This window comes from Symphalangus syndactylus, chromosome 18 (genome assembly GCF_028878055.3).
Source record: "Symphalangus syndactylus isolate Jambi chromosome 18, NHGRI_mSymSyn1-v2.1_pri, whole genome shotgun sequence".
NCBI lineage: Eukaryota > Metazoa > Chordata > Mammalia > Primates > Hylobatidae > Symphalangus > Symphalangus syndactylus.
This window is the reverse complement of record NC_072440.2, coordinates 71,848,273-72,136,630: the sequence shown is the minus strand read 5'-3', so window position 1 is coordinate 72,136,630 and position 288,358 is coordinate 71,848,273. Positions and strand designations below refer to the sequence as shown.

Below are 288,358 nucleotides of genomic sequence, written 5' to 3'. Positions count from 1 at the left end.
GGAACATGGTTTGCCCTCTCCCTCACTTCTGAGCATCTCTCCCCCTCATATTTCTCATATCCACCCCATCCCGCTATTGCTTTAACATTGCCAAATCTCACCCTGACTAATCCGACAGCTTCCATATTACATAGAATAACACTCATTAGCTGTGGGAACAATCACCAAGCTCAGTGGCTTAACACAGTAAAAGTTAATTTCCCACTCATGTAACAAGTTGGTGAGGGTTGGGCAGCTCTCTTAGGCTTCCCTCCTCCAAGTGGTGACTCAGGGATCCAAGCCCCTTTCACCCATCACTAGACCATCTTGGAGTCCTTCTCTTCAATTGTGTGCATGAGGGGAAGGCACGCCAGGTACCTTACCACCTTGCCTTGGAGGTGACTTACATACTTCCCACTCCGTTGCATTGCCCTGAATCAATCACATGGCCAGCCAGCTACAAGGAAGACTGGAAAATATAGCGGGATTCCCGCATAAAATACGGAGGAGTGCTAACAAATTCTACCATGTCTTTCTAACAGGACTTCAGTCTCGCACAAACCTTTTAGATAGGATAGTCGGGGCTGGAGTTTTGGTACTGCAATTGACTAATTTAAATGTCTTCCACATGTGGTAGGCCCTGTAGTGAAATAATAGCCAGATGGGAAATGTATAGATATTTCAATGGCTAGGCAAATACCTGACAAATGAGCCCCCAACTTCCATCCTAAATGTAGGACTTTTCTGGTAAGCCATGTGAGAGGAGAGGTTCAGGTCTCATTTCTTTCCTCTGCAGCTAAGTGAGCAGTCTTCCATCCTGTCACCCAATCAGCCATGTGTAGAAGGCCCTGGAGCCTGCTTTGGTGGTGGGGATGTCGAGAGATGGGAACTCTTCTAGAAAGTATGAGAAGGAGGAGATCCTCTTTTGCATGGGCCCAGGTAATGACAGAAGGCTGGTTCTTGGGACCTGCCTTTAAGGCACAGTTGCTCTGTCTGGTAGTGACTTAGGCCTGGGAAAGAGGGGTCCTGTGTTTTAAAAGGCCTTATTTGCTCTCCTCCAGCTATGTCCCTTCTCTCAGGGAACATGGACAGCTGGAGCTGTGCCCTCTTCCCTTCTAGATCATGCTCTGGGCACTCAGAACCCTGGAATTTTCTGGCCAAAGGGCCTCAAGGCAACTTTCAGTACCTGGAGCCCTCTTTCCTGTCCTTATTCTTTACAAGGTGGACCCCACTGTTGGTGGGTGCACTCCCAGCCCAGAGGGTACCAAGGGGAAGTTGGTTGGGGGTGTATGGAGCTTGGATGTGCAGCCAGAAGGTCCACACATGTGCAGATAGGGACTGGGGAACACAGGATTCAGGACAAAGACATGAGCGGCTGCATGCTGGGGGCTCACGCCTCAAACCCTCTCCCCACCATGTTCTAGCATGGAACACCAAGGAGTTGGAGTAGCCTAAATTTGGACCCAGACATCTAGGTTGCTACGAAGGTCTATTTGTCATGGTAGGTGGATAGAATGTATTTTATGAACGTAGTTTGAGTGATAACTTTTAAATATTTAAATGTATGGTCAGGGCTGCTTCTTGGGTGTGGGAGCTAGGGCAAATTTTTATAGAGTGTGTAGGAGCTGGGGCAATTTTTTTTTTTTTTGAGACAGAGTCTCACTCTGTCGCCTAGGCTGGAGTGCAGTGGGGTGATCTCGGCTCAATGCAACCTCTGCCTCCCAGGTTCAAACAATTCTTCTGCCTCAGCCTCCAGAGTAGCTGGGATTACAGGCACCCACCACTATTACTGGCTAATTTTTGTATTTTTAGTAGAGACGTGGTTTCATCATGTTGGCCAGGCTGGTCTTGAACTCCTGACCACAAATGATCTGCCCGCCTTCGCCTCCCAAAGTGCTGGGATTACGGGCATGTGTCACCGCACCTGGCCTGGGGCAAATATTTTAATGTCCCTGTTTATATAAACAATTTGTCACCCCAAATAAGTGTTGGTGCCAGTCTACTGGCACAATCACAGGTCATCTCATGCAAGAAAAACCGGCCAGTGGGAGCCATCTGCTTGCTGGCTCCTTTCCAGAGCAGGAATTTGGCCTTGGGCCAGAGGAGGGAGGCTGGGGGAAGGGAGAGGGTCAAACAGTGCCCCACAGGGGAGAAATGGGGACTGCAGTCCACGTGGGACCCAGCTTGGGCCTGGATTGCACCCCTAGGTTGGCACTGCTGGCCATGGGTGGTCATAGGCCCTGGCGGAGGATGTAGAGTGTTTGAGGAAGGCAGGGTACAGCGAGGGGCCCCTGGAACATGCAGTGGTCTAGGGGCAGTACTGGGAATGCCATATCGGCTCTATTTAAACTCTCACCGTAGGCCCCACAAATGTCAGACACGGAGCTGATCCACCCCCTTGTGCCATGTGGCCCAAGACATCACAGCCTTGATTTACTCAGGGGAGCAGCCGGCTCTGCCATGTGGGGGTGCTCTCTCCCCATAATCTCTCTCATTAGAAGTGAAATTTCTGTTCCCTGTGAGCCAGCCCTGAAACCCAAAGTCTCCTTTCCCAGTGAAGATCTTTTCTTAAAAGCCTCAGGTCAGAGCCAAACCCTTAGCCTGGCATTCCCGGCCTTTCCTGAGCTGGCCCCATGTGTCTTTCCAGACCTTCCTCCTGCTACTCTCTTCCGAGCAATTTACACGCTATTACTCATGATGATTCACAAATTCCAATTCAATTTGATTTTTTTTTTTTTCTTTTTTTGAGACGGAGTTTTGCTCTTATTGCCCAGGCTGGAGTGCAATGGCACAATCTTGGCTCACTGCAACCTCTGCCTCCCGGGTTCAAGCGATTCTACTGCCTCAGCCTCCTGAGTGGCTGGGATTACAGGCATGTGCCACGACGCCTGCCTAATTTTTTGTATTTTTAGTAGATACGGGGTTTCACCATGTTGGTCAGGCTGGTTTCGAACTCCTGACCTTAGGTGATCCACCCACCTCGGCCTCCCAAAGTGCTGGGATTACAGGTGTGAGCCACCATGCCCGGCCTCAATTTGAATTTTAAAACACATATAATGAGCAGTTAGCTACTGCCGAACATATGCCGAACACGTTCCTCAAGCGGCAGTTTCTAACCTTGGGCTCCTGTTATTTCCTCTTCTTGGAATGACCTTCCTGGCAATGCTCCTCGCCCAGTTCAAACGTCATTTCCTATAGTTTTTTCTTCTCGTTTGAATAACTTTGCTCCCCAATTAAAAACTTCTTTTTTTTTTTTAAAGTAGAGATGAGATCTCGCTATGTTGCTCAGGCTGGTCTCGAACTCCTGGCCTCAAGCCATCCTTCTGCGATGGCCTCCCAAAGCACTGGGATTATAGGCGTGAGTCACTGTGCTTGGCTGGTTCCCCCCTTTTATTATGGCATCAATTCAGTTCAATCAAATTTATCACATAACAAAGCATGATACTCAGTGGATAAGACCCAGCCTTTGGGATCAGTTTGAATTCTGGCCCGGAAATGTACTAGCTGTCAGACCTTGGGCAAGCCACGTCCTCTCTCTGAGCCTCAGTTTTTTCATGTGTAGAATGGGGATAGCAATAGCACTATCTCATACGGCTTTTGCGAGGATTCAATGAGCTAATGAGGATGACGATGATACTTAGAGCCTATCCTTAGGCCTGATGTCTGGCACTAGTGCTCAATGACTGTTAGTCATTATAGTCATCATGGCTGTTATTAATTATGTACCTTCTGGGTTCTACACACTGTGCTATTATAATGAAGCACAGCCCCTGCCCTCAAGGAGCTCACAGCTGAGTGCAGAAGCAGACAGTTGACTCTAATACACCCGAGTTCCATAACAGAGGTCTTCTGGCAGAATCAGGAAAAACTTTGCAGAGGAGGTGTCCCTTGGACTTGCCTTGAAGGAAGGGCAGGTGTTTGGCAGGTTGGGGTGTGAGGGAGTTGGGCTGGGAGGTGCCCGAGGTCTAGTATAAAATATCTGGAGCCAACTGGATGATCCAGTTGGCCATTGGGCTGCTCTTCCAGGAAGGGGCCTGAGTTGGCTTGGTGGCCTGGTTGTTGCTTGACATCATTGATGGTGAGCCCCCTTGGCCCTCCTAATGGCAGGACTGAGGGGGACTTATTTTCTCTCTCCTAGTCTCCCTCTCTCAGACCTGATGTGGGCCATCTCCTCTGCTTGGAATGCAATTTCCCTGGGTGGCACACTCCTATTCAACCTTCAACACTCAGCCCAGGTGTCACCTCCTCTACATCTTAGCATGCTTCCCCTGCACTCTTGTGGATCCTGGCATTCCTGGTCTTCTGACACATATTGCTGTGGGCTGTGATGTTCCAATTTACTTGCCTGTCTTCTTCCCTAGTAGATGAGGGCCTCATGGGGCCTCTGGAGGCAAAATTTTGACTTATTTATTATTATTATTTTTTTGGTTCTCCCAGTGCCTGGAATAGAGAGTGTTTGTTGATGGTTGAGTGTTGATTACCCAGAATTCCTGGACTTTAAAGAGAGCCACATTCCTGTCTACAAATGCTCCTGTTTTAATTACCCGGCACAGCCTGAGTCCTAAGCAATCCCATTCTGGGTTTTCTGTGCATTCTGAATGTGCTGCATTCAACCTCGCCACCTGTTGGGAGATGGGAAGAAAATGAGACAAATGGCCTTACAAGGGCCAATTGCTGTGGCAGTGCACTCATTGCAGGCAGCTCCAGCGTTGGTGATCACCACAGCTCATCAGATGTGATTTGGGGGCCTGGACTAGGATGCGTTGATAACTGCAATGTGCCTGGAGCAATGCCAGCCACCCCTTTCTGTCCCAGATTGTCTGTACATGGAACCCTTCCCATGGCCTCTGAGTCAGTACCACCCCCATTTTACAGGTGAGCAAACTGAGGCTTGTAGCGTTGTGGTGGCTTGTCCATGGTGATGCTGTCAGCAAAGGCAGAGACTGGAATCCCCCAAGCTTTTCCTTCTCAGGTGCTGAGAACAAAGGTCCCAGCATCTCTCCGGTTCTGTAGTTGGGAGAGGCCTGAGCAGTGAGCTGCCTATACCCTTGGCCACCCTTCACCTTTTAATAGGTGTTTTCTCAATATTTTCTCGGTGTCGGAGGGGGAGTCAACAGTGCAAGAGACCCTTCTTCCCACTTCACATTCTCCTCTCCCTGTCTTCTATTCATCCATTGCCAAGTCTTCAATATGCTGGCCCCTTCCAAACCTTTATTTTCCCCACAGTTTTGTTTCCCAAGCCCCAGACTGCTGAATATTCCTGTTTGTGATCTGTTATTGTCTTTCTCAAAGTCCCCCAGACCTATGCTGGAGAAGATGAATGAGATGTTTAAGTGTCTCCCCAAAGTGTCACATGGCAGAGAGAGCCAGACAGGACTCACACTTGAGACTCCAGACCCCTCACCCTGTATCCTGGCACTCTTTTCACAGTGCCAGGCTGTAGCTGTGCTCTAGAAAGGAGGGAACTCAACAGTTAAGAACCATATAAAAGAAACACTGAAACAGAACAAAGAGAACCCAGGAGTCCTGGGTTCTAGTTCTGGCTCTGCCTCTGTCTCACTGTGCAACCTTAGATAACTTGTTTTTCCTCTCTGGTCTCATGCTCTGTCTGTAAAATGAATAAATACTTTCCACCGTCAAAGGCCCACAAGTCCCCACACACATGCCATTCCTCCATCCTCCATGTCCACTGGCAGCAATTATTGTGGTTGCTGTCTTATTCATTCCTGACTTACTTGTACCCATCACTCTCAGTAGAACTTGGACTCCTTAAGAGGATAAACCGAGTGCCATTTGTTTCTATTTTTCCATAATATAGAACAAAGGGCCAGTTAAATGAACAGGGATTAATCCTGTAGGCCATAGAGAGCCACTGAAGGCTTGGGAGCAGGGCCCAGTGTATACAAAGCACTGTTTCAGATTTTTCTAGAAGTTATTCCTATTCTTTAAATTCTAAGAGGCAAAAGTACTGTGGTGGTAAAGTCTTGAAGGTGAGACTTGATCAAGAACGATTAACCCGGAACACAGCGGTAGAGTGTAGCTGGGGACAGTACCACTAAGTGCATCCCCAGTGGCACCTTTCAGTGCCTCTCCAGCCCTAAAATTGGGTAATTACGCCCACTGAGAAAGCTGTTAGCAACTTGTGCTCAGCACAGTGGGAAACAGTCAGCGGGTGAGTTCAAGAGAGTGTGATAATTGGATAATGGCTGATGATGCTTTAAAGCGTCCTTGGTGGATAGATGGAACCAGATGACCTCTCTGAGGCCTTCCAGCTTGAACATTCATGATCCATGCACACCTTTTAGTTTCTTTGTTTCTCAAGTGGGGAGAGGGGAGAGAAGATGCAGAAACTACTGGAGAGAGGGAGTTACCTGTTGAAAGTGCTTGGGTTCACATGCAAAAATGAAAATCCATTCCTACAATTATTGTGTGACACCTTCACCAGACTTCCTCCTGGTCTCGACTTTCTTGCTGTAGGGAGGCTTCATGTCTTACCCTGGTGAGCATTCTAAGATGGAAATGGAATGCTAGGGCAATACCATTGAGAGGTGAGGGCAGGTGGTAAGGGGAGGCTCCCACCAGCAGATGGACTCTCGGGGCTGAATTTCCAGGCAAAGGAAGCCATTTCCAACACCAGAACACTGATGAACATTTTCCCAAGAGAAACCCAGGTAGGGAGGAGGCGGGAAGAAAACTCTTTCAACTGAGTACCTGTTATGGTTCAGATTCTGTGCTTCATGCTGGAGATTTATTTTCTGGGCTCAGCCTCACATAATTTCTGCCAGGAAATGACAACAAGTCCCGTTTTTATCACAACACTGAAGTTCAGGTTCTTTTTTTTTTTGAGACGGAATTTCGCTCTTTTTGTCCAGGCTGGAGTGCAATGGTGCAGTCTTGGCTCACAGCAACCTTCACCTCCTGGGTTCAAGTGATTCTCCTGCCTCAGCCTCCCAAGTAGCTGAGATTACAGGTGTCCACCACCACACCCGACTAATTTTGTATTTTTAGTAGAGATGGGGTTTCACCATGTTGGTCAGGCTGGTCTCGAACTCCTGACCTCAGGTAATTGACCCGCCTTGGCCTCCCAAAGTCCTGGGATTACAGGTGTGAGCCACTGGGCCCAGCAAAGTTCAGGTTCTTTAAATCGGCTGAGGTCATAGAGCTAGAAAGTCTCAAACCTTGGATTTAATGAGCTCCCTCTCCCTGTTGGTTTCTGCATCTTCTCCTAAGGTCAGAGTTGCCACCAGCCTATGTGGCACATTTGCACACATTAGAAGAAGGTGCATTTCCTCAGGTGGATGAAACCCCATACCAGCGTGCACAGCTTGCTGAGCAGAGCCCAGGCTGTATTGCAACCCCCCTGGCCCCCTCAGCTGAGCACCGTGTGCAGTGTGGAACTTCAACAAACATACATGGCAGCCCTGTCCAGGTCTGTCTCCTAATCCTGTGCTCTTCAAGACACACTGGGCCTTCTTGCAGCCAGATAGAATCACCTCCTCTTTTGCCTCCTTCACAGACATTCCTTCCATCCAGTGGATAAGTGGTTGGATGAGAATCATAGAATCAGAGAAGGAGGAGATAGAATTTGAATTATCAAATCCAAGCCTCTCATTTTATAGATGAGGATATTGACAACCAGGAGGTGGAAGTTTCAGCCAAGGACACATCTTGAGTCATGAAGAGAAACTATCAGCTCACTGGCCTCCCGACCCTGTTTGCATCTCATCCTCAAAGGGTTTTGGTCTCAGTGCTTGCCCGCTGGTCTCTGGAACCCTATCCAAATGGTAACAACATCTAGGCTGCGACCAGGCCCTGATGTTCGATCTGGAGTTCCTTTCCTTCTCAGGGTGGCTGAGAGTTTGGGCTTTCACCCTTCACCCTCAGTTTGCCAAAGTCTCTTCTTAAGACACACAGAAGGAAATTTGGTAAATTACTTTCTCTTTCTTGTTACTCTCAAAGAGCAGTGCCACTTCCCTGTGGTTAGGATTAAATGAAAGAAAGCATTTGATGAAAGGCACAGTCACTCCCCAGGGGCAGGCGAAAGGGCTGTTCCTTCTTCTGTCCTCTCCCTGGCCTCCTGCTTTCAAATACAGATGGAGCCATTCTCCTCTAAGATCTTCACGCTCAGGAAATCAGGGTTGTTGGCAGGGGAGGCATTCAGAATATTTAACCACCAGCAGGACCTGAGCACTGTCCAAGCAGGGCTGATGCAGGCCGTAGCTAGAGCAGAGTCCTAGAGCCCCCCTGTGGCTCCTGAGGCTGAATGAAGGGGGGCAGGGGAAGGTAGTGGTGGTCTAGTTGGCCCTGGGGGAGGGGCAGGGTGGCAGAGGCTCAGACAGAACAGAAATGGTTCAATGACGAATGGTCTGCCTGTCCCTGTGCCTCCAGACTTACAGTCAACCCTGGCTGTTGGTGAGAAGTGGGTTAACCTCTGATGCCCACCCGCCAGGCACCTTCCCCAAGTCTGGGACAAGCCCCATGGTGGAAGAAGGTACTCAGGCCGAGGGGCCTGCGGCCCTCCCCTATCAGGTCAGAATTCCAGCTGGAGGCTTTCCCTGGGACAGCACGAGGTGCCACGGCTCCTCCCTTTACCTTTTCACCCCCGTGCCCTGCTGGTGACCCAGGTTTATGGGGCAGCCTATCTTCTCCTACAGTTGCAGGGGAACCCTTATCTCGGTGCTGATTATACTCAATAAGGCAGAGACACCCGCCCTGCTCTGTTGGGAGAACAACATGGAGCTCTAATTGTTTTATGGCCTCTTCACACTCAGAAAAGAGAGGAGAAATGGCAGCCACCTCCATCTGATTTCTGAGGCTTCTATTCTGCAGTTACCTCCTTGTCAACCACTCCTGAATCCCAAAACCCTGGTGTCGGTGTAGCTTTGAGCCAAATCTCCTGACCCCCAGCCAGGAGAGTTCCAGGGTAGTTGTGAGAAAACATCCCCAAACTGGCTTTTCCATTTGGTGAAAGGAATCTAGCTCCCCTAGATCCAGACAAAGCCCTCATCTTGATGGTCCCCTTGCCAGGCCCTATAACAGGCACTGGGACTTCCCCGAGCCCAGCCAAAGCAAGGGGCTGCACAAAGCCCGCCAGGCTGAGTAGAAAAACTCAGGTTTCTCAGGAATATACTGGCATTCCCTCCATCAGCCAAACTCCAAAGACTGACATCTGTCATCTCCTGGTGCCTGCAGCAGTCCAAGGAGTGGGTGGGACTGGGGAGGGTGTGGGGAGGGTGTAGGGAGGGCAGGGAGAAGTAAAGATTATCATCCACACTTCATGGTTGAGGAAAGTTGAGACTAGGAATGTTAAGGGACCTTCCAGAGACAGCGAAGAGAAGAGCTGGGATTTGAACTCCAGTCTCTCCTTTTCCCTCCCCTTTCCTTCAGGGTCCTCCTCTCTCCTCCTTTTTCCTCTCCTTTCCTCCCCACCCCCCAACCTGCGCAGACGCGCACACACACGCATGCACACACACGCACACTCACTCACCTCTTTCCTGAGTCTTTCTCAAGTCACCTCTCTCTCCTTCCTCCTCCCTTGCCTCCATCTAATCCTGCTCTCACTCTCTGTTTTCTGGCTGCCCTGCTCCATCCCTCTCAGCCTCTCCCTTGCTCTCTTTCCTCACCCCTCTCCCTCTCATTTCTCTTTCAGTCTCTGTCTGCTTTTTGCATCTCCCGCTGCCTGCTCGGTGGATATTATGCTTCCCTTTCTCTTCCTCTCTCCCTGCAAACTGCTTTGACATGAGGTTCCAGGGAGCCTCTGCTTCTCCCTGTCTCCTCTGCCAGTGAGCGTCAGAGCTCCCTCTGCTTGGCACAGGGGCCCTCCCCCCAACTCGACTGCAGAAGCCCAATCTAGCAGCAGACTCCATGGGAAGCACATAACCTGTTCCCTGAGTGGACTGGGAACTTGGTGTCTCGGTGCCTTGGTGCCAGAGCCTCCCTCGACTTCCTTAGCCAAACCATTAATTCCCTATACTTGTACTCAGCAGTGGCCCAGTGTGTCTATGAAAACACTTTCAATTCTATTGTTTTATTTTGATCTTCAAAACTGCATGGTAAGGCAGGCTGAGCAAGTTTGATGGTTCTCATATTACAGAAGGAGATATGGGAAACTAGCCTTTATCAAGGGCTTTCTCTGTGCCAGTCACTAAACACACACCTGTGAGGCACACACCAGCACTCCTGCTGACACTGGGCATCTATGTGCAAATTAAGAAAAGATGCCTACTCATCGGTACTCTTTCTTGCTACCTGCTTGAAGACCGTAATAATAAAATACAAATCCATGCTGCTGCTGCTATGAATGATACCCTCTAGAGTTGTGCAGTGTACGACCTGCACACATGTACATGGTGGCTCTAAACAATAGCAAACCTGCCAAGGAGAGATAATTGCTTGAATTTTGCACACAAGGATACCGATTCTGATCCCACCATCTCAAGACAGCAGACTTCCCTTTCACTCCAACAAGCCTCTTGGTCCCCTGGTTTGGTTTTCCGGGTTCCCGGATATCAGCTAGGTTGGGAGCCACTAGCAATCTCTGATCCTTAGCCTTGATGTGTTCAGGTGGTTCCATGATACAGTGCAAAAGGCACCTGGCTGGGGGTCAGGAGATTTGGCTCAAAGCTAAGCTCTGCCACTTACTAGCTATGAAACCCTGGGTTAGTTACTTTAACTTCTTTAAGCCTCAACTTTCCCATCTATAAAATGGGAAGAATCACGAATACTTTCCCCACAAGGTTGTCTGAGTATTGAGTGAGATAACGGATGTGAAAATAAATAACATATGGTAGACATTAATAAATGTTTGATGAATAAAATAATTCATGAATAAATACAGTGGAAAATATTGCTTCATAGGAGAAAGTGGACATAGGAGACTGTATTAAGAGCCAAAGCTCCTGGGTGAATTCCTGGAATCAGAACAAGGTTAGCTGAGACTTTAGAGTCGGCAAGGTGCTCCTGTCACCCACAGACTCCCAGTCTCTCAGCACCCCAGGAACAACTGTCTTGAACTGCACTTTCTGTTCTTGTCATGGCCTCCACACTCATATCTCAAGGACCCAGAACATTCTGGAAGAGAGGAGTTAGTAGGCACCAACTAGCTCTTTTTTTTTTTTTTGAGACTAGCTCTTTTAACACAAGGTAGTTTCTGACCTGTCAACATCTGGTCTATGACAGAATACCTTTCTTTACACCTTGGGAACACTCTTAGAATTTCAGGAGTAAATTAAAATTTTGCAAATCAAATTCTATTTTTGTGGCTTTAACTCAAATCTTCTTGATGGTGTTGTTTTTTAATGGTCAAGTGAATCCTCAATTATCTGGCCTTCATCTGCTAGACGAATTGTTTGCTTTAATTGTTAAAAAGCTTAGAATCAAATCTGTGACCACTTTGCAGCAAGTGGCTGGGACTCTGAGCAAATCCCAGATCTAAGCCTCTCTTCCTTTAACTTCCCTTTGCTTATTTTACTATCTCCTTGTCTATGTCATTAGGTGCTTTATCTTGTGTCTCACATATATCTTGGTACACTACTTTAAATCCTTTGGGGAACAAGGCAGGGCAGAGATAAATAAATTTAATTTGAATGTGTCAGGTTAGTAGAAGCAAAGTCCACCTATGAAACTGAGACGATTCTGCAGATGCAAGGGTGTTATCGGGCTTCCCTTTGCTGAGCCTCCCCCACAGCCTCAGAGGCTGCACTGAAAGCTGGAATGAATTCACAGATGAATACATGGAAATCTTGAACCAGCCCAGAGGTTTGCAAACTGTGATCTGTGCAGCTTAAACTTTCTGTGGACCCGGGTGTTGCAGCGACCAGAGCTCAAGGCTTCTGGCTCCCAGCTTCTACTAGAGGCATCTGCATTTCCTGTTTTACATATTGAGCCTCCACATGCGATTAAAGGAAGTGTTTCACAGCTAAAGACATCCTGAAAAGCCACAGAAGGAGGTGGCCTCTAGAGTTCTTTCAAGTCCTACAAGTTTGATTATAACTTTCCTTGTCAAGCTTTTTTTTTTTTGGAAAAGGGTAACACTCTGAGAGTCACCCTTGTGCTCTGGAGCTGTCACCTCAAGGACTCCAAGATCTCAGTTCTGGGCTCTGGCCAGAGTGAAGCCAGTCAGGCTTCTCGGATGCAAAACTAAGGAGACACATGCTCTCAGCATTGGGCAAACGCTGGCCCTGCCCTTTAAGGAATGAGCGTCTCCTTAAGTTTTGCCACCGCCCCCTTCCCCCACTCCCCATGGACCTGCCTTAGCTTAGCCTTGCTTTAGTTGCCTTTCCCCTCACCCTGCATTTTGCTGTCTTGGATCTTTAAAATATGCTTAAATTCCACCTGTGTTTTGAAATACAACCACCATCCCAGCAACCTTGGCCCCACACTCCCTTGTGGCTGCCTTCGCCTGCCCCCTCCCCTTGGCTGTCACACTTCTTCAAAGGTTGCCTGTACTCTTGGTCCCTGTTCCTTCTCCCCATCCTCTCCCTCCTCAACCCACCCCTATTTGGATTCTCCCCCATTGTCTCCAACAAACAGCTCTCAGGGAGGGCATCATGGACATTCCCCACGTTGCTAAAATCCTGGACACTTTCAGACCTATCTCCTTGAAACAGCTCCCCCTTGGCTTACTTGATACAAGAGTATCCTGGCTCAGCTCCTAGTTCTCTGGATGCTTGTCCTCTGTCTTCTCCATTATGGTTGAACATCCTTTACCCGGCACTGAATGTTGATGTTCCTCAAAGCTCCATCCTGCCTCCTCTGCTCTTCCTCACTACATTCTCATCTGCCGCCATGCTTTCAGTTGCCACCTGCATCTCCTGTCTTCAGAATTTATATCTGCTCTCTCTGCTGGGTTCCAGACCAATATATAAATTGTCCCTTGTCATCCCTACTTGGATGTCTCCAGTGTATCACAAAATCCACATATTCAAAACTGAACCCATGATCTCCTCGTTCTCTGTCTCCACACCACCCCTAAAGACCTGGTTCTGTTTATTCTTTCTTCTAAATATTTTTATAATCACGAGCTAGCTGATGTGGGAGAATATTGAGGCAATGTAGGTGGGAGGAGTCGTGGAGGCTGCATGACCTTAAATCCCAAGGAGAGGGAAAAGTTATTTGGTTGTCAAAAATATGACAGGACTGTCAAAAATAAATTAGATGAGAAACATGAGTTGTGAAACATGAGTCACCATTCTGTTCACTCTGAGATGCAATATTCATGGCGAGCTTTTCATAAAAAATTATAAGCGGCCGGGTGAGGTGGCTCACGCTTGTAATCCCAGCACTTTGGGAGGCTGAGGCAGGTGGATCACCTGAGGTCGGGAGTTCGAGACCAGCCTGGCCAACATGGCGAAAACCCATCTCTACTAAGAATACAAAAATTAGCTGGGTGTGGTGGCTCACGTCTGTAATCATAGCTACTTGGGAGGCTGAGGCATGAGAATCACTTGAACCTGGGAGCAGATGTTGCAGTGAGCTGAGGTTGTGCCACTGCACTCCGGCCTGGGCGACAGAGGGAGACTCTGTCTCAAAAAAAAAAAAAAAAAAATTATAAGCACCATGGTGAAATCTACTGATGATAGCACTTGATGAAACTGGTGGAGTAAATTCCATCACCACATTTGAGAAACTGCTGTGCCATCCACTACCCTACTCCCAGTCCACCAGTGGGGAATTTCACTGAGCTGCGGGAGATCCCCAGAGATGGCTAATGACAGCAAAGCTCGACTTTGCACATGCTGTTCCCACTACCTGGGACTATTTTTCCTTCTCCTCTCCCTCCCCAGCTCCTCTCTATTCTTTTCCCCTGACCAAGTGTTACTCATCCTTTGTTTTTTTTTTTGATTTTGTTTTTTGTTTTTGTTGTTGTTTTTTTGAGACGGGGTCTTGCTCTGTTGCCCAGGCTGGAGTGCAGTGGTGCTATCTTGGCTCACTGCAAGCTCCGCCTCCCGGGTTCACGCCATTCTCCTGCCTCAGCCTCCCGAGTAGCTGGGACTACAGGTGCCTGCCACCACGCCCAGCTAATTTTGTTTTGTATTTTTAGTAGAGATGGGATTTCACCATGTTAGCGAGGATGGTCTCGATCTCCTGACCTCATGATCTGTCCACCTCGGCCTCCCCTCATCCTTTGGTTTTTAAGTTAAATGTTACTTCCTCTGAGAGGCCTTCCTAGAATGCCCTTCCTAAGATGGTTCTGGGGTAGAGTCAGCCAATGGAAGTGCTCTTGGGAAGTATAAGCCATGGAAGAGGAAGAAGGTTTTGCTCTCCAGAGGCATAGCAGCCAGGGAGGTGTACAGGCTTGAGCCTGGAAGCTTCCAGGGGAGCTTGTTGAGAGTCACCTACATCAGGGTCGCAGGTGGAGAAGCTTCTTGGTGGCCTCTGGGTGAGCTCCTGAAAATCCCTCCCTTCAATGCTGCTGATAATAAATAATATCCATCTTCCCCCAAAACCATAAGCTCCATGTGGTCAGGGTCACCATCTACATAATACATGACAGTATCCCCAGGTATTAGACTCAACTAAAATCGAGCGTATGTACTCCCATTTAACAGATTAGAAGACTGAGAGCCAGGGTAGGTCACAAGGTAGTGGCAGAGCTATCATCAACCTACTTCTGAGCGCGTTCTTTCTTTGCCATGAGAACGCTAGAAATGAGAGGGAAATGGCTTAAGTTTGAAATAGCTTTTGAGTTACAGTTTCAGGTGTTAAATCTCCAAATCGAGATGCTAGTCACACTGAAACTGAATCACAGGCTTCTCACTAATACCACTGAGTTATGATCACCACGTTCCAGTTGACAAAATTATTTCTTATCTTTGTGTTTTACAAGTATAGCAGTAAAAATTATTATCGAGGGTATTATTACAATTTTTAACTACTAATGGAATTAAAATGTTTGATGGAGAATTGGCAATGAAAATGTACTTCTCACAGCATGCAAGAACTTTTTATTTATCATTTCTGGGCTTTGCAGTTGCTATAGCAATAAAATTCATACTTACCAGGATTATTACCATTTTCAACCAGTAATGGAATTACTGTTTTTGTTTGTTTGTAGTTTTAGGCCTTACAGTAAAATGTAATTCCATCAACGGTATTGAAAATTTTAATGTCCTTAAACATTACCATGAAAGATCAACATAATAACAGAGTTCCTCTAAGCTGATGATCACTCCTCTTTCAGCCACAAGATCTTCTTGTTTCTCTCACTATGAGATCCAAATTTGTTAAGAAAGCATTTGGGGCATTCATTCATTATACAAGTATTGAGTAAGCAGGCCCTGTGCTAGGGGTGGAGGCTGCAAAGACAAGTAAGGTGTCTGGCATGGTAGTTAAGGATTCAGGCTTTGGGACCATCTGAACCTGAGTTTGAATTCTGGTTCTGGTGGGTGGCTCTGGGCAAGTTATCTAACTACTCAAAGTTTCTGTTTCCTTATTCCAAAAGAAATGAGGAAACAATTTCCACTGTTTGATGTTGGGCGAAGATGGAAAGAGACTATCTTTTCAATGTGCTTGGGAAGATGCTTGGTGCAGAATAGATGCTCAATGAATGATGGCGGTTGCTGTGTTTGTGGTTGCCGATGCTGTAGTCATAGCCCAGCCCTTTCTCTCAAAGGATTTGCTTTTAAGCAGGGGACATTCCATAGTTGTGACATGTGCTACACAGGGTATCTCAGGAGAGCTGTCTAAGCCAGCTGAGAAAGGTCAGGTGGCTTCCGCTGGAGGTGACCCCTAAGCTGAGTCTTGAAGGATGGGTGGTATTGCTACTCAGGGAGACAAGGAGAGGACTTTCCAGGTAAGTGCAAAGTCAAGAAAGCCAATGAGAGCTTAGTGCCTGTGGGTGGGAGAACAGTCATCAGAGAGCAGTGGGCTCCTCCGTGGGCTAAGTGACCCCCACCAGGCAACTCTGAGCAGTTCCCCAAACTCCTTCTTTCTCAACATGTGAAAATCCATTAATCATAATACACCATGCTTGGAGAGCCTGCAGGCTGTCTTTGGATGAAAGGAAGCATTATCATGTTAACTAATTACATGCATTAAAATAGATTAATTAAATAAATGGCTTAATGAGATTAGTGCATTTATTAAGTATCCATCACTACTATTGATAATAATAATGGATTCTGCCCTTATAACAGGTGACAAATCTGTCACCAAGCAGTGGGGTTTAAAAACCACAAAGGGGGGGTCACATACACAGGGTAGACAGAGGATGCTGCAACTCCCCTCGGCTTGTCCCTCAGAATCCCATGGTGACGAAGGCCAAGATGTGGTCAGAGCGCTGGTTTTCATCCCTCCCTTAGGCGACCTCTCAGAGTTTCGGTTTCCTCACCTGTAAAAAGGGCTGGGGCTATCTCAGCTTAGTGGGATTCAGTGATACTAAAATTAGATAATGTTCCCAGCCAGATAAATCTGGGTTTCCCCCAAAGGACAGCCTGGGTCAAAGGATAATGAGGGAACCCCCTCGTTGCCACTCAACCTTGCTGTCAGTAATTCATCCACTTGGCCCCTGAAGATGAACAGCTGCCATTTGACTGGAATTCACCATGTCCACCAACACTGCACATACCAGTGCCCTGGCAACATCTCCCACTCTTATCAAAAGGATAAGAGGTCATTGTGTTAGCTCCACTTCTTTCCTATTTTTATTCCCCCTGATCCTCATGCCTTCATTCTGAGATCACATTCCCAAATAAACTATCCACATAAACTTTTGGGGGAATCCAGGATAAACATTGGGAACTGAGAGTGTCCCTTGAAAGCAATCCTCCAGATGACATTTTGGAACTGATGCCTGCAGAGGTGGCTGCCCCAAGCTTCTCAAAGATGCTGGTTTCCTCTCCCTACACCCTGGCCTGCCTCCCTCCCAACAGCATGTGGCTTATTGCCTCAGTGGGGGGTGGGTTTGCCTATCTCACATAATAAATATAGCTAGCTGCCCTGCCTCCCTAAGCCTTCTGGTCCATTTCTCAATATTGTGCCAGAGCAGTTCTAGCATCTTCACTTCATCTAATTATACTTTGGGAGGCTGAAGCAGGTGGATCATTTGAGGTCAGGAGTTCAAGACCAACCTAACCAACATGGTGAAACCCCGACTCTACCAAAAATACAAAAATTAGCCGGGCGGGAGTGGTGTGACCTGTAATCCCAGCTACTCGGGAGGCTGAGGCAGAATTGCTTGAGCCTAAGAGGCGGAGGTTGCAGTGAGCCGAGATCACGACACTGCACTCCAGCCTGGGTGATAGAGTGAGACTCTACCTCAAAAAACAAAACAAAAAACAAAAAAAACCTCAACAAATAAATCACTGTGCTCCAGCTACAAGGAGCTGTCCCAACAGAGTGTTAGGATGGCCCCCAGTATCCTTGTTAAAACAGGTCACAATCGAGTGTCCTTGTGTCAATACTTCTACCCTAACCCGTGAGAGTCTTTTTAGCTGGGTCTCGCAACTCCTTCAGTGTGAAAACTACCCCAACCCAGAGCCGTGCTTGTATGTTACTGCTTGGGCTGTACCTAGACTTTGTTCTGTTGATCATCCTGAAAGTAATGAGGGACTGTAGGGGTAGATCTTGAGGAGGACAAGCATCAGTTTGTGAGATACCAGTCTCAGTCTCTGCAGGGTCTCTAGGCAAGGAAACGTAGCACTACTCTGTAGAGGGGAAGAGGATGTTTCTTTCTTTTTTCTTTTCTTTCTTTCTTTCTTTTTTTTTTTGAGACAGAGTCTTGCTCTGTCACCCAGGCTGGAGTGCAATGGTGCAATCTCAGCTCACTGCAACCTCTGCCTCCCAGGTTCAAGCGGTTCTCCTGCCTCAGCCTCCTGAGTAGGTGAGATTACAGGCACGTGCCACCACTCTCAGCTAATTTTTGTATTTTTAGTAGAGATGGGGTTTCACCGTGTTGGCCAGGCTGGTCTTGAACTACTGACCTCAGGTGATCCGCCCGCCTTGGCCTCCCAAAGTGCTGGGATTATAGGCGTGAACCACCACGCCCAGCTGGAAGAGGATGTTTCTATCGGCCTGATAGTTTCACAGCATGTGGGGTCCAATATTCTCAGGCTAGTTTACCTAACTATCCTCATTCTGGATTTCAGCATCCCCTTCATTCCCTCTGAGACCTCTGATGATCACAGGAGTCTTGTGGCTGTGCATTCAGGTTCCTCTGTAATTCTTTCACTCTTATAGTCAGATCCAGGCCTGATTCTCAGCGCATCTTGCCAGGTAGCTTCAGGAGATGGGGGTATCCTTAAATAGTGCCATAGATGGAGCATAACTCTGCCTTGCATTGACAGGTTGGCTTATCTGAGCCTGTCACTTGTTGTTTTTAACATTTCTCAAGCAGTTAAGAAAAGCTGGCTCACTGCACAATCTTCATAATTACTCTTATCCTTAGGCTGGTCAAGTGCCACAGTCACTACACAATTCAGAATTTCACCATCCAGCTGTACCTTATTCTGTTCAACCACAGATGGAGGCCTGAGTGGTTGTGATGCTACAGAATTTCAGGGGTTATTAATAGCTGCAGAATGTTAACTTTCAGGTTGCTTTCCAGGGCCACTCCCAGTACTCAGTGTCTTAGTTGGGTTTCCCCAAAGGTTTATGTGAAGATAGTTTATTTGGAAATGCGATCCCAGGAAGGAGGAGCAAGGATAGTGGGGAATAAAAACAGGAAAGAAGTAAATCCAGTACAAAGACCTGCTATCCTTTCGATGAGTTTGGCCACCTCTAAAGAGGACTACTTATTCAATTTCAGAGTTTCTTTCTTTTTTTTTTGAGACGGAGTCTCACTCTGTCACCTAGGCTGGAGTGCAGTGGCAAGATCTCAGCTCACTGCAACCTCCACCTCCCAGATTCAAGCGATTCTCCTGCCTCAGCTTCCCAAGTAGCTGGAACTACAGGCACATGCCACCACACTCAGCTAATTTTTGTATTTTAAGTAGAGACAGGGTTTCACTGTGTTGGTCAGGCTGGTCTCAAACTCCTGACCTCAGGTGATCCGCCCACCTCGCCCTCCCAAAGTGGTGGGATTACAGGTGTGAGCCACTGCGCCCAGCCCAGAGTTCCTTCTAAAAGCCTTCTGGGTTAGGTTTCGGAACCATCTACTGGAGGAAAGAAAGGGGGTGTCTGTCTCCTACTGGTCAAGAATTGTCTGAAGAGGGTCAGCTGCCATGCACTTCCAGTTTGCATGTTAGTGAGTGCTGAGTGGATTTTTCCCAGGTACTTGGGGTCAGGAGGTGAGAAATGCATAGTAGGGGCCTAAGATAAGGCACAGTCAGGTTTAACACTCATGAATTTGGTCTAAACCTGCACAGTTCTGCTCTTCACAATAGTGGCTGGAATAAGAGATGAAGCTGATAAGATGTGATGTGATATCCAAGGAGTGGCCAATATGTAAAGTGTTTTGCAAAGTTTCTGGTACAAAATAAGAGAACAATTTAAAAGGCAGTTATGATTTTGTATCCCTGGTTACGTGCCTTCAATAAATAATGGAGGAAGGAAAGAAAAGAGTAAGTCCCTGGCCTTTCATAAGAGGGTCTCACATGTGTATTTAAATGGCTTAGCTCACATGCTAATGCAATGTGAGTGTGGGACTTCTGAGGGGTGTCTGTCCACATTCTACAAAGATCTCTGTGCTGAACCAACAGGACTTTCCACTGATATTCTTGAGAAGAGATTTCGGCCTATGTCTCCAGAAGAGCACACCTGAATAAACTCAGGTGGCCTGGGGAAGTATAGCCTAGTGGTTTTACGATCATGGGCTCTGAGACTGCTCAGGGTTGAATCCAGACTCAATCACTTATTAAAATGTGTGTGGGCAATGTCTGCTTCTGGGAAGATAGGACAGACATACTTTTCCTTACTTCTCTTGCTATGTGCCACTAACAACCCTGGACATGAAATACAAAATAAACATAAGACTCTAAATGGTGGAGAAGGCAGCAGACTGGCTAGGGACTTTGGGATCTGAGGAAAAATCGGGTGATGAGTTTCTAGGAAATGTCAATCCAGATTCCTATACCCAGTGAAAATATCCTTCAGGAATGAAGGGAAAATCAAGCTATTCTCAGATAAAGGAAAATAAGAATTTGCCACTAATGGACCTATCCTAAAAGAATGGACGGAAGGGCCAGGCGTGGCAGCTCACACCTGTAATCCCAGCACTTTGGGAGGCCGAGGCGGGTGGATCACCTGAGGTCAGGAGTTCCAGACCATCCTGGCCAACATGGTGAAACCCCATCTCTACTAAACATACAAAAATTATCCATGCATTGTGGCAGGCACCTGTAATCTCAGCTATTCGGGAGGTTGGGGAAGGAGAATCGCTTGAACCTGGGAGGCAGAGGTTGCAGTGAGCCGAGATTGCACCATTGCACTCCAGCCTGGGTGACAGAGCAAGGCTCCGTCTCAAAAAAAAAAAAAAAAAAAAAAAAAAGAATGGACAGAAGAAATTCTCTAAACAGTGTTTAAGGTGCAGTAGGGATTAGAGGGAAGTGGACTGATATAAAAGGGCAACATGCAAAAAGAGGGATCTTTGTGGTGAATGAAATGTTCTGTATGTTGATTATATCAGTCAATATCCTGCTTGTGGTAGTTCTGCAAGATGTTACCACTGGGGGATTTCTCTGTATTATTTCTTGCAGCTGCATATAAAGCTCCGATTGTCTCAAAATAAAAAGTTTAGTTAAAAAATGCATGACTTCAGGCAAGTTACTCACATCTTTCAGCCTTAGGTTTTACCATCTATGAAATGGAGATGATACAAAGATTCCCAAATGTAAAATTGGAATGCCACAGAGTGTTGCTGTAAATAAATAAAATGAAACAAGACAGTTACTCGGAACAGCATCTGACACATGGTAACCACTTGTTATATGTTAGCAATAATTACTACTAACAATAGAAAGAACTACTTTGCGGCCAGGCACTGGTGGCCCTTGCTTGTAATCCCAGCACTTTGGGAGGCCGAGGCAGGAGGATCACGAGGTCAGGAAATCGAGACCGTCCTGGCTAACACAGTGAAACCCTGTCACTACTAAAAATACAAAAAATCAGCCAGGCATGATGGCATGCGCCTGTAGTCCCAGCTACTCAGGAGGCTGAGGCAGGAGAATTGCTTGAACCCGGGAGGTCGAGGTTGCAGTGAGCCGAGATTGTGACACTGCACTCCAGCCTGGGTGACAGAGCAAGACTCAATCTCAAAAAAAAAAAAAAAAAAGAAAAAAGTACTACTTTACACTGGGTAGCACATCAAACCCTTAACATAGCTTCTCTCACTTAATCCTTATAATAGCCCTGGGAGGCAGATGCTACCAGAAAGGCCATTTTCAGATGAGAAAATGGGAGCTTTCGCAAGTTTTCCAGGTCACATAGCTAATAAGAGGCACATGCACTTTGGGAGGCCGAGGCAGGTGGATCACGAGGTCAGGAGATCGAGACCATCCTGGCTAACATGGTGAAACCCTATCTCTACTAAAAATACAAAAAATTAGCCGAGCGTCATGGTGGGTGCCTGTATAGCCGAGCGTCATGGTGGGTGCCTGTAGTCCCAGCTACTCGCGAGGCTGAGACAGGAGAATGGTGTGAACCTGGGAGGTGGAGCTTGCAGTGAGCCAAGATCGTGCCACTGCACTCCAGCCTGGGCAACAGAGCAAGACTCCATCTCAAAAAAAAAAAAAAAAAAAAAAAAAAAAAAAGAGGCACATGTGGGATTTGACCCTGCCTTCTCCCCCTGCCCAGGTTCGAAACCACTTTGTCACATTGCCCAGATAATGGTTCTTCTTCCAAGATGGATTTTTGTTGTTTTTATTTGTGTCCTTTGTCTCTTTACTGGAACAATGACTACAAAGGTTTATGAAGCTGATCTTTGACTTAGAGAGACCATGCCCCATGCCCCAATCCTCCCCCACCAGCCATAAAACCAAGAGATGGAGTAGGAGGAGGCAGTGTGAAAGAGAGCAGCACAAATAGGCAGGCTGGGGTCCTAGAGCCTAAGACGAAGAGGTATAAAGAGTGGGAGAGGGCCAGGTGCTGGTGGCTCGCACCTGTAATCCCAACATTTTGGAAAGCCGAGGCTGGCAGATCACTTGAGGTCAGGAGTTTGAGACCAGCCTGGCCAACATGGTGAAACCCTATCTCTACCCCAAAATGCTAAAATTAGCTGGGTGTGGTGGGGTGCACCTGTAGTCCCAGCTACAAAGGAGTCTGAGATGGGAGAATTGCTTGAACCCGGGAGGCGGAGGTTGTAGTGAGCTGAGGTTGCGCCACGGCACTCCAGCCTGGGCAACAAGAGTGAGACCTTGTCTCAAAAATAATAATAATAAAAAAAGAGTGGGAGAAATCAGCCAAGGCCAGGAGAGGTCCCCCAGGGGCCTACCCCGGTGGGAACCAGAATGACAGACAAAAGTTTAGCTGCACATTTCCCTACTTGCTGATGCTATGACCTTGAGCGAATGCACTAACCTCTCTGAGCCCCAGTTACTTCATTGACAAAACAGGGCTTGTGTTAGCACCTCTGGATACTCCGAAGACTAGATGAGGTCCCAGTAGTAAGCACATTGCACCATTGCTGGTACACAGTAAGCACTTAATAAATGTTCCCTCCTCCTGCTCTCCTCACTGGTAGCTGATTTAAGCGGGTGAAGTGATCCTCACCTTGGGGCTCATAGAGCTTAGGGGGCTCTGTTGCTACAGAAGTCAGAAATCAAAAGTTGTGGAGGTTGTTTTCTGTTGTTGAAGGAAGCGTCTTTCTATTAATATAATGTTGGGTTAAGGGTATTGCACGTGGTAGGCATGGGAAGGGGTGAGCTGAGCTGTCAGGAAAGGGCCCTTTCCCGGGTTGCAGGGAAGGAGGCTCAAGCCTAAGGTGATTTTTAAATAATAGTCCCAGCTGTGTGGCTCAGGAAATGAGGATTTCATAAGAACAACAATAATAAAAATAGCAACTACACGGCAGATACTTAGCATTAATAGCAGGCTAGTTTATCAGCAGAGCACCCAGCAGGCCTTAACTAATTAAAACTGCTTCAAGGTAAGCAGTTATTGATTTGTGAGGAAAGATTAAAATAACTCCACGTAGAGCTTCTTATGTCCAGTCAGGCTGAACAACGAGTGAGCCTACGACCTGAGAATGGCTTCCTTCCCAGGTGCAAGGGGTGATGCCTGCGGGAGGCTTCTGGGAGGCTGGATCCCCCGGAAGGCCTTGAATCTTCTGGACCAAAAGCTTTTTTCAGCTGCAGAGAGCAGACAGTCATGCTTGCCCTCCAGGGGCTGGGTCCGGGGGAAGAAGGTGCCGTGGGATAGAAGAAGGTGCCGCAGTGACAGTAACACTGGCTGCTGTGAATCGAGCACTTACCATGTGCCAGTGACCTAAGTGTTAACTCCTATTATCATATTTAATTTGAATAACAGCCCTATGAGGTGAATCCCATTATCCCCATCTTATAGATTGAGAAACTGAGGTTGTGGGAGATGAAGTCATTTTCCTAAGTTCCCATAGCTAGTAAGAACGAGTTTTTTCTCAGGATTTCTTGAAGGTTTTACGCAGACATGCTCTCAGTTGATCTTTAAAATGAACGCCTGGGGCTAGGAACATGTTCTCTTCTTACAGATGGGGAAAATGAGGCCCATGAGAAGGACATCCCTTATCAGTGGTGGGACCAGGACACACAAGCCCAGGGCTGTCTGACTCCAAGATCACTTCTCTTTCTCCTCCTGGATTCTGAGACCGATGGAAAGAGGGGTTCTCCAGGCTCTACCTTGAAGAGGAAGTTTCTGATGTCAAACCTGGTGCTAAGAGTTTGTGACCTTTGCTCAGCACACTGGTGGTGGGGATCAGAGACACAGATTAGATTCTCCAGCCACTCTGGTCTCTTTCCAGCCTTGGTCTGTGCCTCTGCAAAGTACTCCATGTCTACAAAGTGTTTTTGTATCCCTTTTCTCAATGCTGCTCAGCAGGCAGGACTGGAAAACGAGTCAAATGCCGAGGCCCAGTCATGGGGCAGATTCACTACTGAGCTTAGGCCACCTGACACTGAAGGCCCAGGGCTAGGGGGAACTCCAGGCGCTTCCTGGACTGGAGGATCCTTGTCACCAACATAGTTAGCATCCTGGGACCAACCACTGCTGGAGAAAAAGGAGACGGAAAGAAAACACGTACTGAAAACCTACAATAGCTTCATATTGTGTTAGATATTTTCACTTACTCCTAATTTAACCCTGACACAAAGCTAACATTATCATCAACTTTGCTATAGTGTGGAGGAGAGAGCTGGCTGACCCAAGGATACACAGCAAGCAGGTGAGTGAAGCAGAGCTTGATTCCAGTATGACAGCTCCAGAGCCCACCTGCTTAACAGTGATGCATGCCCACCTGCCCTGGAAATGGGGCATTATTAATGATAAATCTCATATTTCTGAATATGTGCTGTATGCCACGCACATGGCCCTTTTATGTAATCCCTAGGACAGTCATAGGCAGAAGGTGTTATCGTGCCCATTTTATAGATAAAACATTCAAAACCAGGAGGTGCGTAGCAAAGTATTCCATGTCTACAAAGTGTTTTCATATCCCTTCTCTCAATGCTGCAAAGCAGGCAGGACTAAAAAATGAGTCAAGTACACAGGCCAACTCATGGGGCAGATTCACTACTGAGTTTAGGCCATCTGACACTGAAGACTCTTGGCCCTCCATAGGGATCCCTATCCATGGATGGATTCAGGGAAGGACGAGGGGCTGTGCCCACCCAGCCAGTACCCAGGGTGGGCTCTCAGACCCTGGCCTCCAGATTTAAGCCCCATTCTCCATGCCAGGTGCTATTGGTAATGAAGGTGTAGCTTTCCTGAGTGGCCTTTCTTGGTGAGTAAGAAAGCAGGACATGCTACTCAAGTCTGTCTGACTCCAAAACCCAACTCTCACCTACTACGCTGATATTTATTTCATCTTTGTTTCTTATGCTTGGACATCTCCTAGTATCACCTCTTCATAGTCCTTCCAGCTTCAGTTCTTGGCTTTAAAGTCAATGTATCCCAGTTTGAGGTTGGGCATTGTTATAGCACAGTAGTCAGAAGACCTGGGCATTGATGTTTGTAAAAGCTTCCCCATGAGGTTCTAGTGTGTGGCCTGAGCTGAGAGTCACGGCTGAAGGAAAAGGTGCAGAATCCTAGTTCTAGAACGATCTCCTGAGATCTTCTGGTTCCATGCCCTATCTTTGCCCATTTCACAGGTGAGTCAGGAACCTGAGGCCTAGGAAGCTGAGGTGGCATGTGAAGGGTGTGTTGAGCATGGGTGGGGCCTAGAAGCAGATCTCCTGGCTCTGGTATGGGGCTTTTTCTCTTACCACTTAGCTCTGCAGCCATGGCCTTGAGTGTGAGCCTTGCCATCCCTTTCCTGGGCAGCTCTGGTTTCTCCCTGGTCCCCACTCTTATGGCCTTGTCTTCCCATGGGCCACTTTCTTCTGGCCAGCCTTGATTATATCACAAGTCAGGGCCTCCAAACACCCCAGGACCAAGGGTGTAGAAGAGTACTGAGAGGGACCGTTGTTGTGGTGAGAGAGAGGGTCTTCGCTTCTGTTGGATCTGACCATCCCCCAGACACACTAGCACTTGCCACCTTTCAGCTTTGGCCTGCATCTGGAAGTAAGATGATGGAGAAAGGCAGCCCAAATAGCACCTTCATTACCGATAGTGCCTGGCATGGTGAATGGGGCTTAAATCTGGAGACCAGGGTCTGACAGCCGACAGCTCTCCCTCCCATGCATCTGGCTCCTAAGAGAGAGGGAAGAAGAAAGGGCAGCATTATAGGGGCCCCGCTTCTCCTCCCCATCAGTCCACAGGTATGAGGGAGGCAGGGCCGGGAGTGGGGTGCTGAGGGCAGGCAGAGGATGCTTCATAAACACCTGTGTGGTAAGAGGGTCTGCAAAGTGGGGAAGGTAATACTCATGCTCCCAGGATGGCTGAGGATTCAATGAGGCTGAAGCAATTCTGTTGAGATGAGCTGTCTTGTAGACACTTGAGGGCTTATTCTGAGAGAGCAGGTGGTGAAGGAGCTCTGGGTCTGAGTTCTCATCCTGGCTGTGTGGCCCTGTACACACCATCTCTCCCAGCCTCAGCCCCCTCACTTGTAGAATGAAGTAGCCATAGAACCTGGCCTGTTTCTCAGGGTTACCCCAAGGATGCAGTGAAGAAAGGCATGCTGCCATCCCTGGTAAGGGTGGGAACTGCTGCCCGGCTTCCAGGGCTCTGCAGTGTGCCTGGCTCGGTGCCCTGGCAGGGTCTGGTCAGTCTGCCCTTCCCGGATGCCAGGAGTGCGCCCCAGGCTGCACTGCCTTGGCCGAGTGAGCTGCACCCCTTCTCTGTGCTATGACAGCACCACTTTATAAACCAGACGCTCTCCTCGAAAGCTATGCCCAGGGCACATGTTTTTATCCTGCAGCCATAAAGTGGGATCAGGGAAGAATTTACAATCAAGGCTATAAAGTAATAACAGGAAAGAGGCCATTTTGTTGGGTTCAGGTGGAGGTGAGCGAGGAGTTCAAAAGTTCAAGACCTCCAGGCATTTCCTGAGTGGCTGATAATCCTCCTGGTGCTGAACCCGGCTGCGCCCCAGTCCTAGGGCTTCTCAGGGTCTGAATGAAGGGGGCCATTGTTGATGGTTCTCAGCTTGGACTGATGAACACCTGTAGGCTTGAGTGGTGTCCCCAGGTCAGGGCACTGGGGTGCACCTTTTTGGGCTCTCACTTCTGTGCCACCTGGGGAGGAGGTTTTCCCGGGCTCCTGTCTCATTCTGGGAACATAAAGGGAGGGGCGGAGTGTGGTCAGGGAAGTCAGCTAAGCTTGGCCATGTGGGGTTCCTCGGCCTGGGTTCATGTCCTAACTCACCACTGGCTCTGTGGCCTTGGGCAAGGCCCTCTACCTCTCTGGGCCTGTTTTCACACCTGTTCCTGGGGGAGGATAACACCTCCCATAACTGAGCTTATATCCTGGCACACAGTTGGTGGATAACAGAGGCGGCTCCCTGGTCTTCCTCTGCCATCCTCATACTCTCTCCTGCCGGACTTTGCACCTTCCCAGCAGTCAGCGACATGGACCCGACAGGGCCTCGGAGTCATCCTAGTCTGAGAGGGGCAGAGGTAGGAGCTCTGGCCTCTGGAGCCCAAAGCATTAGGTTCTAGTTCCCGTATGAATGCTTCTTAGCTCTGTGATCTCAGGCAAGTTGCTTAACCTCTCTGAGTCCTAATTTCTACCTCCATAGAAGGCAGATTTTGTTGCCAATGTTCTAGGGCTGTTCTCTGGACACATGGCTGTACCTGGTCACTGTGCTGGTCCTAGGGGATGCTTTCAATAAGTGCATTTACTGAGGGGAGAATGAGGCCTAGAGAGGTGGGAGGACTTTCCCAACGTCACCCAGCTGGGAGCTTGGTCTGAAGAAGGAAGGGGCTGTTGCATCTTCTAACTGGGATTTCTCAGGCTTTCAAGGATAGAATTGAGCGTCAATGGCAAGGCAGATTTTGTGGGGTGGTGAGAAAAATGGCCAGTCACAGCAACTTTGTATTCAAATCCTCTTTAACACCATCAGAGGCCAGCAATATTTTGGGATTATTGAGGGCCAATGATGGCCTGTGGGACAAATCCAACCCACTGACTGATTTTGTGAATAAAGTTTTAATAGAACACAGCCATGGCCGTTCTCCGATGTGTTGTCTCTGGCTACTTTTGAGCTACAACTGCAGAGTTAAGTAATTGCAACAGGGATCCTAAGGCCCGTAAAGCTTAAAGTATTTACTATCTGGCCCTTCATAGAAAACATTTGTGCACTTCCCTAGCAGCTGTGGGATCTGAGGCTGGGATCTATGCTCGAATCCACTGTCCACCTTCCTTTTCTTTTTTCTTTTTTTTGAGACGGAGTCTTGCTCTGTTGCCCAGGCTGGAGTGCAGTGCCATCTGGGCTCACTGCAAGCTCCACCTCCCAGGTTCACGCCATTCTCCTGCCTCAGCCTCCCAAGTAACTGGGACTACAGTCGCCCACCACCTCGCCTGGCTAATTTTTTGCATTTTGTTTAGTAGAGACGGGGTTTCACCATGTTAGCCAGGATGGTCTCGATCTCCTGACCTTGTGATCCGCTCGCCTCAGCCTCCCAAAGTGCTGGCTCACAGGCGTGAGCCACCACGCCCAGCCACCACCTTCCTTTTCTAGAAGCTGAGGGTCAGCCGCCTGCCCACTGCCTCACTGTGTGGCAGAGAGTGACCTGAAGCCACAGGACACCCAGATAGCTTCTAGCGTCAGGTTACAGCGTGGCTAATTTGTACTGTCCTCACCCAGGGTCACACCAGAGAGGAGAAGCAATGGTGGTGGGAATGTTCCGTGGGCCCCCACAGCTCTCCCTCCCATGCATGAAATGCTCTGCAGTTGAAGCGTCTTCCAGTCCCCTTTGTGTTTCCTCAATTCTCACAGCAACTCTCCTAGGCATGTACTTGTCAGTAAGTGCTGAATGGATAACACAGGAGGGAATCCCAGTTGTGTATTTTAGAGGAATTGTTGAAAGTCCCATGGCTTCTCCATCAGGCTCAGAGCCTTCCCCGTGGTGCCACTGAGCACCAGCCATCCCTGTGGTTCCGCTGAGCACATCTTGGGTGGAGGCGGGCAGAGCTCTGGACCCCAGCCTGTCTCTGATTCCTCACGTGGGGCTCTCTGCCTGAGATTCTTCCGTTTGTTCTGTATGCCCAGCACACCACATTCGCTTTATCCACTCACTGGTCATGCACTGAAATGCAGAGTTTTACAGAACTCTTTAAAGACACTTGAGTGAGCCACTTGAGAGCATGTGTCTTCCTGTTGTCAAAGATGTTGCACAGTGAGAGCTGGCTGCGTGCATGTGGAGCTCCAGCTGGTGGATTCTCTCTTTCCTCTTTTCATGGTCACAAAACCCAGGAAGTTCCTCTTCCGAAAGGTTCCTTGGAGACCTTTTGGATGCCTTTTCCAGAGAGCCTGGCTCAAGGTCAACAAAGGAGTCCAAGACACAGCTGGAGTGAGGATCCATTTCTTTGGACTCCAAATGTGGGCCAAGCATTGTAATATGGGGGTGAAAGAAAGAGCAAAAATGAGGGAGCCAGGAGGAGCTGGCTTTGAATCCTGAATTTGTCATAGCTGTGTGATGTTGAGCCTGTTCTAAAATCCTCAGGACATCTCTTTCCTTATCTGTAAAATGAGGAAAGTGAGGGCTGCCTGATTCATTCAACGAATATGTCCTGGGGCTTCTTCCAGATGTCAGCAGCTGCCGTGTGAGTTAAATGAAATAATTCCCCCAAAGAGTCTGGGCTCAGCAAGTCCCCATTGGAGAGCTACTTTGATTCCTATCCATGTTCTTGTCCTCGGTCCTGGGTTCCTGACTTTTTTCCTCCCTGGGGCCATAGAAATGGCCTGACTATTTGCACAGAATCCTGGGATGGGCCCACAGGAGAGAGGCAAGGATAGAGAGGGGCTAGAGACCCTGGCTTGGGAGGGAGCACGGAAGGACCAGGGGCCATGGAGCTGGGAAAGATGAGGCTCACAGGGGACACAGTCCCTTCAGCCAGAACATGGGTGGGCACATGGACAAGGCTGTAGACACAGTGAGGGGGCATGTCTCCACCCAAGATGTGCTCAGCGGCACCATAGGGATGGCTGGTGCTCAGTGGCACCAAGAGGAAGGCTCTGACCCTGATGGAGAAGCAATGGGACTTTCAATAATTCCTCTAAAATACACAACTGGGATTCCCTCCTGCATTATGCATTCATAACGGTGGCTAAACGGTGGGCTCTGGAGCCAGATGGCTTGGGCACCAAGGATCTGCCACTTGGGATCTGTGCGATTCGGGGCAAGTCATTGGTCAATGTCTCCCCTGGAGACTGGGAATAATCACCGACCCCACCTCACAAGCTGCTGTAAGACTCAGATACGTTAGTCCGTGAGAATGAAGCCTGGCGTGTGAGGTGGGCCACAGATGTGGGTGTTTTCATTCTAGAGGGCTCCAGAGGGATGAGCTTTGTGAGGAAGGGCAGGAGAGTGGAGTGGTTAGGTACATCCAAGTTCTTGGCCTTTGGGTCAGACTTGAGTCATCTATCTGCTTCTTGTTAGCTGGGTGAGCTAGGAGAGTAATGAAACTTCTCCAAACCTTCAATTCCTCAGCTGTAGGAGAGGCACACTCTGACCTCATAGAGTACTTGAAGAGTTTCATTGAGATCACACATGAAAAATACTCAGCACAGAACCTGGCCTATAAAAGATGTTAAATAAATGATAGTAGGATAAACATTACTGTTATTGATGATGAAAGAATCAGGGAGGTGAATTTCAGCTCAGCCCAAGGAAGGGCTCCAGATGGAATCTCACCTTCAACAGTGGGAGTGGGCTTCCTTGACAGGTCATGAGTGTCTTGTGGCTGGAGCTGTTCAAGCAGGGGCGCAGGGATTGCTTCCCAGGGATGGAATGGAGGAAATCCATTACTGATGCAAAGCTGTATTATTCACACTTAGTGTACCTTCCAGTTTGAAAATAGGGGCCGGGCGCACGTAATCCTAGCACTTTGGGAGGGTGAGGTGGGTGGATCACCTGAGGTCAGGAGTTTGAGACCAGCCTGACCAACATGGCAAAACCCTGTCTCTACTAAAAATACAAAAATTAGCCAGGCATGGTGGTGGATGCCTGTAATCCTAGCACTTTGGGAGGCCGAGTTGGGTGGATCACCTGCGGTCAGGAGTTTGAGACCAGCCTGGCCAACATGGTGAAACCCCATCTCTACTAAAAGTACAAAAATTATCCGGGCATGGTGGCAGGTGACTGTAATTCCAACTGCTTGGGAGGCTGAGGCAGGAAAATTGCTTGAACCTGGGAGGCGGAGGTTGCAGTGAGCTGAGATCTTGCCACTGCACTCCAGACTAGGTGACAGAGCAAGACTCCGTCTCAAAAAAAAAAAAAAAAAAAATAGGCCTCTTTGTCATGGCTCATTGGCTTGTCCAGCCAGGGAGGTTAACCCTAAGGGGGTGATTTTCTATCTGCATAGGGAAAAATATTAATATGAATCCCTAGAAAAAAATGTTCTAGGTCAAACAAGATTGGAAATTGTTGGTCCATCTCAGGAAGCCACAATGCATATCAGCACATTTCAGGCTTTGAGAAGACCTGCAAAAAAAAAAAAAATCTGAAGAAATTTGTTTTGTTTTGTTTTCAAATGGAGCCCCTATTCAGATATTGCAAGGCAGTTCTAAGTTCAACAGAACATGCTCTAGAAACATTCGTCTATGATAGATCCCACCTCTTGGAACTTGCTCAGTGTGATGACCCACCTCGCCCTGAAACCCAGACCCTCTCAGAGACTTCTGGAGCAGTGAGCTTTCCTCTCCAATACCCTGTCATTGCCAAGGGAGCCTGAATTTGCAAACTGTACAATCATCCCAGTCCCCGCCTTTTGTCACTGGTTTCTATGACAGATGATGACCCATGGACATATGAAGACTGTCTTACAGACCTCTCTTTGCCCCTTAAAAATGTTGGTCTGCCAGGCATTCGGCAACTTGGGCTGTAAGTGAGTTCCTGGCTGTGATTTCTGCCCTGGTTTTGCCAGAGGCTTCACACCCCATCCTATTTCCCTGAGCCCCAGGACATATCAACCACCTCATCACATACTAACCTTTGTGCACACAGCACAATGACAGCTAAGGAATTAATAGAATCTTGCAAGAAGTTGCTTACTCTCCAACTGCCCTCCATGGAAGCAAGCTTGGAGCTCACAGCAGGTGTGTCTGTCGTGTTTGCTGGTGAATTCTTAGCACCAGGGCAGTGCCTGGCACACAGTAGGTTCTCAGTGAGTGCTGCCAAAAGGATGAACATCTCAGTCCTGACGGTCATTTGAAAGTAGAAACTGAACTTTGCTTTAGGGCCATTAATGTGATTTCAGAGATCACAAGCTGGATAAGAAAACAACTTTGGCCTGGGCTTGATTGCATCATTGTGAAAAACTCGAGGAAGGATCCCAGGATGGAGAATCAGGTTTCTCGGGCTCCTACATCCCCTATCCTCGCTGACTCTGTTCCAGTTGAGGCCCACTGCTGCCTTCCCACCAGCCTTCTCTTCCTGTCTCTGGGGTTTTGTTTGTGCTGTTCATGTCCTGAAAAGCCAGCCCTCCACTTCTCTCTGTCTCTCCCTCCCTTCCCTTCCTCTCCCCTCCCCTCTCCTCGCCTTCTCTTCCCTTCCCTTCCCTTCGACGAAGTCTCACTCTGTCACCCAGGTTGGACTGGGGTGCAGTGGCGTGATTTTGGCTCACTGCAACCTCTGCTTCCCAAGTTCAAGCAATTCTCCTGTCTCAGCCTCCTGAGTAGCTGGGATTACAGGCATATGCCACCACGCCTGGCTAATTTATTTGTATTTTTAGTAGAGACAGGCTTTCACCATGTTGGCCAGGCTGGGCTCAAACTCCTGACCTTAAGTGATCTGCCCACCTTGGCCTCCCAAAGTGCTGGGATTACAAGTGTGAGCCACTGCACCCAGCCTGTCTGTTGTTCTTTCTTCTTTTTCATTGGTTAGAAATCTACCGCATTCTCATGACACCTTTTCAGACTCTTCAAAGCGATTACTTTTGCCACATCTTTGGGCTCTTCCCTTGAGGTTTAACCATTTAATTGCCCATTTCCCCAGCCAGATGCCACATTTCCTAAAGGCCATGTGCCACATCTTCTAATCTCAGCATGTGGCACAGGATTGGACATGCTGGAGCTTAGCACAGTGATTCTCAGTACCAGCAATTGAACGTTTGCCATGTGCCAGTGCTGTGATAAGTTGCCTAAAGCATCTCATTCCTTGGGCTGTAGGTATACAGTACTCTTGTCAATCCCCTTTTACAGATGGAGACATTGGGGTTTATAGCTCAAGCTTGCATAGCTGGGCAGTGGTGGCAGAGTTGGGACACAAGCTGAGGGCTTCTAGAGCCTGGACATTTAACTTATCACACTCAGTGGGCTCAAACCCTATAGGGACTGGTGAGATGAGCCCCCCCCCACCCCACATTGGTTTCTTCATTTCTTGAATACATTCTTGGGAATGTATATATTGGAAAGAGTGAGAGCCTTGGAGACAGATGGTCCTGGTTCTAGGCATGGCTTCAATGTTTACTGTCCTTTGACCTTGAGTGCAATTGACAGTAGCAACCCTCTAGGGCCATTGAGAGGACTGGGGGCGATGTTATATGTGAGGCGGTGCCCACAGTCCCTGGCTGCCCAAGAACATCTAATACATGTTATACTCCTTCCCATCCCCCCCTTTAATGCTTTAAGCTCCTCTAAAATCTTTATCTGATTTTCATTGTAACCTTTATATATTTTGGGGTTCAAAAAAAATCTTCAACTCCCAGAATATGGTGGATGTCCCATAATTTTTTGTGAACTGATCCAAGTTAGGCCCAGGAGGAATGTCTTGTGGAATTCCACCTGACATGGGGTGATGGAGGAAGAGATATCTGGGTTTGACTTTTGCCCTACATTTACATTACATTGACTCTGCAACCATGAGTAATTTACACAACCTCATGGAACCTTGGTCTGTTTATTTGTGCCATGGAGATAACAGAACTCATCGCATTGGGGGTATTTTTAGAATTAAATAAGATAATGAAGGTAAAGCAATTTGCACCATGCCTGGCACATACTAATTCCTGAAAATATTTCGTTTTGGTAATAATAGTTTTTCCCATTTTCTTGCTCGTTAGTCAACATGGAAGAAACTGATGTCAGTTCAGGTTGTTTTTCCAAGGTCGCCAAGAAAGTCTAGGAAGAGTTGGCATACAGTGCAGTTTTCCTCATTTATATGCTGTGCACTGCCCAAGGGCAGAAGGGAATCCTGCAGTGAATATCATTCATTCATTCAGCAAACATTCATCAAGTGCCTACCATGCATCAGACACTGTGCTGTGAGCTGGAGGCAAAGTCAACCAGGACTTCATTCGTCTTTCAAGAAGCTGATGGTTTAGAGCGTGAGACAGGCAAAAAGAAGATACTCCTGTCTGATTACTACTGTGGTCCAGCACAGCAGATGCTCTGGGTCACCTAACCAGTCTGTGGGGCTGGCCACAGCTTCTTGGTAGAGAGGAGGGATTATTCTTGATAGAAGGAACAGCATACACAAAGGTGCAAAGACGTGAAAAGCATAGTCGCCGGGCGCGGTGGCTCACGCTTGTAATCCCAGCACTTTGGGAGGCCGAGGCGGGCGGATCACGAGGTCAAGAGATCGAGACCACGGTGAAACCCCGTCTCTACTAAAAACACAAAAAATTAGCCGGGCGTGGTGGCGGGCGCCTGTAGTCCCAGCTACTCGGAGAGGCTGAGGCAGGAGAATGGCGTGAACCCGGGAGGCGGAGCTTGCAGTGAGCCGAGATCGCGCCACTGGACTCCAGCCCGGGCGACAGAGCAAGACTCTGTCTCAAAAAAAAAAAAAAAAAAAAAAAAAAAAGAAAAGCATAGTCTAGACATCTCCATCTGGGAAGATAGAGTAGATGTACTTTCCCAGAGTTCTCCACTAAGTGCAACTAAAAACCATGGACATCGGTTAGGAAATAAACACAGGGAGACTCTAAGAGGTGGAGAGAAGACATAGACTAGCTAGGGTACTTGGGATCCAAGGAATGGCATGGTAGTGAGTTCCCTGTTTTTTTTTTTTTTTTTTTTTTTTTTGTCCTTACATTTCCCTGAATTGGAGTTGAAGAAGCTGGCAACCTGGAAATGGATCATTTTGTCCCCCTAAAGCCTGCTTTCTTTAGTCAAAGGGCCAGAAAAGTGGCATCCTAGCAAGACAGAAATCTTTTGATTAATAACTGCTCTATTCCACTCAAACACTGTAGGAAAAAATGTATCCCATTCCCCACCCAGGCCAGCAGAGGCCGAGTGGGGACTGGCCTCTCCTTCCACACTAATGAAGTTATAACGAGGCTCTCCAAATCCCTTGCTGGGGTGGTGTCTCAGAAGGGTGAGTAAGGAGCCAAGGATTTTATCCCCACTGGCTAGGGACTAGCCTCCACCCTGTGCCATCAGAGAAGACCATGGGGAGAGTATGGACTTCACTCTGCCCGGCAGCAGTCCTCTCTCTCTCCCTATTGGGGTGATCAGAGGAGGCCTTGTAGAGAGTCAGGACTTTCATTATTGCCCATAGTTAATGAGGCCACCTACTCATTGCAATGCCAATGAAAATCAGATGGAGAGCTAACCCCACCCCATCCAGTGGTAATGAGAAGCCCTTCCCCCTACCTTGGGTGTCAGTGTGGGGAATCTGGACTTCTACCTCTACTTAACAGTAATGAGCTGGTATCCTTCTTTCCCCGACCAGAATGGAATGGTGTCAGAGCCGTATGGCAAAAACAGAAGGTTCAGGTAAGATTGAATCTCAAAATATAATATAAAAATGTTCATGTTTCACTAGAAAATCACCCATCAAAAGAACTAAGAGGCTGTCAAAGTGAATGAAAAAAGATGGTTAATAGGTGCCAAAGCTAAGAGGACAGAGATGTCAGGATTATCTCAAATATTTTAAAGAAGTTGCAATAAAAATGCTTCAACAAGCAATAAAGAACACATTTGAAACAAATGAAAACATAGAAAGTCTCAGGAAAGAAATAGAAGAGATGAAGAAAAGCCAAATGAAAATTTTGGAACTGGGAAATACAATAATTGAAAAAAATAAAACCTACGTTGTTAGGCTGAACATCAGAATGGAGGAGACAGAGCAAAGATTTGGTGAACCTGAAGATAGAATAACAGATATCTGAACAACAGAGAGAAAATAGATTGGAAAAAAAATAAACAGAGCCTCAGGGCCCTGGGACACTGTAACAAAAGTTCAAACATGCATGTCATTGGAGTCCCAGAAGGAAAGGAGGAAAAAGATAGGACTGAAAAAGCACTTTCTTTCTCCTTGTGAGCTTTATAAATTGCTTGATCGCTAAAGCAAACGTTGTAACACTGCCTGATGTGGTTCTAAATGTAGATAGAGGAAACATTTAAGACATATTATAAATGGGAGAGAGTAAAGGAACATGTAGGGAGGCAAGCTTCCATATTTTACTTGAACTGATAAAATGATGACACCAGTGGACTATGGTAAGTCATAGATATATATAACATAGTACCTAGAGCAACCAATAAAAAGGTATACACTCAAAAATACTATAGATAATTAAAGATGGAAAATATGTTCAAATATGCCACAAAAAATAAAACAGAGAAACCAAAACACAGAGAACAAACAGAAAAAAATTAGATGATAGACTCAAGCCCTAACATATTAATAATTATATTAATTAAAACATACCAATTAGAAACAGAGACTGGTAGAGTGGATTTTAAAAGATAGTACAAAAAAGTAAATTACAAACCAATTTTTCTTGTGAATACATATGCAAAAGTCCTTAAAATATTAGCAAATAGAATGCAGTAATATATAAAAATAATTATACACTATGATCAGATGGGGTTTATTTCAGGGATGCAAAGTTGGTTTAACATTTGAAAAATCAATCAGTGTAATTTACCATATTGACTGCCTGAAAAAGAAAAATTACATGATCATGTCATTTAATTCAGAAAAAGCATTTAAAAAATTCAATATCTATTCGTGCAAAAATTCTCAGAAAAATAAAATGGGAAGAGCTTCCTCAGCTTGATAAAGAACATCTTCAAAAAAAAAAAAAAAATCTAAAGCTAACATTACACTTAATGGTGAAAGAATGAATGCTTTTCCCCTAAGATCAAGAATAAGGTGAGAATGTCTGCACTCACAGTTCTTACCACTTTTATTCAAACTTGTGCTGGAAATTCTGACTAATGCAATAAGGCAAGAAAATAAAAGGCATGCAAATCATAAAGGAAGAAATAAAATTGTCCCTATTTTTGGATTACATGATTATCTATATAAAAAATTCCAAGGAATCTATGAAAAACTCCTAGAATTAACAAGTGAATTAGTAAGTTCACAAGACACAAAAAGAACTTACCAAAATCAATTGTATTTATATGTACAGAAAGAAACATACAGCCACCAATGTTAAAAGTGCAATATCATGTGCATTTCTTAACAAAAAAGAGAAACACATAGGTGTAAACCTAATAAAACTTGTAAAGGATTTGCATGCTAGAAACTACACAACGTTGATGAAAGCAATAGAAGGAGAGCTGGATAAATGGAGACACATGCTGTGTTATGGATCAGAAGACTCAACATAGTACATCTGGCAGTTCTTCTCAAATTGATATACATATTTAACACAATTCCTATCAAAATACCAACAAGATTGTTTTTGTACATACAGACGAGATTATTCTAAAATTTATGTGCAAAGACAAAGGAACTAGAAGGTAAGGTAAAATCATTTTGAAAAACAAGAATAATGAGGAAGGAGTCAGTCTACCCACTTTCAAGACTTACTATACAACTATGGTAATGAAGACTGTGTAGTGTTGCTGGAGCAATGGACACAGAGGTGGAACAGAATGTAGAACCCAGAAACAACTGAACACAAATACGTCTAACCGTTTTCGATAAAGGTGCAAAAGCAATCGAGTTGATGAAAGATAGCCTTTTTAATGAGTGGTGCTAGAACAACTGGGCACCCGTAGGCAAAATGGAAACCCCAACCTATGTCTCACACCTTAGATAAAAATTAATTTCAAGTGAATAATAGACTTAAAGATAAAATGCAAAATGATGAAACTTCTAGGAAGAAAATAGAAGAAAATCTTTGGGCTCCCTGGCTAGGCAAAGAATCTTAGACTTGCCACTCAAAGCAAGATCCATAAGAGAATAACAATAAATTGGGCTTTATCAAAATTAATAACTATTGCTCTATGAAAACCCTGTTAAGGGAATAAAAGGACAAGCTACTGTGTAGGAGAAAATATTTCCAATCTGCATGTCTGTAGAATGATAGTACTTATAATATTTAAATGACTCTCAAAACTCAGTACTAAAAAGCAAACCATTCAGTGAGAACATAGTTTAAAAGATATGAAGAAATTTCACTGAAGAAGATATACGGGTGGCAAATAAGCACATGAAATGATGTTCAATGTCATTAGCCACTAGAGAAATGCAAATTAAAACCACAATGAATATCACTATATATCTATCATTAAGGCTAAACTTAAAAGTACTGTTAACACTAAATGTTGATGAGGATGCAGAGAATCTAGATCACTCGTTGTTGCTGGTGGGAATATAAAATGGCACAGCCACTCTGGCAAACAGCTTGGCAGTTTCTTTAAAAACTAAACATGCAATATGGCCATGGCATTCCCAATCATTTGTCTCAGAGAAATGAAGATGCGTTCGCGTGAAAACCTGTATTCAAATATTTAAGGCATTATTATTCACAATAGCCACACTCTGGAAGGAACTCAGCTGTTTTTCAGGGGGTGAATAATGATCAAACAAACTGTGGTGCATCCGCACCACGGCATAGTGCTCAGTGGTAAAAAGCAATGGACCATTGGCACACGAAGCAACTTGAATGGATCTCGGGAGAGTTATGCTGAGTAAACAAAGCCAATCACTAAAGGTTACAAACTGCATGATTCCACTTATATAAACTATTGAAAGGATGAAATGATAGAAATGCAGAACAGATTAGTGTTTGCCAGGGATTGAAGACAAAGTGAAGGTAGGAGGGCTGTGAGTATGGTTATAAAGGGCAACACGAGGAATCTTGTGTTTTTGGAAATTTGATGTATCTTGACTGTGTCAATGTCAATATCCTAGTTGTGATAGTGTTTTGCCAGATCTTACCATTGGAGAAAACTGGGTAAAGGATATTTGGGATCCCTGTATGTTATTTCTACCACCCCCCTTATCTCCAAAAGTACCCCCAGAAGGCTGACTGCCCACTGTTTTGGGTGCAAATACCTGCCCCAACCAAGGGCGTGTGTCATCATGGAACAGAAAGCCACTCATTCTAGCTTCAGCCCCAGAGTGAGAAGGAAACGAGAGACGCAGGTGCAGATTTCCTGAGCTTTGTTGTGTTATTAATAGAGTTCGGTGGGGGTTAAAAAGCCTAGTGGTCAAAGTCTGAGACGCCCTGGGTTCCACACAGCCACACTTTCCTGTGGAAACTGGTTTCTTTCCTGTAGATCTTCCCAGAACCTTGGACATGCAATGAGCTCTGAGATTCTGTACGAGGGAGCCACACTTTACAAATTTCCCAAACCCATTCATCCTAGGAAAGTTTTCATCAAGTACCTACAAACATCTCAGGAATCACAAGATATCCAGGGTTTCTATTTGGGAAATGCTGGACTAGATGTTTCTTCAGGCTTTCTAGCTCTGATATTTTGTGATTCTGGAGAGGAAACTTCTAGGGATGGGACATGTTTCTCCCACTAAATCCATAGCAAGGGGCCTGTCCCACCCACATCTGCTGTAGAGAGCAGCCCGCCATAGAACTTTAAAAAGCCTCCTCGCGGTGGCTCACGCTTGTAATCCCAGCACTTTGGGAGGCCGAGGCGGGTGGATCACGAGGTCAGGAGATCGAGACCACGGTGAAACGCCGTCTCTACTAAAAATACAAAAAATTAGCCGGGCGTGGTGGCGGGCGCCTGTAGTCCCAGCTACTCGGAGAGGCTGAGGCAGGAGAATGGCGTGAACCCGGGAGGCGAAGCTTGCAATGAGCGGAGATCGCGCCACTGCACTCCAGCCTGGGTGACAGAGCGAGACTCCGTCTCAAAAAAAAAAAAAAAAAAAAAAGCCTCCTCTTCTCTCATTGCCATGAGCAGCCATCTTTCCTTCTCTCGTCTTCCCTGTCTACTCCCCACCCCCAACCAGGTTCCCAGTTTATGGCCCCCGTCAAATAACATCTCGGGATTCTTGGGGCGATAAGAACCACCCTGTAGTTGTTTGAGAGCTGTAAATGACTTAAATTGGTTACAATTCTAATTACCACGAAATGACTTTATTGCCTCCTGGCTGTAACCTTCCTCCCTGGGGAGTACAGGTCCCCATTCTCAGGGGTCACACAGCGGTCAGGGCCCAGGCTGCTGGGGAAGACGTGAGAGGCCTTCTTTTTCCCAGACAGACCCTGAGAGTGTCTGGGAGCAGCCCGGGCTGGTGAAAGTGACCACAATGGAGGCCCCCTCAGCCCCTCTCCTCCCTCCAGCCCTCCATCGACCTCCTGGTGACCTTGGCAGGCCCCTGCCACTCTCTGTCTGAGTCTTGACACTCATCTTCGAGGACTGCTTCTCTATCCCACATGGAATCCCAGAGCCTAAATCCATGTATTTATTCCAGCGTTCACAAGTTTATAGTAGTGGGGGTTATTGTAGGGAGAGGCACAAAGCTAAGTAGTCACAACGCAGGATTTATTCATTCATCTAACATTTATTGAGCATTTACCATATGCTAGACACTGCTAGAAAAGAGAACAGACGCAGTGCAGAAGGGGAGGCTGTGTATATATACACAGTGTATACTCGCACGGATTAGGCATCCATACACGCACACATCATGTGCACATTTATAGAGGCTTTGACATTATACAACCCTGAATTCAAATGAGACCCCTGCTGTGTAACACTGAGTAAGTTTCCTCCCCTCTCTGACACTTATGATGCCTGTGTCATGGGATTGGTATGAGAATAAAGCATTTGGCACGTGGTAGGACCTAGTATATGGGGCCTCTATAATCTCATTAAAGGTACATAATGTTGTGGGAGTGAAAACGAAGAGTCACTATAAAAGATAATATATAACTGATCTATGATATCTATCTATAAAGATAATATAATGCTTTTTCTAAGCTGCAAAGTCATATGCATGTAATAGCCACCCAGCTCATTCTAAGCACTTGTGTTATATACAAAGGGTGTTCTTATTTTAAAGGAAGGAGTGAGGACCGTGAGGGGTGGGAGGAGGGCAGCTGTTTGAGTAGGGCCTTGAAGTTTGAGTTACAATAGCTGAAGAGAGGAGAGGATATTCCTGACCAAGGACAGCGCAGGGGAAGGGTGTGCGCTAGGAATGTGCCTGAGAGCCTCAGATGATTCAGAGTGGTTGGGAGGCAGGGTTCCTGCAGGGCTGTGGTGGAGGAGGGGTTGCAGAGGTGGAGGGAGAAGGGGAGTTCAGGAAACTTCCTCTTCTGGTTTTCATATTAAACTTGAACTTGCCTTTCTAGATGTTTGCATTTTGGTCCTGGTTTTGCCTGGTGGGGCGGTGCAGAGCAAGTCTCCCCTCTTACGCCAGAGAAGCTGTTCAGACATTTGACCATTGGGGTGTATCTCGGAGGCCCCCAGCTGCCTCCCAAGCACCCTGGTTCCTTCATGTGACCCTCAGGAGACCTGGTTTGGAGAACCTGTGCCTTCCAGATAATTTTTTTCTGTTCTAGTCTTCTTTTATTAAAAAATAAATGATTTCTGAATTAACTTTTTTATTATGGAAAATTTCTAGCACATACAAAAGTAGAGAAGATAGCTTAACAAACACCCATATGCCCACCGGCAAGTTGCAACATCTAGTAACTTTTTGCCAGTCGTTTTTTAAAATCTCTCCAACCCTCTTGTGTGTGTGTGTGTGTGTGTGTGTGTGTGTGTGTGTGTGTGTGTGTGTGTTTTCTGGAGTATTTTAAAGCAGGGCCAAAACATTATGTCTTTTTTTCTTATAAGATTTTCACATGCATCAGAGGAACATTAAAAGATCAAATTATGGGTTAAAACAAGCTTGTCAAATCCATGACCCGCAGGCCACATGTGGCCCAGGATGGCTTTGAATGCCGCCCAACACAAATTCATAAACTTTCTTAAAACATGATTTTTGCCTGTAATCTTAGCACTTTGGGAGGCTGAGGCGGGTGGATCATGAGGTCAGGAGTTCGAGACCAGCCTGACCAACATGGTGAAACCCGTCTCTACTAAAAATACAAAAATTAGCCAGGCATGGTGGTGTGTACATGTAATCCCAGCTACTCAGCTGGCTGAGGCAGAAGAATCACTTGAACCCGGGAGGCGGAGGTTGCAGTAAGCCGAGATTGCGCCACTGCACACCATCCTGGGTGACAGAGTGAGGATGTCAAAAACAAACAAACAAACAAACAAACAAAAACCAACTTTTTTTTTGCATTTTTTGTAAGCTCATCAGCTATTGTTAGTGTATTTTATGTTTGGCCCAAGACAATTCTTTCATCCAATGTGGCCCAGAGAAGCCAAAAGATTGGACACCCCTTGGTTAAAGGGTGCAACCATACAGTAAGATAAAAGGAATATATTCAGTGTTTGATAGCAGAATTGTGCTTGGGGGATGGACATCTTAAATACCCTGACTTGATCACTATGCATTATATACATGTAACACAATTCGCATGTACCCCATACATTTGTATAAGTAAAAAAAAAACCACATTATTATGACAGTCAACACAATTAACAGAAAATTTTAATATCCTCTATTACTCAGTCCATATTCAGAGTACCTTGATTGTATCTAAGCTTTTTCTTAATGTTGTTGTTGTTGTTGTTATTGTTGTTTTTTCAAAATCAGGGTTTAGAAAAGATTTACATAGTGTGTTTTCTTGCTATGTACCTGAAGTTTCCTTTATTCTGGAACAGCTCCTCTCCCATTTTTTCCATGCTGTGGATTTGTTTCTGTTTGTTTGTTTGTTTTTTGAGACAGAGTCTCTTTCTGTTGCCCAGGCTGGAGTGCAGAGGTGCAATGTCGGCTCACTGCAACCTCCACCTCCCAGGTTCAAGCAATTCTCCTGCCTCAGCCTCCTGAGTAGCTGGGATTACAGGCCTGTGCCACCACACCTGGCTAATTTTTGTATTTTTAGTAGAGACTGGGTTTCACCATGTGGGCCAGGCTAGTCTTAAACTCCTGACCTCAAATGATCCTCCAGCCTCGGCCTGCCAAAGTGCTGGGATTACAGGCATGAGCCACCGTGCCCGGCCCATGCCATAGATTTGTTGGAGAAATGGAATCATTTGTCCTACTGACCGTCCTATATTCTGAACATGGCTGATTACTTCTGCATGGTGTTTAATTTTTTTTTCTATCCTCTATGCTTGCTGTAAATAGGTACTTAAGTCTACAGAAGAACTGGAGTCAGGTTCAATTGTTTAGGTGAGAACACCTCACAGGTGGCGCCGTCTACTCCCCACTGCCTTAGGTCAGGATTCACGCAATGTAGCTATTCCAGTCTTAGTGAGACTAAGACTAATTGTGGGTTCAGATGGTGCCAGCCTGATCTCTCTGCAGGTCATTTCTCTTGTGCATGGTCCACTTTGTCTACATTTCTCTCTTAAGAGGAAGCACCAAGAAGGAAATGCATCACTCCAGTTAGGGCTGAGTTACAGAGGAGTATCACCTCCCTTAGTCTTCATCTAATGCTCCCATTTATGCAGTTGAAGGTCCCATTAACTCGTTAGGGGGCTGTAGCACATTGCTAACTTCCACTGAGCTCACCTTGGAATAAACTACCTAAACCTTTTTTCGTAGATGATTACTAAGCCACCTCTTTTTCTTCATGAACTTTCCTGGTTGGTTTTCTGGTCTCAAGGGCAGGTCCTTATATTTATTAACAGGAAATTTCATCTTGTTTCAGCCAGCTCTTCAAGGTTTTTTTCCATTGTGATTTTTCCATTGTAAGAAGGCTGGTAGGCGAAGGGACCTCAGAGAGCATTGATGTTTATGCTTTCACCTTACAGATGAGGAAAATGAAGTACAGAGAGATTGTTTTGAATTAAGTGGTTCAAGGTCATGCACCATGGGGTAGACTGTTAGACTGGTGGCCCCCCAGTGAATCACACTTCCAGATCTTCACATGTTTGTGTAGTCTCCTCCCACATGGACCCTGGGTGTGGCCTTGTGACATCAGCAAGCAACGTAAGCAAAAGCTCAATAAGCACTTGCACACTGGGCTTGTCTCATTGGAATGCTAGCTCTGGGAAGCCAGCCACCTCACTGTAAAAAAGATCAGACCTGAGTACATGGTTAGGAGGCCTGGAGGGTGAGAGGCCTCAGCCTGCATGTTCCAGCCCCAGCGGCATGAGGGACCTCACCCTATGCTATGTGAGCAGAAGAACCATCAGCTGAGCCTTGTCAACCCACAGAATCATAAGAAATGATCAATTGTGGCTGGCAAGCCTCTACTTTTGGGGTGGTTTGTTATACAGTAATAGATACAGAAACAGGGCTGTCTATGGAAGCTGGGATAAGAACCCACTTCTGACTCAGAGTGCCAATCCCTCTCCACAAGGCCAGTCTGTCTCCTGGGGCCATTCGTCTTTAAGGTGGTCATTCACCTTTAAACCTTTGCTCAAGTCAAATCTTCTTGTAGGGGCTTCCCTTCATTACTGCAACCTGCAGCCCACCTGCAGTGCTCCTCTTTCCCCCCTTAACTCTGCCACATCTTTGCTTTTATTCTATATCACTTATTATATTTTGGTAACCTATACAGTTTACTTCTTTATTGTGTTTATTTTGGTTCTGTCTTTCTCTGCTGGAGGGCAAGCCCCTTATGAGGCTTCTGAACATACACACACACACACACACACACACACACACACACACACACACACACACACGGGTAATCCCTACCAGGGTAGGGCTTTGGTCTGTCTTGTTCACCACTGAATCCTAGCACTTGGAACAAAGCCTGGCACATAAGGACTTGATGTTATTGGTTGTATGGATGAATGAATCTACTCTTTCTCTTAAGATTCTGGTTCTCCTCCAATGTTCCAATCATACCATCTGTATCATTATCCAGGCAGTTAGTGGAAGTGTTGAATATTTCTTAGGGCTGATAGCAATCTGGTAATTAGTGCAGTCATTTCACGAATATTTATTGAGTCTTTACTGTGTGCCAGGCACTGTTCTAGACACTTGGGACCCATCAGTGCACAAAGCAGTCAGGAATCTGAAGCTTGCATGCTATAGGGGAGATAAGGAGCAAACTAAAAGAAAAGTAAATCATAGGGTATACCAGGTACCATGGAGGACAAGAAAGCAGAGAAAGGGCTATGGTTATGAGGAGGTGGGAGTGGGAGGGTTCATGGTAAGCCCTCTGGTCAGGGAAGGCCTCCCTGGGAAGGTGGTGTTGGAATAAAGGCTTAAGGAGGGTGCGGGAGGGGTCATGTGGGATTGTGGGGAAAGAGTGTCCTAGGCAGTGGGAACAACCAGTGCCAAGACCCTGAGGCAGGAGTGTGCCTTTTGTATATGTCCTTTAGTCTCTTTAACTTATCCACTTGGACTTGCATCAAGCCAATATTTCTCCATGACAGTAAAAGTCTTCATCAAATGCTTCAACAACACCCATTTGTCTGTCATAGTCAGTGTGACTAAGGTCCCAGTTTGGGCAGTCCTGGTTTATATCTAGTTGTCCTACTATGACTATTAACAGCCTTTCCTTTTCATTCTCAAGGGTGTCCTTGTTGGGATGCTAAATTATCTGGCCATCCTGGTTATGACTATCTGAACTTGTTTCCCCTGTTAAAGGATAGTTTTCAATATTAAAATTGTAATTCTCTTAGAAATATAAAATGAACACCTGGCAGAGATTTTATTTAACTCATTGCTTAATGAGGGAGCCAGTAAGATGTTACAAATGGTTCAATGAAAATTGGACTTCAGGGAAGCTATATTCTCTATTGGACAAAATTCATTTGGGCTACCATGGACAGGAACCCCATGCAGTGTTATGAATGGGAAACATCTGGATCATTGGGAGCCCTCTGCGCGTTAACTTCTGTCTATAGAGAGCTGCAGAAGAGTCCAGCCAAGACAGCCCTAGGTGCAGACCCTGCAGAGTCTGCTTGCCCCTGGGGTCTACTAGGCAATGCCCACCTCTCCATGGGAAGGACACCCAGCAGGGCCAGCCTCAATATGTGACTTGTGTTGTTACCCAGGGCTCTGTTCTTAAGAGGAGCACACACTTAGTTTAATGCTCTGCTGTTGCAGTCTTGTAATTCTTAATCCTCTTTTAAAATGGGGTTCTTGATTTCATTTGCACTGGGCCCTGTGAAGCTTGCAGCCGGTCCTGACGCCCAATCATCTATTTTGCCCATTGTTCACAGTTTTCCCTGACCTCCCCCATGACTCCAGCCCCTTCTGCTCTTCCTTTGTGTTTAGCTCCAGATAGATGTTTGAGGTGATGGATATGTTAATTACCCTGATTTCATCAGTACACAATGTATACATGTATCGAAACATCATATTGTATCCCATTATTATGTATAATTATTATGTGTCAATCATAAAAAAAGAAACCAAACAATTAATTTGAGCGACTCAGCCCACAGGGGACTATTTTGTTAGCCATGGCCCCAGAGAAGGATTAGTAATAGCTTCCATTTGGAACCTTTCTCTGCAGACCCTGAGGCTCATGGCAAACCATGCTCATTGGTCCTGGCCTCCACGTTTCGGGGAGAAAGGAGTCAGTGCTATTTGAGCCAGTTTCTGACTGGGATTCTGGGCCATAGAGAGGAAGTGACTCGACATCTCCTGGGAACTCAGGCACGGAGTCTGGACTCAGAATCTGGCTTTCTGCAAACTGGAGAGAGTTCTAGAATATCAGAACTGGAAGATACCTCAGAAGTCATTATAATCAGTCTTATTGGACAGATGAGGAAACTGAGTCGCTGAGAGTAGGTGGCAAATCGGTCACTGCCTGCCATGCAGGATGGGGATGTGACCAGAACTCAGGCTTCCCGAATCCCAGGCCAGAAGTTTGCTTTATATCATGAATGTCTGAACAAAGAGTGCCTAAATACCAGTGTGGAAGAGGTTAAGTCTGACTAGGGCCCTGGGAGGGGGGAAGCAGGAAATGGGGCTGGAACTGGAGGTGGGCTCTGATTTGTGTAGGTGGAGATAAGATGCACTTGGTGTGAACAGCAGAAACAAAGACTAGAGGGTGGGAGAGTCACTCACGGGGGCCAGATGGTGAGGACCCTGGTGTATTTCAACACGGCCTGAGGGCTAAGACCCTAGGCTTTGGAGCCACACGGATCTGAGTTTGAATCTCAAATGGAGATAAGTTGCTAGACCCTGGGCAACATAGTGAGACTCTACTCCTACAAAAAGTTAAAAAAATTAGCCAGGTGTGGTGGCACATTCCTGTAGTCCCAGCTACTTGGGGGGCTGAGGTGGGAAGATGGCTTGAACCCAAGAGTTCAAAGCTGCAGTGAGCCATGACTGCACCACTGCATTCCAGCTTGGGCAACAGAGTGAGACCCTGTCCAAAAAAAAATGTTGCTGGGAGCAATAAACAAAATAATACATGTTAAGTGCCTGGCATTAAGTAATCAATAAACATTTGCTGAGCTGGGCATGGTGGCTCATGCCTATAATCCCAGCACTTTGGGAGGCTGAGGTGGGTGGATCACCTGAGGTCAGGAGTTTGAGACCAGCCTGGCCAACATGATGAAACCTCATCTCTACCAAAAATACAAAAATTTGCCAGGCGTGGTGGCGGATGCCTGTAATCCCAGCTACTCAGGAGACTGAGGCAGGAGAATCGCTTGAACCCAGGAGGCAGAAGTTGCAGTGAGCTGAGATCATGCCATTGCACTCCAGCCTCGGCAACAAGAACAAAACTCCATCTCAAAATCAATCAATCAATCAATAAACAAACATTTGCTGTTATTATTGCTGTTATTGTCATTATTGCTAATGTAATGAACATTGTGGCTGATTTTCCAACATTCATTCCCTCCGTGAGAATGTGTCTAAGTTAATCATGCCATCCTCTTCTCTTTCCTTATAATTGATCAGGATTGGGCTGTGACACTGTTTTGACCAATAATGTGAGGGGAAGTCTACCGAGGGGCTTTTTGGGAAGGTTTCTTCATTTCCAGATCAGTTATTGCTGTCTCCTCCTCTGGACATTGCCATGCCTGGACATGCCTAAAACTGCTGAGGATGAAGCCAAGCCCTGAGGCTGGTAGAGCAGCCTAACTCTAAGGAGTGAGTTCCTGGTGATATTGTGGAGCTTCCGAATCAACCAACGCTTGCAGCCTACTCTAAATCTGGACTTCATCGAAATAATGGTTTCCCTTGCTATTTAAACCAACTCAAGCTGTGTTTTTTGTTATCTGCAGCTCAAAGCATAAGACATACAGGATCCATGCAAAAAGGGACACCCTTTCTCTTACTTTTCTATCTCTTGCAGCCCTTAGTAGCATGTCTGGTGATATTCAGGGTGCTTAATAGATGTGAATTGAATGAATATTGATAGTTCACAATATCTGTTTCTAGTGTTCTCCAAGAGTCCGTTAGATATCCAAGGTCCAGAGAGGTAAAGCAACTGTCCAAAGTCAAACACTTTGTGGTTTGGCTCAGATTAGAACTCAGCAATTCTGACTCCCAGTCCGGTGACTTTTCCACTGTGCCACTCTACCTGTAAGGTCATCAAAGGGCCCAGAGAGTGTGGCAGACACAGTTGTTTTGGATTACCCGATACCCATTCCCAACCTCCCTCTCCATTGTCAGCATCCACTGTAGAGGTTTGGAAAATCTAAGTACTTGCTTTCTCAGCTTCCCTTGCATCTAGTGTGGCTTTGTGACCAAGTCCTGGATAGAGAGTCCTAAGTGGAAATCCACTGGGGGATTTTTGGGAGAGCTTTGTTCTTCCTGATAGAAGAGACAGATGTAGCTGACACTCCCTTTCTTGCTTCTTCCTAACTTGAATGCAGACGTGATGGCTGGAGGTGAAGCAATTACTATGTAACCATGAGGGACAGGCCAAGAGAATCACAGAGAGGCTGACCCTACTTCTAGTTCCTTGTTATTTGAGAAATTTAAAGCTATATTTGTGTAAGCCACTGTTGGTTTGGTCTTCTGTTTCCTGCAGCTGAAAGCACTCCTAAGTCATACAAATAGGTAACATTTTGAGTTCTGTAATAAAAGCCTATTGTTCATCAACCCAGTATCCATTTCCGTCTTCGATATCAGCATCATAGTTTTCCCAGGGATCCGTATTTCTGCACTCTCAATCCACATGGTTTTGGTGGAGCTGACTCTACCTTTTCCTGTACCCCAGGAGGGATCTGCAACCCGGCCTTAGTCAGAACTTAGTTCCCTCCTGCCTCCCCAGCCTTAGGGACAGATAGATTGAGGGATGGTGTGTACCTCAGGGATGGCCAATGGCACACAATCTAGGACCTTTGTGGTGACCCTTGGAAACAGTCTCTTTCCTTTGGCATGAGGCTGGGAAGATGTAAGCCTGAGCAGCTGGCTGGTGGAAGGAAAAGCAGAATGGAGAGATGAGGACTGAGCCTAGAGACATGACTGAGCCTCAGACCCTGCCCTAACTGGACTTTTCAGTTACTTCAACTTATAATGTCTGGCTGAAGTCAGAGCTTAAGCCAGTTTTTGTCACAACCATAGAAGAGTCTCTTTCATTTCAGGAGTCCAGACTTGGCGATTAAGAGGGGCCAAGTAGGACTGGGCTCAGTGACTCATGCCTGTAATCCCAGCACTTTGGGAGGCTAAGGCAGATGGATCACCTGAGGTCAGGAGTTTGAGACCAGCCTGGCCAACATGGTGAAAACCCATCTCTACTAAAAAATACAAAAATTAACCAGGCGTGGCGGTGGGCGCCTGTAATCCCAGCTACTCGGGAGGCTGAGGCAGGAGAATCGCTTGAACCTGGGAGGTGGAGTTTGCAGTGAGCCAAGATCATGCCATTGCACCCCAGCTTGGGCGACAGAGCAAGACTGTCTCAAAAAAAAAAAAAAAAAAGGTCGGGGGGAGGTGCAGAAAGCTTTAAATAAAAGTTCTGAGCACAGAGCAGGGGCTCAAAACCTTGTCAAGTGAATCCTGTGTTTTGCCAAATTCTGCAGATGAGTTGCTTATAGAAAGGACACCAGAACCCAATCTCTCTCCACCCCGCCACTGCCTTGGTTCTCCTGTAACATCTTGCTCAGATATTGATTAGAGGCCTCAGCTCAGGCATTGCCATTGTCTGTATGTGTATCTGTCCGAGAAGCAGTGAACCAGCTCCCTGGCCTAATCTCCACAGGAGGTGTGTTTTGTTTGTTTGTTTGTTTGTTTATTTATTTATTTTTGAGACAGAATCTCGCTCTGTTGCCCAGGCTGGAGTGCAATGGTGCCATCTCGGCTCACTGCAACCTCCGCCTCCCAGGTTCAAGCAATTCTCCTGCCTCAGCTTCCGGAGTAGCTGGGATTACAGGCGCCTGCCACCACGCCCATATTTTTAGTAGAGATGGGGGTTTTTTTGTATTCTTTTGTATTTATTTGTATTTTTAGTAAAGACCGGGTTTCACCATGTTGGCCAGGCTGGTCTTGAACTCCCGACCTCAGGCAATCCGCCTGCCTCGGCCTCCCAAAGTGCTGGGATTACAGGCATGAGCTATCATGCCCGGCTGGAGGTGTTTTTTTTTTTTTTTTTTTTTTTCCCAGCTCATCCTCTGCCTTTATGCCCCTGAGATTACTTTACAAACCATCCTATGTGTAATCCTATGTGTAAGAGCTGTTTCTTGGGTGGGAGGGCTTCTTTTCTCTAATTCTAGGCCTGCCGTTTTTCTCTGTGAGTGGACCTGATCTCCTTTTGCTTTGGGTCCCAGAGTTCCCTGTTCGCTTCTCCTTGTCCCCTGAGTCCTGCTCTCCCTCCTCTGGATAACCCCTTCCAGCCCTTCACTTCTCCCTCCTGTTATTTGCAGGAATGGCTCATTGGCTGACCCCCCCAGTCCTCATGGGAGACCCCTCCAGCACCAGAAGAGGCAGACTAACATTTTCTTTGGTAGCAGAATGTAAAATTGTAAAATGTGAAAGACAGGAGAAACATCATTAATTGTTCTGTTATTTATTAACATTTTAATTTATAGAATTATAGACTTACAGCAAAAATTCAAACACTGAGGGTCATCGGTGAAAATAAACATTTCTGTCTCTATCGCATGATACTTCCAGCTCACTCCCTGGATGTAATTGTTGTCAGGCTCTTTTGTGTATTCATCTAGAAATTTTCTATGCATGAATAGACACATGCACATGTGTGTGCACGCTGCATGTGCCTAGAACAAATATTGAGTGCCTACAATGTGCCAGGCCCCGTTTTGTTTCCTCAAAATAAACCAGCATTCTACTGTTGGGAGATAGACAATAAGTACATAAATAAACGTATAATATATCAGGTGTTGATACGTGTTATAAAAACAATAAAGTGGGGTATAGGGCTAGAGAATGATAGTGTGTGTGGGTGGATCTGTGGGTGGTATTTGAGGGAAGACAAGGAGAAAGTGAGGGAGTGAGCTGTGCGAATAGCTAGAGAAGGATGCTTCAGGCAGAATGAGTAAATGGTAAGTGCAAAAGCCGTGGGGCAGGATGATTTGTGCCTTGGGTCAGCAGGTGGGCAGGAGGCCGGCATGGCTGGGACAGAGAGCACTGGGGAAGTGTTAGGAGACCCAGGGCCTTCCAAGCTGGCCATGTGAAGGACTTTGACTTTATTTCTATTGAGACAGAAAAGAACTTAGGGTTCCGAGAGGTGTGATCTCACTCACATTTTACCAAGATTTCTTGGGCTGTCAAGTGAGGAATAGAGCCCAGTGGGCAAGGTGAGAACAGGGAGACTAGGGAGTGTCTGTGGGCATTAGAGCACACACACTGGTGTCTGGTGTCAGGGAGGTGGGGTTGAATGCTGGGTTTGCCAGTTGATTAGAAAAGAGAGTTTCTGAGGATGCTGTTGGGATTTTAGCCTGAGCAGCTAGAAGAAAGTCATTGCCATTTGCTTGGAGGGGGAAGGCTGAGGAAGAAGCAGGTTTGGGGAGGGTAGTTCATAGAGTTTGTACATAGACATGTTCAGCTTGAATGCCTATTAGACAGACATACAAATGCAGCTGTCAGGACAGTTCAGGGAAGAGGTCTGGATGAGATGGACATTGGGAGTCATGGTGCGTGGTAAACAAGGCATGTGATATGGTTAGGCTTTGTGTCCCTACCCAAATCTCATCTTGAATTATAATCTCCATAATCCCCATGTGTCAAAGGAGAGACCAGGTGGAGGTAAGTGGTTTCTGCCATGCTGTTCTCATGATAGTGAGTGAATTCTCATGACATCTCATGGTTTTATAAGGGGCTCTTCCCCCTTCACTCAGCCCTTCTCCTTCCTGCTGCCACGTGAAGGAGGTGCCTTGCTTCCCCTTCCCCTTCTGCCATGATTGTAAGTTTCTGAGGCCTCCCCAGCCACGTCGAGCTATAAATCAATTAAAGTTTTTTCCTTTATAAATTACACAGTTTGGGGTAGTTCTTTATAGCAGTGTGAAAACATGCTAATACAGAATGGCACTTGGCAGCACTTCCCACAAAGAGGAGGAGGAATCTACTTTCCCATACCTTCACTCTGAGCTGGTTTTGTGACTTGCTTTAACTAATAGAATGCAACAGGAGTGATGTATGAATTCTCAGCCTTAAGCTTCAGGAGACTTTCCTAGCTTCTGCTTTTGTGCTGTTGGAATCCAGTGACTCCTAAATGAAGAAGCTGATGAGAGCCATATGGCCCGCTCACTCTGTTACCTCAGCTAACAGCCTGCCAACGCAGACCTGTGAGTGAGGTCACCCTAGATCACCCAGTGGCCATAGATTGACCAGCTGAGATTAGTTGAATCAGCTCACACCAGATGAAGAACCTAGTCAAGCTACAGAACTATGAACCAAAGAAGCGATTGCTGTTTCAGGCCACTAAATTTTGGGGTAGTTTGATACGGAGCAGAAACTGACTTATGCAAAAACCACTGGCATATAAAGGATATAGATTAGTACATGCATGGAGCACAGCATGGAGACTTCTCAAAGAACTCAACATAGAGCTACCATTTAATCCTGCAGTCCCACTACTTGGTATCTACCCAAAGGAAAAGAAATCAATATATCAAAAAGATACCTGCACTCATATGTGTATTGCAGTGCTATTCACTATAGCAGAGATATGGAATTAACCTAAGCGTCTGTCACTGGAGGACTGGATGAAGAAAATGTAATGTTCATACACAATGGAATACTATTCAGGCATAAAAAGAATAAAATTGTATTCTTTGCAGCAACATGGAACTAGAACTCATTATCTAAGTGGAGTAAGTCAGGCACAGTTAGACAAATATTGCATTTATCACTCATAAGTGGGAGTTAAGAGATATGTACACATAGACATAGCAAGTGGAATGATAGACAATGGAGATGTGAAAGGATGAGGGGATGAGCGGGGGATAGATGATGAGAAAATTATTTAATGGGAACAATGTACATTACTTGAAGGATGGATACCCTAAAAGCCTTAATGATCACAATACAATCTATGTATGTAACAAAATGGCATTTGTACCTCATACATTTATACAAAAGATTGTTTTTATAAAGACATCATTGTCATTTTTTTCTTAAGTGAGATCATAATACTGTTCTGCAACTTGTTATTTCTATTTAATGACATATCTAATGGTAATTTCTCGAGGTACATTACAATCTCTTATTTTTAACAGCCAGATGAATATATTACAATAGACTCAACCAGTGTCCTATTTAGATGGTTTCTAGTTTTTGCTATTATAAAGCCTTGGTGAACATTCTTATATACAGTATTTATATACATGTGTATTTATTGGATAAATTCTTGCAAATACAATTACCAGGTCAAGAGATTTGCATTTAGAATAGTAATAGTTGATGCCAAACTGTCTTCAAAAATGATTTACTAATTCACACTTTCTTATATATGAGAGTGTGTGTTTCATCAATTCCTCACCAACATTTTAAATATTTGCCAATCTGAAGGGTTAAAAATATATTTCATTACTAACTTACTTACATTTTAAATTATGAGTGAGGTTGATAATATTTTCATATGTTTAGTATCCATTTGTATGTTTTTCCTGTGAATCTCTTATTTTTGCTTTTTGCCCATTTTCTATTGCTTGGTTAGCCTTTTTTTTTTTTTTTTTTTTTTTTTTTTTTTTTTTTTTTTTTTTCCAGATGGAGTCTTGCTCTGTCGCCCAGGCTGGAGTGCAGTGGCATGATCTTGGCTCACTGCAAGCTCCGCCTTCTGGGTTTATGCCATTCTCCTGCCTCAGCCTCCCTAGTAGCTGAGACTACAGGCACCCGCCACCACGCCTGGCTAATTTTTTGTATTTTTAGTAGAGACGGGGTTTCACCATGTTAGCCAGGATGGTCCCGATCTCCTGACATCACGATCCACCCACCTTGGCCTCCAGGTTAGCCTTTTAAGAAATTGAACTAGAAAAGGTCAATGGATATTAAAGAAATGTTACTGTAGTTCAAAACACTTTACAGATACGGGCTTTTAAACTTGAGTTCTAGAGGAGCTTGAACAGCAATAAAGATTTCCTACACTCATAAAGTGTTTTATAAGCACAAAACTATATGCACATCATCTAATATAACCTTCACAGCAATCTTCTGAGACAGGTCTTGTCATCCCCATTTAATGGATGAGGAAAGTGAGATTCAGATAGACAAAGTAACTTTATGTGGGTACAAATTTTTGAAAGATTTTGAAAAGGGCCCATGAAGATTACAGGGTATTTTGTCTAGCACATTCTTTCAGAATATCTGCATCTTTATTATCTTTGAGCTATTTTTCAACTTAAATGAGTAGAAAATGGTTAGAAATGCAAGTGATTCTTGTCACTAGAAATGCAAATAAGTCATGTTTGGTGGAGATGAAATTGGTTATTTCCCTATGGCTATTGACTCTTGTTTTTCTTTATTTGTAATTCATTTCAGCATTCCTGATTGCCTGTATGCTTGTCTGTTCCTTTAATATGTGTGCATGTTCACCTTTGAGCTGGTTATGACATCTTAGCAGTTCTCTCATTAATTAATGAGCTAAATAAAACCTGGGCATTTGTTCATTTTCTATTTTCCTTAGTTCATTTTGCGCTGCTATTACAGCATACCACAGCTTGGGCAATTAATATATGAACAGAAATTTATTGGCTCATGGTTCTGGAAGCTGGGAAGTCCAAGAACAAGGGACTGGCATCTGGTGAGGGCCCTCTTGCTGTCAAGGTGTGTCATACCATGGTGGAAGGAAAAAGGTGGAGAAGTGGAGGAGAGAAGGGGAGAGAAGGTGCCGGGGGTTGGGAGGTGGAGAGAGAGAGATTCTGAACTTATCCTTTTATAAGGAACACATTCTGGTAATAACAACATTAATCCATTCATAAGGACAGAGACTCATGGCCTAATCACCTCTTAAAAGTTCTATCTCTTAACACTGTTACAGCGGTGATTAGGTTTCTGACACACACTTTTTGGGGGGCACATTCAAACCATAGCAATATTTTTTTATTTTACCTTTCTAAAATAGTTATCCTTGATCTTCTCTCAAGTCTGTAGTCCTCATAGCTAGAATATGAAGCTGTCAAGATCTGACTCAGATATGTCTGACAGGGATTGTTTATTATTATTTTTTTAAGCCCCAGAGCTCTTTGAAAAGCTGATGAAAGCGATGAACCCTTTCCCTAGAAAAAATAAACACACAGATACACATAATTTTGCATAGTCTCTTGGGAGCTCCTTGACTTCCTGGAGACTGGTTTAAGAACTCCTGGAATAGAGCTTGAGATCAGAATGGATGCTCAAGCTCAGACGTAGAAAGAGGTAGAAGGTGTATCTGGGAAAATGAGTTTTTCTTAATATGGCTTGAGTGCCCACCATGTGCCAAAATGTATTAACTCATTTAATTGTCACAGAAACTCTAAGAGGCAAGAAATTGTTGTTATCCAGGGAACAGGTACAGAGAGGGCACATGCCACTTGCCCAAGGTCACACAGCTGGCAAGAGTTCTAAAGTGATTCCTTTATTCCACAAACATAAGGTAAAGGGAATAAAAATAATTATTGGGGAGAAAATTCCTAGGGGGAAAGAAATGGCCTCAGAAAATCAATGTTTACCTCAGTAGTGAAGCTGAGACATCTGGTCATCTGAATCTCTATGGTTGGGAAAATCCTGTTTCAAGAGGAGCCTGGGGAAGAAGAGTATGTTGCTGAGAAAGGGGAGTGGGACCCCAGAGCAGAGGGGACCTGCATCTTTTCCATCCCTCTTACAAGTTTGGAGATCTGCAAGTCTCATCTATGGCCTTCCTATCACCAGGGCATGAGAAATGACTGTGTGAGGTCTAGAATGAGTGAGATCTGCTGCCTGGCCCAGGGCTCCCACGGCCCTAGAAGTGTGTGGGAGAGTTGTCAGCTTTTCCTCTTGCTCATGAGAGAGAGAGGAAGCCAGCGAGGATTCACAACTATGGTGAGAGGCTACAGCAGAGGATGTGGAGTGAACCCCCCAACGTGGAGTTGAATGGGGTGATACATCTCTAGGGCAGAGGGGTCATGCCCAAGGCCAGGCTAGATAAGACACTAGTAGGAGACTGAGAAAGCTGGGAAGCAAACGTCCCCTCTGGGAGGCTGGAGGTGGCATTTGCATAAACACTTCTCCAACCCTCCCCCTCAGCCTAGCAAAGACCCCCGTCGGAAGAAGGGGAACAGAGGGCAACGATTTCAAGTGACTGCCTTTAAACCTGAAGTGCCTGAGGCATCAGTAACCTAGAAGTTACCAGAATACATTTCCTGCAAACAACATAGAAAGTAAATCCAGTTAGAGCAAAATGATAGAAATTTTATTTTGCACATTTGAGTTTAGGGTCCTAAAACGGGTACCTGCTACCCAAGTGATGAGCTACTGCCTTTGTTTGTTAACTGCTCTTTCCTCCCTCAGCCTCTAGCCTTCTCCTTTCATCCAGCGGTGCTAGAGACCTGGTGTTGATATCCACATTCATAGGCTCTGAGTGATCTGGCACTTTTAAGATGGCAAAGCACTTTTGCATTCTGTGGGCTGTTGTCTGTAGTTCTGGCATATTGCATGCCTGAAGGCAGAGCTAGCACTGCTACCTCCAATACAGATGAGAAAACCGAGGCCCAGAGAGATTAATGGTAAGGTTACACAGCAAATTAGAAGGAGTGTAGGACTAAGACCTAGGCTTCCCAACTCCCGGTCCAACTCCTGGCTGGGTCAGGGGTGCAGGTAGATTGCAGAGGATCTGGGATTTGGGGAAGATTCCTGGAATTTAGGCTTGTGCAAGAGGTCATTCCAGGCTTCCAGCTTAGGGGAGCAGGCCCTGTCCTCCACCTGCAAGGACAAGAATCAGAGACACCTGTGCAGAAGGGATGCTCAGTGGATGACCTCCCTGAGAGCAGGAACTACTCATCCTGGGCTGGGATCCAAAGCAGCCACTTTTGCAGTGGAATCTTGGAATAACAATATCACTCCACACTGGGCCTTGCCTTCACTTCGCAAAGTACTCTCATATCCTCTCAGAGCCTCCTGAATGCTCTTTAAGGCAGGCCTGGCTACCTTCATTTTACGGATAGGAAAACTGAGGCTCAGACAGAACATGTGGTTTGCCCAGGGTCTTTGCATGGAAATAGGGAGTTGAATGAAAGCTCAGGCTTTCGAGGACAGAGTGAGGCTGGTCTTCCAGCTGGTCTCTTTTCATATATCCTGGAAAGATAAACTGAATGAAAAGAGATTTCCGTCCTACTTTTCATTTGTGCCAGAAATGACAACATACCTTCCTCATCCAGCAAGATAACTAAAGACACTAAATCCTGTTTAGAATTTAAAAAACTTTCTACATTTTTCTCTCACTCTGAGATGCTTACAGTCATCAAGAATGTGTTAGACTTGGGCCAACAGCAAGGTTGTTGAGCAAGTGTTCTACTTTCAGAGGTGGGCCAGCACCACCTTTTGACAAACGTGGACAGAAACTGAATTGTTTATCTCTACATCCCATTCTGTTTATGGAGGTAGGTACTCATGTGTCATGGATGAATGCGTGCAGGAACAAACAACCTCTCCTTGGCCTCCTCTGTGCCTCAGTGCCCACCATGGAAGGAAGGGTCTTCAGAAATCATCTTATCCAGCTGGCTCCTCTTACAGGTGAGGTCCAGAGAGGGTGAGTGAGCGGCTGGAGGTCACACAGCAAGTTAGAGGAAACACAGGTGCTGGAGGATTACTTCCCTATTTCAGAGCTCGGCCTGAGATCTCATCCAGCCTGTCTTCTGAACCAGGAGAGCAGCTTTAGCCAGGAGAGAAGAAAGCTGTCCTTTGTTGTTTACTTTGCTTTTGAGTCTGGTGCAGCCTTCTAACTGGCATGTTCAGGGTAGCTTCCTGGGCAGTGGGCCATTTTTGGATTGTGAGATCGATTTCCCCAGAGGCCCAGGGCACGTCTGCTACCTGCCTTCACCTGGAGAGGAAAGTGGCTCATTTGGGGAGAGCATGTCCAATCTTTATGTTGAAGTAGCACAGATGCTGCCCCATTTGTGGTGTGGAGATGGAAGGACGCATAGCACAGGGATGCAAGTTTGATGGATGCGAGGACCTGGGACAGGCTGTGTTTCCCATGGGTGTGCTGGGAGGAGGGTGATCCAGGCAGGGAACCAGGCAGAGGCCAGCTGATCTTGAGCCGATGGACAACAGCTCGTGGGAGGAGCCAGCCTGTGCAGAGCAGTGGATGTCCACATGGGCCCCTGTCACAAGGAGAGGTCAGGAGAGAGAAGTGAGTCCTAAGCTGTCTCTGCAGCTTCTCAGCCTTTCCCTCCATGGCTTGGGCAGCTAAGGGTGGGTAATGTGATCCACTTGTTCTGGTTTGCTCAGGACCTTCTGGGTTTAGCTCTGAAAGTCCTGTGTGGACCCATGCAAACCTGGATGGTTGGTTACTGTAGGTGGGGAGAAGTGCATGGTCTGGGGATTTAAAAGCTGGCTTGAGTCCTGGCACTTACAATTGTTTGACATGGAAAAGTCACTTTGCCTCTCAGAGCCCAGCTTCTGCATTTGCAAAGAATGAATAAATGAAAAATCCCATCTCATGGCATCGCTGTGGGCATGTAAAAACCTTTAACTCTAGGGCAGGGAAGTACTCTCTATTTTGTTTACTGCTCTATCCCCAGTGTTTAGCACCTGGTGCCCATTCAAAAATATGTGCTGTCTCCATGAATGGCTCCCTAAATACTTAGGGAGCACTTCCTAGGTGCTAAGCATCCTCTACGTCTCAGTTATTTCATCCTCATCAAAAAACTTTATTACATTCTCTGAGGGATAAGGTGACTCTTCCAAGCCACACCTCAGGCAATTCAGAGCTGGGATTCGAACTCAGGCACTCTGATTCCAGAGCCCGTGTGTCCAACGTCTGTGTACTGCAATTCCCTCTCTGATCCTGTTTTGTAAACTGAGAAGTTTTGCACAGGAAGGACAGGCACCATGATGTTCACTAAGGGAGCAGGACATGAGGACAGAGAAGCAGCCACTTGTCCCAGGCCCCACAGTCTTCCAGATTTCTCCTTGCCCCATGGTGTTTCTAAAAGAATTTTCCTTGCACATTTTCCTGTAGACAGAGCCCCCAAGGTGCTTCTTCATATCTGGGTCTGACTGGGATATTCCCAGTCAATGGCTCCCTCCACCCTACCTTGAGGCCTCAGCCACTTACAGCCACATCCAGATTTGTGGGTAGAGCCACACTGGCTTCACTCAGCTGCTGTGGAGCCCACAGGCTGCCAATCTTCTCCTGCTTCCGCCGCTTGGCTCGCTGATTCTGGAACCAGATCTGTAATTAGAGAGAAAGGATGGGGATAAGCAAGAGTTTTCCTCCATCTAATACCACTTCCCCCAAATTCATAATAACTACACCTTCCAAGGGACTGCACTTTATAGTTTGTAAAGCTCTGCGGCATCCAGGATGTCTTTGGATCTGGAGGTCAGCTTTCTGAGAGGGAACCAGGATTTCCACCTTCAATGCCTATAGGGCCAGGCGGCCATGCATGAGTGAAGCAGCTGGTGCTGCACAACTGTGGCGGGGTCTGTGGTGAATAGAGCCAAAATGGGGCAGCTTCTCAGCTGCTGTCAACAGTCACCACATGGAAATGTGAGTCTGGTGTTGCAGGTTCATGCAATCTCCAAAGCGGAATATTGATTTATATGTGAAAGCTTCTGAGTTTTAAACTACTGTACAGACCAAATGGAAGTCATGTGTGGGCAACCCCTTTTCAACCCCTGGGGCCTCTTGGCAGTCTGAATATTGGCAGCTCCCTGTGTTCCGGAGCAGGTGCTGATGGTCCCTGACTTGTGGCCATTTATCCTTGGTAATTCTGCATAGGCAGGTGTTGAATTCTGGGCTTCGTGGCTGATACAGGGGCTTCCCATTTAGCTAGTGCCTGATTCTGGATGGGAAGAAAAAGGAGAGAAGTCTTAGACAGGAGTGGTCCTCAGCCAGAAGGAAAGGATAGAATAAAGAATGGAATGTTGGCCTGATTTTGAATTAGAATAAGTCCGTCACATTTGTGCAAAGCAAAAAAGGAGAGCAACTTAGAAAACTATTTTAGAGAGAATGCTAATGGTGCCACAGTCAGATCTGGTGGAACGTCATGTGCTAGAGTGGCACTTGCAAAGCTGGGTGCATGTGAAGAGGGCAGGAAATACCTCTGGTGAGTGACAATGGGCTACTGTATTTCTAATACTGCATGAAGCAATAAACGGGTGAAGAGATCACAGATGAGAGATTAGCCTGTTGGTGCTTAAACCAGGTCTCCGACAAAGACCATGAGTTCAAGACCTTTTCCACTTCTCTACACTGCCTCCAAAGGGATCCCCATGTGTTCTAGATCAGGGGTTGACAAACTGCAGCCTACAGGCTAAATCTGGCCTTCCACCGGTTTTTGAATGGCTCATGAACTAAGAATCGTTTTCACATTTTTAAATGGCTAGAAAAAAAAGAAGGGTAATATTTTATGACACAGGCAAATTACACAACATTCAAATTTCATGTTCATCAAGTTTGCTTACATATTTTCTGAGGCTGCTTTTGTGCTACCTTGGCCTGGTTGAACAGTTGCTCTGACACTGACAATATACCCTGCAAAGTCTAACGTCATTACCATCTGGCTCTCTGCAGAAAGGTTGTTGACCCCTGATCTAGATGGCCAAGACCTATTTTGTGAATGAGGCTGCATGGTGAACGACGTTTGGGAACTGTCGCCAAGTGGGGAGGAAGAGTATGGAGCAGAGCTCCATGGTGATCACTGATGCTACTTCATTCCCTTTCCATTCCCAGTGGAGAGAAACCATTTTGGAGCTATAGTGACCTCATTTCATGGAAAATAATATTTGGCCAAAATGACTGTACTCACAGGATAAAGCCAACAGAAACTTTTAGATGAGGCAACCCCGAAAGGCCCAGGATATATTGTGTCTCACACATGGTCCCAAGGACATGGAGGCTGTGGGCTGAGGCAGGGATGGCTGTACCTGCACCCGAGCTTCTGGGAGGTTGATCCTGGCTGCCAGCTGGCTGCGGATGTGAACATCCGGGTAGTGGGTAAAGTGGAAGATCTTCTCCAGCTCATGCAGCTGCTCGGTGGTGAAGGTGGTACGAACCCTCCGCTTGCTCTTCCTTCCTTCTGCATGGGAGAGGGTCCAAGTTGGGTCAGTGGCCTTGGTGTCAGCACCTAGGTGGGGTTTTTGTGTTGCCTTGTCCTACCCTTCCACGCCACTGCTGCTCCCGAGCCTTGGCCCTGGCTCCTCAAGCTTGGAGCTTCACAGTATTCTCTTTCCTGAAATCCTCCGCCTCTAGACTGACCCTCACCCACCATGGACAGTGAGGCCAAGTTAACCTTCTAGAAAATCTTCTCTGATTGTGCCTTTCTGCTGCTACTTTGCCTTCAATGACTTCCTTTTGTCTACAGCAGGAGATGGCAAACTATGGCCACCAGGCCAAATCTGGCCCACTGTCTGTCTTTAAATAAAGTTTTATTAGAACACAGCTTCTCCTTTGGTTTACATATTGTCTCTGACAGTTTTTGCACTATAACAGCAGAGTTGAATCATTGCAACAGAGACTGTGTGGCCTGCAAAGACTAAAGTAATTACCACCTGGTTCTTCATAGAAAAAATGTGTCAGTCTTGGTCTACAAAGTAAAGGCTGAGCTCGATAGCAGTCAAAGCTGTTGACAGCCTGTCTCCAACCCACCTGTCCAGCCTCCGTTCTACTCAGGGCTGGCTACATCATTTGTGGGGCACAGTGCAAGATGAGAATGTGGGGCCTATTGCTCAAAAAGCAGAAAAATAGCTTTTTATTTTTTCCATAGTCTAATCTTAAACTGTCATAGTGGGTTTTTATTTGCTATTTCATGTCATGCATCCCTCAGAGAGCACAAGGATACTCACAGGGTGAGATTAGGCCTCGCAGGTACCTGGGGACCCACTCTAAGACTTAGAGTCATGGATACCCCATGAAGAAACTTGGTTCCACTCTGCAACTCAGTGTTTGACCTCAACCCTTTGTGAACCCCTGCCCAGTCCCCTTCCCCACCAAGATAGAGGGAGCAGCAGTTGCTGGGTAGGAGCAGGGAAACCGTTGACCAAGACCATCCTAGGAAAGCTGGGAGGTTATGAGTAGGCATTGATCGCCTCTGGTTCATGCATCACTGTTTCACTGCATTCCACTAATCAGAGATTCAAACATGCAATTATTAAGATTTCAAGATGGCGACAATATGCATTCAGTCCCACTCTCAGAGCCTCCTTCTAAGCACAGGGTCCTGAGCATCTGCATTGGCCATACACACACCCATGAAGCCAGCCCTGCCTCCAATACTTTGTTGACCCACACACCTTGCTCATTCAAGTTGGGCTGCTTACCATATCCATAACACAACACGTGTGTGCTTATCACTTTGTTTTTTCTAAGGCAATCCCCTCTGTCTGGGATCACCTCTTCTCTCTTGTCTGCAATTCTAACATCTGCTGATTCTTCAGCATCTGCATTCATTCTTATAATCTCCAAAAATTATTTCCTAATCTTTCTAGCCCTGGGTAATCTTTCTTACTGGCAATATCTTCATTTCACTTGCTACCTTTGTCGTTCATTCATCTACCTTTTTGTTAAGTACGTACCTCTTTGTGCCAGGCACAACGCTAGGCAGTGAGTTGCAGAAAAGCTGAAGGCTTGATCCTTGATTGGAAGCACTCATCATATGGTGAGATAAGGGGTACAGATAGCTTGCACATGACCTAGAATACATGGTGGTCACTGTGCTAACAGAGGGAGGTGGACACCTGTTGGGATTTATCTGTCCAGAAGTGCCTCTTTCCTGGGAACTGCCCTGCCCTCCTTTTGAAAACTATTCTTCACATACACCAACCAGGTAGTTGTAGTGGGAACTGGATTGGTTCAAGTGTGGGAACCTGAACTGGAACTATTGGAATCCGTCCCTGGAATTTTTTTTTATACAACTAGGAAAGAGAATCAAACTCCTCTAGTGGTACAGTGGTGGTGGATGTGAGAAGTAGGATGAGCTCCATCAACTACCATCTCTCTTGTCATGTTGCTGAAGTTGTTTGCAGGCAGGTATAGAGCTAATTATGGGATATATTTTGGAGAGAGGCTGTCAGGTGAGATTGGTGGATTATCTTTTGGCTGAGATAAACCAGGGACAACAATTTGGTTTCGGCTTGAGCAAAAGATTGTGTGTGTGTGTGTGTGTGTGTGTTTGTGTGTGTGTTCGTGTGTTTGTATTATGGGGAAATCAGGTGTTCATTTTGGACATGTTAAATGTGTGATGCCTATTGGCTAGCTAAAGGAAGCTATGGAATAGGAAGATGCATTGATAAGTTTGGAGCTCAAAGGGGAACTGAGGACTGAGGTTCAAATTAGGGAATTGTCAGCATCTATTTGGCCTTTGTAGTCATGGGAATGGGTATCACATAGGCAGAAAGTGTAGGTGGGGAAGAGGAGAGGGCCCAGGAGCAAGTCTGCGGTGCCTCCACCATGTAGAGGTTCAGCAGTGAGGAAGGCAACAAAGAGACCGAGAAGGGGAGGCCTCTGAAGGAGGAGGAAAGTGAGGACTGAAAGAAGGCACAGTCAGCTGGGTCCATGCTGCAGAGAGACCAATTATGATAGGGACAGAAAAGTGGTCCTTGAACCTGGCCACACAATGGAGAGTAAGGAAGATTGCCCCATTGGCAGAATGGGAGACTCAACCAGCATTGCCTGTAGCTCCTGGTTGGAGCCAGGTAACAGAGGACATTGGAGGAAGGACCAAACCTGGTGGCAGTGGTTTTGTTTACCTGACCATGGACTTCTGAGGACAGAATTAAAATCCTTGTCTTAGTTGGACCACAGATTGTCCCTGTGATGTGATTTTAGGGATTGTAGAAAAGGCACAAACCCTCTCCCCAGATCACCTTCACTTTTGGGGCCCAGTGGAATTCCTACCATTCTAGCTAACACCTTGCCTCTCCTGATTTTTTCCACATTCCTTGTAAGAAAAACTGCTCTCGGGAAATAATTAAGAACCGAGGTACTTCTTGTCCCAGGGTCACTTACACTCATGCTCAGAGAACTCTAAGCCTCCCAGGGAAGGGAGCCTCATGTGTCTGCTGTCATCCATCTCTAGGCTGTGAGCCCCTGGAGGGCGGGGACTGTATCTGAGTAGGGACTGTAACTGACTGTATCTGAGACCAGCTGAGGAACTGGCTCCCCGAGAGAGCTTAACAAATATATGCCTTAAATGGATAAAAGTAGAATTCAGGCTCTGCTCTCAATCCTGTTGGACAGAAAAGACTTCCACAGGATTCGTCTGAAACCTTGTACAGTGTCAGATGTCACACATCAGAAAGGATGACTGACATGAGCTGAAGCTGCTCCAAAGGAGGGGTGGAAGTCTGAGCTCCAGCTGAGGTCTCCTGACTCCCACTCAGCCCACTTTCTTTTTACCCCAAATAAGAGAGGTAAAGCTGTCACATACTAAGAATTGGAGTAGACACTCAGTGAAAAATAGATTTCACTTCTGAGGGTTTAACACCTGAAGAAATCAACTAACTTGTTTTCTTTCTTGGTGCTTATGATCGACCTGCTGTCATTGGATAGTAGAAAACCCAGTGAGCTGGACATCGGAAAGTCCAAGCTCTGTTCCTGGTTCCACTCTGCAACTTGTGCCACATTCTGGATTCATTATCTGGGCCTCAGTCTCCCCATCAGTAGAATGGAGGGGGAGAGAGGCATTGATCGAATGATCAGGTCACTAAGGCAAAATCCACCCTGACATTTATAATCCTCTGTCTCTGGGATGGAGGATGAATGGCTCAAAAGCCCTCGCCCCAGGCTAGCCTGCAGGACCCGTTTACTTGGTGAAAGGGACAGGGCCAGTGACATTTCTCTCTGGGAAGCCACCAGGCCCGGTTGCCTCAGTTGTAGAAATGGGATCTCAAGTTTGCTTTTGCTCTCACTCCTTTCTACCACCCCTCATTTTTGTTGTTAATCCATTTTTATCCATTTTTATCCTTTCAAAGTACTTTCGCTCACTATTGTGGATTTCTGGAAGCTTCTCGGGAGTCGCAGGCAGTGAGGCTTTGAACATTACTCCCCACTAGAGTAAGTTATTGGCCTGTGACCCACCTCTGTAGGAGAGCCTCATCTCTGCCTCTCCTTCTCTACCCGCCCTTCCCTCCCCTAGTCCACACTGCGTTTTTAACTTCATGGTTTTTTTTTGTTTAAAGATATTTATTCTATGTTTAGAGCTGGTGTTGTGTTTAAGGGAAATAGCTGAAGTCAGTCAGAATTGATGTAGAGAGAAATGGCAGGTGTTAATTCATTCCAAGAGCTCAGTGAATGTCGTCTCTGTAACCAGCACCTAATAGGCACTGAGGGCCAGTCTGCAGGAGTACGAAATGAACAAGCCATGCTTGACAGTATAGGATTTACTCCTTCATTCATTCAGTCAGTCAGCATATTAGATGATAGTAAATGATATAGTGCAGTTTTGTAGGAAGCTGCAAAAAAAAAAAATTACAAAAGGGAAGATTCCAGGTTGACCTGGAAAACTGAGGTGTCAAGGACAGCAGGGAGTTGAGGTCTTCCTGGGACTATAGAACTGTGGGAGAGAATGTGGGGTGTGGAACCAGAATACAGGAAATGAAATAATATGGAGAACAGAGGAGTAGAAACAGAAGACAGGTCATAATGAAAATAAGCCATCTCCTCCATTTACCCCAGAAGGAAACTCAGGTGAACAAGGATTTATGACCAAGAATAGAATCTATAATAAAATAAATATTTCAAAGCTTCCATTTGTTTAACCAAAGGAGCAGCTTTTAAGACATGATGGCTTTTTCCTGTTCCCAAGAGTACTGGAAGAAGGTAATTTAGAAGTGGGGTGAAGAAGGAAAGGATCTAAACTCTTCTTTGCAAAACAACCTGACTGCTGTTTCTCATTAGCTTTGAACTACACATCCTCAGGATAAATGTTGGTCCTTGAGAGGTGGTGATGATGATGATGTTGTGCCTGTGTCTCACAGTTTTAGTGGCCTCTCTTGGAATGAGGGGTGCCGAAAATTCATACTGGTGAGGAATTATGACTGGAAAGACCCAACCAGAAGGCCAAAAGCAGTTTTGGGAGAGACAGATAGGCTTCAACCTGGAGTCATGGAAATGAGGTTAGGATCTGAGGCTGTGCCTTGTGAAGGGTTTAACTCCTTCGAACTGCATTGTCCAATATGATAGCCCCTAGCTACATGTGACTATTTAAATTAAATAGAGTAAAAAATTCAGTTTCTTAGTCATACTCTCCATCGCTCGATAGCCACATGTGGCTAGTGGCTACGATATTGGACAGTGCAGATATAGGACATTGTTATTATCACAGGAAGTTCTGTTGGACAATGCTACCTTAGAGGGTCTCCCACTGGATTTTTGAAAAAGTCATATTCTGGTTCTAACTTTAAGTTTCTCCCTGCATTGCAAGTTCCTTTAATTGCCACATGGTAGAATTACAGTTACATTTCTTTTACCTTTTTATCTGTATTTTCTATTTTTCTGTAATATACAGGAATTTCTTGTGTAAATAAACAACCAAATAAAACAGCAGGGTGGAAAGAGATGAGAATAAAGAAATCGCTGAAACAATTAGGAAAGATCACTGAAATCTCCCACCTGGAAGGAGAACCAGATCAGGAGTGAGAAAACCCTTGGGTTCCCATCCAGCCCAGCATCTCCCTACCAGGTTCTGGGCAGAGAAGCCAAGAAGCAGGTGGTCACAGCCCAGCCTACCTGGGGAGTGGGCACGTGAGGACAACAGTGTAGGGGAATGGAGGCAGCAGGAAAGAAAGAAAGTATCTGACAGGTATACCTTCAAGTATAGTGTCAGCTTTGATGGCTTTGGGGAAACCAGAAGTATAGGGAAGGCGAGAGGAAGAGAGGACTGCCCCACATTCACATCTCGTGCCTGGGGAGAAGGAGGATGACCAGGGGAAGGGATGGTGCCCAGGAGTTCTGGGCAGTGAGTCAGAGCAGAGTCCCCCTAAGCATGGCCCACAAAGCAGGGTGGGAGCGTAAAGAGCAGTGTCCAAGGGGGCAGCTCAGGAATGATGAAGGCCAGCACTTCAACTTTCCTACAGGAAAAGAGGAGGCTGTGAGGGTGCCAGGAAGGCTGATGCTTGGGTTACAGACCACAGAGAGTTACAAATAAGGGAACAAGGTGGGAGAAGGCAGAACAGCATAATATGGAACAGAGAAGAAGGTAGAATGCAGTTCAGCATGTAGAATTTCGGAAACTCCTTATTAGACAAGAGGCTGGAAAATACAAGCTCATTGATGGCCCTGGCCCATGCATAGGATAGAATTCTCAATCACCAGGAGAAACCAGGGTGTTCTGGGTCCCTGCTAAGAGGGGACACTTCTGAGGCAGCATGGATCATCCTGGAAGGAGAACTGGATCAGGAGTGAGAAAACCCTTGGGTTCCCATCCAGCGCAGCATCTCCCTACCAGGTTCTGGGCAGAGAAACCGAGAAGCAGGTGGTCACGGCCCAGCATACCTGGGGAGTGGGCACGTGGGGACAACAGTGGAGGGGGATGGAGGCAGCAGGGAACTGCCACCCTTTTCAAGTTGCTGGTCTACCCGTTGTTAATGGTGCAAGCTGCGACTCACACTTTAATAGGTCTTCAAAGAGAATGAATCAGCAGAACTTAATTAAACCTGAGCCGTTTAGCACATTGATCATAAGAAATACACAATTTACACAGGTGATTAGGCCACCTAATTATAAACTGATGTTTCTCCCCACTCAACGCCCTCCCCTGATTGCTTCTTCTCTGGGGTCTGCTAATTGGTTCTGGTTGTGCAGCTAAAGGCCCAGGGGACTTTGCCGCTGGGCAGTCTCTGGAAATGGGCCTCATCCTTGTCTTCTGAAAACAGCGGGTTCACCATGGAGGACACCCAGGGCCCCCTTTGCAGCCCTCCTGTAGGCTGGGGACACCTCCTGACACACGAAGGTGGGGTGCGGGGCAGGAGTCTCCCCATGGCTGACCTGTGCTGGCCTCATTTCGCTAGTCAGGCCACAGACTTTCTCTGGCTCCCTGTGCCCACAGGGAACAAGGAAAGCTTCTTAGCATGGCATTCAAGGCCTTTGCCATTCCATCATTCTAGCATCATCTGCTTTCCCTCTATTGTCATTTCCATAATTTTAGTCCCACCTGACCATTTCCAGATTCCCCAAATCAGCTATGCACTTTCATTTTCCAGGTCCTTGTTCTGTGCTCCCTGAGTCTGGAATGCCTTGTCCTCCTCCTTTGCCTAGCAAACTCCTACTCATCCATCAAAGCTCAAATCAATCAAATATTTCTTTCCAAGGTCTGTTGTGAATCTCCTAGTTGAAACACAATAGGTTTTTTTTTTAAATTTAAGACTGAAATTTCAGCTTACAACAAACTAGCTTCCATATTTGTAAAAAAATTTTTTTCTGTGAGTCTCTATGAGTCAATCAATCAAAATATCTGTAGTGATTATTACTGGATGGTGAGATGGTAGAATTATAGTTACATTTCTTTTACCTTTTTATCTGTATTTTCTATTTTTCTGTAATACACAGGAGCTTCTTGTGTAAATAAATAACAAAATAAAACAGCAAGTTGGAAAGAGATAAGAATAAAGAAATCACTGCAACAATTAGGAGGAGACCCTTGAGAAACTCACCAGAAAGGGAGTGCCACTCCCAGGGGTGACTGGCTTAGCACTCTCTAGGCAGTGTGAAGCTTGCATCTTCCACACCTGTGGTCTCACTTTCATAATATTTTATATGTATGAATTTTAGCATATGTACTCCCCCACTGCAAACCCACACACACCCACACTCACCCATACTTTTTACTTATGTATCTTAAAAATGTTTTGTTTCTTTCTTTTTTTATTTTAAAGCAACTGTACCCTTTGTTTAAAGGAAATCATAAGGAAACCCTACAAAAAAAACGGCAGTAGAGCTCCTTTATTGAAGTGTGTGTGTGGCCCACTCCACCTTCCCTTCATCCAAGGCAGCTCTGGTCATGCATCTCAATGAAAGCCTGAAGTTCCCAAAACATTTTAAAATCTAAGGCTTAAAAAATGCTGATGTACATATACAAAGGCCAAAGTTCTTGGCTTGACACACTTGACCTTCTATCTACCTTACCTCTTTCATCTCTTGTGACTATGCTCCATGAATTTTAGACTCCAGCCACTCAATTTTGTTGTTTCTCAAAGGATTATTCCTTTTTATACCTCTTGGGTGCTTCACAGGCTTTCCTTTTCCCGGCATGTCCTGTCCCCTTCTCTGCCTGACTCCATCTCAAAAGCCACTACTTCTCTGAAGGGCTGTCTCTGATGGTGTTATGCAGAGTTCATTATTGCCTATTCTGTGTTCTAAAGCACTTTGTTAGGTTTGTATATCATATTTGTGTTATGACAACGTGACTAATGACAATGTGCTTAGGTCTGGTGAGATTAAACATGAAGCATGGGCACAGATTATTGGGACAGGGTAGCAATGGGTTGATTTCATGTGCTATAATATTTCAACAGTTCTAACTCCCTTCCTTGCTGGGAAGTTGTGTGCATGCATGTGTTGCATGCATGCATGCATGTGTGTGTGTGCATGTGTGTGTTTATGCTTCAGACCCTCTCCACTTCCTCTCCAATCTATACTGTGTTGATGCAGGGGAATAATCAGACAACACAAGCTGTGCAGTCAGGGATGTTTCAAGGTGTGACACAGGAAGTGTCCTAGAACTTGTTCCTGTTCAATGGGGAAATCCATGTTTAGTTATCCTTCTTGCCAAGAACTGAGGAGGAATTTAATTGTTCTCTTTGCTTAAATACTTACGGAAGGCCGACCAAGGTGGCAAAAGTGCAGAATGCCCGGATTAGAGACATACAAAGCCACAGGGCTTTGCAAACAGGAGGAAGAGACATTTCTGGCCAACAAATTATTAACAACTGCCTCCTTACAAGGAGTGGGGAGGAAACCGCTTTAGCAACACACCATTGATAAAGAAACTTGAGGGTTCCATATATGGAGACTAAAATGATGTATGAAGAGTTCTAAGGGTCCTGAAATAAGGAACCGTCATCCCAGCATGGAACAGTGAAGTAGAAGAAGGGGAACAGCAAGATGAAGACTCCAGACAAGGCCCAAGCACACACAGCTGCTCCAGCCACACTCTCTGGTCTCAGTTGACTGGTTTGGAGGTGGACATCTCACTCAAGCTCTGCCAGTGGGTGTCCCTCCTCTGGGGCTTTTGAACATGGGATTTTAGAGAGCTTGAGGATGTCACTGGAGGCTGATGTAACTCTTGGAGCTATTGGAAGCTATTAGGAGAATGCCAATTAGCAGCAAGAAAGAGGTGAGCCTACATGCAGAGAGAAACAGCTGCAGAGACTTGATGACGTAATTGCGTCTGGATCCCATCACAGCTGAAGGTTGCTTATCATTCTGCCCTTCACGTGGCTTAGTCTGGGAAGTGATTTCTTAATTTTCTCCAAGGCAATACATGTCCCTCTCCATTTTAGCTAGTCTAAGATAATTTTTGTCAGTTGGAACCAAATGGCTCTCATTAATACTGATCACTGCACACTTTCCTGTTGAAAATTTGAAAATGGTTCTTCATTCCCCTAGGAATACAAAGCAAAAATAAAAATCTCTACTATAGCCTGCAAGGCCAGCGTGGGTTGGCTCCTTTCTGGCTCCTAGACCTCAAATTGTATCCTTGGACATCATCTATTAATAGGCCCTTGCCCTTGGGGCTCCGTCTGTGTGGAATGCCCTCCCTTCCACCCTGCTCAGTCTTCAGATTACAGACCAACCATAACTTCTCTGTGAAGCATTTTCTGACCTGCCTGACAGACCAAACTCCCATGGAATAGTCCCTTGGAGTACCATGTCACCATCTCCCCAGCACTTGCCACAATTGTAATTGTACTTTCATTTGTGATTACTTGATGGTTATTTGTCTCACCTGCTGTCAGATCAGTGGCAGCATTAGATTCTCCTAGGAAAAAGAAACTCAGGGATCCCATTGATTCTACATTATGGTGAGTATGAATAATAATAGAAATAAAGTACACAATAAATGTTATGTGCTGGAATCATCCTGAAACCATTTCCCCACCCACCGTCTATGGAAAAATCATCTTCCACAAAACCGGCCAAAAAGGTTGGGTACCACTGCTCTACACCATCTCCAGCGCCCAACTCAGTACCATAGTGGCTGTCAGATGGGTTCGCAACTTCATGGACACTCCTCCTTTCAAATTCTCCTTAAGCGGGCCCAACCTGGTGACTCATTTCTAATGAATGAAATGCAGTAAAAGTGATGTGATGCGATTTCTCAGGCTAAGTCCTAAAAGGAAGCTGCTTCCATTTGGCTGTCCCTCTAGGATTGTTTACTTTAAGAAAGGCTATCTGCCATTTTGTGAGGACACTCAAGCAGCATGTGGAGGGCCCTATATAGGGAAGAACTGGGTCCTCCCACCAGTGGTTGTTACCAACTCACCAGCCATGTGAGTAAACCACTATGGACATGAATCTTTTATTCCATTCCAGCCTCCAGATGACTGCAACCCCAAATAACATCTTCACTGCAATCTTATGAGGGACCCTGAGCCAGAACCACCCAGTTAAGTTACTCCCAAATTCCTCATCCACAAAACTGAGTGAGATAATAAATATTTATTATTTTAAGCTACTAAGTTTTGGGATGATTTGTTGTGCAATAGGTATGCCTGGCACTCAGTAGATATTCAGTGGCTGTTTGTTGCCTGTCTGGATAAATAATACAATGGATAAATCAAACTTAAATTATAGCCAACGTTTTAAGCCTCCTCCTCTGCCCATTTGGATTTCTCCTAGCTCTGACATTCTGGGCCCTATGATTATAGTTGATGTTGTCAATGGCTGGCTTGTATCACCCAGACCTTTCCGTGCTCCATATCTACTTCTTACTGCCAGGGTTTGTCTTTAGGGATCAAATCCTTGGATAATTCTGGGGAGTATGTTTGCTCCATTTCCCAAAGGATTTGAGCTTCAGTTACCCATAGGGGCCACTGGTTTAATAACACACCATTTATTCATTGCCTCCCCTTCCTTGTGTTATTTCACTACTTCCTTGCATGTCCCATATCAACTACTTGGCTCAGATCCTTTCCTTAGGATCTGCTTTTCTGGGGGACCCCACACTAATACAGTGCTCTTTTTTGCAGATAGGGGCCATGACTTGTACTTTCTTGTGCTCCCACAGGTCCTGAGACTGAGCCAGGTTCTCAATTCTAGAACCAGTCTCCCGGTATCCCTGTAGGAAGGTCCCCATAGCTCTGGTGCCAGGAACTGAGAGGTGGAGTCCATTGGAGAAAGACTAAAGCACACTTCTCTTGGGGAAGTGCCCATTTTTAACTCCACATCCTTTTGCCCTGTTCTTGTCTGCTCTGATGGGAGCTCCTGGGTCTACCTGGGTAAGAGCCAGAGCTGTTAATCACCAGGTGATGAGATACACACAGGCCTTAGTCACAGCCTCAAACCAGGGCTGCCTCTCCCAGTTCCCATAGCAGAGCAGCTGTCTTTGATTTCAGGTAGTTCAGGGGAGGAGGAGGGCTAGGGAAAGGAGGGAGAAGAGAGGGAGGAGGAGAGGAGAAAGAGGTGAGGGACAGGGAAGGAAAAGCACCCTCTCTCCACAGGTGCCTGACTCAGGGTACCTCTCCCTTCCTTGTAGGGTCCTTTCTGCTGCTTCTCCATCTCCCGAGACAGCACTGAAGAGGCCATTTTTCTCCGAGTGGGAGCTGACAGTTGTTGATCTGTCCTTGCCGGGAATTTTGCTCCAAATAGAGTCTTTGTGGATATAATTAAGGCTCTGGGCATAAGATCATTGCAGATTTAGGGTGGGCCCTAAATCCAATGACAGGTGTCCTTATAAGAGAAAGGGACATTACATACACACACACATGGCAAGGCTGTGAGAAGATGGAGGCAAAGTGGAGTGATGCGTCTACAAGTCAAAGAAGGATAAGGGTTTCTGGAACCACCAGAAACCGTGAGAGAGGCATGGATCAGATTTTCCCTTGGAGCCTCCAGAAGGAGCTATCTCTGCCAATACCTGGATTTCAGACTTCTGGCTTTCTGAATGGTAGGAGAATACATTTTTGTGTTTTAAGCCACTCAGGTTGTGGTAATTTGCTACAACAGCCATAGAAAATTAATACAGGGAGGAAGAGGGGAAAGAAGAGGAAGAGGTGGCAGGAGGAGCAGTGGCTTCTAAATGGCAAAGACGCCAAAGCATTTAAAGGGCAAGAAAGGTTTGGAGTTTGGAGAGGAGCTGCCTGAACCTCGAAGGTGGACAGGGCCGGGGAGGGTGTGATGGGAGGTGAGCCTGGGACGAATGGGCCAGTCTGGGAAGGACTTTGAGTGCCACTCTAATGTGTCAGGGTCATGTCCTTGACGAACTGCAGCATGAGGGCCAAATCTGGCCTGACCCCTGTTTTTGTATATAAAGTTTTATTGGAACATAAGCCTACCCATTTATTTACACATTGTCTACAGATACGTTTCAGCTGTGATGGAAGAGTTGCGTAATTGTGACAGAGACCATCTGACCATCAAAGCTTAAAATTACCATCTGTTCCTTTGCAGAAAAACGCTGCTGTCCCTTGCTACAGGATGCTTCTCAAATGCCAAGAATTCTACTGTGCCCCTGGCCAGCTCCACCAGACAAGATGGGCAGAAGGCAGCACTGCCCCAAGATGGTACTGCCAGGGACTTCCATCCCCCTCCAGGTGAGTAGTCACTGCATCTTGTTTTATTCACCTTCACCTCCCCAGCCCCTAGCCTGGCCCAGAGTAAGCACTCAGTGATTAGCCACTGACTGAATGAATAGCTGGTGAGCAGGCAAGGGAAGATATACCTGGGTTCCCCACAGGCCAGGCAGTCCATACTGGTTTACCCACCGGGGTGGTCTCTCTTCCTTGTCAATTTTCTATCACCTTTCCCCTGGAGCCTATGATTTCCCCACAGAGGATTGTCAGTGGTAGAGGTGCAAAGATGGTCTCTCTCTCTCTTCCCAGGGTATGAGCTTTCAGACTGGGTCTCCCTTAACTTTGGAGGGTCCTGGGTTTTGGAGGGCTTCCCTCTCCTTGGAGGAGAGAGCAGGAGGCTGGGTGTAGAATCTTTTCAGATAGAGAGGTCCTCTTGGATTTTCCCATTGACTTTTAAGACCTGGGAGGGTCCAACCTATAGATCATGAAGGTCCCTGCAGGAATGGGAAGATGTCAGGGGGGACCTTGGTCCCTGCCATGAGAAATGAGGACAGTAGAGCACTACACTAACCTTGGAGCCCAGATAACTAGCCTGGCCCCATCTCTTGCATGTACTGGCTCTGTAGCTTGGAACAAACCACTTTACCTTTTTGAGTCTCAGCTTCCTCAGGGGACCACTTCCTTGGGCCACCAACATCAGAATCATTTGGGAGAGCTTGTTAGAATGCAGATTCCTGGGCCTTTTGACTTAGAGTCAGAGTCTTGGTGCTGGGCCTAACAGGCTGCATTTTAATAAGCTCCCTAGGTGAGATGGCAAGGGCTGTCTGTGAGCCAGTCTAGGAAGCCTTTTCAATGTTAAGTGGAGACAAAGAGGAACTTATTCCTCTATCATTATTCTTGGGACAGGAGAGGGTGTTGCTATTTCTGGTCCTGTTGCTCTCTGCTGAGGGGTCCTGCACAAAAGGAGGGACATAAAACAGGGAAGTAGAGAAGCATCAGCCAGCAGCAACAAGCACAGGGCTGGGCATGAGGGCTCCTGTGAGGGTAGAGAGGGGCCTTCCAGTCTCTCTGCTCCTGCCCTACCTGGGATCATGACCATCCTTTCCATAGGGAGAAAGATTCTACGGTGGAAAATCACCACAAGGAAATCCTCCAAGGTTTTTCAGCAACTAATTTGTTGTTAAATTGGTCATGGCATGTCAGAGCTGGGAGAGACCTTACGAATATTCTAGCCCTGCTCTTTCATGTTACAGGTGGGGAGATTGAGGCCAGAGAGGGAAGTGACTGGCTTGAAGTCCTCCCGTGCATTGGGGCCAGATCTGGGCTTAGAGGGCAGGTTTCCTGAATCCCTGCCCTCCTCACCCAGTGTGTTTCACAGATTCCAGCTCATTTGCAATTTCTGCAGGTTTCTTTTATATAGTTTCTGGCAAGTTCGTATCCCATCTGTATTATTTGTTTAGCATTTTCCCAAATAGACTTTTGTGTTTGACTCAAATAATAAATGTATTTTAAAATAAGACCTTATATCATGATCATACATGGATAACATTGTCTTTCATCATAAATACAAGGTTAGTGTAAAGGTAATTACAGGACTATTGAGCTAGCTCATCTTTATCTATGTACCCACCAAGGTCATCTTGAGAGACGCCAGTGGGACCCTCTCCAAGCTTTCAGAAATGCTGCATTCCAGCATAGTGGGAGACGGATGGATTTAAACTATGTTCAGGAATAATCTAGAGTAGATGGTCTAGACCACCAGGGTTCAATTCTAGTGCTCATTACTCACATAGTTTTTGTGGGGGATTTATCTTCTCTTCTTGGTTTCATTATCTGTAAGTTGGGCTCCCAAGTGTGACAATGAGATGGGAAAATGGCCACAAAAGTGCTGTAGAAGGAATATACCACTATCCGATGTCACCACTGCTAGTCTGGTCAGCACTTACTGGGGTCTGTTCTGGGACCAGATGGATAGCTGACACGGAACATGCCAGAATCTTCCGTGGAGGCCTAGAAAGAGTGGTTTCCTTTCTGAAGCCTGCCGTCATCAGGCTAGGGGAAGGGAAGCTGCTCTGGTAGGAAGAGCGAGACCTCTCGATCATAGATTTATACAACTGCAGCAGGAGAGACTTAGGACCCCAATGGAAACATTCCTATGAATCTTTAATGGACTGGAAGATATTAATGAACTTCCAAAAATTGAGCTAGAGACCCTTTCCCTTTGGAAAACTCAGCTACAGGGAAACACACCAGGCTCCTTCCTGCCTGCAGACACACAGCCCTCCTGGTCTTCCTCATGCCTGCAGCCGAGTGCGACCCCTCATCGGCTCCCTCCTTGGGAGACTTGCCTGGTCGGTGGGGATGTGGAGCTCTATTTATGGCAGGTAATGACATTGAGGGCTCCCTGAGCTTCCTTTCCAGCATTTTCTTGGATTAAAAGGGGTGAAAAGGGGAGAGAACTGAGAACCTCATGTGAGATATTCCAGGCTCGGTGACAGTCAGACTGACAAGGCCCTTGAGACATCACCACCTTCACCATTTCTTATTCCTTCACCCAGGTGTTTTGCCGAGAATAAACCTGAGGCTGCAGTGGACAGGGACTTTCCTGAGGTCACACGGCAGGCCAGGGCAGAGCTAAGACTCACATCCTGGGTTCCTGACTCTTAGCAGGTATGTGCGTCCACCTCAATGCCCCAATGCGGCTTTCCTCCCTTCTTCAAGCTGGCTCTCGATCTACCTGGTCACTGTTATCTGGGGACATGCCTTGGGGTGGCCACTGGCTTGGGGAAGGTGATCAGGGTGGACAGACTTTTCCCAAGCCAAAGCTTCAGCCCCTGGAAGTTGTGCAGACTGAACTTGGCTTATGAGGAGGAGGTTGTGCTGGGCCCAGCAGGGATTTGGGGGAGTCAGAGCCAGGTCCTGATAGTGGGGCTTCTGTTTACCAGCTATGTAATTTGGGGACATTATCCTCCTCTTCTCTTTCACAGATGAGTTTTCTTATCCGTCCAGTTACGATAATCGTGCTTTTCTACTGAAATTAAAAGAGAATGCCTATGACATTGTCAATGCTGGGTAAATGGTAGCTAGCATTCTTAGCCGGGGCCTGGTTACAATAACAAGCCCCAGGTCCCTGCATTCTGCAACTAACTGAGCCTTGGTGTCTGCAGCTGAAAAACCACAGTTTTGGGTTAGATTGAAAGGTATATCAGGAAACCAGCCCAGAGCCAGGTCTTGCTCTGAATTTTAGAGTCCTCTATCCAGTTAATATGGACGGAGAAGCTTTTTCTCTGCCTGAGCCCAGCTGGGTCTTGGAGACCAGGAAACAGAAAGAAATGATCAGAAGACACTTACCCTGGGGCTGGTCCTTTGGAGGCTTTTCTAGCCCAGAGCCTGAGGCCGCAGCTTCTCTGGGGCCCTCTCCACCTGGCCCTTCTAGTCTGTCCATATCACTCCTCCTGGCAGGCCTCTTTAGGATTGCCTCGATGGAGAAGGACAGGCCCAGCTTCTTCGGGGCCTCACAGCACCCCAAGCTATTTCTCTCCATATCCCTGCAGAGAGCAGGGCCCACCTCAGCACACATTGAGGGGCTCAGGGGCGACTCTGTGTAGGCCAAGGAGCGTGCCAGTGGAGAGTGGCGTACTTCCTCCCCTGAACCTCCTGGGGTCAAGAGGGCGTGTGGAGGTGAAGAACAGAGAGCCTCCAGTTAGATGATCCAAGCAGGATTTCGTGTCCACAGGGACTTCCATGGGCAGGTCACAGCAGAAGAGCTGGGAGGAGTGGTATCCTGTGCCCACGGTTCACAGCCCTTACCAGTTTGATGTCAAAGGAGTTACCATGGCTGAATTTGGGTTCAATCTTCCAGAGAAGGGTCTTCTCTGATGCAGTTGCCTGCACAATCATCAGCTTAGGCCAGGATCCCTGAGGTCACTGTGCAGTGGCGAACAAAGAGAAGAGAGAGAAACAATAAGGCACAGGAAAGAGGAGGTCAGTCTCCAGAGGAGGTTTCGAGGCAGGGGTCCACCTTTGCCCTTTGTCTGGCTTCTGGCCCTTTCCTGTGGCCCTAGCCAGCCTCTAGGAGGAGGTTGGAGTGCCACCCTTCGCCTCAGGTGGCCAATTCAGTCCTGGGCTTTACTGCAGCTTGAGGGGTCTTCCCAGACACCCATCTTTACTTCCTTCAGTTCTGCTGCTTCCAGACTCCAGAACGTACCTTCAGTGCATCAGTGCTCCTGCTGTCCTGCACGTGGAGGCTGAGGAAAGGGGGTCCCTGGGTGCTGCCAGGCCTGTCTCTTCTCTGTGCCAGGGCTGGGCTGAGCTGTGAGTCTGATTCTTCTCAGGTGCCTCTGGGCTGGCCCTGGCTTTTTTTCTGTCCTATTCTCCCTGATGTCACTTCACATGCGAAGCCCTCTCTCCACAGGTGCCTGACCCAAGGTACCTCTCCCTTCCTTGTGGGGTCCTTTCTGCTGTTTCTCCCAGTCTCCTGAGACAGAGCTGAAGAGGCCCTTTCTCTCTGACTGGGAGCTGACAGTTGTTGATCTGTCCTTGCCAGGAATTTTGCTCCAAATTACTGTGTAACCAAGGAGGAGGGGGCAGTAAAACAGGCTGATAAGAGAAAAACTCTCCACGCCCCTTAAGGCTGGGGATGCAGGTGTCAGGGTAGAAAAGTGGCAGGAGGCAGTGGGGATCTGAAGGACAGGTATTGGAGGCCCCAGGGAGGGGCTGTGCTGGGGAACTGGCCAGAGCAGGGGAAGGGAAGGTGGGAGCAGAATGGCCAGGAAGTGTACCTAGGCCCAATAAAACATGTTTACTCAGCCAGGAGAGCCTGTGGTCATGTGTGGGGGAGGCTGGGCTGAGGTGTAGTCTGCTGGCTGTCAGCCTCAGGCATTCATTTGCTCTCAGATGTTCTTTCCAAGGCTTGCAAATATCAGATTAGGAAAAGCATTCCAGGGCTTTCTGATGTTTGGAAACTGAGGTCCAGACCAAGGTGGTGCAGAAAATGTGATGGCAGGGCCTGATCACAGCACTCCCCTGGAGAGCTCCATGATGCCATGCCGGCCACAAGGAGCCAATTTGCACAAGAGGGATGGATACCCTGGCAGAGACTGTGAATGTGAATTTGGATGTTAGAATCCAAATCTTCTCATAGAGGGCAGGGGTGGGAGGTGGGGGGTAGGGAAAGTTGGTCTCCGCTCCCTGAGAAGAGTGAGTCAGGAGAGGAAGGGACTCACCCTGAGAGAGGGAACAGGTAAAGATGCCCCATTTTAGGAGCTGTGCACCTTGGAAGTGTCAGGCTGTCTGATTTAGTTAGGTGGGGAATAGGCTCTGCTGCAGTAACAAGTAAACCCTATAGTCTTGGGAGCGTAATAGCTCACCCACATCACATTCTAATGTAGTCATTTAGGGACTCAGATTCTTTTCAAACAGTGATGCCACCATTCTCCAATCATAGGCTCCAAGTTTTCTGGGGAAAGGGAGACAGCAAAGGAGAATTTTTTTTTTTTAAGTTCTGGGATACATGTGCAGAATGTGCAGGTTTGTTACATAGGTATACATGTGCCTTGGTGCTTTGCTGTACCTATCACCCCATCATGTAGGTTTAAGTCCCGCATGCATTAGGTATTTGTCCTAATGCTCTCCCTCCCCTTGCCCCCAACCCCCTGACCAGCCCCAGTGTGTGTTGTTCCCCTCCCTGTGTCCATGTGTTCTCATGGTTCAACTCCCACCTATGAGTGAGAACATGCAGTATTTGGTTTTCTGTTCAAAGGAGAAATTTTGATGAGTCAGAAGTGGAAGTAGTTGATAGACCTTCTGCTCACATTCTGTGGCCAGAGGGAGTCACATGACCCTGCTTAGACCTATCCCTTTCCTAGGGCTGGACAGGGGAGTTTTTCTGCCAGGAGAAAAATGAACCAGTGTGTTGACTTTTGCAGTAAAGAGGCCAGAGTCCCCTAGAAGTCAGGCCCACCATTGGTGCATGGAAGGGGTTGTTGGATGGGAGGACAAGGTTCCTTACACTCATGGCAGAGGAACCTCTGATGGGTACTTGAGATGCTTGGTCAAGGGCAAGGACAGGATCTTTGGGGGTGGAAGTGGCAGAGGCAAAAAGAGAGGCGATGGAGCCCTTTCTCTCTGCTGGGCCTCGTGTCTGCAGCTGTGTGCTCACTGTTTCACTTAATCCATTCAACAGCCTGATCAATTAGGTGTCATTAATGCCATTTAACAGCTGAGGAGACATGCCCAGAGAAGTGGAGTGATAGGTGTAGGGCTACACAGCCACTAGAAGCAGCAAGATTCAAACCCAGGTGAGTCTGGCTCTGCACCTCACATCCCTCCCACTTTGCTGTAATCCCCAGAGACCATCTGGCTCAGCCCTCTCATTTCACAGGTGAAGAACTGAGCAGCAGAGAGAGAAATTGCCAGAGTTACACCTGTTGTTTTCAGCACCTTGTTTGATTTCCTTTCGTTTTGCCTCTTTCCAAGGTGTGACTGGCCCCTGGATGGGTTAACAGAACACCCTTGTGTGGTGTGGACCCGGACACTTACTCCCCTCTCTCCCACGATTAGCCATAATCCTGACATTACTGACTTCAATTCTTTTATCACTCACATGTATGCTCATTCCACGAATATTTCTTGAGCATCTACTATGTGCCAAACAGTCTGGAGATGTAGATGAACGAGATATGGCCCCTGCCCTGAGGGACTTACATTCTGGGGTGGGGGTGGAGTGGGAGGAAGGGGTACATGGCTGCAGACATACAGTGACACAAGGCAGGAAGTATCAATGGTCAGTGACAGAATCTTGTGGGTGGTCAGAGAAGTCAGAGATTGAGTGGCTGTTGGATTAATGAAAGTTTTGAAGAGAAGGAACAACAAAGGAAGAAGAGGGGCCATCATATATAGGTCCCTTTTCTGAATTGTCTTATTGAATCTACCGTAAAACTCACAAGCAAATAAACTCTGCTAAGGTAGATATCTTAGCCCTGTTTTACAGTGAAGCAACTAAGCTTCAGAGGCTTTAAGTAATATGCCCAGGGTCCCACAGCTATGTAGTGGCACAGCTAGTGTTCCAAGCTGAGTCAATTACCTTGATCTTTCTAGTGTCCCCTATTGACTCTCGGAAGCAGAATTTGAACTGGGCATCAAAGAATGAGTAGGTCATGTGGTGATAACTGTAGGAACAAAGACTTGGAGCAGGGACACATTGAGGCGTGCATGGTTGATATGGTTTGGATGTGTGTCCCCATTCAAATCTCATATTGAATTGTAATTCCCAATGTTGGAGGATTGGAGGTGGGGCCTGGTGGGAGGTGATTAGATCATGGGGGTATTTGCTAACGGTTTAGCACCATCCCCCTAGTTCTGTATTGTGAGAGAGTTCTCATGAGATCTGTTTGTGTGTAGCACCTCCCCCTTCTCTCTCTCTCTCCTGCTCTGCAATGTGAAGATGCGCCTGCTTGCCCTTTGCCTTCTGCCATGATTGTAAGTTTCCTGAGGCCTCCCCAACCATGCTTCCTGTACAGTCTGTGGAACTGTGAGTCAATTAAACTTCTTTTCTTCATAAATTACCCAGTCTCAGGTAGTTCCTTATAGCAATGTGAGAACAGACTAATACAATGATGTACTGTTACTGGTTTCATGGATGAGAGAGGGGTTTCATTTTATGAAGAAGTATTTAGGAAGAGCATGTGGGAAAGGTAGACTGCGGCCTCCAATCATTTATGCATCCATAACATAATTTTGAAGCATCCACTATGATGTGCTTAGACCATGATCTTTATGCTAAGGAGAAGGAGACAGTTGTGGTTAAAAGAGGCAAGGTGTATATTCTCATGGAACTTACATTGAAAATAGATAATAAACAGATAATAAATTGATAGCACATAAATGCCCAATGTAATTTCCATTTGTGATGGTGAAAAATAAACTGTGGCACAATACAATTTTAAAGTGTTTATTTGAGCAAATAGCAATTCATGAATCAGGCAGCTCCAAAGCAGAAGTGGTTCAGGAGGTCTGTTGAAGACATAGGCTTTTATAGAGAGATGAAGAAGTGATACAAGGAAAATATTTGATTGGTTACATTTATAAAGTTGCCTTATTTCATCTATTCCACTGAAAAGTCCCTAGTTATGTAAGTTTGTTGGCAGCTTCTTTTTGGTTGGACTTCGGTTCTGTTTTTCATTAATATAGGCACTCACAAGAAATAGCTTAAGTTTAGTTTTGCTTGTATTTGTAAATTAAGCAATGATAAGGTCATTTATGAGGCCTAACTGGCTTTTCTGCTCAGGTATTCTCCGCTTTAATTTACCTTTGCAATGACAATGTTATAAGTAAAGCAAAATAATAAGCTAGAGAGAGGGCAGGTGAGGGAACACACTTTGATTTTTCCAGATATGAATTTTATCCCACAGGCAGTAAAAGAGCCATGGGCATTTTTGTGAGTGATGGCTCTACCATCAACCAAACTGTAGGTTAAGGAGGCATTAGGAACCCAAGTAAAGTGGAGGCAAGTCATAGGCTGTGTGTGTTGGAGTCTGGGAGGGAGTGTGGATCAGAATGATCTTGGCTGCAAGTGATCAAATACCCAACTTGAAGAGGCTTAAACAATGGGAGTTTGTTAATTCACATAATCATGTGTGTAGGTAGGAGGATGCAGAGTGGCTTAGTTCAGGCATGAAAACAATATGAAGAACCAAGCACTTCCATATTTCTTCTCTGCTATCCCCAGTGCGTTGGTTTAACATATCCTATTTTCATTTTCTTATTTTTTTTTTTTTTTTGAGACGGAGTCTCTGTCGCCCAGGCTGGAGTGCAGTGGCGCAATCTCGGCTCACTGCAAGCTCCGCCTCCTGGGTTCACGCCATTCTCCTGCCTCAGCCTCTCCGAGTAGCTGGGACTACAGGCGCCCGCCACCACGCCCGGCTAATTTTTTGTATTTTTAGTAGAGACGGGGTTTCACCATGGTCTCGATCTCCTGACCTCGTGATCCGCCCGCCTCGGCCTCCCAAAGTGCTGGGATTACAAGCGTGAGCCACCACGCCTGGCTTCTTATTATTTTTAAAAATTATTTATTTTAAATGACAAATACATATTTTATATATTTATCATGTAAAATATGATGGTTTGAAATATGTATTCATTGTGGAGTGGCCAAATCAAGCTACTTAACGTATGTATTACCTCACGTAGTTATTATGTTTTTTTTTTATGATGAGAACACTTAAAATTTATTCTTAGCAATTTTGTTTTGAGTTGGAGTTTCGCTCTTGTTGCCCAGGCTGGAGTGCAATGGTGCAATCTCAGCTAACTGCAACCTCTGCCTCCTGGGTTCAAGTGATTCTCCTGCCTCAGCCTCCCGAGTAGCTGGGATTACAGGCATGCGCCACCATGCCTGGCTAATTTTGTATTTTTAGCAGATACGGGGTTTCTCCATGTTGGTCAGGCTGGTCTCAAACTCCCAACCTCAGGTGATCCACCCACCTTGGCCTCCCAAAGTGTTGGGATTACAGGTGTGAGCCACCATGCCCAGCCAGCAATTTTTAAGACTACAACACGTGGTTATTAACTATAGTCAACATATGGTACAATAGAGCTCTTGAATTCATTCCTCCTGTCTAACTGAAATTTTATATCCTTTGACTAACATCTGTCCAATCCAACCTGCAGCCACACCCCCAGCCCCTGGCAATCACCGTTCTTCACTCTCCTTCCATAAGCTTGACTTTCTTAGATTCCACATATAAGTGAGATCATGAGGTATTTGTCATTTTGTGCTTGGCTTATTTCACTTCACATAACGTCATCCAGGTTCTTCCTTGTTGTTGCAAATGACAGAATTTCCTTTTTTAAAAATGTGAATTTTCATTAATTTTTATTGATACATAATAGTTGTACATATTTACAGCATGCATGTGATATTTTGATTCATGCGTATAGTGCATAATAATAAAATCAGGGTAATTGGAATATATGTCACCTCAAACATTTATCATTTCTTTGTGCTGAGAATATTCTAAATCTTCTTTTCTAGCTACTTTGAAATATGCAATAAATTCTTGTTAACTGTCATTGTCCTACTGGATTTCCTTCTTTTTCAAGGCCGAATAGTATTCTGTTGTGTATATATACACCACATTTTCTTTGTCTATCATCCATCGATGGACACCTGGTTGCTTGCAGATCTTAGCTATTGTGAATAGTGCTGCATCCACTGCACTGGTTTTATATTTAAGCTTGTCTGACATGGCTGGTAGAGGTCCAGGCCTCACACAAACCTTTCCAAGGTGGGAGGATAAGACTTGCCTTTTTTCATTCTTTTTATTTATTTAACTTTTATTTTTAGGTTTGGGGGTACATGTGCAGGTTTGTTATTAATTAGTAAATTGTGTGTCATGGGGTTTGGTGTTCAGATTATTTTGCCACCCAGGTAATAAGCATAGTACCCAACAGATAATTTTTCCGTCCTCTCCCTCCTCCTACCCTCCACTCTCAAGCAGGCCCTGGTGTCTGTTGTTCCCTTCTTTGTGTCCATGTGAGCACAATGTTTAGTTCTCGTAAGTGAGAACATGAGATATTACATTTTCTGTTCCTGTGTTACTTTGCTTAGGATTATGGCCTTCAGCTCTACCCATGTTGCTGCCAAAGGACATGATCTTCTTCCTTTTTTATGGCTGCATACTATTCCATGGTGTGTATGCACCATATTTTCTTTATCCAGTTTACAGTTGATGGGCATTTAGGTAGATTCCATGATGCTGCTATTGTGAATAGTACTGTGATGAACATACGTATGCATGTGTCTTCATGGTAGAATGATTTATATTCCTTTGGATATATACCCAATAATAGGATTGCTGGATTGAATGTTACTTCTGTTTTAAGTTCCCTGGGAAATCTCCAAACTGCTGTCCACAATGGCTGAACTAATTTACATTCCCACCAGCAGTGTGTAAGCATTCCCTTTTCTTGGCAACCTTGCCAGCATCTGTTATTTTTTTACTTTTTTTTTTATAATAGCTATTCTCACTGGTGTGAGATGGTATCTCACTGTGGTTTTGATTTGCATTTCTCTAATGATTAGTGATATTGAGCGTTTTTTATATGTTTGTTGTCCGTGCATATGTCTTCTTTTGAAACGTGTCTGTTCATGTCCTTTGCCCATTTTTTAATGGGGTTGTTTGTTTTTTGCATATTAATTTGTTTAAGTTCCTTATAGATTCTGGATATTAGACCTTTGTGAGATGTATAGTTTGCAAATATTTTCTTCAATTCTGTAAGTTTTTTGTTTACTCTGCTGATAGCCTCTTTTACTGTGTAGAAGCATTTTAGTTTAATTAGGTCCTATTTGTTAATTTTTGTTTTCCTTGCAATTGCTGTTGGTGCCTTCGTCATGAAATCTTTGGCAGGGCTTAGGTACAGAATGGTATTTCCTAGGTTATCTTCCAGGGTTTTTATAGTTTTAGGTTTTACATTTAAATCTTTAATTCATCTTAAGTTGATTTTTGTATAGGGTGTAAGGAAAGGGTCCAGTTTCAATCTTCTACATATAGCTTATCAGTTATCCCAGTGATGGCAATGGTGGCCTGTCTAGAGTGACCACTGCCATGATGCTGGCTGCAGTGGGAGAGGTGCAGCCAGGGCTGTGCACTCCATGAAGCCAGTGGGATTGGGAACAGGCAGCAGCCCCTCCCCTTTCTGAGTTGGCAGGGCGGGAGCTTCGCATTCCCTGTGCACAGCTGTGGCCACCCAGCTGCAGCTGAAGACCTGGGCCTCCCTGTGCTTTTTGGGGGTGGGAGCAGGCAGGAGCCTCACCCTCCCAGGCACAGCTGCAGCCACCCAAACCGTGGCTGCGGACCCAGGCATCTCTGCATTTTCAGGTCCCCCTGCCCCTGCAGGCTCAGAAATGTCTGCTCCCACTACCTGGCCTCTCTCTGCTCCCAGCACCTGCTCTGCAGGTTTGAAAATGCCTGCTTCCATTGCCTGGCCTCTCCCTGTTCCTGGTACCTGCTCTAATCTTAGAGAAAAGTTGAGGACAAGCCAGGGTGCTATCGCAACCTGGCTGGGTATGTGCATGCTGGGGACAGTGCTGACATGCCAGCCCCCTGCCACCTTGGCCTGCTCTGGATTTTGGGGGCTAATGAACATGGGAGGGAAGCCAAGAAGGGGCTGAGGGTAGCTCAGTGCTGGCCCGCAGGCACTCCTCAGCACCAACAGCATGACTGCCATGAACAGTAGGAGGAGGCAGACAGGCTTCTGGGCAGAAAGGGATGGGTCTCCAGTGAAGCCTCATCTTCAAGCTAGGGAAGCCCTGAAGCCTAGGGCTGGGCTGCCAGCCCTGTGAACCAGAGTGGGAACTTGTGCTTTTTCTGGGCCCACCCATGGACAAATCAGCATGCACTTCCTTTCCTTTGAAGCCCATAAAAACCCCAGACTCAGCCAGATTTAGAGAGAAGATGGGACAACCAGCTGCAGAGAGGAGCTACCCACCCCAAGGTCTCCTCTCTGCTGAGAGCTGAGATGGTGGGACAACCAGTTGCAGAGAGGAGCTATCCACTCCAAGGTCTCCTCTCTGCTGACAGCTGAACAGTCATCAGAACATCCTGGCTGCAGAGAGGAGCTACCCACTGCAAGTCTCCTCTGAGCTACTCTATAGCTCAGTAAATCTCCTCTTCGCATTGCTCACCCTCCACTTGTGCACATACCTCATTCTTTCTGGGCATGGGACAAGAACTCTGGACCTGCTGAATGGCAGGGCTGAAAGAACTGTAACACAAATGGGCTGAAACACGCCCCTTGCTCATCATGTTGCAGGTGACGAGGAGAGAAGAGCTGTGGACATTTAGGGAGCCTGGACCTAGGAGCTCCCTGAGCCAGGGCAGTGACACCCTCTTTGGGGCTCTGAGGTTCCTGGTGTCTCCAAGCTTCTGGGTGCCACCACATTCCCCAGTGCCAGCTGTGAAAGCTGCTTGTGGGACACCTGGTCCAGCCACAGCCTTACAAGGAGCTGGCACCCATGCCAGCACCTAGAGCTGCTTGCCTTGCCACAGCAAGTGTGCCCGGCTGTGCACATGGGACAGAGCCTGTGCTTACTTGCTCACACAGCCCTTGCCACTCCGCTTGTCCTTGGCAAGCATGAGATCCAGGCAGGTAGTGCAAACTTAGCTGCAAACTTAGCACAACCTGCCAGGCCAAGTGGGCCTGGTGGTTTCCAGCTGGCAAAGTGACACCCCAAGGATCCCGTAACACCATTTATTCAACAGGAAGTCCTTTACCCACTGCCTGTTTTGTTGGCTTTGTTGAAGATCAGATGGCTCTAGGAGTACAGTTTTATTTGTAGGCTCTCTATTCTATTCCATTGGTCTGTGGGTGTGTATTTGTATCAGTACCATGCTGTTTTGGCAACTGTAGCCTTGTAGTATAGTTTGAAGTTGGGTAGTGTGATGCCTCCAGCTTTGTTATTTTTGCTTAGAATTGCCTTGGCTATTTTAGCTCTCTTTTGATTCCATATGAATTTTAAAATAGTTTTTTCTTTTTTTTTATTTTTTTTATTTTTTTATTTTTTTATTATACTTTAGGGTTTTAGGGTACATGTGCACAATGTGCAGGTTTGTTACATATGTATCCATGTGCCATGTTGATTTCCTGCACCCATTAACTCGTCATTTAGCATTAGGTGTATCTCCTAATGCTGTCCCTCCCCCCTCCCCCCACCCCGCAACAGTCCCCAGAGCGTGATGTTCCCCTTCCTGTGTCCATGAGTTCTCATTGTTCAATTCCCACCTACGAGTGAGAACATGCGGTGTTTGGTTTTTTGTCCTTGCGATAGTTTACTGAGAATGATGTTTTCCAGTTTCATCCATGTCCCTACAAAGGACACGAACTCATCATTTTTTATGGCTGCATAGTATTCCATGGTGTATATGTGCCACATTTTCTTAATCCAGTCTATCGTTGTTGGACATTTGGGTTGGTTCCAACTCTTTGCTATTGTGAATAGTGCCGCAATAAACATACGTGTGCATGTGTCTTTATAGCAGCATGATTTATAGTCCTTTGGGTATATACCCAGTAATGGGATGGCTGGGTCAAATGATATTTCTAGTTCTAGATCCCTGAGGAATCGCCACACTGACTTCCACAATGGTTGAACTAGTTTACAGTCCCACCAACAGTGTAAAAGTGTTCCTATTTCTCCACATCCTCTCCAGCACCTGTTGTTTCCTGATTTTTTAATGATGGCCATTCTAACTGGTGTGAGATGGTATCTCACTGTGGTTTTGATTTGCATTTCTCTGATGGCCAGTGATGAGGAGCATTTCTTCATGTGTTTTTTGGTTGCATGGTTGCATAAATGTCTTCTTTTGAGAAGTGTCTGTTCATGTCCTCTGCCCACTTTTTGATGGGGTTGTTTGTTTTTTTCTTGTAAATTTGTTTGAGTTCATTGTAGATTCTGGATATTAGCCCTTTGTCAGATGAGTAGGTTGCAAAAATTTTCTCCCATTGTGTAGGTTGCCTGTTCACTCTGATGATAGTTTCTTTTGCTGTGCAGAAGCTCTTTAGTTTAATGAGATCCCATTTGTCGATTTTGGCTTTTGTTGCCATTGCTTTTGGTGTTTTAGACATGAAGTCCTTGCCCACGCCTATGTCCTGAATGGTATTGCCTAGGTTTTCTTGTAGGATTTTAATGGTTTTAGGTCTAACATATAAGTCTTTAATCCATCTTGAATTAATTTTTGTATAAGGTGTAAGGAAGGGATCCAGTTTCAGCTTTCTACATATGGCTAGCCAGTTTTCCCAGCACCATTTATTTTATTTTATTTTATTTTTTTTATTTTATTTTATTTTTTTTTGAGACGGAGTCTTTCTCTGTCGCCCAGGCTGGAGTGCAGTGGCGCGATCTCGGCTCACTGCAAGCTCCGCCTCCCGGGTTCACGCCATTCTCCTGTCTCAGCCTCTCCGAGTAGCTGGGACTACAGGCGCCCGCCACCGCGCCTGGCTAATTTTTTGTATTTTTAGTAGAGATGGGGTTTCACCATGGTCTCGATCTCCTGACCTCGTGATCCGCCCGCCTCGGCCTCCCAAAGTGCTGGGATTACAGGCTTGAGCCACCGCGCCCGGCTCCAGCACCATTTATTAAATAGGGAATCCTTTCCCCATTTCTTGTTTTTGTCAGGTTTGTCAAAGATCAGATAGTTGTAGCTATGCGGCATCATTTCTGAGGGCTCTGTTCTGTTCCATTGATCTATGTCTCTGTTGTGGTACCAGTACCATGCTGTTTTGGTTACTGTAGCCTTGTAGTATAGTTTAAAGTCAGGTAGCGTGATGCCTCCAGCTTTGTTCTTTTGGCTTAGGATTGACTTGGCGATGCGGGCTCTTTTTTGGTTCCATATGAACTTTAAAGTAGTTTTTTCCAATTCTGTGAAGAAAGTCATTGGTAGCTTGATGGGGATGGCATTGAATCTATAAATTACCTTGGGCAGTATGGCCATTTTCACGATATTGATTCTTCCAACCCATGAGCATGGAATGTTCTTCCATTTGTTTGCATCCTCTTTGATTTCATTGAGCAGTGGTTTGTAGTTCTCCTTGAAGAGGTCCTTCACATCCCTTGTAAGTTGGATTCCTAGGTATTTTATTCTCTTTGAAGCAATTGTGAATGGGAGTTCACTCATGATTTGGCTCTCTGTTTATCTGTTATTGGTGTACAAGAATGCTTGTGATTTTTGTACATTAATTTTGTATCCTGAGACTTTGCTGAAGTTGCTAATCAGCTTAAGGAGATTTTGGGCTGAGACAATGGGGTTTTCTAGATATACAATTATGTCATCTGCAAACAGGGACAATTTGACTTCCTCTTTTCCTAATTGAGTACCCTTTATTTCCTTCTCCTGCCTGATTGCTCTGGCCAGAACTTCCAGCACTATGTTGAATAGGAGCGGTGAGAGAGGGCATCCCTGTCTTGTGCCAGTTTTCAGAGGGAATGCTTCCAGTTTTTGCCCATTCAGTATGATATTGGCTGTGGGTTTGTTGTAGATAGCTCTTATTATTTTGAGATACGTCCCATCAATACCTAATTTATTGAGAGTTTTTAGCATGAAGGGTTGTTGAATTTTGTCAAAGGCCTTTTCTGCATCTATTGAGATAATCATGTGGTTTTTGTCTTTGGTTCTGTTTATATGCTGGATTACATTTATTGATTTGCGTATGTTGAACCAGCCTTGCATCCCAGGGATGAAGCCCACTTGATCATGGTGGATAAGCTTTTTGATGTGCTGCTGGATTCGGTTTGCCAGTATTTTATTGAGGATTTTTGCATCAATGTTCATCAAGGATATTGGTCTTAAAGTCTCTTTTTTGGTTATGTCTCTGCCAGGTTTTGGTATCAGGACGATGCTGGCTTCGTAAAATGTGTTAGGGAGGATTCCCTCTTTTTCTATCGATTGGAATAGTTTCAGAAGGAATGGTACCAGTTCCTTCTTGTACCTTTGGTAGAATTCAGCTGTGAATCCATCAGGTCCTGGACTCTTTTTGGTTGGTAAACTATTGATTATTGCCACAATTTCAGAACCTGTTATTGGTCTATTCAGAGAGTCAACTTCTTCCTGGTTTAGTCTTGGGAGGGTGTATTTGTCGAGGAATTTATCCATTTCTTCTAGATTTTCTAGTTTATTTGCATAGAGGTGTTTGTAGTATTCTCTGATGGTAGATTGTATTTCTGTGGGATCGGTGGTGATATCCCCTTTTTCGTTTTTTATTGCATCTATTTGATTCTTCTCTCTTTTCTTCTTTATTAGTCTTGCTAGCGGTCTATCAATTTTGTTGATCTTTTCAAAAAACCAGCTCCTGGATTCATTAATTTTTTGAAGGGTTTTTTGTGTCTCTATTTCCTTCAGTTCTGCTCTGATTTTAGTTATTTCTAGCCTTCTGCTAGCTTTTGAATGTGTTTGCTCTTGCTTTTCCAGTTCTTTTAATTGTGATGTTAGGGTGTCAATTTTGGATCTTTCCTGCTTTCTCTTGTGGGCATTTAGTGCTATAAATTTCCCTCTACACACTGCTTTGAACGTGTCCCAGAGATTCTGGTATGTTGTGTCTTTGTTCTCGTTGGTTTCAAAGAACATCTTTATTTCTGCCTTCATTTCATTATGTACCCAATAGTCATTCAGGAGCAGGTTGTTCAGTTTCCATGTAGTTGAGCGGTTTTGACTGAGTTTCTTAATCCTGAGTTCTAGTTTGATTGCACTGTGGTCTGAGAGACAGTTTGTTATAATCTCTGTTCTTTTACATTTGCTGAGAAGAGCTTTACTTCCAACTATGTGGTCAATTTTGGAATAGGTGTGGTGTGGTGCTGAAAAAAATGTATATTCTGTTGATTTGGGGTGGAGAGTTCTGTAGATGTCTATTAGGTCCACTTTATGTAGAGCTGAGTTCAATTCCTGGATATCCTTGTTAACTTTCTGTCTCGTTGATCTGTCTAATGCTGACAGTGGGGTGTTAAAATCTCCCATTATTATTGTGTGGGAGTTTAAGTCCCTTTGTAGGTCACTCAGGACTTGCTTTATGAATCTGGGTGCTCCTGTGTTGGGTGCATATATATTTAGGATAGTTAGCTCTTCTTGTTGAATTGATCCCTTTATCATTATGTAATGGCCTTCTTTGTCTCTTTTGATCTTTGTTGGTTTAAAGTCTATTTTATCAGAGACTAGGATTGCAACCCCTGCCTTTTTTTGTTTTCTATTTGCTTGGTAGATCTTCCTCCATCCCTTTATTTTGAGTCTATGTGTGTCTCTGCATGTGAGATGGGTTTCCTGAATACAGCACACTGATGGGTCCTGACTCCTTATCCAGTTTGCCAGTCTGTGTCTTTTGATTGGCGCATTTAGTCCATTTACATTTAACGTGAATATTGTTATGTGTGAATCTGATCCTGTCATTATGATGTTAGTTGGTTATTTTGCTCGTTAGTTGCTATAGTTTCTTCCTAGCCTCGATGGTCTTTACAATTTGGCATGTTTTTGCAGGGGCTGGTACCGGTTGTTCCTTTCCATGTTTAGTGCTTCCTTCAGGAGCTCTTTTAGGGCAGGCCTGGTGGTGACAAAATCACTCAGCGTTTGCTTGTCTGTAAAGTATTTTATTTCTCCTTCACTTATGAAGCTTAGTTTGGCGGGATAGGAAATTCTGGGTTGAAAATTCTTTTCTTTAAGAATGTTGAATATCGGCCCCCACTCTCTTCTGGCTTGTAGAGTTTCTGCTGAGAGATCAGCTGTTAGTCTGATGGGCTTCCCTTTGTGGGTAATCCGACCTTTCTCTCTGGCTGCCCTTAACATTTTTTCCTGCATTTCAACTTTGGTGAATCTGACAATTATGTGTCTTGGAGTTGCCCTTCTCGAGGAGTATCTTTGTGGCGTTCTCTGTATTTCCTGAATCTGAATGCTGGCCTGCCTTGCTAGATTGGGGAAGTTCTCCTGGATAATATCTTGCAGAGTGTTTTCCAACTTGGTTCCATTCTCCCCATCATTTTCAGGTACACCAATCAGACATAGGTTTGGTCTTTTCACATAGTCCCAAATTTCTTGGAGGCTTTGTTCATTTCTTTTTATTCTTTTTTCTCTAAACTTCCCTTCTCTCTTCATTTCATTCATTTCATCTTCTATCAGCGATACCCTTTCTTCCAGTTGATCGCATCTGCTACTGAGGCTTCTGCATTCTTCGCGTAGTTCTCGAAACTTGGCTTTCAGCTCCATCATCTCCTTTAAGCCCTTCTCTCCATTGGTTATTCTAGTTATCCATTCTTCTAATTTTTTTTCAAAGTTTTTAACTTCTTTGCTATTGTTTTGAATTACCTCTCGTAGCTCAGAGTAGTTTGATCGTCTGAAGCCTTCTTCTCTCAACTCATCAAAGTCATCCTCCATCCAGCTTTGTTCCGTTGCTGGTGAGGAACTGCGTTCCTTTGGAGGAGGAGAGGTGCTCTGTTTTTTAGAGTTTCCAGTTTTTTTGTTCTGTTTTTTCCCCATCTTTGTGGTTTTGTCTACTTTTTGTCTTCGATGATGGTGATGTACAGATGGGTTTTTGCTGTGGATGTCCTTTCTGTTTGTTAATTTTCCTTCTACCAGACAAGACCCTCAGCTGCAGGTCTGTTGGAGTTTACTAGAGGTTCACTCCAGACCCTGTTTGGCTGGGTGTCAGCACCAGTGGCTGCAGAACAGCGGATTTTCGTGAGACCACAAATTCAGCTGTCTGATAGTTCCTCTGAACGTTTTGTCTCAGAGGAGTACCCGGTTGAATGAGGTGTCAGTCTGTCCCTAGTGGGGGGGTGCCTCCCAGTTAGGCTGCTCAGGGGTGAGGGACCCACTTTAGGAGGCAGTCTGTCCGTTCTCAGATCTCCAGCTGCGTGCTGGGAGAACCACTACTCTCTTCAAAGCTGTCAGTCAGACAGGGACATTTAAGGCTGTGGAGGTTCTCGCTGAGTTTTTGGTTGTCTGTGCCCTGCCCCCAGAGGTGGAGCCTACAGAGGCAGGCAGGCCTCCTTGAGCTGTGGTGGGCTCCACCCAGTTCGAGCTTCCTGGCTGCTTTGTTTACCTAAGCAAGCCTGGGCAATGGCGGGCGCCCCTCCCCCAGCCTCGTTGCCGCCTTGCAGCGTGATCTCAGACTGCTGTGCTAGCAATCAGCAAGACTCCGTGGGCATAGGACCCTCCGAGCCAGGTGCGGGACACAATCTCCTAGTGTGCCGTTTTCCAGGCCCGTTGGAAAAGTGCAGTATTAGGACGTGACTGACCCGATATTCCAGGTGCCGTCTGTTTCCCCTTTCTTTGACTAGGAAAGGGAACTCCCTGACCCCTTGCGCTTCCCGAGTGAGGCAATGCCTCGCCCTGCTTCGGCTCGCGCACAGTGCGCTTCACCAACTGTCCTGAACCCACTGTTAGGCACTCCCTAGTGAGATGAAACCGGTACCTCAAGCAGAAATGCAGAAATCACCCGTCTTCTGTGTCGCTGGGGCTGGGAGCTGGAGACCGGAGCTGTTCCTATTCGGCCATCTTGGCTCCACCATCTTAAAATAGTTTTTTCTAATGCTGTGAAGAATGTCATTGGTAGTTTGATAGAACTAGCATTGAATCTGTAAATTGCTTTGGGTAGTATGGCCATTTTAATAATATTGATTCTTCCTATCCATGAGCATGGACTGTTTTTCATTTGTTTGTGTTATCTCTCATTTTTTTTGAGCAGTGTTTTTAAATTCTCATTGTAGAGATCTTTCACCTCCATGGTTAGCTGTATTCCTAGGGATTTTATTCATTTTGTTCTCACTATTTTTATCATAGAGAAAAACCTTTCCTAGAAGTCTTCTAGCAAATTCCCTTTATTTCCCATTGGCCAGGATTGTGTCACATGTCCCCACTTAAACCAGTTGCTGGCAGATATAATGCAATTAGCATTACAAGTTGAATTACTCAGCATTTGCTCCCTTGGACTACGCAGTGGGACAGCTCTCCTTACCACTCTCTGGAGCTTAGTTCCTGGGAAAAATTGGGGTTTGTCGGCCAGAAGAAGACAGGTAATTGCTGTTTGGGGGGTGCGACCAATGGTATCTGCTTCAAGTTGTGAGTGACAGACAAAATGGTTTTTCTTGTTAGAAGATGGTGCCAGGAAAGGCATGTGACTGCATGTATAGGGCATTAGCACTTCCTGAGCAATGGGAGACATGGACTAATTACCCTCCTGCAGTTCATGGGAGAAGGTAGAAAGGAAGAAGAGAAGGAAGGAAAAGCCCCTTCTTGAGTGTCTGCCCTTTGTTTATCCTACAGCATGCCTTCACATTTGTTTACAGTTGGACTATGTCCTAAGCCCATTGCATTATGGCATTTGACACTCACAGCTTCCGTTGGAAGTGGGAGTTATAATCCCTGTTGCACAGTTAAAGAAACTGAAGCCCAGTGAGGCAAGTAACTCACTCAAAGTCTCTCCATTATCTCCTAGCAGGAGGCAGAGTCCCAGCTTTAACCCAATCTTTCTATCGCCCAATCTCAAACTGTTTCACCACTCCACACCTCTTTTCTGAATTATTTTTCCATCCTAAGTTTTAAGAAAGAGTTTCAAAGAAGCATCTCTGTGAAGATCTCAGTGGGTTGGTTGTTGAGAGATTTGAGGCCTGTAGGGTTACTACTCTCTACTACTTCCCTCTAGAACATTTTTTCCAGGGACTAACCCTCTGTGTGTATCTGAGATTATGTGATACTGTCTTCCTGAGCAGAAGAGGGCTAGGTCATATGTGCTGAAGGATCAGGGACAATGAGAGGAAGATAGCCTATCGTGGGGATGATCTGGTGAGAGGATCAGTAGTTCTCAGTGGACCCTTAGTCCTTGTATTATTTATTTGCCTTTCAGACCTGCATTTGACATGGCTTCCTAGGGAAACCAAGATACTTTAGTCTGCCATTCTGAGCTCACGTTTGACTGATTCTTTTTCACCCCAGATTTTGTTAGAAAATTTGAAGACTGCCGAGTTCTAAGCCCCCTTGCTTGGGAATGAGATCTGGTTCTTCCCTGCAGGCTGGGCAGATCCTGGAGAGAGTTACAATGCTCAGAGCACAACATAGAACACAGAACAAAACCCTTTCAGGGTTTAGTAACCAGAGAGTCTGGACTTGACTCAAAGTGGACTCACATTCCTCTGGGTGGTTATGTTCAGCCTGCTTGGACCTTTAGTTGTGTATGATGGTTAAAAGCCTCCATTTATATCACATATTTCAAGTTAGTCATAATAATGTCTGAAGAACAGAATGTCAGGGTTGGTGTAGGATTTTCAGGGTCCCACTTAAACTGCTCTGGAGTAGAACTAATTTACCATAGATCATCTCCTTATGAACAGATGTGTCAAGCTGAGTAGACAAACTTTCACCAATGCATTTATAAAGCACTAAGCATTAGCACATGGCGTGAATCTGGGGAAATTATCCGCTCAATCCTTCATTCAGCAAACATTCTTTTGGTGCCTACTATGTGTCAGACACTACACTAAGTAGGAGAGATATATTGAACCAGACCGACATGGCTCCTGATGTGGTCATAGATCAGAGAGGACACTAATGATAAACAAATAGAGAAGTGATAAAATAGTTACAAGCTATGGTAAGTAGTCTGAAGGAGTCAGTGTTGTGAATCGTATTACAGTTAGCCTTTCTTATTTATTACTAAATTTAGGATGGTGATTTTCACCCAGAGACAGAGTGATAATATGTCGCCCATCTTAACCCTTGGTATTGCCATGCTTAAGGCTATTAATTCATGGTTGCATCTCAAAAGATGGGGCTGTTGAGAAAAGGGGAATGGAACTTGCAAATTGCTGAAAATTGCTTTTTTGAGAATCTCTTGAAGTGCTGAGAGATATCTTGGGCACACTCCATCACCACTGTTGATGGGGTTGTCGGAAAATTGAAACTGGCTTTTAGTTCATTTTAATTTGAGTAAATGTGGATTTTGTCCTTCATTCTTGGTTTGATAAATAATGTCAGAAAAAAACCCAAAACAAATGAATAAAGAAATAAAACAATTCTTAAACTGTGGCTGCTGTTAGCTGTGTGAAAAGGGGTTTGGAAGTGGCACAGTAATCAATATAAAACTTAAATCTTGCTATATAGTCATATTGCATCTTGTTGGGGATTCATTTTCAAAGATGTGACTCAAGGTTATGAACGTTAGAATTACAGTACTCCAGGAAGTCCCTTAGGTAAGTACCTTACTGAGATATGATGTGTGCATTGGCTCTGGGGAAGTCCCAGGTGGCAAGTGTTTCTTTTCTATAGTTGGAAGAAATGGCTGTTTCTTCAGATAAGTCCTAGATGAGACAGTTGTCTTGTAGGGTTCATGTTTAATCTCTTGACTTAGGCTTGTAGTGGCGAGATGAGAGACCCAGAGAAAGGACTGATGGAAGGCTCAGTCCTGTCTTATGCTCAGTCAGGATGGTGGCTCCCAAGGCCCCAGCTAGGTGATTCTGCAGCTTAGAATCACCCAGTGAAAATGTTCACAAAGCTGGGCACAGTGGCTCATCCCCATAATCCCAGCACTTTGGGAGGCCAAAGTGGGAGGATCACTTGAGCCCAGGAGTTCAAGAGCAGCCTAAGCAACATAGTGAGACCCCATTTCTACAAAAAATAGAGAAAAATTAGCCAGGCATGGTGGCATGCTTCTGTAATCCTAGCTACTGGGGAGGTTGAGGCAGGAGGATGGTTGAGTTCGGGAAGTCGAGGCTGCAGTAAGCCGTGATTGTGCTACTGTACTCCAGCCTGCACGACAGAGTGAGACCATGTCTCAAGAGAAACCCCACAAACCCCCACAATTCTCTGTGACTGGGCCCCACCCACACTAATTATGTCAGAATCCTATTATGTCAGAATCCTTTGGGGAGAGAGCTCACACACGATTTCAAGCTAATACATCTTTCAGGGAGAACATATTCTGGGGATGGTTACCTTTAGCAGAAATTTGGAGGGTGAGATTTCTGAGGTCCAGTTTCAAAGTGATACCCTAAATCCCTGCTTCTGAAACTTCAGTGTGCATTGAAATTTTCCAGAGTCTTATTGAAAGTGCAGACTCTGATTCTGTACAGTTGGTTTGTTAGATCTGGCATTTCTAACAAGCGGCCAGGTAATTTGCATGCGCCCATTGAGTGGCAAAGCCCTAGGTGATATGTAGAATTAAGTACTATGACATTTGAGAAGTGTTTCCTCAGAGCGCGACCCCAACCCTGGCTGCACATTAATATCACCTGGGTAACTTTAAAAAAATACCAGTGCCAGGCCTCTCCCCCTGGAGTCCTCCTGATTCAGTTGGTTTGGGGTGGTTCCCCAGCGGCAGTGATTTAGAGAAATTTCTCTAGGTGATTCTAATGTGCAGCTAGGGTTAAGAATGTCTGCTCTAGAGGCTTGCTGTTTTTTTTGTTTGTTTGTTTGTTTTTAGCTTGAGATCAATGCTGCTCAGTAGAAATATAATGCATGTGAATTACTTACCTATGACTCTGTGATAGATTACCCAGGGCTTAATTATTTCACACGGTTTCTGAGGATCAGGAATCTAGGAGCAGCTTAGCTGGGTGGTTCCAACTCAAGATCCTGCATGAGGTTTTGGTCAGGATGTAGGCTGGGCTGTGATTACCAGAGACTGGACTGGGGCCAGTGAATCTGCTTCCAAGAAGTTTCCCTAACATGGCTGTGGATGGAGACTCAGACCTCGCCACGTAGGCCTCTCTATAGGGCTGCTTATAACATTGCATTTAACTTCTCCTGGAATAAGCAAAGAGAGAGAGAAAGAGTGGGTGAGCAAGACCGACAGCAGTTGCGGTCTTTTGTAGTCTAATAGTGGAGTGACATACTGTATTAGTTAAGGTTCCCTGGAGAAACAGAACCAATAAGATATAGGTATATAAGGGGAGACTTACTATGGGAGTTGGCTCATGTGATTAGGGAGGCCAAGAAGTCCCATGATCTCTGCCATCTGCAAGCTGGAGAATCAGGAAAGCTGGTGGCAGAATAATTCAGTCCAGGTTTGAAGCTGAAGCCTGAGAACTGGCTGGGGATGGGGATGGTGGATGGGGTACTGGGATAAGTCCTAGAATCTGAAGACACAAGAACCAGGAGCTCTGATATCCAAGGAAGGGCAGGAGAAGATGGATGTTCCATCTCAAGGAGGGAGGGAAGGAAAGGGATGGGGGGTGGGGGTGCAGGTAGGGAGTGGGAGAGAGAGAGAGAGAGAGAGCAAGTTTGCCATTCCTTTATCTTTTTGGTCTATTTGGGCACTCAATGGATTGGATGATGCCTGCCCTCATTGGTGAAGGCCATCTTCTTTACTAGTCTACTGATTCAAATGCTAACCTCTTCTGGAAACACCCTCAAAGACATACTCAGAAATAATGTTTTGCCAGTTTTCTGGGTATTCCTTAGCCCAGTCAAGCTGACAGATACAATAGACCATCACCCATGTCATCACTTCAGAAGTGTTCTATGTGTCATGCAGACCAACCCTGATACCTCTGAGGCAATGTGGGAGGGACTACATAAGGCTGTGAAGACTGGGAGGAAGAGATCACTGGGGATCATCTTGAAAGTGGTTACCATGATGCATGAAAGTAATTTCAAATTCTCTAGTGGTCATTATAAAAAAGTAAAAAAAGATGGCATTAATTTTAATAATATATAGTATTCTATTTACCCCAAATATTCAAACATTATCGGCCCAACAGGTGATCAACATAAAATTATGATAATGATGATAAAATCATTGTGAATGTGTTGTTTTGCATATTTTCTTTCTATTACTTTGAACTCCTGTGTATTTTACACTTACAGCACACCTCACTTTGGATTTGCCACGTTTCAAGTGTGCAATGGCCAAGTTTGTTTCTTCTCCTGAACTCCATATGTGCCTTTTGTCTGCATGGATCCAAATGGCAGATTATCCTACTTTGTAAAAGGATCACCTTCTATTTTTCTCCAAATGATAGACCCATTGGTTTACTTCACATTCCAGCTAAACTAGCTGCCAACTTCTCTCTTATGAATTGAAAGTTGCATTTCTCAAGCTTATATTTTGTATGAGGAGCCCCTGGGTTTTTCAACACATTTATCCCACATTTTTGACCTTTTTATACCACTTGTGCAAAAATTTGTCAGGCACGATATAAGAACTACAATAGCAATGGCTGATTTTGGCCTTCGACTCAGTGGAGAGAAACTAATTAAGTGGAGAGAAACCAATTATGGGCTAAACTACAGGAGCTCAATATGAATCCCCACCCTGCCACAGGTGCTTATGTAGAACTTGCACCTCAACACAGCATGAGGGCCAGGTCGGCAGAAATAGTGTCCTGATGAGCCAAACAGCAATTCCAACTATAGCACAAGAGCAATGTACTTCCGTCTCTGCTTCTTTTAATGTGTATTTTATGACTTGAAAGATTTTTGGATGAGCTGAATGCGTTACTCTTTGCTATAGGGAACAGAAAGTTACAAGTCTTTTCTATGCAGATGACATGGTTTTATTGTCATGAACTAGGAATAGCCTCATTACTGTCAGAGAAAAATGGCTCAGGATGAACTATTCCCACCCCACAATTGTCATTTGTGGCAGATGTCCTCCAACATTGAGTTGGCTTTTATTCAACAACCTGTGAATTGCATTCACTCATTTAGTCACTTAGGGCTCCATTTTCCCACTAAGCCATTCGAGGGACTCACCAGGAGGTTATATTTGCTTAACATTAGGCATCTTATGGGTGCAGTATTAGGAATTTTCTAAGTCCTTCTTGTGAGATTAGTAAAATGTACTTTGAAAAACATTTAAGCTAAAATGATTATGGCTTAGCTTGATTGGCTAGGACATTTTTTTCTTGTGTGGAAGCAGATCCATAGCCATCTTCTCTAGGAAAACAGCTTTCCACAGGCATCCCATAGGTATTGCCATAGGCATTCCCATGGTATTCTCACAGGTATCCCCACAGGGGTTCTCACAGGCATTCCCACACGTATTCTCACTGGTATGCCCACATGCATTCTCATAGGTATTCTTACTGGTAATCACACGGGCATTCTCACAGGCATTCTCTCAGGTATCCCCACAGGCATTCTCACAGGTATCCCCACAGGTATTCTTACTGGTATTCACACAGGTATTCTCACAGGCATTCCCACAGTTATTTCCACAGGTATTCCTACAGATATTTCTATAGGTATTCCCACAGATATTTCCATAGGTATTCCCATAGGTGTTTCCAAAGGTATTTCTACAGGCTTTCCCACAAGTATCCACACAGGTATTCTCACTGGTAATCACACAGGTATTCTCACAGGCATTCCCACAGATATTTCCACAGGTACTCCTACAGATATTTGCATAGGTATTCCCAGAGGTATTTCCAAAGTTATTTCTACAGGCTTTCCCACAAGTATCCCCACAGGTATTCTTACTGGTATTCACACAGGTATTCTCTCAGGTATTCCCACAGGGATTCTCATGACATTTTCACAGGCATTCTCTCATGTATCCCCACAGGTATTCTTACAGGCGTTCCCACCGATATTTCCACAGGTATTCCTACAGATATTTCCATAGGTATTCCCATAGGTATTTCCAAAGGTATTTCTACAGGCTTTCCTACAAGTATCCCCACAGGCATTCTCACAGGTATCCCCACAGGCATTCTCACTGGTATCCCCACAGGCATCCTCACATGCATTCCCACAGGTGTTCCCACAGATATTTCCACAGGCATTCCTACAGATATTTCCAGGGGTATTCCCATAGGTCTTTCCAAACGTACTTCTACAGGCATTTCCATAGGCATTCTCAAAGGCATTCTCACAGGTATCCCCACAGGTATTCTCACTGGTATTCACACAGGTATTCTCATGGGTTTTCTCACTGGTATCCCCATGGGTATTCGCACAGGTATTCTCACTGGTATCTCCACAGGTATTCCTTTGGCCTCTCTTTGTGCGGAGGTTGGTCCATTAATTGATTAACACACTTGGACCCTCCCTCGGCTGGTAACATGGAATGTCTGTGTGACAGGCTGGTCCTTGCTATAGACTACAACTTCAAACTGTTTGCTCTCCACATCGTATCTCTAATTAGATGGGGAGAAAAGCACTCCGCAGAATTCCTTTCAGAAGGTGAGTAAGTTCTTGAGGAGGCTCTCATGATGTTCCTTTTGTGAGGGTCCGTGGTTAAATTCTCAGACTACCACACCAGGGAGAGCCCACTTCCAGGAGCAACTGGGCCATTTTCTGTCTTTTAGAATCACTCATCCTGACAGCTTGTAGGTGGCTGTGTTTCTGTTCCCTCCAACCTCCGTGGCTACCAGAAACTAAGCTGAAAAATTCATCTGGCCAGCTAGACATGGTGGCTCACGTCTGTAATCCCAGCATTTTGGGGGGCCTAGGTGGGTAGATCGCTTGAGGATGGGAGTTTGAGACCAGACTGACCAACATGGCAAAACCCTGTCTCTATTTTAAAAAAATACAAAAATTAGCCAGGCAAGGTACCACACGCCTGTAATCCCAGCTACTCGGGAGGCTGAGGCATGAGAATTGATTGAACCCAGGAGGCAGAGGTTGCAGTGAGCCAAGATTGTTCCACTGCACTCCAGCCTGGGCAACAGAGTGAGACCCGGTCTCAAAAAATAAATAAATAAAAATTCATCTGGCTTCCTGGATCTTAGAATATGCTGGGGCATCTTGCTGCCTCCCTCTTCCTTTTCCTCACCCTCATTTCTTTATTCCTTCCTTTAAAAGATGGGCTAGGTTGCATGTATTCAAAGCAACCTCTTCAAGCCTTTTCTAGGATGAGGCAGAGGTGCAAATAAATACTAAGAACGGAACAAGCCATTAATCATCTTAAACAAGTAAGGGGTATGGAGGGGACTGGGACCCAGGTGTCCTTCCTGCCTAGCCAGCACTTTTCTATCAGACCATAATCCAGGCACACGGGTGTAACAGAAGACTTTAGCTGTCATGGAGGCAACATACTCCTGCCCCAACAGATAGGAGTCATGGATAAAATGTAAACACAGAATCTTTGATCCATGGGAATGTTCCAAACACAGACTGCCGAATGCTGAGGGACTTCAGCAGAGGCAGAGAAGAAATTGCCTCTGACACACGTGCGTGTGTGTTTGTGGTGTGCGTGTGTAAGTGTACTCAAATATGGACAAGGAGAACCCGAGCCTTTCAGCCTGTCAAACAAACTTATCACTATCCACTCTCTGCCTCTGTTTATTTCTCTGCAGCAAGTCTACTCAAGTGACTCCTTGTCCTGTGACAGTCAATGCATCATCTGGGTGACTTTTTCTGTCCTTCCTGGCTGGGTCAGCTTCCCTCTTCTGTACAATGCCACTTCTCTGTATCCCTCAGCTCTCTGAACGTTCTACTATTACAGTTTCTATAAGCTGGCATGCTGTTTACTTGTGGAATTCCCCTGCACCGTGAGACCCTTGAAAGTACACGGCTTACTCATCTTTGCTACTCCACACCTAACACAGTAGCTCACACATAGCAGGTGCTCAGTGAGGGTCTGCTGAATAAAAACACATGTGTTAGCACATTCGTTTGCATTATTTTTGGCTGCATGTCACAGAATACAGAAATAAGTGTCTTAAAAATAGGAATTTAGTTTTTGTCATGTAAATAGAGTCCCAGTATTGTCAGGCCAGGGCTGGAGTGGCAGATCCACTGTCATCAAGGTCTGCCACCTCAGCATCAGCTTCCAGCCACATGGTTGCCTCATAGTCCAAAATAGCTGCTGGAGCTCCAGACATCAGGTTTGCATTCCAGGTAGAAAGGAAAAAGGATAAATCCCTTAGCTGGGTTAGCCTCTGCCAAGAGCCGTTCTGGAGGGAACTCCATTCGATAATTTTCTCTTTCATCTCATTTGTCCCCCTCCTTGCTTAGGTGAAAGCAGGGCTCAAAAATGTGGTTTTTCACATGTGAACATTGCTGCTTTAAATAAATTGGGGTACTGTGGATTAAAAGCAGACACATGAATGTTGGATCCACAGCCAGCAGCCTGCACTGCTGCTCATAGTTGGGAATTACAATGAGCAAGTTCCCCAGAAACCTGGAGAAAGGAGGTTTGGTAATCCTTTAAGTGACAAAGTAATAATGAACACACAATACACTGAAGCAGAGATGGCTAAAGGCAACTTAGTGAGCCACAAAGCCTGTAACCTCTCAAGAATGTGTCAATATGAAAGGGATTGTCAGCTGAGACATGGAGATCCTGGGGCACAGAGAAAACCTACAAAGGGACAAATGTAGGCAGTGTTTCGTCCCTACCCCTGGGGTCGGGGACTACAGGCAAGGGGAGAACTTTAGCAAGTAGACGTTAGTTATTTTGATTCCACTGGGGATGTGCGTGTAACCAGTTGCATACGAATTCAAGCCTGCTTCACCATTTTGGAGTACAAACAGCTGTAAAAGGAAAAAGCTCAAACCCTCAGCTCACTAATGTGAGCATGCTGGGACTCAAACAAAAATATAGAACACAGCAGGCAATAGTGTTACGAAGGAATAAAAAAGCAGAGTAAGGAGATGAGAATGGGAGGGGAAAGTGCCAGATGGGGAATGGCAGTGTCAGGGAAGCAGCCCAGAAAGAACTCAAAGATAGAAACCAAGATGCTGAATCCTCGTCCCAGCTCTGCTGTTGACTTGCTCGTGTGTGGGTAGACAGCTGGGTCTCAGTTTCCACCTCGGTGGAACGGGGCAATAGACCTGGTGACCAGAAGAGTGCAGTGATTGATAACAGCACGGACAGTCAAATGGGTGTTTCTTGCGTTTGAATTCCAGCTCAACAGTTACTGGCAATAACTGAGCAAGAAACAAATCTCTCTGAGCCTTGGTTGCCTTGTCTGTAAAACGCAGATGAGAGCAGTTCCACGCAGGTGTGTTTTGAGGTAGCTTAAATGAGGCCATGCAAATAAAGTGCCTGCACGAAGTTGGTGCACATTTAATAGCAGTTTCCTCCTCTGCAAACTCCGACTTCAACCAGGAAAAGCTGTCCTTCTGGACAATCTTCTTCCAGCTGTCATCACCGCTGACTGCAGACTCCCTTTTGCAGCCTGTTTCCCTGGTGACAGTTGCTATGATTATCTCAAAAGTTCAGCACTACCACCCTTTTCATGGAAGGCCCGATGTGCTGCTGTCTGGAGTCCTTTAAACCCATGATTTATTAGGTTGTTGTCCCTGAATGATTTCTCAAATGAACCCATAGATTAGAAATGTTAATAAAGCATCCCTGGGGTCTTCAACTGATAACTTGTGTTTTGGGGTCCATTTATGAACCAATTATGGTCAATTGACACTTCCATCTGCATCCCCATCCATCAGGATGCAACTGGCTCTTGGACTCATGCTCTGGGGGTTGAAAGGTGATGGCAGCTGGATTATGCGGCTCCAATGATGTGGGTCTTCCTTTCCTCTGCACCTGCAGGCTCCCTCTATTGTCAGATCTTTGACTAAAATATACTTGACATTCCTTTACTCCCCATCTGCATTCCAGAAACTCCCTTTTCCAGAGGAGGAAACTGGGGCACACAAACAATAATATAACTTGTTCAAGATCAGAGAGGTTAAGTGACTTGCCCAAACGCATACAACAAATAAGTAGGGAAGCCAGGGAACTTTGGGCAAATTATTTTAACACTGTGTACTTCAGTCCCTTCTTCTGTAAAATGGGTCTGTTGATTGAACCTGTGTCACAGGGCTGCTGTGAGAATTGAACATAAAGGGCATAGAACAGTGCCGGGTCTGCAGAAAGCCCTCAGGATGCAGTAGCAGCTGCTGTCAGTACTATACCTAAAATTGATCATTTAAGTTAAAATCTCCCAAAAGCCTCATGAGGAAAAGGAGGTCCAGAGAGGTGAGTAACTTGCCCAAGGCCACGCAGTTAAGAAACAGTGAAGGTGGAATTTGAACCCAGGTCTGTCCTTCTCTAGAGCCTATACACTTAAAAACCACTTATCTTCCAGTGCTCATTGAAAAACCAAAGCTAAAAGTGACTGTTAGAAACTGCCTTGGGGTTTTCAGTGGAAGGTTAAGTTCCTTCCCTTGGGGCATCAGGGAAGACTTCCTGGAGGAAGGGGCACTTGCGCAGTCTCTGAGATGAGGGGATGGAGGATGTGCTGTGGAGATGGGGATGGCAACCTAGGGGGAAGGCCTCACCTGGAGAAGAGCTACCATGAATTTGCTGGGGTTGGAGGGAGGCTGAATGTTCTTGCCAGGGACTCTGGACTCTGGGCCTGGCCACTGGGAGGGCCACACCTGGTCCATCCTCTTGTGCCTGCTCTCAACTGACCTATGTCCAGCTTTTCATGACCTAATAGAGGTAGGGATAAAACAGTGTCACCCTCTCAGCTATCAAGAGCTTGAGATGAGATGAGGCCACTGAACATCACAGGTGCGCAGTGAATGGCGACTTGGTGACTTGCACGATAGACCTCATCATGGTTGCAAACAGAACCCTGCCCTTGGAGCAGCTCTTTGTTTGATGAAGGGAAAGAGGAACAGGGAAGGGGAGCACAGGTGGGAGCTCCAAGGGACATCGGCTGAGGAGCTGAGCGGCCGGGTCTATCATTGCCACGGAGGGGTGGTCAGCTAGTGTGTGGTCACCAGCAGAGGGACAGACCAGAGAACAGGCAGCATGACAGAGCTTCTCTGGGAGGTTTTCTCTATAGAGGGCGGTACAACCCATCTCTCACTCTGGAAAGGTCTGCTGGTGCCAATAGAACTTTCTGGAAATGGCAGTATATACACAGTGGATTTTTTTTAGTAGAAAAGGCCTGGAGAGCCCATTAACCCAGATGGGGAACTGCAGCCCATGAGGAGGGGGCATTTCCCCAAGCCCACAAGGTCAGTTTGTGGAAAAGCCAAGACCTGTGGCAACTGGGTCTCTTGATTCCTGATTTTGCAGCATAGAATATTCCAGAGCTGGGGGACCCCTTGTGGAGGTTGACAGCGACAGCAGCATCAGCCAGTGGCTAAGGCTCCAGGCTGCCAAGGTCAGACCTTCTCAGCTTCACCTCTTCATTCTGCTGCTTGCTGTGAGCTTTGTCTGGTTACTTCTTGGGACTCAGTTTCCCTCATGTCTTCAGTGGGACTAACAATGCGTATGTCACAGGCCTGCTGTGAGCATTAAATGAGATCATATGAGGCCAGCACAGTGGATGCTGTGGCCGTTTCCATGTGCCCTTGCCTTGGGCTGGGGCAACTGATCAGGCTCCAGGCCTCGGCCCAGATTGACCTAAACCAGGAACCTGTGAATGATCCCTGCCTCCTTTTCCTCACATCCCAAACCCACTCCATCAGCAAATCCTGTTGGTTAGAACTTTCAGGTATATCCTGAATCCCACCACTTCCCACACCACCTTGGTGGTCCCTGGAGTGAGCCAGGTGCATTCCTCCCAGACAACTGCATTTAGGCTCTCTGCCTTCTTCTTTCTCTTCAGTCTGTGCTCCATCCAGTTGCCATATCTGTCTCCATATCTGTCCATTCTTGGTCAAAAGCCTTCCCTGACCACACATAAAGTCAGATGGCCCATGAGACTCTGTAAAATCTGATCCTCATGGGCTCTCTGTCTTCCAGTTACACAGACCTGCTGGCTCTTCCTCAGAACACATCAGACACGCTTGCATCTTTGCACTTGCCATTCCCTCTGCCAGGAATGCTTTTCCCTACATAGTCTCATGGCTTATTATTTCATTCCTTCCAGTCTGCCCAGACCCCATCTTCTCAACCAGGCCCACCTTGCTCGCTCCTGCTCTGGCATTCCTGATCCTCGTTTTCTTTCTTTCTTTCTTTCTTTTTTTTTTTTTTGAGATGGAGTCTCATTTTGTTGCCCAGGCTGGAGAGCAGTGGCACGATCTCGGCTCACTGCACACTCTGCCTCCCGGGTTCAAGCGATTCTCCTGCCTCAGCCTCCTGAGTAGCTAGGATTACAGGCGTGTGCCACCACGCCAGGCTAATTTGTGTATTTTTAGTAGAGACGGGTTTTTACCATGTTGACCAGTCTGGTCTTGAACTCCTGACCTCAGGTGATCCTCCTGCCTCGGCCTCCCAGAGTGCTGGGATTACAGGAGTGAGCCACGGCGCTGGGCCTCCTTTTCATTTTTTATAACACTGGTCTCCTTCCAATATGCTATTTAATTTACTTACTGAGTATGTCCATGATTTAGAGCTTATCGCCCCCGTCCCTTCCATCAAGCTGAATTAGAGGCCGTGAGAGTCAGGATTTTTTATCTCTTTGCTCACAGCTGTATTCCAAGCATCTAGCACAGTATTTGGCACAACAGATATTTATTGATCAAAAGAAAGAAAGCAAGGCTCTTGCTTCAATTTTTTCCTGGCCCGGGTCACCTCTCTAGCCACACAAGTATGAATGTATTTCTTTCATAAGCTTCCAGTTACCCAATGGAATATCAGTTCCATCTGTCTGATGCCAACCTTATGAGTCCCTCATCCTATTAGCTGATACCAACCTGTCACTGAAATATACAGCTAAATATAATGAAAGTAAGTTAATTGTATCTTATGTTTAACACTATTTTATTAGAATTAAAATTGTGCACTAATTTTTAGAGTGAACACAGAATGAATCACATGTTCTTCTTTTTGGTAGAATTTTTCTGACAAGATGGTATAATGGTATGTCAGGACAACTTTCACTTCTTATTATATTTTCATAGCACAAATATAAAGAGGGTCTTTTTTTTTTTTTTGTGCAAAAATTCTTGAGGGTTTCGTAAGTTTTCCTAAGGGCTTTTCATAGTACTTTGATATTGAAATTATTCTCTTTTGAGGTACTTATTCATTATCCTCATTGATTTTTCTCTTTATTGATTATTAACAGGCCTAATCCTTCTACATAGCTACTAATAACTAGCATTTTTTGAGAGCTCACCGTGTGCCAGGCTCTTCATATGTGTTCATGGATTTATTTTTACTACAACTCAACATGGTAGGTCATATTGCGGTATACATGTTTTTTGTTTTTGTTTGTTTTTTGTTGTTGTTGTTTTTGAGACAGAGTCTCACTCTCTCACCCAGGTTGGAGTGCAATGGCATGATCTCGGCTCACTGCAACCTCCGTCTCCCAGGTTCAAGCAATCCTCCTGCCTCAGCCTCCCGAGAAGCTGGGATTACAGTCATGTACCACCACGCCTGGCTAATTTTTGTATTTTTAGTAGAGACGGGGTTTCGCCATGTTGGCCAGGTGGTCGTGAACACCTGACCTCGGGTGATCGCCTGTCTCAGCCTCCCAAAGTGCTGGGATTACAGGCGTGAGCCACCGTGCCTGGCCTGTGGTGCACATGTTCTAAGGAAATTGAGGCATAGAGAAGTTAAGTACCTTGTTCACAGATGTGCAACTAGGAAGTGGGGAGCAGGGACTTGGAACCACACCGTCTGCTGCTTAACCACTCATTTGTCAGAGACTTCGTGTGTGTCCCGAGCCATACGCTAATATCACTTTCACTGATCTCGTGTGAGATTTGCATTTAGAAATAAGGTTAATCTGCATTTCTTGTGTATACCATTATGGGATGTTAAGGTCCCACAGTCTGTAAGACTGACTGATGATTGACCCAAGGGTGTGATGAGCCATGATAGAGATTCATAAGTGTTAAATAGGGTGGGACATTTGAGCAAGCTGGCCACTTCATTATTAAGTTTGGCCGTGGAAAGGATTGATGTTTGGCTGTGGAAGGAATTTACTAGGGATACCTAGAACATGAGAACTGCTCTAGGGATCCCTAGTAATTTCACAACTGTGTGTTTAGAGTGAAAGCCCAGGTCTCACCCCAGGCTGTATCCTGGATTCAATCTTCGCCATCATGAAAAGCCAATCACCACAGTTTGACGGGGCAGGGCCAGGGCTGGGGACAAAGGGTGTAGGTGGAGGCGTCAAATTAACATTTGTTGAGTACAAACTCTGTGCTAGGCCTTCTGGGGGATTTAATTAGTCTTTACTGCAAGCCAAAGAGAAAGGTATTATCATGCCCATTTTACAGATGAAGAAACTGAGGCATGGGGGGGTGAAGTCACTTGGTCTAGGCACTCAGATCTAGGTTCAGATTTGGGTTGGTGGGTCTCCAAAACCTAGGCGTTTTGCACTGTCCTGCGCTGCTTCCTTAAGAATGCAGAAAGATTAACTGAGGGGGGAACATGGAGACGGATGGCAGAGTTTGGTTGGAAGGAGGCCAGTATGGTGGTAGAGGCAGGAAGTGAGATCGACCTGGCCACAATCTACCAGCATCTGTTCCCATTGGCTGCTGCCTGGGTTCTCCAATTCCTTTCAGTTGGAAACAGACTTGTTTTCTAGGAATGAAAAGGAAGGATGGCTATCTGATGATTTGATCACTGCTACTTAGGAAAACCCCAGGATATGTTATTCCCCAATTTAGGAGCTGCTGCAAAGTAGCTTCTTTTTCATCTCAGAAATGTCAGGTTGACCAGATGGAGAGGAGCCAGAGTGAGGCAGAGAACACAGCGAGTTTTCCAGCAGAGCCCCGCAGAACGTAGAGGGAGTGTGTCTCTTGATTCATGTACCAATTACACACAGTGTATTACATTACAAGGCTAATAGGAAATAAACCAGAGCAGCATCTGTCTGCGCCAGGGCCCACGCACGCCTCTGGATTGCTCAGCCCTGGCTGGCCACCTCCTGGCCTGGCCCCTGGAAGCTGAGGAAGTGGATTATATTTTTGGCTCATCCAGGAATCATTTTCAAGGGGGCCATGCGCATTGAACAGCCAGTCTGTGTCGGTCAGACGACCCCTTTCCTGTCCCTATGGCTTCCCTAGACGGTTTGTGGTTCAGGTCCATGTGTAGGGTCTTGGCTAAAGAAATAGAAGATGGGCCAGGTGCAGTGACTCACACCTGTAATCCCAGCACTTTGGGAGGCCGAGGCAGGCAGATCACTTGAGGTCAGGAGTTTGAAACCAGCCTGACCAACATGGTGAAAGCTTGTCTCTACTAAAGATACAAAAATTAGCCAGGAATGGTGACACATGCCTGTAATCCCAGCTACTGGGGAGGCTGAGGCAGGAGAATTGCTTGAGCTTGGGAGGCAGAGGTCACAGTGAGCTGAGATTGTGCCATTGCCCTCCAGCCTGGGTGACAGAGCTAGACTCCATCTCAAAAAAACAAACAAACAAACAAAAAATAAAAAAAACAAAACGATGGCCCCCTGCATCATTCCCTCTTGTGCTTCCAGAACTGCTGCTGGCCACTGTGCAGAGCCTGTGGCTAGTCAGAAAAAGGCTCCCCTCAGAGCAGATGTAGCCCGGAGGGTGCAGCGCTTGATAAACAGAGTGAGAGAGGGTTTAGCTCGCCCATTCAGCTGGTGCTCCTGTGCAGAGCACAACCTGCTTGATAGCGGGCAATCCGAGGGAGTTGAGAGGGGGCAGAGCGGGTGTGGGGAGGAGAGGGAATACACCTGGAGGAAGAGGTACAGCCAGGCTCAGAGACTGGGAGGTAGGCGTGTGCCTCTCCCTCTGCCTCGGCTCCATTCCCTTCCCCCAATTTCCCTACTATGCCTTTTTCCTACTTGTCTTAACATCTCCTTCCAATTTTCCCACTCCGTGCAAGATGACTCCGTTAGGACTTTGGGAGACAGTCTTGGGGTTCAAACGGACTCTGGAGGAAATGGAGATGATTAATAGCATAAGAAAATATGCTCAATCTCATCAGTAACCCAGGAAATGGAAATTTAAGTGACAACAGGATGCCTGGGAATTTTATACAAGAGAGGGATGTAGTCGGAATGCTTTCTGAGGCAGTCACCTTTGCTCATTTTGAATTTTTTATTCGGCATATAACTCCCTGAGTATGTCTCAAGATGTAAGTGATTCAAATTTTATATTTTAAAAAATTCTGCAAGGCCGTAATACTGAAAATGGGCCTTGTGATCACTGGTTGATGGTCCCCAAACCCCTGCTGTTCTGGAACTGGAGGGTAGAGTTAAAAAGAGCCGTCTCATGGTCTGGGGTCAGGATACACATAGGAATGAGTGTGATTTAGGGTGGTAGAGCTCTGCAGGCCAGCACAACTGGGCTGAATCCAGGTGTGACGCTCCCTGCCACGTGACCTTGGCTAGGACAAGGTGGGCACCAAGTTCTGCCACAAGATACCATCCCTGAGCCCCTGGGAGGGGCCTGAGGGGAAGAATGCTTGAATTCCAGCTCCATCCTTTATTTGCTGAGTGATCTTGTGATATGGTTTGGCTGTGTCCCCAACCAAATCTCATCTTGAATTGTAGCTCACACAATTTCTACGTTTTGTGAGAGGAACCTGGAGGAGGTGATTGAATTATGGGGGTGCGTCTTTCCTGTGTTGTTCTCTTGATAGTGAATGAGTCTCACAGGATCTGATGGTTTAAAAAATGGGGGTTTTGGCTGGGCACAGTGGCTCACGCCTGTAATCCCAGCACTTTGGGAGGCCGAGGTGGGTGGATCACAAGGTCAGGAGATCGAGACCATCCTGGCTAACACGGTGAAACCTCGTCTCTACTAAAAATAAAAAAAAAAAATTAGCCGGGCATGGTGGTGGGTGCCTGTAGTCCCAGCTACTCAGGACGCTGAGGCAGGAGAATGGCGTGAACCTGGGAGGCGGAGCTTGCAGTGAGCCGAGATCATGCCACTGCACTCCAGCCCGGGTGACAGAGCAAGACTCTGTCTCAAAAAAAAAAAAAAAAATGGGGGTTTCCCTGCACAAGCTCTCTCTTTGCCTGCCGCCATCCATGGAAGACGGGACTTGCTCCTCCTTGCCTTCCACCATGATTGTGAGGCCTCCCCAGCCATGTGGAACTGTAAGTCCAGTTAAACCTCTTCTTTTTGTAAATTGCCCAGTCTCAGGTATGTCTTTATTATTAGTGTGAAAATGGACTAATATATCTTGTTTTGTTTACCCTGCACTTCTGAACCTCAGTTTCCTGGCCTGTGAAGTGGGGCTGCATGCACTTCCTCAACAGGGTCAGCACACGAGATTAAATGAGATAATGTGTAAAGAAGGTTCAGTATAGTGACTGGAACACTGTAGGTATTCAAAACGTGTCTTTAGATATGATGGAGGTTGACTGGAAGGAGTGGGTAAGGCATCCCAGGGAGTGGGTACAGCTTGAGTAGGGAAAAGCATTGAACAGCTTGTCTTGTTGGGGGAATTGGAAGTTGCTCATGGAGCCTGTCATGTATGGAAGGAAGGGTGTGGTGAGAGATGGAACCGAAGAGGTAACAGGCAGTTAATCATGGAGGGTGTTGAATATGCTGTGGAATCGTCTGTTTCCTCTGATCTGGAGGTGTGCCAGGTATTCTCTGATCTGGAGGTGTGCCAGGTATTACCTGATTGTGTTTCTGCTCCCAATTCATCCTCCTTTGCCCTGCTGTGTGACAGTGGAGTGGGAGGGACCCTGTGAACTGTTCTCCTTTGCCAGCTAGCACAACGCTAGGCCTTGGCAGTAGAGGGCACTGGAGGAAAAGGCTTCTTTTAGTGGTTCCTATGCTTTTGTTTCTTCTGGCTCCTAGGGCATGGCTGTGAGCAAGTGGCTTCCACACCAGCAGAGCAATTCCCTGCTGGTGATATATAGGAGACTTATAAATGCACAGCCTCTGGTGAGAAACCAACCAGTGGGTGGTTTCCTGTCTGCTATCATCTGAATGTGTCCTCTCAAATGTATATGTTGAAACTTAATCACCAAGGTGATAGGATTAAGAGCTGGGGCCTTTAGGAGGTGATTAGGAATGATAGCTCTGCCTTTATGGATGAGATTGGTGACATTATGGAAGGGCTGGAGAGAGCTAGCTAGGCCCTCCTGCCCTTCATCTCTTCTGCCATGTGAGGACACAGCATTTATCCTCTTTGGAGAATGCGGTATTTGAGGCAACATCTTAGAAGCAGAGACTGAGCCCTCACCAGACAGTGAAACTGCTGGTGTCTTGATCTTGGCCTTCCAAGCCTTCAGGGCTGTGAGAAATACATTTCTATTATTTATAAATTACCCGGTCTGTGGTATCTTGTTACAGCAGCAGGAATGGACTAAGATACTGCCCATTAGCCCTGGCCTGTGGCACCCTAGCAAACACTACCAGTCCCCAGCTGTCCTTGGTCACACCCTCCTAGGGCTGCTGAAATAGATGGCCACCAACAAAGTGACTTTAAACAACAAAAATTAATTCTCTCACAGTTCCCAAGCTGGAAGTCCAAATCAAGGTGTTGCCAGGGCCATGGTCTTTATGGAGGCTGATTTTAGTCCATTTTGTGCTGTTATAACTGAATACCACAGACTTGGTTGCTTTTTGAAGAACAGAAATGTATTTCTCACAGTTCTGGAGGCTGGGAAGTCCAAGATCAAGGTGCTGGTATCTGGTGAAGGCCTTCTTGTTGCATCCTCACAAGGTGGAAGGTAGAAGGGGCAATAGAGGATAAACCCTGAGTCTTCACATGGCAGAAGAGAGAGAGAGAGAGGGAGAAATTCTCTCCTGAAAGCCCTTTTTATAGAAGCATTAATCTATGAGGCTTCTGCCTTCATGACCTAAACAGCATCCATTAGGTCCCACCTCCCAACACAGATGCATTGGGGATTAGGTTTCAACCTGAGTTTTAGAGGAGATAAAAACATTCAAACCATAGCAAGACTGTAAGTAGGGATCTATTCTGTGCCTTTCTCTTAGCTCCTAGTATTCCCAGCAATCCTTGGCATTCATAGGCTTATAGCTGCATCACTCCAGTCTCTGCCTCTGTTGTCATATGGCCTTTTCTCTCTGTGTTTGTCTCTGTGTCTCTTCTCCTTTTCTTATAAGGACACCAGTCATGTTGGATTAAGGCCCATCCTAATGACTTCATTTTAACTTGGTTGCATCTGCAACAATCCTATTTCCAAATAAGATGACACTCACATGTTCTGGAGGTTAGGACTTCAACACTCTTATTTTGGAGGATGTGACTGAACTCATCACCATAAGTAAAGCCCTTAGCTTGGTGCCAGTGCCTTGTGAGTACTTGATAAATATTAGCTATTATTATTACTTCTTTTTTTTATTTATTTATTTATTTATTTATTTATTTATTTATTTATTATACTTTAGGTTTTAGGGTACATGTGCACAATGTGCAGGTTTGTTACATATGTATCCATGTGCCATGTTGATTTCCTGCACCCATTAACTCGTCATTTAGCATTAGGTGTATCTCCTAATGCTGTCCCTCCCCCCTCCCCCCACCCCACAACAGTCCCCAGAATGTGATGTTCCCCTTCCTGTGTCCATGAGTTCTCATTGTTCAATTCCCACCTATGAGTGAGAACATGCGGTGTTTGGTTTTTTGTCCTTGCGATAGTTTACTGAGAATGATGTTTTCCAGTTTCATCCATGTCCCTACAAAGGACACGAACTCATCATTTTTTATGGCTGCATAGTATTCCATGGTGTATATGTGCCACGTTTTCTTAATCCAGTCTATCGTTGTTGGACATTTGGGTTGGTTCCAACTCTTTGCTATTGTGAATAGTGCCGCAATAAACATACGTGTGCATGTGTCTTTATAGCAGCATGATTTATAGACCTTTGGGTATATACCCAGTAATGGGATGGCTGGGTCAAATGGTATTTCTAGTTCTAGATCCCTGAGGAATCGCCACACTGACTTCCACAATGGTTGAACTAGTTTACAGTCCCACCAACAGTGTAAAAGTGTTCCTATTTCTCCACATCCTCTCCAGCACCTGTTGTTTCCTGCTTTTTTAATGATGGCCATTCTAACTGGTGTGAGATGGTATCTCACTGTGGTTTTGATTTGCATTTCTCTGATGGCCAGTGATGATGAGCATTTCTTCATGTGTTTTTTGGCTGCATAAATGTCTTCTTTTGAGAAGTGTCTGTTCATGTCCTCTGCCCACTTTTTGATGGGGTTGTTTGTTTTTTTCTTGTAAATTTGTTTGAGTTCATTGTAGATTCTGGATATTAGCCCTTTGTCAGATGAGTAGGTTGCAAAAATTTTCTCCCATTCTGTAGGTTGCCTGTTCACTCTGATGGTAGTTTCTTTTGCTGTGCAGAAGCTCTTTAGTTTAATGAGATCCCATTTGTCAATTTTGGCTTTTGTTGCCATTGCTTTTGGTGTTTTAGACATGAAGTACTTGCCCACGCCTATGTCCTGAATGGTATTGCCTAGGTTTTCTTGTAGGATTTTAATGGTTTTAGGTCTAACATTTAAGTCTTTAATCCATCTTGAATTAATTTTTGTATAAGGTGTAAGGAAGGGATCCAGTTTCAGCTTTCTACATATGGCTAGCCAGTTTTCCCAGCACCATTTATTAAATAGGGAATCCTTTCCCCATTTCTTGTTTTTGTCAGGTTTGTCAAAGATCAGATAGTTGTAGATATGTGGCATCATTTCTGAGGGCTCTGTTCTGTTCCATTGATCTATATCTCTGTTGTGGTACCAGTACCATGCTGTTTTGGTTACTGTAGCCTTGTAGTATAGTTTGAAGTCAGGTAGCGTGATGCCTCCAGCTTTGTTCTTTTGGCTTAGGATTGACTTGGCGATGCGGGCTCTTTTTTGGTTCCATATGAACTTTAAAGTAGTTTTTTCCAATTCTGTGGAGAAAGTCATTGGTAGCTTGATGGGGATGGCATTGAATCTATAAATTACTTTGGGCAGTATGGCCATTTTCACGATATTGATTCTTCCAACCCATGAGCATGGAATGTTCTTCCATTTGTTTGTATCCTCTTTTATTTCATTGAGCAGTGGTTTGTAGTTCTCCTTGAAGAGGTCCTTCACATCCCTTGTAAGTTGGATTCCTAGGTATTTTATTCTCTTTGAAGCAATTGTGAATGGGAATTCACTCATGATTTGGCTCTCTGTCTGTGATTGGTGTACAAGAATGCTTGTGATTTTTGTACATTGATTTTGTATCCTGAGACTTTGCTGAAGTTGCTAATCAGCTTAAGGAGATTTTGGGCTGAGACAATGGGGTTTTCTAGATATACAATCATGTCATCTGCAAACAGGGACAGTTTGACTTCCTCTTTTCCTAATTGAATACCCTTTATTTCCTTCTCCTGCCTGATTGCTCTGGCCAGAACTTCCAGCACTATGTTGAATAGGAGTGGTGAGAGAGGGCATCCCTGTCTTGTGCCAGTTTTCAGAGGGAATGCTTCCAGTTTTTGCCCATTCAGTATGATATTGGCTGTGGGTTTGTCATATATAGCTCTTATTATTTTGAGATACGTCCCATCAATACCTAATTTATTGAGAGTTTTTAGCATGAAGGGTTATTGAATTTTGTCAAAGGCCTTTTCTGCATCTATTGAGATAATCATGTGGTTTTTGTCTTTGGTTCTGTTTATATGCTGGATTGCATTTATTGATTTGCATATGTTGAACCAGCCTTGCATCCCAGGGATGAAGCCCACTTGATCATGGTGTATAAGCTTTTTGATGTGCTGCTGGATTCGGTTTGCCAGTATTTTATTGAGGATTTTTGCATCAATGTTCATCAAGGATATTGGTCTAAAATTCTCTTTTTTGGTTATGTCTCTGCCTGGCTTTGGTATCAGGACGATGCTGGCTTCATAAAATGTGTTAGGGAGGATTCCCTCTTTTTCTATCGATTGGAATAGTTTCAGAAGGAATGGTACCAGTTCCTTCTTGTACCTCTGGTAGAATTCAGCTGTGAATCCATCAGGTCCGGGACTCTTTTTGGTTGGTAAGCTATTGATTATTGCCACAATTTCAGAACCTGTTATTGGTCTATTCAGAGATTCGACTTCTTCCTGATTTAGTCTTGGGAGGGTGTATTTGTCGAGGAATTTATCCATTTCTTCTAGATTTTCTAGTTTATTTGCATAGAGGTGTTTGTAGTATTCTCTGATGGTAGATTGTATTTCTGTGGGATCGGTGGTGATATCCTCTTTTTCGTTTTTTATTGCATCTATTTGATTCTTCTCTCTTTTCTTCTTTATTAGTCTTGCTAGCGGTCTATCAATTTTGTTGATCTTCTCAAAAAACCAGCTCCTGGATTCATTAATTTTTTGAAGGGTTTTTTGTGTCTCTATTTCCTTCAGTTCTGCTCTGATTTTAGTTATTTCTAGCCTTCTGCTAGCTTTTGAATGTGTTTGCTCTTGCTTTTCTAGTTCTTTTAATTGTGATGTTAGGGTGTCAATTTTGGATCTTTCCTGCTTTCTCTTGTGGGCATTTAGTGCTATAAATTTCCCTCTACACACTGCTTTGAACGTGTCCCAGAGATTCTGGTATGTTGTGTGTTTGTTCTCATTGGTTTCAAAGAACATCTTTATTTCTGCCTTCATTTCATTATGTACCCAATAGTCAATCAGGAGCAGGTTGTTCAGTTTCCATGTAGTTGAGCGGTTTTGAGTGAGTTTTTTAATCCTGAGTTCTAGTTTGATTGCACTGTGGTCTGAGAGACAGTTTGTTATAATTTCTGTTCTTTTCCATTTGCTGAGGAGAGCTTTACTTCCAACTATGTGGTCAATTTTGGAATAGGTGTGGTGTGGTGCTGAGAAAAATGTATATTCTGTTGATTTGGGGTGGAGAGTTCTGTAGATGTCTATTAGGTCCACTTTGTTTAGAGCTGAGTTCAATTCCTGGATATCCTTGTTAACTTTCTGTCTCGATGATCTGTCTAATGTTGACAGTGGGGTGTTAAAATCCCCCATTATTATTGTGTGGGAGTTTAAGTCCCTTTGTAGGTCACTCAGGACTTGCTTTATGAATCTGGGTGCTCCTGTGTTGGGTGCATATATATTTAGGATAGTTAGCTCTTCTTGTTGAATTGATCCCTTTACCATTATGTAATGGCCTTCTTTGTCTCTTTTGATCTTTGTTGGTTTAAAGTCTATTTTATCAGAGACTAGGATTGCAACCCCTGCCTTTTTTTTTTTTCCATTTGCTTGATCTTCCTCCATCCCTTTATTTTGAGTCTATGTGTGTCTCTGCACGTGAGATGGGTTTCCTGAATACAGCACACTGATGGGTCCTGACTCCTTATCCAGTTTGCCAGTCTGTGTCTTTTAGTTGGAGCATTTAGCCCATTTACATTTAACATTAATATTGTTATGTGTGAATCTGATCCTGTCATTACGATGTTAGTTGGTCATTTTGCTCATTAGTTGATGCAGTTTCTTCCTAGCCTTGATGGTCTTTACAATTTGGCATGTTTTTGCAGTGGCTGGTACCGGTTGTTCCTTTCCATGTTTAGTGCTTCCTTCAGGAGCTCTTTTAGGGCAGGCCTGGTGGTGACAAAATCACTCAGCATTTGCTTGTCTGTAAAGTATTTTATTTCTCCTTCACTTATGAAGCTTAGTTTGGCTGGATAGGAAATTCTGGTTTGAAAATTCTTTTCTTTAAGAATGTTGAATATCGGCCCCCACTCTCTTCTGGCTTGTAGAATTTCTGCTGAGAGATCAGCTGTTAGTTTGATGGGCTTCCCTTTGTGGGTAACCCGACATTTCTCTCTAGCTGCCCTTAACATTTTTTCCTTCATTTTAACTTTGGTGAATCTGACAATTATGTGTCTTGGAGTTGCTCTTCTCGAGGAGTATCTTTGTGGCGTTCTCTGTATTTCCTGAATCTGAATGTTGGCCTGCCTTGCTAGATTGGGGAAGTTCTCCTGGATAATATCTTGCAGAGTGTTTTCCAACTTGGTTCCATTCTCCCCGTCATTTTCAGGTACACCAATCAGACGTAGGTTTGGTCGTTTCACGTAGTCCCAAATTTCTTGGAGGCTTTGTTCATTTCTTTTTATTCTTTTTTCTCTAGACTTCCCTTCTCTCTTCATTTCATTCATTTCATCTTCTATCAGCGATACCCTTTCTTCCAGTTGATCGCATCTGCTACTGAGGCTTCTGCAATCTTCATGTAGTTCTCGAAACTTGGCTTTCAGCTCCATCATCTCCTTTAAGCTCTTCTCTCCATTGGTTATTCTAGTTATCCATTCTTCTAATTTTTTTTCAAAGTTTTTAACTTCTTTGCTATTGTTTTGAATTTCCTCCCGTAGCTCAGAGTATTTTGATTGTCTGAAGCCTTCTTCTCTCAACTCGTCAAAGTCATCCTCCATCCAGCTTTGTTCCGTTGCTGGTGATGAACTGCGTTCCTTTGGAGGAGGAGAGGTGCTCTGCTTTTTAGAGTTTCCAGGTTTTCTGCTCTGTTTTTCCCCATCTTTGCGGTTTTATCTACTTTTGGGCTTTGATGATGGCGATGTACAGATGGGTTTTTGGTGTGGATGTCCTTTCTGTTTGTTAGTTTTCCTTCTACCAGACAGGACCCTCAGCTGCAGGTCTGTTGGAGTTTACTAGAGGTCTACTCCAGACCCTGTTTGGCTGGGTGTCAGCAGTGGTGGCTGCAGAACAGCGGATTTTCGTGAGACCACAAATTCAGCTGTCTGATAGTTCCTCTGGAAGTTTTGTCTCAGAGGAGTACCCGGCCCAGTGAGGTGTCAGCCTTTCCCTACTGGGGGGGGTGCCTCCCAGTTAGGCTGCTCAGGGGTGAGGGACCCACTTTAGGAGGCAGTCTGTCCGTTCTCAGATCTCCAGCTGCGTGCTGGGAGAACCACTACTCTCTTCAAAGCTGTCAGTCAGACAGGGACGTTTAAGTCTCTGGAGATTCCTGCTGACTTTTTGTTTGTCTGTGCCCTGCCCCCAGAGGTGGAGCCTACAGAGGCAGACAGGCCTCCTTGAGCTGTGGTGGGCTCCACCCAGTTCGAGCTTCCTGGCTGCTTTGTTTACCTAAGCAAGCCTGGGCAATGGCGGGCGACCCTCCCCCAGCCTCGCTGCCGCCTTGCAGCTTGATCTCAGACTGCTGTGTGTTAGCAATCAGCGAGACTCCGTGGGCATAGGACCCTCCGAGCCAGGTGCGGGATGCAATCTCCTAGTGTGCCATTTTCCAGGCCCGTTGGGAAAGTGCAGTATGAGGGTGGGACTGACCCGATTTTCCAGGTGCCATCTGTTACCCCTTTCTTTGACTAGGAAAGGGAACTCCCTGACCCCTTGCGCTTCCTGAGTGAGGCAGTGCCTCGCCCTGCTTCGGCTCGCGCACAGTGCGCTTCACCGACTGTCCTGCACCCACTGTTTGGCACTCCCTAGTGAGATGAAACAGGTACCTCAAGCAGAAATGCAGAAATCACCAGTCTTCTGTGTCGCTGGGGCTGGGAGCTGGAGACCGGAGCTGTTCCTATTCGGCCATCTTGGCTCCACCCTATTATTACTTCTGAGGCTCAAAGGAGAGACAAAGTAAATAAAATCCCTTTGCAAATCATAAACAGTGGGCAGTGCTATTGGTATTTTCTTTGTTTGTACTAATAAGAGGTGCCTTCTGATAGACGTGAGACACAGACATCCTCAAGGAAAGAGCTAGCATGGCGATAATGCATAACTTCACATGCAGGTGGTAGATACAGAGGGCAAGGAGAGAGGACAAACCATGCCAGGGCAGGAATCTTCCATCCATGATTGATGGCCAGCTGTGGGACAAGCTGCAGACATTCCTGGAGCAGGGCTCAGGGTGTGGGTGCTCAGCCAGGGCCAACCCAGGACAAAGCTGGAAAGAAAATAGCCCCGTCTTTGGTCTCCCAGTTAAGGCCATCTGACTGCTCCTGGTGTTCCCAGCAATCCTTGATGTTGGTTGGCTCGTAGCTATGTCACTCCTGTTTCTGCCTTTCTCATCGTATGGCCTTCTCTCTGTGTCTGTCTCTGTGTCTCTTCTCTTCTTATCAGGACAGTAGTCATATCGGATTGGGGCCCATCCTAATGATGTCATGTTAACTTGCATCTGCAAGAATCCCATTTCCAAATAAGGTCACAAGGTCCTGTTGACTCTACTTCCAAAATATGTTCCAGTCCCAGTTCCCTCCATGGCTCTTGTCCAAACCATCACCATCTTCCACCTGGACAGTTGCAGCAGCATCCTCACTGGCCTCCCTCTTCTCCCTTTGCCCCCTGCCTTCCACCCTCCTACCACCCCTTCCCTTGTTCCCCAAGCTCTGCCTCCTTGGCTTCTTTTTGTGTCTGTAACACATCAGGCTTGATCCTGCCTCCGGACCTTTGGACTGGGCCTGTTCCCTCTCTGCAGAAAGTCCTTTCTCAGGTCTTGGCCTGGCTTCCTTCCCTCTCATCATTCATGCCAATTTCTGTTCAAATGTCTTCCCTGACTACTCTGTTTAAAGGAGCTCCTTTCCCTAGTCCCTCTCTCTCACTACATTCATGTCTTGTCTTCTCAATACCTTGATCGGAAATTATCTTGTACTTTATGTATTTCCTTGTATGTCTGTTTCTGCCACTAGAACATAACAAGCTCTAAGAGATCAGGAATTTTGATCATCTTGTTCAGTGCTGCATCTTTATGCCAAGAACAGAGTGTAGAATACAGTAGGAGCTTAGTAATATTTGTTGCATGAATGAAAATCACCTCTGAGAACAATACAACGTGGAGTGTGTGGGCAAAGCCATCAGGAAATTCAGCACCAAGTCCTTCCCACCACTCGTCCGTTGGTCCTTGGTTTTGATAAATAAGCCTCTGCCTTGTTCCTGGAACCCAGTCCCTGCTTTCTCAGTTTGTTTATTCAACAATTGTTGAGGACCTACAAGGTGCCACGTACTGTAACAGGTGTTGGAGAGGCAGATTTTAAAAGCATGGTAGATGGAAGCACAGAGAAGACATCTACCTAGACCTGGAGTGGGAGGACAGCTGGGAAGACTTCCTGGAGGAGGGGGCACCCCAGCTTGCATCTGAAAGTCAGACAGACAGGGTGTGGCAACCAGGCAGCCATACAGGGGAACAGACAAGGCTGAGTCATATTCATAGTTGTCACCTACTCAACATTGCCAAGCCTTGTGCAAAGCACCTGGAAAGGATGATCTCATCTGTCCACGTGGCAACCCTAGAGGCAGGTCCTTTTACCGTCCATACTTGGCAGAGGAAGGAACTGATTTAGAGAGAGGTGCAGGCTTGTCTAAGGGAACACAGCTAGTATGTGCAGGTTCTCAGGCTCCATGTGGACTTCTGTGCTCTCTGGCTGGTACCCTTGCCTCTTGTCATGCTGCACACTAGGAAATGGCCTGAGATCCTGAGTCCTTGCTCTGTACTCATACTGGACCCTGCCCTCCTTCCATGAGGGCTGCCTGACTCAGGGATCGTCAAGGTCATCCTGGTGGTGAGAGCCTGGCTCCTGGGCCTCTTTGATGTTCGATTGTCCAAATCTTGGCTTTCCTCACATTCTTGGCTGTTCTGCCCTGGACCCTGTGCCCAGCAGACCCTCCTTGTGATTCACTTAGGATGCTTTCGGCTGCAAGTGAGGGAAACCCCAACCCAACCTGCCTCCCACAAGGAATGTAATTATCTCTGGAGACAGGTGTGGGCTCCTGCATCTACCCTGCCTCCAGAAGCCACCTGCTGCATCGTGGGACCTGTCTATCTTCATCCTCATTAGACAGAGACAGGAGCTGCCGAGGCTGCCCACTGAGGTCCTCGGGCCCAAGGAACCATCTCTCTGTTTGCCTCAACACATCCACCAGAGTGACTGAGGACCATGGAGACTGACAGCCCCAGGAAACACTCCTCACCTGGGCTTTCACAGCCTGAGAGGCCACCAGGATGAACCCCACACACAGCTGCCACCAGGAACCATAGCCCTGGGTCAGGACAGTGAATTTAGATAAGATGCTCTGGAAGGAACACCTGCCCAGTAACAGCACCTCTACCAATGAACTGGCTCCAATGCTGGCTTTGAGTCTCTAAAACCGGTAAACTCTGTTTCCCAGCAGCTTATGTGAATGTCTCCTTTTGCCAATAAAAGTTTATCTCTTTAGATGCATATGTGGCTGGTCATAGCTGTGTGTGTGTGTGTGTGTGTGTGTGTGTGTGTGTGTAGTGGGTGACAAGGGGGCGGTTAGAATTCTCTTTTCTAATTCCCTAATAATTGCAACGTATCTAGAGATATTTTTTCTCGGATTTGTTTTTGGTTGACAATACCCCACCTCGATAGCACCTTCCCATCATTCTCTTCTTCTCTTTCTCCTCCTTTCCTCCCCTCTTCATTCTCTTCTCTTCCTACCCCTCCTCCTCCTCCACTTTCTTCCCCAACTCTCCCTCCTCCATCCTCCTCTGTCCTCTTCATCCTTCTCCTCTCCTTCTTCCCCTCCTCCTCTCCCTCTTCTTCCTCTTTCTCCCACTCTGCTTATTTTACTTTAATGCACTCATTGCCCACTCATAACCCACTGATACAACCCTTATTTGTTTATTATCTTCCTAAATCATTAGCCTTGCGGCTCCTTGAGGACAGAACTTTTATCTGTTTTGTTCTTTGTTATTTGGGAGCCAGATGACAATGGTTCTAATTTTGAAAAAGTTTATTATTAATGTCATTTTCCCTCCACATTTTAACATCTCTGAAATTGGGATATTTGTTAAAATCGCCACTGGCCTGGCAGCAGTCATAAGGTAGTTGTCATAGCATGTGCATTAAAATCAGAACTTCCAGAACAGGTACAAGCAGCTGGAAAGAAAATCCCAAGACAATAGCCAAGCATTCTTTTGAGGAATGCTGCATTACACAGAGGCACTGAGGACAGCATTGTGTGTAAAACGAGGACAAACGTGATTTTGAATCAAAAAGTGATTCAGAAGATTTAGTTGCTGAATAGGAAGATGCTTAAGGAATATCTTAACCCAATTAATTTGCATATATTTTTTCTTTTATGTATTCACAAGTGAGATAGGTGATACAGCTCTACATTTAAAGAACCTAACTAACTTTTATAAATATAAAGTTTAAAAAAATCTAAGTATGATGAAAGCCTGGGGGTCTAGTTTAATTTGGGAGGGTTTTGTTCTTTAGTTGTATATAAAAATCATGCATCTTACAAATGATGATGGATGAAATTGGGGGTCAGCAGTCTTTTTACATAAAAGGTCAAATAGTAAATATTTTTGGTTTCCCAGGCCATCCAGTCTCTATTGCAACTACTTAACTCTGCTGCTGTGCAACCATAGATATTGCTTAAATAAACATGCGTGGCTATGTTCTAATAACATTTTATTTATGGAATTTTACTTTCATAATTTTCATGCGGCATGAAATGTTATTCTTTTGATTTTTTTAACCATTTAAAAATGTGAGGCAATATTCTTAGCGTGTGGGCTGTGCAAAAATGGGCCTTTTGGCTGATGTTTGTCAAATCCTGTGTTAAATACAACGAAAGGTGGTAAACCTGTTTTACAGAGGAGAAAGTCAAGTCCAGAAGAGTCATTGAAATGTCTTGCTCAAGAGAAAAGAATCCTGGATCTGGCAGCTCTCTTAGATATTATCTCTTTCAATTAGTTATAGGTGTCTGTGCCCACTCTACAGATGGAGAGGCCAGGAGTGTTGTACGGTTCGACGTCACAAAGTGAGCTGCTGGCATTGCTGGGAGGATGCTTGGTGTTTCAAACTATGTTTCAAAGATACGGTAATGAGTGTAAAAGTGCTTAATACAATTCAAGGCACGTGTTAAAATTTTACTAAGTTGGTGGCTGGCAAGATGGCCGAACAGGAACAGCTCTGGTCTGCGGCTCCCAGTGAAATCAATGCAGAAGGCGGGTGATTTCTGCATTTCCAACTGAGGTACCCAGCTCATCGCACTGGGACTGGTTAGACGGTGGGTGTAGCCCATGGAGGGTGAGCTGAAGCAGGGTGGGGTGTCACCTCACCCAGGAAGCACAAGGGATCGGGGAACTCCCTCCCCTAGCCAAGGGAAGCCGTGAGGGACTGTGCCATGAGGAATGGTGCATTCTGGCCCAGATACTAGGCTTTTCCCACAGTCTTTGCAACTTACAGACCAGGAGATTCCCTCGGATGCCTACACCACCAGGGCCATGGGTTTCAAGCACAAAACTGGGCGGCTGTTTGGGAAGACACCGAGCTAGCTGCAGGAGTTTTATATTCATACCTCAGTGGCACCTGGAATGCCAGCGAGGCAGACTGTTCACTCTCCTGGAAAGGGAGCTGAAGCCAGGGAGCCAAGTGGTCTACCTCAGCAGATCCCATCCCCACAGAGCCCAGCAAGCCAAGATGCACTGTCTTGAAATTCTTGCTGCCAGCACAGCAGGCTGAAGTTGACCTGGGACGCTCAAGCTTGGTGGCGGGGAGGGGCATTCGCCATTACTGAGGCTTGAGTAGGTGGTTTTCCCCTCACAGTGTAAACAACACCGACGTAGCCAGACTGCCTCTCTAGATTCTTCCTCTCTGGGCAGGGCATCTCTGAAAGAAAGGCAGCAGCTCCAGTCAGGGGCTTATAGATAAAACTCCCATCTGCCTGGGACAGAGCACCTGGGGAAAGGGGCAGCTGTGGGCACAGCTTCAGCAAACTTAAACTTTCCTGCCTGGCGGCTCTGAAGAGAGCAGCGGATCTCCCAGCACAGTGCTTGAGCTCTGCTGTGGGACAGACTGCCTCCTCAAGTGGGTCCCTGACCCCTGTGCCTCCTGACTGGGAGACACCTCCCAGCAGGGGTCGACAGACAGCTCATACAGGAAAGCTCTGGCTGGCATCTGGTGGGTGCCCTTCTGGGACGAAGCTTCCAGAAGAAGGAACAGGCAGCAATCTTTGCTGTACTGCAGCCTCCGCTAGTGATACCCAGGCAAACAGGGTCTGGAGTGGACCTCCAGCAAACTCCAGCAGACCTGCAGCAGAGGGGCCTATTAGAAGAAAAACTAACAAACAGAAAGAAATTGCATCAACATCAACAAAAAGGATGTCCACACAAAAACCCCACTAGAAGGTCACCAACATCAAAGACCAAAGGTAGATAAGTCCACAAAGATGAGGAAAAACCAGCGCAAAAAGTCTGAAAATTCCAAAAACCAGAATGCCTCTTCTCCTCCAAAGGATCACCACTCCTCGCCAGCAAGGGAACAAAACTGGACAGAGAATGAGTTTGACAGCTTGACAGAAGTAGGCTTCAGAAGGTGGGTAATAACAAACTCCTCTGAGCTAAATAAAGGAGCATGTTCTAACCAAATGCAAGGAAGTGAAGAACCTTGAAAAAAGGTTAGAGGAATTGCTAACTAGAATAACCAGTTTAGAGAAGAATATAAATGACCTGATGGAACTGAAAAACATAGCACGAGAACTTTGTGAAGCATACACAAGTATCAACAGCTGAATTGGTCAAGTGGAAGAAAGAATATCAGAGACTGAAGATCAACTTAATGAAATAAAGCATGAAGACAGGATTAGAGAAAAAAGAATAAAAAAGGAACGAACAAAGCCTCCAAGAAATATGGGACTATGTGAAAAGACCAAACCTATGTTTGATTGGTGTACCTCAAAGTGAGGGGGAAAATGGAAACAAGTTGGAAAACACTCTTCAGGATATTATCCAGGGGAACTTCCCCAACCTAGCAAGACAGGCCAACATTCAAATTCAGGAAATACAGAGAACAAAGCAAAGACACTCCGCGAGAGGAGCAACTCCAAGACACATAATCGTCAGATTCGCCAAGGTTAAAATGAAGGAAAAAATGTTAAGGGCAGCCAGAGACAAAGGTCGGGGTACCCACAAAGGGAAGCCCATCGACTAACAGCGGATTTTTCTACAGAAACCCTACAAGCCAGAAGAGAGTGGGGGCCAATATTCAACATTTTTAAAGAAAAGAATTTTCAATCCAGAATTTCATATCCAGCCAAACTAAGCTTCATAAGCGAAGGAGAAATAAAATCCTTTACAGAAAAGCAAATGCTGAGAGATTTTGTCACCACCAGGCCTGCCTTACAGGCGCTCCTGAAGGAAGCACTAAATATGGACAGGAAAAACTGGTACCAGCCACTGCAAAAACATACCAAATTTTAAAGACCATTGGCACTATGAAGAAACTGCATCAACGAACGGGCAAAATAACCAGGTAGCATCATAATGACAGGATCAAATTCACACATAACAATATTAACCTTAAATGTAAACGGGGTAAATGCTCCAACTAAAAGACACAGACTGGCAAATTGGATAAAAAGTTGAGACCCCCCATGTGTTGTATTCAGGAGACCCATCTCATTGAAAAGACACACATAGGCTTAAAATAAAGGAATGGAGGAATATTTACCAAGCAAATGGAGAGAAAAAAAAGTAGGGGTTCCAACCCTTATTCTCTGATAAAACAGACTTTTAACCAAAAAAGATCAAAAAAGACAAAGAAGGGCATTATATAATGGTAAAGGGATCAATGCAACAAGAAGAGCTAACTATCCTAAATACATATGCACCCAATACAGGAGCACCCAGATTCATAAAGCAAGTCCTTAGAGACCTACAAAGAGACTTAGACTCCCACACAATAATAGTGGGAGACTTTAACACCCCACTGTCAATATTAGACAGATCAACGAGACAGAAAATTAACAAGTATATTCAGTGCTTGAACTCAGCTCTGGACCAAGCAGAACTAATAGACATCTACAGAACTCTCCACCCCAAATCAACAGAATATACATTCTTCTCAGCACCACATAGCACTTATTCTAAAATTGACCACATAATTGGAAGTAAAACACTCCTCAGCAAATGCAAAAGAATGGAGATCATAACAGTCTCTCAGACCACAGTGCAATCAAATTAGAACTCAAGATCAAGAAACTCACTCAAAACCACACAACTGCATGGAAACTGAACAACCTGTTCCTGAATGACTACTGGGTAAATAATGAAATTAAGGCAGAAATAAATAAGTTCTTTGAAACCAATGAGAACAACAACACAATATACCAGAATCTCTGGGACACAGCTAAAGCAGTGTTTAGAGGGAAATTTATAGCACTAAATGCCCACAGGAGAAAGCAGAAAAGATCTACAATCGACACCCTAACATTGCAATCAAAAGCAATAGTGAAGCAAGAGCAAACAAATTCAAAAGCTAGCAGAAGACAAGAAATAACTAAGATCAGAGCAGAACTGAAGGGATAGAGACACAAAAACGCCTTCAAAAAATCAATGAACCTATGAGCTGGTTTTTTGAAAACATTAACAAAATAGACTGCTAGACAGATTAATAAAGAAGAAAAGAGAGAAGAATCAAATAGACACAAAAAAATGATAAAGGGGATAACACCACTGATCCCACAGAAATACAAACTACCATCAGAGAATACTATAAACACCTCTACACAAATAAACTAGAAAACTTAGAAGAAATGGATAAATTCTTGGGCACATACACTCTCCCAAGACTAAACCAGGAAGAAGTTGAATCCCTAAGTAGACCAATAACAGTTCTGAAATTGAAACAGTAATTAATAGCCTACCAACCAAAAAAAAAAAAAAAAAAAAAAGCCCAGGACCAGACAGATTCACAGCGCATTTCTACCAGAGGTACAAAAAGGAGCTGGTACCATTTCTTCTGAAACTATTCCAAACAATAGAAAAAGAAGGACTCCTCCCTAACTCATTTTATGAGGCCAGCATCATCCTCATATCAAAACCTGGCAGAGACAAAACAAAAGAAAATTTCAGGCCAATATCTCTGATGAACATCGATATGAAAATCCTCAGTAAAATACTGGCAAACTGAATCCAGCAGCACATCAAAAAGCTTATCCACCATGATCAAGTCAGCTTCATCCCTGGGATGCAAGGCTGGTTCAACATATGCAAATCAATAAACGTAGTTGATCACATAAAAAAACTAATGACAAAAACCACATGATTATCCTGATAGATTCAGAAAAGGCCTTCAATAAAATTCAACAATGCTTCATGCTAAAAACTCTCAATAAACTAGGTATTGATGAAGCATATCTCAAAATAGTAAGAGCTATTTATGACAAACCCACAGCCAATATCATACTGAATGGGCAAAAGCTGGAAGTATTCCCTTTTAAAACCAGCACAAGACAAGGATGCCCTCTCTCACCACTCCTATTCAACATAGTATTGGAAGTTCTGGCCAGTGCAATCAGGCAAGAGAAAGAAATAAATGGTATTCAAATAGGAAGAGAGGAAGTTAAATTGTCTCTGTTTGCAGATGACGTGATTGTATATCTAGAAAACCCCATTGTCTCAGTCCAAAATCTCCTTAAGCTGATAAGCAAATTCAGCAAAGTCTCAGGATACAAAGTCAATGTGCAAACATCACAAGCATTCCTATAAACCAATAATAGACAGACAGACAGCCAAATTATGAATGAACTCCCATTCACAATTGCTACAAAGAGAATAAAATACCTAGAATACAACTTACAAGGGATGTGAAGGACCTCTTCAAGGAGAACTACAAACCACTGCTCAAGGACATAAGAGAGGACACAAACAAATGGAAAAACATTCCATGCTCATGGTTATGAAGAATCAATATCATGAAAATGGCCTTACTGCCCCAAAGTAATTTATAGATTCAATGCTATCCCCATCAAGCTACCAATGACTTTCTTCACAGAATTAGAAAAGCTACTTTAAATTTCATATGGAACCAAAAAAGAGCCTGTATAGCCAAGACAATCTTAAGCAAAAGAACAAAGCTGGAGGCATCACGCTACCTGACTTCAAACTATATTACAAGGCTACAGTAACCAAAACAGCATGGTACTGGTACCAAAACAGATATATAGACCAATGGAAAAGAACAGAGGCCTTAGAAATAGTGCCATACATCTACAACCATCTGATCTTTGAAAAACCTGACAAAAACAAGAAATGGGGAAAGGATTCCCTATTTAATAAGTAGTGTTGGGAAAACTGGCTAGCCATAGGCAGAAAACTAAAACTGGACCCCTTCCTTACATCTTATATAAAAATTAACTCAAGATGGATTAAAGACTTAAATATAAGACCTAAAACCATAAAAACCCTTGAAGAAAACCTAGACGATACCATTCAGGACATAGGCATTGGCAAAGACTTCGAGACTAAAACACCAAAAGCAATTGCAACAAAAGCCAAAATTGACAAACGGGATCTAATTAAAGAGCTTCTGCACAGCAAAAGAAACTATCATCAGAGTGAACAGACAACTACAGAATGGGAGAAAATTTTTGCTATCCATCTGACAAAGGGCTAATATCCACAATCTACAAGGAACTTAAACAAATTTACAAGAAAAAAACAACCCCATCAAAAAGTGGGCAAAGGATTTGAACAGACAGTTCTCAAAAGAAGAAATTTATGCAGCCAACAAACATATGAAAAAAACTCATCATCACTGGTCATTAGGGAAATGCAAATCAAAACCACAATGAGATACCATCTCATGCCAGTTAGAATGGTGATCATTAAAAAGTCAGGAAACAACAGATGCTGGAGAGGATGTGGAGAAATAGGAATGCTCTTGGACTGTTGGTGGGAGTGTAAATTAGTTCAACCATCGTGGAAGACAGTGTGGCGATTCCTCAAGGATCTAGAACCAGAAATACCATTTGACCCAGCAATCCCATTACTGGGTATATACCTAAAGGATTATAAATCATTCTGTAAAGACACATGCACACGTATGTTTATTGCAGCACTATTCACAATAACAAAGACTTGGAACCAACCCAAATGCCCATCAATAATAGACTGGATAAAGAAAATGTGGCACATATACACCATAGAATACTATGCAGCCATAAAAAAGGATGAGTTCATGTCCTTTGCAGGGACATGGATGAAGCTGGAAACCATCATTCTCAGCAAAGTAACACAGGAACAGAAAACCAAACACTGCATGTTCTCACGCATAGGTGGGAGCTGAACAATGGAACACATGGACACAGGGAGGGGAACATCACACCTGGGGACCAGTTGGGGGGTGAGGCTGGGTGGGGGACAGGATTAGGAGAAATATCTAATGTAGATGACAGGTTGATGGGTGCAGCAAACCACCATGGCACATGTATACCTATGTAACAAACCTGCACGTTCTGCACATGCATCCCAGTACTTAAAGTCTAATAATGATAATAATAAAATTTACTAAGTTTACTCCCCCATTCCTGCTTTGTCTTCTCTTTAGCCAACCTTCCAACCTTTTTTTTTTTTTTTGAGACAGAGTCTCACTCTGTCACCCAGGCTGGAGTGCAGTGGCGTGATCTTGGTTCACTGCAAGCTCTGCCTCCCGGGTTCACGCCATTCTCCTGCCTCAGCCTCCTGAGTAGCTGGGGCTACAGGCGTCTGCCACCATGCCCGGCTAATTTTTTGTATTTTTAGTAGAGACGGGGTTTCACCGTGTTAGCCAGGATGGTCTCGATCTCCTGACCTCGTGATCTGCTCACCTCGGCCTCCTAAAGTGCTGGGATTACAGGCGTGAGCCACCGCGCCCAGCCCCTTCCAACCTTTTTGTCAAGGGAGAAGGCAGGCCCTAGCCCCAAGGATCTGCCCTCCTCCTAACCCCACTGGGGCTGGAACGCCCCCCGCCCCCAACGTGTGGCACCAGGAGTGGGGGGCACAGCTCCGCGACCTGTGCCTGTACCCCCTCCTCCTGCCCCCCTCTGAAGCTGTCTGGTTTTTCGAGCCATCACCTAGGCTCTGCCTTCCTCCTCTCACCTCTTTCTCGCTTGCTCCCGCGCTCTCTTTCCACTTAGTGGTTCATTTACTGCTCAATCTGTGATTAATTAAAACAATTTAAATAACTGTGCTGACGCTAAATTCATTTACAGCCACCTCCGCCGCGCAGGGCTGTGTGAGCACAGGGGAGCCGCGGTGCGAGCTCGCGCTGACCGCCAGGGGGAGCTGTGGTCTCAGGTTTGACTGGGACCTTGGCTCCGGATGCCTGGGTTGGGTGCAAGAAAAAGGTTAAAACGTGCAAGTTCTCCCCTCCCGCCCACTTTGCCTTCTTCCACGTGGGATTCTACCGTGTCCGTGCCCTCGCAGTCCCCAAAGATCCACTGGGTTAATCCAGAATAAAAAATGTCAGGGAAGCAAACTCCTTTCTCCTGCCTGAGGTCAGCCCCAGGATATTCCCAGAACACCCAGGGCCCAGGGACCAGGAAGGTCATGTTTGCAGGAGGGGAAACAGAGGCACAGACTGTGAGAAAGGAAGACCTGCCCATGGCCTCCTTTGGTGGGGGAAGGGTAGATCCTAAATCCAATGACTAGTGTCCTTATAAGAGGAGGGGACACAGAGAGACACATATACTGTGTCAAGGGCCGGGCGCAGTAGCTCACGCCTGTAATCCCAACATTTTGGGAGGCAGAGGCAGGTGGATCACCTGAGGTCAGGAGTTCGAGACCAGCCTGGCCAACATGGCGAAACCCTGTCTCTACTCAAAATACAAAAAATTAGCTGGGCATGGTGGCAGGTGCCTGTAATTCCAGCTACTTGGGAGGCTGAGGCAGGAGAATTGCTTGAACCCAGGTGGCAGAGGTTGCAGTGAGCCGAGATTGCACCATTGCACTCTAGCCTGGGAGACAGAGCAAGACTCTGTTTCAAAAAAAAAAAAAAAATGCCGTGTGAAGATGGGGCAGTGATTGATGTGATGCTGCCATGAGCCAGGGAACCCAAGAATCACCAGAAACTGGAAGAGACAAGGAAAGATCCTTCCCTGATCCTTCAGAGGGAGTGTGGCCCTGCCAACACCTCAATTTCAGGCTGCTAGCCTCCAGAACTGTGAGAGAATAAAAATAAGTTGTTTTAAGCCTCCCAATTTGTGGTCATTTGTTATGGCAGGGCTAGGAAACTGCGACAAGGTGTTAGAAAGAAACCAGTATCTAGGAGCTTACTCCGTGCTGGGCGCTTTGCTAGATGCGTTCATGAACATTTTCTCATTTAAGCCTCACCACAGCCACGTACTGCAGGTTAAATTCACATCCTCTTCTGTCTTGCAGGGCCAAACAGCTGGGAAGAGGCAGAACCAGGGTCAAGAGCAGACCAGCCTGGGTTGGCAACTGGGAGTCCCAGCAGGTTGCCTACCTCATGCTCTAGGGCCCTGCCGTTTCCTGGGACCTTGCCTTGAACAGAAATGAGACCAAGGATGCGTAAGTTTGCTGAGTAGGGGAGGGACAAGAGCTCAGATGTGGTCAGGAGGACCAGGCACAGCTGGAGGATGCTTGCTGTGTGGGCGTGCTCTGGTGGAGAGAACACAGCTCCACCCAGGCTGGTCCCTCACACAGAACTTCAGGACTCTGCACTCGGGAGCAGTGGCCCGCCTTATGGGTTAGCATGGTATGAGATTGGTATGAGTCAAAGTGACGTTGGGCAAGTGACTTAACTTCTCCATGCCTCAAATCTCACTGGGGCCAATTTTGCCCCCCAGGAAACACTTGACGATATCTGGAGATATTTTTGCCTGTCACAACTGTGTGGAGGGTGCTACTGGCTTTGAGTGGGTAGAGACCAGGGATGCCGGCCAATGTCCTACAATGTACAAGACAGGCCCTTACGACAAAGAATTATACAGCCCAAATGTCGATAGTGCCAAGGCTGAGGGACTGTCTCTACACAGTCTGCCCTATCAGTTCCCTTAGCTCATCCCCAGCCACTGTCCCCTGGCCCCCTCCACTTAGCAACACCACCCTCCTCTGTGCCCTGAACATGCCCTGCCTGAGAGCGTTCACACTGACTAGTTCATCCTCAGTATCTTCCTGGCTGGCTCATTCCATGTCTTCCAGGCCTTTGCTCAAGCGCCACCTTCTCAATGGGATCTAGTCCAACCACCCTATTTACAGCTGCAACCTGCGCCTCCTCCGTGGCCCTTTCATCTGTCTTATCCTGCTTTGAAAAACATTTTTTTTTTTTAATTTGTAGCACAGATCACCTTCTAACATTCTCTATATATTACTTGTTTCCTGTATTTCTTGTCTGTCAACAAATAATTCTATTTTTTATTTATTTTATCAACTGGTGTGTTTCCAGTGCCTAAAACAATGCTCAGGACATAATAGGTGCTCGATAAATATTTATTGAATCAAACAATGTCCCTTTATTAGACTTCTTTTTCTTTTTTTATTTTTTGAGATGGGGGTCTCACTCTGTCACTCAGGCTGGAGTGCAGTGGTGTGATGTCAGCTTACTGCACCCTCCGCCTCCTGGGTTCAAGCAATTCTCCCACCTCAGCCTCCTGAGTAGCTGGGATTACAGGAGCACGCCACCACAGCTGGCTAATTTTTTGCATTTTAAGTAGAGATGGGGTTTCACCATGTTGGCCAGGCTGGTCTCGAACTCCTGACCTCGGGTGATCTGCCTGCCTCGACCTCCCAAAGTGCTGGGAGCCACCATGCCTGGCCCTAGTAGATTTCTAATACACTTGGGAACACTCAAAGCCCTGGGAAGTCTGACAGTAAAACCAATGTGGTTTTGTCTTACCTAGGGCTTCTCAGTGTTACTTGACCATGGGATGCACTCTCTCTCCCGCTTCATTCCCATCGACTCCAGCCATTCTGCAGGGCACACACTGACAGTTGCTGTCCTGTTCCAGCCCTGTCCAGAGGATATATGTGGGCAAAGATTCTGAAAAGAAGAATTAGAGAGCTTTAGGACAAAGCAGTGGGTGCAGAACTTCCAATGGGACAGCTCCATGGGGACAGATGCACCGAGCCTGGCCCAGACGGGTAGATGCAAGCTGTGGAGCCTGAATGCCGGCTGGGTGGGAGAGAGGCTCAGCTGGGCATCACCCTGCGTCGCACCTGTGTAAATACCATGTTTTATAAGTCCAGGAAAGAACAAGCCTGCATGTGCTCGGGGGCATTCTTTGGAGGATCTGGGAAAATAAACCCTTGCCTACCTTCCCTGATGTAACAGAAAACTGGCAGTAGTTGTGTGAAAAATCAGGGTGTGTGTTTAGAAGACATCGAGCTGCTTGGGCATCTCTTCTGAGGCCGTGTGCTGGGAAGTGGTGTCTGGGGAACCAGGACCGCTGAGCTTGAGGGGATGCTGGCACCGCAGCCTTTATCCAGAGAATGAGGAGGAGAGGGTGAGGGGCTGGATGCTCAGCCAAAGCAGGGGGATACTGAAAGTGCAGAAGAGGACACGCAGTGAGTGGGTGTGTAGGTTTAATCACTGTGACCATTGAGGCCAGAGGTAGGGTTCATGGGAGAAGCTTACCAGGAGGGACGGCTTCAGCCCTAGATAATCCAGAGTCTCCCAATGCTAGGAACACTTTCTGGATGACTGAGCCTAATGAAACACAGCAATGCTGTTCCCGGATGTGCTCAAGCAGGGCCCTGTGGCCAGCTGGCTGTGTTCACGCAGTTCTGTGCCTGGGACCTCACTCTTCCCTGCAATGTGGTGGTGAAATGTGGAACCAGACCCAAGTTCAAATCCTGGCTCTTTGGCGACTCTCTGTGTGACCCTGTGCAAGTTGCTTAACCTCTCTGTTTCCTTGTTACTAAAATGGGGTAATACTGTCCCCACTACACAGGGCTGTTGTGAAGATTAAATGAGGTAGTTCTTAATGAGAGTCTGGGCTTCCCTGTATGTAGAAAGTGCAAGACGAATAGTGTTTTTGGTATTCCAACTCTCCATTTGGAGTCCTCTCCCCCGGGCTCGCGGTCCCATTGGCCCTGTCACTGGCCCTGCTCTGACCTTTGGTTCAGGTTTCCTGGGTCTTCTTCCCTCACTCCAGATACTTTGATTCCCCAGGCCCGGGTCCCCAACTCTAATTTTGGCTGACTTTGATGTCATCTGCTGGATCTATAATGAGCATGGCTGGTCACTAGTCTAAGATAGTATTAGTATCATAGCAATTAAAGACATGGAGCCTGGACATGAAAAAGAATGAGATCATGTCTTTTGCAGGGACATGGTTGAAGCTACAAACCATCATTCTCAGCAAACTAACACAGGAACAGAAAACCAAACACTGCATGTTCTCACTCATAAGTGGGAGTTGAACAGTGAGAACACATGGACACAGGGAGGGGAACATCACACACCGGGGCCTGTCAGGGGGTTGGGGGCAAGGGGAGGGAGAGCATTAGGACAAATACCTAACGCATGCAGGGCTTAAAACCTAGATGACGGGTTGACAGGTGCAGCAAACCACCATGCCACATTAACAAAGCTGCATGTTCTGCACATGTATCCCAGAACTTAAAGTAAAATTTATATATATATATCTTACAAATAAAAAAAATAAAGACATGGAGGCTGGAGTCAGAGAATAGAGAGACATGGCCTCAAATTCTAGCTCTTCCACTTCGTAGCTGTGTGAGCTTGGATCAATCACTTAACCTCTCTGCACCTCGGTTTTCTCATCTATAAAATGGAGATGAATAACAATATTTACCTCATAAAATTACTAGGTGAGTTATGTATGAAAAGTGCTTATAATAGTGCCTGGCAGGTGGTAAGAGTTCAAGAAGGGTTAGCTATGATTACTGGCATCATCATTATTGCTGTGGTTTCTGCTATTCTGGGTTCAAACCCTGGCCCTGCTGTGTGACCTGGGGTAAGTCTCTGCCCTGCTCTGGGTCTCAGAATCATCATCTGCTCCCAGGAGCAGCCCCACCCCCCACCTTTTTTTTCTTTCTTTCTTTTTTTAACTGTGTGCCCATTTTCCAAACTCTGATGAGGTCCTGGTTTCCCAGCTGCCTTCTGGCCCAGGTCTTCTGAGAGACCCGTCCGGGCCTGGTTGTCTGAGTGCTAAACTCAGAGTCTTAGGCTCTTGAGTGTCCATGTTGGTGGCCTACGCAGAAACCCTGCCTGGGGTTTCCCTGCCAAAGCCTAGAACCCCATTCCCACCCCAGGAGGATTCTGTGTGAGGACAAGAGGACTCCTTCGTTGGGAGGGATGCCTTCACTGGGAGGGACTCCTTTACTGGCACTTTACTGACACTTCTTTCCGGCTCTGGGCACCTAAGGCTGTTGTCAGATTCACTGCTAGATTTTCTGGCTTCCATAGCTTCCATGGCTATGTCAGAAGCCATTGAGCCTATCTGATCTGGAACAGCATCAGCTCAGAACACGGGAAGGAAGTCAAACTGCCGTCTAACCTTGGGGCCATCCCTGTATCCATCCAACAAATATTAAGGGAACACCTAATCAAGCTAGGCACCATTTTAGAGACTATGGATAGAGAATCAAAACAGAGCTCTTAGCCTCTGGAAGACTAATTACTACTGGTCACTACCCTCCTCTTCCCTTCCCGGAAGACAATTATACTTCCTGGTCCCATTGAATGTGGGCTTCATTCATTCAGAATAAAGTCTGCACAGAATTATGTATGCCAGCGTTCATGCTTTGCCACATTCTCTTTTCCCTCTGGCAAGTCATCTGCTACATTCTGGATAGTGACTCTCCATCATCCTGGGTCTTAGAGTGAGGACCATCGTGGCATGGGAGCAGACCCCACAGCTGATGTAGGGCCTGATGGACCACAGCAAGGACATGGGATTTGATCCCAGGGGCACTGGGAAGCTGTGGGAGGGCAGAGAGCAGGGATGTGGCATGATCTCACTTATTTTACAAAAGGCTCCCTCTGGCTGCTCTGTGGAGAAGAGATCACAGGGGGTGAGGGACAAAGCAGGGAAGCCTTGGTGACTTCTCTGTGCCAGGCCATCGGCATGATCCCATTCATTCCCACTCCACCCGGTTAGCCAGACCCTGGCAGCACCCCTGGCTCTGAGCTGTCAGAGGAGATGCCCCAGCTGGTCTCCCAGTGCGGCAGCCAATAGGAACCTGGGTAAGGGTCCCTCCTGGGTTTCTGCCCTTGCCACTCCTGCCCTCTTTTGTGTTATAATAACATGCAACCTCCCGTCACCATCAACTCCCACTCACGGGTACCAAACCCTGGATCATCCCTGGTTTATGTAACTGGAATTTTCCCCTTGGACTCAATTTCTATGCTCCTGTTCTCTCGAGCTAGTGGGAGGCTGGGCACTGGGAGCTGGGAGCATTTAGAACTGAGGAAAGTGATGGAGAGGCACACAGTTCTGTTCACATAGCTCACTGAGAACTTGCCCTGCGTCAAGTCCTGGGGTAGAGAGCAATAAATAAGACATCAGCCGGGCATGGTGGCTCACGCCTGTAATCCCAGCACTTTGGGAGGCCAAGGCAGGCGGATCACGAGGTCAGGAGTTCAAGACCAGCTTGGCCAACATGGAGAAACCCCGTCTCTACTAAAAATACTAAAAATTAGCCGGGGATGGTGGCACGTGCCTGTAATCCCAGCTACTCGGGAAGCTGAGGCAGGAGAATCGCTTGAACCCAGGAGGTGGAAGTTGTAGTGAGCTGAGATTGCGCCATTGCACTCTAGCCAGGGCAACAGAGCCAGACTCTGTCTCAAAAACAAAACAAAACCAAAAAACAAGACATCACCAGGACAACCTCCATCCAAGACAAGTCCTTGTCCACAAGAAACTCGAACTAGTTGGGGAGAAAAACCAGGAGAGAGATAATTTCAGTACTAGTGATAAGAGCCACAATAGAGAAGAATTTGGATGTGGTAGGAGCCTGGGGGAATGCCCGAATTGGTCAGGAGGCGGGAAAGGGAGGAGGAGGAGGTAGACAACCTGAAGGAGACGCTTGAGCTGACTCTGTGTGTAGTTTTGAAGTTAGCTGGGTGGAAAGATTTGGGGATAAGACTGTTCCAAGCAGGCAAAAAAATCCTAGAGGCACTAGTAGGCTGGGCCTATCAGGGAGCTGTGGGCAGTTAGGCATATGCAGAACGCAGACTAGAATGGAGAGATGTGTTCATGGGCCCTAATGCTACTGTAAGCTTGGGCTTTATTCTGTAGATCCGAGGTTAGCAAGCCTTTTTTTGTAAAGGAACAGGGAGTCAATATTTTTGGCTTTGTGAATCATACAGTCTCTGTCTCAAATACTCACTGCTGCTATGGTAACATGAAAGTAACCACTGACAGTGTGTGAGCAAATTAATGTGGCTGTGTTCTAATAAAACTTTATTTAGAAAAATAGGTAATGTTTGGGTTCGGCCCATGGGTTGCGGTTTTCTGACTCTGATGCAGACAACTGGGGACACTTGAGGGTCTTAAGAAAGAGACAGGTGGGTTCTTAGTGTTGGTTGATTAATCCATTTGACTGTGCATTCAGAAAGCATGTTTTGTGCTCCTCACATGTGCCAGGTACTGTGCTGAGCACTGGGGGTCTGGGATGAAGGAGTTAGAGGTCCCTGATTCCAGACACCACAGTTAATGAGGGAGATAGACTCATATGAGCAATTAGACTGCTGGCTCCATGAGGTCATGGCTCCATGGCTCCTGTCTGTTTCGGTTGGTATTATATATTATATCCTCAGAATGTAGCACAATAAATATTCACTGAGTGCTCAATAAATTTTCACTGAATGAATGAATGAGTGCCTCGCTTCATCCAGGTTGACTCTGACAAGTGCTATGATAGAGGCACAGGTGCAAGCTTTGACAGGATCTTAGGGGAGTGAGAGATTGACTACCACTGTGTGTGTGTGTGTGGGGAGAGAGAGAGAGAGAGAGGTGGGATCTGACTTGGACTCTGAAGGATGGATGAGATTTTCATGTTTGGATTGGTAGGTCTAGTGGAGGAGCAGGTAGAGGGGAGAGGATGAGCCAGTTTCACTTTTCTACTCTAGCTTTCCCGTTTCCTTTGGGTTCTTCTGTTAGAATTCTTGCCACCAAGGCAGGTGTGTCCCTAAACACTGGAGTGATGGGCACCCTCAGGAAGTATGATCTGCAGAGAAAGCTGCCCACCCTACTTGAACGCTATTAATTGGGAACCCCCAAGCCATTCTGAATCATTGTGGCCAGCCTATCCCTCCTGCAGCTTCTGCTATCCCTCCATTAGGAGAGGCCAGATCCCAGCTTGGTGGGGACAGGCTGAGGCAGTGTATCAAATGAAGCATTTCCTATAGCTACCTTGAGCCTGGGCAGACTACTCTATAATAATAATGCCATAAATGCAAAGACAAATGTTATTAACTTCTAGAATTGAGATTTATGGTGCTGATTTCAGGGGGATGGAGAGGCTATAGCTGTTTGCTTTTAGGATTTTCTAAGCATAGACCATGAAGTTGAGTGACTAGATCCTGGAATGGTCATGAAGAGAAGGCAGGAGGCCTCCCAGGCTCTGATGCAGCTCTAACCTTAATGCCAGGTAGGTGGTTGGGTCAAAGGAGCCCACCCAGTTTTTCCCATTGTTAACATCTTTACATTACTATGGTATATTTGTCAAAACTAAGAAGTCGAAATTAGTACAGTACTATTAATGGAACTGCAGACTTTATTTGGAGTTCATCAGTTTTCACGAACCAGAAAGCTCAGATGGCTTAAATAATTTTTTTGTTTGTTTTTGTATTTTTAGTAGAGACGGTTTCACCATCTTGGCCAGGCTGGTCTCGAACTCCTGACCTCGTGATCCACCCGCTTTGGCCTCCCAAAGTGCTGGGATTACAGGCGTGAGCCACCACGCCTGGCTTTTTTTTTTTTTTTTTTTTTTTTTTTTGCACCTTGAGGGACTTTACTCAAACACCAAGAGGGTCACCTGGGAGTCCCACAGCCACCCACCCACAGTTCAGCGGTACTCAGAAGCCAGCATCCTTTTTCCCTTCCAGGATCCAATCCAGGTCACCATCTGGCATTTAGATGTCATATCTCCCCCCACCCCTGTCTCCTCTGGTCTATGACAGTTTCTCAGAATACACTTGTCTGGAGTCCTCGCTGTATCCTGATGGATGCTTACAGCTTCCACTTTTGCTCTCTTAACGCTTCTTGCCATCTTGTTTCCTCAGTTTTGCATACTACCCATGTCTCAGCTGTGACTCACAGTGCTCACAGTGATGTGAGCATCCACAGCACTTTTCCCACGAACATCTGAACATCTCAGCACAGTGACCCATGACAAACGCTGGACTCAGAGGGCCCCAGGCCCATCATCCAGTTTCAACTTTTCCACTTGCTAGTTGCAGACTTCAGGGCAAATTACTCATATCAGCTTGGATCCAAGAACTAGACAGTTCAGATGGCTTAGATAATGAGGATAATGTAGTACCTTACATGCTGGCAAGACCTGAGGTTGGAGGGGCCGAGGTTGGAGGGGCCAAGGTTGGCTCATTCAGTGGCTCAGTGACGTCACTAGGGACTCAGGTTTTTCAGTCTCAATGCTCTTCCACTTTTAGCTTATATCGGCTCCCCTCGGGGTCACAAGATGACCAACTGTGCACTGAAATTTTCTCCCTCTGCACCTGGAAACTGACGGTCAGTCAGTTCTGCTTTTGAGATCATCTTGCCTCAGTCCACTTGGGTAGGTGCCAGACTGGCTCCTCCTTGTGGCCCGCATCCGGCCCAGCTTTGTCCACACTGTGGGGGACAGGTGGCTCAATCTTGTCATGTGCCTCCCTCCCCCTGCTCACTGCTTCGGGCTGGTAGCCACAGCCTCTCATCCCTAGATTCTTTAGGCGTGTGTTGCATGGCAGACCATGGTGTGCAAACCACTCAGACCCAGGGAAGGTACCCATTGGCCTCCTTGAAGACCATCTCACTAGGCTTGAGGTGAGAGGGAAGTATGCTTAACTTTATCTCTATTCCACCATCTTGGGCAAGGCTTGGCTCTCCAAATAAAAGTCCCTCCATATCCAAACGCTCCTGAAGCTGCTGCAACTTTTACTGGATCAGAGGTGTGGTCACCCAAGGATGGGAGAACAGAGATCCTGTGGCCACCTTCATACATCCTGGAGTGGGGGTGAGGACTCACCTTGAATATGGAATGTCCTGGTACCTGAAATGGAAATTGAGCTAGAAAGAGTCCTCTTTCAGCATATGTCACACTATTATTATTGACTTTGATGCAATTATTACAATTATTTTAGGGGAAGAATGTGGACCAGAATCCCAGTTTCCTGACTCCCGGAAAGGTCCCTTCATCCACCCCATATTATGTCTCAGAGGTCCCGGCCAGATGTACTAAGGGACAGGCCCGTCTTCTGGAATCAGTGCCTTTTCTGCTGAAGCAAGCACACCTTTCTCAGGGAACACGGAGACACACACATACAGATGCTCGCATGCAGAGAAAGCAATTAAAGAAACCAGCGCGGTGACACAGAGACAGTCTGTCAACTGCACCAAGTTGACAAATTTTGCATTGTAAAAACACAAACAGGAGCTTAACCCCCTCCCACCTCCAGCTAGGAGTGTAACTGAAACAGCACGTCTCTCTTATTGGAAAGCAGTGATGAGTTCTGGCTGGGAAGAGGAGGTCTTGTTAATGGAGGCAACCATCTCCCAATCAGTAGGGCTTGGGCATGGGGAGCTCATGGTGGGAGAAGGCTTTGCAGAAGCCGGAGCTCAGGGAAAAGAGCTTGACATTTACTGAACTCCTGCACACATGACGTGAATGTGATCGCTTCCACTTCACTCTAACCCACATGAAGGAGGAGAACTCCCATTTCATAGGCGAAGAGACAGGCTCCGAGAGGTGCAGCTGCTCCATGGCCCACCTCCAGACAATAGCACTGCAAGGGCTCAGACCCAGCTTTGACCACAAATCCTCTCTTCTTTGGATCACAGATCTCTGCACTCCACATTCTGACAATCTGTTCACATTTCCTCCTTGTAGACACCTCCACTCTGTGCCTTCTGAGTTATTTTACCTTGACCTTGTCTTGTGCCTGGCAGAGCTTGTGTTAAACAACTATTCTGCAAATAGACCCGTGGTTATTGCCAGCAACTATTCTAGATGTTGAGGATTCGGTGGCAGACAAAACAAAATCTCTGCTATGGCGGAGTTTCCTTGCTAGAGGGGAAGACAGAAAGCAGCAAAAAAAAGAATCTAATGAGGGCAAACTCTCGCTGTGTGCTGGGCACCATTCTAAATCTTTACGTCTTTTTTTTTTTTTTTTTTTTTTGAGACAAAATCTCCTTCTGTCACCCAGGCTGGAGTGCAGTGGTGTGATCTCAGTTCACTGCAACCTCCACCATGTGGGTTCCAGCGATTCTCGTGCCTCAGCCTCTCGAGTAGCTGGGACTACAGGCGTGTGCCACCACACCCAGCTAATTTTTGTATTTTTAGTAGAGAGGGGGTTTCACCATGTTGACCAGGCTGGTCTCGAACTCCTGACCTCAAGTGATCCACCCGCCTCAGCCTCCCAAAATGCTGGGATTATAGGCATGAGCCACCACAGCCGGTCAGTCTTCACATCTTTTGACTCCTGTAATCCTCATGATAACCCCATGGGGCAGGTGCTGCTATTTTCTTCATGTTAGGGGTGAGGGTATTGAGGCACAGGGAGCTGAGTGGCCTGCAGCCACCCAGCCAGTAGAAAATAGCTGGGGTTGGAACATAGGCCATCTGGTCCTGGAACCCCTGCTTTTGGCCCTGATGCCACACTCCCTTTCCCTGCAACTGGGGAGTGCTCTGCGGAACGAGCAGGTGGGCACCCAGATGGAGCTGCTCTTCTGGACTTGGAGGGTGGTCAGAGAGAAGACCTCTTTGAGGGGTGTTGTTGAACAGTCTCTCCTTTCTGTCTCGAAGGGATGCGGGGAGTGTCCACTCTTCAAGCACTAGAGTGCTGGGACGTAGCAGTGGTCCATGACCCCAGACACCCAGTGTCCACAGCTCTTTTCTATGCAGCAACATGGAATACAGAGCACCAAGGATTTTCCCGGACAAATAGATCCTTTGAAAAATTCATGTTTTAAATACATGTTCATCTTGCTAACATCTCTTTTCCTCTATTTCTATGCTTAATAAACACCACTCGGAATTAATTTTGGCCTATTTTAGAGGAAGAATTCTGGTATTGAAAGGAAACTCGTAGGGCTGGAAGCCTGAGCTCTCTGGGCTTGGTCCCTGCTCTACTCGGGCTCTGGGAAAGAAAGATGGTGACCTCTCTGAGCTCCAGCTTCTCAGAAGGAGGTGAGGATGATGTCATCTCCTTAGGACTCCACTTTTTTTTTTTTTGAGACAGAGTCTCACTCTGTCAACCAGGCTGCAGTGCGCTGACGCCATCTCGGCTCACTGCAAGCTCCGCCTCCCGGGTTCACGCCATTCTCCTGCCTCAGCCTCCCGAGTAGCTGGGACTACAGGCGCCCACCACCACGCCCGCCTAGTTTTTTGTATTTTTGGTGGAGACGGGGTTTCACCATGTTAGCTAGGATGGTCTCCATCTCCTGACCTCGTGATCCGCCTGCCTCGGCCTCCCAAAGTGCTGGGATTACAGGCATGAGCCACCACGCCCAGCCCAGGGCTCTGCTTTTAGGATCTTGTTTACTGGAGAAGTCAGGTGACTGCTGACCTCATGATATATGAGAGTGAATGGTGTCACGTCATAAGAATGTGCAGCTTGAAAGAAACAGGCTTTACTCAAAGTCACAGAACCTCAACCGTCTCCTGCCTTCACAGCCCTCCTGCATATCTGGTTACTGTCCCATCCAGTAACCATAACAGCCTACATCTCATCATAAGCAGCATAGGCTGTGGTCGAGAGAGGTGAGAGGAACAATTGTCCTGTGTTTGTCTTCAGGCATCTCGCCCTGTAAGCGAGGTTCTTCCTGGGGTCCATTGTGATGCTGTTACGGGCAGTATCGGCTGGCAGCAGAATGGTCTGGGGGTTGGGGTGCAGGCCCTGGGTCACACAGAGCTTGGGTCTAATCTTTACCACCTGCCTGGTGTTTAGTCTTGGGGAAGTTATGGAATCCCTCTGAGCCTCAGTTTCCCCATCTCCAAAATGGGGATTGTAATCATGGAGATGCCTAAAATGCATCCAAGAAAGGTGTTGGGGAGAAAAACTGTGGCTTGAGACTAACTTTTGAAAGCTGTTGGTGCAGAGGAGGAAGTTCAAGCTTGGGGAGTGAGAGATTCCCTTGTGAATATACACAGTGAGGAGAGGAGCTAAAAGATACAAGGAAGGAATCTCTATGTTGTATTAATAAACAAGAGAAGTGGAGAAATAGCAGCTTGTGGAGGATGCGGGAAGGGGCAGCCCAGTAATTAGAAGAAGCAGAGGAGTGATGTCTCATTACAGCATAAGTCTTGTTGACATGCCTGTCTTTATTAGCTTTAATGTCTTAAAGCATTGCCTTAGTCATCTCCGTATCCTCCGCATCTGAAGTGTCCAAAACACAGTAGATGCTCAGCATTCTTTGGGCTATGTCTCTCTACATTCTTTGGCCTATCGCTCTGCTTGGCTGCTCTGAAGTTTTGTTCCCATTTTCTACCCTGCCTGCTTTGAATGGCCCATAATGCCCTGTTTCAGGTTATGAACAGTGACTCTCCTCAGGGCAGCGTGACAGACATCATGTGTCCTACCATACTGTCTCCCGTGGCAGACATCACCAATTGATCACCGCACTGTGTCCTCTGAGTCTGGTCCTGGATTTAAAATCCTTTTCAACTCTGTGGTTCCATTACCAGCCAGTACCAATCAATAAACACTAGAATTCAAGGTGGCCATCTTTGCTCCAATGGTGTTATTCAAGGGAAGCCAGGTTTCTCTCTGGTTCATCCTGGCTCCTGAGTCTTCTCTAAGCTGGGCCTTACCTAAGCTCATCGCGGCATGGCTCCAGCCATCTGCGAGGTCTGCACTTTGCCCATAGCTTTCTGGCCTAGTTTTTTTCACACCATGGTGGCTCTTAAAAATATTTTCCTGGCAGCAAATGGGTGTCTTCCTGCTGGGAGGAAAAGGGAAGAAGAATTAGCCGCTTCCCATCTGAGAACTTCCACTGGAATTGATTTATCCCAGCAGAAAGAGCCCCGCATTTTCCTTCCAAATTAATATGCAAATGAGTATAAGCAACACCTCCCACGGGCAGGTTCAGAACACAGCGGTATTATCCCGGAACATTTATTAGCACTATTAATAGAGTTCACTGCCTTCCTCCTCCCCCCTACTTTTATTGCCATTCTAATTATGGACCATTTTGTTTCATTTTCTCCTTTCCTGGTCCTGGTGCAGGCCCACCACGCTGGTTAGGAAAAATGCTCTGTCAGGCGAGTGGGCTGCCTGGGTAGGGGGCCGCATTCTTCGTGGGTGTCGTCTCATTCCATGACATTGCTCTCCTTGCCTGGTGCCCCCTGTCTGCAGAGGGCACTTTCTTCATGTCTCTGACATCACAGTAACTTGAAGAGGAAGGCTACTGAGATCTGGAAAACCGCCCTTGGAGTGGGGTTACAGCTGAGCAGCCTCTGAAGGAGCTTTGGAGTTTCTCGAGGAAAGGGGCATCCAATGGAGGTGGCACTCCTTTGAGAATCCCAGGACCCTCGGAGTCCTTGCTGGGACAGGCAGTGTTCCTGGCACCCATTTCATTCCCACCATCACCGAACGAGGAAAGGGTGGGATCCCTGTTTACCGGGGAGGAAAGTGAGTCACAGAGATGTTATAACTTCACCTGGGTTGATGGTCTGGCTCCAGACCCTGTGTTTTTAACCAGTTTCCCATGGGGGTGTCCTCCTGGGACCTCACCATCTCTCTTCTTTTCCTTGGCAAACCAGTCAAGCTCAGCCATTATGCTGTTAAATAACTTGATCAAGGTCCCACACAAAGTATGTGGCAGTCTGGGTCAAGAACCTGTGGTTTTTCACCAAACAAATTTGCTTCAGTTTCCCCACTGTGACCAGGTTTTGGGAAGCTGATAAAATGGTTTAGAGGTTCCAGACAGCGATATGGGCCCATGACTTTTTGCTCAGCTCAAATGGAAAGGCCCTCAGGGGAGGCCTGTATATTCTTTCCACCAGGAAGAGAACACCTCATGTTTGGAAACTCCCCACCCTCTTTTTAAAATCACAGACAATATATTGGAAAAGAAATGGTTCCTTCTGTTCATTCATTCATCCACCCACCCATTCATCCAGTCAGGTTTCACTCAGTGCTTGTGGCTTCAGAGATGCTGAGCTTGGACATTTTATGCAGCATCACTGCGAGGTCAACTGTCTCTGCCAGGCAGGGGTTGACCTGTCTTTATGTTTCCCAAAGGGCGGTGCAGACCCCAGGCTTTGGGGAGAAATGTGCATGTGCCTGGCTTTGTAGAGGATGCTGAGATTTGCTGTTGGGGCTCAGGAGATCTCGGATGTAAACACGTCTTGTAAATCCCATGGCTGTAGCCAATGTACAGCCAGGCTGTGCCTGGCAGTGCTTACAGTGTGCTTGTTTGAGGGTTGATGGGCCAAGATGGTTCTGCACAGGAGAAGGCATGGCTTTAGAAGCCAGGCTGGGCTCTACCAGGAAATTTTATTTCAGCCCTTGGCCAAGTCACTCCCTGCTTTGGAGCCCAGTTTTTCCAACCCAAAAGATAAAGTGGTGGTTGTAAATGAGGGTGCCACATTCTTGGGGTTCCCTCTCCTTCCTGAGCTGCTGTTAGGCTCAGGCTGAGCATCCTGATGCCAAGTCCAGAGTCCCCCACTCCTTGCTGCAGCTTCCCTTCTGGTCCATCTGCCCATGCTTCCCTCTCCGTTCAGAGCAGACTTTGCCTGGGTGGTTGTGGAAGGAGCTGGCAGGGTGCTGTTGGTGGGAGCTTGGCTGCCAGGATGCATGGCTGGGGGAAGGAAAAGATGCTCAAAAGACACCGAGGGGGCAACATTTATTTTGCGTGCAGAGTGAAAGGTCACTCTGCCCTTTGACTGATGGGGCTGTTGGGGATGAGGAGTGAGTCTGAGACCAGGGAACTGAAACACTCTGGGTATTGCCATCTCTGCGGGCAACCATCCTTAACAAGACTCCAAGGCCCTTAGGTTGAGATTCAGTTACTTTCTGCAGGGCTGTCATTAGAAACCATGGGTCAGTGGGCACCACGGGCCGTCCTGGGTCACTGGAAAGGAGGGCAGTCAGCCCCTTGTGTCAGCCCCATTGACCAGGGTGGCCTGTTGTTCACAGAGTCTGGGGAAGGCTGTGCTGTATGATGATGAAGTGTGGATGGGAGATTCAGGGGGCTGAGCAGGGGAGGCAGAGCTGGTGGAGTTACCTCCCAGGGTCTTGGCTTTCCCTGAGAAACCCAGGGTGGCTGCATCCTTAGTGGGGTCAGAACCCCCAAAGGCTGGAGAACTCACAAGCAGGGTGGGGTCACCAGTTTCGGCTGGGGCACAAAATGTTTCTGGAATGATTTTGGTTGACGCCAAGTGGTGTCCCCAGTCCCCTGGCTCATATGTGAGCCCCTTGCACAGCAGCCAGTTTCTTGAGCACCTACTGTGTGCTGTCATGTACTAGGCACTCAGCACACGGACTTCTCGTTAACGCTTTTTTTTTTTTTTTTTTTTTTTTTTTGAGGTGGAGTCTTGCTCTGTTGCCCAGGCTGGAGTGCAGTGGCACAATCTCGGCTCCCTGCAAGCTCCGCCTCCCGGGTTCACGCCATTCTCCTGCCTCAGCCTCCTGAGTAGCTGGGACTACAGGCGCCTGCCACCACGCCCAGCTAATGTTTTGTATTTTTAGCAGAGATGGGGTTTCGCTATGTTAGCCAGGATGGTCTTGATCTCTAGACCTCGTGATCCACCTGCCTCAGCCTCCCAAAGTGCTGAGATTACAGGCGTGAGCTGCTGTGCCCGTCCTCGTTAACTCTTTACTACAACCCTATGCGTTAGTTGCTGTTGCTTCTGACCTAATGAATGAGACAACTGAGACCGAGAGAGCTAGAGCACTTACCCAGGCACTTACTCAAGGTCACACAGCTGGTGAGTGAGGATAAAGGTCTCATTTCCCCACCCCTGTGCTCCCCGTCTCATAGCACCTCATCTGAATTTCTTGCTGTTTTGCAGACAGAAGGGCTTGGGTTGAGAGGGAGCAAGGTGTGACCCTTCTGGGCAAGTGAGACCATGTGAGAAAATCACAGAGCGGGGCTACACCTGGCATGCTTGGGGTTGGCAGGAAGGACAGTGAGGACACATAGAGTTTGTGTAGGGAAAGGAGTCAACCTCCACAAAGGCTTAAAAGTGACCATTACACTGGGCGCGGTGGCTCACGCCTGTAATCCCAGCACTTTGGGAGGCCGAGGCGCGTGGATCACGAGGTTAGGAGATTGAGACCATCTTGGCTAACATGGTGAAACCCCGTCTCTATGAAAAATACAAAAAATTAGCCGGGCGTGGTGGTGGGCGCCTGTAGTCCCAGCTACTCGGGAGGCTGAGGCACGAGAATGGCGTGAACCCGGGAGGCGGAGCTTGCAGTGAGCCGAGATTGCGCCACTGCACTCCAGCCTGGGAGACAGTGAGACTCTGTCTCAAAAAAAAAAAACAATAAGTGACCATTACACATTCACGGGTTACGTTGGCCACCTCCATTTACCTGGGGTCCGTATAAAGACGTGTTCAGGTGCACAGGCTTGGCCTTGAGCAGGGTTCTAATCCTGCCCCGTGGAAGCTGATAACCTCATGTGAGCAACTTGCTCTAGTGCCTCTGTTTCCTCATCTCTAAAAGCGGGCTATGAATGGGGTCTACTTTACAGAGTGGTTGTGAGAGTGAAGTGAACACCCAAGTTGCTTACACAACACTGCACATTCGATTAGTCAGGGTCTGTACTGTGCCCACTGCTGAAGAGTTTAAATTTCTCTCTGGATCCAGCTCTGTCCGTTTTGTTCCATGTTCCTTTTACGAAGCCACAACATGTCAAATCAAGATGAAAGGGAGGAAAGGCAAGGGAAGACCCCCAGCTGGAAAGGGAGGCAAGGGAAAGGAGGGTCAGCAACTCGCAGGGCATAGTGTGGGGCTGGCAGCCCAAGGGCCAGGCTGTCTAGGGTCAGGGTGGGGGAATGTTGGTGCAGGGGCCATGGCCTGCCAGCCCAGCTTCCAAATCTCTCTGGCATTTTAGTTTCCTCCAAGGACTGACGTCCCATGGCTGCTCCAGGCGGTAGGAAACTCTATTTCCTCCTCTCTTCACATCATGTCTCTTCTTGGCATAAAGGGGTCATAAAAGGGTTTATGGTGGCTTTTTCTTTTAGCCCTGCCATGAGCTGGCTACGTGACTTTGGGGGCAGCACTTTTCTTCTCTGAGCTTCAGTTTACACGGGTATAAAATTGGTGGTTTGGATTAGAACTGACTGTTTTCACACTGCCCTCCACAGAACCCTCAGACCCCCACCCCCACCCACTGTTGGGCGAGGAGAAGGGGGTGAGGAGGCAGGATTCTCCCAACTCCTCTTTGTATGGTTCCATGGCGTAAAATGCACTGGGTAATCTTTGTGTAGATGTAGCCTGTTCATCATAGATGCTCATGAACTAGAGCGCCCACCCCATGGTCCTGAGGTAGATGAAGGGGGAAAAACTTCACTTGGGCAGAACCTGAGAGAGAAGAACATCCCACAGAAGGCTGGGTGGAGCCCAGCTCCAATCCCACCTCTAAGACAAGCCTTCTCTGATTCTCTTACAGCATTTGTCTTTCCACCAAGGGGACAATAGATGTAATAAATAATACCTATGCAGCACTTACTTTGTGCCATGCGCTGTTCTGTTTTTCATATCTTGATGCTATTTGTAGCACCCCCATGAGGAAAATGAAACTATTAGCTCCTTTTTAGAGATGAGCAACCCAAGGCTCACAGAGAGGTGAAAGGTCTGACCCAGGGTCCTGCAGTAGAAATGGCAAAGTGAACATCTGACCCTAGGCAGCTGGACTCTAAGGTCCAGGCTTTTAACTTCCATCCCATGCTGCTCATCACCACAGTCTGCCCCCATCTCAAATTTAAAAGTCATAAGCTGCATCATTTAGGGACTGCAGATAGTGGAAACTGACCGTGGCTGCTGGATTGGCTTATAGGGCTGCCATGACAAAGTACCACAGACTAGAGGGCTTCAACAATACTGATTAATTTTCTCATGGTTCTGGAGGCTAGAAGTCCAAGGCCAAAGTGTTGGCAGGGTTGGTCATATTTGGAGGTACTGAGGGTTAGGACTTCAACATATAAATTTTGGGGGGAGATATAGTTCAACTCAAAACAGTTGCCTCAAGCACAAAGGGAATTGTTGGAAAGATATTAGGGAAGGGTATCAGATAAACATGAGGTAGCTAAACCCACAGCATCGGTGGTACCCATGACACCAACTAAACTGTGGGAACAGCCTGGAGGGCTTGCAACACTGGCCCTGTGTTGACTGTGATGCCTGGTCAGCCCTTTGAGAGAGAGAGAGAGAAAAAGAAACAGAGAGAGAGAGAGAGAGAGAGAAGAGAAAGACAGACAGAGACTAGCTGAATGTGAATCATATATTTGGGCCCCTGAAGATGCCAGGGCTGAGAAGCTGAGGATGAGTCCTTCAGATTTCTATGGGGGCAGGTGGGTGCTATTGCTTGCAAACACTGCTTGTCATGGGGGCACACCCAGAAAGGATGGGAAAATGCTATTATCAAGGAGAGTTAGTTCTGACCCCCTTCATTTCTTCTGCCCTTCCAACCCCCAAATCAACATTTGTCTCTGCTATGTGTTTATTTGTCTTCCAAGCCAAGCTCTGTGTTCCTTAAAACATCTGCTTGTGGATCAGGTGTGTGACACATGGCAAGTGGTATCAGACTTATTTATTGAGTGCTTACTGTGTTTTAGGCGTTGTGTTATGTGTTCAAAATTTCTAATTTCACTTAATATGGTGGCTTTGTAAGGAGATATTGATACATGCAGAATACCTGATTGCTATTGTTTGAATATATTTATACATGTCCGCCCCTTCCAGGTTCATATGTTAAAAATCACTAGTGCAGTGGTATTAAGAAGTGGGGCCTTGGCTGGGCACGGTGGCTCATGCCTGTAATCCCAGCACTTTGGGAGGCCGAGGCAGGCGGATCACGAGGTCAGGAGATCGAGACCATCCTGGCTAACACGGTGAAACCCCGTCTCTACTAAAAATACAAAACATTAACCGGGCATGGTGGTGGGTGCCTGTGGTCCCAGCTACTCGGGAGGCTGAGGCAGGAGAGTGGCGTGAACCCAGGAGGCAGAGCTTGCAGTGAGCCGAGATCGCGCCACTGCACTCTGGCCTGGGTGACAGAGTGAGACTCTGTCTCTCAAAAAAAAAAAAAAAAAAAGAGATGGGGCCTTTAGCAGATGATTAGTTCATGAACGCTGAGCCCTTATAAAAGAGCTTTTTAGCCCCTTTCACCATGTAAGGATGCAGCAAGAAGGCACCACCTTTGAAGCAGAAAGTTAGCCCTCACCAGACAGTGAATCTTGGACTTCTCAGTCTCCAGAACTATGAGCACTAAAACCTCTATTGTTTATAAATTACCGAGTCTAATATATTTTGTTATAGCAACAGAAATGGACTAAGACACTAAGCGTAGATTGATTAGGTCATTCTTCCAAGGTCCTACCACTGGTATATGAACTCATTCATTCAGTCAGTCAACAAATATTTAGTGAGTACCTACTATGTGCTAGGCTTGATGCTTTGGAACACAACAGTCTCAAGCCAGACATGGTCTCTGTCATTGTGGAGATCAGAGGCCAGCAGAGAGGAAGGAATTCCAATTCCTAATGATTCCAAAACCCAGGGCTTTATCGATTGTTTTAGAATGACTTCTAAGAGAGCGGAACAATTTTCAGATGCAGTATTTTAATTGTAATTTCCATCTGGAGGGGTGATATAGCATAGTAGTTAAGAACAGACTCTGAATCTTGATTCTGTGGATTCAAATCCCAGCTCTACTATTTACTACTAATAACAGAGAATTAAGGGAGGTAATTTATATAGCATTTCAATTGGAGAAATGTAAGAATCACTAAGAAAGGGCTCTATCTCAGGTACCTAAAACAGTGCCTGGCATATAGTAAGTGCTCAAAAAATGTGTGTCGAATGAATGAATCCATAAATTACCCATGTGGGTCTACTGAATTCAACACTTAAAGGCAATGACACCTCCTTATCTGGCTTGCAGAGGCTGCCTGCCCCCTCAGTATTTCATTTCTGGCATCAGAGAAGACTTTCAGTGTTTGAACCTTGTTCTTCTTGGGATGGGTGTGGCTGATGACAGATGTCATATTCATAGCTTCTTGAGGATCACGCCTCATTCTTTTAAGTTCTGCTGCAAGGCTCCTACATGGTAGCAAGGATGAAGGAGGAGCTGATTCTCAGAGTTTCATCTGAACAGGATGGATTTTGTGTATCTTTCTGCAGCCATGACATCTGACTACAGCTCAAGCCTTTCTGAACCCTCCCCCTCCTCTGCTCCCAGTTCTATTCAACAGAGCACACTTTGTCTTCTCTGCTTTCTCTCCCACGGGATGGTTGTATCAGGAAGTAGGGACTCGTTTCTTACAGAATCCCTTACTTCTAAGACCCACTCAGAGGAAAGAAGGCTTAATTACTATTGACTCTGTACTTTATTTTACTCTGGGAGACAAAGTTTAATAACACTTAGGAATCAGGACAGATATTTTTCCCAGGTCGGGTTCTGCTGACCAGCACAGAGCTTTCTCCGATTCATCACATCTTCTAAATCAAAGCAACTAAGTATGACTTTTACTTTCTTTGTTTTCTAGGAAGAGATAATCTCAAACAACAGTATATGACTCAAACTCTCCTCTTCTCCTCCTCCCATAAGGTAATTAAACAGTTAAATCCTGGGGCTGCCTGTGGCCCTGTCTCAATACAGTGTCTCACTAAAAAAAAAAACCCCTTTCCAAAAGGAAACCAACAGTGCTTCATTTCTCACCTGGTCTCTCAGTGGAATGCCGAAGAACAGAATCTTTATTTATTTATCCCTTTGAAAGAAGATTTAATAACTACTGATTATAAGATGAATCATTTTTTTTTTTTTTTGTCGCCAGGCTGGAGTGCAGTGTCGCGATCTTGGCTCCCTGCAACATCCGCTTCCCAAGTTTAAGCGATTCTCCTGTCTCAACCTCCTGAGTAGCTGGAACTACAGGCATGTACCACCACACCCAGCTAATTTTTGTATTTTTAGTAGAGATGGGGTTTCACCATGTTGGCCAGGATAGTCTCAATCTCCTGACCTCGTGATTCGCCTGCCTTGGCCTCCCAAAGTGCTGGGATTACAGGCGTGAGCCACTGTGCCCGGTCGAAGCATTACTTTTTTTGTGGCACCAAGGAAGGAAAAAACTCTGCCAATTTAATTATCTTGTACCATCCATTGTAAAATGCAGCCGTATTTCAGAGTTGTTAAAATGTGAAAAAATGTATGTCTTAGATTCACTGCAAAATAGTAGTGCATAGCATAACAACCACCACTACCACAACCACAACCACAACCACAACAAAAAATAGTGTAGAGGAGCCTAGGACGGAGAAGCTCACTTGGCCATTCACTTCCCTAGTCCTGGACATCAGGGACAAAGACAGAAAAAAATCACTTCTTGTTGTTTCATCTGTATCACTAATTAACCTTTTCTTCTTTCATTTCTTAACAGTTTATTTTCTTAAAATATATAATATTTTAATTTGAAAGACTCAATATATGACAGATATAGCTTTATCTCCCCTTTCCCCTTTTCTCCCAGAGGGAATCACTGTTTTGAATTTGGTGACATACATTACTCTCATGTATGTTTTCTAATTTTTATGACGGATGTTTGTATCCGTATCAACAAAACTTTACCAACTTTTTTTCTTTTTCTATTTTTTTTTTTTGAGACAGGGTTACTCTCTCACTCAGCTTAGAGTGCAATGGCACGATCTTGGCCCAGTGCAACCTCTGCCTTCCAAATTCCAGCCATCCTCCCACCTCAGCCTCCTGAGTAGCTGGGACTACAGGCACGTGCCACTATGCCTGGCTAATTTTTTTTTTTTTTGTATTTTTTAGAGACAGGGTTTCGCCATGTTGCCCAGACTCAAACTCCTGGGCTCAAGCGATGTGCCCGCCTTGGCCTTCCAAAGTGCTGGGATTACAGGTGCGAGCCACTGTGTCTGGCTGGTGTATTCTTAAAATACAAAAATATTCTGAAGATCCTCTCTCTCGAATGCTGCTTCTCTCTCTCCCGAATGCTGCTTCTCTCTCTCAGTATCTTCATGGAGATGGTGGCTGCTTCACTCACCCCCAGATATCTTTGCCTCCCCTTACCTCCCACCTCCCTCCTTCACATTCTTCCAGACGCTCAATCTGCCTGCTTTCTGTTTCCTCTTTCTCAGCTTATTGTGTAGATCAGGTTGGCAAACTTCTTCCTTAAAGGACCAGTGAGTAAACATTTTAGGCTTTGGGGGCCACATGGTCTCTGTAGCAACTACTCAGCTTTGTCACTGTAGCCTCAAAGCAGCCACAGATAATATTTAAATTAGCGGGCATGACCATGTTCCATTAAAACTTTATTCGTGTATACTGAAATTTGAAATTTATGTAATTTTCATGCCATGAAATAGTACTTTGTTTTGATTTTGTTTCAATCATTGAAAAATCTAAATATCTGCCGGGTGCAGTGGCTCACACCTGTAATCCCAGCACTTTGGGAGGCTGAGGTGGGCAGATCACTTGAGGTCAGGAGTTCGAGACCAGCCTGGCCAACATGGTGAAACCCCATCCCTGCTAAAAATAGAAAAATTAGCCGGTCATGATGGCAGGTGCCTGTAATCCAAGCTACTTGGGAGGCTGAGGCAGGACAATTGCTTGAACCCGGGAGGTGGAGGTTGCAGTGAGCTGAGATTGCACCATGGCACTCCAGCCTGGGCAACAGAGCAAAACTCTGTCACAAAAAAATAAAATAAAATAAAAATAAAATAAAATTAAATTAAAAAAAAGGTAAAAATCTAAATACCATTCTTAGCTCAGGTCAAGGGCTGTATTCGGCCCACGGGCCATAGTTTGACAATCCTTTATCTAGATTATTATAGCCTCTCACGGGTCCTTAAGTTCTCTCTGTCTCACCCATTATCCTAAATTCTCCCCAGCAAAGGAGCGATGTAGGCTGAGATTACAGGCAAGAATCCCCCGCTTTTAGCATCTGAGGGGAGAGGACTACAGGAATACTCACACATTTATAATGTTATATCTGCTACACTAAGGGGGTGTCACACATTCTCTCTGTCTCTCTGTCTCTCTCTGTCTCTCTCTCACACACACACACACACACACACACACACACACACACATTTTAAGGGATTCCTTTAAAAGTCTTCCATACCACATGACTCCATTTGACCAGGAGTGATTTCCTTCCAGCCCGGCCGCTCCTTCTTTATCTTCCTGGCTCCCACCCGCTCTCCTTGCACTGCTGGTACCCCTCCATCGGCCAGCACTTGGATTCAGGCTGGAGAGCAATAGGCAGGAATTAATTTAAAGAGAAAAGGATTCTGAGTCAGCAAATGTTTGCTCAGCAACTCCTGTGGGTTCAACATCTGGCTAGTTTGTTTTATTCCTCTTACCATCTTCACAACCAAGTGAGGAAACTGAGGCTCAGTGAGGACGAGGACTGCTCAAAGAGAGAAGAGCCAGTGATGGAGCTTACAAAATCCACATCCTGTCTCCTCTTGGGAGCTCTGATGGCCTTGCCAAAGGTATTGACTCCTAGGAAAGTTGAGTGCACGCATTGGTAGATTAGTCGGCATAACGAGACAGTAGAAAGCAGGAGCAAGAGCCCTGGGCGGGGAGACAGGTGCCTGCATTTTGCTCCTGTCTCCTCCTCCAAGAGTCTGTGCTATTTTGGGCAGGTCTCTTGCCTTTTCTGGGGATTGGGCCATGTAGTTTGATGGTGTGATATTGCCCAGTTTTACTCTAGGACTGGGAGCAAGACTTTCCCTTCTACACCTGCTCTGGGTGTCAAGAGCTTTGCCTTTTGTTTTGAAGGGGCTTACTAAAACACAGGGCCATTGAAAAGTGGGATTTCCATGTCGGAAAATCTGGATAGGCTTAGCAAAGCCTCTGGGTGTGGCTGGAGTCCTGCTGCTGGATAGTCCATGGGGGACCTGGGCTGCTAGGTAGAACTTGATTCAAGTGCTGTCCTTGTTTGAACAATGAGGCATAGTCTGGGGTGTTGACCAGACTCCTACATGGCTCCATGCTGCTGGGCACAAGGAGCATATGAGACCCATCCCAGGCTGCCTGGGTGCCCTCCATGTGGTCTTAGTTCTTTGATCTTCTTCTTGGCCACAGCTCACATCTCCTTCTTCTACTCCAAGCCTAGTATTTGAGCATCGTTTTTCAAAAAGTTGAAAACATGATGTTCAGATATAAAATAAAGATTTTATTTAACTCATTAGTTAATAAAGGCTCAGTAAGATATTAAAACAGTTTCAAGGAGAACACACACACATGCACACATACACCTACATGCACACACACACACACCAATCAGGGATGCTGAAATAAATTTGCTGATAGATGGAAAATTAGTTAAATTAGTTCATATTCTACAGGGCTGCAGTTCTCAAACTTTTTGGTTTTGGATTATTGTTAGTCTTAGAAATTATTGAGGATCTCTCAAAGAGCTTTTGTTTATGTGCGTTGTATCTATCAATATTTGCTGTTTTTAAAATTATTTATGTATTTATTTTGAGACAGAGTCCATGTCACCCAGGCTTGAGTACAATGATGCGATCTTGGCTCACTGCAGTCGTCACTTCGTGGGTTCAAGCAATTCTTATGCCTCAGCCTCCTGAGTAACTGGGATTACAGGCATGTGCCACCATGGCTGGCTATTTTTTTTTTTTTTTTGCATTTTTAGTAGAGACGGGGTTTTGCCATGTTGGCCAGGCTGGTCTTGAACTCCTGGCCTCCAGTGATCTACCTGCCTCGACCTCCCAAAGTTCTGGGATTACAGGCGTGAGCCACCATGCCTGCCCAATTTTTGCTGTTTTAGAAGTTAAAACTGAGACATTTTTAAAACACAAGAATACACAAGTGCAAATTCCATTTGCTGTCAGAGCAATACTAAGAGTATCACAAGTCATGTGGTCTCTGGAACCCGTCACCGTACACTCATGAGAAAATGAGAGTGAAAAAGGCAAATAGTGCCTTACTATTATTGTGAAAATAGTTTCGACTTAACAGGCTCCCCGAAAGCGTCTCAGGCAATCTCCTGATGTACCCAGGTGACACTTTGAGCTCCACTGCTCTTGGGCAATAAAATGTAATGATTGGGATTATATGTTTCCCAATAAAATTCATTTTCATTGCTATGGACAAGAATCATTTGCATTACTATGAGCTCTCTATAACTTCTAACCATAGAGAGCTGTAAAATACCCCAGCTGATTGAAGTTGGCCAAAGGTACTCATCTTGGTAAGAGTAGGTAATCCCGGGAGATCCATGGGATAATACACAGAACTCCACGGAAAGGACGCCCAGTGCTTGGTTTGGTTCATTTCCAAGTCTTTGTCAGTTTTTGCTGACACCACAAACCCTCCTCTGGTTTCCCTGGTGACAGGGCTGCCTGACTCTCTGCCTTCTGTTTCTGGTCTGTCCTTAAGGCATAAGCTCCATGTCCATCTTCCCTCTGGGCTCTTCCCTTTGGTTCCAAAGAGCTTATTGTAGAAGTTAAAAAAAACATACAGTAAAGAGATTATCATAATCCTAATTATCCTCTAGGCAATGCAGAAAAGAAAAAACATAAGGATAAACATATTGAGATTTGCTCTTGCTCCAGCACAATTCCCTGAAAGGCTTCTTCTAAGCCTGGTATCCTGGGAGTGGCAGTGTTTTCAGCGTGGCAGACGGAGCAGTCAGGAAGCTGGGAGCCCAAACAGCGTGAGACAAAGCCACAAAACAGAGGCTGCACATCAGTCGGTAAGTCATTTCTGTCTTACATCTCACCTTGATAATGAAAGGAAATAAATGTCTTGGTCATGAAACCAGGATCGTGATTTGGAAGGACTTCAAGTCTAAACCTTATGGGGGCAGGGGGTGCATCTTGATGAGCCCAATTGGAAACATACAGAAGATTGGTCCAAGGATTAGAGGAATCAGCAAAGATCTGTCCAAGTAGGGCTACCCGGATAGGGTGGCTAGCAAGTCCTTGCATGAACCAGGATTGCTTTTGGCGACATGTAATAGAAAAACACCTCCATAGTGGCTTAAACACATAAAGGATTATTTGTCAAACAGACCAGTGCTTCATCACCTTTCTTACCACGTAGGCCTGTACTCTTATGCTTGTCACCTCATAGTTACTTGCACCATGGCTGTTGCATCCCTAGGAGTCTTCCAGTAAGAAAGAAGGGGTAAGGGACAAGCAGCACCAAGGAGAAAAGGGCAACATACATACATTCATGCACACACGCACACACAGCACAAACACGCACACATGCACACACACGACTTTTTCTAGAAGGAAAAACATTCCCTGGGGCTTCTGCTACATCTCGCTGGCCACACCTATGTGTACGGCTCGCCAGGCAGGTGGGAAATAGGTTATTTTATCCTTCTCAAGCTTTGAAATAGAGAAAGACAAGGAGAAATTGGTTATAAATAGTCTTTGGGTAGACAATTCACAGTGTCTGGCCCAGCCCCCTCGTGAGAAATACAGGGATGAACAGACTCGCCACAGAACTCAAGGTAAGGAACCTGGGGGTAAAGTGCAGGTCTGCATCACAGCCCACAGGTTCCCACCTTCCCCTTCACTGCCAACGTCCCTGCCCACTCCCTTTGCCATACTCCTTCATAGGTGCAGCCATACCTACTCATTATTTCCAGTTTTCTGAGTACACCTCTTTGTTTCACACCTCTATGATTTTTTTTCATGCTTTCCCCTCTGCCTGGGTTGCCTCTCTGTGGCCACCCTCCTCCATCTACATAGTGCCTGTGCTGTGTGCCAGACATAATACAATGAACAAGATCCCTGGAGTCTCTGCTCTACTTAGACTTAAATCCTGGGGGAAGGGGCAGAGCTAAAGATGGAGGCCATTCCTGATGGGCTGTGGGCAGCCTCTGGAGGTAAGTGTTGTTATCATGTCCATTTGAGAGATGAGCAAACTGAGGTTTACTCAGCAAGTTAAATGCCCATCAAGTTAAATGACTTGCCCACGGTCACAAGGCTTGAGAGTGAAAGAGGTGGAAATTGAACCTGGGTTTGCCTGACCCAAAGTCAATGTGTTATGCTACCTTTTACTTTGCCTTCCAAAGGACAGTGCTTCATATACATGTGAAGACTGCAGTCAAATTCTTGAAGAATCTTTCTTCTCAGAAAGATACATCTCCATTCTAATTGCCCACACCCCCTTAGATTGAGTGTTCTTAAGGGTAGGGCCTGGGCCGTATTTAATTTAACATCTTTGGAGTTGAGCATTTTGTCTGTCACATAGTAAGAACCTCAAAACCCAAGAAACTTTGATTTGATTCCCAGCTCCACCAAGACTGTTGACCTTGGACAATTTCCTCAACCTTTCTGGCCTCAGTGACTCTACCTATAAAGTGAGCCTCAATTGTGAAGCTTGCTACTATGGTGTCTAATAAGCCTCCCAAATGCTTTATTTGGATCAGAATGCCTGAGTTTAGAGATATCATTGCCATGGACGGCAAAGGCTTCAGCTTAGTTCTGGTTCCTTGGGATATTTGGCCATGTAACTTTCTATGACTTTCAGCCCTGTAAAATGAAGAAAAAATACCTTCTTCAAAGTATTGACAGGAGGATAAAAAATAACATACATTATAATAATGAGACTAGCTACCATTTGTTGAGCACTTACCATGTGCAAAGATCTCTGCTACGCCCCTTTCGTGTTATTGCTTGAAGACTTATAATGACACAGGAAGAAATGTATTATTCCCACTTTTCTGATGGTGAAACTGAAGAGGTTAAGTAACTTGCCCAAGGTTGTCCAGATGGTCAGACCTGATTTGAACTCAGGATTGACTGCAAGGACTGTGCCATTAAATGGCAATGATAAAATGAAGCCATGTAACTACAAAATGCTGTGGAACATTAGTCCATGTACCCAACATAGGTTGCATGATTGAACGGGTCAATGAATGAACACATTTTCCATCTTTTAGCTTCTCCTATTTCATGTCCAGCACGGTGCCATACATATAGCAGGCATATAGTGCTTATTGATAAAGAATAATGAATGAATGGGCTTTGTGATGGTTAATTTTATGTGTCAACTTGATTTCACCAAGGGTGCCCAGTTTAAGTATTATTTCTGGGTGTGTTTGTGAGGGTGTTTCTGGATGAGATTAGCATTTGATTTGGTGAACTCAGTTAAATAGATTGCCCTTCCCTTGTTGGTGGGCATCATACAACCGCTGAGGACCTGGATAGAACAAAAAGGCAGGGGAAGGAGGAATTCACCCCTTTTGCTTCTTGCCTGCTGAGTTGAGACATAGATCCTTTTCTGCCCTTGGACTGGGATTTACATCACTGGTTCCCATGGTACTCAAGCCTTTGTACTTGGTCTGGAATTATACCACTGGCTTTCCTGGGTCTCCAGCTTGCACATGGCAGCTCATGGGACTTAGCCTCCATAATCATGTGAGCCAATTCCTCATACTAAATCTCTCTGTCTCTCTCTCTATATATGTTCTGTTTCTTTGCAGAATGCTGACTAATACAGGCTTATACACCTTTGTGTCCTTGTCTTACCATGCATAACCTGTTCATTCATTCTGCTGATGGTTATTAGGTGCCTACTGGACACAAGAGCTTTTCTAGAGGTTAGAAATAAACCCAGAGCAAGGGATAAAATAATTGCATAGGAAGTAGTTTGCAGAAGTGGAATGAAGAGAACCCAGAGGATTGCTCCCACCCCCAGCTCCCAGACCCAGTTCTCGAGATTAGCTTATGCTCTTGGAAAAACAAACCAGCCACGTACCTAGTTGATCATGTCGTTTAATGTGCTATTTCCCCTGCCTTTGTGGTTCTTCCTGCTGGAGAAGGTCCTTTGTGAGCAGAAAGGAACTCTCTTGTCCAGAGAGCATGTCCTCTCCTTCCTTGTAGCCCACCTCAGCTCAGTTGGTTGTCTCCGGCTGGTGACACTGCAGTCAATTGCCTGGGAGTTACTGTGAAATTACTCTGGGAAAAATAGGATGCCAAGAGGGGGCTGAGTAGGGAGAAGACGTGAATATTGAGGTGCAGGGGAGCAGCTTTCTGACAAAGACCTGGGGAAACTGTTTATAATGTTGCAATCCATTTGGGGATGTCCGTTTAACTTACATCATCAAAAATGCCTGTGAGATCATAGTCAAATTGCTCCAACTCCCAGGGCTTTGGTTTTCTCAACTTGCTTTAGCTTCCTGCTGGCCTTCTACTCCTTGAACGCAAGCTCTGTGGCCTCTGAGCCTTTGTACTTAACATTGTTTGGGATACTCTTCTGTCTTCTCTTCACATGAATGACTCCTCTTCATCCTTAAAGGCTCAGCTTAATGTCACCTCCTCAAAGAGCCTTGTCCAAAGCAGGCATGCCCTACTTAATCCTGCGGTGACTCTATCACATGTATCACTTCTGATGTTATTTTCTTCACTTACTTATAAACATGTTCATTATTTATCCTCCCTTCTACTACTACTACTACTACTTCTAATGTAAGCTCCATGAACTGTCCTGCCTTTGTCCTCAGGGCCTGGCCCAGGGCCCAGAACATAGTAAACACTCAATAAATATTTGTTCGGAGAGTCAATAATAGGTAGTTGGTTAATTATGTTATTTCTAGCAGCACTGATATCCCCATTAGAGAGGGACAGAGATCTGGCCTGGGAGATAGTGGACATCTGGTACCCAAATGCTAGCCACAGCTGTCATAGTATGACATTCTCTGCTAATGTGTCAACAGATATGTCTTCATTCTCTGGGCAGCAGGAGAGCCAGGGACAAAACAGCATGATCTAGAGGAATCGGCCGTGCTATTGGGAAACAGGGTTTGATCTAGGTGATTTGCCCTTTTAATCCATGTGCAAGACAGGTGCTTTTGACACCTGGAGGAAGGGTTTACTTCCAAATGAATCCTGGTTCGTGGGAGTGAAAAACGAACTCAGTGTAGTACAGAGGCCTGATTTGAACTTTAGCTTTGCCTCGGAGGAGATGTGAGAACTTAGGCAAGTCACTTTGCCTCCTTGAGCCTCATTTGTTTTTCTTTCTTTGTGAAGCTGGGAAGATAGAGAGAATTAAATATAATAATGATTGATATAAAGGTGTTTATAAATGTCAAATGCAGTGCAAACGTGATTCTCTCCTTCTCTTTCACCTCTTCCTCTTCCTCCCTCTTCTTCCTCTTTCTACTCCTCTTCTTCCTGACTCATGTGTATTATTCTCTAAGTCCAGACATCTGTTATATAAAAGTGAACAGCAGGTTTATTAATATGAAAAGAGGGAAGGACCTGTAGGATTGTACATCTTTGAATCACAAGAGATAGAGGCACGGACATGAGACTGGACACCAGATTTTATTTGCTTCCCACACTAGCCTGCCTGCCTGTCTAGAGATTTTAAAGGGATAACCCTGGAGCACACATCTTGGACCAATGACTTCCACTCCTTGGGCCTCATTTCATCCTGAGTAAAGGTGTGGGGTCTATCAGGGATGGCCAAGTTGTTTCTATGCTGGGAAAGAGACTGGAGCTATCACTGGGTTCCATGGGAAATGGTGCTGGGATGGACTAGTGATGTCTGCCACGAATCTGTCAGGAAGAGTAATGGTGCAGGTGCCCTGTACTGGCCCTCTCTGGTCACAAGTGCTATTTCAGGCATTTCCTTGCAGTGACTCTCTAACTGAATTGTCACAGTGAGTCAACTCAGAGAGATACATGCAGCCTAATATTTTGTCTGTGACAGAGGTGCAGAGAGAAGTTTCATCAGAGAGCATACCTGTTTTCCAATACTTCAACCTTAAAGTTTAAGGATTTCCTTCCTAACAGGCTTTGATAATCCATTAGGAATCAATCACTCATGAATTTAACTAAGCTTTTTGGGAAATGATTTAAAATTTTCACCTCAGTAGCCTCCTGGGGAAATGAGTTTCATAAGTTTATTACCTGCTGCATCACCTGGTGCTTCTTTTTAAATTTCTTTTTTAAATCATCCAAGCCATGAAAAGACGGGGGTGGTGGTGGCATCTGCCTCTAATCAGGAGCTGGTGAATGTGCTCATGGTCACCTTGCAGCCTGCCCTGAATTCCATGGATTTCATTTCTTCCCCTTTCAGTCTGTAACTCTCCAGAATGAAGAGGCCAACCAATTGTCCAGCTTGTCAGGCAGCCCATCTGTGGAGCAAAGACAGTTCTGACATTTCCAATTCTGGATTAAATGCTGCCTCCTCTTGGAAGCCTATCCACATTTCCTAGGGCCAGAATCAATCTCCCGTTATTCTGAGCAGCAGAAGCACTTGGGGGTAGTATAAAAACTATCTGCTACATGTAGAAAAACTCTTTATACTTTATGAAGCACTTCCAAATCATTTTGGGTCCGCTGAATTTATAATAATGATAATGATAATAATAAATAATAATAGCTAATATTTATACAATCTTGCTTTTTGTCGGATACTGTGCTAAGCATTTTATCTACATGGATTGTCTCATCTCCACAGCCAACTTTTGAGAGAAGCACTATTATTCTCATTTAGTAGGTGAGGAAACTGAGGCACTGAGAGATTCAGTTATTTTCTCAAATTTAAATGTGAGAAAACATAAGCTCAGAGAATGTAAGTGAAGAAAGCTGGGTCATAGTTTCTATTACATCAAGCTTCTTTTCTCTTTCTCCCCAACTTTTCTCTCTCTCTTAAGAATATTTCATATTGTGTCATGTATTATCATTTGTTTCTACTTGCCTGCTTTCCTTAGTACATTGTGAATTACTTAAGGTCAAGGTTGTGCTTGAATTATTTTTGAACATTTACTATTCCTGGCTGGGTGCAGTGGCTCATGCCTGTAATCCCAGCACTTTGGAAGGCCAAGGTGGGAAGATCACTTGAGGTCAGGAGTTTGAGACCAGCCTGGTCAAAATGGTGAAACCCTGTCTCTACTAAAACTATAAAAATTAGCTGGTTGTGGTGGTGCTAGGGCTGGGTTCTCATCTGGATGCTTGATTGAGGAAATAATTACTTCCATACTCACAGTTCTTGGTAGCCTATAATCCCAGCTACTCAGGAGGCTGAGGCAGGAGAATCACTTGAACTTGGGTGGCAGAGGTAGTAGTGGGCTGTGAGCTGAGATTGTGCCACTGCACTCCAGCATGGGGGACAGATTGAGTGAAACTTTGTCTCAAAAAAAATATTATTCCTTTTCCAGAGCATAGACTAGGATGGGTTTACCAGACTCCTTTTTCTTTGGGCATGAGTGAGGCTATAATTCTCAGCATTTCCTGTAGTCAGGAGAAACCATATGCCTGAGTTGATGAGGACAGAAGTGACTTGTCTACTTTCTGGCTTTACTCCTTACTAAAAAACCACCCATATTGTTCTCTATGTTCTGTTTCTCCCCCTGTCTACAAGCTGGATGCAGAGGTTCCAGTGGAAAACTCTGAGGCTAGGGGATGGGGAAGCCACAGGATGGCAGGAGGCTGGGTTCCTGAATGACTGCATGGAGTAGAGCTAAGTTCTCTTCTTATTTCTCTATGACAGGCATTGGGTTCTGATGTGAATCCTCATGAAGGATTTGGGGTTGTTCGTTATAGCAGTGGCCTACCCTGATTAATAAACCATTCCTCCAGCCCTTAGCATAATCAATCAGCTAGTATTCTGCCTACATAGAACCTTGATAGATACATGTGTGTTGAATCAAACTGTCCTGGTCTGCCCCTTTTCTGATTAAAATTTTTCTCCATTTCCTCATTAATTAATTCCTCTGGAATTTACCATGTATATCAGTTATCCACTGCTATGTAATAATATTATTATAATCTTGTGGCTTAAAACAACTTGCATTTATTATCTCACAATTTCTGTGGGTTTGAAGTGTGGACATGGCTTAGGTGGGTACTTTGCAAGGTTATCATTAAGGTAATGGCTAGGGCTGAGTTCTCATCTGGATGCTTGATTGGGGAAGTAACTACTTCCAAACTCACAGTTCTTGGTAGAAGTCAGTTCCTTGAGCTATAGGACTGGGGATTTTGGTTTCTTGAAGGTGTTAGTGAATGCTATCTTCAGCAACTGGAAGCTGCCTGTAGTTACTTGCTACAAAGCATTCCCTACTATGGCTGTTTGCTCTCTCAAAATCAGCAACAGAGCAAGAGACTCCACCAAGAGGGGCACTACAATTTAATGTAACATAGTCACATAATCACTTATATGTAATCATGTATATCCCATTGCCTTAGCTACATTCTATTGGTTAAAAGTAAGTCACAGGTCTCACCCACACTCAGGGGTTTTCAGGTATCCTTTCCTTATTCCCTCCATACTTTCTAATCACCAGCTCTAGTGGGGATGATTAGCACCAGGTGTGTATAGTGTATGAGTGTAATTGAGGCGGGGGTTAGGGGGTGAGATAAGGGGAGCAGCTTGTTGCTGGGAACTCATTAGGAACTTTCTAATGTCTAGGGGTCTCACAAATGTCCCAGTGGTTAAAGGGATATGTATAACCTTCTATTTGATAAATGCTGTTTCCTTTTTATTAGCTTAAACATATGAACCTGTGGCCCAGGAGGGCCTAATCAATACTCTGAAGCTGCCCAACAGCTGCTAGTGTCCTGCCAGAGGTTTGGTACAGTTAGTAATTGTCATTGAAGCTGAAAGTAATGAATTAGATGACTCTTGACTATTTGCATTTAATTTTTAAAAATTATATCACAAAACTGGGGCATGATGGATTGCTGTCAAAAAGGAAAATAGGTGGGAATACGTCCTTAGGCACCTAAGGAAGAAAGATTGGGAGGAAAATGGAATCAATCTCCTTTGAGCTCACTCTGCGAGCCAGGCACTGTTCCCAGCCTTCAAATGCACAAAGCCATTTAAATTTCATAAGCACTCTGTGAGCTAATGTGATATACTTCATTTTTCAAATGGGGAAGCTAAGGTTCAGAGAGGTTAAGTAACTTGCTCAAGGGCACACAGCTAATAAGTGGCAGAGGCAGGAATAAAACCTGGCTCTGTTTGACTCTAGGGCAATATACTTGCCCTTGGTGGTGCCAGCATGGGCTCTCTTTCTTCACTTACCTTTGCTATCTAAACATTTTTAAACCTCTCCTCTACGTATAGGTTTCAGAGCAGGGACCTACTTCTGGGAATGCTTGTCTGGATCTGCCCTGTAGTGAGGTTAGGGAAGGAGAGGAGAAAGGAAGCAGCAGATACAGCATTGTCTTCCTGCTAGAACTTCTTACAACCTATGGGGGAAGAGCATAGAAATGACAGAGAGCTTGAGATCTTCTGGGTAAGGCTTTGAGAGCTATTGATAAACCCTAATCTTCTTAGAGCATTCTTGAATTGTGTTCTACAAATTGTCTCCCAAATAGTTTTACTTTGTTCATCCCCACTGTCACCTTCATAGGTCTCCATCATCTTTCTCTTATAGACAATTGTGACACCAAACATCACAAAATTGTGGGGACCAAACAGGTGGTCGACTTCAGTCTTGTTTCTGTCTGATCCATTCTAAATAGGACAGTTAATGGGATCTCTTCAAAACCAAAAGTTAACCATTTAAATTTCCAGCTTTGAATACTTCAAGGGCTTCCCTCTGCTATTTATTAGTATTATATTCTAACTTCTAAACATTCTTGGCAAGGCCCCCACATTTTGTCTTCTCTTTAATTCCCCATTTCTCACCACTTTTTTCTTGCTCTTTCTAACCAAAAAGAAATTATTTTTTTCTAAAATTCTTCATGCTCCCCCTACCACAAGTCTTTGCTTGATATACTCTTGCTTGTCCTAATCCCTACACTTCAGATGATTCTTAAGGATATAGACACATGTTTTTACTTGCCTGGTATTTCCTACCTCTTCTGGAAATTGCACCTTGACTTTTCTTTGATGAATTGCCACTTTCAGGCCATGTGGTTTAGTAGGCGTGTGACAATACCCCAGTTCCTGGTCACAGTGGATCTATGCAGAAATTGACTGTGACTCAAGTCTGGACAATGAGTGCAGCATTGAAGTTCTTGCTGGAACCGTTGGGAAAGAAGCTTTCTTCCCCTGGAGTGGTTTATCTAAAGCATGCAAAGCTGGAGCTTGCGGGGCCTTCTTTACCACTGCCCTGGAGAAAGACTGCTTGAGAATAAAGCTCACACAGGGGAAAATAGAACCCAGAGACAAAGGCCATTTTTTTTTGTTGTTGTTATTTCATTTTAGCGTCTAGATCTAGTCATGTCTAAAGCAAGAAACCCTGCATTTTTCAATTGTATGAACCAATATCTTTTCTTTTTTACTTTAGTCATTTTTAGTTAGATTTCTGCCACTTGCATTTAAAAAGGACCTGCCTTGAAACACTTGTCTCTCCAGTTAAAGTCTAAAGTTCTTTCTTCATGACTATTTTATATATGAGAAGGTTTAAATCTCATTGTTATTTGATTAGTAACTTTTATTGAGAACCTACTAGGTTCTAGGTGCTGGAGAGTCAAAACAGGTAAAAACTTCTCAGGGAACATATATTAAGGTGGAGGAAAGAAGAAACCACCAATATAAATAAAATATATGTTTATGAATGGTGACAAGAGTTAAGGAAAAAATAAAACAAATATGTGGAGAAATCCCAGCTATAAGTGGAAATGTAGGTGAATGCAGATTTTGTATAGAGTGGTCAGGAAAGACTCCACTGAGATGAAAACATTTGAGCAAAATTTTGAGGGATATGAAGGAATTATCTGTGTGGCTATCTGTGTTCCAGGCAAAAGGAGCAGCACAATTAAAGATCTAAAATGGGAACATGCTGATGAGTTACATGCTCCCATAGTAATTCCATTTTACCTTTTCAATTACGTATGTTAGGTCAATAGATAATATATTAGAACATACTCTTTCCATTTATACCTTATTTTCTCTGTGTTTCAGTTTGAGGGTTTTATATTGATTGCTTTTTGAGTTGCTAATTTTTTCTTCTGCTAAGTTTGCTTTGCTGTTAAGTCCATTCATTGACTTCTTCATTTCAGATAGTGTAATTTTCAGTTCTAGAATTTCCACTTAGTTCTTTTTTTTTTTTTAGGACTGAATAATTATTTAGTTTTCATAGGTCAGCAACATATATTTGAATTACTCAGATTTACTGTATCCAAGTTAGCTTCTTTTTTTTTTTTTACACTTTTTTTTTTATTTTTATTTTTTTATTATACTTTAGGGTTTTAGGGTACATGTGCACAATGTGCAGGTTTGTTACATATGTATCCATGTGCCATGTTGATTTCCTGCACCCATTAACTCGTCATTTAGCATTAGGTGTATCTCTTAATGCTGTCCCTCCCCCCTCCCCCAACCCCACAACAGTCCCCGGAGTGTGATGTTCCCCTTCCTGTGTCCATGAGTTCTCATTGTTCAATTCCCACCTATGAGTGAGAACATGTGGTGTTTGGTTTTTTGTCCTTGCGATAGTTTACTGAGAATGATGTTTTCCAGTTTCATCCATGTCCCTACAAAGGACACGAACTCATCATTTTTTATGGCTGCATAGTATTCCATGGTGTATATGTGCCACATTTTCTTAATCCAGTCTGTCATTGTTGGACATTTGGGTTGGTTCCAACTCTTTGCTATTGTGAATAGTGCCGCAATAAACATACATGTGCATGTGTCTTTATAGCAGCATGATTTATAGTCCTTTGGGTATATACCCAGTAATGGGATGGCTGGGTCAAATGGTATTTCTAGTTCAAGATCCCTGAGGAATCGCCACACTGACTTCCGCAATGGTTGAACTAGTTTACAGTCCCACCAACAGTGTAAAAGTGTTCCTATTTCTCCACATCCTCTCCAGCACCCACTTAGTTCTTTTTATAAGTGTTTCATTTATCTTCTAAAACTCCCCTTCTGACCACTAATCTGCACAAATTTTCTTCTAAAGTTCTTTAATATGTGTATAATAGTCATTTTAAAATTCTTGTTTGCTCATTCCTAAGTCTAAATCATCTGTGGGTCTATCTTTATTGACTATATTTTCTCTTGATTATGGGTCACATTTTCTGGCTTCTTTGCATGTCTCATGATTTTCAGTTATGTGTTGGACATTTTGATTAAAAGAACAGTAGAGACTGAATGAGATGATACATTTTATTTTGTTTTCTCCAGAGAGTGCCCACCCTTTTCCCTATCAGGAAGCTAGGGTGAGAGGCTGATCATTCAGATCCTACCATGATCAAGCTGAACTGGGCTGAGTTGAAACCTTGTTTAGTTTTAGTTTACTCCTTGTTTCAAATGAAATAACAGGTATCTCTCATCTTTCATTATTCCAGTGTCCAACTTCCTATGCAGCCACTGGTGAGGGACTGATCCATTGATCTTATCAGAATTTGGGCTAGAAGGGAGTTGGTTTGCAGCTTTAGTAAGTTTCAGTTTATCTCCAGATTTAGCCTAAGCACTACACAAGACTGCAAGATCTATCTCTGCTTTCCAGCTCCTCCCCCACAGCTGCTGGCTCAGCACAATTCCTGTGGGGGAGAACTGTTGTGCCAAAAGATTTATTATTGCACTTGGAGTCTTTGAGATTCCAATCTGTCACACCAGCCCACATTGTCACTAAAAGCTCGGTTGGTTTATCCTTGTTCCAGCAAAGCTCCTCTGCCTATGGCAGGCCTTCTTCTCCACCCACACATATTCAGACCTGGCAATTGGCCCAGGTATGAGAGTAGCAGTTGCTCTTTCCTCACTGATGAAGGGCTCATTCCTCTCTGGTATTTGGTTCATTTAAACTTTTTTGCATCCACCACTCTTGTGTGACTTTAAAGAGAAATACAATATTGAGATTATCTGGTGTTTTATTCTGTTATTGATGGGAACATTGGTCCTTGTGCATTCTAACTGGCAGTGGATCTCCTAGGATCTCCTACATTAACTTCAATCACAGTGATAACATTTGTAATTACTTGTAAAATTTCTGACTCCTCAGCCAGTCTATAAGCCTCATGAGGACATTGGATTTTAAAGTCTGCTTTGTTCAGTGAAGTACACCTGGTGTAGCCCAGGGCCTGGTATATTGTGGGTGTTCAGGTCTATCATCAAGGCCCTGTGTCAGATGCAGGAGCAGCAAGGTGGGTTAGACCATCTCAGTCCTCAAGCTTCTCACAGTCGAGATGTGAGCCTGAGTCAGAGCACACCCATTCCTTCAATTGGCAAAGGACTTTCAAAGCCCAGGTCTTCAGGGCTGTGTCTCTAGATTCACTGTGCTTTGAGGAAATCATGACATAGGACACGGAGGGGCCAAAATTTCTTTGGTCCAGCTGAGCCTTCTTCCATGATCCATAATCCAAGTGCTGCTCTCCTCTTGGGGTGGGGGAACAGCCAGATTGTGGAGGGTGGGTGCCAAGTTTATAGGAAGATTGTTGGTCTGGCTGAGCCTGGGTCTGTGGGTCTCCACCTGAAGAGAATACCAATCCTAGAAGAGGCTCTGCTGAGTGAAGAACCATTGAAATTCAAGTTCACCAGCCTCTGTTAGGGGAAACAAAGTCAAGATGAGAAAATCATATGCCTCCAGGCACACCTGAGACATACTTTCTACTCAATTTTTATCAACAAGAAGAAGACAATAATAAGTATTGGAACTGTCTGTGCTAGGCATTATGCTAAACTCCTTTTGTTTTGTTTTGTTTTTGGAGACAGAGTCTTGCTCTGTTGCCTAGGCTGGAATGCAGTGGTGCCATCTTGGCTCACTGCAACCTCCTCCTCCTGAGTTCATGTGATTCTTGTGCCTCAGCCTCATGAGTAGCTGGGATTACAGGCATACGCCACCACAACCAGCAATTTTTTTGTGTGTGTTTTAGTAGAGACAGGGTTTTGCCATGTTGGCCAGGCTGGTCTTGAACTCCTGGCCTCAAGTAATCTACCTGCCTCAGCCTCCCAAAGTGTTGGTATTAGAGGCATGAGCCACTGTGCCTGGACAACTAAACTACTTATATATATTATTTAATTAATGTCACTCTGTGAAAGCAGATGTTCTTATACCTATTTGGCAGGTGACACACCTGGGTTCAGATAGGTCAAGCTGCTTGCCAAAAGTCACACAAGAAAGTGATGGAACCAGGATAGGAAACCCAGCACCTGATCTCAAAGCCAGTGATTTTTTTTTTTTTTTTTTTTTTTTTTTTTAGCTACCTCCATGTCATTGTTTACCACTTCTGTGTAAGGCACTATAAATTCTATTTACAAATATTATTTCTAATTTTCTGAATTTGATAATAGGACATTTCTAAATAAGGATACTGATGTTCAGAAAAGATAAGGAATTCGCATAGTGCCACTTAGCTAATATATGTTACAGTTAAGATTTGATCCCAGGTCAGGAACTCCAACACAAAATCGAGAGCTTTTCCCTTTTTCACCTGGATACTCTTCATCTGCTCATATCTGTCTTGATTCTTTCTCTGCCCTGCTGTGTGCCCCATGAGCCCGACCTCTATGGACTGCACTGCAGGGCTCTTGCCATTTAACTTCTGGTCAGGTTTGGCCAGTTGGGGCAGTTGGAGTTTGGGAGGAGAGAGATGCTGGGGATCTGAATTCACCCTGTCCTCCCTGCTTTGTTGCGGTTTTGGTGATGGATGGATGTATCTCTTTCCTCAGCTTCTGGTAGGTGGCCCCTTGTAAAGAAGCCAGCTCTCGACTGGACCCTGATAGCAACTTTTTCTTCCTTTTTCCTTTTCGCCCTAGGAGTGGTCACGGCTTCTTGCTGTTGCTAGTGCCTGGGTTCCTCAACATTCCCTCTGGGCTGTCTGAATTCTGCCCACCCCTGTGTACCCATCATAGTCCCTTCGTTAAAAATCTCAAAAATACCAGATGAGTGAGTTTCTGTTTCCTGCCAAGACCCCGACTGGTATAATTTCTAATCAGAGATCCAAAATTTGGGGAATAAGATTTCGAAAGCTAGCTTGGTTCAGAGCCTATTTTGAAAAACGATTCGCTTCCTTCCAGAAAAACAGTTCCTATCTTGGCCTCAACTCACTGTCCACCCTCTACAGATCTCTGTGGTTTGACTGCAAGTTCTCCATCCCAGCCAAAGTGCCTGACCCCCGGGGTTGGCAAATACCTGACATTTCTGGGCATCTGTGTCTCACGTCACCCTCTTGCTGCACTTCCATGGCACCAACCATAGTGGCAGCTGAGAGCAGAGACAATCTAATTAGACGCATTCTGGGTGTCAGTGGGAAGGGGAGGGACAGATGTCTCTTCCTTGTAGCTGTGGGAGCTGTTCCTGCTTGAAGACTGATGTATGAGTGGGATCTTTGGGTGGGATCCCTCAGGAGAGCAACTTTCCAGCCTGTCTCGGCCAAGACGGGGGACGAGTTGGCTAAAGATCTTGTCCTGGGGAGGGAGACTTCATTCCTTGTCATCCTAACCTGCTTCTCTTTTCTGGTCTGTTTCCTGCCTCACCAGGCAGGCCTGATATGCATGTTTTAGGGATCCAGCAGGGCTTGGAAGCATAGATCAGGGCTGGAGAGAGGAGTAGGAGGGAGACCTGCTGTGAATCAAGACCAATAACAGGAGTTTTCTGGCAGACAGCAGGTGTTCTCTCTGTTAGTTGGTGGAGAAAGCAAAAGGAAAGGAAGTGACATTCATGGTACATGCAGCACTGATAGGCACCACTTGGCATGGGTTGATTCATGTGGTCCTCACTGCAACCTTGGAGAGGGGCTGTGGTGATCCTACTTTGTAGTTGACAGAACTGAGGTTTTCAGAGAGGTTATGCGATCTGCCCAATCCTGTATAGCTTGAAGAGGCAGGGCAAGGTAGTGAACCAAGGTCTGGCTGACTCCTGAGTCTCATTCTGTCCCCTCTACACACACCTCCGTAGGTCAGATGACTCTGCAAATGGCAATGACCAGTTGGCAGAGCTTCCTGAGGGAAGGCAGCCCTGCCTCCTTCTTCCCTCTATCTCATGCATGGTGCTAGACTCAGAGCAAACAGTGCTCCATGAATTCCTTAAGTCCTAAGCTGTCTGAGGCCTTAGAAATTATCTGGTATATCCCACCTTTATTATCCAGAGAAGGTGACCAAGGCCCTGAGAGGTAGAGAGATGTACTGGACATCACACAGAGCATTGAAGTTGAACTGAGTCTTACACATGGCCCCTAATGCTCTGTGTGATGTGCTCCCCTCCCATCAGGCCGGGCACCATCTGCTCTCTGTCCATGCCTGCAGCTCTTCTCCCTGCCTTGTGCATTCAATAACACCTGCAGACCAGCAAGGTACTGAGAGAGTTTACCTATCTATTTAAAAGAGTCACAGATCCAGGCTTCTATCATTTCCAAATGTGGGAAGATCAGCCAACTGCCTCAAGCCTCATTGCATGGAGTAGGATTTTTCTTTGGTTCAGTAGAAGTCATTTAAATCTTTCGAATTTTAGATTTTTGGGCTATAAAATGGGAATAATGAGACTTCCTTCAGAGAGCTGTTTTGAGGATCAAAGAGATAATGGATGTGGCGAGACAAAAAACGATGTCAAGCTGACGCAAGAGGCTGTGGCTGCAGCAGAATGTATGGGAAGAGGTTAGGGACATAGTGCAGTTATGCAGGGCTACTGGACAAATAATTTTGAAGCTTCTTTGCACAGGAAACTATTTTGTTTTTAAATACAATTACTTCGTTCATTTCTGGTGTCTTTGCTAAGTGGCTGATGGAGGTTGGGAGAACTTAGCCCTTCAAGCTACTCCTCAGTGCCTTGTTGGTTATTGTAGTGATATTACTGATTACCTACAATGACCTTACATATCTTGCAGAGCCCGGAAGCTATCTTATTAATAATAGTTCTAGAATTGCAGTGTCTAATATGTGGCTACCAGTCGCATGCAACTATTTTAATTTAAATCCATCAGACTTACATACAATTAACTATTCATTCATCACAGCAGACCACCTTTCATAGCTGCACGTGGCTAGTGGTTGCTGTATGTGACAGCACTGATACAGAACATTTTCATCACTGCAGAAAGTTCTGTTGAACAGCAGAAAATGGACTGTTCTAGAATATCTGGCAATGCCAAAGCTGGCCGAGTTATCAGAGTACATCTAGTCTAATTCCTGGCCAGTGAGGTGGCTCACGCCTATAATCCCAGCCAGCACTTTGGGAGGCCAAGGCAGATGGATCTCCTGAGGTCGGGAGTTTGAAACCAGCCTAGCCAACATGGTGAAACCTCGTCTCTACTAAAAACACAAAAAAAATTTTGCCTGGTGTGGTGGTGGGTGCCTGAAATCCCAGCTACTTGGGAGGCTGAGACAGGAGAATTGCTTGAACCTGGGAGGCAGATGTTGCAGTGAGCTGAGATTGTGCCACTGCACTCCAGCCTGGGTGACAGAGCGAGATTCCATCTCACAAAAAAAAAAAAAGAGAGTACATCTAGTCTAATCTAACTCCTGATTTCACTCAGAAAGGAATGGAGGCCTAGAAAAGTACAATTGTCCTGGGATCCGGTGTGTTCAAAGTGCTCTGGTAGTGACTTCCGGGTCTTAAGTCATCAACTGATGCTCTGGGGGCTGAGGCCAGCAGCTCAGGGTGTTTCTGGAAGGGAAGGGAGGAGAAGGGTGTTTCCTCTTGGATCCTTAGAGAATTGGAATGGGATGTAGATATGGATGGGAGAGGCAGACACTTACCTGAGTCTTGAGTCGAGGGGCGGATTGTTTCCTAGGTGACAGGTTGGCTCCCTCATGAAGGATGCTGTGTCTGTGTTCTTAGGCCCTGCTGAGAAGCTTTGGCACAAGTCTATGGGGTGACTCTGAGATTCCTGGCTTGGAAACTCCACTAATTAGATGGCGTGGCCCACCAAAGCTAGACTGGCTTCTTATTCTGGCAGAATAATACAGAGACTTGGGAGTCACACAGACCTGTTGTCAAACCTGCACTCCCCTACCCCATGGCTATGAAACCCTGCGCAGGCAACTGGATCTATTTGAACTTCAGTGTCTTCAGTTGGAAAATGAGAGGAATATTAACAGTTGTTCCCTCTTAGGATTGTGAAAAAGTTTTTAAAAATGGACAGATAAAATTGTATGTATTTATCATGTGCAACATGATGTTTTGAAGTATGTATTTTAATACATTGTGGAATAGCTAAATCTAGCTAATTAACAAATGTATTACCTCACATTGTTATAATTTTTTTTTTTTTCGAGATAGGGTCTTGCTCTGTCACCCAGGCTGTACAGTGGCACAATCATGGCTTACTGCAGCCTCAACTTCCTGGGCTCAGGTGATTCTCCCACTTCAGCCTCCAAAGTAGTTGGGACTGCAAGTGTGCACTACCATGTCCGGCTAATTTTTTGTATTTTTTGTAGAGATGAGGTTTTATCATGTTGCTCAGACTGGTCTTGAATTCCTGGTCTCAAGGGATTCACCAGCCTTGGCCTCCCAAAGTGTTAGAATTACAGGCAAGAGCTACCGTGTTTGGCCAGTTATCATTTTTGTGATGAGAACACTTAACATCCACTCTCTGTTTTTCAAGAGTACAATATATAGTTGTTGACTATAGTCACCATGCTGTGCCATAGATCTCTTGAACTTATTCTTCCTATGTATCTGTTGTTATGTATTCTCTGACCAACTTTCTCCAACCCACCCTCGCCACTAACGACCCCAGCCTCTGGTGACCACTCTGCCACTCTCTACTTCTATGACATCAATTATTTGAGATTCTGCATACAAGGGAGATCACGCAGTATTTGTCTCTCTGTGCCTGCTTATTTCACTTAACATAATGCCCTACAGGTTTATCTATGTTGAAAATGACAGAATTTCCTTCTTTTTATGCTGAATAATATTCCATTGTGTATATATGCCACATTTTCTTCATCCATTCATTTGCTAATGAACACTTAAGTTGCATGTAGAATATTTAGTATGAGGCCTAGCCCCAGTGGATGCTCAATAGATATTAAATAATATCATTAGAGGGGGTTGAATTTGCAAGACTTCCGAATATGCCCAAATATGATTGTTATCTGTATTACATAGTCTTGATCTGAAACTATTGCAAAATCTGTTGCAGGGCTTAACATGTTACACATCCACCTTCATGTGTTTTTCATGTTGAAACAATTTCTTTGGCTCCAGCTGTTGCCAGGGAGGAAGCATTTCTTTGGCCCTCCTGGAGTAGTAAGCACACAGCTTTGGGGGTGGAACAGGTTGAGAACCTTTAAGTTCATTTGGATGGTGGGCATGAGAAGATGCTGTCTCTTCGTGATCAGGGCTCACCCACCCACAACTTTTATCTCAGGCCCATAACTAGTGTAACAGCACCTTATGAAGTTTCTGAGACTGAGTCTAGAATTTTTACTGAGACCTGAGCAACAGATCTGCTGTGATCACAAGAGCCAGGTATTCACCAGACCAAGGCTTTGAAGAGAAGCAACTAAAGAGGAAGTCCATTTTAATCTCTGAGTACATAGGACACAGTGTTCCTGATGAAGGCTCTCACCAATAAAGGTCAGAGGAGTGGAAATGTGTATGCATTAACACCTACAGTTGTCCATGTCACTCAAGCTAGGAGAGATGCAAGTTGCAGGCATATTCCTCCACAAGGCAGTTGGAGGACCATCCGGGTGGCCAAGGTAGGTGTATTATGGAAGGAAAGAAATTCCAGAATGAGCAGCCCCTCAAGAGGTAACGATCTGCTCTTAGACAATGGTTTTGAGGCCCTGTCTTTTGTTCTAGGGGGTCTGAGAAATCATATCTTGTAACCAGGGATTTCAGTCACACATTTATTTATGTATGTATGTATGTATGTATGTATGTATGTATGTATGTATGTATGTATGTATTTATTTATTTATTTTGAGCTGGAGTCTGCCTCTGTTGCCCAGGTTGGAGTGCAGTGGTGCAATCTTGACTCCCTGCAACCTTTGCCTCCCAATTTCAAGCAATTCTCCTGCCTCAGCCTCCCAAGTAGCTGGGATTACAGGCAAGTGCTACCACGCCTGGCTAATTTTTTTTTTTTTGTATTTTTAGTAGAGATGGGGTTTCACCATATTGGCCAGGCTGGCCTTGAACTCATGACCTCAAGCGATTCACCCGCCTTGGCCTCCCAAAGTGCTGGGATTACAGGTGTAAGCCCCTGCACCCAGCCAGTCATACATTTTATTCAACCCTTTTCCCATTATGGACATGAAAGGAATCTAAGCACATGGGTATAGATCACTTCCATCCAGTAGGATGCCCCAGTGATTATCTGCTCTCTAGAAGACAAAGACAGCCAAAAAATAACTTTACTTCTGGTTATTTCACTCAGTCACTTTCTTATTTGCCCATTTATTTAACACACATTCATTGGGTATGTAGTGAATTCTACTTCCATCAGTGTTTTCAACCATACAATGGGAATCCTATTAGAACCTAACTCACTGGGCTGTTGTAAGGATTAAATTAAGTAATGCACATAAAGCTTTTAGCAAAAATCCTGAAAACAGAGTGTGTGCCTAATAAAAGGTAGTGATTATTATGGCTACTATACAAGAGGTACTGTGCTGGGCATTGAAGCTACAGAGAGGTAAGGCCAACTCTCTGCTCTGGGAAAGTTCTCTGCCTAATGGAAAAGATGATAATTATCAGTAGAAGCATGCTCCAGTTACAATAGGAATAAAATAGAGGGAGTGACTACCTTTATATGAAAGGCAGAAAAGATTTAGAGAAGAGGGGCATTTCAATGGGGTTTTGAAGGATGGATAAAAGTCTTTCATGTGGAAGGGAAGGATGGCTTTTTCTGAAGAGGGGTCACCACGTGTGAAAACATAGAGCTCTCTTGCCTTTCTCTCTATCTCTTAGGCTGAGGCCCTAGACAGACTTGCCAAGTAGCTGACTCCCTGTGTATTATGGATTCTCAATGCTCCATCTGCCCAAACTGAACTCCGCTAGCTCCCCTTGGGACCTAGGTGTTATGACCTGGGAACAAAACTCAGCTTGGCTTTGCAGTTGATGTCTCCTCACAATGTTGATTATATGCTGTTGACTGGGCTCCTTCCAGGCTGACCTCCCTGGGAGACTCAGAAGACCCCCTCATCGCTAACCCTGTCAAAAATAGAACCCTCATATCCACTCTAAAATTTGATTTGAAAAAGGATGTCTGACGCGAGGCTGAGGAATGTGGAGCAACTGAAAAGAAAAAATTGCTTTACTATAGTTCCTGAGTGAGGGGCAGAGGCAAGATCAGAACTCAGATTTGTCTTATTCTAAAGCCACAGTACACCTATAGTATTTACTCTTAATATCCCCCAAGTCACAGTCCTTTCATGTCTCCTTCAAGGACCCTGCCATTCATTCATTCTTTTTTTTTTTTTTTTTTTGAGACGGAGTCTCGCTCTGTCGCCCAGGCTGGAGTGCAGTGGCGTGATCTCGGCTCACTGCAAGCTCCGCCTCCTGGGTTCACACCATTCTCCTGCCTCAGCCTCCCAAGTAGCTGAGACTACAGGTGCCCGCCACCATGCCTGGCTAATTTTTTGTATTTTTAGTAAAGGTGGGGTTTCACTGTGTTAGCCAGGATGGTCTTGATCTCCTGACCTTGTGATCTGCCCACCTTGGCCTCCCAAAGTGCTGGGTTTACAGGTATGAGCCACCACGCCCAGCCCATTCATTCATTCTTTAGGAAGATACCATGTGCCAGGGACTCTGTTACATGCTTGGGATGAAAATGAACAAAACAGAGTCCTTGCTTTGTGCCTTACATTCTAAACGGGATATTGGGGAATGGTAAAGTACCTACCTTCACAGTGTTTAATTTGAATGGACATGACAGTTAGTAAGTACATAAGCAAAGCTAGGGCTAGGCACCATGAATGGGGCAAACATGGTGTGTGATAGCAAAGGAAGTGGGGAACCTACTTTGGCCATCAGAGAAGTCCTGTGCAAGTAGATGGCATTGATTAGAGTCTTAAAGGATGAAGAGGGGAGGCATCACCCTGCCCAGTAATGCTTGCTGGTACTCTTGGCTGGAACAATTTTGGGCTGCCTGTCTGGGAAAACTGGCTCTGCACGTAGGATTCAGAAGACAGAAGCCCTCCCTTCCCACCTCAGTGACTTGTACTGTTCTCCCTGCCTCCTTGGCTCTGTGTGTAAGGCCTCCTGGGTCTTGTCTAATGGGTCAACTTCTGTGTCCAGAGAAAGTTTGTGGGTCACTGTTCCAGGGAAGTTCTCTGAGCACTGTCTCTGCACCAGGCAGAGTTAAGGCCCTTCTGTGTTTGCAGGGGTAACAGTTACAACTATGGGCTCATTTACGCCCTGCCAGTCTGTGAGCATCTTGAGGGCAGAAGCAGTGCTGGGTTCACCTCCATTGCCCAGTACTTAGTTGGACACATGAGTAGGAGGTGCATAATACACCTGTGGCATGAAAGAATAAGTGATTTAGCTCCCTGAGGGCAAGAACCACATTTTCTAACTCTTTGGACCTCTTTCTTGTCCATCTCTGCCCCTGCAGTGCGTAGTACAAACTGAGAACCTGATAAATGCTTATGGAATAAATGATTATTTTAATTACTCAATGAGTCACCACAGGGTTCCCTTACATAGCACTTATTCTGGTGCATTTAAATGTTCATTTATAAATAATTAACTATGTCACCAGGAGGCTTGGAGAAAGGAGTCACACAGGGAGGGAAGAGCTGGGAGAAAAGCTTTAAGCTCCGAGGTTAGGCAGGACAGTGGAGAGGAAGGAATGAGGGTCAGAGCCTGGGATCCTGGGCGCCAACCCTCCTCACTAGCAACACAACTTCAGGCTGTCATAGCCATCTACACATGGGGAGAATATTTTTGCTTTAATTGCTTCTTGGGTTGGTTGTGAGGATTGGATGTATTCAGTAATCTTCTAGGACTGGGGATACGATGGTGCACCTAGCATATGAGCTCCTGTCTTCAAAGGGCTTATAATAAAATGAGTTAATCATGGTAGACTTCATGTGGGTGGCTTCTTATGAATCACACTTCCTGTGTAGTCCCCTCCCACCTGGACTCTGGGTGTGGCCATGTGACTGACTTGAGCCAATGGGACATTGGTAAACATAAGTAGAGGTTTGATATGCATTTGTACATTGGGGCCCCTCCTCTTGAAACACTCACTCTGGGAAACCAGCCATCATGCTATGAAAAAAGCTTATGTTAGACCACTGAATGACAAGAGACCATGTGGAGAGAGAGCCCCAGAGGGTGAGAGGCTAACCTGGACGTTTCAGCTTCAGCGTTGCTCTCAGCTAAGCTCCCAAGTATGTGAGCAACCTCAGCTGCACCATGTGGAGCAGAAGAACTGGCCGGTCAAACTCAGCCACGGAATTGCAGAAGTTTTACATCATGTTGTTTTCAGCACTAAATTAGCATTGATAACTAAAATGGAAATATACATGAATGTGCATTATACAAATGCAAACTGCTAGCTCTGAAATTCATTTCCAGGGGAAACTACAGAACTTGGAAAAGCTGAATAAATGTATGCTAATGGAAAAATGTTAACACTAACAATTTTTATTTATTGAAAGCGTATAATGTGCCACAAAACTCACTGATAATAATAGCTCTCCATTTATTGAGGTTTTTCTATGCACTGCTTGCTGTGTTAAGTGACTTACATGAATCATCTCCATGAGCTAAAAGAACTCCATGAGGTAGCACTGTATTGACACACATCTTTAATATAGAAAGGGCTGAGCCACAGAGAGGTTAAGTTACACAGCCAGTAGGTGGTGGAGCCAGGATTCAAGCACTGGCTAACTCTAGCCTCTTGCAACTCAAAAATGTGGTCCACGGACTGGCAGCATGGGCTTCATCTGGGAACTTGTTAGAAATACCGTCTCACCCCAACCCCAGACTCACTGAATCGTAATCTGCAGTTTAGCAAGATCCCCAGGTGATTTGTGTACATATGTAAGTTTGAGAAGTGCTGGTCTAGACCACACTTATGTTTGGCAGGTTAACAAGCTCCCAGGTGATTCTTATGCTTGTTAAGTTTTGACAGTCACAGGCCTAACAGAGTAGCCTTGTTTCTAAAGGACCCAGACCTGGACACTCTCCACACTGTGAAGCAGGGAAAGTTGAGCGTTTGGGTAAGGACTCGTGTGACATAATGAAAATAACACACCTTTTAGTGCTTGGCCAACTTGAATTTGAAGCTACCTCTGCCATCTGTTGGCTGTGGTAACGAGCAAGTCACTTCTTACCACCTCAACGTCCTCATCTGTAAAATGGATGTGATGATACTTAATTCATTCTCACCTTCACCCTCCTTGATTTGACCTACCAGAGGAACCATCTGTCCTTGTGTTTTGATTGGGAGGTTTGTCATTAACTTTCTACAATATGAGCCCATCTAGAGCATTTATAGTGTCAGGTAGTAGAGAACCTGGCCCCTCGGCCACTGCTGTCCCTTACGTGTGAGACAAGAGTGTTGGCTGCCATCATCTTGAATGAATGGTAACATGGTTTGGCTCTGTTTCCCCACCCAAAACTCATTTTGAATTGTAATTCCCAATGTTGAAAGAGGGACCCTGTGGGAGATGATTGGATTATGGGGGTGGATTTCCCCCTTGCTGTTCTTGTGATAGTGATCTCACAAGATCTGGTTCTTTAAAGGTGTGGCACTTCTGCTTTCACTCCCTCTCTCCTGCTGCCGTGTGAAGATGTGCTTGCTTCCCCTTCACTTTCCAAGATGATTGTAAGTTTCCTGAGGCCTCCCCAGCCATGCCTCCTGTATAGCCTGCAGAATGGTGAGTCAATTAAATCTCTTTTCTTTATAAACTACCCAGTCTCAGGTAGTTCTTTAGAGCAATGTGAGAAAGGACTAATACAAATGGGCTGACTGGGCATTTGATAGCTCAAGATGGAATCTGGTGACATGTGCGTGTTTGTGTGTGTGTGTGTGTGTGTGTGTCTGTTAGGGAGGGGAAGAAGTGGAAGGGTCCTGGGCAGCATGAGTTTCACCTCAATTTCCAAGGATGTCATTTATTCTTCCCTCAGGTCACCTGGGTTAACTGGGAGGTGATTTCTAAACCAACTAGGAGTTCTTAGCTGTGGGAAATGGTTTTGACCATTTTGCCTTCTTTTAATGAGGTCTAGGAATTCAGTTTTAGGAAACAGAAGTAAAAGTACCTTGAAAATGAAAAACGGAAAAGTCATAAGTTCCAAGCATGCATGGTAAATTAATAAGGGAGATGCTTTTTGGACCAAGGTGGGAGTATGCTCTGGGCCCCTCAAATCCCACTAGAAGCTCCCTACTTATACTGTGCACATAGAAGGTGTTGAGGTGGGGGTCAGCTGTGTCGCTCTGGCCCTGACTGGTATTTGCCCAGCAGACCGATGCTTACTTCCTACTTTTAGGATGGGCCTGGGGGAGACAAGCTTAGAAGGCAGCCTGCTGGTGCCCTGGGGAGAGAATGTTTGGCAGCAGCAACTAGGAAGGAATTTGCCTTCTTGCTTAGCAGTGCAGACCAGAATGAGTGATGTGCATTTTCAGCTCAAACACCGTGCCTGAGTTCTTCGTGGTCATTTACACCACTTTTTTTTTCTCTCCCCCTCTCAATATCTTAATAGCAGCTTCCCTTTAGGCATGATTATTAATACCTCCCTCCCTGTGAAATAGCTTGGGTTCTGCGAGGCAGGAGCTTAATGGGAAGGGAGATTGCGACCAGCATTTAATCCTGGGCATCCAAGGATGTGAGCAATGGTTGGTTTTGTGCACTAATCTGCTTAATGAGCACATATCCTGGGAAACCTGAGGACCACTGGGAAGCTACTGCTGGAGATTGGGAGGATTGCCAGGCTGGTGCTTTGCTATTTCAGACCTGACTGTGTGGAAGGCCTGTTCAAGGCACTCGGTGCATATAGTAGTACATGGTTTAATTCTCACCCAAGTTATTCGAGATGGATATGATTATCTTTATATTGCAGATGAGGGAAAAGACTCAGAAAGATTAGAAAACTTGCTCAAGGTCACACAACAAGTGGTGGAGTCAGGATTTGTAAGTCTGCCTGACTTCTTTTTAGCAGATGTGGTTAGTGGGACTTCAGACTTTGGAAAACAGAGAATCTGAGCATGGAAGGGCCTTCAAGTTTGTTTAGTCCACCTCTCCACTGAATGTATGAATCCCATTAATACCATCCTCACCAGTGGCCATGCAACCTCCACCACTTTGATTCCTGAGTGACAGGGAGCTCACTACTTTTCAAGGCAGCTGGTTCCTTTGTTACACAATTTTGTGCTGACAAAGTTCCTTCCACTGCATCTCCCTTGGTGGGTCTTCCACCTAGGGTCCTGGCTTTAGCTTGCTCTTGGGGCCTCCTCCACACACAGCTTTTTGGAGGCTGGGGCCTCCCTGCCTTTGCTCCCTTATTTTCTTCAAACAACCCAATCTGGTTCATTCAATTCCATTGTAGATAAAGGAGCCTGCCTGACATTGTTCTTTCCCAAAAAGGGCTGATTCATCCAAGGGAGTAGACTGAATACCAGAGCTAAAGGAAGCATGTTTAAGAAGCAGGAACCAGAGCCAGCCCAGCAGGGAAACATGGTGTTTAAATAGCAAAACTCTCATTCATTCTGCTTGCCTGATGGTGCACAGCTAGTCAGTGGCGGGTGGTGGGGAGGGGATTGTGGGAGTGGGGAACTCAAATCTAGCTGGGTTGACCCCGAAACTTGCTTACCTTCCATTCTGCATGCTTTTTCTTATGGGCTTGTCTGCAGTAACCACCTCTGAGTTGCCCGCAAGTAGACCTCTGCCCCTCTTGATCATCCAAGAACAGGGGCACCTCTGCAAGGTGAGTGCCCACAAGCTGAGGAGCTTTTGGGCATATCCCGCTTGGCTAACACCGACTGTGCATGCCCTGGTTTCCCAGGAGGGTGCCACAATGCAAATAATCCTTCCTGGCTTTCTGATTCATCCCTGAGACTCTGCCTGTTGGAATTTCATCCTGGCAGGAGGCAGAGGTGGAGAGTGAGGGATACTCCAGAGTATAACTAACCTGCTGTGTACAAAGGCCCCTTCCCTTTCTGGGCGTAGCCTTCTTCCTCTGCAGCACAAGAGCTCTGGGCCAGGTCAGCCACCCTCAGTGGCTGCCTGCTCTTCCAAGCCGCACTCCTGGAGATTGCCATTCAACTGGGTCAGACACTGAGATTTTTTTAAAAAACATCGCAGAGGATTCTAATGTGCAGCCAGACTTATGAACCAGGGGGCTAGAGAATCATTTCTTTTTTGGATTTGTAAAAAGATTTGGAGTTTTTCCAGTTTCACATATGCTGTCTCATTTGATTGTCACAAGCAGAGGTGGGTATGATAGGAATACTGGTTTCCACTTCGGAGATGAGAGTGTTTAAGTAACTCATCTAAGGCCATACAGAAGGAATACAGCAGAATTGGAATTCAAAATTAGAAATTCTGATTCTAGATTCTGGGCTCTTTTCATGACACCAGGCTGCCATCTCTCTATCCCCTCTTGGCTCTAACAGCTCTGTGCCATCCACTGCCAGAGGGGCTGGCATTCTCCATGCGAGCCTTCTGCTATTCAATAACAGTAATAACAAATGTAATAAGATAGCGATAATGTATATTTTACTGGGCATCCACAATGTACTGGAGTCTCTGTGTGCATTGCTTCTTGTAGTTCTCCCAGCAGCCCTGCCAGGTGGGTGTGTCACTCTTGGGTTCACAAATGAGGAATCTGAGGCACAGCGAGACTTAGCAATTTGTGCAGGTCACACAGCTGGCTCATGGCAGAGGTGGGATTTGAACCCTGGTTTCTCTAATTTGCTAAGTCCCGGCACTGTCCCCCGCACCACACTGCCTCCATTCAGAAGCATGGCAAGATTCAGATCTTCCTGCCACCCAGACCCAGAGCACTTCTTGCCTCAGAAATGACTATCAGTCACTCCTGGGTATCTAGGGATCTCTCCTTCCCTGGCAAGGCTTGGCTGAGCCCCATGGCTTGGATTCAATTACACAATCGAAAAGACAAACAAATTAAAAGAGGAGCAGGGCTCTGTAAACAGCTTCTTTAATGACTCTGAGGATCGAGCCTGCCTCTTCCCTTTGGCAGAAGCATCTCTTGGCATCTGGGATGCCTGGGTTTTCAAACAGGCCTCAGCAGTGCATTACGTCAGTGCGGATGGGCACGTGCAGCTCATGGTCAAGGCCAGAGTGTGCAGCCCTTAGAATATGATACACATTGCTCTGAAAGGGACGTAGAGTGTGTGTTTGGACCCAGAAATTCTAAAAACATAATGGCATCTCTAAATCCCTCTCACAGGGAGCTTGTTAGGAAGTACAGATTCTGGAGCCCCACCCAGAGATGCTGCTTCTGGAAGCCTGGGAGTATGGGCCCAGGAATCTGCACATTAAACAGATCCTTGAGTGATTGAGATTTGACTTGGCCCTGACTGTGTGTTTGGGAACTCCAAGTTCTTCCTGACTTAGATAAGGTCCAAATTGGGGAGTGACTTGCCAGAAGTTGTAGGTCAGCAGGAGAGCTGGAACCTTCATTCAGCACTCTCTACATAACCTTATCCTATATTTTTGGAATGTATTCTGTAGTGCCAGGGATGTGGGCTCATGGTAGCCAAGTGTATTAGTTTCCTAGGGCTGCTATAACAAAGTAACACAAACTGGGTAACTTAAAACAAGAGAAATTTGTGTCTCAGAGTTCTGGAGGATAGAAGTTCAAAATCAAGGTGTCCTGCCGGGTACGGTGGCTTACACCTGTAATCCCAGCACTTTGGGAGGCCAAGGCGGGCAGATCGCTTGAGGTCAGGAGTTCCAGACCAGCCTGGCCAACATGGTGAAACCCAGTTTCTACTAAAATACAAAAATTAACTGTGTGTGGTGGCACACACCTGTAATCCCAGCTACTCGGGAGGTTGAGGCAGGAGAATCGCTTGAACCCGGGAGATGGAGGTTGCAGTGAGCTGAGATCATGCCACTGCACTGCAGCTTGGGTGACAGAGTGAGACTGTCTCAAAAAAAAAAAAAAAAAAAAGGTGTCAGCAGGTCCATACCGTCTCTGAAGGCTCCAAGGGATGATCCTTCCTTGCCTCTTCCAGTGTTGGTGGTTGCCAGTGATCCTTGGCTTCCAGCTGCATCACTTGAATCTCTGTCTCTGTCATCACCCAGCCTTCTTTCTTGTGCAGCTGTGTCTCTGTGTCTCTCCCCTTCTTATAAGGACACCATCACTGGATTCAGGGCTCATCCTAATTCAATATGACTTCATCTTAACTAGTTACATCTGCTAAGACCTTCATTTCCAAACAAGGTCACATTCTGAGGTTCTGGGTAGACGTGAATTTGGGGGGACACAAAACCACATAGTACACTCTTTCACCCCAACTCTTCAAATGGGGGGACTCTTCTCTACCTTTAAGTCTCAGGGAAAAAGCCACCTCCACAGGAAAGCCCTCCCTGACTACTCCATCTATACCAATGATTCTTTATTACAGCCTTCTATATGCCTCCTTCATAGCAGTATGGCCATTTTCTCTCTGTACCCCCAGACCCTAAACTCCTTAGGAATTGGAACTGTGTCAGTGCTGTTCTCCTTGTGCCGAAGTAGCCCTTAGCATGTGGTCAATGGCTAATCATTGAAGGACTCAATCCCCCTTGGTATCAGACAGGGTGAAGCAGCAGCCCTATTGGGCTCAGACCTGCCTCCACCTTGCCGCATGAACTTGGGAAGTCTCCGAGCAGCTTGGCGCCTCAGCAGCCTCATTTGCTAGAGGAAACCCAGTAGGAATCTCTCCAAGGTCCCATTATTTTAAGAGAGGCTTGTCCCTGTTTCCATCCTCATGACAAGTCCCTGGCATTCAGAAGCCCTTTCCTAGCAGGTATCCTGTCCCAGCCATCCTCAGGGGCCCTTTAGCTACAGTTTTCCATTAGCTAATTTGGATTATTTTGCTTTTCTCAGCATTTATAAACATTCTCCTTTTCTTCTCCACCTCCCTCAACCCCAGCCACGTTTTTTCTTTCTCCCAACTCTGCTGTTAAGAAGTGAGGTCAGGTGCTCGCGATACCCAGTGAGTCTAATTACCCGGGAAAGTAATTAACATTTCTAATAGAAACTGCCACTGCTCATTTTCATCGGGGCCACGCAAAAGCAATAAGGTAAAAGAGTTTCGTAATTAAAGACTCGTTATTGTGGGCTCCCCATTCCATTCTGCAACGAAGAAGACTTTTGTGGGGGAAATGAGTGTGCTGTGCTTCATGGAGGTGGATGGGGTCCCTGTTGGAAGCCCTCTCATTGTATTTCCCATCTCCTACTCAGTTTCCCTCTTCATCTGGGGCTCCATCTTCTGCCTTCCTCTCCCTCTTCTCTTAAAGAAAGCCTCATTTCAGAAGCAAAGATTGAACAACCCATAAAGATGCTTGGCTGTGATCTGAACGATTCCAAGTGCAGCTTGGAGATGTGAAGCCAAATTATCAAGTGTACATATACAGGAGCTAGTGCGGGAGGGGTGGAGAAAGAGCGGATGGAGGAGCCACATGGATTCTGGGTGAGGTACGCAGAATGGGAAGGGGAGTGTTATATGGAGCCTCGTTTCTCCTGGCTTTGTTGAAGAATCCAGACAAATCGCTGACATTCTCTGAGGCAGTTTGTTCATCCTTAAAAAGGGGACGTACTTAACTGGATTGGGAGGGTGACGTGAGAGGCTAAGTGACAATAATTATTTTGGCTTAATTTTATTGAGGACTTAGTATGTGTCTGGCTCTTCTGGGCGTTTCACAGGGACCAACTCATTTCATTCACACAGCAACCCGATGAAGTTAGGTGCGTTTCTCTTCCTCATTTTCCATAGGAGGAAATTGATGGTAGGTAACTTGCTCTAGTCATGCAAGTAACTGAGAGGACTGGATTCCAGTGCAGCTCTGCTCTTAATCGCTCTCCCACAGTCATACAAGATTGTATTGTTATTTTACCGGCAAGGAGTGCTACTAAGGAAGATGGATCTGTGACCTGTGTTTGTAAAGGTGTAGTAGGGGCCGTGGTGGGATTTCTGGCCATTCAGCTGCTTGCCAAGAAGCCAGGTCATAGGAGGTGTAGATTCTAGTCTGAGGGCTTGAGACACTACCATTGAGACCCACAGGCCCACAGTAGTGGGATGTGAAACAAAGAGAACAAGCTTTGAGGTCATGGGGCTTGGGTTCAAATCCTTGCTCTGTCCCTTACTAGCTGTGTTATTCTGGGAAATTAACTTACTTCTCTGAGCCTCAATTTTCCCCACTTACAGAATAGGAAGCCCCATAAAATGATTGCGACCATTCAAGAAAATAATATTGGTAAAAATGCCTGGCACATAAGAGCTATTCATTCAATTGCAACCCCTTTTCTCCTTCTTGATCTGTTGTCTTCTGTATTTAATATTCATTCATTCACAAAATAATCTTTGCCTGTCTATTTTGGAGTGAGACCTATTTTAGGCCTGGAGAAAAGAGTGGTGAAATAGTGAAAGTCTTTGCTTTCTTGGAGCTTACAGATACTGGGGATGAAAGTTGATAAATGAGAAAACAACTATTATGTATTAGAACATCAGGTAGCAAGCTTTTCCCCCATGTGAACTGTGGGGATAAGCGTATTTGACTGGTTTATTTCTGAGGTGCCATTTACATGACAATACGTTGTTATTCTAGGTTGATTTTTTTGAACATCAGCAACTGAAGGCCTCGATGGAGGCTGGCTTAAATGTAAACACTGTGCTACAGCTTACAGAGGGCTGGAAAGAGAAAGGAAGGGGAGCAAAGGATTAAAGAAGGAAAATGTTAAGGCTAGGACTCCACTGAAGACAAAAAAGAAAGAAAGAGACAAAAATAAAACAAAGGGAAGAGAAAAAATGAGTCCAGGAAGAACAATGAGGCTGAGACCATGAAGAGCAGGAAGTAAGGGTGAGTGTTGAGACTGATTTGGGGGAGGAGAAACCAACTCCAAGCCTCTGAGAGCAGCAGGAGTCCAACAGTGGTTGTGGACGGGGCCTCTGGAGGGAGTCAGCTGTGTAACTGTAGGCTTCCTAAATCTCACCAAGCTTTAGCTTTCTCATCTGCAAAAAAGGCATCATATCATATATTAGTTATCTATGACTGCATAACAAATGGCTCCAAAACTTAGCAGTTTGAAAAAACAAGCATTTACTGTTTTATAGTTTCTAAGGACTAGGGATCTGGACATGGCTTAGCTGATTCTCTGGCTCAGGGTCCCTCACGAGGCTGTAATTAAGGTGTCAGCTGATGTTGGAGCCATCTCAAGACTGGGAGAGGAGCCACTTACTGGCTCACTGAAGTGGTTGTTGATGGGATTCAGTTCCTTCTGGCTTGTTGGACTGAAGCCTCAGTTTCCCTCTGGCTGTTGGTTTGAGGCATTCTTTGATTTCTTCCCATGTGGGCCTCTCCCTAGGGGAGCTCACGACAGGGCAGCTACTTCCATCAGACTGAGCTATTTCATTCATTAGAGGTGAGTCACTAGCTCTGGTCCACACTCCAGGGGAGGAGATTACCTAAGGGTCTGAATTCCAGAAAGCAGAGGTCATTGGGAGCCATTGTAGAAGCTGCCTACCATACACAACCTCCCAAGACTTTTGTGAGGATTAAGTGAGAGGATTCAGGGAAAATCTTTAGCACATTGCCTGGCACATAATAATTTTCAGAATCAGTTCTTCTTATTGCTATTATTATGAGGGTTTGATCAACGTCCATTGCTAATACTCTCCTGTAGATGATAACAAAGAAGGAATGCATATGAGTGAACAAAAAGGATGGTGTATCAGTTATCTATTTCCACAATAATGCTGCATAACCCACAATCCTCAAACCACTGTGCCATTCTATAAGAATACTTATTTTCGCTTACGGGTCTGTGGATTGACTGAGAGGTTCTGCTAATGTGAGCTGACTTGTCTCTGCTCCCTGTGGTCTCTCACCCTCCAGCAGGCTAGTCTGGCCTTGTCCTCAGCAAACCTTTTTCAAACAGGGTTTCAAGACAGCAAGTGGAAGTCCACAGGCTTCTTGAAGTATAGGCTAAAAACTGGCACTCCGTCACTTCAGCCACTTCTATTGATGCACATCACAAGACCAGCCCAGACTCAGCGGGTGGAGAAATGGATTCATCTTCTTAGTAGAAGGAACTGCAAAGTCATATCAAGGGGCATAGATCTATGGAGAAGAAGAATAGGGTTTTTTTTTTTTTTTTTTTTTTTTTTACCAATTTACCATAAACTGAAAAATAAAGAGATGTGGAATTTAAATGCTATGTTTTCTAAAACATTTGGGTAATTCTGAGGGAAAAATGAGAACAGGTATTGAGTACCATTAGTGAGTTTGGATTTTTTTTTTTTTCTTTTTTTTTGAGATGGAATTTCACCCTTGTTGCCCAGGCTGGAGTGCAATGGTGTGATCTCGGCTCACTGCAACCTCCACCTCCCAAGTTCAAGCGATTCTCCTGCCTCAGCCTCCCGAGTAGATGGGATTACAGGTACCCGCCAGCACGCCCAGCTAATTTTTTGCATTTTTAGTAGAGATAAGGTTTCACCATGTTGGTCATTGGCATCAACATGGCGGCAGGAGGTTTGGGTAAAGCAACAGCTCAAGGAGGATTTGCACTTCCATTTTTAGTGAGTTTTCTGAAGGCTAAGACATCTGTTTGGATAGCCAGTACAAAATGAGACATTAGGGATTTGGGCTCAATTCAGCATAATTTGGAATAGTGCACCTGGTCTTTCATTTATAATATTTCTGCCTTTTTTGTTGGTGTTATGATTTATATCTTACAAATCTCTGACTGTTTTTTCTTCATCTCCTTCTGTTGCAGTTTGATCACATTATGGAAGGGCAGTATAGACATGTGTTTCTTTAAAGCCATCCCCCTCCCCCAGGCCAGAACAGGTGTTGTAGAAATTCCAGGATGTCTGTTTTTCAAACAAAATTGAACACTGCACACAAAACAGTGTGCAAGAGATTCCTTTCTGCCAATGTCTTCCATCAAAGGCATTGTTGAAGCAGTGACTTCACACTGGAGTAGGAACCATTTCCTGATATCTGAGTAAAGGTGGATAGAATCTCTTTAGAGATATATTTCATTGAAATTGATGGGTCTATTTCAAATATTTGCTAAGTAACTTATAGTTAGTTCTAAAAGAGGTAAGTGTGAGAATTTTTGAGTTGCCGAGAATGGGTTTTCCAGGTAAATCCCAGCAGGTCAGTCTTGGAGAATGCTTCCTCCTTAATTTGTACGTGACCTGCATGCATGTGCTTGACAATACAATCCTTTTATAGGTGACATGTGTCAATTCATTCCATGAAAAGGCAGAGATGGTCACTTCCAAAGTGCTCACTATTGTAGCCCTTAAACTCAAAAACAAATCAGTATCATTTCTTGGACATTTACTATGTGCCCAGTCCTTTACATGCATGGTCTAATTTACATAATTGCCTAATTTAACTCTCACATGTGACCTGTGATCAAAATATTACTATTATTACCTTTTGACAGATGAGGAAATATGAGGAAGAGGTGATTTGGCTAAGATATGTTGAACTGGGATGAGAATATAGGTTAGCCAGGTTTATTTTTGTTCATTGAAATGAAAGTCACATAACAGAAAATTAGGCATTTTGAGGTGAACAAGTCGGTGACCTTAAATGTGTTCACAGCATTGTATAACCACCACCTCTATCTAGGATCACACATTTTCATCTTCCCAAACGGGAACCTCATGCACATTAAGCGGTCACTACGTTTAACCCCTCACTCCAGGCCCTGGCAACCACCAATCTGTGTTCTATTTGTATGGATTCAGAAAATGAAGGCACAGAGGGGTCCAGAAAGTCATCCAGGTCACACTATTGGAGGCCCCCTTGTTCACCTCCTTAGTCCCTGTCCCCTCCCAACCTCCAAAAAGGTAACCCCATTCTGATGCCAGTTTCAACCATAACATGATGCAAACAGCTAATGTTCATTTAATGCTGATGTATGCTGGGCTCTGTTCAGGAACTTTGCAAGCATTAATTCCTTTCATCCTTTCTACTCTATGCAGAAGATACTGCTATTACCTCTGTTTTACAGATGAAAACATGGAGGCACAGAGAGGTCCAGAAAGGCATCCAAGGTCATAAGGCCACCAAGGGCCAGACCCTGGATTGGAAACCTGGCGTTCTGCCACCAGACTCCCTATCTTAACCACTAGGATGCACTGCCTCTGTATGGTCTCATCCCTCACACAAGGGGTCATAGCACTGCCAGCAAATCTGCAGCCATGCAGTGTAGCTCATATAGAAAATCTGCAGCCCATGCACTGTAGCCCATACCCACAGCACAATTCAAACCACAGCACAATTTAGAACAACAGCTTTCGGAGGTACCCGGGGCAGCCACCCCCTTCCCTGACTTTACCGTGAATCCCAACTCCAGCTGGAAATCGATATGCTAAGAGCTATAATGGAGGAACATACAAAGGCCCGAGGAGGCCCAGAGACAGGAGAGATTAGTTCTGCCTGGGGAGCCCAGAAAAGCATCTGGTTCTTTCATTTCTGTATTCCTTTACACAAGAATAAAATCCAAAACTACATTCACATGTTGGGAAAGAGCAACAATCTTATAAAATCAGGACGAATTTTAGTGGTGGGCAAGATCCATGCACGTAGCCTTGGTCATGCCACCAATTATCTGAGTGACCCTCGGCTGGTTGCTTTACCTTTCTAAGCCTTTGTTTCCTCATGTTTAAAATCAGAATATTCTGACTTGCAGACATATAAAGTCCCTGGCATGTTGTAAGCCTGTAGTAAATATTCTTAATAAATGTTTTGATGTGTCAACCAAGACCTGTGTTTAGGAAGAGAGATGATAAACTTCATGTTAAGGTATAAATAGCACCAACAATAAGAGCAATATTTATTGAGCTCTTATGATGTGCCAGACACTATTTTAAGTACTTTACATCTATATGGAAATGACTGGGAATATATTGCTTTCTTAACCAAAAAAAAAAAATGTTTTTAAAAACTATGTTAAAAATAACCCCAAACAACTGAGTTCCATTTCACAAACTGATGTTCTGTAGGGAAACCCAGTCCTGTGATTTGGTCTGGGAAATATGTAATGAAAATCGGAAGGTTGCAGGTTCATCTAGGTTAGGGAAACTCAGCACATTATCCTTGTGGTTCCCAAGCTTTGCTGCACTTGAGATCACCAGGCCATGGTTGGTGTAGACCCGTGCTCGGCCCAGCTCCAGGCATTCTGGTTGATGTAACTTGGGTGCCGCCTGGGCATTTGGATGTTGTAAAGATCCTGGGTGGGTCCAGTGTGAAGCCAGTGGGAACTATCCCTCCAGCTCCCTCTTGAAACTTCAATGGACTTAGTGGCACATTTCAAACTTTGAAGAGTTCATCTACTTTTAAAATTTGCATTTCCCAAGTATTAGGTTGGTGCAAAAGTAATTGCGTTTTTTCCCATTACTTTTTTTGTTGCTGTTTTTTGAGATGGAGTCTTGGTCTTGCTCTGTTGCCCAGGTTGGGGTGCAGTGGCACGATGATGGCTCACTGCAACCTCCGCCTCCTGGGTTCAAGCAATTCTCCTGCCTCGGCCTCCCGAGTAGCTGGGACTACAGGCATGTGCCACCACACCCGGCTAATTTTTGTATTTTTAGTAGGGCTGGGGTTTCACCATATTGGCCAGGATGGTCTTGAACTCCTGACCTTCGTGATCCGCCCGCCTCAGTCTCCCAAAGAGCTGGGATTACAGGTGTGAGCTACTGCGCCCAGCCTTCCCATTACTTTTAAGTGGCAAAAATCGCAATTACTTTTGCACCAATCTATATATTTTTGTTTGAGCTCAAGCAACCACCTTTTGGAAATCCCTCTCTCTGTCTGTTCCTGTTTTTCTTTTTCTGCTAACCATTGTGAAATGTTTAAAAGATACATGATGCTCCCCGTCTCTTGCCCCATTACCTTGGGACCTCATCTCCTATCTCTCTTCCTATGCTCTGGCAGCCCACCAGGCACTCCCCCTGGGCCTCAGCACCTGCTGTTCCTCTGCCTCGAGGGTCCCTCCCTGCTCATGCCCGTGGCTCCCTCTCTTATCCCTGCAGGTTTTGATCCTCATGTCTCCTTTGTATCAAAATCTTTCCTGGCTTCCCGATTTAAACCTTCTGCCCTCTTTTCCCAACACCGGTACTCCATATTGACCTTCTTTGTCCTATTTTTCTCCATAGATCTTATCATCATCTGACAATTTAATAATTTTACTCATTTGTTTCTTGTCTGCACATCTCTACTGTCTGTGCCACAAGGGCAGGGATTTTGTCATATTCACAACTGTGTCCCCAGCACCTAGAACAGTACCTGGCACAAAGCAGTTACTCAGTAAATATTTGTTGAATGAATGAGTGAATGAATGAATAAATGAATTGGAAACAAATTATAAGCCCTTGTCTATCCACCATCAAGTTTCATGAGTATTTGCATTTTGCCTTATTTCCGTAGGTGCTTTCTTTTCTAAAAAAATAAAATGTGACAAATACTATTGGAGGCCCCCTTGTTCACCTCCCCAGTTCCTGTCCCCTTCCAAGTCCCCAAGAGATAACCCTATTCTAACACTAGTAGGTAATCTTCCAGCCCAATTTTGTACTTTTATATATGCGTCTAGGATCCTTTTGGGGTTTTAAAATTTTACATAAACTGCAAACTTTACCTAACTTTCTACAATTTGCTTTTTATATCAACATAATATTTTATTCATGATGATACATACAAATTTAATTCACTCATTTTAAGATTGGTATAGAATTCCATTGTATGAATATTTTATAATTTATTATTTCCCCTCTAAATGGATATGTAGGTTGTTTCCAATTTTTTGCTATGACAAACAGAGCCACAGTGAACGCCTTGGGGCATGTCTTCTGTGCACACGTGCGAGAAGATTTTTTCTTTTTAGATCTGGGATGTGAAATTGCTGGGTCTCAGGGTGCGTCTTCTCATTTACTAGGTGTTACTAAATTCCTCATCAAAGTGGCTGTACCAATTGATGTTCTCTCCTGCAATGATTTCTGCCTATCTGGTGACTTGTGAGTTGATGTCTTATTACTGCTTATTGTTTACCTTTCCCTGGCTCCTTGTGAGGCTGAGCTCCTTGTCACACATTTATTGGCCATTCGAGTGAACTGATCTGTGAATTGTCTTTTGACCGCCTTCATCCATCATTGTTCTGAGCTGTTTGTCTTTTTGTTACTGACTTGTAGAAATTCTTTATATATTCCTGACAGTAATCTTTTGTTAGCTATGTGCTTTGCAGACATCTCCCATTCTGTGGCCTTTTAACTTTGTTGATATTGGCTTTGCTATGCAGACAGTACATAGTTAATGTCAGAGCATTTTCCATTACACAAAATGAAAGGAATGAATGTTGGAATTTCAGGTAACACGTTAACAGGGTAGGGAGGAAGGAGGATGCAGTTTCTGGGGCTGGGAGCTTCACTGTAGTCTTCATCATGTCGCTAGCAATTCCACTACAATCTCCAGCCCTAGAAAAGTTACTTGATTCCAAACACTAATGTTAGTTAATGAGAACAGAGCTGCTTCCTGCGGTGGGTCCAGCTTGCTTCTCCATCTGGAAGAGATCCTGTGGTACTGTACTCCACAATGGGCCAGCAATCCCAGCTGTCATCTCTGCTGCAAAACCTTAGCTGATTTGTAGAAATGTGCTATTTTTCCTTTCTGATATATGTCGCCATGATAATGGGAGACAGCAGGAGGGAAGGATGAAAGCAAAACTGTCCCAGGGTTGCAGGACTCAGAACAGGGGTCTAGAGGTTTAGACAGGAAAGCCAACAGAAGGGTTCCATGGGAGACCTATGAGTACTCCATACCCACAGGTGATGGGAAGCCCTTTCAATGGCAGGCAGACACTGGTTCAGAAGCCTCCTTTAGAACCTGTTACCATGATGGTTTGGGGTGCCATATCTTATCAGTTACCTTCTGTTGTGTAACAGGTTACCCCAAAACTTAGTGACTTAATAGCCATTTATGTAGCTCATGACTCTGTGAGTTAGCATTTTGGGCTGGGCTCCACTGGATGTTTATTCTCTGTTGGTCCTGGCTGGTCTCACACATGTCTCTGTGACCAGCTGCTGGTCATCTAGGAAGCTCTATTCCTGGGGGCTGCCTGTCTGCTGGCTGGAGTAGTAGAGGAGGCTGGGCCACTGTCTCTGTTCCTCTAGCAGGCTAGCCCGGTACTTCTCATACTCTGTGTCTAGTTTGCCAAAGCTGCAAAAGCAGAAGCTGCAAAGCTGACTGAGACCTAGGCTCAGAACTCAGACAGTGCTACGGCTGCCATATTCACTTGGCCAAGGCAAGTCACAAGACTTTACAAGATCCAACAAGTGGGCAGCAGGCTTCTTGATGGGAGAAGCTGGAAAGCATTGTGGCCATTGTTTTGATCTATCATAGTTAGAGAATTCTAAGGTGCAAACCTCCGTTCAAGGTTGTTGCCAGACCTTATGATTGACCAAATTCACTCACAGGTTTAATTGTCATCTCCAAAAATGTATATAACAGAGACAAAATTGTTAATGTATGCAGAGTCGTGCCCACTTTCTCTCTGCACATGAAGGAAACCTCTAGCTTTGTCTGATGTAGGTGACTTTCCTGCCCTGCCCAAGACACACGCACACACACACACACACACACACGTGGAGTCATCTGGAAAAAAACGGAGGTGCTAGTCTGGGTAGATTCGGTTTGTAAAGGAGAGAGGAAAAGAAAATTAGTGTGGAAGAGGGTAGAAAAATGAGAGCCCCTGCTGTGATTTCAGGAGGAATCTCAAGGCAGAGCAGTGAGAGAAGGGAGAGGCTTTGGGGCAGCTGCTGAGGATGAGAGAATTGGAGACTGGGAGGAATGGGAAATAAGAACTATAAAGACTGTGGCTATGTATTAGGATTTGGGTCTTCTGCAATGTATTTTGGAAGATTCAGATACAGATTGGAAATACTTCTGATGCAGGACTCATTAAAAGACCATACCAGGCTAGGTGCAGTGGCTCACGTCTGTAATCCCAGCACTTTGGGAGGCCAAGGCGGGTGGATCATGAGGTCAGGAGATCGAGTCCATCCTGGCTAACACGGTGAAACCCCATCTCTACTAAAAATACAAAAAAAGTTAGCTGGGCGTGGTGGCGGGCGCCAGTAGTCCCAGCTACACGGGAGGCTGAGGCAGGAGAATGGCATGAACCCGGGAGGCAGAGCTTGCAGTGAGCCGAGATCGCGCCACGGCACTCTAGCCTGGGTGACAGAGCGAGACCCCATCTCAAAAAACAAAAAACAAACAAACAAAAAGACCATTCCAAGGCTGGAATGTGTGACCTCTGGCACTTAATCGAGGTTATGTCATATGTCCCTTTGCTGGGACATGCTGCATTTCCTCTCTTCCAGGCCATGCATAGGCACATGCCCCTGCAATGGAAGAGCGTCCTATTGCTCAGCCCTCACCCTCAGCTAGGCTATTCTCTCCCCTGGAGTTGGGGTCTCTTTTGTGTCTGCCATGGTCTCATTCAGCAGGAAGTCTGCAAGTTGCCTCATGCTATTGTCTAGATGTTTATGTTCTTCTCAAATTTATGTGTCAAAATTCTAATCCTTAAGGTGATGGTATTAGGAGATAGTGTCTTTGGCAGGTGACTGAGTCATGAAGGTTCTGAGATTAGTGCTGTTACAAAAGAGACCCCAGAGAGCTACCTCACTCCTTCTGCCATGTGAGGTTACAGTGAGAAAGTGCCGTCTACAGGGAATGGACCTTCACCAGATATGAAATATTCCACTGTCTTCACCTTGGACTCCCCAGGTTCTAGAATTGTGAAAAATATATTTCTGTTGTTTATAAGCCTCCTATTTTGTGGTATTTTTGTTATAGCAGCACAGATGGACTAAGACAAGTCAAAATTGGCTTTCTTTTTATGAAGAGAGTGTCTGGTGTGTTCATGGAAAAGACAATATCCCATGGCAGAGATCACCAGCATTAAGGCCATTCATGGTGGTACGTTGTCAAAAAGTTTTCCTGTCCAATTGCTCAATTGCATTCATTGGATGTGTGGAGGAAGGACCTATAATATGCTGTAATTTTGGATGTATTATTTTCAATATTTGAATAAAATATCTGAAAATAGATATTAATACTCCTCTCTCATGATGAGGAGACTGAGAATCAGAGAGATTATTTGCTGCAAATTATATGGCCTGAAATTACTAGAGCTGATATTAAAACCCAAGTCAGCTTGGGTTTCAAAGCCCCTGAAATGGACTTTTAAGGGGATTTTTGGTGGCACAGTATCTGTGCACACTTTCCTTATACTTAGGGATTCCCCGCCATGGAAGTTCATGCATCCTGAGACAGGGTACATAGACTTGCTTTCCTTGCAAACATAGCCCTGGCATATGACCTTGATCATGACAACACGGAAAGCAAGTGCAGTTAGAAAGTCCAGGTCTGTGCAAAACCTGGACTTTCTTTTTAATTTTTGAGACAGGTCACTCTGTCGCCCAGGCTGGAGTGCAGTGGTACGATCTCGGCTCACTGCAAGCTCCGCCTCCCGGGTTCACGCCATTTTCCTGCCTCAGCCTCCTGAGTAGCTGGGACTACAGGTGCCCACCACCTCGCCCGGCTAATTTTTTGTATTTTTTAGTAGAGACGGGGTTTCACCGTGTTAGCCAGGATGGTCTCGATCTCCTGATCTCATGATCTGCCCGCCTTGGCCTCCCAAAGTGCTGGGATTACAGGCCTGAGCCACCGCGCCCGGCCAAAACCTGGACTTTCAAGGGAATGGAGTGAAGTGAAGGAACAGGAGCCGTGTAGAATCCACTCAGTGGCGGTGATGGCAGGCGTGTCCTGCTTGGCTGAGGCTCCAGCCGAGCTGAGCTGTGTGGGGTTAGTGCCCTTGTGGCATTGTGGAGCTTTTAGCTTTTACTGAGGCAGGTCCTGGCTGCACAGCCTCTGAGCCTAATTCCTGACCCGCTTGGAGATCTGTGAGTGCCCTGACATTCTCATAAATTCACTTTCTGCTAAACTAGCTAGAGTGGGCTCTGTTGTTTATAAATAGAAATCTCAACTGGAATGGCTTATTTTGATGGTTTTTCTAATTTTCAGTTTTTTCATTGTGGTAAAATATATATAACAAAATTTACCATTTTAACCATTTTTAAGTGTATAATTCAGTGGCGTTAAGTACATTTACTCTCTCTTTTTTATTTTTATTTTTTATTTTACTTTAAGTTCTGGGATACATGCACAGGACGTGCAGGTTTGTTACATAGGTATACATGTGCCATGGTAGTTTGCCGCACCTATCAACCCGTCATCTAGGTTTTAAGCCCCACATGTATTAGGTATTTGTCCTAATGCTCTCCCTCCCCTTGGCCCCCACCCCCCCAACAGGCCTCTGTGTGTGTGTGATGTTCCCCTCCCTGTGTCTGTGGGTGTTTTTTGTTTGTTTGTTTGTTTTTGAGATGGAGTCTCGCTCTGTTGCCCAGGCTGGAGTGCAGTGGTGTGATCTTGGCTCACTGCAAGCTCTACCTCCCAGATTGACGCCATTCTCCTGCCTCAGCCTCCTGGGGAGCTGGGACTACAGGCGCCCACCACCACACCTGGCTAATTTTTTGCATTTTTAGTAGAGACGGGGTTTCACCGTGTTAGCCAGGACGGTCTCGATCTCCTGACCTCGTGATCTGCCTACCTCGGCCTTCCAAAGTGCTGGGATTACAGGCGTGAGCCACTGTGCCTGGCCTTTTTTTTTTTTTTTTTTTTTTTTTTTTTTAAACAGTAAAGAGGATCCATTCTTGCTCCAAGCTGGGAAAAGTACCTGATTATTTCCTATTAAAATGAAATGGACAGACTGGCACAGTGGCCTTTCTGGGTCATCCAAGAAATGATTCTGAAATGGTTTTCTTGTTGAGGGCGAGTGTCTGTGCCTCCACAGAACAGCTGGGTGCTCAGGCTTGCCCCAAGGTGGGACTTGAGTGAGTATGGGCTCCACTCCTGGCCCCTCAGACAGGATGGACCCCAGCAGTCCACCCTGGGTTGCATTCCTAATGGACTTCACTGTTGTCCTGATCCAACACCTCAGTACAAAGGACACTGCCAGCACCAGGCCTGTGCAGGTATTGAAGTACATTCTCAATGTTCTGCAACCACCACCTCTATGGTTTGGCTTTTAACCTATGTGTTTTATTAAGTTATCTCAACATCTCTTCAAGAATAAGGATTATTAACCTTGTTTTATAGATGAGAGGCCAGACCTCAAAGAGAGTAATTGTGAGTAATTGACTTACTCAAGACGATATCACTAGTAATAAGAGTAGTAATAGTAGCTACCGTTTATTAAGTACGTACTACATATATGTTACATGTAATCCTTTAGAAAGTCCTGCAAAATGGGCATTACTGTGGCTCCCGTTTTACAATGGAGAAACAGGCTCAGCGAGCTTAAGGAGCTCACAAGTTATGTGGCCAGTTAGCAGATTTGGATTTTAATCCATGTGTGTCTGACTCTAAAGCCCTTGTTTTCCGACCAGCCCATCCTATCTACTGAGGATTGGAGCCCAAGTCTTCTGATTTCTGTCTAGTGCTTGTCCCTCATGTCATAAAGTTGGTCATGCCTTTAATCCCAGCACTTTCGGAGGCTGAGGCGGGCAGATCACTTGAGGTCAGGAGTTTGAGACCAGCCTGGTCAACATGGTGAAACCCCATCTGTACTAAAAATACAAAAATTAGCCCGGCGTGGTGGTACATGCCTTTAATCCCAGCTACTTGGGAGGCTGAGGCAGGAGAATCACTTGAACCCAGGAGGCAGAGGTTGCAATGAGCTGAGATTATGCCACTGCACTCTAGCCTGGGTGACAGAGCAAGGCTCCGTCTCAAAAAAAAAAAAATGTTGATCATCCTCACGGGGCGTGTCTACCGCCAATGCTCTCATGATCTGGCTTGCTTTCTTCTTGTGCAGACCTAGGTTAGAAAGTGAAGCTGGAAGATTAGATAGTGGCAGGCTGGGGTCGAAGGCCTGTTCCCTGTGCCCTGGTTGCTGCGGTGCCTGGAACATAATTAGGGGCTCAGAGGGAGTTTGTTGAACAAAACTGAGCTCTGTTGAACCCAAGATAGAGGAATCTCTCCCAGTCCCCTAGTTGGGCCAATTGCAGTAGCAAAATTTGCCTGTGGATTCCAATGGCTAACACATAGGGTAAAATAAAGGGTGGAGCACTGATTAATGAACCAATGAAGAAAGTAGAAAACAAGAGTAAAAAGACACTGGATTTGAGTGTTGTAACAAGAGTTGCAACAAAAACAGCAACACTTTGATGAGTTTTATAAGTTGAGCTCGAATTATATGCTAGTGGCCACACTCAGTACTGTACATGAATCATTTCCAGTCCTCACTACCATGTAATGAGATAAAAATCATTGGCTTTGTTGGAAGAGCAAATCCTAATGCTTAAGTGCAGGCATTCTGGTCAAAGAAGAAGTCAAATTCCAGTGCAGTGTGTGAATGTTGGGGATGTTACTCAGCTTCTCTGTCTGTTTCTTCTACTGTAAAATGGGCACAACAATTGTACCTCTACCATATGGTTTTTGTGAAGTTTAAATGCATTCATGGCTTTCGAATGCTTAGGACAGCACCTGCACAAAGAACAGCTCAGTAGATATTGACTATTATTGTTCTTACTTGATAGTCAAGGAAACTGAGCACCAGGAAGGTTTAAGAACGTGAATAAAGTCACCAAAGTAAAGAAGGTGAAGTTATGGACACAGGTTTGATCTCAAAGCTCCTTCTCTTTCCGGTTTATTAACAGGTACTTATTGAGCATCAATTATGTGCTCCCATCTAAAAAGACAGGAAAGAAAGAGGCAGACAGAATTCCAGCTCCTCAAAGAAGCGAATGTTTTTGCCAGGGGAAAGAGACAATCAATGTGTATCCAAGCAATAAGCAAGATCGCTCTGGTGCCTTGAGGGGGATGAAGAAGGAGAGGGCATCATATAAAGAGTGGGACTGAGGTGGGTAGTTGGGGGGGAGGAAGACCTCTTTGAAGAGTGATGTTGGATAAAGGCTTGGGTGGGGCAGGAGGAGGCAGCTGAATTCAAGGTCTGGGAAGAGTGTTCCTGATATAGTTTGTATATTTGTCCCTGCCCAAATCTCATGTTGAATTGTAATCCCCAGCATTGGAGGTGGGGCCTGGTGGGAGGTGATTGGATCATGGGGATGAATTTCTTATGAATGGTTTAGCCCCATCCCCTTGGTGCTGTCCTCATGATAGTGAGGACTCGTGAGATCTGGTTGTTTAAAAGGGTGTGGTATCTCCCCCCACCCATGCTCTTGCTCCTGCTCTGGCCGTGTGATGTGCCTGCCCCCCCTTCACCTTCCACCATGATTGGAAGCTTCCTAAACCTCCCTAGAAGCTGAGCCAATGCCAGCACCATGTTTTCTGTATAGCCAGCAAAACCACGAGCCATTTAAATCTCTTTTCTTTATAAATTACCCAGTTTCATGTATTTCTTTATAGCAAAGCAAGAACAGGCTAACACAGTTCCCAACAGGAGGAACAAGTGCCAAGGCCCTGGTGGCTTTGAGGAAGAGAAAGAGGCCAGTGCGATTGGAGAGCAGTGAGGTAGGAGGATTTGGTGACATCTTAGCCATTCATACCTTCTGAGCTTGGGCTCTTGCCTGAAAAGCAGGGAACATTACTCCAGTGTCTGCTTGGGGGGACTGTATTAGTTTGCTAGGGGTGCTGTAACAAAGTACCACAAACCAGGTGGCCTCAAGCCACAGAAATTTCTTCTAGTACACTTCTGGAGGCTGGGGTCAGAAATCAAGGGGTCAGCAGGGCTGTGCTCTCTCTCAAAGTCTAGGAGGAGAAGCTGCTCCACGTCTTTCTCCTCGCTTCTGGTGTTGCTGGCAATCCTTGGCATCCCTTGGTTTGTAGACCCAGCACTCCAATCTCTGCCTTTGTCATCTCTTCTCCAGGCCACCAGTCATACTGGATTTAGGGTCTACCCTACTCTAGTGTGACTTGTCATAAGTTGATTACAGCTATAAAGATTCTATTTCCAAATAAGAGTTTAACATCTGGGTCTGAGTTTCTCCTCTGCCTTTAACGATGGGTAGGTGTTCAGGGAAGTAGCTGAGTCTCGGTGAGCTTCCTTTCCCATCTTTGAAAAGGGCAGCTTATGCTGCTTAAAGCACTACCATCTAAGTAACTCCTGAGAGCTCCTAAAAGAAAGAACATAGGAACAGCGCCCCTGGAGGTGATCTGTGGGGGTAGCGGGGAATACACCGGTACAGGAGGTTAGAACTTCAAAATCTCTTTCTGGGGGACATAATTCAACATGTAACAAGGACCAGAAAGTAGTAATATCGGTGAAAGCAACATTTCAGCTGCATAGTGTGGTGCAACAGACCAGCGCTGTTATTCTGTGGAGGAGGAAGTCCAGGAAGGAAGATGCTGAGGGACAGGAGAGACCTGTCTTCTCACCGTGATTCCACCAGATGGTGCTTGTGTGACCTCCAACAATTTTACAACTTCTTTGACCTCATCTTCCTTATTTTCCAAAGTAGTCATTCAGGCTGGATGATGTATTTTTGAATTCCCATGGTTTCAAGAACATTCCACTTTATTGACCATAATTTACAATTATTCCACCGGCTAAGCAGGAGGTAGTACATTCAATGCCGTTCTTATTACACCTGAAGTTCAGCTTGTGAATATCGGCAAGAATCCAGACAAACACCATAATAAATAATAATAATTGTGATTATTGATTAAGTCACAGGCACTTTACTTTGTGCTTTGCCACTATTAATTCAGTCTTCCTACAACCTGCTGAGGGATGTTTTGCCCACCACCCCATGGATCACCCCCAGGGACGCTGTTCCTGTGCTCTTTGTTCTAGGGGCTCTCTGGAGTTACTTACACGGTTGTCCTTTAAGCATGATAAGCTGCCACTTTTAGAGATGGGAAAGGAAGCTCAGTGAGACTCAGCTACTTCCCTGAATGCCTACCCATCATTAAAGGCAGAGGAGGAACTCAGACCCAGATGCTGAATTCCAAAGTCTGAGCCTTTTCCAGGGTACCAAGCTGACATCTGCAGCCCAGAGGCAACTTTTTCATGAGAGGGAACATGGGACTGGGGCTAGGGAGGGCTGGGTTAGTATCCCAGCTCTGTGACTTTGAAAGGGTCACTGAACTCCTCTGTGCCTCAGTTTTCCCTCATTAGTATAATGAGGTCATACTCATTCCTACCCCATAAGCTTAAATAAAATGAGGGTTATATGTGGTGCTCCTGAAACTGTGCATGGCTGGTTAGGCACAAATGGAAAACGTCTTTCTCCATGGAGGAAAGTCACTGAGCACCTTCTCAGGGAACCTGCTCGCTGGGCAGATGGAGGAGCTGGTGATCAACACAGCCTTTTGAAGGGGTTGTCTTTTCCGACAGAACATGACACAGCCACAGGGAAAGTTGTTTTAGTTCCACTTAGTTTGATTTATTATTGATAATTTTGGAGATAAATTAGAATCATTAAAATAAGAGGCTGCAGTGTGCAGGCTGTTTTGAATTCCAGGGCTGTCTGCTTCACATTTCTTGGGAACTGAGTGAGTACATTTGCATGTTTAGAGGGAGAGGGCCTTCAGAGAGCAGGAGGCAGAAAGCCCTGTCTGGAAAGTCTGGGCAGTGAGAGAGGAAGCGCAGCTTGGAACTGTGTATTAGCTGCTGGGGTTGCCGTAACAAGACGCTATCGACTGGGTGGCTTAAATAACAGAAATTAATTTTCTCTTAATTCTTGGAGGCAAGAAGGTCTAAGATTAAGGTGCCAGCTGATTTGTTTCCTGGCGAGGGCCCTCTTCCTCGTTTGTAGATGGCTGCTTTGGCCTCACATGGCTCTTCCTCTGAGCATGCAGAGAGAGGAGGGTGAGTGAGCTCTCTGGTGTCTCTTCTTTTTATTTTTTGAGTCGAAGTCTCACTGTGTCGCCCAGGCTGGAGTGCAATGGTGTGATCTCGGCTCACTGCAACCTCCACCTCCCGGTTCCAGTGACTATCCAGCCTCAGCCTCCAGGGTAGCTGGGATTATAGGCAAATGCCATCATGCCCGGCTAATTTTTGTAGTTTTGTAGAGATGGAGTTTCACTATGTTGGTCAGGCTGGTCTTGAACTCCTGACCTTAGGTGATCCACCCGCCTTGGCCTCCCAAAGTGCTGGGATTACAGGCATGAGCCACTGTGCCTGGCCCTGGTGTGTCTTTTTTTTTTTTTTGTTTGGAGACGGAGTTTCGCTGTCGCCCAGGTTGGAGTGCAGTGATGCGATCTCAGCTCACTGCAGGCTCCATGCCCCGGGGTTCACGCTATTCTCCTGCCTCAGCCTCCCGAGTAGCTGGGACTGCAGGCGCCCACCACCTCGCCAGGCTAACTTTTATTGTATTTTTAGTAGAGATGGGGTTTCACTGTGTTTGCCAGAATGGTCTCGATCTCCTGACCTCGTGATCCGCCCGCCTAAGGACACCAGTCCTGTTGGATCCAAACCCCACTCTTATCACCTCATTCAACCTTAATTACCCCCTAAAAGCCCTATCTCCAAATACAGCCTCATTGGGGGTTAGGGCTGCAACATATGGATTTGGAGGAGGGGAGGACACAGTTCAGTCCATAGTGCACTGCTTTCCACTCCTCCAGGAGGCCTGCCATGATTATTAGCACTGTAACAAGAACAGTTGCCAGCACCTTACTTTCTATGTCCCTACAGAAGCATAATGAGGTTAGGAACCTCCTTAGTATTCCTTTCAAAGATGAGAAAACTGAGGCACACAAAAGGAAAGCCACTGACCTAAGGTGCTCAGCTGGTGAGGGGTGGAGCCAGGTCAGGGACCTCGTGCCTGGGACACCTTGTAGTGCTCATTGTACCTCGTCAGTCTTTCTCCCAGGGTGGCAGAGTGGGAAAAGTACCGATTGAAATAAAATTTAGATTCAGAGGGTACATGTGCAGATTTGCTACATGGATATATTGTGTGATGCTGAGGTTTGGGCTTGAATTGAACCCATCACCCAAATAGCACAGTACCCAATAGGTAGTTTTTCAACCCTTCCCCGCTTCAGCCCTCCTCCATTTGTAGTCTGTAGTGTCTATTGTTCTTGTCTTTATATCCATGTGTACACAATGTTTAGCTCCCACTTCCAAGTGAGAACACGTGGCATTTGGTTTTCCGTGTCTGCATTCATTCAATTAGGATAATGGCCTCAATCTGCATCCATGTTGCTGCAAAGGACATGAGTTCATTCTTTTTTATGGCTGTATAGTATTCCGTGGTGTATATGTACCACATTTTCTTTATCCAGTCCACCATTGATGAGCACCTAGGTTGATTCCATGTCTTTGCTATTGTGAATAGAGCACCAGTTTTTGAATCAACCTTGGGCTAAATACTACCTCTGTCACTTAGAAGTTGTGAGACCGTCAGCAAATTATTTGCTGTCTATGAGAGCAGTTACATCACTTGGAAGGGGATAACAGGACTGCACTCATATGGTGTTGTTGAGGTCAAACAAAATGAGGTATGACATGTGCTTAGTATGAGGCCTGGAACATGGGCGCTATTCAGTCAATGCAATCATTTGCACTTTGGGTGCTGTGCATGTAAGACCTACAGGAGTTCAGGAGGCCTTTGAACTTGCCCATTGAACTTGCACAGGTGTGGTCTCATCTCTTACCCAAGTATTCAGGACCTTCCCCCAACTCCAACCTTCTTCCCCGATCTTAAAAAGTGATCCCAGAAGAGAATGTGACAAAAATCATTTATGTTAAAGTATAAATGACAAAGAAGGATTTTTGAGGTCGTCTTTGATGATTTTAGAGAGAAATTAGGAATTTTTTTTTTTTTTTGAGATGCAGTTTCACTCTTGTCACCCAGGCTGGAGTGCTGTGTCACGATATCGGCTTACTGCAACCTCTGCCTCCCGAGTTCAAGCGATTCTCCTGCTTCAGCCTCCCGAGTAACTGGGATTACAGGCATGCACTATCATGCCTGGCTAATTTTGTATTTTTAGTAGAGACGGGGTTTCACCGTGTTGGCCAGGCTGTTCTTGAACTCCCGACCTCAAGTGATCCCTCTGCTTCGGCCTCCCAAAGTGCTGGGATTACAGCGAGCCACCATGTCCAGCTAGAAATTACGATTTTTAATCTTTAAGGATGATAGACTCTGGCAAGGCCAAACCTGGATCTTGGTGACCCCGTTCTTCAAACAATATTGCTCACACCCTCCTATGTGTTAGGCCTTGTGCTGGAGACTGGTGGGTCCATGTAGAAATGACTAAGATTTAGAACTACCCCAGAAGGACTGATTCCCAAATCTGCCCCTTCCCCAGTTTCCTTTCTTATTAAATGGCATCACTGCTCATCCAGTAGTTCATATTGAAACCCTCAGGGAGTCATCCTTGGTTCTTCTTTCACATCTGATTCTACCCATCAGCAGGTCATTTCAGCTCCAAGCTTTATTCCCAATCCACCCACTCTGTACTCCCTCCAGAGCTGTTGCCCTAGTGCAAGCTAACATCATCTCTTACTGGGACTGCAATAGTCCCCTGGCGAGTCTTTTGGATTCCACCCTTGCCTCCCTACAATCCATGCTCTGCAGCGCAGCCAGAACAACCTTGATGCAATGTCAGCCCTGCCACACTATGCCCCTGTTCAGAGTTTCAGTGGCTTCCCACGCAACCTACAATGCAATCAAATTTCTCACCCTGGCATTGAAGAGTAGTGGTTAAGTAAGTCATGGGTTCTGGAGACAGACTGATTGAATTCGAATCCTAGCTCTGTCGCTCACCACGCTCTGTGATCTTTGGCAACTTATTTTACCTTTTTGTGCCTTTGTTTTCTCATCTGTAAAATGAGGTTAATGCTATTACTTATCTTGAAGGATGCCGTGATATTAAATGGATTTATACAGGGAAAGTGCTTCAAATAATGCCTGACACTTTGTAAGTAAGTACTTTGTGAGTGTTAATCTTTATCGTGATGATGCTGTCTTGTAAGGCCCTATTTGACTCATGCCTGCTTCTCTAATCTAACTTTCCTCTATTCCTTTTTTCCCTCACTGTGGCCCAGCTACACTTTCCTTCTTGCTTGACCTGGAGTATCCTAAGCATGTTCCTGCCACAGGGCCTTAATGCTTGCTGTTCTCTTCACTGGCAATGCTGCATGTGGCTCCTTCCTTGATATTTGTGCAGTTATCACCACCTCAAGGAGGTCTTCCCTGATGACACCCATGTCAATGTATTCTCTTATTCTGCTTTCCTTTTCTTAATATTTCTTATTATTACCTGATAAATGTGTTTATTTGTTTATTATTTTCTCCCTATTCTGGTTATCCATTGATGCATCATACACCACCCCCAAAACAACATTAATCTTTTTTTTTTTTTTTTTTTTAGAGACAAGGTCTCACTCTGTCACCCAGGCTGTAGTCGGGTGGTATAATTATACCTCACTGCAGCCTCAAACTCCTGGGCTTAAGTGATCCTCCCACCTCAGCCTCCTGAATAGCTAGAACTACAGGTACACACCATCACATCTGGTTAATATTTAGACTTTTTGTAGAGATAAGATCACCCCATGTTGCCTAGGCTGATCTCAAACTCCTGGCCTGAAGCAATTCTCCCACCTCAGCCTCCCAAAGTGCTGGGATTTCAGGTGTGAGCCACTGTGTCTGGCCACCATCAATCATGTTATTATCTCTTATGGTTTCTGTGGTCAGGAACCTGGGAAAGGCTCAGCTCAGTGGTCTTGGCTTGGTGAACCCTCATGTGGTTTCAGTGAGATGGTGGCCAGAGCAGCATCTCTGTCTGTCCTCTCTTTTCTTGTAGACTCAGGGCATCTCCATGTGGACTAGTTTGGGCTTCCTCACAGCATAGAGGCCTCGGGATGATCAGACTTCTATGTGGCAGCTCCAGTGCAAGTGATCCAGGGAACCAAGAGGAAACTGACTGGTTTCTATGGCCCAGCCTGGAAGTCACAGAATATCACTTCCTCTTTATGCTGGTGACCAACCAATCATTAAGGTGGGCCCAGGTTCAAAGTGAGGAATAGAGAGCCCACCTCTTGATGAGAAAAAGATGAAAGAATTTCCAGACATGTCTTAAAACTACCACATTTCCCAGCTAGATGTGAGCTCCATGGGGACAGGAACTTTGCCTTGTTCACCATGGTATCCCTAGCATCTAAAATAGTGCCTGTCGCCTAGTGAGTGCCCCCAAATATATACATGTTTTTTTCTTTTTTGAGACGGAATTTTGCTCATGTCGCCCAGGCTGGAGTGCAATGGCGCGATCTTGGCTCATCGCAACCTCCGCCTCCCGGGTTCAAGCGATTCTCCTGCCTCAGCCTCCCAAGTAGCTGGGATTACAGGCACGTGCCACCATGCCTGGCTAATTTTGTATTTTTTTAAGTAGAGATGGGGTTTCTCCATGTTGGTCAGGCTGGTGTTGAACTCCGGACCTCAGGTGATCCACCCGCCTCGGCCTCCCAAAGTGCTGGGATTATAGGTGTGAGCCACCACGCCCGGCCAAATATTTACTGAATGAATGAGACAGTTAAGACTGTGTGAAAGCCCCAAACTGAAAAGTACTTTTATCACCACAGTTATCCACATTTCCAACAATCCATTGAACCAACTACTAAGCACATAGAAGAAATGATACTAATTAAGCATGCGAAAACAAACTTTATTTAGAAGGCAAAATGCAGTATTACCTCCATAGACACAATCACCAGGGTCTTATCCTTGGGGTTCAGGTCTTACTCCTCTCTGTCTCTTTTAGAGCTGAGCACAGAGCCTGGTGCAAGACAGGTGAGCAGCAAATGCCGTGAATGGGGTTTTAAAAAGAATGGCCAAGTATACTCTAGTCTTGAGATTATTTCATAGCCTTCTTATTAAAAAGTTAATAAAATTCCCACTTCTGGGCCCCTTAGCTCAGGGAAACAGGTGCACTGAAATGTGTGAACTATCATTTAGCAAACACATGCCATGTGCCAGGGAATGTGCCAAGTGCTTTGTAGGTACAATGTGGTTTATTTTCCATAGTCCACCATAAATTTGGGTACCATTATTATGTCTTTCATCCCACACCTTGTAGATGTTGAAAGTGAGGCTTAGAGAAGTTAATCACAGCCCATTTCCCATTAAGGCTGTAAGTAATAAGTAGTAGGGAAGGAGAGAGTAGGGCTGGGAGAAGGAGGATTCTAAGGTTTATTTGACTCCAATGCCTGGGTTCATTGCCAGATTCCTTGCTGCCTCCTTAGGGCCTCAGGGCCTACCCACAGCATGCATAGCTGAAGGCTGTTTCCCATCTCACCTGCACCTAGACTTTTAATATAGTTGGTCCATTAAGGAGTATTTTGGCCATTAGAGTTGATGTTTAGCAAAGACCAATTAGTGAACCATTACACCGGCTGTCTGTTACTTTAAGATACTATTCAGGTGGGCATCTTCTTTATAAATGTTTTCATTATCAACTGCTTAGAGTAAATAATTTTGAAGGGGTGACAGATGATTCCAATGCATTTGAACTTAGTGAATCTGATGTCTGATCTTGGAGGAGTGCCTGGGGTTTATGTAAGTTGCCAGTACCCTGATGAGCTGGAGTTCATAGCCTATCTGCACTTTAGGATTGAGACGGAGTTCTTGGTCCTCTGGAGCCTGTGGGTAACTCTGAGAGTCACTTTTAACAGCATTATTTCTCAGGAGGCAGTGGGTCGTACAGGAAGCTTGGGATGTGGATTCAAAGCCAGGGCTCCGTTTTCCTAGCTGTACAGCCCTGGACGAGTGACTTAGTTTTTCTGAAGGTCTATTTCCCCATCTGTCAAATGGGGACCACAATACCTACCTTCCAGGCTGGATGAAGTGAGATAATAGAGAAATATTTATCAATCCCCTATTATGTTTATGCCAGGAGCTGTTCTAGACAGTGGAAATTTGGTCGGCATAAAAACCAAGTCCCTGATATCATGGAGTTTACATTGTAGGGGGGCTTAACATGAACATGGAAAACAAATGTAAAAATATCACTTTAAGTGGTAATAAGTCCCATGAGTATAAAGGAATCATGGTGGCGGTGGGGTGGGGGGGTGTTGGGGCATGGTACAGGGGCAGTGGGAGGGCTGTTTACACAGCAGGGGTTGGGGATGGGAAGTTCTTTCTGGTATTTCAGCAGAGACTCAAGTAAGAAAGGCAGCTGATTTCAGGCTGAGGGAAGAGGGAAGAGCTAGTGCAGTGACCTGAGGGAGGGGCCTCCTTCTCTGGTTGGAGGAACCAGGAGGCCAGTGTGGCTGGAGAAGAATGACAGGGGAGGGGAGAAAATGAGGTCAGAAGAGCGGGGCTGGGTCACGGGGGTCCCGGAGCTCAGGATGGCGTCTCGGAGTTAGATTCTACAAGATGGTGTATGGAAAGTGCATGAGTTAATGGGTGCTCACAGGTCAGTTGAATAAATGACTCTTCGCCATCATCTGTCACACCCTCTGCTGGACAAGGAGCAGAGACAGAATAACCACACTCCCCATTCTTCAAGCTGCCTAGTTCCTTTTCCTCAGTTCCTACCTTCTAGATGTCACTCCTAAGGACTGAAGATTCTGAGCATTTTGCTTTGTTCTGGCATCCCAGGCTAAAGTGCATCTGAAGAATTTCCTGGCTGATAAAAAGTATTTTCCTTAACCAGATGCATTAAAAAAGATAACAGAATGGAAAATGACCTGTTTAATTAAGCTTTGTAATCCATTTCCTTTGTGGCTGAGAACAAATTTACCAAGCTTGCATTTGAAAGGTTGTCATTGCAGGGGAGTGAGGGGGGTCTCACGCTCAGAGAGAGTGGGGACAGCCTTGCTTTCATGCTGCAGACTCAGAGAACTTTACAAACATAAGCACAAGTGGCCTCGCCCAGCCCCATTTTATGCAGGTATACAAGGATGGCAGCTATAGTAGACAGGGACTTACTATGTCCTTAGCTGCTCTTCTAGGCCTGAGGAAATAGAGGTCGATGGTTCTTTGCCAAGGGTTTCATCTATTCCTTACTATGCTGTGAGGCAGGCACCAGTTATTGTCCACATTTTGAAAAAAAAGAAAAAAGGAAAATTGAATCTCGGAGTGGAAAAGTAAGTAACCGAAGGTCACGCAACTCAGAAGCCGGTGAGCAAGTGATCCTAGTACCGATGAACTTGGCTCAGCCAAACTTTAGTCAGGCTTCTCCTTCCTACAGGCTCCTAAACTTTGCTCATCCTTAAATTTAAGCAAGCATCCAGGTGTAGAACAGCTTGTTCTGGGAGGCTGACCAGAAAGAGAAATCCAGTTAAACTCCCCCTTCATGTTATATGCTCCCCTCACCACCTGCCAGCCTCCCCCAAAGTCCCTGCCAGTTCTGCTTCCCCCTCCCTAGAAAAGAAAGCCCTATTTGGTTTTATTGTGAGATGCTTCAAAGACCCCAAAGTCACAGTGTTCTCCCCACTGTAATAGTCTCTCCTATCCTAAGTCAAGGTTGGTTTTTCATTTAACATGGGTGTGCTGTGATTTAAATCCAGAATTCTCTGAACTATTTAATTTATTCAAGGGTTAGAGTACTCTGAAGCATTTACTTCTATATGAAATACTGTGACATATGGATGCATTTTCTTCTACAAAGCAAACTAGAAACAATATTGCCGATGATGTGGTCAGATTCAGATCTGACTATATTACGTGAAAGTTGGTCTTCAAGCCTAAAAAACATACATAAAGAATTTTAAAAACATCTCAATTTTCTATAAAAAACATGTTTCTATTTGTTCATTTGCTTGTCTTTTGCCCACATAGACCAGCAGATGTATGATATTTTAAAGAAAGATTATGGGAAACAAACTTAAGTGTAAGAAGACTAATATGTATTTTTTTCCTGTGAAATATGGTATAATAACTTTATTTGAATTCTGTAAGTGTTCAGTAAGGAAACTGTCTTCTGAGCTCATTAAGCACAATTTCTGGGCTGGCAGAATTGCTTTAAGTGGTCAAGGGCACACGAATCAGAAACAATGGATCTGGGTTTGAGTCGAGGCTTTGCTGTTTGCTGGCTACGCAGCCTTGGTTGATTTCCTCAGTTTTTCTGTCTATAAAATAAGGATTAAAATAGCACTTTCCCCCATTTTCCTGTTGTGATGAGGCTGAAGTATACTGATGCATGAAGCATGATGCATTATGCTTGCTCAGTAGAGTTTAATAAATATAAGTGAAAGAATCCACCCTGGGGAGAAGCACTGTTTATCTTTAAAGATAGTTTGCAGAGCAGGAGAGACATTCCGATAAGCAGTAATAACTCACAGTTCAAGTCTACCTGATTGCATAAAAATGTGTCTTTTGTCCCAATTTGTCCCATGGGTTGCTTCTTCCTACTCCAACTCTTAGCAAGTGTCTCCCAAGTTAATTGCATCAGTAGCTCCTCATGGAGGCTTCCTGCAGCTCTGGGGTCTTGGGTCTTTTAGGCTTCCATTTACTTGTCACCAGCCACTTTCCCAGCGGCGCAGCCAGGCGTAGGCATAGAGGCCAGCAGGGTCTAAGTCCTCTCATGCACTGTTGGCTTCAGCTATGCACAAGCAACCACTTGATGTGTGGCCAAGTAAACCTGCTCTTGAGCAAGGAGCTCTAGAGACCCAAGAACAGGGGTCGTTGGGAAGATAAGGGCAGCACTCGGGGCTGTAACATTAGCTTGACGCAAACCACCCAGGTCAGACTGTGGTTGCATGAATGAATGAATGAGTCTGCCTAATATAACCCTCAATTTTAGCACTAGTCACAGGGTGATGCATCCATTTATTCACCTGGTTGTGACAGTGTCACTGTATTTATTCCCGAGGGCTGCTGTACCCCAACATTGCAAATTGGATGGCTTACAACAATAGTTTATTCTCTCATAGTTCTGGAGGCTATAAGTCCAAGATCAAGATGTTGGCAGGGCCATGCTCTCCCCAAAATCTCCGGGAGGGACCCCTCTTTGCTTTCTTCAGTTTCTGATGACTCTTGGCATTCCTTGGCTTGTGGCAGCATCACTCCAATCTTTACCTTCATTGTCACATGGCTGTCTTCTCCCTGCGCCCCTCTTTTCTTATATGAACGCTAGTCATAGTGCCTTAAGGGCCTACTCTACTCCGGGAACTAATTACATCTATAAAGACCTTATTTCCAAATAAAGTCACATTCACATGCATCAGGGGTTAGAACTGGAACATAGCTTTGTGGGGGACATAATTTAACCCATAACAGTCACTGTTGGTGGCTGATCCCACTCCCATTCACAACGTCCTGTTCCAGCTACCTGATACTTAGGGGCAGACATATGGCACAGTTCTGACCACTGAGAGCTCAGAGGAGGTTTATGGGATGGGGAACCCAGGGAAGCATTACTTTCCCTGATAACTAGGAAGAGACTTGACTGGCAAACCTCCTTTTATCATTTTTCCTACTTCTGGTTGGAATATGCTCATATTAGAGGCACAGCCATAATTTGGCGGCTAGGAGTGACATATGCAAGGAGAAAAGCCAACACACTAGTGATGGTAAAGAGAAAAGAGAGAAGGAACTCACGTCCTTGAGTTCCTGAGTCTCCACTGTAGCCCCATCTGCCTTTGGGCTCATTGCTTTGGAAGCCAAATGAACTCCCATCTTTCAGTGTCATTGTTATGGGGTTCTGTTATTCTACAGCTAAATGCACACCTGGCCAATACACATGGTTATATTTCCCTGATTATGAGAATGATGATAGCTAAATTAGAAAAACTACCATTCATTGAAACTCTCTTTGGAGGCATTGTACTAAATGCTTTACATGGATCATATAATTTAATAAATATGTTATCTCTATAAGGTAGCACTGCTATTATTCCCATTTAACAGATGAGAAAACAGAGTCCTAGAGAGGTTAAGCACAGGTCGTGGTCGTATAGTGGAAAAGTGACTGAAACAGGATTCAAGCACCAGTCTACTGGTTCTCAAGCTGGTGCTCATTCTACTGTGTCATATAGCCTCTTCCCAGGAAAACCTTGAGAAAAGAACAATAGCAATGATGACATTGCTCATTTATTGAGAACACACTATCCATTCAGTTACTTATTGAGTCAGGCAGTGTGCTAATGCTTTACCTACAGAATCTCATGGTGAAGTCTTCAGAGTGCAGGGGCTTAGCACTCCTTCCACAGCCCTCGGCATGAATGGCTCTGAATAGCTGAGTGATGCTGGGTTCATTTGAGCTGGACTCTACAGGAAGAGTAGGAGTTTGATAGGTGAGGAAGAAGAAAAGGAACATTTCAGAGAGGGGAAGCAGCAGGACAATGGTGCCTTGCCAGGGTTTGGTTATCATAAAATGTTTGAGTGTGGCTAAGGTTGTTAGCTGTTTCCCAGTATCCATTCTCTCCTTCTTTCTGTTAGAAATAGGACATCCCTAGCCAGGCGCGGTGGCTCACGCCTGTAATCCCAGCACTTTGGGAGGCAGAGGCAAGGCGGGTCATGAGATCAGGAGTTTGAGACCAGCCTGGCCAATATGGTGAAACCTCGTCTCCACTAAAATTACAAAAATTAGCCGGATGTGGTGGTGCGCACCTGAAGTCTCAGCTACTTGGGAGGCTGAGTCAGAAGAATCACTTGAACCCGGGAGGTGGAGGTTGCAGTGAGCTGAGATCACGCCACTGCACTCCGGCCTGGGTGACAGAGCGAGACTCCATCTCAAAACAAAAACAAAAAAAAAAAAAAAAAAAGAAAGAAAGAAATAGCACGTCCCCAAGTTTTATCTAAGTACGTGGCCACCCAGCTATAGACAACATTTCTGAGATTCTCTGAGTTTGTTTAAAGTCTCACCAATGGAACCTGTAACTTGCTGTTATTTCTTTAAGAAACAGCTTGCCTCCTACTTTACATAGGCCAAAGTATGGGCATGGTAGTGACCCAGTTTTGATCATGGAGGTAAAGACAAAATACCAGGGGGTGATGTAGCAGGAAGATAGAATGAACCTGGGCCCCTGAATGACTTCATGGAGTAGAGCTGCTCTGTCAGCTTGGACCTCTTGTTTTTGTTAGATAAGAAAGAAATAAACTCTTTTCTTATTTAATCAGCTGAATTTTTGGGCTTCTTTGTTATAACAGATTAGTCTGTACATTAATGAATCTACTGGATCTTAACCTGGATCACATCTGGAGGAAGAAACACCTAGTTAATTCAGTCTAACTCTCAGGAGAAGACAGAAAATGGAGAGATGGGAAGCAGCTTGATTGGGGAGGAGAAGAAAAGCTGCAAGACCCTTAATTGTTTCTTTCACTCGTTAATTTACTAATTCAACAAATGTTGATTGAACACAGACTGGGGCAGCTACCTAAGCCATATTTTCTCCCCTATTTTTTAAAATTTTATTTAGTTTTTAATTGACAAATAATAATTGTACATATTTATGGGGTACAGAGATGTTCTGATAGATGTATACATTTTGTAATGACCAAATTGGATTAATTAGCATATTTGTCCTCTCAAACATTTATATTTCTTTGCAATGAGAACATTCAAAATCCTCTTTTCCAGCTATTTTAAAATATGCAATGCAGGCCAGGCGCGGTGGCTCACTCCTGTAATCCCAGCACTTTGGGAGGCCTAGGCTAGCAGATCACTTGAGGCCAGGAGGTCGAGACCAGCCTGGCAAACATGGTGAAACCTCATCTCTACTAAAAATACAAAAATTATCCAGGCATGATGATGCATGCCTGTAATCCCAGCTACTTAAGAGGCTAAGGCAGGAGAATCACTTGAACCTGGGAGCTGAAGGTTGCAGTGAGCTGAGAGCCGAGATTGTACCACTGTACTCTAGCCTGGGTGGCAGAGCGAGACTCTGCCTCAAAAAAAAAAAAAAAAAAAAACCAAATAAATAAATAATAAAAAATAAAAAAGTAAAATATGCGATGCAATGCAATATTATTAACTGTAGTCCCTCTACTGTGCAATAGAACACCAGAACTTATTCCTCTTAACTGTAACTTTGCACCTGTTGACCAACTTCTCCCCTTTCCCCTTTTACTCCTCCCCACCAGCATCTGGCAACCACCATTCTACTCTCTATTTCTATGAGTTTTGACTTTTTTAGCTCCCACATATTAGTGAGAGCATACGGTATTTGTCTCTCCGTGCCTGACTTCTTTTACGTAACATAATGTCCTCCAGGTTCATTTGCCACAAATGACAGGATTTCATCCCTTTTTATGGCTAAAGAGTGTTCCATTGTGTATATATACTGCATTTTTGTTATTCGTACATCTGTTGATGGACGATAGGTCGACTATGCCATATCTTGGCTGTTGTGAATACTGCTACAATAAATATAGGAGTGCAGATATCTCTTTGACATACTGATTTCATTTCCTTTGGATATATACCTAGGAATGAGACTTCTGGATCATTTGGTAGTTCTATTTTTAATTTTCTGAGAAACCTGTATACTCTTCCATACTGGTTGAACTAATTTACATTTCCAGTGAGAGTGTTTAAAGGTTCCCATTTCTTCACATCCTTAGCAGCATTTATTATTTTTTGTCTTTTTGATAATAGCCATTCATTAGAGTGAATTTTTATATATAGTGATAGATAAGGGTCTAATTTCATTCTTCCACGTGTAGATATCCAGTTTTTCCCACGTTATTTATTGAAGAGACTGTCCTTTCTTCATCATGTGTTCTTGGCATCTTTGCAGAAAATAAGTTGACTGTATATGCATGGATTTATTTCTGGACACTCTATTCTATTCCACTGGTCTATGTGTCTTTTTGCATTCCGGTACCATGCTGTTTTGCTTATTGCAGCTTTCTAATATATTTTCAAATCAGGTAACGTGATGCCTACAGCTTTGGTCTCCTTGCTCAAGATTGCTTTGGCTAGTCAGGGTCTTTTTTTGGTTTTATGTTAATTTTAGATTTTAAAAAAATATTTCTGGGAAGAATGTCATTGATAATTTGATAGGAATTACATTGCATCTATAAATAGCTTTGGGTAGTGTGGACATTTTAATAATATTAATTCTTCCAATCCATGAACATAGCATGCCTTTTCATCTATTTGTGTCTTCTTTAATTTTTTCTTCAATGTTTTATAGTTTTCAGTGTAGAGATCTTTCACTTCCTTGGTTAAATTTATTTATAAGTATTTTTTGGTAGCTATTATAAATGGGATTGTTGTCTTTTTTCAGATAGTGTTCTGTTAGTGTATAGAAATGTTACTGATTTTTGTATGTTGACACTGTGTCCTGCAACTTTACTGAATTTGTTTATGAGTTCCAACAATTTTTTAGTGGAGTCTGTAGGGTTTTCTATATATAAGATTATGTTGCCTACAAACAGAGGCAATTTAGCTTCTTTCTTTTCAATTTGAATGAAAAATTTTTTTCTCTTGTCTTTTTTTTTTCTCTTGTCTCTTTCTCTGGCTAGGACTTCTAGTACCATGCTGAAGAGAACAAATAGACAAAAACCATATATGATCATTTCAATATAATTTCTCTCACATTTCAATAGCTGCAGTAAAAGCATCTGACAAAATTCAACATCCCTTCATGATAGAAACTCTCAGCAAATTAGGAATAGAAAAAATGTGCTTCAACACAATAAAAACCATATATGGCAAACCCAAGGCTGATGTACTGAACAGAGATAAGTTGAAAGCTTTTACTCTAAGATCTGGAGCAAGACAAGGATGCCCACTTTTGCCACTTCTGTTAAACATAGGACTGCTCTATTTTCTTCATCTGATTTATCACTATTTAAAATTACATTATCTCTCTTGAGTGGAGTAGTATTTACCAGAAGGTAAATTTATTGCATTAGAGAAGGAAACATTATCAAGTTTTGCTAGAGCTAGAAGAAATATAATGTGGGAAGTCTACAAATTCATGGGAACTGCTATAAATCATTATTGCCCTGTGGAGAAACAGACAAAAAAATAAGGAGATTTCAGCCCAGCAGAGGTCTATTTTCTGATGAGCACAAGAGTAAGGTGAGTCAAGAACACAGCTGGGCTTTGATCGAATGGAGCAGAGGGTACAATGGGGATAGGAGTCTGATCTCCCACACTAAGTTGGTTAGGTACTGGGACCCATACAAATAATAAAGAGAGATGTCCTGTGCAAATGAAGTAAACAACATTGAAGACAGGACAACTCAAGATTGGGGGAGGAACCGAGAGGGGCTGTTCCACAGAATAAGGATGAGATCACAAAGGGATGAAATTGAGTGCTGGGTAGAAGAGATTGACCTAGAGCTTCTGGGTCTGTGTATACTTTTTATTTCTCTCACTATTTCACTTGCAACCAATTCTAAGCAGAGCAGTCAAGGCCAATGGAATCTCCCCTGTTTACTCTGTTGCCCCGATTACATGACCAGACACCCCACAGAGAGCAAGGTGTGTGAGCCACAATTTATTTATTACTTGTTCAGTGTCTCCATGAGGGGAAGGAGTTGGTCTGTCTTGTTCACTGTGGCCCCCCCAGCACCTAGAACAATGCCTGGCACATAATAGGAGCTTCATAAATAACTTTTGAGTGAATGAATAAAGAAAGCAGACAAAGGAATAAAATAGTAGCCAATTTCAATAATTCAGAGAAAGAAATAACTAGTTTGAGATGGAGAAAACAGAGGGAACCATCCTTTAGGAATATAGCCAGGGAAGTATGTTTATGATGAGGCTCAAGGGAGAGAAACTGTTAGCTATGCTAAAAATAGGGAGGAAAGCATTTCAGGCAGAGGGAACCGAATGTGCAAAGACCTCAATGTGGGAAAGAGTTTGGCAGGTTTCAAGAACTAAAAGAAGGTTGGTCAGACTTCAAGGAGAGTGGGATGAACAGAGCTGGAAGAGGTCATCAGGGGATGGATCCTTAGGGGCCTGGTGGGCATCATTAGGAGCTGGGATTTTATTAAGATTTATCTCTACTCTAGATCTAGGGAGACCTAATTCAATTTTGCTTTGAAAAAAGAATCCCGATTTCTGTGTAGAGAATGGATCGGAGGCCGGCAAGAGTGTAGGTGAGAGAGAATCAGTGGTTTACATGAGACATGATGTTGGAATGGACTGTGCGTGTGGCCAGGCAATTGGAAAGAAGTGGGTAGATTTATTTGGAGCTTGCTGATGGATTGGATGTTGGAAGTGAGGGAGAGAGGAATCAAGGATGCTGTATCAGCTAGCTATTGCTGAGTCACAAATAACCCCCATATTAAGTGGCTTAAAACAAGTCATTTATTACAGATCATGCCTCTTGTGCATTGGTCGTGGACTGGCTGGGCTAAGGTGGGCTCCCTACTGACCTCGGCTGGACTCACTCACGCATTTTTGGGTCAGCATTGGTGGGAGGAATGGGTGCTCTGCTTTCATCTGGGCTTATCTGGGCTAGCTAAGCAGAGGCAGCACTGACCCTGTTGCCTCTCTTCCATCTTCTCTGGGATGAGTGGGTATGTTCTTCTCATGGCACAAGAAGGAGCAAGCTCAATTACACAAGAGCCTTTCAGGACTCTGTGTTACATTTACTAGCATTCTACTAGCCAAAGAAAATCCCACAGAGATAAGGAATTATGCTCTAGCATAGTGGGAAGTACAGCACCCCATTTAATTGGCAAAAGATGTGGATACCAGATGGGGTGAAAAATTGAACCATTAATGCAGTCTACCACAGATGCCTCTCTGCTTCTGGATAGTTTTTATTATAATTTCCCCCTTGTTCCACTTTAAACAATTTTATTCTCTTCCCACCCACAGAATAGCACTCCTATTTACTTATCTTTGGAGCCTCCCAGGAGGAATAAAACAACAGAACTGGAGACCTGTTCATGTGCTTTGGCCTTCCTGCCCAGGATGGGAGGGTAAAGGTCTGGGTCAAGGGTAAGTTTCACCCCTTTGAGTTTGGCTCTGAATCTATGGAGCTGAGGATGGATGTAGAGTCTGGCCACAGTATTGTGTGGGCTAACGTGGAACACACAAGTGCAGGTTTACAAAAGCAATTGAGAAAGGCCTTGGCTGAAATGTAGAGAATATCTGCAGCTTAAATACTGGAGCGATTATACCATTTGTGGGGTTTTGCAAGCTAAATTGTTTGCTGCCTTTTCAATTTGCCATTCAGTTTCCATGGTTTCACGGTTGGTCAGAGATAGAATATTTAAACCCCATAGACAGAGCTTGAAGTTGAAGTGCTAAAATGGCTGCGGAATTGTTTTAGAGCACACTGGTGGAAAGGCGGCCATCCAGGGAATCGAGAGTGAGAGTTCTGGCTTTGTCACCTTTATGCAGAGTTCCTTCTCCGTGCCTTGATTTCCCCATCTGCGATGTGATATGAGCTCTATGGTGGTTCCTTCCAGCTTTATATTAGCGACAACAGTAATAAAAGCAGCAAAGATAATAAGTAGAAGTAGCAGGAGTAATAATAGCTAATGTGTATTTAGCTGTTATTTCATTAAATACTTTGGCTGGGTGCGGTGGCTCACTCCTGTAATCCCAGCACTTTGGGAGGCCGAGGCAGGCGGATCACCTGAGGTCAGGAGTTCGAGACCAGCCAGACCAGCATGGTGAAACCCCATCTCTACTAAAAATACAAAAAATTGGCCGGGCATCATGGTGCGTGCCTGTAATCCCAACTACTTGGGAGGCTGAGGCAGAAGCATCGCTTGAACCTGGGAGGTGGAGGTTGCAGTGAGCCAAGATTGCACCATTGCACTCCAGGCTGGGCGACAGAGCGAGACTCCATCTCAAAAAAAAAAAAAATACATTATATATATATTTAATGTCCAGTAGAACATTCTGTTGGGAATATTCTGTGTATACACTGTCCAATATGACATGGTAGCCACTTTCTACATGAGGTACTTTAGAGGTGCCTAGTTCATATGAAAGACTGCCTTTTTAATTTCATTAATTTCAAAAACTTTGAATTGACACATAGGTAGCCACACGTGCCAGGCAACTGCCATACGGGACAGCACATGAGGAAGCATGGCCCTGGCCACACCCGAATGCAGCACATCACGGTGTTTAAGAGCAGGGGCTATGGACCTAGATTTTCCAGGCACAAGTACCCGTTTTGCCACCTACTGGCTGTGTGACCTTGAGCAAGTTACTTTCTCTTTTTGTGCCCCAGTTTTCACATCTGGAGGTAAGAATAAAATGAGTGAATCCATATGGAGCACTTAGAACAGTGCCTGGCTTATGGTAAGAGACATGTAAGTGGTTATCAGCATTATTGCACCCAGGGATAGGAAGATGAAAAAACTCTGACATGCATTGATTTAATTTGATTCTCATAAGAGTTCCAGCTAGGGTGGTCCTCCCCTCCCATCCCCGTAACCCACTCTGTGCGCCCAGCCCAGATACTGTTTTGCTGCGATCGCTCTCACCTACACCGCCACAGTCAGAGGACTGTTCTTGGGAATTGGAGTCTCTTTGAGCAATAGGCAGAGCCGCCATGCCTGGGAGTCCATGCCACAGTGGGGGCAGCCTGTAGTCACTAACTGACCAGTGTGGGTGCCAAACGCCCAGCTCTTCAGTCTCCAGACAAACTCCATCAGAGTCCGAGGGGTTGTTTGTGCCCCAAAGCTCCCCAAGGCTTGGGGCTGAGGCTGGGACTCCTAAAATTGCTCCCTTGCTTGACTCCACCCCGCCTTCCTTCCCTCACCCTGACTTCAGTTCTGCAGGCCATTCTCTACTCACTTTATAGGTGAGGAATTTGAAGCTCATGGAGAGAAGGGCTATTTCCAACATTGCATGGTTTTAAGTGAGGCTGTAAAGCAGGGACCAGCATACATGTTCCTTCAAAGGCCATGAGTTGATATTCTGGTGATCACAATGTGCTGCCTATAGGGATACTATTTTCTGCACCCACGAATACCTTATACACGTGGCTGGTGCACACCAGTGACAGATGGCATCTGTTCTGACTGTACCAGTTGTTATTTGTTTTCATGATTATCCCTGCTTCTTCTCCACACCTTTATATGGCATAACATGTAGCTACATATTTGGGGCAAAATGCAGACCACCCTAGAAGACCTGGGGCAGAGGGTTGCTGGGGCCCCTGCTCCTCTTTGCTCCCCGGAGACACAGCACTCAGCCTTCCCTCCTCCCCACACAGCTTTCCCTCAGGCTGGGTCTGTGGAGCTCTCTCTGCATAGACTGTCTTCAACACCAGTCTCATTTGCACAGTCATTGAAGAGTGGTTGAGGCCAATTAGGAACCAGGCACCGTGCTAGATGAAAATGACACTCCAAGAGGTCAGGGAGCTTTCTCAAGGCCAAGCAGCCTGTAAGTGCAGAGCTGGGATCTGCATGGATATCTTTGGAGTCTCCATTTCAGAGGCACCCACCCTCCTTCCAAACAGGCTTTGCAGAAGATGAAACGTGCAAACTCCTGACCAGCTGGCCCTGGATGCGTAACCCAGATCGCCACTGGGAACCTTTGCCCTTCGAAGATGTAAATGAGACTCAAACCCTGCCAATCCCTGAGGAAGTCCAGAGCCCCTCACCTGGGTTTCTGCAGAGTCCTGAGGGCTCACTGTCTCCGGACTGCTCAGGCATCCCGTGATGCCTCTGTTGAGCAAAGTGAGGACCTAGCTATGAATCTCATCTTCTCTTTGTGTCCCCCTCAGGTGAATCCACTTACACCAGGCATCAGTGAGCAGTGGAAATTTGGTTGGAGGTTTGAGGGGGAGACATTGAGGCATCATTGACAGGCACTGCAGGAATCACCACTCTCTAATGTAGATTTGCCATTTTGCCACATGGAATTTCACTGCTGAGTTCATCTCAGTCTATCTCCATCCTCCTGGCTCCTTGCTTCTCTTCCAGCCTCATTCTTCACTCTGTCCCTGGTCTTTTTCCTAGGGACAACTCCCTTCCTCTGAAGACCTGGCACCAGCGCCACACCTGAGCTAGGGGCAGTTGGTGGAGGGGAACAGGGCTCCTCTGTTACATGGATCTGCCAGGCTTTTCTTCCACCCCAGTGCTGCTGGTGCTCTTCCTAAGTGAGCATCTTGTCAGTGATGCTCTCCACCTGTTTTCACACCTATGGTTATGGCTGAGTGTGAGGGGAGAAATGGAGGAATCACATAGCTATTTGCCCTTGGATCCACTACTTCCTGGGATCCACATCCCACAAGCTGTTGTCCCAGCTCTAAACACGGAGCAACAATCTCTACCCGCTGGTCCTGCCTTATTGATTGCTCATCAACAAAACACTGACCTGAGCTCCCAGACTCAACACAGCCCTTTGTTCCTCCTTTAGGACATTCCAGACCACCCTCTGCTCTTCCTTCTCACTTTGAGAAAATTTTCTGTTTGTGCTGATATGACAATAAATGGAGATAGCTGTTGTACAAGTCCTCATTCTTCAGCTGGCTCAACAGAACTTTTGGCAATTAAAAAATTTCTGGGTTGATGCTGCAGATATGACAAACTGATGCTTGGAATCAAGGCAATGCTTTGGGATTTAGTTGAGAGAGATGAGGAGCTCATGAACACGGATGGAGACAGAGCCATGGGCCATCATTCAGCTGGATTCTAAATTTGCTGGCCAACAGTTTAGGGGTTTGTAAACACATTATGAGGGAAGGAAAATGATGATGGTGATAATGATGATAATGGCCATTGCATTGTTAACAACAGCAGGTAGTATGTTTCCTATCTTGCAGACATAGATACTGGGTATCTCATTTAATATGCAAAATAACTCTTAAAGGGAGGAAGCCGAGGAGTTTAGGCTTAAACTCATCGCTTCAAAGGAGTCTCCAAACCAGTTCCCTAATCTATGATCCAGTAAGGTTCCCTGTTGAAGTCTCTCTCTCTTTTTTTTTAATTTTTAATTTTTTTTTTTTTTGAGATGGAGTCTCACTGTGTCACCCAGGCTGGAGTACAGTGGCGTGATCTCAGTTCACTGCAACCTCCGCCTCCATTCAAGCAATTCTTCTGCCTCAGCCTCCTGAGTAGCTGGGATTACAGGCATGCACCACCACACCCAGCTAATTTTTGTATTTTTAATAGAGACAGGGTTTCACCAAGTTGGCCAGGCTGGTCTTGAACTCCTGACCTTGTGATGCACCCTCCTCGGCCTCCCAAAGTGCTAGGATTATAGGCTTGAGCCACTGTGCCCGGCCCAAAGTCTCTTTTCACAAGCGTTCCCTCCACAAAGTGCATATTTTGATATATTTTGCCCACTGTATATGATAGCATGTAAAGATAGCATGTTATTACTAGCTTCATCTTTTAGATAAGGAAATTGAGGCAAAGGGAAATCCATTCATTTGGCCCAGGCTTCACAAGTGGGAGGTGGTGGACCCCATGGCCACCGTATATGGCTGTGTATGTTTTTCACAGCTCAATGACACCTGGCCCAGGAGTCTGAAATCCAGGCACCAATCTGGTTAACAAGTCATGGATGCTAGTGTGAGGCTGAGTTTGTTGGGAGGAACAAATCCTTTATCAAATTCATTAAAAGGTATGACCTTTTCACCAAGCTGTGGGCCCACTGGACTTTTATCTGCCTAGAGGAGTTGGCTTATTTGATTTGTACCAAAACTTGGTATAGGACAGTGGCCCCTGAAGAACCAGTATTCAAACCCTGCAGCCTGATTTCAGAATCTGTTCTCTGACCTCACAAAGCGGGGGAAAGCAGTATCTGTTTCTTGTCAAAGGCTCCTTTTACTAGTGTTTCCTCCACCAAGTACACATTTTGGTATATTTTGCCCATTGTTTATGATAGCATGTAAAGAACCATTATTTCTGTGGCCTCAACAAATAGGGGTTTGCCTTTTTCATGCAATAAGGAGTCCAGAGTTAGCGGTTTAGAGTATGTACAAAGTCATTAAGAACCCATATTCTGGGCCGGGTGCGGTGGCTCACGCCTGTAATCCCAGCACTTTGGGAGGCCGAGGCGGGTGGATCACCTGAGGTCAGGAGTTCAAGACCAGCCTGGCCAACATGGTAAAACCCCATCTCTACTGAAAATACAAAAAATTAGCTGAGCGTGGCGGCAGGCGCCTGTAATCCCATCTCCTAGGGAGGCTGAGGCGGGAGAATTGCTTGAATCTGGGAGGTGGAAGTTGCAGTGAGCCGAGATCGCGGCACTGCACTTCAGCCTGGGCAACAACAGCGAAACTCCATCTCAAAACAAAACAAAAAACAAAAAAGCCCATGTTCTATCCAGCACCCTGATTTTGTTAGGATGTGGCTTTCAACCTCAAGGTGTCTGCTGCACAGTCGGACTTCACATGTGAATTTCAGGCAGAAAACATTGGGAAAAAAGCCAAGAAAAAAAAAGGGAGTGATCCAGTTAAGTTGGTCTTTTTATATGAGGAAAATTATAGCTCTCTCAGAAGCTCTACTCTTAAATCTTATTGTCTAGAACTGGGTCCCATGGCCGCTCCTAGTTGCAGAGGAGTTTGGGAAGTATTTTTAACTAGGTATATGACTACAGGCTAGACAAAGCCGGGATTCTCTTAGCAAGAAAAAAGAAGACTAGATCTCATGGACTGGTCACATCCAACAAGTAAACTGCATGTATTAAGTAATATTTAACTTGTTCTTCCGCTTTTATGAGTCAAAAACATAACTTCTTAGAGGAGCATTTTTGTTGACAAGTAATATCTAGATCTATTGCCTGCTCCGTTTAGGAGACTGTGCAATATACACAGGGTCAGGAAGCTGAGCTCCTCTTCCACAGTTCTCTTCATGCTCACAAGTTCCAGCTTCTGCTTGGGTCCAATGCTGCCTTCCCTCCCATGTCCTTGACACCTGGTTGGTCCCCAGTCACCGTATCTCCTTCCTACCTCTCTGGCTTTGCCATACTTGGGCTTTATAGCTCCTGACTCCTCCACACTTTCTACCACAAAGATACTAGGGGCTGGGATTGCAGCCAGAGGTCCTGCCCACTGCCAGCTAGCTGCCGTGCCTACTGCACAGCCAGTCCTCTAGGTCCGGATGCAGGGCCTAGGGCCCTGGCTTGTTCTCAGCCCACCTGTTTGATCATTGACCATGGAGGATATGAACAGCACAGCCTGTTACGGTTCCAGCTGGAAGCAGTCCCCTGGGTGTTTTAGCTAACCTGGGCAGTCTCGTTGTGAGTAAATATAGAGTTTTCATTAGGCCTTTGGAAATACTGGAAAATGGCTCGTAGTTCTATATAATCCTTTTTAGCCCAGTGCTGTCTAATAGAACTTTCCATGATGGGGAAAATGCTCGCTCTATCTGTGCTATCCAATACAGTGGCTACTGGCCACATGAGGTTACTGAGAGCTTTAAACGTGGCTAGTGCAATTGAGGAGCTCAGTTTCTAATTTTATTTTATTTTCATTAATTTAAATGTATAATTAAATAGCCACATGAGGCTAGCAACCACCATACCGGATAGCACAGCTCTGCAGGTTTTCTCTACGGACTCAAGGTCCTAAGAAGTGTAGGAAGTGTGTAGGAAGCCAGCTATCTACACTGAGGTAGCTGGCTGAATTAAAAAACAAAACAAGGATGAAAACTGCACATACGAAATAATGAGATGGTAAATAGGCCAAAGGGCATCCATTGACTCTAAGGCCATAATGGTGACCATTTGTTGAATATTTACTCTGTGCCAGGGATTTAATTTATAATTTTTGTGGGTACATAGTACGTGTATATATTTTTGGGGTACATGAGATGTTTTGATACAGGCCTGCAAAGAGTAATAATCACATCGTGTGAAAAGGGGTATCCATCCCCTCAAACATTTATCCTCTGTGTTACGAACAGTCCAATTACACTCTGTTATTTTAAAATGTACAATCGAATTATTATTAACTACAGTCACCCTGTTGTGCTATCAGATACTAGGTCTTATTCATTCTTTCTAATTATTATTATTTTTTGTTACCCATTAACTATCCCCAAGTTACTCCAACCCTCCTACTACCATTCCCAGCCTCTGGTAACCATCCTCCTACTACCTGTCTATGAGTTCAATTGTTTTGATTTTTAGATTCCACAAATACATGAGAACATGTGATGTTTGTCTTTCTGTGCCTTATTTCACTCAACCTAATGACCATGTTGTTGCAAATGACAGGATTTCATTCTTTTTTATGGCTGAATAGTACTCCATTGTGTATATGTACCATATTTTCTTTATCCATTCATCTCTTGATGGACACTTAGATTGCTTCCAAATTTTGGCTGCTGTGAACAGTGCTGCCAACAGACGTGGGAGTGCAGATATCTCTTTAATATATGGATTTCCTTTCTTTCTTTTTTTTTTGGACAAATATACACATTTTTATTTTTAAAAATTTTCAAATTTTGTAAAATTTTTAGAGATTTCAGGTACAAGTGCAGTGGTGTTACATGGACGTATTGGGTGGTGGTGAAGTCTGGGCTTTTAGTACAGCCATCACCCAAATAATGTACGTTGTACCCAATAGGTAGTATTTAATCCCCCACACCCCTCCTACCCTCCCACTTTTCTTTTTTTTATTATTATACTTTAAGTTCTAGGGTACATGTGCACAAACATGCAGGTTTGTTACATAGGTATACATGTGCCACGTTGGTTTGCTGCACCCATCAACTCGTCATTTACATTAGGTTTTTCTCCTAATGCTATTCCTCCCTCAGCCCCCCATCCCCCAACAGGCCCCAGTGTGTGATATTCCCCTCCCCGTGTCCATGCGTTCTCATTGTTCAACTCCCACTCATGAGTGAGAACATGTGGTGTTTGGTTTTCTGTCCTTGCAATAGTTTGCTGAGAATGATGGTTTCCAGCTTCATTCATGTCCCTGCAAAGGACATGAACTCATCCTTTTTTATGGCTGCATAGTGTTCCATGGTGTATATGTACCACATTTTCTTTATCCAGTCTATCACTGATGGACATTTGGGTTGGATTTCCTTTCTTTTAGGTATATACCCAGCAGTGGGGTTGCTGGATCATATGGTACCTCTATTTTTACTTTTTTGAGTAATCTCCAAACTGTTCTCCATAGTAGTTGTATTAATTTATATCCCACCCACAGTGTACGAGAGTTCCCTTTTCTCTGTATCCTCACCAACATTTGTTATTGCCTGTCTTTTGGATGTAAGCCATTTTAATCAGGGTAAGATAATATCTGATTGTAGTTTTGATTTGCATTTCTTTGATGATCAGTGATGTTGAACACTTTTCCATATGCCTGTTTGCCATTTGTATGTCTTCTTTTGAGAAATGTTTATTCAAATCTTTTGCCTATTTTTAATTGAATTATTAGATTTTTTTCCTATAGAGTTGTTTGGGCTCCTAATATATTCTGGTTATTAATCCCTTGTCAGATGGATAGTTTGCAAATGTTTTCTCCCATTCTGTGTGTTGTCTCTTTGTTGATTGTTTTTGTTGTTGTGCAAAAGCTTTTTAAATTGATTGGATCCCATTTGTCCATTTTTGCTTTGATTGCGTGTGCTTGTGAGGTATTATTCAAGAAACTTTTGCCCAGACCAATGTCCTGGAGAGTTTCTCTGGGGTTTTCTTTTAATTTAATTAATTACTTTAATTAATTAATTATTTTTGAGACAGAGTCTTGCTGTGTCACCCAGGCTGGAGTGCAACGGCGTGATCTCGGCTCACTGCAACCTCTGCCTCCCGGGTTCAGCAATTATCCTGCCTCAGCTTCTCAAGTAGCTGCAATTACAGGCACCTACCACTACTCCTGGCTAACTTTTGTATTTTTAGTAGAGATGGGGTTTCACCATTTTGGCCAAGCTGGTCTTGAACTCCTGACCTCAGGTGATCCCTGATTCTACGTTGAATAACAGTGGTGAAAGTGGGCATTCTTTTCGTGTTCCAGATATTAGAGGAAAAGCTTTCATTTTTTTTCCATTCAGTATGATACTAGCTGTGGGTCTGTCATAAATGGCTTTTATTATGTTGAGGTATCTTCCTTTTATACCCAGTCTTTTAGAAGTTTTTAACGTGATGCTGCTTAATGGGTTCAACAGCCAGGCAATAGCTATTGTTATTCTCAGTTAACATATAAGAAAATTCCATCTTGGAAAGGATAGGCAACTTGCCCAGGTTACATGGTGCAGCCTTGATTCAAACCCAGGGCTGTCTGACCTGGAAGCCATGCAGGCTTCCTGCATTGTTCAGGCTTCCTTTCAGAGAACTTTCAGTAGCTCACTCCATCTTTACATAGGGCCTTCAACAACTTAACGTTATCACTGCCCTCCTTTCTTCTGGGTTATAAGAATATGGAAGGTTTTACTGAACTCTTAAGGCTTTGCTATTGCCAAGTGCAAATATTAGAACTGTCACTCCCACAGAGGTTTATTTCAGCATGCACACACAGGTGCTCCTCTCTCGCATGTGTGCATACCAATGGACATATACACTGCATAGACACAGATGCAGCTTGCCTTTTCCCTTTCCACCCATCATAGACATGCACCCACCCTTTTCCCTAGTGAGAGGACTCCTGTAATTAATGGAGCATTTCAATACCCAGAACCAGTGATAGATCAGTGGCCAGTTAATCTGAAAGAGGTGTAGATTTCCTAAATATTGTCCTTTTTCCAGGCTCCTCCCTAGTTAATGGAAGTTTCCAAATGGAAAAGTGACTAAGGCCAGGAAAAACCAATCCCAGACTTCTGCTGACTTATGGTTTGGTGCCCACTGTCCCTGCCTATCAGTAATTGGAAGGGCCTTCTGTCCCTGCATATCAGTAATTGGAAGGACAATTACAGGACATGCCCAGAATACCAATGATTGACAGATGGCAGCTCCTAGGTCTGCAGGGTCTATGCACGGACCCTGAAGAAAAACCTTGTAAAATAAGTCACATGGAAGTCTATTGTCTGAGTGTTCCCTGAGCAGTAGAGCCCATGTCTCTGCCCTGTTCCCTTGGATGGTGCAGTAGGTGAGGAATAACTGTGTGGTGATGGATGATAAAAATATACAGGCCTACCTCATTTTATGGTGCTTTGCTTTATTGTGTGTTGCAGATACTGTCTTTTTTACAAAGTTAAGGTTTGTGGCAACCCTGCATTGAGCAAGTCTATCTGCGTCATTTTTCCAACTGCATGTGCTCACTGTATGTCTCTTTGTCACATTTTGATAATTCTTGTAATATTTCAAACGTTTTCATTATTATTATATCTGTTGTGGTAATCTGTGATCGATGGTCTTTGATGTTACTATTATAATTGTTTTAGAATACCTTGAACCATGCCCATATAATATGGCAGACCTTAACGATAAATGTTGTGTGTGTTCTGACTGCTCCGCCAATTGGCCATTACCCATCTCTCTGCCTCTTTTTGGGCCTCCCTACTCCCTAGGACATAACAATATTGAAATTAGGCCAATTAATAACCCTACATTGGCCTCAGGTAAAAGGAAGACTCACATGCCTCTCACTTTAAATCAAAAGCTAGAAATGATTATGTACAGTGAGGAAGGCATGTAGAAAGCTGAGACTCGCTGAAAGCCAGGCTTTTTGTGCCAAAGTTAGCCAAGTTGTGAGCGCAAAAGAAAAGTTCTTGAAAAAAGTTAAAAGAGCTACTCTAGTAAACACATGAGTGATAAGAAAGCAAAACAGCCTTATTGTTAATATAGAGAAAGTTTGAGTGGTCTGAACAGATGAAACTAGCCACAGTATTCCCTTAAGCCAAAGCCTAATCTGTAGCTAGACCCTAATTCTTTTCAGTGCTATGAAGGTTGAGAGAGGTTAGGAAGCTGCAGAAGAAAAGTTTGAAGCTAGCAGAGGTGGGTTCATGCAGTTTAAGGAAAGAAGCCATGTGCATAACATCAAATTGTAAGGCTAGTGCTGATGTTGAAGCTGTAGCAAGTTACTCAGAAGATCTAGCTAAGACAATTAAGGCAGCCACACTAAACAATAGATTTTCCATGTACGATAGATGAAACAGCCTTCTACTGGAAGAAGATGCCATCTAGAACTTTCATAGCTAGAGAGGAGAAGTCAGTGCTTGGTTTCAAATCTTCAAAGGACAGGCTGATTCTCTTGTTAGGGGCTAATGCAGCTGGTGACTTTAAAGCCAATGCTCATTTACCATTCTGAAAATCCTAGGACCCTCAAGACTTAATGCTAAATCTACTCTTCTTGTGCTCTAGAAATAGAACAACAAGGCCTGGATGAAAGCACATCTGTTTACAGCATGGTTTATGAATATTTTAAGCCCACTCTTGAGGCCTGATGCTCAGAAAAAAAGATTCTTTGCAAAATATTACTGCTCATTAACAATGTACCTTGTCACCCAAGAGCTCTGATGGAGACTCATAAGGGGATTAATGTTGTTTTCATGCCTACTAACACAACAACCATTCTGCAGCCTATAGATCAGAAAGTAATTCTGACTTTAAAGTCTTATTATTAAATGCATTTTCTAAGGCTGTGGTTGCCATAGACAGCAATTCCTCTGATGGATCTGGGCAAAGTAAATTGAAAACTTTCTGGAAAGGATTCATCATTCTTTAAAAACATTCATGATTCATGGGAGGAGATCAAAATATCAATGTTAACAGGAATGTGGAAGAACTTGATTCCAACCCTCATGGATGACTTTGAGAGTTTCAAGACTTTGGTGGAAGAAGTAACTGCAGATATGTTGGAAATAGTAAGAGAATAGAATTAGGATTGGAGCCTGAAGATGTGACTGAAACGCTTCAGTCTCACGACAAATCCTTAAGGATGTGGAGCTGCTTCTTATGGACGAGCAAAGAAAGTGGTTTCTTGAGACGGAATGCACTCCTGGTGAAGATGCTGTGAACATCGTTGAATTGACAACAGTGACTTGGAATATTGTATAAACTTAGTCAATAAAGCAGTGGTAGGATTTGAGAGGATTGACTCCAGTTTTGAAAGAAGTTCTCTTGTGAGTAAAATGCTATCAAACAGCATCTCATGCTACAGAGAGCTCTTTTTTAAAAAAAAAAAAAAAAAAAAAAGCAATTGATATGACAAACTTTATTGTTGTCTTATTTTAAGAAATTGCCACAGCCACCCCAGCCTTCAGCAACCACCACCCTGATCAGTCAGCAGGCATCAACATCAAGCCAAGACCCTCCACCAGCAAAAAGATAATGACTCACTGAAGGCTCATTAGCAGTTTTTGCAATAAAGTATGTTTTTTTCTGAAATACAATTTATTGAACAACCTATATCTTTCCCCACCAATCTGAAATACCACCATTATCATATTTTCCCCATATTTATTCAGGTTTGTCTTCAGATGCTTCCACTCTACTTGTTTATTCTTCTCTAAGCAAAAACACGGTTCTGTACCAATCATTGCTTTATATTAGGTTGTAATTTTCAGTTTCTGGCTGTTCTTTTTTTTTTTTTTAATTTTACTTTAAGTTCTTGGATACATGTGCGGAATGTGCAGGTTTGTTACACAGGTATACGTGTGCCATGGTGGTTTGCTGCACCTATTAACCTGTCATCTAGGTTCCCTCTCCTCGCCCCCCCCCACCCCCCACAGGCCCCAGTGTGTGTTACTCCCTTCCCTGTGTCCATGTGTTCTCATTGTTCAGCTCCCACTTATGAGTGAGAACATGTGGTATTTGGTTTTCTGTTCCTGTGTTAGTTTGCTGAGGATGATGGCTTCTAGTTTCATCCATGTCCCTGCAAAAAACATGATCTCATTCTTTTTTATGGCTGCATAGTATTCCATGGTATATATGTGCCACATTTTCTTTTTTCAGTCTGTTCTTGATGGGCATTTGGGTTGGTTCCATGTCTTTGCTGTTGTAAATAGTGCTGCAGTAAACATACGTGTGCATGTGTCTTTATAGCAGAACGATTTATATTCCTTTGGGTATATACCCAGTAATGAGATTGCTGGGTCAAACGGTATTTCTGGTTTTAGATCCTTGAGGAATTGCCATACTGTCTTCCACAATGATTGACCTAATTTACATTCCCACCAATAGTGTAAAAGCATTTCTATTTCCCCATAGCTTCACCAGCACATATTGTTTCTTGACTTTTTAATGATCATCATTCGGACTGGCATGCGATGGTATCTCACTGTGGTTTTGATTTACTTTTCTCTAATGTTCAGTGATGTTGAGCTTTTTTTCAAGTTTCTTGACCACATAAATGTCTTCTTTTGAGAAGTGTCTGATCATATCCTTTGCCTTGTTTTTGATTTTTTTTTTGTAAATTTGTTTAAGTTCCTTGCAGATTCTGGATATTAGATCTTTGTCACGCAATAAAGTATTTTTAAATTAAGATATATATGTTGTTTTCTCAGATACTATTGTACACCTAATAGACTACAGTACAGTGTAAACATAAATTTTATATGCACTGGGAAACAAAAAAATGTGTAACTCACTTTATTAAATTTGCTTTATTGCAGTGGTCTGGAACTGAATCTGTAATATCTCCAAGATATGCCTTAACTGCAGATTCCAGAATGGACAGCAAGATTGCCATGATTCTAGCTTGCATGACTATACTTATGCTGTTCCAACAAGTATAGTGCATTACCTTCTCTTCAAGAGAGGATTTTGAAGACCATGAGTCTTGCTTTCTATAATTCCAAATGGGGAAAAGTTAACCCAAACTGTCCTTGAGGAAATAGGTCAAATTCCAGATACAGTTAAGGTACCATTAGTTGGTATAATACGTGTACTCCAAAAGCTCAATGATTTATGCAATAGAAGTTTATTTCATCCTCATATGAAATCTAATCAAAGGTAGGGCATGGATAGGAATGAGGCCTGCTCCACTCAGTCATTCAGGGACCCAGGCTGATGGTGGTTTTGTCATGTTCGGTAGCTGGCTTCCAAGGTGTCTCCAGACACTGATGTCCAGCCAGCAGACGGGAATGGAGAGAAGTTTTTATGAGCTAGGCCTGGATGGGACATACATCACTTCTGCCTGCATTCTGTTGGCAGTACTCAGTTACATGGCTCCAACTAACTGTAAAGGAGGCTGAGAAATACAGTCTAGCTGTTGTCCTAGGATATATGGAAAACAGATTTGGTGAAAAGCTAGTCTTTGCGATAGACCTTAATCCTTCAGCTGTCCAACAGGATTGAGAAAAGAGATCTGTGCTTTTGTTAAGAATCTTTCATGGCCAACGGATTGTGGTAAATATTTTTTTCAGAGCATTGCTTTAGAGACTGCTTAGGATGTAAGTGAAGAAAACAAAAGGAAAGGAAGGGAGTCTAGTAACATGAATTGGGAAAGATCTCATTTTTGATTGGGCTCTGTGTATGCCAATCATGTCTGCTTAGCGGATGAGACAAAATGAGCTGAAAGATGGTGGTATCCATCAAGTAGTAAGTGATGTGTCCTCCAAGGCACAGCGTGGTCCAGCCATTGATGTTTCCCCAGTTGCACCTCCTGGCACTAACCATCTCACTGACAGCATTCCAGGCATACTGGCCTTTTGGTTTCCTGACTGCTCTGTGTCACCCGGACCTCAGCCTTTGCATAGCTGTTTCCATTTCCTGAAATGCTCTAGACGTCCCAGTGCTTCCACTCACCTTGAGCATGAGGCACGTGACATTCCAGTTTCTTCAAATGGTCTCTTCCCAGGACTCTGTGACTGACAGAGTGGGCTTGGGTTCTAGTAGTAGGAAATGCTGCTTGTGGGTTAGGGTTTTATCTTTTTATATGGTCGGTAAAGCACTGTTTATGCCTACGGCCCACCTAATGTGTACAATTTATCATAATTTTGATGTAGACATTAAAGACCAAAAGTTAGCCAGCTTTGTGCTTTTATTAACCAAAATGTCTAGGAATTATTACTTTTTCTTCATTTCATGCCATTTCCTTTCAGTGAGAAATCTGCTTAGTACATTTATTTGCTTTGGATAATAATAGGTTTGTTTATGTGGGGGTGTGTGTGCGTGTGTGTAATTTGAAAAATTGTGCCTGGGCCAGGTTGGTGCTTTTAGAAGTCTAAGATAAATAACACTATTTTTTTGCTTTGGCTAAATTCCACCTATCTACTGGCAAGTTATCATTCTCAGACCACACTCCCTGCTGCTGCTATTTTTCTCTGAAGTTGCCCAGTGGTGTTTTTGGCCAGAGCTCTTTTTAGTGGAGGTAGAATGAATTAAAAGTTTAAGAAAATCAAACAAATATTTACTGAACACCCACATTTTCTTATTTAAGCTCCCTTGAAACTCTGTGAGAGAGTATTATTTCCCCCACTGGTGTTTTCATCTCTGTGCTTTCTTTGCCATCCTCAATCCTTTCTCTTTCTTCTCTGAAACCTAGGTTCCTAGGGTAAAGAAGTGTGACAATAATTTGAACTATGAGCTGTATTGTTTTCTCCATTTTTATCCAGGTCACCAACAATGAAGGTGCCTGTTTCCCCGAGACTAACCTCAAAGGCAACCCTGTGGAGTGTCAGATAAAAGCCACCAGGAAACCCAGAATGGCAGGTTCTGTCTCATTTCCTCAGAGCACAAGTGAAGCAATCTTGCAGGCAGAGAGGGGATGCTGTTTGAGGGAGGCCATGCTACCCCCTCCTGCTTTGATAGGAAAGGGGTTGGGGGCCTTATGCTTCACCATGAAGAGTAGACATTCCAAAGTTGGCCGGAGTGTCTGCTTCCTGCCAGGATCCTAAATGCAAGCTGGTGGCTCACACAGACATCCTGAAGGAGCGGGATGCAACAGCTGTGGAGAGGGCGGTGGAGAGAGAGGTCAGTGCCCAGGGACGTCTGAGTTCCCACCAGGTGGACTGGCAGGGTTGCTGTGGTCGGCTGCACAATTGTGTCCAATATTTCATCTCTTCTATATCCACGCCCTGTACCAGGGGACTTCGGGGTTATTCCTGCTAGAGGTGGGGTCTCTTCCCATATCACACTGATGTGGGCACGGCCATGTGATTTGCCTTAGCCAGTGGGATGTGGGTGAGTAACGGGCCGAGTCCTGAGCCTGGAGAAGCATCGTGTGCATGCACGTGTGCATGTGCACGTGTGTGTTTTCACTCACTCCTTCTGCCATTGCCTAGGGAAGGGCTGGGTTGGCTGGAGAGCCTGCTTTTCCAGGAAAGTGAAAGCACATGAGCCACAACCACACCCACCACCCAGCAGACCTGCAACCTGAGGCAAGGCCACCTAGTTGGCCTGCAGAATTGAATAGTAAATGCTTGTTATTGTAAGCCACCGAGTTTGGGGGTAGTTTGTTATGCAACACTGCTGTGGCAAGAGATAACTGATACAGTAACCTGTAAGGGCCTGGATGAGCCATAGAATTTAGTAGGGACAGGGCTGGCTCACCACCCCACCATACTTCCTGGTGGAGTCAAGGCTAGCATCTCCAGGAAAGGAAGGGCATGCCTGTGGCTTGATTATCCAGGGCAACAAGCTACACAGAAGTCCCTCCTGGGGGCCCAGGAGCCATGGAATATGCTGCCACAGATGCAGCAGCTGATGTGCCCAGGTCAAGTCATACACACGCCCTGCTATGGTGCAGTGGGCAGCATGAAGACCCCTATTGCTTGGGAACAGAGTGTGTATTCAACGAGGAGCTTTGAACCAGACAGTCATCCATTTAACAAATATTTATTGAGCACTTACTAGGAGCCAGGAACCCTTCTAGGTGCTGTGAATACAGTGGTGAATAAAATCAGTTCATCCTTACCCTCTTACAGCTTATGTTCTAATAACTGATAATAATAATAATAATAGTTGCATTAGATTGAATGCTTATCTGAGATATGACTAAGTCTTAAAGCAGCAGTGACTGGAGAAATTACTAGATAGGACTGTGTGGACTGCATTGGGCTAAATATAATTTTCTTACTGTCAGCTGGGAATAGAGGCTTGTTAAAATAAATTATAGGCAGTATAAAACTGAGGTGAGCTTATGTGCTCACAAATATAACTTGTGACTGTCCTGTACTGACTGTTACACTGGAAGCACATCCTGCTGCCTTGACTGCTCTGTCTTCTTTTCTGCTCATTGCTGAGGGCTGCCTTCCTCTAAATATACCACTTTACCTGCCCTCGCTGTGGGGAGCTGCATGTTTCACCATGTGCCAGACAACATTCTCCTGGCTGCACATGCTCCATCCTTACTCCTGCATCCTTGTGTAGAAGCGTTTCTGAGGCTCATGCCTCTCGGCAGCTCCACCACCTTCTGTCTCTTCTCCTGGCTGAGTTTTCTCAACCCCCTGGTTCCTCCTCCACATTCTTGAAGCTCCTGACTCATGAGCTTCCTTGCCAGATTCAGTCCTACCATTATCTTGAAGGACTTTGATGCCTATGAGGCTGGCATGTCCAGTATGTGAAACCCCAAAATCCGAGACAGGTCTCAGCTAATTTAGAAAGTTTATTTTGCCAAGGTTGAGGATGTGCCCCCATGACATAGCCTCAGGAGGTCCTGATGACATGTACCCAATGTGGTCAGAGCACACTTTAGTTTTATACATTTTAGGGAGACAGGAGACATCAATCAACATACGTAAGATGAACACTGGTTTGGTCCGGAAAAGGCAGGACAACTGGAAGTGGGGAGGGGGCTTCCAAGTCACAGGTGGATAAGAGACAAATGGTTGCATTTTCTTGAGTTTCTGTTTAGCTTTTCCAAAGGAGACAATGAGTTAGGCATTAATCTCAGTGAGCAGAAGGGTGACTTTGAATAGAATGGGAGGAAGGTTTGCCCCAGCAGTTTCCAGCTTAACTTTTCCCTTTAGCATAGTGATTTTGGGGCCCCAAGATTTATTTTCCTTTCACAAATACTTTCTTCTCCTATTTCACTGGCTTTCTCAAATCCAGTGATATGCCTTCTTCGACTACCCACTCCCATCACCAAACTATGAATGATGACTCCCTCCTTCATTCCCTCCCCCCTCCCTCCTTCCCTCCCCCCTCCCTCCTTCCCTCCCCCCTCCCTCCTTCCCTCCCCCTCCCTCCTTCCCTCCCCCCTCCCTCCCTCCATCCATCTCCCTCCCTCCCTCTCTCCCTCCCTCCATCTCCCTCCCTTTCCTCCCTCCTTTCCTCTTTGTTACTTTCTCTTCCTCTTTCCCTTCTTTTCTTCCATATCTATTAACTATATGCCAGGCCCTACACTGGGCATGGTGGATTGAATAGTGGTAAAAATAGACTGTCTTAGTCTATTCAAGCTGTTACAACAGAATGCCCTAGAGGAGTTGACTTATAAAAACAATTTTTTTTTTCTCAGTTTCAGAGACTGGGAAGTCCAAGATCATGGTGCCAACAGATTCAGTGTCTGGTGAAGGCCTGCTTTCTGGTTCATAGATGGTGCCTTCTAGCTGTGTCCTCACAGGGTGGAAGGGGCAAGGTCTCTTATGAGGACACTAATCCCGTTCATGAGGGCTCTACTCTCATGACCTAATCACCTCCCCCAAACCCCTAATATCATCACCTTGGGGGTTAAGATTTCAACATAAGAATTTGGGCAGGGGACACAAACATTAGACCATAGCATAGACACAGTCCTGCCCTCAAGAAGCGTAGAGTCTGTTTCATCTCTGACCTCTGCTGATCCGTCTCTGACTACAATTTTTTTCCTTTCAGTTATCTTGCTCCTTTCCTCCTAGGGCATCCATACACTGAGCTCAGGTCCTGAGATCTCTCTTGAAGTAAGTACTGCCCTTGGAGTACAAAGAGCATTGTCCCATCTGTTCCCACGTTTGGTTAGCACGTTCATCCTTCAGTGCATGTAATAATAATATCATTATTATGAATAGCAGACCCTTGTATAGTGCTTAAAGCATAAGCACTGGCCCAAGAGCTTTATATATTTATGTATCATTAAATCCTCATAAAACCCTCTGAAGTAGATATTATTGCTATCCTCATTGTACTGATGAGGAAATTAAGGTAGGAAGAGTTTGAGTAATCTGCCTGAGATCTCACAGCTAGGGAGTGGCAGAGCTGGGATTCAGACTTGGGAAGCTAGACTTTTAGCCACTGGACTATATTACCTCATGGTATGGTTGGTATTATATCTGTTTTACTGATGAGTAACCTGCAACTACTAAGGCCAGGAGGCTTGCTTAAGCTCACACATAATAAGTGGCAAAGCTGAGACCAGAACTCAGGCGACACTCCTTTTTAAAAAGAAAACAGCCTTGGGGTATGTCAATAGCTCAAATCAGTTTCCTGGGATTGATGGCTTTCCTGGCCTCTACCAGGAGCAGGTCTCATTGAGAAAGTTGGAATTCATGAGTAAGGGAATAGGGAAGAGGTGCTTCTGCAGGAGGGTTGAGGAAAGGGAGTTGTCTGCAATGTGGGGTTTGAGGCACGGGGAGCCGGTCTTGGGAAGATAAGATGTGGAGACGCCAAGAAAGAAGGTGGGGTGTGCTCAGGGTAGTATTAGCCACAAGCAAATCTTCAGGGTGGGTAGGAGGAGCTACAGGAGTCCTATAAGCCCTCCCCATTCCCTTGCTAAGCAGTTACACCACAGTTGAATAATTCTGATGAAGAAGGCGGGCTTTATCTTTCTCAGGAAGCTTGGAAACACTCAAAACCCATCTTGCATTAAGGGCCTCTGAGGCTTATCCTATTCGAATTAGAAAAATGCATGGGGTCTCCAGTCTGTGAAATCCCAAAGGCGCCTGACTTCTGCTTCCCGGCTCCTCTCTTCACCTCTGTAATGTGAACTACAATCATCAAACAGTGCTTGGCATTTATCTATCCAGAGAGTTTTCTTCTGTTCACCCTCCCTCTTTTCAAGGAGCTCAAAGCTATTATTAGAGCTGATGGCAGTAATCAGAAGGTTGTAGTTTGCTTTTTATTTTTGTTTGAATCATTAAATTATGCCTGTACCAAAGTTAAGGACAATTGGAAATAATGCCAAAGAATTTGTGAATTAGGGAGAATTTCAGTTTAAATCTTTTTGTGACGTCAGTTGAGGATAATGAAGGGCTAGTCAGCAATGGATCCCTCTGTGTTTTACAATCCGGGGTTATGCAGTTTTTGCTAGCATCCACCACAAATGTAATCGCTGTGTATTTCCTTGTGTGACTCCGTTTAAAGTCTTTTCTACCTACTAGATTCCAAGCGTGATGAAGACAGAACCTCTCCCTCTTGTTTACTGCTGTTTTCTAGTGGCTGGCATGGGGAGCTTGGCCAATAAATTTTTTTTAATATGAATAAATGAATGAAGCCAAATAAAATCCACAGCTGGCGATGCCAGTGGAGTTCCTGCTCCGATCAATTCTCTCTCTCTCCTGGATTTCTGTGCTTGGTGTTGGACATGATTAATAAAGTATTCCAGGAAGAAAGGTGCTTAGATGGGTTTGGAAATTGGCATGCTGGGGTCTTGGCAGCACAGGCTCTACAAGCAGGGGGAGCAAGCTGAGGCCAGGTATGATAGTAGCTGGGGAAATTGGCCCAGCCGCAGAGGCTGGCTGCAGAAAGGACAGCTGGGAAGTCCAGGCATAGGGTCTGCATCCATCTCAGACCCAATTTTGGCAGTAGGGCTTGTTGAAGTAGCCAAACAGATGGGCAGCAATGAGCAATGGGATAATAGGTGGAGGCTGACCTTGTGAGAACCACGGGGGCTTTGGTGGAAATTAGTGGTGAGTATTCTATTACAGCGGGACAGGCAGGTCTGGTACCAGAGAGGAGACCCACAAACACTGGAAATGATATGAGGCCCCTATAAAGGGTCTGAGGTGAGCCCCAGATTTTGAGAGGCATTGGGATATGATGCAGGTCACCCAGACAAACTCGAGTACTTACCCAGGTAGAGCACACTGACTACTAGAAGGGCCGTGGCTTGGGAACCGCAAGACTGTCACCTGCCTCATGATTCCTGGGTCCAGTTTGTCACAGCAACCTGGTGGTCTTGATTGGGCCTCAGGATCCCAAGTTTGCATATAACCTAAATCTAAATTATAGAATCATAGAGAGAGAGAGCATTAGAACTATGTGACTGTCTTCTTTTGGGAATGGCTAAGGCCTGACCCTGAATATGAGGGCCCTACTTTTATTGAACTACAGAGAGCTAGTTCCCATTCATGAGACTAGGGTGAACTCCAGAGGAGCTGTGATGTGGAGAAGGGGTACCAGGACCTCGTCCAAGAATGACAGGTATGAATTAAAGATATCACAGCTTGGGGTGGGCCCAGAAGACCCTAACACATGCTGGAGGGAACTTCAGAATCTTATTAGGATGATAGTGTTGAATATCACATCTTAGGGGCCGATGCAAGGTTGGAAATTGGAGAATGAATAATGAGAACCAACCCTTCAAAGACAAAAAGCTGCCTGGCTATGAAAAATCGAAGAACAAGTGGTTCATAGCTGAGTCCTTGTACAATCACATAATAAGGTTGCTGCTGCCTGCTACCAAGTGGGTGGAGGTGGAGGAGGGATGGGAGGGCAAGAGAGCCTTGCCCAGCTGGATAATGGAGAAAGAGTACTCCAGTAGGAAATGATACTCTTACTTTAGAGATATTCTAGTCCCAGCTGCAAATGAGAGCCATCCCCCCTGTCTATTGCACACAGGCAAAGCTTTTACTTGTTAACTTCTATGGACACAGAGGTGTCTGCTACCAGCCAGAGGGCACCAGATTTTACCTGGTACTTGGGAAGAACTACTGGGAATGACCCCTGCTTTCTTTCTCCCACTTTTTCTGTCCCCAAGTAGCATCTAATAGCCTCCCTGAGGCCTTTCCTGGCTAATCTAGTTCTCATTTGGTAATCTCTACTCTTACTACCTGGACTGCTAACCTTTTATATAACACATGCAACCTAGAGGCTGCTCTCACAGGTGCTAACTTCTGTAAGTGATCTGTGTACATGACGGAAACCAATTTCTCCAAGTCCCAGCACATTCTAGTCCCACCCTATGCCCTAAGCTTGTCTCCTCTCGCCCTTTCATCAAGCCTTGCCTTGAGCCCATCTCAGAAGCCACTTCAGGTGCTCTCAGCCTCACCTGTCTACCTGTCTTCAGGGCTTTTTGTTCTGGCCCCTGTGATGATCAACTGTACGTGGCAGAGCCTGCTTCATGGCTATGTGGTCAGTGCAGTTGGACAGGGCCCTGGCTTTAAAGGGCACCACGCTTGCTTGAATGCTCTGCCATAGCCGTTTTGAAATTTGTAATCATTTTGAACAAGGGGCCCTGCATTTTCACTTTGCACTGGGCTGTGGCTATTTACACTATATGGATTTTGACCAGCTGCATGCTGGCTCAACCTGACCGTGTCTCTCCTATGCCCAGTGCTGTGATCCTCTTGCATCAAGCCCTAGAGTTTCCCTGTTGAAGCTGAAGCATCAGGCACCTTGAGACGTGGTGGTGTTGATTTTCTCTACCCACTTCACCCCAGGATGAACTCTTAACCCATGGGTTGTAGGAGTCAAGGGGTAAATTCTTCTTCCCTACTCCTCTCCCACCTTCTGGTAAAGCATCCCAAGATGCATTTGTAGAGGACAGGCCTGCAAGATGGAGGAACTGGTTGTTCCCGACGGTGGCTAGTTCGGTAGCTAACACACCCCATGTGGCTCCTCCTTCCCCAACTCATTCCCTTTCATGGTCTCTCCTGCTTTGGGGATACACTCTCTGGTAGAGAAGCCGTGCTCATCAGTTGATAACTACACGATTTTTACTGATGTTTGTTAGAGCGAGTCACTGTTGACAAGTCTCAGGGAGACAGGTCCTGTCCATCTTCTCCATAAACAGCCTTTCCCAGCACCATGTAGGTGCGTTATTACCATAGGCGGCAGTGTGTGCTGATTAGGAGCCTGGGTCCCCATCCATGATACTCTGCTGGGGTTCAAGTCCTGTCTCTGCTTAGTAGTCACAACTGTGTGAGTTGGCACTTTAATTTCAGATTCCTCTATAGACTAGAGATGATAACAGTTCCCACGTCAAAGAGTTGTCAACATTAAATAATTCTCATTAAAAATTAGCACAGCGTTTGGCATTTGGGAGGTTTCCATGTGCAGGTTAGCCATTATTATTATTCCCATGTGCTAGGTAAGACCTGTCTTTCAAGGCTGAGACACAAGTCCTAGGCCCTGAGTCTGCTGAATCCATAGATTTTCTGTCTAAAGAAAGGAAATTAGTGAGGTGTAATAAATCATGGGCTTTGGGGAGGGACAGATGTGACCTCAAAAGCCAGGTCTACCACAAACTGGCACATTGTCTACATTCTCTGTGCCCCATCTCCTTATGTGGAGAATGGGGAGAATTATGTGTCAGGAGTGTTTTTGGCCAAAAATTCTCCCTGCCAGTCACAAAATCTATTATTTTCAGAGGATACTCAGTAAAAGGCTTGGAATGTCAAGAGACAGACATTTATTATAGAGTGTTTTATTTAAAATAAACTCTTTGTTTTTCATCGAAGATCCTCTTAAGTAAAAATCTAATATTATCAGCCCTCTGCTGGTGAAGTCTTCTTCATCTCAACAGATCTGGGGGCCTCTCCCCACCTTAGGTGGGTGGTGAGAGTGGGGACTAGGATAGGCGGGGCTGAGAAAGTCAGGGGAGGACCAAAGCTTCTCTGATTTTTAGCAGCCCCACCTATTCCTTTATACCCAAAATGATTGACAGTATTGATTGCCAGTTACACCTTGGCTTTATCATTTGGGTGCCCTGAGAGGGAGGGCTTCCTTTATTCTGATTTTTTTTTCCTCCAAATTGCTTGCTATAACTTATATAAATTATCTTCTTGGAACAAAATGGCTTAAGTGCCCTTAGAATTCACTCGCCTGTTGTATATGTTCAGAAGTAAAAGATGGATCATCATATGCAAATAGCCAAGAAGCTTTCTAGCAGAATGTCAGGATTATTCAGAATTTTGGCACAAAAATCTACTTACTAGTTGAGATGGTAGCAGTAATAATAGGAAAAAGAACAAAAAATAATAAAAGCAGGAACTACTCTTTATTAAGCATGTACCTTCATTTTTAAAATTTATTAGATATGTTGGTCATTACCATTCTTAACAAATAAGAAAACCAACTCGGAAAGGTTAAGTAATTTTCCATAGAGAGCACAGTGTTTACTGGCAAATAGCCAAGCTGGAACTCATATTTAGGTTTTATCTGACAGTTCTCATAACTTTCCCTCTTATCTATTATACCATTTTGCCTCTCTCGGTTGTCATGGGGATTCAGGAGATGTGGTATATAGTGTCTGACACATAGTAGAATGACGCTAAATATTAGCTCCCTTCCTCCTTTCTTTCCGAGGTCATTATCATTCGGTCTCACCTTTCCTCATTTGATACAGACCTTAACTGTCCCAGTTGAAACATCATATTCTGGACCCAGTGTTATGAAATGAATCGTTTATTTTCCATTACTATCTTTCCAGAGGGTCTCAAGTTCTGTCTTCTCTCTCTGGCTCACTTTCCCCATGACCGCCAGACTTGCAGTGATAGCCCCACTGTCTTTTGATTGCTGGAGGCTACTGGTCTTGGCCCCTCCATCATTTCTGCTCTGCTGGGCATCAAGGGGAAAGTGGCTTCCTTCTCCAGACTTCTGGGCCAGCAAACACACATCTCATGGTGGAGTATTAGGCAGCTTACAGGGTATCTTGCACACTGTGGTTTTGTGTCTGCCAGCGGTAGTGTTCATGGCTGACCTACATCCATTGTCCAGATATATGCAGTGACCAGAGTGTAAAGTACAATCTCAGAAATTCCAGAAAGAGGAGAGAGGAAGAGTGGCTAATGACAATTACTGTGATGATAATGATAACATTTCTTGAATGCCTGCTATGTGCTATACCACTGGTATTTGTAGTATTAGTTCTACTAATACTGTAGAACTAAATATTTTATTTACATGAGTTGTCTCATCAAATTAATATAACACTATTCAATAGGTGCTTTTATTTCTATTGTGGTCACTCTCAGCACTGAGAACAGTGCCAGACAAGAAACTCAATCCTTATTTGTTAAATCGTGAATGAGTTTCCCCTTTCATTGAAGCCAGAGGGGTTAGGTAACTTACTTAAGGTCATACAGTGAGTGTAGATTTTAACCCAGGGAATCTGAATCCAGAGTGTGTTCTCTGCACCATTATGAACTACTGTCTCCTGTTAATGAGAGGCTAAATGAGAGGTAGGAGGTCTTAGGAGAAGGAGCCCTAAACTTCTAGTCAAGAGCTGAATTCAAGTCCCAGTTTTGCCACTTACTAGTTTTGAGCACATTTCTTAACTCTCGAAGACAGACACTGTTTATCGGCCAATACCCTACTGCCTAGCTGCCTCCGCTACAGAGGGTTGAATTGTGCTCCCCTCCCCTTCAAATTCATATGTTGATGTTCCTCAGGGATGTGAGTTTATTTGGAGAGAGTCTTTACAGAGGTAATCAAGTTAAGATTAGGTTATTAGCATGAAGCCTATTCCAATATGACTCCTGTCCTTGTGAAAAGGGGAAGGTTGGACACAGAGACATGCAGAGAGAGAAGATGAAGTGAAAAGAAACAGAGAGATGGTGACCATGTACAAGCCAAGGAGCAAGGCCTGTAACAGAGGTTTCCTTCACAGCTCTCAGATCGAAGCAACGCTACTGATATCTTGATCTTGGACTTCCCAGGCTCTAGAGCTGTACGACAACAAATGTCTGTTGTGTAAGCAACCATGTCTGTGATATTTTGTTGTCTATGGCAGCGCTAGCAAACTAACACAGGCAGGTAAAAGAACCATGGTGGATTGCCTTGCAACTAGGGCCAAAGCTGTGATAGTGTGAGCTGATAAAATATGAGCAAACAGGATGCTGGGAGGGGTTCTGGGGAAATCTTGATTCCTGGGAAGAGAGGCTGTTGTCACTAGTTCATTCATTCCCTGCATCCTGCTTGACCATGGATGTGATGCCTGGATCATTTTATGATTAAAAAGAAAGTGCAAGAGAACCAGAGACACCAGTCCTGCCATCATTGCCTGGCCCATCCCTGACTAATTCTAGATAAAAATAAACTCCTCTTAAACCACACGGGTCAGGCCAGCTGTTACTTGCAGCTGAACAAATTCCTGATACACTCTCAGAATGAGCTTCCTCTTCTACAGAGTGAGGATGATCAGATTCATGGGGCTGTAGAGCAGATAAAATGAGAATCTACAGAAAATGGTGCTGTGAATGGTAAAACATCATGTAACTGTGAGTTATGGTCACAATAAACAAAAACCTCCCCAAAGCTATCACCTCCATTTAGAGCTTGCTCCCAAGCCCTGACTCATAAAGTCCTGTGTCGGTTCTTCCACAAAGGAGCCAGATGGGCTGAAAGACATTTTGTTTCCAGTAGTTTAGAATGATTATTAAGTAAAGCTGGAAAGAGGCCTAGAGATCATTTAGTTCAAATGCCTTATTTTATGAATGAGGAAATAGGGGCCCAGAGAGGCTGAGTGACTTGTCCAAGGTCACAGAGCAAGTCTTTGATAGAGTCAGACCTTGAGTCCAGATGTCTTTGGATTTCAGAGCACGGCTACTCCCTACGTAAATTAGATGGACTCTGAGATTCATGTGAGAGTTTGTATTTAAGGGCTGATTGGTTAAAATGGTTTTTGGATTTAGGGCCCAGGCAAAACCATCCCATTTCCCCTCTTGTCAGAGCAGATATGAGCTCTTTATTTCCAGATCTCTGACCTGACCTCTTCTGAGCACATACATAGTCCCAGCACCAGTGGAGTTTATTTTCTTGTCTTGCTTTCCCTGCCACCATTAATAACACCAATTACCACTGTTGACCACTTATCATGTGCCAGGCACTTTATAAACATTATCTTAAATACAACTGGAGTTAATGCAATGTTGTGTTACTACCATTCCCATTTATATATACTGAGAGGAGTTGAGATCAAGCTACTTTCTTTGGATCACCCTATTAACAAGTGGATGATGGCACCTTTCTCCTGGCCATGTGGTAAAAGACTTTTCAGTTCAGTTTGATTTAGGTCAATAAGTTTTCAATTCTGGCTGCCTTGCTGTGTGCTGGAGATAAAGTAGTGAACAAGACAGTGCCCATGCTCTCAAGGAGCTAACAGTGAGAGGAGATGCATTAATCAAGAGGCTATGGTGCAAGGATTGTGGGCACATGCTCTGCACCCAGACAGGCTGGGCTTGAGTCCTGGCTGTGCCACTTTTTGGCTGTGTGACTTTGGGTACTTTATCTCTGTGTGCTTTGGTTTTTTCACCTGTAAAACAGGGATAATAATAATACCTCTGTATTAGTTCATTCTCATGTTGCTAATAAAGTCATACTCAAGGCTGGGTAATTTATAAAGGAGAGAGGTTTAATGGACTCACAATTCCACATGGCTGGGGAGGCCTCACAATCATGACGGAAGGCAAAGAAGAAGCAAAGCATGTCTTACATGATGGCAGGCAAAGAGAATGAGAGTCTAGCGAAAGGGGGAAAACCTTTATAAAAACATCAGATCTCGTGAGATTTATTCACTACCATGAGAACAGTATGGGGGAACCACCCTTATGATTCAATTATTTCCCACTGAGGCCCTCACACAACACATGGGAATTATGGGAGCTACAATTCAAGATGAGATTTGGGTGGGGACTCAGCCAAATTGTATCAACCTCCTTCACAGATTATTGTGAGGATTAAAGGAGTTGATACATGCCAACTGCTGAGGACCCAATACATTTTGGCTAGTATTATTTTTAGTGTATTCACTCTGCACCTATGTATTCTTCTATACAGTCTCTCTTGCCTCTAAGTATTCATTGCTGGGCCTGTTGGTCTCAGAGCTGGTTTGGTTACCTTGAATGGGTGATGATCTCTCCACTCTATTCAACTGGTCTTTATTGGACAACCCTAGGAAGTAAAGCCAATGGAAGTTGTCACCCACTTTTGGTAGAGTACAAGGGGGCTGGTCTTAAAATTCAGTGGTCTGTGCTCCTCCAGTGTTGGAGGTGGTGGGATTTGAGTGAGTGTTGGTCCTTCTCTACTCAACTCTTCAGCAGCAAAATGAAGGTACTCTGCCCAGTGAATTTATACGGGCTCCTCTGGCTTGAAGGTCTGATTGTTTGATGTTGTCATTGTGAGACAAGATACACAGAAGACCATCAGAAAAAATATAAGACAAATATGTAGTGATCATATGCATGGTATCAACAACAACAACAATAAAATCCACACAAAAGAGAGTGTGGAGGGTTAGGGATCAGTGTGGGCTGGCATTTTCAGGAAGCCTCATAATTTCTCTGATAAACTAAGAGGGTAGACTAGATCATCTCTAAGTTTCATTATGCTACCAAAGTTTCTAGAAGCCCATGATTTTATGAGATCGACCTTATTGCAGTATTAAAAGGCAAGCTGGATGTGGGCTGTTGAAGAGAAGTTGAAGATAACAAGAGGGCAGAGAGCAGTCCTGGTCATAGCCTTCTCCAAGCATGTGAAGGAGCAGGCACCACACTTGGTGACATAAAAAGGCCACGACCTTTTATCATGGTCATGGCAGGACCATGACTTTCAGGATCTCCAGCTTAGGCCAGAGGAAGGCAGGACCTGAATTTCAGGATCTCTCACTTAGGCCCCGGGGAGGCTGTGATAAGTCTGGAACTTTGATGGGAGGGAAGGCCTGGGAGGGAAGGTAAGTAAGAATTTGTGAGCCTCTGTGAGTGAAAAAAACCCATAAACTCAAAGTGTGTTTGTCTATTCTCTTACTCAACACGACAATCAATACAGACAAAAGACTTCTGTGTCCAAATGTGAAGGGTTTCTCCCCACCAACAAATAAGCAATCAATTCTGCAGCAGACACCAGCTGGTTGTCCTCTAAGGACACCCTGTATCTAAGGGTTGATTGGTTAAAATGCTTTTTGGATTTAGGGCCCAGGCAAAACCATCCCATATCCCCTCTTGTCAGAGCAGATGTGATCTCTTCATTTTCAGATCTCTTATCTGACCTCTTCTGTCTACGTGGAAGCAGCGTCAGATCCCACAGGGTGAGGGCTCAGTCCCACAGGACTGCTTCCCTACCCTCCTCCTGCTTCAGACACCAGTCACAAGTCCAGGCCTCCAAACTTCTGACCAACAAGTTTCAAGTTGGGGTTCCCACGACTCTCTCTTTGGGTTCGATTAATTTGCTGGAGCTGCTCGCAGAACTCAGGGAAACACTTATATACTTGTTTATTATAAAGGATATTACAAAGGATACAGATAGGAGATACATAGGGTGAGGTATGGGGGAAGGGTGCAGAGCTTCCGTGCCCTCTCTGGCAGGCCACCCTCCAGGAACCTCTACGTGTTCAGCTATCCAAAACCTTCCTGAACTTGTCCTCTTGGTCCCTTTATGGAGACTACTTTGCATAGGCATGACTGAAGCATGGACAATCACGTCAAAATATGATTGGGCCTCTCTGCAGCATTCTCCCCTCCAGAGTATGAGGCAGGATCCTCTGTGGAGCGAGGGTCTCAATCAGAAAGGCAGGGGAAGATTGGAGTCTTGCTTTGAGCTGGTGAAAGGTGGGCAGGGGAAGGTGAGAGAGAGAGATTATGTTTTCTGAGGCCTGCTTCTGAGGCCTAAAACGCCCCAACATGATAACAAAAAACTGTGAGTTATGAGCCAGGAACTGTGGGCAAAAACCAACATATACATATATCATAATATTGCAGCCTCATTTCTAAATTGGAGGCTCTGTCTTCCAGTGGAGCCAGACCGATGTGGGTTTCAAAGCCTCTTCTTCCAAATTATATCTAGATAGTGGGGGAAATGATTGCAAATCTCTGAGCCTTAATTTCCTATGGAGAAAATGGGGATTAGGCACACCCCATGGTGCTATTGTAAGAATTCAATAAAATATGTTGACCATAGAGTAGAGATTTAATAAATAACTGTCTTTGTGACTTACAAAGGCAATTTTGGATGTTATCAGATTTTTTCTGAAGGGTGGGTCACTTGCTTGGTAAGAGTTATTTATTGGGGAAAACGAATGTCTTTACTTACTGAATAATATTAGTCGGATTATTTCCCCTCTCTGTGTCTCAGTTTCTTATCCTGTAAAATGGAGAACAATATTTATATTATAGGATAATTAAAATCCAGTATATCAGTACATATAAGGAGCTTATAAAAGTGCCTGGCATAGAGCAAGGGTTCATTATATGGTGACTCATTGTTATTCTATTATTATGATCATCATCATCTTATTACTGTTATTCTTTTTTTACTTGTCAGCAGAAGAATACAATGAGTTCCCCAAAACAGTTTCAGATATTAAAAATTCCAGATGTTGGAAGAAACTTTGTCAACTTAGCTTAGACAAGAAACATTTAATAACCTGGGAAGACAGATGGGATGAAAATGTACAGATTACTCTTTGTGCAAATTGCTGTAGCTTGGAGCCCCGATGAAAGAAAGACACTTGCTTCTAAGAATTAAATTTGTAAGACTTCTCCTTCCCCTACTTCCCTAAAACCACTCAGCTTAATCTTAGGACACCTGCTACATACTGTCAACTCACGATGTGGCAGGGCTGCCATTTCACCTGTTGCCATGATCTGACTCTTGTGAATATTTCTAGGGACTCACACTGAGATCCTCAGTCACAGAAAGACCAATGAGAACCTTAGGGACAGGTAGTGTGGTGAAGAGCAGGGCTCGAGGAAGTGTGGCCCATCAGCTTGTTCTGTTGTCCTGCTCATTGATTTAAGATGGAGGAAGCTTTCTTTATAGAGATCCTCATGTCAGCATCTCTTGAAAGGTACAATCTAGCAACAATCAGTTGGAGTTGAAGGCATGGTCTCACAGTTCCTCACGCCCTACCTCTCCTTATTGCCTTTCGTCTTGGCCCACTTCACCCTTGCATGTTACCTGCCTGTGCTACAGGCATTTATATTCTCTCTCTATCTCCCACCACTCCCACAAGAACACCCTGGGCTGAGTCATCCTCCCTGAATGTGGCATACTCCCTGACCCCATTACCGAGGGGCTTGGCCTTGTGATTTGCTTTGGGCAATGGGAAGTTAGTAGATGATGTAAGAAAAGGCTTGAAATGTGCTTTGGCGGTAGAGCTGTCTTGGGCCTCTCTTGCCCTGAGAAGAGTATCTTGGCCATCATGGCCCAGCTAATTCACAAGTAGGTGCCTGGGAATCCATAATGGAGGTTTTACATTGCTGAGATTGATGGATGTTTATTATGCAGCAGAAACTGATTAATACACTGGGTTCTAATACAACATCTGCCTGTAACTCTCTGCATGAATTTTTTCAAGCCATTTTGTTTTTCTGGGCATCAGTTCTACATCCTCTGGTCTTCAAAATGGGTAGAATTAGACACAATTTTCTCAAAGTACACATTGGTTTGTAATAATCTATTTTTAAAATAAGGACTGAAGTTCTAAGGAATGGATACTGTGAATTTTTCCTCTCCCTACATTCCTTTTGAATTCTATTGTTTGGATGTTGCCTTTAATGTAAATATATTTAATTTGATAATTTATTCCACATGCAAGAAGTAAGAGGAAAGAGGAGAAGAAAGAACTAACATATATTAAGCACCAGCTTTGGATTAGATGTTTTACAAGTGACATGTACTTTAATCCTCAGCACAATCCTATGGTAGGTTTGATTATTCTTGTTTTATAGATAAGAGGCTCAGAGAGGTCATGGGACCCACCTAAGTCCATCCAGCTAGTAAATTGCATGCTGAGATTTAGACCTAGGTCTATCTGTTTGCGATAATCTTCTGTAATAACCTAAAATTGTACTTCTTACTTATCCTCCTGTTTGTTTTCTTTTGTCACAGAAAGTGCTCCAGGTGCCTGTGGTCCATAGAGTGGAGTGAGTCTCTAAGCAAATCTGGAGGGACTCTGGGAGCTGAAGATTCAGAATATCTCCACTTATTCTTGCCACAGCCTTTGCTGCTCAACTGTTGGGTGCCATGATGGTATGAGCTGTTCCCTTCCTTAGCATTTCCTGGCTCCTTCCATGAGCCCACTGATCTGTGGCAGCATTTTAACAGCCTTGGTCCATCTATTTGTAGAGGTGTTAGCATGAGACGCACAAGGATCTGGAAGCTTTGAAAGAGCCTGATACCACAATGCAGGAATTCTATAAGGATTCCAGGGAGGTAACACACACCAAGGGATTGGCACTTAAGATATCACTCTCCCTCTTCTTTTTCTCAATCAATGAGATTTATAGACATTATCTCATTTTAAATATTTATATATATTGGTACGGCACAATGGCTCCATGAGGTTGATATTATCATCCCCTGCCCTCTTTTCTCTAATAATGCATCTGAGCATCAGACTTTAAGTCAATGATTTGAACTCAGTTCTTCTTGGCTTCAAAGCCCTGGTGCACAATCACTCCATTGGACCACTAGGTACCTGCAAGTCTCTGGTTTGGACTTCTTCTGAGCTGCAAAACTCAGGTATTATTAGAGCACCATAAGTGATAGATTTTCATGTGTATGCATGTGTTTGTACCCAGCAGTGCAATTAGTGAGTTCTTGAGGGTATGCATGTAGAGTCATTCCTAGTCCTCCCTAGGAACCATGTAGAAAGTCACCAGGACACCAAATTTCAATGTCCTTGCAAAGGACTCGGCCACAACCTCATTGGAGATTTTTTTTTTCATTTTTTTTCTTATGGTCACATTCATGCTATGATTGATTGATTGATTGATTGATTTGAGACAGAGTCTCACTCTGTCACCCAGGCTGGAGTATAGTGGCATGATCTCAGCTCACTGCAACCTCCGTCTCCCGGGTTCAAGCGATTCTTCTGCCTCAGCCTGCTGAGTAGCTGGGACTACAGGCATGTGCCACCTCACCTGGCTGATTTTTGTATTTTTAGTAGAGATGGGGTTTCATCATATTGGCCAGGCTGGTCTTGAACTCCTGACCTCATAATCCACCCACCTCAGCCTCTCAAAATGCTGGGATTACAGGTGTGAGCCACCGTGCCCGGCCCATGCTATGTTTTATAGTTTGAACAGCCCCATTGCATTCATCATTTCATCTGATTTTCCTTATCACTGATAAGACAGACAGGGAGACATCATTTTCATTTTTCAAGGGAGGAAATTGACACCCAAAGAGGCAGAATGACTTGCCTGGGTTTGCACAACTGCTTTTGAGAAATACTGCAAATGAGATCCAAATCTCCCAACCCATCTAGAGCTCTCCTCCAGAGCAAAGAGCAATTCCAAGTCAGGGTTAAGAAGGAAAACTCTGGTAAAAGGATGTTATTTTCTTTTTCTTTACTCATTTCTCTCAAATTTCCCGAGGATTTCTCTTCATCTTCTTTTCCAAACCCCCCATTTTATTTAAAGGAGCAGCATGGCTCACTGGCTGGGTAAGAGCCTGGAGACCGAGAACCTGAAGACCAGGGTTATGATGGTGATAATTATGGTGATGATGATGGTGATGATGATGCTTACTTTGTTACCTTATATAAAGCCCAGATCTCCTCCACAGTTCAGTTTTTCATGAGGAAAATGAGGTCAATAACAAAGAATACTCATCAGTGTGCTTTGAGATTATACACCAATGTTGAGTGCTAGAGGCTGAAACTGGGCTAAAGAGGTTTAGATTCAGACAAACGAATGGAAGAACAGAAGAGGAAGCACCCTGCTCTCCCTGTGCCTATAACCTCTTTATGTAATCATAGCTCACATTTACTAAGTGCTATGTATGTTTCAGTTTTCGATTCCAATTGTTCATTGCTGCTTTATAGGAAAGCAATTGACTTTTGTATATTAACTTTGTATTCTGCAATTATGCTATAATTACCTACTAGTTCCAGGAACTTTTCTGTTGATTCTTTGGAATTTTCTACATAGGCAATCATGTTATCTGTACATATAATACATATAAACAAAGTGCTTTATATTTAATCTTCATTAACAATGCTAAGAGGTTGGCTTAATTATTTTATAGATGAGGTCACTGAAAGACAGAGAAGTTCATAATTCAACCAAGTCTATGCAGCTAAAAGGTGGCAGAACTACAAGTTGAACCTGCCAGTCTGTTTCCAAGCTCATGCTCTTGACCCACAAGACATTGCTTTGCAGGATTCACATTTGCCACCATCTCACAGGTATAAGGGGACATGATATCTAAGTTTAACTAGTAGGCCCAATTCTTCACCCTTCCCTGGATCCGTGCCTCTGCAATGTAACTTAGCAGGGCTCTCCCCCTATAGGTAGGCGTGCTTCTCCACCCTTTGATTTGGGGCTCTGTCATGTGACTCACTTTGGCTAATAGAAAAAGACAAAGTGATGGTGTGCCAGCACTGAGTCCAAGCCTCAAGAGCACTTGCTTGTCTCTTTCTGCTCCTTTGTGCTGCTGCCATTGCTAGGAGAAAAACATGCCTGGGCTAGCCTGCTGGCCCCCAAAGGTAGGAGGATGAGAGAGATCATCCTCTGTGGATGTAGAGCTAAGCTATATCCCAGCTAGGTTGCTTCCACCATGACATTCTAGAGTCAGGTCTAGAGTGGATCCACCACTCCCCCTACCTCCACTGGCCACAGATGGATGAGGGACCCCAGCTGAGATCAGCCAAACTCCAGCTGATCCCCCAGACCAGTGACAAATAGATGTTGAGGTTTTGTGGTCGACTTTTCCTCAGCAATAGCTAACTGATACTCGTGGCAACTGTGAAAAGAGCAGAGTTTTTGAATCAAACATGCTTTTAAATCATACTTGTACCAGTTATTAACTGTGCAATCCTGAACAAGTTACTCAAACTCTTTGAACTTCAATATTCTCATCACAATGGGAATAATAACATCTACTACTAGAGACATTGTATTAATGGGATAAGCAGAAGCATTGACTATGGTGTCTGGCACAGACTGTGTGCTTAATAACCATGGGTGTCCTCTTTTTCCCAATTGCTCTTATCACTCTGCATTTAGTGCTTATCATTAAGCATTTCATGTATATCCATGTTCACAGGCTGTGGGATGGGCTCTATGCACAGTGAATGAGGTTAATGGTCACTATCAAGGTCACATGGAGCTTGGTGTCAGTGGCCCAGAGAGGAACTGTGTCTGGAAAGTCTTGATAAGAGGGGCTGGGTAAGGATCTGGCCAGGCAGACCCTGGGGCCAAAGCAGAGAGCACTCTAGGGCCATGGCAAGACTCAAGTTTCTCTGGATACTGGGGCATGGACTTGCATTTTAGGCAGAGATTTAGATGATTTGGGAGAAAAGACAATCATTGGAACTGGAGTATCAACTCTGTATCACAGTCTATTGACACAATAATGCCACGTGACAAATCACCTTACAACTGTGGTTGAAAACAAGAAACGTTATTGGCCATGAATCTGCTGGTCACCTGGGAGGTTCTTCTGCTTTCAGATGGGCTCATGTAGTTTCTGCGGTCATCTACGGGCTTGGTAGGAAGTCTGTGGATCTTGGAAGGGCTATCTCTCTGCATAGTGGGCTGTAGGCTCTCTTCTCATCCTGCAGCAGGCTAGTTTGGGTGTGGTCCCACGCTACCTGGGCATGTTCTTATGGTGTGGCAGAGGTGTGAGAGGGAGGGAAGTGGGGGACAGAGAGAGAGAGAGAGAACAGAAGTGGATAAATCCTCTTTAGGCCTAGGCTTCTATCACATTCTATTTGCCAAAGCAATTCACACAGCTAGCCCAGATTCAAGGAGGTAAGAAAAATGGACACCATCTTTAGGGGTGTGTGTGTGTGTGTGTGGTTGGGTGGTGGGGACTTCAATATCTCATTGCAAAGGGCATAGATACAGGAAGACCTTTAATTGAGGGCATCACTATAATCAATCTACCATGTCCTCATATCTGGAATGGCCCAGTTACTAGGTGTAGGGATCGAGGTCACAATAGGAACAGCAGCCAGAATCATTGATTTTGGGTCACTAACTGCTGGCCTAGGCTCATAAATTTCCCCTGATCAGGTCTAGGGATAGAGCTGGTAGAAGATAGACATTCTGAGTTGAAGGCATTGGGCAATGTGGGGGTTGGAGCCAGGCATATTTATGTCCAAGTAGAGCAGGAAACACAAAGAAATAAAGTGTTAGCAATGCATGTAGGCAGCCGGGGGACAGCTCTTGTGTGATGAGAATTGTCTGCCAGCAAAACTGTATGGTGGAATATGGAATAGCATTATAAACCCCCTTACCCCACCCTGCCAATTAACTTCCAACAGAATCTATGTGAGAAGTAGGTTTCCTTTTGAGAATATGAAAGTAATACATGAGAATCAAGAAAAATTGGTCTAAATTGGAAACATTGGAAAACAAAATAAAACAAATCATTCAGTTTAATCGGCCAAAGACAATCACTGTTAACACCCAAATACATTTCTCTAACCACCTTTTTTCTCCTGCATACATATAGGTTTATATATATTACACCCAGTATAAATAAGCATTTAAAAAGCCACAGTCTTTAAGGAGATTTACTTTTATATTCTGTTTGGTTTTGTGGCTTTAGAGAATATTATCTTGACTACAATAATTTCAAGTATCCACATATATGTGTCTAGAATAAGAAAGGTTTTGCTTTTTTTTTTTTTTTTTTTTTTTTTTTAGATGGAGTCTCACTCTGTTGCCAGACTGGAGTGCAGTGACACAATCTCAGCTCACCGCAAACTCCACCTCCCGGGTTCAAGTGATTCTTCTGCTTCAGCCTCCTGAGTAGCTGGGATTACAGGTGCGCACCACCACACCCAACTAATTTTTGTATGTTTAGTAGAGACAGGGTTTCACCATGTTGGCCTCGATCTCCTGACCTCATGATCTGCCTGCCTTGGCCTCCCAAAGTGCTGGCACTACAGGCATGAGCCACTGTGCCTGGTCTTGCTTTCTATTTTTAAAGGTAAAAATAACAGAATGGCTTAAACCAAAATTCTTCCAGAATAGGAGACATACAAAATTTAGTCATAACATCCACAGCATAAACAAACACCAAATAGTGGATTCCATTATTGGTCTCCAGCTCCCCACACTGAGGAACTGGTGTGAGCTCTTGGCCAGTGAGATTGGTAGACCTATCCAAATTCAGGTCAGGTTGGCATCTTTGTCTTTGAGGATATGCTATGTGGAATCTCCTGAGAGTTCCACATTGCTCAGTATGGAAGACTAGAGTATTGGAAGATCTGGCTCCCGTTTTCAGACCTTCTAACTGGCATGAGTTCATTGAGAGTCATCACTTAGGCACTTGCTCCAAGTTTGCTTTAAGAGTTAAATCTTTATCAGCTGGTTTCCATGGACAATATAGCTTCCTTCAATGTATCTCTAATGTGTCATCCCTCTGAGTTCCCTGTTGTTGAGAGTGTGTGTCTGTGTTGCTAGGTTTATGTTTCTCTCTCCTTCTCAGTCTCTGTCTCTTTTCATGCCCTGGGGAAGCTTGTATTCTCTGTGTGGGGTCTGGGTGGCAGAAGGGGAAGACAAGCTGTATCAGTAGAATGGGCACTTAAAGTCCAAGTGCAAGAGCCACTTTCAGTTTGGGTTTCAACAGCACATTAACCCAATCCTTTTAAACAGTCCCAGTGCTTCCTGCATATCATTGATAAACACCTCCCAAGATGCAGTAATGGAGCATGTAACATTCCTCCTACTCATTTCCCAGCCTTTGTCATAAGATGACAAAAGCATACTTTTCTTGTATAGTTGTGTTCATATTACCCATAAGTCTGGAAATCCTATTTCACGTAACATTATTTTAGCAGTATTTCTCTGAGCTCTTATATATTCTAAGAAAGTGCCCTTTGTGATGGTTAAATAATATTTCACTGCATGAACCATTTAAAAATATTAATTCCCTTATAACTGAACATTTAGCTTGCTCTTAATATAACTAGTATATATAGTGAACACTTACACATACAGCTTTTATCTTTCTTTCTGAATTTAGGATCATTTCATTGGGGTAGATTTCCAGTAACAGGATTATTCAAAACAATAAATTCATGGCCATTTAAAAAAGACTTCTGAAACAGTCTTCTAAATTACTCTTCCAAAGGGTGTACCAATTGAACCTCCCACTGGCGATGGATCAGAGTGACGGTTCACTGCTAAGAGGTAGCGTTTCCAGTAGTTACTTTGAACAATGGAAGAGAGTAAGCCCAGGGAGCTTCAAAGCTATTTCAGATAAAAGGCATGATTTGAAAAGGCAGATAGTTGGCAGACGTTGTAGCCGGGGGTGTTTAGCTGGGGAAGCACAATGCCAACAAGCCAGGGAACGAATTTTGTGGATTTCACAGGATTTCAGGTGTTCTACTCTCCCAGCTTTAACGTCATTCCCTGGAACTCCTTGGCCATCAATGCCCAGCTCAATTGCCCCCTTCTCTGCAAAGCCTTCCTTGGCCCCAGAGTGGACTTGAGGGAGGAATTCTTCTTTTGTGCCCCCTTAGACTCTAAATGTTATAGTACCTACCACACAGTACCACATCTATACTTGAGTTCTCAGTAGCCCAGGAGCCTACTTTAGGCAGGGACCGAAGTGCACTAATTTCTTTGTCTTTTACAAATTTCACTTTACTGCCTTGCTCATGGCAGAAGTTCCTAGAGATTTGTTGATAGGATGGATGGACCAAATGGGCTCTCTGTCAGCTTGACATGCTCCATCCAAGTAGCTGCCCTGACCTCCCCTCACACATAGATTTTCCATCTCCAAGGCAATGGCTTTGCAATCCAGTTGAACATTGCTGCTCATGTCTTGCTTGACTGCTGGTCTCTGTGTCCTCTCTCTCCTTACACTTACCTGCAAGCTTATGCAAGTTCCTGACCCCATCCTCACTGATACCCTATTCTGTTGACCTCTTCCCTTTCTCTATAGCCCTGTTCCTATGTCCTGTACCACCCTGGCTCCCAGTGTCTGCTCTATTACAGAGGGTTAAAGACTACACCCCAGGCTCTGGGGCACATTCTGATTGATTAAGTTGCTCATACAACAAATATTTTCTTAGCACTTACTATGTGCCGGGTATTGTTCTAGGCACTGTATTGATCTAGAGAAATAGCAGATAGCAAGACAGGTAAAATTCCTGCTCCCGTAGAGCTCACCTTCTACTTGGGGGCACAGTGAAAAAGTAAACAAACAAACAAGAACATTCCTATTAGTTTTCAGTGCCATGAAGTTGGAGGCGGAGGGTGAGATAAAGTTGAATTGGATGCTTCCCCAGCATGGGTGGCTAGGGAAGGTCTTCCATTTGAGCTGAGGCTTGAATGACAAAAAGGAACCGTCTAGGGGGAAAAGACTGGAAATTAGAAAGTTCTAAGCAGATGGATCAGCCAACGCAAAGGGCCACAGAGTGCTAATAGTCTAGCATGTTTGGGAAATGCAAAAAAGAATGATGCAGCTAAATTATGGAACAAGAGAGGGAACGTGTTGAAGGGTGAAATCAGCAGAGCCCAGATGATTGAGGCCCTCATGGGTTAATGGAAGAAGCATCAATTTTATTCCAAGGGTGACAGAAAGCCAGTGTAGATTTTAAGTAGAAGAAGGTGTGATTAGATTTACACTAAAAAATACATCCATCTGCTTGCTGTTCAGAAAGTGGGTTGTGGAGAGAAGGGGAAGGTCTGGGGAGACCAGTAAGCAGGGTCTGACCAGTTACCCAGGCAAGAGGTGATGGTGGCCTGGCCCAGGTGGCAGTAGCAGAGATAGAGAGAAGTAGCTGGGTGTAGATCAGGCTTTGGCAGTGGAAATTCTGGGGATGAGGGCAAGAGATAACTCTAGGGTAGTTCTAAGGTATTTGCCTACATGACTAGTTGAATGGTGGTTCCTTGAAAAACACTAGGGAAGGACTAAGGATTTTTTTTTTTCCCCAGAAGAATGTTGGGAAGGAGCCAAGAACCAATGATTCTTCCTTGTGTGCCAGACCCTCCAGGTTTGGCCCTCTGACTTGGTCTTTCCAGTCTGGTCTAGAGACTTGGGTCTCATGTTTGAATCCCAGCCAATGAGGACTCGGAGGGGTACACTCCCAGATGCATGTTCTGCTGGTGCACTCTGTCCTTCCTGATCCCATCCTCATTGATACCCTATTCTGTTGACCTCTTCCCTTTCTCTGTAGCTTGTTCCCATGCTCTGTACCACCCTGGCTCCCAGTGTCTGCTCCACTATAAAGAGTAAAGTCTATAGCATCACCAGGCTGGTATGAGCCATAGCTGACCAGGTCTTTAGCTAGAAATAGTGACTAACACCTATATGGTATTTATTATATACCAGGCACATATCTTGGCTCAGTCAGTCAGCACAACAGTCCTATTCAGTTGCTACTGTTATTATCCCCGTTGTACAGATGGGGAAATTGAGGCACAGAGTGTTCATGTTCATATAACTTGACTGTGGTCCTACAGATGCCAGGTATCAGAGTTGGGAGATGAATCCAAGATATCTGGATCTAGAGCCTGTGTGCTAAACTGCTAAGCTCTGCAGAATCATAAATAAGATGGCATCAGTATCTCCCCTGGTACATTGGCTAGTCCAACATGCTGAGGGCTCACTAATATTGCAACTGTTGATTCTAGGTCACTGTATCTACTTTGCTTCTCCAGCACTGTTGCATCAGAGAATGAAAGGAAGGTTGAATTCAAGGTATAGAGGTGTCAAGAGAGAAGCAGATCACGAATGAACCATCCCTACTGAGGCATTTGTTCATTGAAAATATATCAGTTGAATGCAATCCCATGCTTAGCATGTGTGACAGTAATGGGCAAGAAAGTGTGTCTCCTGCTTTCATGGAATATATGTTCTCCTTCCCAGTGATGCATCTTCCACAGCATATGTAAGTACCCCCATCCTTTTCTGTCCCTCTACCTCAACCCAGGCTCTGGGAAGTCCTTGTTCATGACTTCTACTCAATTCTGTAATGCTTATTACCCTTCCTGGCTGTGCACACTCTGTTCTACTCTCAGCCTTTGTTCTAGGGGTTTTTTTCTAGTCTCTTCCCTTCTACCCAAAGTCAAGAACATTCCTTATCTCAGCTACCCCTTACCTGTTTCCAGGCATGGGCTGCTTCCAGGTTTCTATAATGACAAACATCTTCTGAAATTGAGCAGAGAAGCAGAGAAAGGTAGCTGGGGCCACTTTCTAAAATTGTGAACCTGTGAAGGCCAGGGACTCTGTAACCCAGTGAGCAGGCAACCATAAATGGATGAACAAATTAGGATGAAGGGACCATTAGGATTGGAGAACCAAGGAAACCTAAGATTAGTATGTAAAATGCCTGCTACAAGCGCCTATACAATTGTTAGAAGTGGGTTGAATATTGGTTTTGAGCTCCCTGGCAGCCAAAATAAAAAAGAAAAGCATAATTAGCTTGTATGATATTCATGGCTCATGGTTTGCAAACAAAATAATTTGTCAGTAAAAGACTAGACTGGCTTTTCTTGTATAGAAAACTCTACACTGGCTTTTCTTGTATAGAGAACAGAAAGAAAAGCCTCCCTTGTGTACTCATCAAGAGACCCCTGTCTGATATAGTTGGAAATATCCCGAACAAAACTTGCTGTATTAAAATGTGCTTGCTTTCCTAAGTTATTTTGTATTCATGGAAGTAGCCTTGGGAATGGCTATTGCTTCAAGGTCAGACACTACTTTTCTGTTCCCCCCCAGCCTCCCATGGCAGGTAGAGCAATCTTCTGTGTGCAGTAGGTTCCCCGTCTGTGCTTTTACCTGATTTACTCTTAATTAGGTATCTGTTGGATCCCAGAGCCCTGTGTCTCATACTCCATTGTATCTAAGAAACATCCTATGACTTCAAAAATTGCTGATGTATAACTGAGAGGCAAAATAATTAGTAAGGAAAATCGAAACAATTCCTTCTAAATTTATGGACATTCTTACAGAGATATCTTTTAGGGAGTAAGAATTACCATAAATCCCCAGGGTGAACAATAGCACTAAAAGCAAAGAAGCCAAGAGTCAGCAAAAATCTTTGGCAGTACACACACTTTGTTTTTTTGGAAGACAAAAGGAACTGCCATCAAGTTGATTTTAATGGGTCAGCTACTTGCCCCCTCCCCTTCAGCCTCTTCCCATGCCCCATCCTGCTACTTGTGAAATTGGAGGTGGGATCTTCCTGGGGGTGTCCAAAGAGTGACAACATCCCTATTGATTACTTCCAACTGCTTGCAAAGAGAACATGATTGGAAAGGAGGTGCTTTCTTTGTCAGGATTACAGCACCAGTGATGCACAAACAAGCCAGACCCAGGTTGATTGTTGGGGGACTCTTGTCTCCCACTGCATGCAGAAGAGCATGCATTGGTGTAATACACAGGCATCTCTCCCTCACACGTCCGTCACTCCTTCTCTGGGGGAGCAGAGACTTACTTGATTGGTTAGTTTGGGAGAAGGAACTAGGCATCCCTGGCGTGGCCGCTTTCTGTTTTTCTCTTTATTCCCTCCTGCCTGCAGAAAGCACAACTCTACTCCTCAATGCGGTAGGAGTAGAGTTGTTTTCATGTTTTCAATTTTTTTTTCTGGGGCAGGCTCCATGGGGAAGCCAGCAGGCTTTCAGCACTCTGTGTGACCAGGTAGAGAAGTCTGCCCAGTTCTAATGTGCAATACTAGGAAACCCATTGCTGCTACTCATTTAAGTCTTGTTCTCCAACAACTGTTATCTGTGGGGAAGGGAACTTTTAAAATCCCAACTGCCTGAATCTTTTGCTTATTTCTAAGTTGGTCTTGCACCAGGGCAGGAAAGAGGTGTCCAGTATTGAGACCTCTAAAACTCCAGCACTGAGTATGATCAGGAAGCTGCACAGATATGACTTAAGTAAGCAGGCCGTGTGCGCACAGACTGAGGGTGGCTAGTGGGTCTTCTCAAAGTGTCACAGATTGTAAGACAGAGGCTACCACAAACTGAGAAGAAGAAAGCAGGTGGTTAGTGTTGGTGGAAGCCCAAGTCTCTAGGTGAAAATTTAGGAGCAAGCAGGACTAGAGACAGAGAGGGAACCTGTGATAGACAAGTATATTTTTGCCTGTTCAGCCTATATATTTTCTTCTGGTAACCACACCTAATTTCCTTTGGGAAGCAACTAGTCTTTTAGAGAATATGGAGTTCCTACTACCTTTCTCCAGGGGAGGGTATCTAGCCAGTTAATTTCAATTCTGGAACATTTATAGAACTATTGGGAAGAATAAGTTATTTGCCTTGGCACAAGTAGTCTGGGAAGATGCAGTCTGAGGTCACCAATGACCATCTGGCCACCAAAAGGGAGCACGACTGAGGCTGCATCAATATGAAACCAACATGGACGAAAGCAGAGTTAGAGGTGGGTACAATACCTGCATCCAGGTATGCCAGGAGCTGTCTATTGGACTTCTTAATTGAGAGATACATTCCCTTTTGCTTAAATCACTTGCTATGGTCTGAATGTTTGCATCCCCCCAAAATTCATTTGTTGAAATTCAAATCTCCGAGGGAACTGTATTAGTCCTTTTCCATACTGCTATAAAGAACTGCCTGAGACTGGGTAATTTAAGGGAAAGAGGTTTAATTGACTCACAGTTCAGCATGGCTGGGGAGACCTCAGGAAACTTACAATCATGGCAGAAGGTGAAGGGGAAGCAAGGCATGTTTTTCACAAGGTGGCAGGAAGGAGAAGTGCTAAGTGAAGGGGGAAGAGCCCCTAATAAAACCATCAGATCTTGTGAGAGAACTCACTCACTATCATGAGAACGGCATGGGGAAAACCACCCCATGATTCAATTATCTCCACCTGGTCTCTCCCTTGACACGTGGGGATTTTGGGGATTATGATGATTACAATTGAAGATGAAATTTGGGTGGGACACAAAGCCTAACCATATCATTCCACCCCTGGCCCCTCTAAAATCTCATGTCCTTTTCGCATTTCAAAACTAATCATGCCTTTCCAACAGTTCCTCAAATCTTAATTCATTACAGCATTAAGCCAAAATTCCAAGTCCAAAATCTCATCTGAGACAAGGCAAGTACCTTCTGCTTATGAGCCTGTCAAATCAAAAGCAAGTTAATTACTTCCTAGATACAATGCAGGTATAGACATTGGGTAAATACATCCATTCCAAATAGGAGAAATTGACCAAAACAATGGGACCACAAGCCCCATGCAAGTCTGAAATCCAGTGGGGCAGTCAAATCTTAAAGCTCTGAAATGATCTCCTTTGACACCATGTCTCACATCCAGGTCACACTGATGCAGGAGGTGGGTTCCCATGGTCTTGGGAAACTCTGCTCCTGTGGCTTTGCAGGGTACAACCCCACTCCTGGCTACTTTCATGGGCTGGCATTGAGTGCCTGTGGCTTTTCCAGGTGCATGGTGCAAGCTGTTGGTGGATCGACTATTCTGGGGTCTGGAGGACAGTGGGCCTCATCTCACAGCTGTACTAGGCAGGGCCTCACTGGTGATGCTGTGTGGCGGCTTTGAGCCCACATTTCCCTTCCACATTACCTTAGCAGAGGTTCTCCATGAGGGCTCCACCCCTGCAGCAAACATCTGCCTGGACATCCAGGTGTTTTCATACATCCTCTGAAATCTAGGTGGAAGTTCCCAAACCTCAATTCTTGACTTCTGTGCACCTGCAGGACCAACACTACATGGAAGCTGTCAAGACTTGGGGCTTGCACCCTCTGAAGCAATGGCTTGAGCTGTATGTTGGCCCCTTTCAGCCATGGCTGGGACACAGGGCACCAAGTCCCGAGACTGTACAAGGCAGCAAGGTCCTAAGCCCTGGCCAGAAAACAACATTTTCCCCATAGGCCTTCAGGCCTGTGATGAGAGGGGCTGCCATAAAGACCTCTGACATGCCCTGGAAACATACTTCCCATTGTTTTGGTAATTAACATTTGGTTCTTCATTACTTATGCAAATTTCTGAAGCTGGCTTGAATTTCTCCTCAGAAAATGTTTTTTTCTTTTCTATTATATTGTCAGGCTGCAAATTTTCCAAACTTTTGTGTTCTGCTTCCCTTTTAAACATAAGTTACAATTCCAAACCATCTCTTTTGGAATGCATAAAACTGAATGCTTTTAAGAGCACCCAAGTCACATTTTGAACACTTTGCTGCTTATAAATTTCTTCTGCCAGATACCCTAAATTATCTGTCTCAAGTTTAAATTTCCAGAGATCTCTAAGACAGGGTCAAAATGCTGCCAGTCTCTTTGCTAAAGCATAGCAATAATCACCTTTATTCCAGTTACCAAGAAGTTCCTAATCTTTGTCTGAGACCACCTCAGCCTGGACTTCATTGTCCATTTCACTATCAGCATTTTGGTCAAAGGAATTCAACAAGTTGCTAGGAAGTTACAAACTTTCTCACTGTTCCAACCTCTGCCTGTTACCCAGTTTCAAAGTTGCTTCAACATTTTTGGGTATCTTTATAGCAGCACCCAACTCTCTATGGTACTAATTTACTCTATTAGTCCGTTTCCATACTGCTATAAAGAATTGCCGAAGACTGGGTAATTTATAAAGGAAAGAGGTTTAATTGACTCACAGTTCAGCATAGCTGGGGAGGCCTCAGGAAACTTACAATCATAGTGGAAGGTGAAAGGGAAGCAAGGCAACTTCCTCACAAGGTGACAAGAAAAAGAAGTGCCAAGTGAAGAGAAAAGAGTCTCATAAAACCATTGGATATTGTGAGAACTCACTCACTATCATGAGAACAGCATGGGGGAAACTTTCTCCATGATTCAGTTACCTCCACTTGGTCTCTCCCTTGACACGTGGAGATTATGGGGATTATGGGGCTTACAATTCAAGATGAGATTTGGGTGGGGACACAAAGCCTAACCATATCAGTGATGGTATCAAAAGGTGAAGCCTTTGGTAAGTGATTAGGTCATGAGATTAGAGCCCTCATAAATGGAATTAGTGCTCTTAAAAGAGACATCAGAGAGCTGACTAGTCTCTTCCACCATGTGAGGACACAGTGAGGAGACACCATCTATGAGCCAGGAAGAAAGTCCTCACCAGACACCAACTATTCTTCTGTCTTTATCTTGGACTTCCCAGAACTGTAAAAAATAAATTTCTGTGGTCTATAAACCACCCAGTCTATGGTATTTTGTTATTAACAGCCTGAATGGATGGATTAAGACACCAGTTTAAATCATTTTTTCCACTAAAAACTAAAATAGTTAAATGAAGCAATTAAATAAGAACTATGCTTGTTTGGAAGGAGATAGAATCCATACATTTATTCTTTCTTTCAATTGCACCATTATTCACTGAGCAGTTGCCATAAACCAGGCTCTGTGCTGGGCCCTGGCAGTACAGAGATGAATAAAGCACAATTCTTGCCCTTAGAAGCTCACAGACTAGCTAGAGAGACAGACAGATGGGCAGGGAACCATAGAGTGATGTGGTATGTGAGATAGGAGAGGCACGTGGATCGGGGGCATGGTGGCTCAACCATTCCTGGGAGGGATCAGTGAATTGAGACTTACACATGAGCAGGATGTAGGAAAGCTGAGAAAAATAAAGTGTCATCTGTGATGATACAGAGAAAGGAGAGGTCAGGGTGAGGTATGTAATAATGATGATGAGGAGGATGATAAGTGTAATATCTAGTTAACATTTATTGAGTGCTTATCATACACTCTGCCCTGGTCCAAGTTCTTTGTATATATAATATCATTTGATCCTCATGGTGATTCCATGAGGTAGATACCTATTTTACTGGTAAGAAGGGGTTAGGGAAGTTGAAAGAAACCACATAGCAGGCCAGGGCTGCTGGGATATATGACAAGAACATATGGAGTGTTGATAGATAAATCTCTTGAGAATTTGTGTTGGATTTGGATTGTGAAAGTTTTAAATATAACAGAAGGGGCTCAATTAGAGGACAGAAAGTACATTGTTATTTACTGAGTGCCTACTATATCCCAGTTATATATCTGATCTGATCAAATTTTTACAACTCCTCTATTGGATAAGCATTATTAGCCACATTCTTAATAATAAAACTCAGACATATTTTTATTTTCCTAAATCACTCTACTAGTAAGTGGCAAAAAGTAAAAAACGCTGGCCCCTGAACACATTTTTTAACTGCTGTATTATTGCCCATTTCCTCTTTCTGATAAATACTTTTAATCCTTTTTCCCCCTTCTGATCAACTGATAAAAGCTATCATTTCTCTCTGCAGAAACATGCGTGGAACTACATATAAACAAACTTTTGCTTGTGATTTATTTTATTGCATGGGAATTTCATTTTTTTTCATATGGACAGACCATAAAAACAAGTCTTACAAAAATTTTGTCTCATTTCCTGCCTCCCTCCACAAAATATTACTGCTTTCTTCCTTAAAAAAGCAATAAATCCAAATTTTGCAAATGAATGAAAAATGTAAATTGAAATTCTGCTGAAATGTAACATTTCAGTGAGGAGCCTGCTGTTGTTTGACTTAAAAAAGAAATAGAAATGTTGGAGCTGTCTTTGCATGACAGCATGATTCTAGCAATCTAATCATTTCAACATTGTTTTTTTGGCAACAAGTCCCCAAACTGTGACTCAGAAAGGTAAGTAGCAAACCCCATTATTGTTTCCAGAACTCACTTTGCACACAAGGTCAGATGTGTGTCAAGGAGGCCCAGAATCCTCTAAGACTCTTTGAGTTTAATTTATTTTGTATAATCCCCTTTGTCCTAGAGTTAATGAGGTTGGCTGTGCATTCTTGATGGCATCTGTGTTAGCAAGGCAAGGATTATGAATCCAGTTCAATCGTAAGGCTGTCTACACACTAGTAAACCTCAGAAGAATTCTGCTATATTTCCTGGGATCTACAGATTTCTGCTTATGGAGAAACAGACAAGGTTTTGTCACTGTGTACAACAGTCTACAAAAACATTTTTTCTTGACTGGGAAACAGGATAATTTTCCACCTCCTAGTTCTTTCAGAAGAGTGAAAATTGCTGAAATGCTACGAACTTTTTGGCAGTGTCTGTAACGGTGAATGCTGGGCTTGAATTCAAACTGCTACTTTATCCAACTTGCCAAAAATGTCCACCAAGAATTTCTCCCTGTCAGATTATTTTGAGAAAGAGCATTTTTAATCTGCGAAGCAATAATAACAATAATGATAATAGTAATATATGCCAGAAGTTCCATTGAGTGCTTTAAGACTTACCGTCTAGAATCTGGTGAGCATCCCAAGATAAGGGCTTCCGAGTTCTACTCCTGTTCCTTGATAAGTATTAAAAAGGTGGTTCAAGGAGAGGATAACAGGAAGTTCACTGAGGTTGATCAGCTGGATCTGACACTTGAGCACACCGATATAGAAAGCAACCAAGGGGCAATGTCATCTGATGCTTTTTTCTTCACTGTATCACTTCTCTTAAAATTTAGTGCTTAAGCAACAGCCATTAATTTGGCTCATGATTTTGTGGATTGGCGGTTTGGGCTGGGCTCAACTGGTGGTTCTTTTGGTCTGAGCTGGGCTCAGTTGATCTCGACTGGGCTTGTGCATGCATCTGCATTCCTGCTGGTGGATTGGCAAGGGCCTGCTGGCTTGTGGTAGCTAGCCTGGTCTTGATGTTGGCATATCTGAGCTCACTCTCCATGTTGGTTTCTTATCCTCCAGGTGGTTAGCCTGGGCTTGTTCACATGGTGGCTGGCTTCCATGAATAGCCAGAGAGCAAGCCTGTGAGAACAAGACCAAGTACTTTTCAAGTACTTTTCAAGTATTTGTTTTTGTTCCTTTGCCCCTGTCCTACTGGTCAAAGCAAGGTACTAGTCAGCCCACGTTCAAGGCATGGACCCAAACTCCAACTGTTGGTGAGAAACACTACCTTGTGAGGCTGTGGGTATGGAAAGGAGATTAATCTGTGGCCATTTTTCTAATCTACCATATTTGCAGAACACAAAAGCCTTTTAAGAGTTAAGGGGCCAATATATTATACCTTTCTCCCACTTTTGAGTTTAGAGCCAATTGAGAGAAGTACATTGGGGTCAAATGGGGCAGATCAAATACCAGCTTAATTATTGATGAAGTTAGAATGGGAACCCATTTTGCATTTGTAGTCTGAACAGACTTTCTATAATCCTCTCCTAGAATGAAAGTAACCATCTGGAATTGAAGCTGTCCCCCTGTAGAAGCTTAAAAATATGTGTGTGTTTTGAGTAGGTGGATGCCAGAGAGAAAAAAAAAACACAAGGAAGAGGGCTAGGTAAGAGACTCTTTTCCTCTGCTCTGTAGGGAAAAATTGTATCACTGAATGCTAGACACTTCCTTTCCCATCATGGGAATAAAGAAAAAGTTGGAAAGAGAGGGAAAATGTTACTATTTATAAGCCTAGGTGGGAATGCTATGAGAGGGAGAAAAATGGTCCCCCTTATCCCAGATGTGTTTCCAAGCAATGAAGGTATTTATGTTTGTGTGTGCCCTGAGTGTCATTTTTTCCCTCTAAGTAAATTGCTTGGCAATGAAACCATTTATCATTGTGAACAAGTGGATGGTAAGAGAAGATTCCCAGTGGGACTTGCAAAATAGGACTTCTTCATTGATAGTGTAAGTGAAAATAGATAAAAAACCAAACAAACAGGAATTAGCTTCATTGAAATACATTAGTAGTTACATACTGTTGAAAGACGAAGGGAAATGGCTGCCAATTCCATGACCTATTTCAAAATACTGGAGAAAATTTGATGTCTTGGGAGTGAATGCCATGTAACAGAGATGATGTTTCTATTTTTTTTTCTAGTGTTCCAAGACCCAAAGTAGCTTGACCATGCCCTAAAATGAAGTTGTTTATGTGGTTTTTATTTTTCCTTGGCAATTCCATGAGCACTTGTTGGGGGCTGAATTTTCATAGTCACAACAGTCCTCAAAACTAAGGTTTGGGCAGGGTGCAGTGGCTCACGTCTGTAATCCCAGCACTTTGGGAGGCTGAAGCAGGCAGATCACCTGAGATCAAGAGCTTGAGAGCAGCCTGGCCAACATGGCGAAACCCTGTCTCTACTAAAAATACATAAATTGGCAGGGCATGGTGGCGAGTGCCTGTAATTCCAGCTACTTGGGAGGCTGAGGCGAGAGAATCACTTGAGCCTGGGAGGTGGAAGTTGCAGTGAGCCAAGATCACGCCATTGCACTCCAGCCTGGGCAACAGAGCGGGACTCCACCTCAAAAAACAAACAAACAAAAAACAAAACAAAACAAAAAAACCAACTCAGGTTTGTAAAGATGTTAATTTGCTTTATTTCTATATAAAAGAGTATCTTAGCTCTCATGCCTCCAATTCCATAAGGGCAAAAAACTTAATCTGGCAAAACCAAGTAGGCTCAGCCAAGTCTAATTTAATACTTAGTCTCTTTGGGACAAATACACAATTAACTCAAGATGCTCAGCTTCTCCCTTTTCCTTTGTTTTTCCTCAAGGGACGGGAATCAGTTGGGCATAGGGCATCTGGTCCATGATCATCCTTTGTTCGTGCTGATCTCTGATGAAATATCTGAAGAAGGTGGGTCCCTATCACCATGTGTTGACATTTGCCTCTGTGGTGTCTCTGGTACTATGTGGTCTCCCACTCATAGGCCATGCTCTCAGTTTCTTCATCCTGACTCAGGCCCCTTTGGGTCAGTTACAATTTCTTAGCCCTTCTGCTCTCTCCTCAATGGCTTTGCAACTCTTAGTGTCTTTCCCCCCATTTCCCCACTGGGGTGCATGGGACACCATTCTATGAGGCCACCCTCAGGCCCATCCACCAAGACTCCTTCCTCTGCCATTGTTAACTCTACCACTCTTGTGCCTTGCTGGGAACAACCTCTCTGCAAGGCTTGCAGACTCCCCAAGGGACCCTGGAGGGGAAGGTACAGATATTTTATGCTCTGAGATCTCCACAAGCCATTTGGTGTTTCTGTGAATCCTCTTTCCTTTCCAGATTTAAGTGGAAAGGGCAAGAGTGAGAATGTGGTCCTTTCCTCTGGAACTTACTTCAATAACCTAGTCTCTTACTTCCCTCTTCCAAATGTATGGTAACCTATCTCTTCTTCTTAGCCCATGTCATATATGTTACCTCTCCTCTTAGTCTTCTTTATCATTTATTTAATGCCTATGCCTTCTTTTGTTCAAAGATCAGCTCTTGAGTATTTTCTCAAGGCTGTTAAGACTGCTGTCACTGTTATGGCTGTAAAACTGGCATTCTAAAACCCAGTCGAGTTTTGTTTTAGGCTGTATTATCCTTTTCCACTGAGGGTAGGACATACAGAAAGTTTTTGCTGCTGGTTGGCGTGGTGCAGGGGGTAAAGGGCAGTGTTGGGAAATACAGGTGAAGAGCATTTCAGTTAATGTCACAGAATTTAATTCTCCCATAGAACCTTCTACATCTTCCAGATAAGGCTTCTGTGGTGGGCCAAATACAAGTTTTAGTATTATTGCAGATTTTTCAAGTGAAGAATCATTCCCACCAAACATCCAGCTAGAGGCAGTAGTAGGTTGATGTAGTTACTTCTGGGGCAGGGGAGGGGGCTGGTTGTGCTGTGGTCTGGGAAATAGATCACCATAGGAGATAGAGGAGCTGATGCCAGCACCGGGAAATGGGATTGGTGTCTCCACCATTGGGTTGAAGAGAACAAACAACTGTTCGTAGCTCCACAGCAGCCTAGGGCAACCATGTTGGCTTCATCAGCCGTTCCATGTCACCTACAGCACCAAGATATCATCCATTTGTTCACCAGTAAATTTCTCTCCCAATCATGGAACACAGGAACCCACTACTCCAAGATTAAGGAGAGTGGCGGGCAAGATGCTATAGCTTTGAGGTGCAGTGCTGTGTTCTGAGGTAGGTGAAAACAGATTTGCATCTTGGTTTCCCCTTTCCCAGCTGTGTGGCCTTGGGAAAGCTATTTAATCTTTCTAGGCCTCAGTCTTTTAAAAATCTGAAACATGTGAAGAATGACAGAATATCTAATGTGGTGTGTGTGTGTGTGTGTTTTAAAAAAATTAAGTGAACTATATGTATAGTCCTTGGCAGAATGCCTGGTACTTAATAAGCACTCAAGGTTAGCCATTATTCTTGCTGTGTTGTTTTTTAATTGTTGTTGCCATTGTTATTCAGGAGAGCACTGTAGACTTTGCTTTGAGCATTCTTTTTCCAGTGACTCATACTGTCCAATGTTAGATTAAGAATGGACAAAGGTCAGGTGACAATTCAGTTAGGTTGGCTCTAAGCTTTCTGTGGCAAGATCACAGTCATTCAAAAGGACAGCCACGTTGGAGCTCTGCCCTGTTTGGTGATGAATGTATGGGCAAGGTGAGCTTTGCTGACATTTTCAAGGTCAAGCTAGGACTGATGTAGACCGGCCATGTTGGAGCCATAATTGCAGGTAGGTTTTCTTCTTTCCTATCACTTTGAGATTCTATTCTAAATACCATAAAATGACGACCATGATTATAGCACTTGTTAAGAGGAAAACAATACCTTAGCAATATAATTTGACATAAAAATGTTTTCCCAGATAGGCAATTTACAACGTAGCATGAGGGAAATTTATGAAATAAAAATTTATGTCTTGTTTTTAAAGAACTTAGAACCATCCATGTAATAACCCCAGGGCTCCATAGGTTATGTATTAAGAATTTCTTTTGCTGGTTTCTCTGAGCACCAACATTCTGTGCCATCATCTGTCCCATAGGGCATCCAGCCCAGTGCTATACACATATCTAGTAGATGTATAATAAATGTATAATAGGTGTATAGTTTATGCCCACTAAACTGAATTGAAAAGTCTTCAGGACTCAAAATTATCCAATTGTAATGGGTAATGAGAAGCAATGAAACAGATTCATCCAGGGTTTCCCTCTCCAATTAGATTACATGGTAACTGTCTTGGACATGCCAGACTGAAGGTTTATTACTGAATTGTCAGTCTGTGCTGAGCTCTGCCAGAGGTGAGATGAGAGAGCTCAGGAAATAAAGCCAAAGATGGGAAACTGGGAAGATGGCCAGTTGGTGCATCAAGGTAGAGGGGTGAGGCTGGAGTCAGGGCCTTGGAGAAAGCACAAGAAAGGCAGGGGCAAGTGGGGCAGCATTGAGGCAAACAGAGCTGATCGGGCTGGATCTGAGAATTTGTATACTGTTCTGAGAAATGTATTACTTGCTCTCTGAATGAGGGCAACTGGGAGAAACAGGTGTGATGGGAGGAAAATGGAGCCCCCTCTTCTTATTTCTTGATGAGCAGAGCATTTTGGCAATCTAGTGATAATAAAATACCTCCATGGGTGAGATGCTGGCTTCTCCAACTAGAAAGACATTCTCTACTGACCCAGAGCAGCTACTCAGGATCTCCTTGGGCTGAGTTTGGTGCAAAGGCTCATGAAAAGGGCTTGGACTGGCCCACAGTTGGCTGCTGACCTTGGTTGAATGGAGGCAGAGGGTGCATCTGTATGATCTGCTGTCTTGTGCACTTAGGGCCTAGGAACTGCAGGCAAGGTCAGAAGAACGTGTGTTGCTAAGAAAATCCACCCAGCATGCAGTTTTTATTACACCCAAATATAGGTCATGTTGGGGGTGTGCTTGGGGAAGCAAAACATCATTGCGTGGCTGAAATCCATAAGCAGAAGCTGTCAGTCTTGGGTGCCTCCTCACCCTGTCTGGCAGCAGCCCCTACAAAGCAAGAAATGAGTCCTTCCCATTAGCTTCCCCTTCTCCCACCAGTCTCATTACCCTCTGCTCATCCCCTGGATTCTGAATCAAGTTCAGGCTCCCTGCACAGCAGGGTTGCCAGCTGGTTTGACTTTATTCTGTGATTCACTGTCTAGCACAGGGAGTTTCTCTGATAAGCCTGTTGAGGCTGGAAACTTAACCCTCCAAAGTCTCCTTTACAAAAAGCAAATGCTGGGGGGAGTTTCCCTTGGCCTTGCCTGGCAGATGCAAAATGTTCCCAGGAGCCAGTTCAGATGTCCTTGTGTGCAACAGTGCCATGAGTGCCCCGGCTCCTCAGAGCACAACTCCAGGACTGTGGGTATTAGGAGACAGTCTACAAATTGAACCTCAAAGAGTCTTCACTGGTGTTGGCCAACATGGGCCCATCTCTGTGACTGCTTAGGAGCCAGATGGGGCTATTTGGAAATGTCTGGCCAGTTGTGTGATATCAGGTGACTTACCTGCCCTCTCTGACCCTGGATTTGTCATCTGTAAAATGGAGACCCTACTGCACACATCCAATAGTGCTGGGATTCCAAATGGGATACAGGTTAAGCATTCGAAGGCATCCTTGCTCATGGCAGTACCTAGTGCGTGCTTTGCTATTGTTTTCCTTTATTTTTAAATTGTCACCCACCTGCCTGTCTCCTGTCATGAACTCCTTAGCTATGTTTAATGGAGAGAGAGTTGGCCAAGATCCCCAGCCCCTGAAAAGTTCCTTAAGATCCATGCGCACCCCAATAGGGAAGAGGACAGTTGAGGCAGTGGCTGCCCTTGATTTCTCACTGGGTGTTTGTTGGCCTCAGATTTCTGTGAGATTTCCTACTGGGGTGAGCTGGGCTGGGCCAGTAGTGAATGTTGAGACTGCGAGAGCTACTTTTGTCTGGGCTAGAGGGGAAGGCAACTATTCTGGGGGCTTGCCTTTGCCCCTTTCCTCTGGACTTCTAAGTTTTTCTAGTTTTTCCTTCAAGGATGGGAGTTTCTGGGATGGTGATGGTGGTGATTCTACTTTTTGGCACCTTCCTGCTTTGGGAGAGCACTTCCAAGATGCAAAACAATCCCCAAAGCAGGAATTCCAAGGAGCACCTTCCAGCAAGAAAAAAGCTCTAACCTCTTTTGAGTTTCCTCTTATGAGCGCCACTCCCCAGCCCCTGAGGCCAATCCTGTCACCTCCATGTCTCCTGTGAGTAATGCCCTGCTTAGGTCTCCAGGCAGATGTCCCTGACCCTGGCTGCACTTTGGAATCACTTAGGGAGCCTTAAGAAGACACTACATGAGACTCACACTAGGCCATCCAGTTGGAGTATCTGGGAGTGGGCTAGGAGAACCGTATTTTAAAAATCTTTGGCCAGGTGCAGTGGTTCACACCTGTAATCCCAGCACTTTGTGAGGCCAAGGTGGGCAGATCATGAGGTCAAGAGTTCGAGACCAGCCTGACCAACATGGTGAAACCTCGTCTCTACTAAAAATTTAAAAGTTAGCCAGGTGTGATGGTGCATGCCTGTAGTCCCAGCTTCTCGGGAGGCTGAGGCAGGAGAATGGCTTGAACCCAGGAGGCGGAGATTGCAGTGAGCCGAGATCGTGCCACTGCACTCCAGCCTGGGCGACAGAGCAAGACTCCATCTCGGGAGGGGCAGGGGGTGCGGGGGGTGGGGGGAATCTTTCCAGATGATTCCAATCTGCAGCCATGCTCAAGCGCTTCAGGGCTGGAGAATGTGAAGACTTTCTCTGAGTCAGTTCTCCCTGACTATAACTCATTCCCTGCTTGGGTCTGAAGGAGGTCTGCCTTTGCCTGCCTGTCTGGCACATGCTTTGCATCTGGCCAGTCTGAATTGCACATGTTTCAGGAGACGCCTCAGGGGCCTGGAGGTGGTTTAGCTCCAGGGGTATAGACAAAGAGGGACTAAAGCTAGCCTTCACTGATTACAGTTTCAAACATCTTTGCATCATTTGCACGCTTGCCTATTGTTGAAGGTCTTTATATAAAATGGCCACAGCCTTCAATATTCCCACTCTCCACTGCTTGATTCTTGTTTCATTTGTTTTCCTACTGGGCACTTATTGCCACCTGAACAGTCTCTCTTCTCCCCCTCTCCCTGAAATAAACATTAAAAAATGTTTTCATTGTCTTCCTTCATTAGACTATAAGCTCCATGAGGGCAACAATTTTATTTTTTGTTCATGCTGTATCTTGAGGATCTAGATATGTCACACAGTAGATCCTCCATAAGTATCAGAAAAAAACAATTTTTTGAGTGAACAAATGAAGATTTGCTCTTCGTAGTCTGGCCTGGTTGCTGTAAAGGAAAGATAGGAAGTTGATAGCCAAATATGGATCAAAACATTAACATAATTAAAAGGCTAGATGAGCATCTTATAATTTCTGAACACCCCAATCATGAATGTGGTGGGGGTCCTAATGCCCCCAGCCCCATCCTCAGCGCATCCAGAGACAAGCACATGGGTCTTTTTAAATTTTAAAGCTGATGATTGTAGGCAAACAGATGTTGTAATGGAAAATCCCTCATTGTTCCTTTCCTCTGTGTAAAGCTAGCAGAGTCATTTGCCCAAGGTCACGTGGCTAGTTAGCCATAAAACTAGGATTCAAAGTATGCGCCCAGGATGAGGATGAGGCTCAGCTCATAACCTGCGCTGCACCAAGTATCATAAAGCTTGGTCACCCACCGGGGTATTACCAAAAGGCTCTGTCTCTACATGTTTTTTTGCTTCCCTAAATTTCTCTTTTTGTCTCTCTCCCGAAATTCATACCTCAATGCACAAAATGTTGGGAATCTCAACCAAAGGCAGACCTCTTATAGGGGCAGTGTGACTTGCAGGATTATGCCCTCTATAAAAACTGAAGTACCAGGGAGCAGGGGAAGCATGAATTTCCTTTAGGTAGCTCACATGTTAGAAAGAAGAGTAGAAGGGTCCGTCTACCTTTACCATCTCTCTCTCTCTCTCTCTCTGTCTCTCTGTCTGTCTCTCTCTCTTTCATGTCTATATTATCTATCTTTCTATCATCCATCTCTGTCATCTATACACACACACATACACACACACACACTTATGTTTTAATGCACCATCAGATAAAACACTTTCTTCTTCCCTAGGAAAGACAAACAAGGAGAGGAGAGGGGCCAGGAAGTTTTTTCTACTGGAAGGAAACAACTGGCATGGGAAAGAAGCACCCTATGTATCCCCAACCACATGCACTGTTTCTAAAACCCAAAATGCCTCTGAAAGTCAAATGCAAGCCTGACAGGTGAATCATTTGATTAAGGACCCATAGCTAGCAAGGGATTTTCACCAGGGATGTCTTGCCCAAAGTCTGCATTTTCTCTGACTGCCAAGCTGCCTCTCGGATAATCTGTCTGATGCATACATACTAAGATGTCAATCAAGGATTGGGTTAAGAAAGAAGGTGATCTTCATGGATGGGCTTCAGCTGGATGGATCTCAGCCTTCTTAAGGCTTCTTGGTCAAGATCTACACAGAAATGCAGAAACCACTTTGAAGGGGGTTGGTGAGCATGGCTAGTAAAACTGTGGAAGGGGTGTGTTGTGCTGAACCCCTATTAACCTCAATAGGGAAGCCAGCAGGTTCAAGAAGTTGAAGGAGAGACCCAGAGCCATCATATGGACATGGGGTTTCTTTCTTTTGTTTTCTTTTTCTTTTTTTTTTTTGAGACAGAGTCTCGCACTGTCACCCAGGCTGGAGTGCAGTGGTGCATCTCGGCTCGCTGCAAGCTCCGCCTCCCAGGTTCACACCATTGTCCTGCCTCAGCCTCCCGAGTAGCTGAGATTACAGGTGTGTGCCACCATGCCCAGCTAATTTTTTTTTTCTTTTTTGTATTTTTAGTAGAGACGGGGTTTCACCATGTTGGTCAGGCTGGCCTCGAACTCCTGACCTCGTGATCCGCCTGCCTTGGCCTCCCGAAGTGCTGGGATTACAGGCATGAGCCACCCTGCCCGGCGGAGACTTGGGGTTTCATCAGGGGATTACATACAGGGGATAGTCCAACGGCAGCAGGCTGGACAGGACAGGCTGGACAGGAGAATCGCCTTACGTATGGAAATGGTCCAGTGGCAGTGGGCTGGATAAGATAACTGCACTGCCTGGTGGTGGTGGGCTGGGCAGGAAAACTGCAGCCACTTGCAAACAGCATGCAGTTGATATAGCATTTTCACTTAACCCCTTCCCCTTAATGACGTCCACCTGGCAATCTTCATGTAACCCAAAACTCAGGGCGTCAATTCCCTGTACGGCCTGTGATCCAAAGGACAGGCTGGGGACCAGATATTCCTCATAGACCAGAAATGAGTCTCTGGGTTGGCTATGCCTGGATTCCCCTAGCTTGGAACATACACTCAGGTGTGTCTGCCTTACAGTGTCTTTCTAAGGATCTGCTTGTTTTTACCCTCAGGCATGTTTACCATACAGAGTGCTACTAGCAAAAATTATCTCCAGTGCAGGTCACTGTTTTTTGTACCTATTTGTGGAAATCAGTCAAGCCCCTATTTCTTCTTCAGTAGGGGAGATGGATTTGGTTCAGTAAATAAAAGCTCAGGGTTGGAGAGGAGATGAAAATTGGCTTGCACCCCTTTGGTGATAATGATAAATCATACCTACCATTTATTCAACGCTAACTATACATCGGGCACTATGTCAAGCCTTTGATTTCATTGACTAATGTATTTATCCTAATAACCGTATATGGTAGGGTCGATTGTTATTTTTATTTCAGCGCTAAAGAAACAGGTTACCAGCTGGTATGTGGCAGAGCTAGGACCCCCATCGAGTTCTGTGGACTCTGAACCAGTGTTCTCATGACGTTTGTGAGATTTCTGAGTGGAAGGCAGACACTTCCTCTTCCTGAAAATGTAGTTTCCCAGACCTGGGTGTCCATGAGGGTTTTTCTTGGGGCCCAAGGCTGTGCACACTGAATGAAGCAGTCCTCGAGTCTCCTTGCCCATCTGCTGAAGTGGGATAACATCCCAAGATGAATGGAGAAAAAGAGACTAAGCCCCCCCTTCCCTTCATCCTCATCAGACAAGGGGAGTACCCTCACTCTGGCTGGGACCCTGCCCCGGCAAACTGCCTGGATAGAGTTATTTTATTTCCACATAGAAACCTGTCTCTTCCACTGTGAGAATTTTCCCAAGGAGGGATCATCATTTCAGCAATTTTGATATTTCCCTGAGAAGCAGGAGAATCCACTTCGGGTGGCTCCATTTTTCCAGGCATTACTGGGACCCAGCGCCTCTGCCTATAAGGAGCAGTTTTATCTGAGATCAGCTCACATCCAGAACCTGCTGACAGCATTGAAGTTCAAACTTATTCAGCACCAGGGCATGTTATTTTTTTCCCCAGCCTTCACCAGGCCTCTAATATGAATTACTTCTTGGGGAAAAAAGACCATTCACAGACCTGCCTTTTAAATGCCAATGTGTTTGCTTATCAGATTGTCTGACTGGAAGGAGGTGTGCCAGCACCTTGGCATAAACCTTTGTGGAGAAAAATGGACTTCATGACTACTGGACATCTAAAAATTTTTAAATAAATAGGCAAAAAGTCATGGCACTAATTAATAAGTCAAGAAACTTCCACAGAGCTTCATGGACTCTTCTACCTAGACCAGAGACCTAGTCTGGTGAAATGCATGTGCTGATAATTGCAGAGGACAACTGTGGCTTTTGCCGGCCTGATAAACACCATCCCTTGTTTTGGCCATCCAGAAGGAGCATCCAGATTTTTCTGTGGGAGATGTTCTCTTGCCCATTCGATATAGTCTTGGTGTATAATCAGGGTGCCCTGCCAACAGCCAAGGAGTGGGCATGAGACTCAAGCTTGGCCATTCAAATACTTTCTCCCTGTAATTTAAATTTTACTACAAGGAAAACATGGTGGCATCCATTCATTCCAACAACAATTGCCCAAATAGACTGTTCACTTGTTCCTGCCTCTCAGATCCCCAGCTGTACTGGTTCCCATTCTTTTTAAGAGCTGTTTCCCCAACTTTCCATTTGATTCCTTGAACTATCCCATACCATGCCAATACATTCATTTTTGCCGAACTCAGAATTGCTGTTCATTGCTCACAGCCACAGCCTCCAATGTCTGTAATGATTCTCACAGGGGACACATTTCTTTTTGTGCTCTCTGTGCATTGTACAGTGGGCCAAGTTCCTGAATGTGCCCTTGTCTGTCTTTAACTGAAACTGGTCTTGCCTCACTCCCTGGTCTGAAGGCACTGGACTAGTACAGAGATGGCCATTGGGTGGATCAGGTATAGCCCTTCCTAGAGCCCCCCTGCACCCCCAGAGGTGGCCTGGCAGGCTCAGCCAAGTAGGTGCAGTTCTAATCAGCTAAGCCAATCTGACCAGCTCCCTGTAAATTTGGAAGAGAGACTATGGAACAGAGTGACCATTTGGTAACAAGAGGAAACTGCAATGGATGCACTGGGGGGAGCAACCTTCTGACACTGGTCTTCTCTCTGCCCCTACAGTGTCCCACAGCCACCCCTAAAGTAGAGACTCACCCTCTGCCTGACTCCTGCTGCTCATTCAGAGCTCACCTTAAATGTCACTCCCCAGAGTAGTCTTCCCTGACTGCCCAATCTAAAGTAGCCACTACTTATCACCTCACTCAATGTTCGTCCTTTGCACTCTCTTATGTTTTCTTGTTAGTTAATTATCAAGTTATCCCCCCCGCAGCTAGAACATAAGCCGCATGAGGGCAGTTCCTTGTCTGTTTTGTTCATGCTCCCTGGATCTAGAACAGTGCTCATCTCATAATAGGCACTAAGTATATATCAAGTGACTATATCTCCCATTTTATTCAATATATTATTGTGGTTGAACTGTGTCAGTCCTAATGCCTGGTACCCATGAATGTGCCTTATTTGAAAATAGGGCTTTACAGATGTAATCAAATTAAGATGGGCCATACTGGAGTGTTAGGCCTAATTTAATGACTGGTGTTTTATAAGAAGAGGGAAATTTGTACATACACAGAAGGAGAACACCATGTGAAGCTGGAGGCAGAGATTGGAGTGACACGCCTACAAGCTGAGGGGCGCCAAAGACCACCAGCAACCACCAGAAGCTGGAAGAGGCATGGTACAGATGACCACAAAAGCCTCCAGAAGCAACCAACCATGCTGACACCTTGATTTTGTACTTCCAGCCTCTCAAATTGTGAGCAAATAAATTTTTGTTGTTTTAAGTTACCCAGTTGTGGTACACTGTTATGGTAGCCTGATATGGTTTGGCTGTGTCCCCATGCAAATCTCGTTTTGAATTGTAGCTCCCATAATTCCCACGTGTTATGAGAGGGATCCGGTAGGAGGGAATTGAATCATGGAGAAGGGTCTTTCCCATGCTGTTCTCCTGATAGCGAATACATCTCTTGAGATCTGATGGTTTTATAAAGGGGAGTTTCCCTGTACATGCTCTCTTTGCCTGCCACCGTGTAAGACATGACTTTGCTCCTCCTTCACCTTCTGCCATGATTATGAGCCCTCCTCAGCCATGTAGAACTGTGATTCCATTAAACCTCTTTCCTTTATAAATTACCTAGTCTCAGATATGTTTTTATTAGCAGCATGAGAACAGGCTAATACACAGCTCTAGCATATTAATATATGTCCTAAATGAATTCCTTTCCTAGCATCACAAAGAATGTGCAAGCTATTCCTCTCTTCTCTAAGTTGAGAACAATTCCTTATAATCCAAAGCTTGGTAAAGTGTCACTTCATTTATTCATTCAAACATTTGTTGAGGTGTCTACTACAGGACAAGCATTGGAGATATAAGAATAAATAAGACATTTTTGATGAAATTACTCTCAACCAATTAGCAACATTCTCCTCTGTGCTCACACAGCACTTTGCAGGGATCCTTAGTGTAGCTCTTATTACATTGCATTTTAGTTAGAGTTTTCTAGCTTCTTGATCTCAAGGGCCTTATGTTCTTTAATGCTTAGTGCTCCAAGCCTGGTGCAAAGAAAATATTCAATAAATCCAATGAATGAATGAATGAATGGTGGATTAAATATTATATTCATAATACAAATAGGGAAATAATATGCTGCTAAAGATATTGTTGGAAGTCCTTTACCTTTCCTTGTCATGTGTGTATTGTAGGGTGAGGGAGGTTATACAGTGTGGTGGGATGAATAGGAAATACAAGTCAGGAGATCTTGTTTTAATTCTAGCTCTACTATTGGAGATGACCAATCCTGTATGGCCTCAACGGAGAGGACCAGAGTAAATAAGTAACACTGGGGGAGAGTGAGGGATGGGATGAAAGGAGAGACAAAGGGAGGGAAAGAGAGAGAGAGGGAGGAATAGAAAGAGAAAGAAAGAGAGACAGAGAGAGAGATTGCAGCTCTCGCAGCTTAGTATAATAGCTTCCCAGGAGTCAGAGATAAACAAACATAAAATGGGTTGCTTTGGGAGGTGCTAAGTTCTTCATTTCTTCACTGCTGGAGGTGTTAAATGAGAGGCTGGATGGATGAGTGATGCTTGTCAGGAATCCTGCAGACTCAGGACACTCATGGAGAGGGTGCTGATGGGATTAGATGGTCTTTCACCTCACATAGGTGGTATGATTCTATGTGTGTGACTTTGGCCAAGCCACCCTGTCTCTGGATGCAAGCTTCCCAGTCACCTGAAGGAGCTGTCTCTTCAAGTTCCTGAGAGTCAGAGTTCTCTGAGTCTAACTGAATTGAATATGTCTGTAGTCTAGAGAGCTGGGCAATGGGGATGGCCAGCACTGGGCTTTCTGGAGAAGAAAGGTCATTGATGCTTCCACAGGGCAATGTGAAGCATTGGAGGCAAATCTTGATGTCTTAGGAAAATATAAATTAAATTTCTCTGCTAGCTCTAAACAAATAGCTGTGCAAGGTCTTTTGCCCTTGAAGTAAGAATTTCTGGGAGGCAGGAGGGTTCAGTGGCATAGGCTAGAAGTAGATGTCTTATCATAAACCCAAGAACAGGGCTAGTCCTTGAACAGAGTCCAATGACCAGGCCATGGTGTGGTCTGAGGTGTGCAGCCATCAGGTCTTTTGTAATTATCTGTTTGTAGTAAACATGATTTGCTTTCTCATTCATGTAGCTTATTTTGTAATATTTGCTTTTTCTAATTAATTTTCAGTAAAAATTAAGTTTGAAGTAATAAACTAAAAAAGTTGCAAGGAACACACTGGGTTGGAAGAAAGCAAAATAGTGGATAAAAGGGTGTCAGGAAGAATCACCCCAAACCTGATGTACAAATACACTCAAGAGTCCCCCGTCTTATGAAAGGAGAGTGGGGTTGGGAAGTAGGAATGAAAAGAGGAAAAGAGGTTCTCTTACTTCTATAGAGATCTATTAAGATTTATTTTTAGTGAGATTAAAAGTAAGTAACTAAGCTAAGTTACGGGCTGCCCAGGGTTTGATTGCCTCCTAACTCTGTATTTATTAGCATCTGCATGCTCTTTACAGGTTTGCAAAGTCGTATTATAGCTGATATTTATTTAGATCTTCATAACAACCCTGCACATTAATATCTTATTATCTCCAGTTTGCAAATTAGGAAAACAAAGCGAAGTGAAGGGTTAAGTACAAGATTGCATGATCAGCCCAGGTCTTTCAGCTCCAAGCTCAGCACTGCCCACCTCTCTTTACCCAATGTCCTATTCTATTCCAATCCTGCTGTACTCAGCTAACTCTCACTTGGCTTCAGACACTTTTGTCCAAAGGAAAGATGGTAGCTGATAGGGCTTGGTGCTTCCCTAGTTTTGCAACCAGATGTTCAAACTGCAGGTTTACCACTTACTTGGTTGTGACTGTGGGCAATTCATTGACCTTTTTGACTTTTTGTTTCAATGGAGACAATAATTCTCATTTTACAAATGTCATAGTGTCAGTTCCTTCATTCATTTCAATTATTCAAGAGATGTTCCCTGAACACTTAATCTTTGTCATTTGCTGGTTCTGGGTATGCTGAGCTCAAGACTGTGTTCAACTTCAAAGACATAATGAAAGTGAAAGCACTTTGTAAACTCCAAGATGCTAACTAAATGTAAATTCCAGTATTATTTCCACTTCTAGATTATTTGCATTTTATATGCTGGTAGCTGGAAGAAAAACAAGCCTGGCACAGAAGGCTGAATTCCTAATGATGAAATTTTAGACATTCTGGAGTGTATGTGTGTGTACTTATGGTAGGGAGTGGTTGATAGTGAATCGGGGGAGGACACTGGAAGGAGGAAGAATATTTCTTTATTATTATTATTATTTTATTGTGGGCCTGTGACAAGAAGTAGAGCTTTTACTTAGGAAACATTTTACTTAGGAAAAATCTCCCCTATGGAAGGACAATAATGCCAGGCTTTCTCTAGAAATGGGAATAGAGAAGTGGAGTTTAACTTTCTTTGTGAAGCCCTAAAGATAAGCTCATACCATTGTTTGTTACTCAGTCATTAGGAAAAGCAGGGTTTCTAGTCTCTGATAAACTTTTCTTGCTTATAAATACTATCTTTGCTGACTCTGTCTGAACTTCAAAGGTGATAATGAATATATTTTAACTTCCCACAAAAGGAAACAGCTTGCCCCTTTATTAAAAGCATCCATTCTCCCTGGAAGCCACCACATCACTGATTCTACTTCCTAGGGTTGGAGGGCTTGATGAAAACCTGGGCTGGATTTTCAGTCACTTCACTCCGAGAAAGACGTTTTTGGAAGTCCTGGCGAAAAGGTCCTTTTTGTTTTTGGCTGTGCACTTTCCACAGAAGAATGAAAGACAACATATTTATCTATATTTATACCTATTTCTATGTCTATATCTATGTGTCTGTAAATGTATATTGATAGGAATCTGGTGTCTGAGTTTGTCTTCCAAATGCCAATACATTCATTCACATGTGTTAGATATCATCTGTTTCTGGCTGTATAGTAGGTCCTTGGATCTTAAATGTATTATATTTAGCCTCATTCTGGGCCCTCTTACTTCTGCACACAGGAGCTGAGTGCCTGCAACAGATACCAAATCTTTTTTTTTTTTTGAGACGGAGTCTCACTCTGTCACCCAGGATGAAGTGCGGTGGTGCAATTTCGGCTCACTGCAACCTCCCCCTCCCGGGTCCACACCATTCTCCTGCCTCAGCCTCCCGAGTAGCAGATACCAAATCTTTTAAGCCCTGTCTCCATCTTGGGTCCTGTCTGGGTCTCACTGCTGCGTCTGCAACTTGCCATTCCCGTTACTAGGTTTATGCTGTGGAGGATGCTCCATCCTGGTGATGCCATCAACCTGACATGCACCCTCCACCGTCACCTCCTTGTTGAGCTCCTCTTAATCATGGCTGCCATGATACTGAGCACTGTGCTTAGTGCTCAGAAAGCATAATCTCCAGGCTGGGTGTGGTGGCTCACACCTGTAATCCGAGCACTTTGGGAGGCCAAAGTGGACAGATCACTTGAGGTCAGGAGTTCCAGACCAGTCTGACCAACATGGCAAAACCCATCTCTACTAAAAATACAAAAATTAGCTGGGTGTGGTGGTGGGTGCCTGTCATTCCAGCTACTCTGGAGGCTGAGGCATGAGAATTGCTTGAACACAGGAGGCAGAGGTTGCAGTGAGCTGAGCTTTCACTACTGTACTCCAGTCTGAGTGACAAAGCAAGGTTTTGTCTCAACAAAACAAAACAAAACAAAACACAAAAAAGAAAGCATCATCTCCAATCTTCATAAAAACTCCAGAATGTGCCCATATTATACCTGCTTTATGGATGGGGAAACTGTGACTCAGTGGCTCACTTGAGGCAACAGAACTGGCAAGTACCAGAGTTGGAATTTAAACAGCCACCCAATTCCAGCCTCTGAGACCCTTTGACTCTGCCTTTGATTTTCTGAGCTTCTTTGGTATTTTTATGCAAGCCATGATAAATGAAGGCCAGTGAAGGAACACCTCAATAAATGGCAGGTGTTATTATGAGGGTGGTACACGCTGGGTTACTTGAATACCTATAACCCAGCTCTGGTGTCTATGAGTCCCTAGAGGCAGAAAGAAATATCCTGTCATCCCCAAACCATTCATTTATTTAACATGTATTTGTAAAATGCTGTCATATGCTAGCACTATTTTAGGCACCAGGAATATAGCTGTGAAAAACAGATATCTGCCCTCCAAGAGCATCAATTAACCAATCAATATTTTGTCAGGTAGAGATAAATACTGTGGAGAAAAACACAGTGGGTCAGAGGATAGAGAGAACCCCCGAGAGATTGGGCAGATGAATTCCCAGTTTATATAGAATGGCCAGGGGAGGTCACAGTGATAAGGTAACATTTGGACAAAGACCTGAAAGAAATGAAGTTGCAAATCATGTGGATATCCAGGAGAAAAGAATTTCAGGCACAGGGGCATCAAGTGCAAATGTCTTGAGGCAGAATCCTTGCCTGGTCTACCTGATACACAGCAAGAAGTCCAGCACAGCTGAAGCAGAGGAAGTGAGGGGGAGAGAGGTTGTGGAAGGGAGCTAGGGATCAGATGGGGCCTCGACAGGCATTATGATAAGTTTCTTTCTCTTTGAGTGAGAAAGGGAGCCATTG

General features: G+C 44.9%; 1 protein-coding gene and 1 long non-coding RNA gene across 3 annotated transcripts; one reads left to right on the top strand and one right to left on the bottom strand.

Moving 5' to 3' along the window:
* Positions 1–56,576: 56,576 nt before the first annotated feature.
* ISX (intestine specific homeobox) lies at positions 56,577–78,553 on the bottom strand. 2 transcript variants are annotated; one of them, XM_063624009.1, is made up of 5 exons: positions 78,286–78,553; positions 77,430–78,005; positions 61,278–61,429; positions 59,464–59,580; positions 56,577–58,507 (listed from the first exon to the last, which is right to left on the bottom strand). In XM_063624009.1, exons 2-5 carry the CDS (start codon positions 77,656–77,658, stop codon positions 58,268–58,270), a joined length of 738 nt encoding a protein of 245 aa, XP_063480079.1. In that variant the 5' UTR covers positions 77,659–78,005; positions 78,286–78,553; the 3' UTR covers positions 56,577–58,267. The 2 variants fall into 2 exon arrangements, with proteins under 2 accessions (XP_063480079.1, XP_055109281.2); XM_055253306.2 differs by lacking the exon at positions 78,286–78,553 and having other exon boundaries at positions 77,430–78,072.
* Positions 78,554–158,783: 80,230 nt separating this feature from the next.
* On the top strand, positions 158,784–279,548 carry LOC129467958 (uncharacterized). Its single transcript, XR_010117216.1, has 8 exons — positions 158,784–159,065; positions 182,877–183,010; positions 253,949–254,089; positions 258,718–258,838; positions 262,660–262,916; positions 271,176–271,290; positions 272,498–272,580; positions 278,877–279,548. It is a non-coding gene; the product is annotated as an uncharacterized lncRNA (long non-coding RNA).
* The last annotated feature ends 8,810 nt before the right edge of the window (positions 279,549–288,358 follow it).

Excerpts from the sequence above, each read along its gene's own strand:
- ISX (XM_063624009.1), bottom strand. The coding sequence starts at position 77,658 with ATGTGTGCTGAGGTGGGCCCTGCTCTCTGCAGGGATATGGAGAGAAAT. Across the intron at positions 61,430-77,429 it reads TCCAAAGGACCAGCCCCAGG|AAGGAAGGAAGAGCAAGCGG; the intron begins GTAAGTGTCTTC and ends TCTCCCATGCAG. Across the intron at positions 58,508-59,463 it reads CCACAAATCTGGATGTGGCT|GGGCCCATGTGGACATCCAC; the intron begins GTAAGTGGCTGA and ends TCCTTGTGACAG.